The sequence below is a fragment of the Leptidea sinapis genome, chromosome 35 (genome assembly GCF_905404315.1).
Source record: "Leptidea sinapis chromosome 35, ilLepSina1.1, whole genome shotgun sequence".
In the NCBI taxonomy this organism is placed as follows: Eukaryota; Metazoa; Arthropoda; class Insecta; order Lepidoptera; family Pieridae; genus Leptidea; species Leptidea sinapis.
Genome location: NC_066299.1, coordinates 4,173,075 through 4,461,432, shown reverse-complemented (window position 1 = coordinate 4,461,432; position 288,358 = coordinate 4,173,075). Strand labels below are relative to the sequence as shown.

Sequence of the window (288,358 nt, the reverse complement as noted above, 5' to 3'; positions counted from 1 at the left end):
AATCTTAATGACATTCATACAATTAAAAAAAAGTTCAAAAACAAAAACTATCTTGGCTTAAAGTTGACACGTCGCGTCGTTGACAGAAATGGAGCTCACGCGTGAACATTTTCGTGCCATAATTTATCACAATTTTCGTCGCGGCTTATCTCAAGATAAATGTCTCAGTGAACTTGTTTCGATTTATGATGTTGAAGCACCAAGTCAAACGACAATATACCGCTGGTATGCCGAGTTCCGACGCGGTCGTGTGTCGCTAAGCACTGTTTCTTCTGCAGGTCGAATCAACACTCAACAATACTTGCTGAATATTGTAATTTCCGAATGAATAGAACATAATGGTGCAGCGAAATGTAAGAACCTCATCTCTTTTAACTATTATTTATTTATTTTATTAGTTTTTATAACGTTTGCAATACACAAATAAATACCACCAACGTCTATACTACCTACTATTAATTAATAAACAAATTCAAATAATTTTTTTGGGGTATAAAAAATTGATGTTGGCTGATTCTCAGACCTACCCGATGTGCACACAAAATTTCATACAAATCTTTTTTTTATGAAAATAAGGGACGAGCGAGCAGGACTTACAGCTGGTGGTAATGGATACGCCCTGCCCATTACAATGCAGTGCCGCTCAGGATTCTTGACAACTCGAAAAATTCTGAGCGGCACTACAACAGCGCTCGTCACCTTGAGACTTAAGATGTTAGGTCTCAATTGCCCAGTAATTTCACTAGCTACGGCGCCTTTCAGACCGAAACACAGTAATGCTAACACGTAATTGATTCACGGCAGAAATAGGCGCCGTTGTGGTCCCCATAATCTAGCCGGCATCCTGTGCAAAAAAGCCACTGGTAAATCGGTTCAGGCGTTTTGGAGGAGTTTGATAACGAACACCGCGACACGAGAATTTTATATATTAGACTAGCTGAACCGGCAAACATTGTATTCCCATACAAATTAATAAAAAAATGAAATAAATGTTTTTCGGGCAGGTATGACAAATAGATGTTGGCCGATTCTCAGACCTACCCGATGTGCAAACCACCACCAGTGGGAGGCACAGGATGCCGGCTAGATTATGGGCAACACAACGGCGCCTAATTCTGCCGTGAAGCAGTAATGTTTAAACTTAACTGTGTTTCGGTCCGAAGGGCGCCGTAGGTAGTGATATTACTGAGCAAATGAGACTTAACACCTTATGTCTCAAGGTGACGAGCGAATTGTAGAGCCGCTCAGAATTTTGGGCTTCTCAAGAATTCTGAGAGGCACTGCATTGTAATGGGCGTATCAATTACCATCAGCTGAACGTCCTGTTCGGCTCGTCTCGTATTTTCATAAAAATAAAATATAAATTAATCAAAATTTCACACAAATCGGTACCCTCAGTAGGAACAATATTTGGGACTTGTAGGCTGTAACTAATAATTCGCAACATTTGAGTCATTGCTATTAACAAATGGTTAGGCATTATGAGTCTACCTAGACGTAGAAAATGTTCAAAACAAAAGTATTACTTTATTCAAAAGAATTATTAAAAAACGTTTATGTGGTAAAGGTTACTATAACATAAATGATACCACAGATTGGGAATGGTGTGTCCGCCCTCAGGTTATTAAATAATAAGTTTAATTGTACAATATTACTTTGTAAACATATTTTTTCGATGAAAAAAAAGACCGCTGAGTTTGTTGCGCCCGTTCTTCTCAGGTCTGAGGCATTCATTTTGGAATAGGTGGTAGTTTTTGACTTTCAATAAATGATGTCACATCCTATTTTGAATAAAAATATTTGAATTTGAAAAATGATGAAAGATTGCTCTGTATCCATTCATTCCCCCCCCCCCCCCCCCCCCCCCCCCCAACAAAATTTGAGAGCAGTCCGTAAAAAGATATTACCCCAGGACCCTCCGCCCTAGCAGAGCCGGAGAATCCCTCCCCGAGCACTCTCGCTCGGGCTGCCCTTCGTATTCTGGGGTGGGCACAGAACCGCGCATGACCGAGGACAAACGAGGCAGTAACACCACGGCACCCCGCTCCACGCTCAACGTGGACTTTTGCAATATCAGGGGAATTCACTCCAATTTAAACGCCGTCCACCACCACCTTGAGACGGCGCAGCCGGCCTTGTGTTTCCTTACGGAGACGCAGATATCTCGACCTAGCGATATCTGCGTCTTTGGCGGTTAGTGGGTGCCAACCGGAAGATTTTACAGCATCCACCTGCGTCTTTGGCCTGCGCAGTTGATCGCCGTACGTGGGGATGACGGAGTCCTGGGAGGTTGAGCGGGACAGGGGTCGGGGATTAGTTACCCCTGTAACGTAATACGCCTCCTTCGGTCCTGAATTCAAGCTAAACGGTAGCCCCGTGAGTAGCCGCCACGAGGGTAATGGTCAAGTGTCTCCGCCTTGGCGGGGCCACAGGCGAGGTTCAGCTGGTCCCCGCAAGGGGAGGTGTTAAGCCATGCTGACGGGGTAAGAATGGGTGGAGGAACTGATGGATAGTATCGAACCCATCAGCCGCTCATCTCGAGCTCCCGATGTCGTGCAAGAGGCCAACCAGCTGGACCTATATTCCCCTTGCAGCCCTGATGGTTAAGTTAACCATCCACAGTTGCGGGCTCGGTGGAGGGTGGGGAGCAAGGGGAACGAAGTTTTTACCCGGTAAAGTATGGACAACCCAAGATCCAAAAAAACCCCAAAACAAACCAATTCCCCGGCGGAGAAATCCACCGGGACCACACAGACCTCTGGAGCGTGTTCAGCACCTGCTGGCAGAAATTACAGGAGCCAAGGAGCCTAATAGGGAACCGTCTATGGGCACAGACGCCGCATCAGCAGTGTCTGCCCAATCAGTCAGCAGACTAGAGGCAGGTTGGACCCTCGTATCTTACAAGGGCCGAAACCAAAACAAACCCCGAATAGGGGAGAGTCACTCGGCACAAGACAACACAGATCGCCATCGACCCAACAGGAGGCAAAGGCGCATAGCAGCTCGCCTTCGCAAGGCCAACGCTCAGAAAGCTAGCGCCTCAATGCCCTCCTCTGAACCCTAACCGCAACCCAGCACCTCACGAGGTTCGGATATGCCGGTCAAGCAAGCCCGGTATTATCCTAGGAAGGCCCCAGACAACCGAGGGCCTCCTTCCAACAAAGCAGGCAGAGTAGCCCAACCCTCGACATCCACCAAACGCACTCGCTTGGATGACACCAACTCTCCGAGGGGTGACCACAAGAGGGCCAAATTGCTAAATCGGCCCAAACCGACATCATACGCCAACGCTGCGAAAACCGACCCTGTTGTGGCCATAACATCTACCACTACAGGGCATATTGACGCGAATATGGCACAGCTTATACAAAGCAAACTTGAAGATAAGCTCATGACAGCTATGATGGCCGCTATGAGTGAAGACAGAGAAGGGCCTGCGTTTCTGGGCAAACCCGTCTATGATGGGGGCGTCCTAAAACTGTGGTGCTCTAATCTTAAAACATTGGAGTGGCTGAAAACTGCTGTCCCGGAAATCCAACTCCTTAGCGATGACACCCTGGCAGTAAAAAACATCTGGGAAATTCCCAACCGCGTCAGGTGTGGCATTCTACTACCAGGTGAATGGATGGACACCAAAGCAATCGGCGGGATGCTACGGTTCCAAAACTCTTGGGCCAAAGTAGACAGCTGGTTGTTACACGCCCTTTATCACCACAACGACCACAGCTTCATCGTGGTAAGCATCCCGGAGGACCAAATCCCCAAAATCTTGGAGCATGAGCGCCGGCTTTCATTCATGCTGGGCTCAGTATATCTGAAGTTCCAGGGGCCAGGAGGTAAATACACCGAGACCCCCCCCCCCCCTCTAAGGATACAAACGGTGAGGCATTGACAACAACAGGGAATAGTATAGACGACAGTGATGCACTGCCGGAACCCATGGACGCTCAAACAATTGACCCAGCAGACGGCAACTGCGCCACTAGCTCTCCCTCGGAGGAAGAGCTCGACAGCCTAAAGGAGCTCGAAGAGCTTCTGGCGGCGGGCACCAAAGGCGATGCCGACTGCACCAAGGGCATTGAAGAGCTCTGCATCGGGGATGGCGAGGAGGGTGTGCTATCCAAAGATGGTATCCCCTTCTAAGTGCAGCACCATCCAAATAAACCTCCACCATAGCGAAACCGCAACGGCCCAACTTCGGAAATGGTTGGAGGTTAACCCTACAGCTCTCGCCCTAATCCAGGAGCCGTGGGTTAGGCGGGGCCGAATATGCCATCTCTCCAATATCGGAGGTAAGCTTATACATTACTCAGGACCAGAACACCCTAGAGCCTGTATCTACATTTCTAATAATCTACATGTGCAACCCCTAACAGATTTTTGTTACAGAGACTTATGCGCAATAAAAATACTGGACAGACACATCCTTCCAACTCACCAGAGAGCGATAGTGGTCGCCTCCGTCTATATGCCTGACGGGGAAGACCCACCGCCGGAAGAACTTGTCAAACTGGTGAACTACTGCGAGACAACCAAAAGCGAGCTTATTGTGGCTGCAGACTGCAATGCACATCACCCGCTCTGGGGCATGCAAACAACCAACGAAAGGGGTAAGCAACTCACTGAATACCTTTTTTCTACTAACCTTAATATTTTGAATGTAGGTTCAGAACCCACCTTTGTAAATAGGAGGAGCAAAACAATTATAGACATCACTTTAGCAACAGAGGGAATGTCTGATTCTATATCCAATTGGCATGTGTCGAAAGAAGCATCCTGCTCAGACCACAGATGGATACTTTTTAACCTGGAGGTAAACATCACTACACCGCCTCCCAAGAGGAAACCCCGCAGAACGAATCTTACTCAGTACAAGTTGCTGATGGAATCGCGTCTAAAGGACGAAACACTCCCAGCCAGGATAATCGGAGTAGATAATATCGAAAACCAAATAGCACAAATATACGAATTCATGACTGCCAGTTATCATGCTACATGTCCCCTCACCAGCCCTCAATCAGACAGACCAAGACCCCAGACCTGGTGGGGACCTGAATTAGAAAGGCTCAGGAAAAAAGTGAGAAGACATCTGAACCGCGCAATGAACACAGGCGATCAATACGACTGGGACATCTACAAAGAGTGTAAGTCTGAATACACGAAACGCATCAGATACAGAAGATCAGAAGGCTGGCGTAAATTTTGCAGCAGCATCCAATGCCATAACCAGGCCAACAGGGCAAGGAAATTAATCTCTAACCAACCCAGGCAAATCCTCGGATCCCTGCTGAAATCTGACGGTACATTTACCAACTCACCAGAGGAAACAGAGCGAGTCCTGACGGAAACTCACTTTCCAGGATGCAAAATAATGCAGCATATCGAGTGGGTAAATGAAAACATAACCGCTGAGGAAGCTGACTGGCAACAAGCACACAAGTTGGTGACAACCGATAAAATAAAGTGGGCTATAAATTCCTTTCACCCCTTTAAGTCAGCAGGATCTGATGGGATCTTTCCCGCCTTGTTGGAATGGGGAGGAGAAGGTCTCCACAACCGGCTGATCAACATTTTCAGGGCGTGTCTAGCGCATAGATACATCCCTAGGATATGGAGGGAAGTTAAACTGATTTTCATACCTAAACCAGGTAAAAGTGACTATTCTAAAGCTAAATCTTACAGACCCATAAGTCTTACCTCTTTTACCCTGAAGACCCTAGAAAGGCTGTGTGAAAGAGAACTGAGGGAGAATTACCTTAAGAACATACCCCTACACCCCAACCAACACGCATACAGTCAGGGTAAAAGCACCGAATCTGCACTTCACGCTGTAGTGAACGTTATAGAGGGCGCTCTTTCGGAAAAAACCTTTTGTCTAGGAACCTTCGTGGACATTGAAGGAGCCTTCGATAAGACAAAATTTACAAAAATAAAAGAAGCATTACACCGCCATGGAGTATGTACAACTCTGTCATCAAGGATTGAAAACATGCTCAAACACAGAGTGATATTACTAAATGAAAGTGAGACACAGAAAGCATTTGTAGCTAAAGGCTGCCCCCAATGAGGAGTTATCTCACCTCTTTTATGGAACTTGGTAGTAAATGATCTAATTACCACTCTAAACGAAAATCACTACTTAACGGTAGGCTACGCAGACGACCTAACTATATTAATAAGCGGAAAGTTTGCCAGTACTATATGTGAAGTAACAAATGCAGCATTGAAAATCGTCAAAAGATGGTGCATAGATAACGACCTATCAGTCAACCCACATAAAACGGAATTGGTAATGTTCACAAACAAAAGAGTTCTGGGTAACTATAAACTGCCGAAACTGTTTAACCCGAACTCCAACTAAACAGCAAAGTGAAATACTTAGGAGTTATACTTGACAGCAAGTTAAACTGGGCGGCCCACTTGGAATCAAAAATAAATACAGCTACCGTAACCTTCTGGCAATGCCGTAGAATGTTAGGAAAAACATGGGGACTTGCCCCGAACATCGTACTATGGCTCTACACAGCTGTGATACGACCTATGATATGTTACGGCGCAGTTGTGTGGTGGCCACGCACCAAGCTGAACACTACTTGTAATAAACTGCAACGATTCCAAAGACTAGCGTGTATGGCTATCACAGGATGGATGCGAACCACACCTACCGCGGCTGTAGAAGCTATGCTGAACCTTCCGGCTCTACACCTCTATATAAAACAAGAGGCGGCCTGCGCCACAGTAAGGTTGAAGACATTAAATCTTTGGAAAACCACTCAATCCCCACACCCAGAGGTTCTAAATGAGGTGATTGAAAAGGAGCCTCTGCTGTTGGCAGTAAGTGATAGATCTCCAAAGGAATACATATTCGATAAGAGATACAAAATACAGCTGTATGAAGAACTGAAAGAGGAGCTCAGTACAAAAGACCTCAGGATTTCCACAGATGGCTCAAAGACAAGGTCGGGCACGGGTTACGGAGTGTTCTCGGATGACCTAAATATAAGAATAGCTGCATCACTAGGAGCTCATAACACTGTCTTCCAAGCAGAATGTATGGGTATCATAGAAGCAGTCACTGCTACTTTCACTCGAAAGGTAAAAGACTACTCCATCCGCATCCTTTCAGATAGCAAATCAGTACTACAAGCCCTACAAAGCCACGCTATCACCTCTATGCTAATATACAACTGTCACCCACTGGTGACTCAGACACTTCTGAGGGAGTTATGCGAAAATAACAACCAAGTAACTCTTCAATGGATAAAGGGTCACAGTAACTCACGAGGGAATGATGCCGCTGATGAATTGGCCAGGAGAGGCTCAGCGATGACAGCAAAAGGACCAGAACCAACTATCCCTCTCCCGCCTAGCTGGCCTACGAAGGTAATACGCCAACACACCAAGGAATTACATAATAAGTACTGGATGGAAGTAAGTGGAAGTAATTTTGCATTGGCGTATGGTCTGTCCCAATTGGTTGAGTCGCCAACGCGGCTCCCGGATGTGGATAGCCACGTGCCGTCCTTATTAGATCTTCTGCTGACTACACATCCCGATGGTTACCAGGTCTTTGTCGACGCCCCTCTCGGAACGTCCGACCATTGCCTGGTCAGGAGTGTAGTGCCTATCCAACGCCAACGTCGCAGACAACCAGCGACCCGCCGCGTTTGGCACTACAAGTCAGCAGATTGGGATAGGATGCGTTCCTTTTTTGCATCCTACCCTTGGGGCAAGGTTTGTTTCCCTTCGGATGATCCTAGTGCCTGCGCCATTGCAGTAGCCGATGTGATACTGCAGGGCATGGATATTTTTATACCAAGCTCTGTAGTACCGATCGGTGGCAGATCACGGCCCTGGTTCGATGCGTCAGTTAAAACAGCATCTGACTGCACAAAACAGGCGTATCGAACTTGGGTTGCGGCGCTGGGTACAAAGGATCCGAACTGCAAAGTTCTTAAGAGGAAATATAACCGTGCCTCCAGATTTTTTAAGCGGCAAATCGCCCGTGCGAAGTCTAAGCACGTCGTCAAAATCGGCGAGCAGCTTTCCAGTTACCCGACCGGAACACGCAAGTTCTGGTGGTTGTCGAAAGCTGCTCTTGGTAACTTCAACCAGCCGTCCATGCCGCCGTTGCACATGAGGAATGACACCCTGGCCCATACGGCAAAAGAGAAAGCCGAGCTCCTGTGCGCTCTTTTCGCCTCCAACTCGACTCTTGGCGACAACGGAAAAACACCGCCGACCATCCCGCGGTGTCAGAGCTCTATATCTGAAGTACAGTTCAGACAGAAAACTGTTAGGCGAGCTCTGTTTTCGTTGGACGTCAGGAAGTCGTGCGGGCTGGATGGCATTTCTCCAATCGTGCTTAGAACGTGTGCCCCTGAGTTGACGCCGGTGCTAACGCGTTTATTCCGGCACTCTTATTCCAAAGGCGTAGTCCCTGACTCATGGAAGTCAGCCCTTGTCCATCCGATCCAAAAAAAAGGATATAGTTCGGATCCGGCGAACTACAGGCCTATTGATGTCACCTCCCTGCTCTCCAAAATCATGGAGAGCATAATTAGCCGCCAGCTTATAGTATACCTAGAGGGTCACCAGTTGATCAACGACCGAGAGTACGGCTTTCGCCATGGACGGTCGGCAGGTTATCTTCTGGTATACCTAACACATAGATGGGCGGCGGCTATTGAAAGCAAGGGGGAAGGCCTGGCAGATCGTATATGGTACCTCCACTATACACTAGGAAGAGGAACGGTCCAAGAACCCGAGCGTACTCGAGCCAGTCACGAACAATGTGTGACGTTGACGTGCTAAATGCTCTGTTAAATTTTGTTAATAATAGAATTTATTGAGGTAGGCGTTACTTTGCGGAAATCCATAATTATCCAAATGTTTAGTTTTATTTTGTGTTAATTCCGCCAATATTTGTCTTCAAACAATTCGACACGTGTTTCGCCTCTACACGAGGCATTTTCAGGAGATATTGACTCGCCAAAATCTGGCACGAGACTCTTGCATGAATATTACACGGATCCGGCGAAGTATTGGATTTTTCTGGACTTTTGAAATAATTACGATGTGAATGGCAGAAGATCTCCTGAGACTCCTCTCGGTATAAGGGTACCACAAGGGTCTGTTCTTGGACCGTTCCTCTTCCTAGTGTATCTAAATGATCTACCCAACCTTGTGGAAAAATACAATGAAGTATTGTTTGTAATCTTTGACAAATAAACTTTAATAAATTTCATACGTTATTATTAAATTATTCTCGAATATCGACTAATATCGAGCTTGCAATAAAATTAGTCGTCCTTTACGATTATTTTAATTCAAAGGATAAATCGACATAACTATAGGTACAACAGTGTTTGTACAAGCATTACAATCGAGAGGTTTTCACTGAGTTAGGGCAGTCGTCCAAACACATCGGTACATTGAGTTCTTTTACACGCACCACTGACTCTGAATCAATGGAGTGCAGTTTGTATTAGAACTCACTACTGCGTACATTACCAATATTGGAGTATTAAAATTGAATGTTTGTTTGAACTTAATTTTGCATTTTCATTTTGGATTATATTTCTGTTTGTCTCTATTATACAAAAATATATGACGGTGCTCACGCCGGTCACATGGTCAGGGTCTTCGTGGTTATCCATTGTTGTGGCTGTTGACGTTAACAAGTAAAACACTCTTACAAACACTCCGGATACTAATTATATTCTCAGAAACACAAAAAACTTTTCAAGACGTGACGCCACCTCTCCCCACTTGCAGCTGACAGACCGCTATAGAAGCGGTAGCAAAACAATTGGTGACAATTACTTTGTTCGTCGTCGGACTGTGAACATCTCACCGAAACTCTGTCCGTTTTCGTATTGATTGTTTGTAGTGAGTAATTTTTTATATTGTGTTGACAGTGACAGGTGGACAGGGTGAAGACGTCAATAAAAGGCAGCGTCTCTCTAGCGTCGACACATTATTCCTGTCGCGGCCCCGCGCTGAGCAGCCAACTACAAGCGCCTGTGCTCACTCCGCTACACCGCCACGCTACTCCCAGTGCTACGATACGCAGCTTCGCTACGTGTGCTACGAGGTATTCTACGCCAAGTTCGACTGATTACGTCGAATCGTTCCGGCCCGATAGTTAAATTTCAATTTCTAAAACAAAATGTTCTTGTCTCGTGTTCACGTCCGTGTCGCGCGTGACGCTAGTTACTACTTCTAACGAGCGTATACAACATTAGTGTCATGAAATAAGGTGTTGATTTGAATGAATGTTTTAATGTTATTTGTATAAGTTATAATTTGTTTCTATTCTACGTCATGCTTAAAGTCAATTTTGTTTGAGGAAACAATAGAACGAATGGCTTGTTTGTGTCGGTACGCTCTGTGCCTTTAAAAATACAAAGAAAAAAACAGTCGGGAAGGAGTACGAAATGTGACTGCCATCGTAAAGAAGTCTCCGATAAAGTGATATATATCGTTGTAAGTACGTCGAGTATAAAACAAAATTTATTTAACGGATACGTTGCCTTTGTCCGTTCACACAAACCTGCTCGGAGAGGAGAGCAGATCTTTATCACTCTTAAAAACTCTCAGACTTCCTGTCAGCATGTTTTTTTTGGCTATAGCTACTATTCAAATATAGTTATGTGGATGGAGGCATTGTAGTTGCTAACAGCAATAAGAGTTGCATTTGGTTTCTCCACAAATTCCTACCTTCCGACAACTACGTGCGCGACCGTCCCACGGGTTGACAGACGGTGGCGGGGACTAAAGATGGGAGCGGGTGGTGTTGCGGGGAAGGGCAACGAGTGAGACTGCCGTGAACTAGTCGGACTATAAAATAGCGACGATCGACATTATTTTGCCAGAAATACAACTGCACTAAAAACTTAAAATACATGCAAAAGTTGCTACAATATATTTTTATTTTGTAAATTACCAATTTTTTTTCGTGCGGGAAAAAAGAAAGTAATCACAGCGATATATATAAATATGATAGAAGTATTAAAAGTAATTTTTCAAGAAGTTATCGAACTCAAACCGATGAAAGGTCAAGTAAACTTAAGTTTTACTACAGCAAACCCGCTTTCAAGAAGAAGAAAGGAAAACCGGTTTACAATGCTTAAATATTTTATGAAAAATATAACTATTATTTCGGGGCAATAAACTTGCAATTTGCATCTGGAATCGAACGACCCAAGAAAGCAACGATCGTAAAGCGATTCTGTTCTTCAAGTTTCATGAATGAAATAGTACCCGGTGCAACGACGTACCTGATTGTATAGAGAAATGTCTCGATCTCGATGTGAAATGTTCTTTATTCAAGCATTATTTTACAACAATCTCTTAAGTTTTTGTTTGTTGATCTACTTCGCTTCACCAAAAAAAATCGACCAATGTGTTTCAACTTGCAAAATTTCATATCAATTCGACGTACCTATTGTTCAAAAGGTAAAAATCACCGCCACCAGCGCCATCTATCCAGCACTAACGTAACTACGATCGTCAGAGTTGTTATATCGCCCTTTATTTATGTGTGTACAAGTTTCATTTCAATTTGGGTAACGATGCGCGATATAATAATATGATACCCAGTATTTTTGGGAATAAATAATTACCACGGAGAAAATAGTTTCGCAGATGCAGCAACACTAGTTCATTGACAACTAACATCAATGAAGACTCGCATAAATGTGGGCATAAAACTAATACAAGCGTAAGAGAAATAGAAATTTTTGACTGGTTATTTCCACCAAGGCGGAGAGGAGATGTGAGCTGTGAGAACTCGAAATCAGTCAAGTGATGTCTACGAAAGGCCCTCCTCTACGTGGCACAAAATTCTATAGAAAAATGAGACATCTCCTCCCCTCACCGCTTTGACATGGGGGAAGAACTGATAAGAAACTCCCAGCCCATCTTCATAATTTCTAAATCCTATAACAACTTAGCCTACTTTATATAAAATTATAAAATTTTGTCGAGCCTCGGATAACCAAACAAGAACCATGCATCATTATCCTTTATATAATCTTCTACAAGCCTTCCTTGACAATGAACCTTTAGTATATTTCTCAAATTTGTGCTTAGTGAGTCTACTAGGACTAGTATAGTATATTATACTAATACTGTCTGGTACTTTATTAAAATAATCAATACCAATTATCAATGAAGGAGCCCCTAACTCCTGCTAATTTATTAAACGGCACATATAGTTTATTCTTTTTTTCTTGAACTGAATGAATTCAAATCACAATTTTTCTTGAATTCAGTAACATTTTTTCTAACATATATCATATTCATCTAAGATCATTGATACGTCTTGATAGACTATGTCAGCTGTGAAAACGTCGAAAAAAATTTTGAACAATTCACGCACACTAACACAAATTGTCATACAAATCGCGAGTGTAAGACGTAGCTTGTCACGCACAGCTAAGTATTAAAACTGGCCTGTTTTTATCGGTTGTCTAACATCAAGAATCTATCTAGACTTATAAATTATCTAAGATATTCATATATATGTAACGTAGTCATTATGTAATTTCTGTCTGTTTTATAAGTCTGAAAGCCGAGCTATCACGTGGCGGCCATTCCTTTCCCCAAAGCCGCGTGTGAAATAGTAAAGTGAGGCACATTCAGCTGCATATGTTGGTTACTTTTGTAAATCTTGCAAGAGTCACGTTCAGATAATATTTATCTGCTGTGTAATACTCAGCTGATTATAACGTTGTGTGCTGTTAGGATGGACGCGCTGGTGGCCTTTTTAAAAAAACACTTTTTGACTCCCGAACTACACACACAATTTTATACAGAACTTACTCACAAGACCGAGTGTAGCCAACTCTCTGCACCGCGTGGCGGCTATCGCTTTTATATAAAACTAATATGTTAACCCGGCAATTTACCTCGTATGACAATTGTTCATAACATCTCCCCTTAAAAGACGGAGATATATCTAAGAGATAATCGAAGTCTCCATGAAACAAAATAAAATTCATTTAACAAAATCAATGTTGAACAATTATTATATCTGAAAACTTAATCTTTGATCAAAGCTCATGGAGTCTTAAGTTTGAGTAAATTAACTTATTTAAATATCAAAAGTAAAATTACAAATAATTACAATCTATATCAAAGTAATCGAATTATTAAAATCTACCCAAACCTCAAAAATAAATTTATAAACTAAGTTATTTCTAATACAAACTTATAGTTGTATGTTTGGTTAAGCCTAGAAATAGAAATAAAATGTTATCATTAATTAAAGATATAATTAAAGTAAAAATCAATTAAATTAGAAACTATCTAAGTTTCTATGTGATCTAAAATGAACTTTATGCTTCTTCATTTCTATTTCAGGAAGGCTTTTAATCGAATCCTTGTCACATTCATCTGAAATGTCTGTCAATTCAGTCGCAGTGGAAGTTGACGTTATTGTCCTTTGGACTTTCTTATTATTGCATTGATTATATATTTGAATGCAACAAGCAGACGAGTTATTGTTACATTTCAACCATTTCTTAAATAATTTGTATGCTAAATATAATAAAATAAAAGTAATTATAAAATATGTAAATATGGAATAGTAATTTCCATACTTTATTATGTGAGGCTGATTTTCAGCTTTATTAATATCATTCTCCAAATGATCTAACTTATGAGAGGCAAATTTTAAAGATTCTAAATCAATATTCGTTAAGCTAATTGGAGACAATAATTTTAAACTTTCATTGTAAATATTGGGCTTACAACAATCATCTTCAAAAATGTTAAAGTCCAGTGATAACTGGCTTGGTAAAATAGTTTTTAAGTTGATGCTAGAATAAAAAGTTAAAGTCTGAAAATATGCAACACAATTCTCTTCAAGTTTCAGGATTCCTGTACCTTGTAAAGTATAATCTTTAATATTATTATTACATTTAATAGTTAATTTATTAGGCTTAGACTGTACATAAATATATTGTCCATTATTTAACTTTTGCCATAAGTTAATATTGCCATAAATTACCTTAGAAACACAAATATCAGGTAGCGACAAAGTCACCTCGCTTAAAAGTTTAGATTCACAAGATGGATTATTTATAGTAGACAAGATTGCAGGCTGAGGACAAATCATGTATTCAAAATTAACATTTTTACACTTACCTAAATCATCAAATAATGCATAATACAATCTATCATCAGAGAAGACTTAGAAGGTTGAATAAGAACATAAGTTTGGTAATGCTCAATTTCATGAGGTGTAGGCAATGGAAGGCTTTTATAAATATCAAACTTAGTCAAACTGATCAATGGTATCTTAAGTACAAATATCAACCTATTATTATAAAAATATGAATTTAACTCAGACAAATCAATAAGAGTATGTATATTTTGTAAAGTTAAAATTAATGGAAATTCAACATTTCTTTTTAAAGAAAATTTACTGTTTGAAAGTTCATCATAAAGCTTGCTAGGCGATAAAACATAAGGATGCAAAATGTACGCTTTTGAAAACAAAATAGAGTTTAAAATTGCATCTAAAATATTCGTTACAGATAATAAGGAACCTTCAATAATATTCAAAATTGAATTAATCTTTTCTATATTAATAATCTTAGAATTTATCTTACTTTGATCTTGAAATATAAAATTTAATTTCTCGATGCGGTTATTTAATTTTATCTCGTTATTATTTAATTTTATAATAGACTCATTAAAATTTCCTATAGTTGATTTCATTATGTGAATGTTATTTTTCATTAAAGTGTAGATTTCTTTCTCACTTTCTTGACATATTGAAATAGCTTCGTCGTATTTTCTCGCATCGTCGGCGTCTAGAGTACCGAAAAATAATTTTAAAACTTCACCACCGAACTCGAGGGCTCTTTTTGTTCGATTTTCGGGGTTCTCAGAAATAAGATGTGATAAAGAGTCATATTTAAGAAAGCTAGAATTTATTACAATTTCTAGGGGATTAATGGAATCCTTACAGTCTATACTAATGACCGCTAGGTTTTGAACCTTTTCACAAAAATTATTTAAATTGATTATAGACCTTTCAATTTTCAATAAATATGGTCGTAACCTTAAAGTATCAATATGAGTAACGACGTTCCAGAAGTCATTATAAAAGTAAGCTTCTGAAGTGGGGTCAAAATAAATTCCTGGGCTATTTGAAATTGGATGAATTGGTTCCGTAGAACATGAATTGAAGAATAATCTGAAACAACAATAATTTATACTGGTTTTATTTCATCAATATGATGTTTAATGTGTTTGCGATTTATTAAAAGGGTAACATTATTTTTTCCGTTAACCTTTATTATTTTATAAGGCCCTTTCCACACTGGGGAGAGCGCTTTTCTTAATCTATGGTGCTGTTTTAAATAAACCATGTCACCTACTTTATATGACTTTGAGGAAGAAGAAGAGTCATAATAACGTTTTGAAGTTTCTTTGCTTTTATTTATATTTTCAAGTGCTCTTTCTCTACTAAATCGCATACGATATTGAAGAGCTCGTATATACTCATCATAAGTATTATTGTCGTTTGTTTCGTAAACACTACTAGGTATAGTCGGCTTATAACCGTATAAAAGTTCAAATGGTGTATAAAGAGTTGTAGAGTGCGGCGTTGTATTATAAGATAATATTGCCGTCGCTAGATAGCAATGCCAATCATTTTGATTTTCGTTAACAAACGATTTTAAGTATTCCTTTAATGTTGCATGAGAACGTTCAAGGGCACCGTTAGTTTGGGGATGATAAGGAGAAGAATACAAATTTTTAATTTTAAGAATGTTGGTTAATTGCTTAAATAACTCTGAAGTAAAACATGTGCCTTGATCCGTAAGGATCATTTTAGGAAACCCGAACAAAGATATAAAATGTATAAGGCTTCTAGCAACCTCATCAGTAGTGCTCGTCACCATAGGGTATGCACATGAAAACTTTGTAAGGTCATCTTGAAGTGTCAAAATATATTTAAATTTCTGAAAACCTGCTTCAGGTAAAATTCCAGCAATATCTAGAGCCAATCTTTCAAAGGGCTTAGTACTTGATGAAGTGATAACCATGGGAGCTTTAATTGATGCTCGTAAGGGTTTATTAATTTGACACATTTTACATTCTTTAACAAATCGTTCTATGTCTGAACGCATACTCTTCCAATAGAAGGATTGTTTTATCCTACTGTACATCCGTTTAATACCTGGGTGTCCAGCTATTGTAGTTCCATGATTTTCTTTAAGTATATTTGGGACTTCCGCAGGTGTCGGATAATATATTTTATTTTTATAAATATGTACATTTATATTAGTACCGTGAAAAATATAAGAAATAATATTGTAAATTTTGGTATAGTTTAATTTTGTAAAAGGGTCTGAAAAATCAGAAATAGCTATATCACTCTCGTTAGCATTTTTGCTAATAATTAAATCTCTTAATTTTAATAATAAATTGTATATAGTTCTATAATTCGTTTCCTCATAATGATGAACCTTAGTGTATAAAAAGTAAATGGTTCTATCACTTGTATCGACTGACTGTACAGTTTCAGATTCACGTTCTAATTCTAAGAAATCAGCGGGACTACTCAACATAGATAACAATTGCTCACAATGTGGCATAGAGTAATCAAAATCTAAAGATATCGGACAAATTATTATTTTATGTTTAGTTAAATGAAGACTTTCATTTAGTTCTTCAATTTTAGTATCACTTGAAAAAGATTTAGTAAATTGATCTTTAAAGTATTGTTCATAAGTAGAATACTTTAAATTTGAATGAACAACAGCGTTAACCGGGTTACGAGACAGAGCGTCAGCGTTTGAATTTATTCGACCGGGCTTATAAATAATCTCGTAGTCGTATTCTTCTAACTTTAACCGCCATCTTAATAATCGACTACCAGGATCTTTAGCATTAAATAACCACACTAAAGGACGATGGTCAGTGACAATTTTAAATTTGTAACCATAAATATATGGACGGAATGTATTCACCAAATAGAATTGCTAGAAGTTCTTTTTCTGTGGTTGAATAATTACCTTCTGCTTTATTTAAAGTGCGAGACGCATAAGCGATTGGTTTGTCCATACCAATTTCACCTTGAGATAAAACTGCGCCAACAGCGTAGTTTGATGCGTCAGTGGTTATTATAAAAGTTTTAGAGAAATCAGGGTATTGAAGTAATGGTGCACTTATAAGTTTTTGTTTCAGTATATTAAACGCTTGTTCTTGTTCAAAAGACCAACTGAAAATAACATCCTTTTTTAATAGAGATGTAAGAGGTTTTGTAATATGTGAATAATTTTCAATAAAACGGCGATAATAACCAGTTAAACCAAGAAAGGATTTAATATCTCGTGGATTTTTGGGCACTGGAAAATTGGAAATTGCTTTAACTTTTTCAGGATTTGGCGAAACACCGTTGTCAGTAATGGCATGACCAAGATAAGCGACTTCACGTCGAAGGAATTCACACTTATCCGGCTGTAGTTTTAAATTGGCTTCTCTAAGCTTAGAAAATACAAGTTCTAACTTATTTATGTGTGATTCAAGGTCGTGGGAATAGATAATACAATCATCAAGGTATATATAGCAATGAAGACCTTGAAGACCAGTGAGGACAATATTCATCAAACGTTGAAACGTTGATGGAGCATTTTTTAAACCAAATAGCATTCTGGTAAATTCAAAGTGTCCAGATATACCATTTGTTGATACACTGAAGCCAGTTTTGGCAACGTCACTGGGATTTAATTTTAATTGATGGAAGCCAGATGCCAAATCAAGAGTTGAAAAGTATTTGGAATGACCTAATTGGTCTAATATGTCGGTTATTAGGGGTAGAGGATATACCTCGGAAACAGTCACATCGTTTAACCGACGGTAATCAATAACAATACGCCAGTTTTGCTTACCAGAGGCATCTATTTTTTTGGGAACTACCGAGACAGGGGCATTCCACGGGGAAGTAGATGGTTGGATGATTTTTTGTTCAAGCATTTTCTTTACTTGTTTTTCAACCTCATCTTTGTGAACTTCGGGAAAACGATAGGATTTTACATGAATCGGTGCCGAATCACCGGTATTGATAGAGTGCTGAATTACATCTGTACACGATAAAGGTTCGCCTTCAAGATGAAATATATCAGTATAATTTGATATGCAATTTAATAACTTTTTCTTCTCTTGAGGATTTAAATGTGAACAGCGTATTTGTTCAAGAACCTGATTGATCCTATCCTTTTTAAAATTATTAATATGATTTATTAATTCAACAGGCTGTGCATTTAAAGAGGAGGGTATCTCTTTTTTCAAATTCAAAAATTCAAAAGGTGTAACAGTAACCATAAAATCATTAATCTCAATTTGAGAATCAGTACTATTCAAAATAGTAACATTCACTCTTGTATTATCCTTTATTCGGACTATGCAGTTTGCAAGATAAACTCCTTCTTTAATAGTTTGGTCTAAAACCAATGCTTCTTTTAAATGATGCACTTCATCTAAATTTGCAACTTGACACTCGATCACGCTTTCTGAACGTGCCGGTATCACATAAGAACTTTTTGTAAAACTTATTGGCATAGAATAACCTTGCACTATAAGAGAGTTCGTAGAATATTGAACATCAATATTGAAGTGTTTAATAAAGTCACTTCCTATAATTCCATCGAATTCTAAATTTGTTGTGTCGTTGATGGAGTGAAAAGTATAATTAATACGCATCTTACTTTTTGTTGAAAACTTATATTCAAGGTTTAATAAAATAGAGCCAAGTGATTCACAGTATGAATTACTATCATTGAGACCTTGAATTTTCACAGTATATGAATTAAGCACTGGTTGATTTGATAAACTCGAATATTTAATAATCGAAATTGAAGCACCAGTGTCGATTAAAAAGCTGAGAGGTTTCTCGCTATTATTAACTTTAAAATAAACATGTGGCAATGATATTTTATCGATTCTATTAACCACAAACTGATCCGTATTTATTAATTGTTTGGAATTATTATTTTTATTATAATTTTTCTTTCCATTAGGTTTACCCTTTTTATTAACCTGTGCTAATAAGAACGGCTCAGAGACACAGGGAGAAGGTTTAATCTTATTTAATTTATTCTGATTATATTTATTTCTCTGTGGTACACTACTCTGTGCAACCGTGAATTGACCACAGGGCAGGTGTCCTTGAGAATCAGAAGATTCAGTTTGTTTTAACCTATTAGAAGACTGAGTTTTATAAAATAATTTCCGATTATTATTTACTCTATGAGGAACATTACTCTGTGCAACTATGGATTGACCACAGGGCAAATGTCCTTCAAAATCAGAACGCTCAGTATTACAATTAAACCTTTTATTATGACTTAGATTTGTGATTTGTGTGATTTATAAAACTTAGGAACACGGGGGAAAGTAGAAACTTTAGGAACATAATTTTTTTTCGTGTCATTTTTAATATGACAAGGCTTCGATAGACACGGAACCTAAGCCCTTTTTAGTTTAAATGGTCTTGATTATCATTACATCCATCTACATCAATAATATTCACATGGGAATTATTACCTTTCGGTGCGAATGCGGTCCGATTCGGTGCATGGGAAAGTTTCGAATTTCGCTGGGCATTCTTATGCTTGAGCGTGTGACACTCACCGATCAAGTGACCGCGCTTCTTACAATAAACGCATACTTTGTTACCGTTGTAAGAATTATTGTTTGAAAAGTTATTATAACTTTGATTATAATTAGAAGGATGCGAATTATAATTATTAACTTTATGAAACTTTGTATGTCTATTCTTATTCTTATAGCACTCAGATATTGAATGACCATTTTTATTACATATAGTACAATATTTAGAAGATTTCTGTGATAATTTATTTAAGTTAAATAACTTCTCCTCTTCTATCGCGTGAGTTATCGCGTCGGAGAGAGTTTTGGGGTTTCTACAGCGCACAATGTGTGAAAAGTTTGAATTCATGCCTAATAAAAATGTGTTGAGAGCTAAGTCTTCCATTGCAGCAATTCTACCGATGAGTTCTTTATCACTCTCACAACTATAATGTATATCAGATTGAAGCCGTGTGAGACAGGATTCAATCCTCAATGAATATTGCGTCACATCTTCATTGGGAAGTTGTTTACAGTTCTGCAGATCAAGTAATAAATGAGTTGAGTGTTTCTTTTCTCCGAAAGTTGATTTTAAAAACTGTTTAATTTCGGGCCAACTTCCAAATTTCTTTAGACAACAAGCTAATTGAGCTTTCCCCTCAAGTTGTGACACGATATATTTAAAAAAAACGTTCTGTTGTTCTGTACTTGCTAAAGAAATTGCATTTTCACAATTCGTTAAAAATGCAGGAAGTGATTCACGATCCCCATTGTATGGTTTGATGAACTTTGACAAAAATGAGAGTGTGAGTTTTTCACTCATTTTAATTTTTGGCTTTTGGGGTGTCGCTTCTGAAAGAGAACTGTCTGAGTCGCTATTTGAATCGACTTCTACAGACTGTTCCGGTTTAATAGTTTTAGGCATTAGTTATTAATAAAATAACAAAAGCGTACAGAGCATCAGAACACACAGACAAAATTATAAGCACACAATAAAATTGAAAATACAAAATTGAAATATAAGCTGTATAAAATAGTTTAAAAATGACAATTAAAATTATAAAATCAAATTGTAAATAAAGTTCTAAATCTTGAAAATAAATCTTAAGAAATTAAATAGAAATTCACCATTCACTTTGAAATTCACTGAGTGATTTATTCACTTTAGGACTCTTAGTAAAGATTAGAAATAACTCACAGAATTAATAAAATCTTCATACTCGTCCAATGACCTGATGTTCTCCGTGGGACGGTCACGGGGAGGATGGCTGCAGGTGACCCTCTGGTCACTGGTCGGAGGTCTGATGTGGTGGAACTAGGCAGGTGATGCGGGCTCACGCTTGATAGCGGAGGCTTATCGTCGATCAACTGTTAGGAGGTGTTTAAGAGATGCTGGCTTGCAACTACAAGGCTAAGACTTAATAGCTATCTCTTACAGGATCCAGGCGTAGCTCTTTATCCTTGATTCCGGGTTTTCCCTAACTATAGGCCTTCCCGAAATCACACTTCTGACACCAATTTTGTTAGGATGGACGCGCTGGTGGCCTTTTTAAAAAAACACTTTTTGACTCCCGAACTACTTTAATTTCCACACACAATTTTATACAGAACTTACTCACAAGACCGAGTGTAGCCAACTCTCTGCACCGCGTGGCGGCTATCGCTTTTATATAAAACTAATATGTTAACCCGGCAATTTACCTCGTATGACAATTGTTCATAACAGTGCGTACTGTTCGTACAGCATTGTGCTTCCGTCATTTTGTTATGACTAAGTTAAAGCATCACAAAATCAAGTAATACAAGACTGCCTTTTGTGCTATTGTAGATTTATATTTAGGTTATGAAAAGCGGGAATTATAATGAATGAAAATACTGTATTAGTCAACAATGGAATGATAGCGCAGTGTTTCCAGGACGAGGCGACTTTCAAAAAAAAGTGCGTAATCTTGTCTAAAAGGCTGACAACTCTTTGATGTTGCAGGAGCACTTAACATCAGATGACCCGCCAGCCTGTTTGTTCTTCTGGTCTATAAAAAACCCATAAGTTGAATGGTGTATTTGATTACGAAATGACAAACGGGTACGAATAACCTGATAGTATGTAAATCCCTCATTTTACAAATTAGCACTGCCAACCCAGTTTACATTTTACAGTTTAAAACATTACTAACTTAGATTAAGGATTGGTCTCCGCTGCGCTCCAACTAGATAACGCAGGCGTAGTCACAAAGTGCGGCAACTAATACTACATTCAAGTGGGCGTACTCGAGCCAGTCTCGAACTATGTGTGACGTTGACTTGCCACATGTTCTGTTAAACTATGCTAATAATTGAAACTAAAATCCCGGGTTGCGTAGTAAAACTTCGTAAAAAAATGCTACAAGAAATAAGAAAGACACTGGCATCACATTTCAGTAAATATTTTCTATTTTACTAATTTCAATATAAAATAGCATGAAGCGTATGTTATAATGAAATTTGAAAGATGCCATTAAGTGTCAAGATACCACGCACACAATATATAAAGTTGCCGTAATAAAAATGCTATTGTTGCTAGGTAGTGCGGTATAAGTTGGAGCGCCAAATATATTTAGGTAGTTAAATTCGGAGCCAGTCATATTAGACGACATTTAATCAATACCAGGACTATAAATAACAAACCAGTCTTATCCCGGTTTCCCAATTCGGAGTTTGGACATGAATTACGTCTGACTTATCCATTCAATTACCGTTTTACTAATCGAGAATTTATATTCCGTATTTAAAAAGGCAGAGGTTTATTTTATAAGAAACTGGTATTATTACGAAAAAAAGTGAAAAATGTGAAGTATTTTGTGTTTTCACGTGAGTTTTCGTAACACAATATACTTTGCTTGGCTGTGAAGGGTTACGTATAGCAAGCCGTGGGAAAGCACTCGCGTTTCTGTTGTGATCCCGTAACGGTGAATGTCTGGACTCAAATGTTCAAAAGCCAATTCACACGCCAGAAAAACAAGAAGTTTGCAAGTGGAAAATATTGTTAGACAAGTATTGCTAGTGGACAATTCACCAAAATGATAAGACCTGTGCTTCCCCGGGGCGTAAAAAGAATAGGGTAGTCCCAGGCCCTAGGGTGTCGTACGAGGCGACTACGGGCTTATTAAAAGTGGGAGAGTCACGCTACCGTCTTTTGACGTCAGCACAATCGGGCCAGACTCGTCCGGGTTACTTACCACACTCGCACAGAATACCGGCGTGAAATAGCGGCCTAGTGCCGCTATGTTTCGCTTTGGTTAGTGTCGGGGACCGTCGGCCAGTCCGACCATTGCCTGGTCAGGAGTGTAGTGCCCATCCGACGCCAACGTCACAGAGCACCAGCGACCCGCCGCGTTTGGCACTACAAGTCAGCAGATTGGGATAGGTTGCGTTCCTTTTTTGCATCCTACCCTTGGGGCACGGTCTGTTTCCCTTCGGATGATCCTAGTGTCTGCGCCGTTGCAGTAGCCGATGTGATACTGCAGGGCATGGATATTTTTATACCAAGCTCTGTAGTACCGATCGTTGGCAGATCACAGCCCTGGTTCGATGCGTCAGTTAAAGCAGCATCTGACTGCAAAAAACAGGCGTATCGAACTTGGGTTGGCGCTGGGCACAAAGGATCCGAACTGCAAAGTTCTTAAGAGGAAATATAACCGTGCCTCCAGATTTTTTAAGCGGCAAATCGCCCGTGCGATGTCAAAAGCACGTCGTCAAAATCGGCGAGCAGCTTTCCAGTTACCCGACCGGAACACGCAAGTTCTGGTCGTTGTCTGTCGAAAGCTGCTCTCGGTAACTTCAACCAGCCGTCCATGCCGCCGTTGCACATGAGGAATGACACCCTGGCCCAGGCCTCGGCAAAAGAGAATGCCGATCTCCTGTGCGCTCTTTTCGCCTCCAACTCGACTCTTGACGACAACGGAAAAACACCGCCGACCATCCCGCGGTGTCAGAGCTCTATGCCTGAAGTACAGTTCAGACAGAAAACTGTTAGGCGAGCTCTGTTTTCGTTGGACGTCAGGAAGTCGGGCGGGCCGGATGGCATTTCTCCAATCGTGCTTAGAACGTGTGCCCCTGAGTTGACGCCGGTGCTAACGCTTTTATTCCGGCACTCTTATTCCAAAGGCGTAGTCCCTGACTCATGGAAGTCAGCCCTTGTCCATCCGATCCAACAAAAAAGGAGACAGTTCGGATCCGGCAAACTACAGGCCTATTGCTATAACCTCCCTGCTCTGAGAACTCTGTGAACGGCTGGATCACTTGGCGCTGCGTAGAGACGTCGCTTCATTGTGAGTCTTCTACCGCATTTATCACGGGGAGTGTTCCGAAGAGCTGTTCAACCTGATTCCTGCCGCCGAATTCCACCTTCGCACGACACGCCACAAATTGGGATATCATCCCAACCATCTGGATGTGTCGCGGTCCTCCACAGTGCGGTTTTCAAGGAGCTTTCTTCCACGTACTACAAAGCTGTAGAATGAGCTTCCTTGTGCGGTGTTTCCGGGACGATACGACATGGGTACCTTCAAAAAAAACGCGTACATCTTCCTTAAAGGCCGGCAACGCTCTAGTGATTCCTCTGGTGTTGCAAGATAATGTGGGCGGCGGTGATCACTTAACAGCAAGTGACCCGTACGCTCGTTTGTCCTCCTATTCCATAAAAAAAAGAGCGCTTCTCGTCTTGACATTATTTGTAAACGATTTGTTATGTTTTAAACACGGACGAGTAAAAAAGAGGGCTCCGCGCCGTGATATTAGTAGGTGAAGCACCGTTATGCTAGTGTGTGTGCGGTTACAGGGGATACTAGTTACACAATTTTTTCTCCCTTAAATAATCACATATGGCCACAAATACTTATATAGCATGGTTTTTACACTTTTTCACAACGTACGACGGCATTTTTAAAATATTTAATTGAGACGCAAACTGATCTGTCACAGACTATGACAATTCTCATAATGGCCGCCTGTGTAGTGTGTGTGCGTGGGGCTACGTCTTTTTTGTATTAATTGGCTTGTTATAAAGTGATAACCAACACTTCTGGGATTAATTACACAAATAAAGCTGAACTTTTTTTTATGAACTGAATTTTTTTTTATGAATGCGAGACTCGAACCCGCGAAGCGAACGCTCTTTCCAACTGAGCCAACATTGAGTTCGGGGAAAAATGTAATTAAAACTAGATTAGTTACAAATTCAAATCATATTATGTATATGAGGAATTCCTGAGGAATATTTACTATTCTATATTAAACTAGCTAACCCAACAGACTCTGTTCTGTCAATAGAAAAAAAAAGTTAAACTTACATCAGAAATGTGTTATCAAAGATAATTAGTTAAAAATGAAGCAAAAACCTTAGATCATTTATAGGTCTTGACAGACTGTGAAAACTTCGAAAAAAAGTAACGTAACGTAAAAGTAACTTCATAAAGTAACGCGCGCTCCCACACGAAACATTGCGATCAACCAGTAAATTAAAAATAATTCAGTTAAAGTGATAACTACGAGTTTTTAGTGATAAAAACACAAGTGCAATCATTCACCTACAATTATTCTGTGAAATATCTACATATAAACAGTCTCTGTAAGTCTTTTTAATCATTTATTTTACTTTATAATTCGTATAAAGTGACAACACAAACAAAACGTATAAGCGACGACAAATCTTGCGTGGCGTTTTTATTTTAACTTACCCTCAAAGTTTTTATTTGATATACTTGAACAATATTTCACGAAAAAGTATTTCGTGGCTTTTCTACAAATAAACAATCACCATAAATATTTGAACATGGATTGCTTTAAATGTTTAAAAATCTTAACGACAAGGATACTATTAAACGCTCTTTATGTAGTATGAGTGCACATAATTACTGCGTGGAACTTACTGAAACGGACTTCAAAAAGATATTACCCATGAACAAAATTAAATGGAAGTGTCCTACATGCAAGGGTAAAAAGAATACTAGTGCTCCTACATCCATCTCACCTAAAGGAAGTATAATATCGTCATCGGTTTTGAATGTTGACACCGAGACCCTCACCCGATACATAGACACAATTAGCGAGCTTCAGGCAGCAACTGCGTGAAGACATCAGCTCGGCTGTTTTGGAAGTTTCTAAAGCACTTCGAGATGATATTAACAAGCTCGAGCAGCGTATGGACTCTTGGGATGAACGGTTATCGCAAGTGGAGAGGGATCAATCATTTCATTCAAATGAAGCATTAGGTAGTGATATGAAGCAAGAAAATAACGCGCTTCGCACAGACCTACATTTACTGACGACAAAGTTTGATGAGCTCGACCAGGCTTCTCGTAGCTGTAACGTCGAGATACAAAACATACCAGAGCGGAAAGGCGAAAATCTAATACAATTGTCGTTAGAAATTAGTAAGCTCCTGGGCGTCGAGTTAAATCATAGTGATATTAGGAACGTGCACCGCGTGGCTCCAGTCCTACCCACGACCCGCCCCAAGAACATTATATTGCAACTGACAACTCGACGGCAACGTGACGACCTAATCGGTGCCGCGCGATCGCAAAGGTCACTTACGACGGCTCAACTGTTTGGTACACCAACAAGTGCCGCCGCGGCCGTTTCCACCACCAATTCCCGCTTCTTTATAAACGAACACCTAACTCTTAAAAACAAAATTCTTTTTGGTAAGAAATAGTAATATATTACTACGTAAGAAAGATGATTCAAGGATAATTCATGTGCGATGCGTTGATGATTTAGCCAAAATATCATGACTCCTACAAATTATTATCACATGTTTATTGGTAGACCTTTTATATCTCTTGTTTTTTGTCGTCATTGCAAACTATTACATTTTGTTCTTTATATTACTTAAAATTATATACGTGCTATGGAAAGACTCAGGTGATGACGATACACGGTTACTTAAGCTTAAATATGATTTAATGTATTGCTTATGTACATCAGCTGTAAGAAATATGTACAAATTTTATTTAATAGAATTCACTTTATGTCGCGGGATACTAATTTATGTACGCTTTTACAAGTATACTTCCTTTTTTACGGTGTATAATTTATATTTTAATTTTATTATTATAAGGTTGTTATTGTCACAATATTTTAAAATCATCTACACATCATGTAGTGTATTAGAAATATTTGATTCATATATTATAATAATTATTCACCACATGGAGGAACACGCACACTATCTACTGAAAAGAATTGTTAACGTATTATTATTAAAAAAAATATTTATGAAAATGATATACTTCTTAAAAAATGAACTCAAACAACCTTACTATATTTAACCAAAACTGTGGAGGGCTTAAAACCAAACTTTCTGAATTAAGACTCAATATGCTATCTTGCGACTATGACATAATTATACTGGTAGAAACCTGGTTAACTGGCTCAATATGAGATGAGGAAATTCATAATGATAATAATTATGTACTATTTCGACGTGATAGAAATCGGGCACTGTCTGGTAAAAAAGGGGGAGGGGGCGTATTAGTAATGGTAAGGAAATATCTAAAGGCTATCCGAATACCTGATATTGAAGCTGAGAACTTAGAAGAGATATATATATACTTTCCTTTACGCTCTGGACTGTTATTAAATGTGTTATATGTTCCACCGGCCGCTAGCAACAATTTATATAACCAATATTTTAATTAACTTCACGATGTATATTCTAGTGCACGTTACCAAAATTTTCTTATAATTGGAGATTTTAACTTACCTCATCTGAACTGGTCTTCCATTTGTCAAGACACTTTATTATTCTCCACCGAGTGCGAGCCATCTAAACTTCTAATATACATATGTCCTTTATGAATTTAAGACAAACCAATAATATTCAAAATGAAAATGGAAGACTCCTTGATTTAGTATTATCTACTTTAACAAACCCATATGAGTCACCGCCGTTGAACTTATCTAACATTTGGCGACACCAGTCCATGCGTAGGTGTTTCTGGTCGTTGATTAAAGTATGGGGAATCCATCTGGTATATAGCTTCTTGACGCCTAAATGTTCGTGTAATATTTTTTGAACTTGACTAATACCAATGCCTAGGCTTGCCCGTATCTGCTTATAGGTCACTTTCTTATCTTCCTCTATCATGCGTCGCACAGCACTGATGTTATCTTCAGTAGTTGCTGTTAAAGGATATCCCTCACGCGGATCATCATTGAGATTGCTACGTCCACGCTTAAACTCGTTAAACCAATTGTAAATATTGGCACGAGATGGAGCTACTTTAAGAAGTGCTAATCGCAGCCTATCATAGCTTTGTTGTTGAGTAAGCCCACAACGAAAGTCATAATAAATCATTGACCGAAAATTTGGCGCTAGGTTCTTTTTCACGTGTAACAAGAGTTTTAGATTTGCAGCCAATTCACAAAAACAAATGACAAATGAATGCAATATACTACATTAGGTTACCAAAGAGTTCTGAAATTGAAATTCAAAAAAAAATTTCCTTAGCAATTACAATTACAATTGGTTTAACGAGTTTAAGCGTGGACGTAGAAATCTCAATGATGATCCGCGTGATGGACGTCCTTTAACAGCGACTACTGAAGATAACATCAGTGATGTGCGGCCCATGATAGAGGAAGATAAGAGATTGACCTATCAGCAGATACGGGCAAGCCTAGGCATTGGTATGAGTCAAGTTCAAAAAATATTACACGAATATTTAGGCGTCAGGAAGCTTTGTACCAGATGGATTCTCCATACTTTAACGGACGACCAGAAACACCTTCGCATGGACTGGTGTCGCCAAATGTTAGATAAGTTCAACGGCGGTGAGTCAAATGCTGTATTTGACATTGTCACAGGTGATGAAAGCTGGATATATTGCTACGAACCCAAACCAAAAGACAATGTGTGTTTCCTTCCGAGGATCGGCCAACTAAGGTAAAGAAAGGAAGAAGTCAAGGAAAAGAGATGATGATGAAAGAATGAGTCTTTGGTCGGAAAGGTCATTTCGCGACAGTTGTGCTAGAAGATGGAAGGACAGTTACTGCAGACTGGTTTCGCTGTTTGCCTGTTGCCTTGGAAAAAAATTGACAGCAGCATCCTCGAAGCAGGATCCTCCTTCACCACGACAATCCTTCAGCGCACTCCGCAATACGGACTGTTGAATATTTGACTGTGGCAGGTGTCGAGATAATGACTCATCCGTCATACAGTCCTGATCTGGCGCCCTGCGACTTTTATTTATTCCCAAGAACTAAAGATAAAATTCGAGGTATTCGCTTTAAGAGCCCTGATGATGCGGTGAAAGCGTACCAAAATGCCATAGAAGACCCCTTAAGAATAATGGGCCCACTGCTTTTCTCAGTGGTTCCATCGAATGCAACGACATGTAGAGAGGAACGAAGATTACTTCGAAAAACAATAATAGTATTGGCAACTTTCTACCTAGGTATAGTATTATATCCATAAAAGATTACCACGTGTTTGAAAATTTTTGTTAACTATATAAAATTTTATTGATATTGTCGCGTAGCAACGCTTCGACGTATATGACGAGAATTGTCAAACGTCATATCGTGCAGCAACGTACATGACGAGAGTTGTCAAACTTCAAGAAATTGATAATTTCAACTGCTCCGTCAGCAATACTCGTAGCTTTGGCGTAAAAGTGTTTACTTTAGACACTAGAGACCCGGGTTCGATACACCTACCAGTGTATGAATTTTTTTTTTGTTTTGTAAACTTAATGGAAATTTCTCTCATGTCAATATATTTAGATGTACAATATATCTAAGTTACTAAAATAATATTAGAAATTAATCCAAAGCAATTTTCATTGTTTCTATCCACTGTTAATAAAATTTAGCCACAAACTTTGTAAAGTTTCTATCAAATCTGCGAGATAATGTTAGCAATAACTAAATGGCTACAAGATTCCATTATTATCTCGGCTGAAACTCGAGTCGTATTGGAAATGCATTGTGCTACACTTTCGTGACCGCAAAACTACGAGTAACTATAGAATAGTGCTAGTTACAATTATATTCTATAGTTTCAGCTCTTCTTGTTAACTGTTATATCTTTGTATTTTAATATTTTTTTATTTTTATAAAGAGAAATTGTAAATCATAACTTCATTGTGTAATAATTTTATGCTACTGTTTACTGGGAGGCTCCTTTGCACAGGAAGCCGGCTAGATTATGGGTACCACAACGGCGCTTATTTCTGCCGTGAAGCAGTAATGTGTAAACATTACTGTGTTTCGGTCTGAAGGGCGCCGTAGCTAGTGAAATCACTGGGCAAATGAGACTTAACATCTTATCTCAAGGTGACGAGCGCAATTGTAGTGCCGCCCAGAATTTATGGGTTTTTCAAGAATCCTGAGCGGCACTGCATTGTAATGGGTAGGGCGTATCAATTACCATCAGCTGAACGTTCTGCTTGTCTCGTCCATTATTTTCAAAGGTATAAGTACACCAGAAAGAACGCAGGTTTAAAAATTTTAAAATTCTAAATGGATATTGTCGTGTTATCTTGTGGGAATATCGGCCATATATCGGCCATTACGAGCAGGTAATTTAATTCGTCCGATCGTTGGACAGGCAGCCGTAAGTCATAACCAGGTGGCCGGATTTATGTTCCGACAATATGTTATAAAAATATATCCATTCTTGTTTTACGGGCTGTATTGTTAGCCTCGTCGTAATACGACATGTTTTACAATGCTTTCTAAAATTACATTTATTTCATTTTATCTTTACTCCACTATATTTATTTGATTTTACTTTGTTGTTAATTAAATAAAACCTGCAAAAATATTTAGTGTTCATTACATCTTTAACAACTTAAATTTTACAGTGTATTATGTTTCATTCAGAAATATCATAGAGAAAGTAATCCTTAACCATAATGAATACTAGTTCATATTTTCAAGTCAAAAACGACTAAACAAATAATATCGTTCTTTATGTAAAAGGGGAAAAGCAATTGACTGTATAGGCACATTGGGTAAGATCATTCAAGTCTCGAAAGCGGATTCGGTGATTATCAAATTCGTAATCTCTATTGTCGGCTAAGTATACCAGTGGCGCCACTCTTTCTGGTGCGGAAATAATACGAACTACTATGTGATCAAACAATCAAAGATGGCTATAGACTGTGAAATTGTAGACTCGACCGTTTACTTCAGAGATGCGTGAGTTCGCATGAGTGATATTTGAAGTTGGGTGTCGATGGGTTTACCGAATGCAATTAGGTACATAAATACAAAAATGTATTCTTAACCTGAATACAGGTGCAAATATATTTTCTTTGTATAATGTAAGCAACGTACTTTAAATAAATTGCTTTTTGCTTTTAACATAAATTCTGCATAGTTACCTAGACGTCAGGATAAATAAATATTATTACAAAATTAATATAATTAAAATCAAATTATGTATCCATAAGTACTTACATTATTAAAATATGCCATACTTTATAACTTCATGCATGCATAAGTATGAATACAAAAATATTTCGATGTTTCATGCTTGTCAGGCAAAGGCAAATCTTTATTTTTCTCATGACCCCACGAATACATAATGTGTAAAAATTATTGTGTTTCGATCTGAAGGGCGCCCGAATTTACTAATATTGTTCTTATAAAACTAAAATATTTCTGCTACTATTAAAAGGGTTATCTATGCTCTACTAGATAATGTTCTTAAAATGTTAACTCAACCACACGTCAAAATGTTGCTAAGTAAGCAATTGACGGTAGATATTGTTACGAGAATACGCATCGTGTAATTTCCCCAAATCGGAATGTAACTTCATCACAATCGTAACAGAACCGTTAATTTGTGTTACAATAATACGAAATTTAACTTTTTGACACAAGGTCGCTTCGATCCTATTCTAAATTTGTTACTTACTGCTTCTACTTTACCCTGGACGACAAAGCGTTCTATGGACTGATTGCCTCATCTCGATACATGTCCAAAAAAGGCGAGTATGCGTAAGGATTGCACTATGGAAGACAAAATTAAGCTTAGAATTCAGTTACTTATACAATCGTGAACTTTATCGGTTTACTGAAATATAACTGAAATAATTGAACTTCATTAGATAAATGCGATTTGTTTTCATCTTTACGCCCGCGGCGTTCAGAACCAGGCTAATTAAGTTAAAAGCTGACTTTTGAAGCAAACTTCAGAATTTTGTTACAATTATTCCTAAGATAAATATACCTTTATTTTATTTTTCTTATAATTCCTTAACAATAATACCTTGCCGCGGCAGTGCAGCTGGCCGCTTACTTACATTTAAGATAAAAGACAAAAGGCATTTTGAAACTAGCTTCTAATAAATAGAAGACCAATTGCAGAATTTCAAATTGGAACAGTTTCTTCTTTACTGTGAGATTCTTGTGTTAATTTTAATTTCACCTTAGTTCGCAATTCGACCATAATTCAATAATGAAATTTAATTAAATAATTCATATATTTAAAAAAAAAGTTGTTGCAACGTGGTATCATAAAGCCACATAATTGCTTTTTTAATTGTTTCCAGATGCTAGTACGTAATTTTTTTTTGCATTTGTTGAAACTTCGTTCCAACCGAGTGTTTTATATAAGAAACGGAATAAAAAAAAATCTTTCTTCCATTTTCGTTAAGCCATTTATTTCCTATTTCAAAGCAATGCTCTAACGAGCTCTACTTAATGTTAATTAATAATATTATCTGATTATAAGTTTGCTTCTTAGTTGAAACATTTTTCAAAATTCTTAGTTTCATTTTAATTATCTTAATTAGCTATGGTCTACTGAGTTATATCAGGTAGCGAATCTTGAAACAGTGTCGATTTATAAGTACATTTATAAGTAAGTGAATTGCAGGAGCTCTCTTGGGACTCCTCTCAGTATGGGGTACCACAAGGGTCTCTTCTTGGACCCTCCTTCTTCCTTATCTATATGAATGATGTTTTTTATCCAATAGAAAACAAAATATAAGTATAAAAAACAAATATACCAGTGGGAGGTTCCTTTGCATAGGATGCCGGCTAGATTATGAGTACTACAACGGCGCCTATATCTGCCGTGAAGCAATAATGTGTAAGCATTACAGTGTTTTGGTCTGAAGGGCTAGTGAAATAGCTAGTGAAATTACTGGGCAAATGAGACTTAACATCTTATGTCTCAAGGTGACTTGCGCAATTGTAGTGCCGCTCAGAATTTTTGTTTTTTTTTCAAGAAACCTGTGTTGTAATGAGCAGGGCGTATCAATTACCATCAGCTGAATGTCCTACTCGTCTCGTCCCTTATTTTCATAAAAAAAAATTGTTTGCAGGCGACACTTCATTGATGACATTCTACATTCAAAGTGAAAAACACCAAGTAATGTATGACGAAGTAAACGTTATTCTATCTGACAACGTGTACTGGTTTAGGGCTAATAAACTAATAATATTTAACAAGAAAACGAAATATATAAAATTTACCGTACTAAATGGCAAAAATGTAGATGCAAACGTTTTGTTAAATGGAGAGGTGATAAAACCGGTGGAATCTGTTATATTTCTTGGCATTACTCTGGATTCCTCATTACAATGGGGATATTGAATGATTGGCGAATAGACTTGGTGTTGCAGCATATGCGGTTAAAATTAAGATAAAATATTAGAGAATTAATTGACAGGGATACGGCGCGACTAGTTTAGCAAAATTTAAAGCTTTTAACATTTTAACTGTTGCTTTACAATATATTCTTGATAATGTTATGTATGTACATAGGCACATAATTGAATTTGCTACGAAGTAAAAAATTGTTTTTTTTTATGGAATAGGAGGACAAACGAGCGTCACCTGTTGTTAAGTGATCACCGCCGCCCACAATCTCTTGCAACACCAGAGGAATCACAGAAGCGTTGCCGGCCTTTAAGGAAGGTGTACGCGCTTTTTTTGAAGGTACCCATGTCGTATCGTCGCTGAAACACCGCACAAGGAAGCTCATTCACTCATTGTAGTACGTGGAAGAAAGCTCCTTGAAAACCGCACTGTGGAGGACCGCCACACATCCAGATGGTGAGGATGATATCCTAACTTGTGGCGTGTCGTGCGAAGGTGGAATTCGGCGGCAGGAATTAGGTTAAACAGCTCTTCGTAACACTCCCCGTGATAAATGCGGTAGAAGACACACAATGAAGCGACTTCTCTACGCAACGCCAAGTGATCCAGCCGTTCACAGAGCCCTGGGTCCCCGACAATTCGAGCTGCTCTGCGTTGCACGCGGTCAAATGGATCGAGCTGATACTGGGGTGCGCCAGACCAGAGATGACAGCAATACTCCATGTGTGGCCGGACCTGCGCTTTGTAGAGCGCTAGTATGTGGGCCGGCTTGAAGTATTGCCGTGCTCTATTAATGACGCCCAGTTTCTTTGAAGCCAATTTGGCTTTGCCTTCCAAATGATCACGAAATTGGCAATCGCTCGAGATTTCGAGACCCAGTATTCCGATACTAGGCGAGGCTTTGAGGGAAGTGTTGTCGAAGAGACGTGATACGACAAATGGGGTTTTTTTAGTGGTAAACGCGCAAACTTGAGCCTTCTGGGGGTTAAATTGGACAAGGTTCAATTTTCCCCATTCCGCGACCTTCTCAAGAGAGGACTCGATAGAAGACACAAGTTTCTCCCGGCACTTATACTTTGTTAACACTAGGAACAGACAAGAGCTTATTATGCCTAACTAAGTCGAGTTAGTAGTCTTTTCGTTCGTTTTTTATGAAATAAAAAAAAAACACGTTATTATGGTAAAGTTTGTTTTTTTGGAATGGGTTTGTTGTTTTTACTTTCAATAAGTGATATCACATCTTATTTTGAATGATTGAATTTTAATATGTAGGATATAAGTCATTCCTATCATACTTTTCCATTTACTTATGAAGCACAAACTTATGATTGAGAATCCTGTTTCAATTTTTCACCACATATTTTCTATACCCAAATTGTAGATTTCTTATGGAATATAATATCAAAATAGCTGTAGCAATGCCTATAAAAACATCAATAATATTTATATCAATACTTAAGTTTGTTTGAATCACTCCATCAAATGGAGGGATTTAAAAAAAATCAAAATGGGACTAACATGTAAGTAATTAATTAAACATTCAGCAATAATTGGAATCGTTTCATTACTTACTAAACCTTTTTTTTTATATTTGGTTGAAAAGGCACAATAGGTACATATTCATGTATATCAGAAGATAAATATATAAATAAAAGATAATTTTATGTCCACACCAAAGCTTTCTAGTTAATGGTTGTAAAAATATTTCATTTCTGGAATTGTTTCAACTCTGGAACGCCCTGAGAGACGTTTTAAACTGATGTGTTCTGTTATGAAAACAGCCAGAGTACATTTATATACGTCTACCTTAAAAGTAGTAGATACAATGAAGTCACTTGTGTTATGATAAGTTGGCAAGATTATAGCAACGGAGAAATTAGGAATATGAATGAGAGAGATTAGCTCCGACACTGACGAATATGTTTATTACAGATTTACCCTCAGGAAAGAAATTTTGTGTCATATAGCTGCACTTGATGTGGTAATGAATATTAAATACAATGCAGAATGTAAAAGTAATTTAACTAAATAAAAAGGGTAATTATAGGTGTTCACTTCAGCCGAAAGATGTCCACTGCTGAACTGAACTAAAGCCGCTTTACAAACCATACAGCATATTCGAAATTTTGAACATTTTCCGAATAAAATACTATCCTATCCGTTAACCGGTCACACGATCCAACTAAACACCAATTTTCATTCATCAAGATAGTGAAAAACATTCTTGCGACCGACAGAAAGATAGACAAACACTCATAAAACGTTTATTTATCACAAAATTTTACAGAAAAAATATAATTACAATCAAATACTACAGATTTATATGGGAATATAGGATTTATAACCAAATAGATTTAGAGTCTGTTTTATGCTGTAGGAAGCTAAACAATCGTACGTGTCACCTGATGTTAAGTAAGCACCGCCGTTCGTTCTTTCTTGCAACATTAGAGGAATCACAGGAGTATTGCCAGCCTTTTAGGGTGGTTTTTATAGGAACTCATTCGACAGCTTGGGTGTACGTGGAAAAATGTTCCTTGAGAAGCTCATTGTCGAACAACGCCACAGGTCCTTCTGATGGTAATGATGTTTTATTTCGGCGGCATCCGAAAGCATAAAATATATTATGCGCTTCAACACCGTTGGTAGGATACAGTTGCTACTGTTCTGGTCTGGTACTATCTCCAGCTTGTTTGCTTTTAAATTATATTTTAGGTCTATTCACCCAATATTCTTCCAAGTAAACGGCATGTTGTTGCTTCTGAAATCTAATTCCTCCGATGTACTCACTAACAGTGGCGACTAAATCTGGCGCAAATACGATAACGACGAAGAATTATTTAGGAAGGTAACGAAAAGTGACATGAACCCCAGATCCCTGATGACAGGAATGACCAGGTCCCACCCAAAAGCAGCACCTGTTCACGAGGATGAGGCATGTACCAGCCATCGTTAACCTCGCACATATGTCAAGGTAGGTAACGACCCGTCCTACGACCCTACGACAGGTAATGTTCGAAGGCATTAGTATCCAATTCCTGTTTTAAGGTTTATATTTGATAGAATTATAAATGTATAGTAACTCATATAAAAATATGCATAAACTCAAGGGCATATTTCTGGTATATAATTTTCATACCTTGTAGGTCAACAGTAGAGTGTATAATTTAAGCAATATTATATATCTAACTTAGAAACGTGACTAGACTGTAAGACGTTCGATTCCGGGAATGATCCGTACTATCGCAGCTCCCGAATCTATTTGGGATTAAATCTAAATATCGCATGAGCTTCGTAAGATATTGCTTCGTTATAGGAAGTGTTAGCACTGTGTTTACGTAACGCAGAAAGGGCATGAAATATTGAAGTTCTGAAAAAATACTGAATATTAACATATTGATACACATTATTGATATAATGAACGAGAAAAGTTACTAAAAAAATGATCAAGGTTGAGTCGGGAAATTATTTAATTAACATAAGCAGCATGGTAAATCTTAATTCATGAGTTGCCAGTAATTGAAGTCTCTTGAAATATTCTGACTTAAATAGCATCGAGAACGTAAGGTTGCCAATAGTTGGTGTCTTGAAATCTCTTACTGACTTAAACAGCATCAAAAATCTTTATTCGTAAATTGCCAATTTTTGAAGTCTTTATAAATCATTTAACTGACTTAATTCATAGGTTTCCAATAATATATGTTGTCTTGAATTTCTCTTACTGACAACAAGTATCAAAATCTTCGTTAATAAGTTGCAAATAGTTAAAGTCTCTCAAAGTTATCTAATTGACCTAAACAGCAGCACAAATCTTAATTCATAAGTTGCCAATAATTGAAGTCTCTTGAAATTCTCTAAATGACTACAGCAGCATCGAAAAACTTCATTCATAAGTTGCCAATTTTATTAAAGTCTCGGAAAACTATCTAATTGACTTAAACAGCAGCCTAAATCTTCATTCATGAGTTGCCAATTATTGAAGTATCTTTAAATTCTCTAAATGACTTAAGCAGCATCGAAAATCTTCATTCAGAAGTTGCCATTAATTGAAGTCCCACAAAATTATCTAACTGATTTCAGTTCGACTCCAAAAATTACAATTATCGTAACTAGAATAAGATTAATAATTTAGATTGTATAAAAATACGCAATTATTTTTATACTTTTTAGTGCACATTATATCTATTGTTTTGGAATAGTGTTTTTGAAGGCGGTTGTTTTTTTGTTAATTTTTTTTTTATTTTATGATTTTTAGTGAATTTGAAGTACACTAACTAACAATTTGTCTAAATATGTGTAAATATACTAAATTTTTCAATGCAGCAATGAACGTAAGTACTTTGCAATTTGATTACAGACAGTGTTCCGTTACTTTGTCATGGATTCCGTTATCAGAACCTAACCAAACTCTCACCAAACTATCTTTGAAGTATATGCTTTCCAATAAAAGAAGAATCATGAAATCGGTTGGCGCCATATTGAGTTATTCGTAAATTTATTATCCACTTTGCTATATTTAAGATTTTTATGGTTTTCTCATAGATTCCATTGTCAGCTCTGGACCAAATTACAATGGGACCATTCGGGAAGCACCACCTTTCAAATAAAAAAAGAACTATCAAAATCGGTTCACACAGTCGAAAGTTTTGAGGTAGCAAACATAAAAAAAAATACCGACGAATTGAGAACCTCCTCCTTTTTTGAAGTCTGTTAAAAATAGGTATGTGCTCTCAATTCACTAAGCCTCTTCTAAAATTGGTCCCGACTGCTACAATTATTCTTGTATTTAAAATCTATGAGCTCCTGTTCAATAATTTTCCTACCACTACTGGTAGAGTGCCCGTTTGCACTAAATTTCTTAAAGACAAGTAAGTATAGTATACATCGACATTTTTTGTATGGGTTTGAAGCTTTCTTTAAAAATCTAATATTAACTAGATAAGAAAATATAACTAAAGCCGTTAACGTTACAATAGGTATATAATTTCACAATTCGAACAACATTATAAATAGAAAGGACAGTCTCCGAGCCCGGTCAATATTGTCGGATTACCCGGATTTAAACTGCTGATGAATAACTGTGGCCTGTTTCCGACCCGGATTAACCCTGATTTAATTCACTATCGAGTATTTATAATTGTTTACTATTTCTGTCATAGAGACGATATTAATCACTGCCTATTTTATTGGATCGCTATACAGAAATTCCTTTATTGCTTAAAGTAAGTATTTTCAGGGGCAATGTGTATGCTTTTACAACAAGATCCCAAAACAAATATATTACGAAATTCAAAAGACTTGTTAAAAAACGTTTGTGTGGTAATAGTTATTTATGCAAATGTTATATAGTAAGGAGTATTAAAACACGAATGTGTGTTTTAAGTTTCAATACCTAATTATCAACAGTTGCATACAAGACTTTATCTACACCCATAATATGAATCATCTATAAAAGATTCTGAAACAGTTAGCTTACTGCTAACATTAAAAAATCCAGTCCTGGTAATCATAATATAATCGAAAGGAGTGATATAAGAAAACAGATTATAGAATGTTGTACTGAATTTCATTACAACACTCGTTTGGATGATGTAATGTTTATTAGGACTAGGTTTTAATGTTTGCAATAAGCTAACTGTTTTAGAATCTTTACTAGAGAATTTAAAGCATGGGTGTAGATAAAGGTTCCTATAACATGACTTTCTTAATGATACCACAGATTGGGAATGGAGCGACCACCCTCAGATTAATAATTATCGTTTGTCGGGGCAGCTGGTAAAGTAATAAAAAAAATTCAATTATTAAAATTTTAATAGCATATAAATAGATGACGACCAATTCTCAGAACTACCAAATATATCGTAGGTACATAAAATTTATCGTACTACAATAATCTTTATAATCGATTGCCATATTGCAACTCTATTGCGTGTCTGTGGATGGATTAGAATAATATTAAAATCGCGATACAAATGTAAGTGTTGATCGTAGATGGGTGAAAATTTGATGTTATATGTATTTTTTAATGCTGAATCATAATTAAATGAATAAAAAAAAATAAAAAAAAAGTGTGGTGGATTACCCTTAATTAGGGGGATGAAAAATAGATGTTGTCCCAAATTTTTTTATTGCAGTTTTGGTTTTGATACTTAAAATAACATATTACTTGAGGTAATTATTATGCAAAATTTTACTTTATTATGTAGGAAGTTAGTATAATGATATCGTAATCTTCAATTGAAATGTCTAAGGCATTATTTGTCCCTTTTAAAATTGTTGTTCAGAAGCTTCCAGTATAAGAATATAATCTTATGAAAGTCAAACAGTTTCCGTGCGAAATTGGTAACTGTGCGTTATCCATCATTTTATCCATACTTCACAGTGATTGATTGATTTGACTTACATTAAACATTGATTGGTATGATGCGTTGAAGTTATTCATTCATTCTTCCCCCAATCATTATATATATACTAATATTAATCAGTGATATTTGTTTGCAGCAGACTCTTAGTTCTGATGAAATTATTGATGGCACCAAGCTTCAGATAAGAGACCTTGAGGGATTCTTCATTGCTTTCAATATAGTTTTTGTTCCCTTATAGGACTTCGGCGAATTCTTTTTATGGAAAAAGAAGACAAAAGCGCGTACGGGTTATCTAATGTTAAGTGATCACCACAGCCATCATTCTCTTGCAACACCAGAGAAATCCCAGGAGCGTTTCCGGCCTTTAAGGAAGGTACCCAATGCCGTATCGACCCGGAAATACGGCGCTAGGAAGCTCATTCCACGGCTTCGTTGTATGTGGAAGAAAGCCTTTCTTGATAACTGCACTGTGAAGTAACGCCACACATCCAGATGGTGGGGATGATATTATAATTTATGGCGTGTCGTGCAAAGGTGGAATATGGCGGCAGGAATAAGTTCAAACAGTTCTACGGATTACTATGGTGGGTACTATGCTGGCTTGAACAGCACTTACAACATCTATAGTATGACTACGATATACGACCTACCTTTTCAAGTGTCTTGAAAATGACCGCCGACTTCATACCGATAGGCAGGCACTGCAATTCTGTTTTTTAATACCCCATTCGACAATTGTAGTTTCATAATAGTAACCACGAAAAAAAATTGTGCAATGGCGGGAAACGATTGCTTCAAACATTTAAATTCAAAAAAGTTTTAAGCTGTTATAATATTAATGGCCAGATAAGTTAAATATATCTTCAGACGTGTAGTAAAACTTGTGTGTTTCACCCCCAACTTCTAGAGACTTCTTCTCTTCAACCCCGACATTTATGTGAGGATTTATTAGAAAAACCAACTCTGACCAAAGTAATTCCTTGGCGTGTATGATAAATAAAGCAAATAAATACCTACATGCAACTGCTACGCCGAGTTCAACTTTGAATTAAAAACGTAGATTTACACATACACCGAGTACATACAACGAAGAACACAGACTCGGAAATCATGGAATGTTTCCTACTTTTACAACTTCACCGCAAACCGACTAGCAAGTCTTGTTTTCATTAGTTTGTATTTCTATTTTCTAAAGTCGGCTGCACACATTCTTAGAATTTAAAGAAATACTTTTCCGAATCCTGGTTTCCGAATGCAAGTGCTTCTTATAAAATGTTCTACGCGACGCATACGTATTGCTATTTGTTCCGTACAAAATACCCGGCGCCGATTTCGGCCGTGAAGCAGTAATGTGTAAGCATGACTGTATTTCGGTTTGAAGGGCTCCGAAGCTAGTGAAATGACTGGGCAAGTGAGACTTAACATCTTATGTCTCAAGGTGGATGGGGATGGGGCAGTTGTAGTGCCGCTTAGAATTTTTGTGGTTTTTCAAGAGTCTTGTGTGCTGAACGTCCTGCTCGTCTCGTCCCTTATGTTCATTAAAAAAACCAATAACAAGCCTAACATACTCACGGTTCGATTGCCGATGCTTGCAGATTTTTTTTAAGCATTTCATGTGAATTCCCGTACACATTAGGAAAGTTCGTTTGGAATTCTGTTCAATTTGTTAAATTCAGAAAAACCAATCCGAACACGTAAGTATAGCTAACCTTAATAGACTAAATACATGGTAGGACTTGGTACGGCCGGACCATCGGACGGTCTGGTGTCGGTGTCTCGCACAAATTGGTCTACTGTACCAATAATAATTTTGTGCATTGGACAATGTGACATAGTTACATAGTGACATGGTAGATAACCATCGAATATGGTCCACTGTCAGTCCGCATCCGTTGGTACGGCCGTACCAAATGCGATCATGTGTTTAGGCCGTAGGGGTACACTAGTCTTTCCACATCGGACGGTGCCAATGGGCACTTGTTTTTACAAACACACAGAGATCGGTATTTATTGTCGAATGAAAAGTCTGTGTGAAATAAAATAAAAACACAATATGAATAATTTATATATGGTCTTATAGCTTGTTTCAATAGCTTTCAGTTGCAGTCACTCAAATCACCCAAGTTATAAGCATTTTATTACTACACGTAAAATAATACGCACGGGGAGAACGCTGCGCGAGCACCGAACGCATTCCGAACTTAGGCGAACATTTTGAGGCGGAGAGCGCCGATGGGGGTAGGCTAGTCGACGACTGGAACATGTTGTTAGGCGCGGCTAAAATTCATTGTATCTCATTCAACATTATTTGCGAAAGCGAAACACGTTGTAAAGAGCAGTAGGAAACGCGAGCCTGAGATAGCCTAATGTGGTCCGGCCGAACCATTGGACCCAGTCCGGTATCCGGTACCATATTCGATGGTATATCGCATCGTCCGTTGCACAAACTTATTATTATTATCGTCTGGAACGTACTGATTTTGACCGTGGACCAATTGTTGCGAGGCGCCCACCCACGCCCACCAAACTCTCCGATTGTCCGGCCGTACCAAATCCGACCATGTGTTTTTTTTTATATATATGAGGGGGCAAACGGGCAAGAGGCTCACGGGATGGGGAGAGCTGAGGCAACCGCGAATGGACATCCGCAACATCAGGTGTGTCAAGTGATGCGTTGCCGGCCTTTAAGGTGGGAGTATGTTTTTTTCTTGAAGGTCCCTAAATCGTATCTGTTCGGGAAAACCACAGCCGGTAATTAATTCCACAAAGTGGCTGTGCGAGGCAAGAAAGTTCTAACGAAACGCGCGGTTGTGGATAGCCAGACGTCTACGTGGTGCGGGTGGTACTTTGCACGTAGTGTCCGGTGGTGGAATTCGGCGGCTGGAATCAACCCGAACAGCTCCTCTGAGCACTCCCCGTGATAAATGCGGTAGAAGATGGAGAGAGAACCCACATCTCTACGCAATGCCAAAGAATCAAGCCGATTGGAGATGGCTTGATCGTCGTTGATTCGAACCGCTTTTCGTTGTATGCGGTAAAATGGAAGAAGCTGGTACTGGGGGCACCCGCCCAGAGGTGAGAACAGTACTCTATGTGAGGCCGAATTTGCGCCTTATAAAGTTGCAGGCGGTGGCTTTTAGTGAAGTACTGTCTCGCCTTACTGAGTACACTAAGCTTTTTAGAGGCCAGTATTGCCTTCTCTTCGAAGTGACCACGGAACTGAACGTCGCTCGATATATCGACGCAAAGTATGCCAATACAGGCTGTGGCAGTTTGAGGAGTGATCTCGAATCGAGGGGATTTGACAAAGGGAGACTTTTTAGTGGTGAACGCACAAACTAGTGTTTAGGCTATGAGAAGTGCCTGAGCGCAATACCACATGAGTAAATTAATATGTGCCAATACGGTACTGAGGCACACACACGGTACAATAAAAAATGGTTTATAACGAAAACCATGCCAGGTATTATTAATTTGGGTATAAAGATAAATTAAAAAAAGCGTCTGATATTACCTGTTCAAAATAATATTATTTTTCAAGTACCTATCTCTGTATGGTAACAGATTTGCGATTTTGAAACTCCAGAGGTTGTCTATTTATACCCAAAGATGCGTTAGAATTAGTACTGTTGAGATACATTTTTGAAGTTATACTTCTTTAGGCGCGTTATGATAAAATGATAAGAGTGAAATTTTGAAGATGCGCGCGCATCGCTGTAAAACAAAAGTAACAGCGTGAAGTTGTTTTTTTTTGGTTTCTTGGTCCATAATTAAGACAGGCAAAGGGATCAAGCCCATACAGCCGTATTCGTTAATTAATAATTAATTGTCAAAGCCATCTTTGCAAGATGTTTCCAATATTTTTTCATTCGTAGAAAGAACACACAGGAGAAATAAATAATCTCAAGGATTTTTGCTTTGTTACGCCAAAGAAGTATAAATTCTTGCGTGCATGCATAACTCACACACTTTTTTTTTAATACTGTTTTGTTTCTCTAGGCCTGGATAAGATGCACCGCGTACACCGCCAATTTGGGTAACAATCGCCATACCACGTACGTATGGAAGAATGATCGACTAGCGGAACCTTAAGCTCGCTCTCTCGAGCTATTCCCTTAATTCGTACAGCGTGTTTCACTTTGGGTTACTTAATTGAAACAAGCTCTGGTTCAATGTACACGATACTTCACAAGTTTCGTTCGGAGAAATACAGTTGTTCACCGGAAACCGCCATGTTGGACATAATTTTTACTCCAATCATTTCATTCGTTAATTTGTTATGTGGCATTTGGATAATAATTACTTTGCTTATGTAAACATTAGAACCTACCTAGTCCATATAAGATAAGTCTAGGTAGGTAGGATTGTTGAGATGCAAATTTTCATATCAACAATCTATATGCATATCATCTTTAATATTTAATTAAAGATGATATGCACATAGGAATTTAGTATGGACTAGATAAAAAAGATATAAAATTTCATAAAAGGATTGTGAAACAGTTTTAACAAGTTACCGAAGATCTGGCACGTACCTATGTCAGAGGATAAGTACGGACATATAAAGTAAAAATCTTGCCAGTTTCATGAACACCTTATCAACTCGTCGACTCTACCTGACTTACAGAACAATAATTACATAACCGAGCGTGAAAGCTCAGTCCAGTAATGCAAAAACCAGAATCTTTTTTTTCATGAAATTAAGGGACGCGACGAGCAGGACTTTCAGCTGATGATAATTGGTACGCCCTGCACATTACAATGCAGTGCCGCTCAGGATTCTTGAAAAAAAAAATCTGAGCGGCACTACAATTGCTCTCGTCACCTTGAGGTGTAAGATTTTAAGTCTCATTTGCCCAGTAATTTCACTAGCTACGGCGCCCTTCAGACCAAAACACAGTAATGTTTACACATTACTACTTCACAGCAAACATAGGCGCTGTTGTGGTACCCATAATCTAGCCGGCATCCTACGCAAAGAAGCCTCCCACTGGTAAAAAAATCTGTTAACATTACAAGTTTTTTTCGGCCTCAAGTCACAGAGAATTGCCCTTAAAGTGAAAATATCTCAACGATAGTAAAAAAAGATATTAAATATGAAATATAAACATATCGCAAGAGACATATTAATCCACGGAAAGCAATTTTTCAAACGTCATATTATTTCCGCGGAGTGTGGCGTCTGACAGGTCGAGTTCCGAAACGGATCCGCATTAAGAAAAGTTCCACAACAGACGGGAATAGATATAGCGGCACGTCTAAATCAATTTTCACATTTTCTAAGTCTGAGGAGCTGCTCTGTGAGTTTTTCTGTCTGATTTGCGCACAGTACTGATGCAACAACAAGTATAAAAAGCGGCCAAGTGCGAGTCTGACTCGCCCATGGAGGGTTCCTTAGCAGCAAGTAACAACCAGTGGGAGGCTCCTTTGCACAGGATACCGGCTAGATTATGGGTACAACAACGGCGCCTATTTCTGCCGTGAAGCAGTAATGAGTTTCGGTCTGAAGGGCGTAGCTAGTGAAATTACTGGGCAAATGAGCCTTAACATCTTGTCTCAAGGTGACGAGCGTAGTTGTAGTGCCGTTAAGAAATTTTTGGGGGTTTCTAGAATCCTCAGCGGCCTGCATTGTAATGGGCAGGGCGTATCAATTACCATCAGCTGAACGTCCTGCTCGTCTTGTCCCTTATTTAAAAAAAAAAAAAAACAAACAAGAAAATAAAAGTTCTTGTAGTAGTTCGTTGTAACTTTGATCGATATTTGAATAATAGTGTATTTTTTTTTTCAATGAAGTTGTTGATTATACGATCACGTATAAAAAAAAACTACTTATTAGATCTCGTTCAAACCAATTTTCGGTGGAAGTTTACATAGTAATGATGTACATTATATATTTTTTTTTTTAGTTTTATCATTCTCTTATTTTAGAAGTTACAGGGGGTGAGTACAATACACACTTTGGAAATGTCTCTTGAGCAAACTATTCAGTTTGAAAAAAATTATATTAGAAATATCATATATTATATATAATATTAGAATTTTTGAAGACCTATCCATATATAGGTATGGGTTTGATGAAAAAAAATTTTTTGAGTTTCAGACAGACATGACGAATCTATATGGGTTTCGTTTTTTGCCATATGACTACGGAACCCTAATATACTAGCTGTAACAATATTTGTTGATGTTCCCATGCTGCCCCATCATTGACTTACTATAAACGAATAGCCACAAAATCGCCTAGCAAAAGGTTGTGCAAAATGTCTGACCCGCATTGACACTAACTTATACAATTAACATTAAAACATACAGTCAAATTAACACCTTATTTCGTTGCAGTAATGTTCAAAGTTTATGAACGAAAAGTCTAAAAGACGCGTAGGCACAGTTTTGCGTCGGAAAAATTTTGCGCGTGATTGTGAGAGTGCTTTCGCACTACCTCCGATGCGAATCCGATCCGTATCCGTTTAAAGACGGTTGGAAATAGTCGTAGAACTATTTCTACTGTTGACGGAAAGAAATTGGATGACGGAAGCCGGATCTAGTGCGTAAACTACCCTAGAAATAGTTCTACGATTACTCCGGACTGTGTTTTCACGGATACAGATCGGATTCGGATCGGACGTAGTGCAAAAGCGCTCTAACTCTAGTTATACATAGTCATAAGTCAATGTCCCACGTGAAAATATACAAAACAATCACATATTTCTAAACGTTATGCATTGCGGCTGATATTAATACCATCTTTGTGCTGCAGAAGAGGGCTATTCGCGCAGTTTATAACCGAGTTCCTAAAGAATCATTAAGAGAAAAATTTAAAGAAATAAACATTTTGACTGTTGCTTCTCAATACATTTTTGATAATGTTCTGTATGTTCATAAGCACATTGAGGAATTTTCTAGAAACTGTGACATTCATAATGTTAACACGAGGAACAAACATAAACTTGTTATGCCTACTACTCGGTTGGGTCGAGTTAGTAAGTCTTTTGTTGGGCGATGTATATGCTTCTACAATATCATCCCAGAAAATGTACAAAACAAATGTGTTACGAAATTTAAAATAATTGTTAAAAAACGTTTGTGTGGGAAAGGTTACTATAGCATAAACGATTTTCTTAATGACACCACGGACTGGGAATAAAACGAATACCCTCAGGCTCTTTAATTATAAATTTTTATTGTCCGATATCACATTGTAATCCATATTTTAAATTAAAAAAAAAGCGCGCTGAGTTTCTTGCGCCAATTCTTCTCAGGTCTGAGGCAGTCTCTTTTAAATGGGTGGTAGATTTTCACGTTCAATAAGTGATTTTAAATCCTATTTTGAATAAAAATATTTGAATTTGAATTTAAGGCAGCGTTCGTAAGAAACGTTTTCGTTCAAGCGTTTTTTCTCTAACTTACTTCGCAAAGCCGACTATCACGAAAATGTCATTCATTTTTCATTAATATTAGCCTATTACACTCACAAATTATTTGAGTTTCTACTTGTAATTTTCAAATCGGTTCAGTAGTTGCGGAGCCTATTCAATGCAAATAAACAAGCAATCAAATCTTTCTACTTTATAATATTAGTATAGATAAGGTTATACTGTAATAAGTATATTACGAAAAAACCTTTTTATATATTAACCGAGTGGTTACAAAGTAAAGATTGGTATTAATCTTGAAATAATTGTGAAATCAGTAACGAATTAAGCTTACGCGGGGCCCGTAGCAAATTCTTTCAATGAACCCTTGGTATATATACTGGAAATAGTCAATTACTAAGTGTCTGACGTGGGTTGTTTCAGTAAGAAAAGTTGTAACGTTTCACGTTTTAGCCTCATCAAGAAATTCAATATCTTAATAAGTTTCTCTCAAAAAATAATGCTCAGACAGAGATGAGTGGGACATGCGGGGCCCCCTTTTGCGCGGGGCCCGTAGCAATTGCTATATGGCTAATCCGGCACTGTGAAATGTATCATTTGAATTAATGGAATTTTCAAATAAAAAGGTTAAGTATAACTGTAGGAAACAGACATTGATTCTAAGAAAAACTAGACTGTTACCAACTTACTTGTCCTTTCTTACATAAGCATTATATACCGCTAATTCTTAGTGGCACGTTATTTGTGAGTCATTCCACTCCAACAAAGATACTAGCGACATACCTATACCTTTATGTATGTTACTGTCTCCTTTAGTTGCAATAATGTATAACTACGTCATTTTAGCACTGAGATTTAAAAATAATACATAACTGTGGTAATATGCACCTACAGATAGGCAGCTACAGTATCTCCGGGTGACGAAGGCTATATTATATTAAAAAAAAAATATGGATCCTCACTAAAACTCCAAAATTGTAACCCAAGGTCTAAAGAATTACCTAACATATTCTTTAGATCGCGTGCGCTGCTACAATAATCTAATACAAGCAGAACACATCATTATTTACAAAAGGTGTCGCGACAGCATATTATATTATAATTGTTACGAAGTCGTTAGGTATCAGCTAGTTATTTCTTACAAAGGAGAAGATATTATATTTAATTTACACGTTCATTGGGTGACTCGAAAGCGTCCTAACTGGGACACATTTTGACATTTAGCAACATGTGTACTATCGTGTAGATTGACATGCGCGAGCTAGTAAGTTATGTTCTCATTGTTTTAATCACGCCAAACTTTTTACATCAATTCATAACAGTCAAAGTGGTGTGTGGAATATATATTTTTCGGTTGTTAAGGTATCATATAGATTAAAACGTCTATATGAAAATATTATTGTTAAAATATAAAAATAGTTTGTTTAATTCCACAAAATATAAGAATAGGATCTATACCGTAGCAATATAGACGTATAGTAATTAGACGAATTACTAAAATTATTTTTAATTTGAATAGATACAATGGTATTTCACAGGAGCCTTAACAAAATGTATTCCTGTAACGATAGTCGGACAGGATAAAGGAATGTAGACAGAATAATCGCAGTCGTTGCACGAACACTGAAAGGCACTTAGCAAGCTGAATTTTTAATAGCACCGGGTTATTTTGGTGGCTATATAAGTGGCTAATTAGCTAGAAGCTGAAACTAGCTTAACGTTGATTGAGCAAAAAGTATACGAGGAAGAAATGAAAGCTTTAATTTCAATCATGACGTTCTGTTTATTTTTACTTTTAATTGCGACTGTAGAGCTGTTACTGTTTTAATTATTGTGCTTATTTTTTTTGCATTCTTGGGCTATTTTTCACAAATCCGCATCTAATATGCACCTTTTTTGCGGCAACCTGGTTTAAAACCCTTGTGAGCCCAGTGCGATTTTAGGTGGTTAAGGCTTTTGTATATACAAATAAAATTTGAAAAACAAAATTTTATGAACGATGCGGCTTTCAAACCCATGACCTCCGGCTTTCCGTGCCGGTGCTCTAACCAACTGAGCTGTGTTTGCTTTGTTCAACTCTCAGGTTGTAGCTTCATCTACAGGATCTACTTTACAGTTGATAACCTGCTCAACCCCAATATTTGCATATTAGGAAATTGACTTGAGATGTGGCTGTTGTAAATCTAAACAATATGTTATGTTTTTAAAGTGATAACCCTCACTTCTAGGATTAATACCAACTGGTTAGTTGGTTAGAGCACCGGCACGGAACGCCGGAGGTCGTTGGTTCGAATCCCGCATCGTTCATAAAATTTTACTTTTATCACTTTAAAAACATAACATATTGCTTTTCTATGTCCCAACAAGAGGTTTTCTCCGTGTAACTGTTCTTTATTGAGTGAATATAAAAGAACAAAACAAATATATATATTTGTTTTTTATTGAACATTAAATTTTATTTTGAACGTTTGAAATAATTCTTATAATGTTATAAACAGATGAAAAAAACATCCCAAAGTTAAGCCTTTTTTGTGTGATTTATTTTTTAACTAAACATTATTTTTAAAAATTTCTGTATTTTTCTCATAAATTTTTGACTTGATATTTTTTTCACAAAATGCACGATTGGCGAGTCAATATAATGAGTTATTAGGTTAAAAATAACTATTCCTTGTTGTCAGCACTGCATACCTACGTAACGAGATACTACCTACCTCGGACGTGAACGAGACGGAGACGTGACTGAATCGTTCAAAACCGGAACCGTCACAGTGACTCGGATCTAACTTGCTAGTATTGTGAACATTATCAAGGCGTCATTACTTCTCTCTAGCGATCGAACGGAGAATTACAGTAAATATATTCTTTGCACTGTGCGTGTGCACACGCAGCGGAAACACAGACGGGGCCACAACACAGCAAGTAATAGAATAGTAGCCTAGCTCAGCGGTCTCCTTGAAATTTATATCTATAAAACGTCTGGGCGGAGCGCTAGGGTTAGTACATACAAAGATTAACTTATTATTAATTAATAACTAATTAAACTTGGAGAGCGACCAATCTCGGCAGCGTAGGGCGTGGCACTAAATAGTTTTGTCTTCCCAAGGCTGCTAAGCGGCCGCGTAAATCTTGTGTATGTGTGCGTGTATCCATTCGGGCGTTCTAGTATGATGTTTTTTTATTTATTTATTTATTCATATAGGCTTACCAACTAAATACAGTTTATTAACTTATGCACTAAGAATTAAACAAATATAATAAAATAGTTTAAATGTACTTAAATTATAGGTAGGCACAACATTACTATAAGAAATACATGTGATATTTTAAAATCTAAAATCTATAAATTTTGGAGAGCAATATAAATATGTTTTTTGAAATTAAGAAAGTTTGAAAAGAAGATATCAATGTTTACATCTATATTAAAAATACAATTATATAATTGTAACATTAGCTGTAGAGGAGAGTTTACGCCATAATTACTATGTTAAAGTACTGTTCTACTATTGTATTGTGATATGGCGATTCAGGATGTGCTAAACATCGTCGGCGACGATATTTATCCCGCCCCGTGAGTGCCACGTTCTCATCCCGTCATTGTCCCGATATTTCTAAAAGTTGCCATCCCGTTCCGTCCGTATAAAAACCCTGTCACGTATATAGCGGCCTTTAATATAACACACAACTTTGAATGTCTCCGCAGGTGTGACGTCACCGTAAAAGAGCTTATGAATTCGTAGGGTTCATATTTGTAGGGTATCGAACCGGTATATCGTAATACAAATGTTTAGTTGACCAACTAACCACGGGGTGTCGCATGTGAGTGTCGCTGTGCGCGCGAATCGTAAAATTTCATTCTGATAAATTTTCCCTAACGCGCCAAACTTATAACTTCAAAACGAAATCTTATCGGAACTGAACAAAAATTTAAAATTGTATCTCAATCGGTTTAGTCGTAGATTCAATACACAGTGTCAAAATTTTTATCTACACCCATGCTTTAAATCCTCTATTAAAGATTCTAAAACAGTTAGTTTATTGCCAACATTAAAACACAAGCAGTAAGCTAGCTGCTAGCTAGCTAGTCTTGTATGCAACTGTTGATAATTAGGTGTAATAACACTCATGTGATACTATTATCAACACACATTCGTGTTAAATACCCCTTATTACACCACAGTTGCATATATAACTAGATAAGTTTCATAAAAGCTTGTTTGAAGGATTTATTTCGTGCAATCAACGGAAAGGTCTCATAGTAAGAGCAAACGATTTCACGAATTGAAAATCGCAATCGAAACATCGAAAAACTGTTCGATTTTTGAAGCTATGAGTTGCTCAATAATCACTAACGTATCTCTTCTGCAAACGTTTGTTTACTGTTTCTGGATTTTTGATTCCCGTATCGGTACTACAAATAGACTCATATTCTAAGTAATTAAAACACTATTCGATGCACCGTTTTACTTCACAAAGTAGGTAAATGTAGGTTTCAACTGGTTTCAATCTAATTGAGTAGTAAAAAATCAAAATGTTCTATTGCCCCTATTTCTTTGAAATGGCATTCATTGGTATTTCCATAGAGGATGTATATACTACGTAATAAGAGACGGGACTGCCTAAGTAAATATAAAATGAAATAGTAGCAAAGAGTATAATAATATATAGGGAAAAGAGAGCACTCTCGACGCATTATGAGCTGTCTATTTGAAAACTAGCGCCATCTGGAGATTGGCCCCGAAAAAAACTATTATAAGCTACAAATTATTAAATTCATTTTTAATGTTGGGACGCAATTAAATAACTAACTCTACTTTTTAATATAGGTATTGCAATTTTCTACCATGTTGAAATTGCGTGTAGAGTAAGTTATTTAATTTTGTCACAACATAGAACATAAAGGATAGATATAGTAGTACAAATATGCAAAATGGAACACGAGAGCTACATACATGCGCAAACGCTAGAACTAGCCGCCATTTTATGACCAGTGGGCAGTGACACAAAGAAAAGTTGTAAGGTTTCAAAGCTGAGTGACAGCTGACAAAGCTTTCATTTTCGGGCCAACTAACAGATGGCACTACAGTCTTCTGAAAACGTCTATAAGGCGTCTGTCCCACCCCTGAATAGTAGTAATTACAGTATGGCGATTGGCCACGAAGTATTATCCGTCTATGTTTGAAAGCGGACAGTTGCCTAAAACGTAGTGGATTTCGGCTATCTAGTTTTTCAAGATTATAGACTTCATCTGTCAATCTATTAATGACTGCACGTTTCAAACAATCGTTATCTCGTTAGATTCTTTGCAATTCAGTGAATTGCGTTTTTCTTAGTTTCGCTAGGCTGGGTATTTCTTGATATTTATTCATCTTGCGAATCGATATTAGGATTCATACAAACATCCGACGGGAACTAAATAAAAATAAATTAAAAAAAACTATTAACGAATTATTTATTGTTGTAGTAACAGCTGGTGTTGAATTAGTTTTAGGGTTTATTGTATGAGACTCGCTCGATCCTGTAGGCAAACTGTGTAAACAGTTTTACATGACATTGTATTAGTTTAAAGAAGAAACTGTTTGTTTAAAACTAATTAACAATTATTAAATAAATGATAAGAAATAATTGGAATTGAAGATCTGACGTGGCCAATTTTCATAAATACGTTCTTGCCTCGCACAGTAATTTTTGATTATTCCTTAATCAAGGAAGTCAGGACCGGAAGGAGGAAGTCAGGACTGATTTCTTTCACCTGGGATAACAACTGGTTTTTTTATAATATTATTTTAAATAACCTTCAAGCTTCGAGAATACTCACACTTAGCGACTCTTGCCCTAGGTCTCTGATACAGCGAATGTCGACATTTTTCACCACTAGCCCGTTTGCCCCTTTTAATATAAAAAAAGTTATTATAAAATTATTTGGTTAATTATTTTTATGCAAGCTTCTGTTTTTAAATTTTATGATCAACATATTATTCCCTTCAATTTTAGTTTACAGTTGAAAACAAGTTATGGCATATTATGATGATCGGGACAGCAAAATATACTTTTAATTTACAAATAACGAACTATGAACACGTATGAACCACAATTCCTTTTAAAATAATTAAGTGATCTTAATTCATAATTTAAAAGAGAATGGGACTTTTGGGCCTAATGGTTAACAAGTTGAAATATACTTTAAAAAAAAGGGTATATTTTTCTGATGTAAAACTAGCTCATTTTGAAATCTACAAATCGAAAAAACATTAAAACAAAGAAAATCGATTAAAATGACGTAATCGAATGAATATTTAATCGATTAAAATAACATTAAGATCCAGTTGTTTTATTTCAATAATATTAGTAAGGTGCATAATTTATGTTCGAGTTATTATTATGAATAAAATATATTATTTTCTCAGGAAAAAAACAGAACTGAGCAATTATTTTATTATCAATAAATTGATTTACATAAAAATTCGATACTAGTGAAATCCTTGTTCCTCAACGCTAACTTCACTTTGACAATGACAGTCTGACAGTTCATTTCGTTTCTTCGTCATTGTCACTTCGTTTCTTGTTGTACCTATTCGTTGAGCTACCGACTTGTTAATTACCTACCCAATTAAATTTCAAGGAAAGTAATAATTGTCTCTAGCAGTCGAGTGATGAGTATATCAGATGAGTATATATTATTCTTATCTGAGCAAATAAAACTATCTTTTAATTTAGGTATACTATATTATATTATCTGATTACCAATTGTTTTATAATGCAAAAAAATGTCGTTACAGTGTTAAAACAAAAAAAGAGGTTGGTACCCATCTAATATAAGTATGTGATAAATCCTTAGCAGCTAGGCATATAATAAACCTAGAATAGATGAGCTGTCAACATATAGTTTAAGACATAACCTCATTTTTATATCATTGATTACTCAGCTCCTAGATTGACAAATGTTGCTATATTTTCAATTATGGATTATTTAAATGTTATCTTTTAAGTGGTGCTATTTTCATCTTGTTATCACTTGGGCCCAGGAATGTATGGAAGCGTTTCAATCTCCTTTCCACACGTGTTTGCTGGCAGTCTACACTCACTGTCTCTTGTGTAGTTTTTAATTTGAATAATTTGTATTGACGAGTAAATACACATTATTCAAACTATCCAGCGCATAGTTACGGGTCTACCTATAAAAAAATACGTTTCATTTATTTATTATTGAAGTAAAACTTCTTTAGGAGCGACTTGAGGGTAATTTAGAAATTTTTTCTGGCGGAAGTAACGCTCAGTAAAAAAGTAAATTGAAACATTTTTGTAAGCCGTTATAATTTTATGGTTTAAAAAAAACATTTCAATATGCTCAGTAATATTTTTTGAGTGTGTCTAACTTGCTTATTTATTGCTAATTTTGTAATAAATATTAAATAAGTTATCAGATCTTTTTAGACATTTGCGACATTCGATAATTTGTTTTTGATTTATTCGTTTATTATTAGGATAGGCAAAGGCTCACTATTTGAAATGTGTAGATTCTGATTTATAATTTATACAATTTTATTTAAAACTAGCTTGATACCCGCGACTTCGTCCGTGTACACATATGACTAAGCACGTAGTACTTAAAAAAATTAACAAAACTTAAGATTCATAAAAATTTTGTTTTCAAATTTTATTTGAGCTAAACTTAAGCTTATATTTTACCTGCTGAGAAATTTGGAAATATATAAAAATTCTAATTAGTTAATCAATTTTAAACTATTCTTTCAATTTGATTTCTGAACGACGTGGGACATATCAAAGGAAAAACAAAATTTTTGTTTTTATTTAATTCCGAGCATTTTCATATTTATTCACCTTTTTAACCTTCCCTGGAATGCCACAAATAATTCAAGACCAAAATTAACCAAATCGATCCGGCCGTTCTCGAGTTTTAGCGAGACTAACGAACAGCAATTCATTTTTATATATATAGATATTACAAGAACCACAATTGAAAGAAATTCACACCACAGAAAAAAAGACCCACCCGCTCGAAGTTTAATAGTAATTTCTGTTAACAACGTGCCCTTTCTACACCAGTATAAAACAGTTTGTAAGTGCACAAAGTCGCCTAAAAGCAAATCACGGAAGCGCAATAATATAACATTGTTTTTACAGAAAGTTTAATTCAGTTGGAAAGGAAATCTAATCTTAATCTAACAAATTAGTAGTGTGATGCTCAAAATTTTTTATTTAGAAGTAAATTTAGAAGAAAAATCACAGTAATTTAGAAGGTATAATAAATAAAGTAAAACAATGTTTATTTCCGATAATTGTCATCCATTTTAGGAGAAACAAGGATCTTATTATAACACTAGAAATAAGGGATTGCTTGTAACTAATTCTAGTAGGCTTCATAAGATACATAATAGCTTTAAGGGTAAATGTATACACTTCTATAATAAAGTCCCAGCCACTGTTCAGGCATTATCTATAAATAAATTTAAATGTTTTATAAAAAAATGGCTCTGTCGTAAATCCTATTACTCCACAGCTGAATATCTAAATGATCGGACAGCCTGGGACTAGATTGTGTTTATTTTATAGCGATAGTAATGACTGTACAATGTTGTATATTTTTATTGAAAAGAGCGCAAAAAAAGAATGCTGGGGGAGTTTCTTGCGCCGCTTCTTCTTTCTCAGAGCGCCATTTGTTTCCGAAGCGTTAGTAGTATCTAGTATATTAGAAATGACATCAAAAAGAATTCTAAAGGAATCGATTTTGAGAAAATAAATGCCTTTTATGCCTTTTTTTACAACCTTTTTAATACTCGTGTTTAGATTCAAGTTGTCGCCAGTAATACTTTCTTTGAATGATACAACTCATGACCAAAGAATCGTAACTCTCTGTTTTCAGGATGGAGAATTGTGTCGAATGAGAATTGTTTAGACAGAAGAGAATAGAGAGAAGATAGTCTTTGATAATTTATACGTCTAGATAGAGTCTTTTCCTGTTAGACAACCGATAAAAACAGGCCAGGAATATTAGTTTAGTGTGCGTGACAAGCTACGTCTTAAACTCAACTTAAACTCTGTGTTACTGTGTGTAAATTGCTCCAAATAAAGGTTAGTTCTAAATTATTTTTTTTTCAACGTTTTCACAGCTGTCATAGTCTATCTAAACGTATAAATGATCTGAGGAAAGAGTATTGTTTACTCTGAGTCCAATATAACAATTAACAATGGATTCAGGACACTGATGGGGTTGCTCCGCTTCTGCAGTGCATCTGGTATACTCACGTAAGCGCAAGTCGACGGTTTCCATACCATATATATTGTTTAATATCAGTTGAAATAAATTAGAATGTAAATTGTAATGTGAATATTCAATTAGACATTTCTGACCCAATCTAAAAATCTTTATTTCTTCAAAAATTAAGCGCTGCAAGTTGTTACATTATAAGTTATAACATGAAATAAGTTTCCTGCCTGCGCTGATAGATGGCGCTACACTAAAGTAGTGCGTTTTAGAACCTGCTATCTTAGTTTGTCGACGTTAGTAGACGACATGCTTAATCCGGCGTGCGTTGTTATTGTAATGGGCGTAAGGTGATTACTTACCATCAAGTGTTTTTTTGAAGAGTTAAATCTGCTTAACATTAATTTGTTAGGTAAGAACTCTCATTAATATTAAAAGTGAAATTGGTTATTGGAACTGGAGATAACAAATAAAAGGATACTGAAAACTGGATAATGTATTTATAATGAATAAAATATTACTTTCAAGTAATAAAAATTAAATAGTGTTCATATTAAATTAATAACATTGCTAAATTTAATTTCTACTTAGTACCTATTTCGTCAATATAATATCAAGTCGTCTTCGTTCGCAAATTCGTCAACTGTTTTGAATTAAGCTGTTTTAGTGAGGCATTCAATTTCTTCATTTATTGCGAGTTACGGGCGAAGACGTTGATTGAATTTATTAGCTTATTATGTTCAACAGGTTTTTTCGTTGAAGAAAAACAGTTAATTCGTTAACGAATATAAAACTGTTAATAAAAACAGGTTATTGATTTAACGACTACTACTAAATACTGATTACTGGATAATGTAGTGATAATTTGATAATAAAATAACGATTAAAAATTTACTTTAAAGTAATAAAAATTAAAAAGACGTGTTGTGTAATTATAATAAGATTAAATAAAATAAATAGAATAGTTGTACTTATCGAAAATTTGAAAGTTCTTATTATTATTAAATAAATAAAAGTGAACAATGGAGATCATTTTTCTGTTAACTGTATGTAATACAAAATAAGTGTGTGTATTCTGTCCCTACCTACTTACACAAGAAGTTTCCTTGTTTGCAGTAATTAAAATATTATAGTCTAGAAGGTTTTTAATACAACCAATGAATAAATTATATTACCGCATAATTTAGTTAAATATAAAATCATAACTCAAATTATTTTTATACAATAAGAAATATTTTATATTTATTTAACAACTTATAAGTCATATTGATATTTATTTTACTCTCATCCATTGGTTGTGGTTCAATAGATATAATTTGAGTTAAGAGGCTTATGGTAGCTAAAGTATAATATCTACAATTTGTCTAGTTCACCAATTACTATCGTCAGGGTGTCGAATTTGAGTGTCGGTGGTTCAAATTCACTCGCTTTTTTTTTATGAAAATAAGGGACGAGACGAGCAGGACGTTCAGCTGATGGAAATTGATGCGCCCTGCCCTACAATTACAATGCAGTGCCGCTCAGGATTCTTGAAAAACCCCAATAATTCTGAGCGGCTCTACAAGTGCGCTCGTCACCTTGAGACATAAGATGTTAAGTCTCATTTGCCCAGTAATTTCACTAGCTACGGCGCCCTTCAGACCGAAACACAGCAATGCTTACACATAACTGCTTCACGGCAGAAACAGGCGCCGTTGTGGTACCCATAATCTAGCCGGCGTCCTGTGCAAAGGAGCCTTCCACTCTGATAATTTTACCCTAACGCGCCAAATAAAGCAACCAAAGAGTATAATATATTAGTATAAGTATGGAAGCCTCACTCCGCGAAATCAATTAAAGAAATAGGGACTCTTGCGGTTATACAATAAATTGTAATTCAGATAATTTATTCACCTAGGACTAGGAGTTGCCTCTCTTTCTATTGCGTGAGTCTTATTTAAAAAAATCCTGAGGACTATAGAGTTATTTACGGCTTCAAGGCACGTTTTCTCCACCAGGAATTTCACACACAAAATAATATAATATCACTTAAAAAAATTATATTAACCCAAATATTGTCCTACTTCGCGATCTTGGTCGAAATCTGCGCAAATGATTGTTTTTATTTTAATTTAAACATCTATTTAAGTTTAATATTTCTTTAACTAAAATCTTTTACAGTTGTACATACATTATCGTTATTTAAAGCGTTTATTATTCACAGTCGACCGAGATCTACCTATAGCGAAAACATTTATAAATATTGAACATGCATTCAGCCTAAGCATTCAGTAAACCGAATGTAAATTGCTGTTTTATAAAAATTTTCATTAGTTAAAACATTCCACTCTTACAAATAAGTACTTACCCCTATACCCATAAGTACTTACTCAATAGATCGGGTAACTCTTCACATATTATGTTATGATGTAGGAACTTGTAATAAAATATGTTACTATTTGTAACGTGCTTGTTTTGATGACATTAAAAAGGTACTTTTCGAAAAAAGAAACAATTCAGTAAAGATTTTTTAATTTGCTTTTCTTTCTGTCGAAATAGGAAAATGCAACGCAAGCTGCGAGTAAAATGATGTTTATGGACCTAATGAAGTGACAGTAAGAGCAGAGAGTAGGAATGAATACTTACTTCTTTCAACAGAATATTGTTCTTTCATTTGTTCTCCAAGGTCAAAACCACCTTTGGATCGAGACACCAGGGCTGTTGACATATCATGGTAGCTGGTAAGAGTAACACGAAATCGGTTACGGACACACACAAAACTACAAGTACCTTGCTGTAGAACTACATTATTTCAGAGAAACTGTTTTTATATGTGCATAAAAATCTATAATCCCAAAGATAATAACAGAGGCATCGTCAAATAGGAATTTGAAACTCATCTAAATTAAAAATATACCTTAGTCAAAATTGCTTATATTCATTAGACGAATATTTTCAATTCAAACATTGATTTTTTTTTAAATAATATAATTTAGAAATGTATTTTGGAAAAAGTGGAGCAAGATCAGTTATCAGTAGTTAGTCGTAACTGTGTAAGGTCGTAAGGTGTGTCGACACCTGAAGAACTGAGAATAGTCCATAAAAGAGTTCTAACCTGTTTAAAAAAAATCCAAGAAAACAAAAAAGGTCTATATTTGGGTACCACTTGAGTTCACACATATACAAACAATAATATTAAATCTTTTACATGTTTTTTGAGGAAGAGGACGACAACCGAGCGTACGGGTCACCTGGTATTAAGTAATCACCGCCGCACACACTCTTGCAAAGTCAGATGAATCACAGGAGCTTTGCCAGCCTTATGCATATAAAGGTGTACGCTCTTTTTAATAATAATAATAATTATTATTATTAAAAGGTTTATTTGGTTCAAGAAATTTACAGAAATCTTATAACTAAAAACAATATGGACAATAAATAACCAAAATGGGGTGTAGTCAGAATTATGTTGGGAATTTTACTTCTCAAATCAGGTATTCTCTAGACACCGAGACACAGACTTCGAGAATTAAATCTTTATTAATTAAAATATATTTCCAATCCCCCAAGTCTACTGCTACCATAAACATTGGCAATGAAACTTTTGATTTTTTGAAGGTACTCATATCGTATAGTCCTGCAATCACCGCAAAAAGGCACCTCATTCCACAGCTTGGTCGTACGTGGAAGAAAGTTTCTTGAAAACCTCTCTGTGGAGGACGCCACACATCCAGATGGTGGGAATGATATCCTAATTTGTCGCGTGTCCTGTGAAGTCGGAATTCTGGGGTAGGAATCAGGTCAAACAGCTATTTGTAACTAAAATACAAAAGGAACTATTCAATCTATATTTCTACCCATCAATAATTAATCTGTGTGAAGTTTCCATAATATGCTGAAGCTATTTACAAGTTTCAAGAGTGTTGGAAACTCTGGTGATTCCGTCTAAAAAGCCACGTCATCAATTTAAGTCGCTTTGCTATGGAGATGAATAGCACATAATCTATTCACAAGCGAGGATGGAAAATGCAAAAATAGGTTGAAAATATGCATACATTGGCAACATATTGTACTTATTAATACACCACAGACGGAAATATTGCATAATATGTAGATTACAGTTGATAACAGTACACCAGTGGGAGGCTCCTTTGCACCGGATGCCGGCTAGATTATGGGTACGATGCCTATTTCTGCCGTGAAGCAGTAATGTCTAAGCATGACTGTGTTTCGGTTTGAAGGACGCCGTAGCTAGTGATAATACTGGGCAAATGAGACTTGACATCTTATGTCTCAAGATGACGAGCGCAGTTGCGCTCAGAATTTTTAGGTTTTTCAATTATATAATATATATTCCTGAGCGGCACTGCAATGTAATTCAAATTCAAATATTTTTATTAAAAATAGGATTCAAAATCACTCATTGAACGTCAAAAAGAACCACCCGTTCAAAAGAGACTGCCTGACTCAGACCTGAGACGAATGGGCGCAAGAAACTCAGCGGGTTTTTTTTTAAATATAAAAATATGGATTACAATGTGATATCTTTATTTATCACTACATTATATTAACTCAGATAGGTGTCAGCACAATAGATAGTGTCTTAATACCTCAGTTTCAAGTGAGGTTATGTTCCGCAGTAACTATAAATAGCACAAGGACTTGGTCCGGCGACATTAATTAATAGATATACTAGACTATATAGAATCTTAATAATGTGTAAGCAAATGTCATGTATATCTATTGTTGGTCTTCCAATAAATAAATAAATAAGTATTAACATGCAGAGATAGATTTAAGTTTACGATGAAGAGAGAAAAGGCGGCGTACTGTAACATCATTAGGTTTGTGCGTCAATTGTTTGAGACCCGGGCATGATGGTGAGAAATGTACTCTTCCAGGGCATTGTCGGTCTTGCAAAAAACGACACAATACTTTATTGCATATAAAACCCGAGTCTACTTTGTCAACTGAACATTCACCAATCGTTATGTCCGCTATGGCTGATTCATCTCGAGTTCTGCTCTGTACTGCTAGTGTCCTAGTGTCAAACCCAATAACTAATGAAACTATAAAGGTTCGCGCTTTGCTTGATAGTGGGAGTCAGTGTTCCTTTATCACCGAGTCACTGAAACAGCGACTCAACCTAGATAGGTTCTAGAAGGATGGGTAGATACCCATCCTTCTAATATCGATATATTATACGCTATTGGAAATACTCAACTTAAGCTAAATACAAAACGTTGTATGATACGTCTACAATCTAGTGATTGCCTATTTAGTGTCACAATGTTTTGCCTATTATTACCTAAAATCTCTGATGACATTCCTAGCTCAACCTTTGATATAAAGGGCCTAGATTTATCTAATTTTACTCTAGCTGATCCTAACTTCCATGAATCATCCCCTATCGATATGCTCATCAGGAGCGACCTATTTTGGGATGTGATAGGTTTTCGACACCACTCACTGAGTGATTAAGGTCCTATCTTGCGCAGCTCTAAATTTGGATGGCTCGTCGGAGGTCCTATGTGTGTCCAATCGAAACAAAGAATATTACCTAAGAAACCTATTTGCTCCTATCATGCTCACCTAAAGGAATGTGATTTTCCTAACCTAGAGCATCAGGTAGCCCAACTTTGGGAACTGTAAAGTTTTCCTCAATCTATACCCTACAGCGAAGAGGAAAAGCTTTGTGAAAAGCATTTCCTTGCCACTACTACCCGCCTAGATAATGGACGTTTTTGTGTGGGTCTCCCTCTTCGTGATGATAGAGATTGCTTAGGCGACTCATATCAACTAGGCAAAAAAAGGTTTGTTCGAATTTATAAATGAATATGCCGCTCTCGGGCATTAAGGGCATCGGGCAAATTAGCAGAGCATGAGCGTCTCCTGCATGCTGGACCTCAACAACTACTTGCATCTCTTAGGGATCGCTACTGGCCTATCGGAGGCCGACAACTAGCTAGAAGAGTCGTACGCAATTGCTTTACTTGCCGAAGATTTGATGGTTAAACTTTATCGAATATTATGGGCAATCTTCCAAATGATCGTGTAGAGACTAATTTTCCGTTTGCCACTGTTGCTACTGATTTTGCTGGACCATTTTTAATTGCTGACCGTAAGGGTAGAGGATGCAAAACCTCGAAGTGCTATTTGTGCATTTTCATATGTTCTCGATACAAGTGTGTCCACCTTGAAGCGGTACGTGAGTTGTCAAAGGACGCATTTATTTTAACATTAAAAAGATTTATCGCTCGCAGAGGTATCCCTAAATAATTTATAGCGATAATGGTCGTAATTTTGTAGCCTCTGCCAAGGAAATATCAAATTTTATACAGTCACAACGCGACTCTATTTGTGATTATGCAACTCGTCGCGGTATAGAGTTCAAGTTCTCTCCCGTGTACGCTCCTCACTTTAATGGGATAGCTGAGGCTGGGATAAAGTCGGCTAAATATCACATTAAACGTGTTCTAGGCAATTCGCATCTAACCTTTGAGTAACTAGCGTCATTGTTTGCACAAATTGAGGCCATCCTCAATAGCCGACCCCTTTGTCCTCTCAGTTCATCTCCTAATGACCTGCAACCTCTCACCCCGGCTCACTTTTTAATCGGCAGGCCACTTACGTCGCTGCCATCACCAGACTTCGTGGACTGCAGTACTAATCGTCTCGATCGCTACCAGCGTCTGGAGCACGCTAGACAACACTTCTGGCAGCGTTGGACCAAGGAATATGTTGCCGAACTGCAGCAGCACTCTAAGTGGCTCTAAGATCTCAAGCTCAATGATCTCGTCTTAATAAAGGAGGACAACTTGCCCCCTTTATGTTGGCGCATGGGCCGCATATCCAAACTGTTTCCAGGCAATGACGGCATTCCTCGCGTTGCAGATATTTCTACCAACCAAGGAACTATAAGAAGAGCCCTCAACAAGATTTGTCCACTACTTACTTCAGAGGAAACTTGTTAAAAGCTTAAAGGAGCTTTCAACGGCCGGGAGGATGTCGACGCCAGATTTCCTATCGTCGACTGGATTAAATTTAATTCGTTCATTCACTCTTCTACTTCAGCTACTAGCACACGACACCTCAACTACACAAGAACTATTTTATCTAATCCTGTTAAGACAGACGAAATATAAATCTTTAAGAAGGTATCAATCTTTCTTTTGTTCATCGCGAACAAACACATCGTACAAAAAAGTGTGTAATTCAAGAGGTACGCGACCGCATCTCATCGCACCAGTGGGAGGCTCCTTTGCACAGGAAGCCGGAAAAAATCTGATGTAGCTGTAATTACATTAACACTGTTGTTTTAAGGCCGAATTACGTGTGGTGGCACTCCCCACCCCCCGACGACCACTGTTTCAATACACTCTGTCGAATCCTAATTGTTTCTTTATGTCAAACGTAGTATTACATCATCTAATCCAATGACGTTCTATACATATGGACATATCATTCGCATTCTGATAACGGAACGGCAAAAGTGTGCTTAAAGACAATGTAAGCACACTTTTCTCCTTAGTCGTGTGTCAACTGTGAGCAATCAAAAGTGTGCTATAAAAACTGCTTAAATAATACATTAACGACTCAAAAAAAGATGGTGTGATTTATCACCGGTAAGATTATTTTATTTATATAAGATTGTTGTGCAAAATGCGGAAGTAATTTAATAAAACGAATATTTTTTCATTAATTTTTCAATATTAGTGACAAGTCCCCAGATAAGACCCGCTTGTCAGAATGGGACAATCGGGTTCTAAATTCAAAATACGCAGCTGAAACTGAAATAGTGTTTAAAATGCTGCCTATTGACCGATAATATTTTAAACAACGCAGAAATGTATAAACATAGCTATCGAAGGTTATTATGGTGTAATTTGTGGTGTGTGCAATATTTCAGCTTTGATTTTGTATGAGGTGCATTGTCTATATGTATAGAACGTCACTGTTCTAATCACTGTTGTATATTATTATTATCTCTATTTTATTTCGTTGAAAACAACGCATTTCTATAGCAAATAGCAATACCAGTAGGTACTTTGCAGACTACTTTTTGGTATTTCGTCTTTTATCTCGCGAATTTGTGGAGAGATAATATTATTAACACAGTAAACATTCACTGTCTTATTAATAAACGCAGTGTAAAGTTACTCCAAGTTTACATATCTTTGTCTTTATCCTAGCTTTGTGACTACAGAATAACAGCCCAGAGACAAGTAATTTTTACTTGGATTATTAGAATAATTAATACTCTGTCAAGAATGAAGAGAGTATAATATAAAATTAATTATAAATATGTACCTTAATACCTACCACCTATTATATAATTTTAATATTATATGTGCAGTAGCAGTACAATTAACAATAATGCAATTTTAAATTTATTCACGTGAAATGTGATTATTTAAAATATCACCGTAAGTTTTAGTTACTCACTGTGTCTTACTGATCTTTCGATTTTATTAGCTCATGTGGGCCAATCCCGGCGGCACTGCAATGCCGAGCCGACCCGTGACAGGAGTGGAGCGAGCCCCTAACACCCCGTCATTTTCCAAAAATCAGTTTAATATACTGGTCCCGCAATGCGGGAACTTTCAGATATTAAGCTGAAAAGAACAGATACTACACTTTGATCTTAGCCAAAAGGCCGAGAAGCGATACCATTGCAGATCTAACTGTGAGTACCGATTATTTTATAATAAATTCTTATAGCGCGTTGCAGGATTGAATTCCATGATATGCCTGAGACATCTCTGGATATCTATTGGAACTAACTAACTGTCTGCTGTATATTTAACCATTAGTATCGTTAGTGTTAACGTAATGGTAGAACATTAGTGTTTCGTGGATTTTGCCCTAGATGTCACTTTTTCCAGCAATACTTACTCTTTCATTTTAATCCAATAAATAGACTTACTTTGTTTGGCCTTGCTGCAATAAAGATCCGTAACGTCATCAACTTATCAGTTGAGAATAGAGCTCAGAAATCCTTAAATAAGTTTTTTTTGCAAATTATATTTTTTTAAGTCAAAAATTATAGGGAAAGGTATGACGACATTGCAAGCGACGATCAGTTTCTTACAAAATTGAATGTTTGAAAATGCACTACAAGTGCTATATTTTGTTTAATGGATCATATTTTAAAAAATATTGACAATCAAAAAAAAGAGTTACAGGCGTATTTTTTGACATGACCGAAGCATTTGACTAAGTTGACTGGTTTAAGGGGAATTACTTTGAACTGGCTATAAACTTATATTAAAAATAGAAAACAATGTGTTCATATAACAAACTCTGGACAAAGTTGTAATAAAATGGTTTATGAATCCAATGGACTTATTCAAATTCAAGTGTACCACAAGGCAGCATTCTAGGGCCCTTGTTGATTCTTCTATATATGATTTACCTAATTCTACATCACGAAAATACATAATTTTTGCAGACGACGTTTCTCTCCTCATACCTGACCTTCAACCATCAATAAATAATGACAAAAATGTTAAAGATGAAATCACAACATGTATAATTTGGATGGAAAGAAACAAATTAAGTGTAAATATTGAAAAAACCAAAATAATTCAATTTTGTAACAAAAACGAGAATAATAATATGTTGATGAGTTTAAGTTGTCAAGGTAAATCTACTCTACTCAAAAATTCTTTGGTATCAGCATAGATAATAATTTAGACCTATAGACTATGTCAAAAGAAGCTGCAATCATTGCCTATCACGGCTATATAGCATCTATAATAGGTATGGTATCTTGATTTGGGGTAACTCTACAAACATAAACAAAATATAACTGGCTCAAATAAGAGCTGTGGCCGATATAGTGGTCTACAGCTATCAAGGGGCAGGGCCCCTTTTGTTGATTTTTAAATTTAAACAGACGGACTATTACCGAAATGTATGTACTATAGGCTAGTTTATTTGTTAAGAAATATTTAAATTAAACTACTAGACTTCTACTAGAGATAGAGATTAGAAGATGTAATACTACGTTTGCCTCAAAGAAACAATTAGGATTCGAGAGTGTACTGTTAAAGCAGTGTTCGTCCGGGGACTGCCAACACACCTAATTCCGTATAACAACGGTTTCGCTCTTCCATTAAGCTAAAGATATTGTGTTTTGTGAAGGTACCAGGTCTATGTGTCGTGGTCTCGTACTCCTTTCGGTGGCTGGATGATCCTGTAATCGGGAAGTCTTACTCGTGTAAATCATGACTTACTTACGGCATGACATATGAGTATTTTTGTTTCATCACTTTACGTAGATTAAAATTATTTGTAAAACGATGAAGCTATAAATATGCTGATTCGTGGGAGAGTGGCAATGAGGTTCTTGCCACTTTGTCTCATTAAAGATCAACCTATTCCGAAGTGGTGGTAAATATTAAAATGTACAACTTTAGACATTCCCTTGGTCTAAATGAGTGCAAACATTTTTCATTATTCAAAAAGTAATCGGCGATTCCTTCATACACACACTTTTATATTAAGGTCGATATCTTTAAGTTAGAAAAAAAATCGTTTAAAAATTCAGACTTAATTAGGTAGTATTTAGTTGCACGCAGTACGACTTAAGAGCCCGCAACGCATTTCATGACCTCTGGTATTACGCACCGCACAGCCGAAATCACACAAATTGGATATTTAATAAAATATTAATATGAAATAAGAAGAAACTTTATTCACCAAATACATATTCCTTATTATTTCTAATACAAACGTATCTTAATACTAATCTGCTCATGATAACACACATTGGGGTGTGTCAAAATTTATTCAAATTACACAAATCATTTTGAACCATCCTCAGTTCTTGTCAAAGAAAGGTGTTATTTAATAATTCGTTTGATATAAAGGCGGTTTTATATTGAGATTGTCACATCCATACATCATCCATAAAAATAGGTTAGCTACTATTATACTGTATAGATGGCGCGCGACTTGAATGCAGTCGGGGTCCTCTGGGGTTAAAATTGGGAGCATCTCTCCCTGCTGTCCGCGAGCCTAGCTTTTTTTATGACAATAAGGGACGAGACGAGCAGGACGTTCAGATGAGGGTAACTGATACGCCCTGCCCATTACAATGCAGTGCCAAAAAAAAAACGAGTATTTATTCATCACCAAGCACGATAAATTCCAAAAAATGTTTTAGACGTGTGTGTTGAAAAATGGCAAATAAAAAATTTGACTGAATTAACTAAATTTAAGTGCGAAATGGTAAACTTTATTCATCATTAATATAGGTCATCAATAACAATTAGATCACAGCACTATCGCATTACTGAACTCTGCATTCAAGTCGCGCGCTATCTGTAGATATAAGTATTACTGCATAAAATATTCAATAACTATTAACACCACGGATTATGATTGTGTTAGATCTAAGGTAACGGTGGCCACGTTACATCACAAGTACGACATATCAAGATTGAACTAAATATTGGTAGTACCGTATTGCTGGTACACTTCTTTGATGTAAAACACTAACAACACTTATTCTCTTATATATATATCAGTTTAATTGTATATTAATATAATTTTGACAACTAATAATATTAGAAATCTTCGTGCCAATTCGGTGTACAAAAATATATACTTCAGTGTTTCTGTTATGTATTACTTAAACTAGAATCTCTATGTATTACTATCGAAAAGCTAGTCATAAATTGGATATTATACACAAACATACTGATTTCAGTTGTTTACATTATTATGTTGCAATTTTAAACCATTCGTACATAGATCACAGATTTCATCATGCGCTCCTCAACGATAACATAACCAGACGAAAGAAGAAGACTTAAATGTACAGTTACATCATAAGATGGGATTTGGATCGAACAAAGGTGAGCCTTACATAAAAATGGAATTGGTGAGACCTACTCATAAATATCGACATCTACAAACTCAACTCAACTCGTAACATTTTACCAATATAAATAGTGGGTTAACTCTGCCGCTAAGTATCTACAAGGTTGTCTCAACGTCTGGTTACAAATTTCAAAAAAAAAATCTACGACATGTTGAGGTACATTAATTTACAGATGGTAAGTATATTCAAAGTAAAAGAGTACTATTTCGATAATATATTTCATTACGTACGTAGCAAAATCGTGTAATGACAAGAGAACGCCGCATACGATGCAGGCATCTGCCTTAACTTCAGATGGGCGTCGTTCTCGTTAATTACGGCACCCTATAATTGGTCAGTGTAGTAACCTAGTTGAGTCACAATTTAATACACGTGATTTTACTATAATGTACGCATGTTATATTACGATTGATCGACAGTTATCGCGTGAGTTGAATGCAGTCGAGGTCTCGGGGATAGAGTTCCGGCATCTCCCCCGCTGTCCACACGCCTCGCCTCAAGCGCCTAGTACTGTGCCGTCTTTGACAGCTTTTCGTACGTTTACCGTGCTATCGCTCTAATACTGAAGTTACGATCTCGTATTATTTTATTTAATGATAAAATAAAAATATTTTTTTAATAATGACTGATCCGAGACCATCAGGTACCGTTCCAAAAAAAAACGAGTTTTTATTCATCGCCACACACGAAAAATGGCGATAAATGTTATAAACATGTGTGTAGCTTACTACACACATGTTTATAAGGCAAAACATAAATTTGAGATTTAATGTTTCGATTGAGCAAGCCGTTATACCGGACTTTTGAAAAGAACATTGGCTGCAATTCAAAAAATGTGAGTGAAATAGTTATTATTTTCTTTTTTTTTTTCTTTTTTAACCTGGTGTATCATGGTAAACTCAAAAGCATTGTTTAAATTTATCGAAACACTCATGATTATCGTCATCAATTATAATTAGGTCACAGCACTATCGCATTCCTGAACTCTGCATTTAACTCGCGCGCTATCTGTATGTCTAATTTATGTAAGCATAATGTCAACGTTCAGGCGTTCAGTCCATTTTTTATCTGTCCATTATTAGTTATTAAGCTGATGGTGAAAATGGCTTATGCAATAAAGATGTTATAATAAATTTAAGAAGTAGAATACTGTTTTATAAAATGCCACAACTATACAATAAGCCTAGCTTTTAACGCATAAAATACAAACAATATTATTGATCCCAACCCTAAATTCTTTGTGTATTCTTTACATTTACAGTACGCTTTTGTCATGTTTTTATACCAACAGCAGAACACAAGTTAGTGTCGAACCAATACTATATTTAATATGACTTTAAATTAATATCAACCAGGTGTTTAGCAAACCTCAATTAGTCAGGATGTCATGTTGTCTCACTCGCACTAATCAATACCTCTACATGGATGTTGGTGACCAAAAGTTCATTTCTCTCAACTCTGAGGGTTTTGCCCTCACTGGTTTGGGTGGTTTCGGTTTTTGTGTTTGCATTTCATTCACAACCAAATTGGTGTTTGGTCTGGGTGCCGGTCCAAGATTTTCGACTGATTCGGCAAGACTGCCACCTGAAAATATTGAAATGTAAATAAGATTCCACTAAACTAAGGGGGCTATTAATCAGGTGAATATGTTTGACGACTTTTTATTACTGTACCCGCCAGTGATACGTGATGAGGTCTTGCACTATAAACTTTAGGCTAAGTTTTTTTAAACACTTTTTATTAAATTCACCTGTATGTATGTTTGTTTGTAATTGATTCATTTGTAGAGATGGGCTAGACTGTTATAATTATTCAATGAATTATACTGTTGTGTTATATTTTTCTAACTGTTGTCGTAAACTGTTATAATATATATTAGATGTTATAAATTTTATTCGAAATTATTAACGCTGATAGCTGTTGTTGCGGTTTGAAGTTATTTAGTGTTATAATATAACATATTTGAAGAGGAATAATTACTTTAACACTAAGTACTAGGTAGATGGATTTTTTTTTGTTGTGCTTTTTAGAAAGCTTTTTTTACCTGTGTACCTACACAGAACAATCTTATCGACTTATAAGTTAAAGAAACTATTGACTAAACGTATTTACACTATTCACAAAACTTTTATTTTTACACTAACACTTGTACATTTACATAAAAAAATAAAAATAACTCAAGACATATATTACACATATCCATTTGATTTACTATTCATACTATAGTTTTTACAAACATTTTACTTCAAAATGATAATAATAATTTTCAAAACACAATTAGCAGTTTGTCAATTTAAAAACTCGCAAATAATGATTCTCATTGGAAATATAATGATTGAAAGTGTTGTTTTATCCAAAATGTTATTTATCTTGGTCTCATCGCAAGTAGAAATAGCTGTAAGGTTTATAGCAAGAGTGCTTACAATACTTGTCAATCTAAAACTAAAAAAATAGCTAATAAAAATAGCTTTTATTGTGATATGCGAAGTGTTCACATTATTTTGAATACGAAGCACTTACTAAAGCGAATTAGAAAAAAGGCTATCTGTTAAAAAACATTAATAATACAATTTTTTTAATAAAAGAAACGCACCACTTTCCGCTCGTGTACATAGATGGCGCTGTAATTAAATTTCAAACGAATTTTAATAGTACGGAAATAATTTATATAATATAATTATAACAGTCTAGTGGCAAATTTTATAATGTGTTATACTGTTGTAAAAATATATTGTAATATATGTGTTGTGTTATAACCTCTACTCATTTGGACGCGATTTTGACCCACTTTAAACGGCCAGATTTCGTTCAAACTTCGTAGATTTATCGAGGACCGATGACATTAAATTAATTTCATAAAATTATTCCATTTTCAATTTGCAAAATAGGATTTTTGTTAATTTATATAATTTTTTCATCTATCATACATAAGGCTCAAGGCAGGTATTGATGTTCATTTTAAATTTCAACTATTATCTTTTCAACCAAAGCGTATTTTTAGTTTTTTTTAAACTATGTTTATTTCAGAGTTTCATAAAAAATGTTCTTAAATCGAAAAAACTGGTACAAAAGATTTAAGTTTTCTTTAGTGTTGTTTCCGCCAATATTTGTTTTTAAAACAATTCGACACGAGACATGTCTCGTGCCAGATTTTGGCGAGACAACACGTCCTGAGGATGCCTCGTGTAGAGGCGAAACACGTGTCGAATTATTTTAAAAACAAATATTGGCGGAGTTAACACTAAAGAAAACTTAAATCATTTGTATAATTATGGATTTCCGCAAAGTAACGCCTAATTCAATAAATTTTCGAAAACAACGGGGTCAATCTATGTAAAAATTTTATGTAACCAAATGGCATCTATTCCGCAGCGAACTATAGAAGAATTACGTGAATCGGATCCTAAATCTCAGAGGAATGAGTGTACATACATAAAAAAATACCGATCGAAGTGAGAACCTCCTCCTTTTTGAAGTCAGTTAAAAATGTAACTTTTACGCAAAAATCTAATGTAAAAACACAGATACAATTACACGAGTTTTAATCCTTTAAAAAGTGTTTTATTTAAATGGGTTGTTACGTTGTGTGTTTTTTTTTATGAAAAGTAGGGACAAGACGAGCAGGACGTTCAGCTGATGGTAATTGAAACGCCCTGCCCATTACAATGCAGTGCCGCTCAGGATTCATGAAACCCCTAAAAATTCTGAGCAGCACTACAACTGCCCTCGTCACCTTGAGACAAGATGTTAAGTCTCATTTGCCCAGTAATTTCGCTAGCTACGGCGCCCTTCAGACCGAAACACAGTAATACATACACATTTCTGCTTCACGGCAGAAATAGGCGCCGTTGTGGTACCCATAATCTAGCCGGCATCCTGTGCAAAGGTGCCTCCCACTGGTAAACAGGTGTGGTGTCTGAAGTCATACTTAAATGGACACATATAAAAAAATAACGCACTCTGCAGTCTATTTTCCACGTACTCCTCTTCTGCAAGCGTCGAGGTGGAGGTGGTAAGGTCCTTCTTGAAACCAAGCAAAGCCATCGTCAGCCAGGAGCGATTGTTTGTGTCATCAACGGGTTCGAACGGCGATGTGAAGTAACTGAAAATGAATTTAAAAAAAAATGTTTTCCACTCTACATAAAATTACAACCTTTGAAACTGCAAACAAAATACGATTCAATTGTCCATAGGAATTCATTCTTTGAATTTCTTTTATGAAATTTTTTGATGACAATAAGGGACAAGACAAGCAGAGGACGTTCAGCTGATGTTAATAGATACGCCCTGCCAATTAAAATCCTGTGCCGCTCAGAATTCCCTGATCCAATCCCAATAATACTTATAGAATATTATGATATATCCTAGGATGGTGAGGCTGAATTTGAACTGGGTAATTATCATTATCTTTAAACGAGCAATTCTTGTATATTCCTATATATAAACTGAATCTCGGAAACGGCTCAAATGATTTTAATGAAATTTAGTATACAGATAGTTTCGGGGGCGAGAAATCTATCTAGCTAGGTTTCAATTTTAAAAAAACTATAGTTTTATCCGTTTTTTAATGCGAACCGCTACAATAACATTAGAATACAAAGGTAAATTTCGCCACTATACACAAGACTATAATAGCTCAGATGGGACATTGGGTGATTCGGAAAGCAGAAGACCCCGGTTCAAATCCAGATGTCCTATTAGTTTTTTTGGTTCAAGTTTTGTACCTTCTTAAAAATCCGAGCAAGGCTCGGTCGTCCAGGTACTAATTATAACATGTCGCATTTAAAAAATATGTTAAATATCGTAAAGAAAAACACAGTAATTGTTTTTTTTTTATGTAAATAAGGGACGAGACGAGCAGGACGCTCAGCTGATGGTAATTGATACGCCCTACCCATTACAATGCAGTGCCGCTCAGGATTCTTGAAAAACCCAAAAAAATTGAGCGGCACTACAATTGCGCTCGTCACCTTGAGACATAAGATGTGTAGTCTCGTTTGCCCAGTAATTTCACTAGCTACGGCGCCCTACAGACCGAAACACAGTATGTTTACACATTACTGCTTCACGGCAGAAATAGGCGCCGTTGTGGTACCCATAATCTAGCCGGCTTCCTGTGCAAAGGAGCCTCCCACTGGTATGCGCGCATGGTACAGTTTTTGGTTACTTGTTGTAACTTCCTTGTTCATTCCGCTAAATACTATTTGAGACCATATTTAATTAACCAGTTGGATTGTTTCACGAACACGTCCGAACAAAGAAACCGGTCGAGACACACCTGCAAACAGAATGCAGTACCTGTCACTCGTTGTATGATCACGCAATGTTTACCTTTTACTTTTTACGTTCAATAAAATCGAGATTTATTTTACGAAATTTCAAACAGTTTCATTTTTGGTGAGACAACTGACGTAATGAGAAGAAGTCCTATATGATATTGAATGGCAGCATCTACCTTTGACCTTATGATCTGAAACGACCAATGTTATTACGATCATATTATAACACTGCACCCGTATTGTTAATGAGACTTGGTAATAGGCCGCATAGGCATTTTGATTAACCAAGTTCTAATTTTTCAAACTCTTTATATATATTAGGAATACGCAATAGTAGTCTATCAACATCACGAATAAAGATTTAATCTAATATTTACTAATTCTTGCTTAGACACGGAAGATAATTGATTAAAACTGTTAATTTGTTGCTTCCGATGGTACTACATAATTTTCAGTCATACCCTTGAAAAGAATTCAATCTTTCGATACCTGTATGTAATATAATTCCAGATTAGCACAATTTTTTAATTAACAACAAAACACGTAATCTAGGTAAATGGACTAGGAGGGCGAAGGCATTTATTGCCATTGAATAAGAAAAACATATTTTATACCACACACATAAAATGACAATCTAAATACAGTACTCCCCCTTACAACGCGGGGGTCTTATAACGCGTTTCCATATTACGAGATGTCCATGCGCTGTATAACACGACCGTTCCTGTATATAACGCGGGTGTTTACCACATACTGTATATTTCTGTACTGTGAAATTTGTTATGATTTTTTGTACAGTTCATAATTAGCTTCGCGTACCTTTGCACGTGTGTTAATGGTGATATTACAAAAATAAATTATTTCATTAAATTTGTGTACTTATTAAAAACCTTAATAAAATAGTAAAAATAGATAAATAGGTTAACAATTGGAAATACTTGTTACGAATTGTGATTAATTTTTATTGTTACGAATTACGAGGTCCTAAAAACGCGTTATATAGCAATATATGCCTATATCGAGTTTTCCTATAACGCGGTACCAGTCTAACGGGTTAAAAGAGGGTTACCCGTACATAAAAATATATTCGTAATCCCAATTTAACCAAATATGCTGTGTGGCAAAAGAAAACAGCTGCAGCGCTGATTTCACCATCTGCCTGGGTAACTGTTGGTTTTATTGTTGGTTTCTTACGACCGTTCCCAATATACTATCTACAGATAGAGATAAATTACTACCTTCTACTGTCAGTAATCAGCTGTCAACATTATGAAGCTGTCCCAATATACCCGATAAGTCATTCTTATCGCCTTATATTGGCACGCGTGAATTGCAATTTCCCATTCTTCTCAGGTCTGAGGCAGTCTCTTTTGAATGGGTGGTAGTTTTTGACGTTCAATAAGTGATTTTAAATCCTATTTTGAATAAAAATATTTGAATTTGAATCAGTCAGTAAAGAGAAAAGTCAACGATAGTTATAATTATTATCTCAGGCAGGCCACAACCGGAGATAGCCTGAATATTGCGATCGGCCGTTAAAGTACTACCGTTAGAGATGGTTGCTATGAAAGACAAAATAAGTTACCGATTGTAATGCTTCCTGCGTCCGGAAGGGCTGGAGGGGGGCGAGTGGATTGGTGTGGTGGGGAGACTCTTACTGCCGCGGCGAGAAGCGAGGTACCTCTGGCCAGGCACCTCGTGGTCCTCCGCTGGAGACGCGACGGTGAACCCGCGCGACCGACCTGACACCATCTCACTGGCCACCTGCAACCATACAACTCTACTTTGAAGCCAACTTATACAACTACTCGTTATTTATTTACTGTCCAATTAGCACGGCAATGCCACTTACACTAGTTAAGACGAAACACTAAAAGGAAATATTACAAACAAAAAATGAATATAAATTTCAATTCTCTCCGCGTATCTTAGTATTTCAGAAACTAGGGAAGTCCACCCATCATTGAATGGATCCCATTGAGCATTCTTGTTCAAGTTATATAATGTTTGGAATTTTCTAGAGAAAACAAAAATTTGGTCATTTTGAGAATCCTTATACATCATAAAACGTAATAGTCTAGGTACTGCCATCTCATAATAAATCAATCCTAGCCCAACTTATATTATGTCACCGAGGGCAATGAGAGTTTGACATTCAAAGGCATAAAAGGCATTTACTGTCTCAAAATTGATTCCTTTAGAATTCTTTTTGATGTCATTTCTAATATACTATACACTACTACCGCTTCGGAAACGAATTGCGCTCTGAGAGAGAAGAAGCGGCGCATTAGTATATGATATGTGGGGTTCTTACGTTGCATTGTTCACCGAATTTTTATTGAGCACGCAGAATTCGGATTACTCTAGGATTTTTTATCTCCATAGAAGAAATCAAAAACGTGCGTTGGGAGCTGCAGGGTATATAATAGATGTAAAGGCTTGAATGTTAACATTCCTGACATTGAAATAGTGAATACAAAAAAACAATAAAGTAATAAATAAAAATCGGCAAAAGGTATTTTAAGTATAACATTTAACTTACGTGTAGACGCTAAAATACCAGATCTAACTACGTTTGTCTCTCAACCACGTTTTGTTAAAACCACATCATGAATTACTGCATAGGTAAATGCGTCATGTTCCAACAAATTTAAAACAAAACAATCTAGGTAGGTAATTACGTGACACACAATGAGTACCAAACCACACATTCGAAGATAAAACGAAAACACTGCGTGCCAGTTAAAATACAACAAATACCATATTTAATATTATATTTGATTGTCTATTGAAGTGAGCTTAATCTAAGATAGGTTTCTTTTTGCACTTATCCAAAACTAATGTTGATTGATTTGTAAACACTAAATCGCGGCGCACTTGTGAGTTGTGACAGAAATAGAACGCTGCAATATTATGTATGTAGGTAGTGCAGTGAATGTGCATTCGGCCCGTCACTGAGTGGTGAGTACATACTAGACAGCTATACCAAGGAGTACTAAATGTAGGTATTGCTAACGGAGTGTGGCGATACATTGAGGTCGCCGCAGATACGCTCACCGTAGGGCTGTCTACCGTACTGTAAAATAGAGTACTGTACTGTATTGAATTCAGGAGTTCTCTACAATCAATAAAAAGATTAGAGAATACTACTATTATTATTTTGCTTATAAGCAGACCTTTTGGTTCATATCAGACATGTGCATTAATATAGAATAGTATAGAACACAATCTTTTGTGTGTGGTACAAGTTAAGTCTTCTTCTAAGAAGCTTCTTTACCAGTGGGAGGCTCCTTTGCACAGGATGCCGGCTAGATTATGGGTACGTGCCGTGGAGCAGTAATGTGTAAGCATTATTGTATTTCTGTCTGAAGGGCGCCATAGCTAGTGAAATTACTGGGCAAATGAGACTTAACATCTTATGTCTCAAGGTGACGAGCGCATTTGTAGCGCCGCTCAGAATTTTTTGGGGTTTTTCAAGAATCCTGAGCGGCATTGCATTGTAATGGGCAGGGCATATCAATTACCATCAGCTGAACGTCCTGCACGTCTCGTTGCTTATATTATTATTAAAAAAAAGTAATTATGGTAGCGAAAGCAATAAAACTCGGGTTTTTCTAAAATTACGTTTTCGACAATCATCACACGCCTAAATATGAAGTTAATGTTATGTTTTCGAGTGTTTTATATTTAAAAAAAAAAAAACTACTTTAATCTTTTATAATCCCTCTGTAAAATGAAACATACTCCACTATCTAGCCGTACTTTACTATAGGTTATTTTGTGCAATTATACTTTATACTTAAAAAATAGGCTATATTTAAAAGACGCTACGCAGCTGTTTAGCAGTTATATAATAAAACAAAGTAAATTATAATTCATTTTGAACACATTGTTTTTTTTTCTAAGTTCAATCATTTATACAAAAAAAGTGGCAATCCTGCGCTCAGTCGACAAACGCGTGAAACGAATGAATCACTAATATAGATTCTATACAGTATGTTTACGTTTAATACAATTACATTTTCTTCTCCGCGTAATAATTTTTGTTCAATTAGGCTACATACTTAAAAAAACGCCATTTACACATCACAAAGTGTAAATGGCATTTACTTCAAGTCTGGTTTGTCCATTTTGGCGTTAGTTTTGATCTTTAATCAGAAAGTCTGAGACATTATTATGAAATTACTGGGGGCTTCTAAGGCTTAAAATCATAATATTATTCTAGGTGACGAGAACAATCGATATCGGCAATGCCGCTCAGAACTTTGGGTTTTCAAGAATAATCGTGACAGAGGGTATCACGTGAAAGTTTTGCTCGATACATTTCTTATCATACATAAGAATCCGTATGATGAAATTTAAACTTAAATTTACTCACATTACTATAAAATATCTTATTACTTATTACAATATGATTATTCTTAATGAGTAAGTTTCATCACACAAATTATTTTGACACGTGAAGTACCATGATTAACTTTGTAAATGATATAAAGTAATAAATACATTTAATAATACGCGTTTAGGTAATAAATTGGCGTTATACGTACTGGCAACAATGGATTGAAATAAAACTTCACCTTGATGCGGGATTTCAAAGTAAAACTTAAAAAATATATAAAAAAGGGGGGGTTCTAAAATGAGGGGGGTGAATACCCCCCTCATGGCAGAATTTTATAATGTGACGACTTTAAATACCTTGATTAAACTAATATATATTAGTTTCCTCAAATTAAAAATGTTTGAATTTTTCAGTAAAAAACGGAATTTCATTCTTTGACTCGCTGATTGGAGATATTTAAGAAGTGAAGTGTACAATTTATACGTTTTAAGTATCTATAGTATCACAAATTCCAGACAGCATCTTTAATCCGTGTTCCAGAAGGCGTCTAAAGGCGACACTAAATGCCGGCGTCCTTGAGCGATATGAGTTCACGGCTCCTATGTAACAAAGCCAATATTTTCAAAATTCTTGCGTCGAAAATTTAACATTTTAACAGGCGCAAACAGTTTAATTGCTTACAATCCTCATTATTGATTACTAATCTTAATAAATGTACCAACACAAAAAAGTAAAAGCTATAAGAACAACTTTTATGAGAGCAGTATACTAAACAAATGCATCATGCCGAGAAAAAACTTGTTTAACTGCAAACAAACTGGTAATTCATAATAGCTCTGCAGTGTTAAGTTTAACCAACAGCAAGCATTAGCAACCTACAAGTAACACTTAAGGGTATGTGTAACAGGATAAAGTAGTGTTCATAGCTCCAAATGCTATATTTTCACCACAAAACTTGTCTAAAAACACCTTGTTTTCCTGTTTTCTGCTTACTCCTCGCCTTAATACGTAACCCATGATACAGTGTACTTTGTCTCTTTCATGCACCGTCATTGAGACAGTGATAAGACATACTTGATCACGGATTACGAATAATATTTAACTTCTAGTATATGGACCTTGGTTTATGATTTTTCCTCTCACTCTTATATATATATAATGAAAATGGTCTTTGTTTGAGGCTCTTTCAAGCCTAAACCACTGATTGTATCGACATGAAACTACCACCATTCGATGCGAAAGTTATCCTAGATGGTTTATGGCTACTTATTTTTTGAATTCCAACGTTCATTCCTTGTAAAATAAAATTCGTCCAGCGAAGAGGGAAGGAACGGCTAGTTCTACGTATATGTGTATTACTAATGCGCTCCACTATAGATTCGCGAAGTATGAGTACGGAATTTCGCGGATTTACGAAGTAACTCTGTGAGGTTGAGATCTATCGAGCGGCCTTAGACTTTGCTCAGACTTTACTTACGTTAAACTTAGATGAGTGTAAGCTTAGCATAATCGTTGAAGTCGTTTTAATAGTCATTTGACAGCTGAAATTATGCTAAGCTTATGCTAAGACAGCCTAAGTTGTAGGTAAGTAAAGTCTAAGTACGTTCTATACATCTAGCCTCCTTGCTCAGGCTGTATCAGGCTGAGACTGGCGGGTGCTTTTCGCCCGCGACAAAGGATACGCGTAACTTTCTCGGCGTTGTATGTATGTATACTGTAGAGGGCTATATTTGTCGAGGATAGTTAACTCGCGAATCGCAGCCCTAAATCGTCGCGTCGCGTCGCTTGAGGGGAACTGTAAAGCCGGTATTATAATATTATATTTCTCTTCTTTGACATCGTGTACAGAGATGCCATCTACCTACAAAAGAACCACCTTCGTTGATTGTCAATTATTAATCAAACAAAATTTCAAACACTATTTCAACAATGCACAGTATATACACATTGAACTTTTTAATAAATCCATTCAAATTGACGTATATGATAAGTACACAGTACTAATGGCACAATACGTCAGCTGTATAGCTATATATATATATACTGCTATAAGCATGTCGGTGACGCGAACTCACGAGATTTCACCCATCCACGAACTGTCGTACTGTATATTACATTTTTTAATTATTTATGTATCGCGTGCGCCAGTCGGTCACGGCCAACATGTCGGTGACGTGAGCCCATAAGATTTACCCCTATCAAAATGTGCCCAACGCGGCTAACGAAATTTTCACTTCAAAAAAGTTGAGTACAAATTACCTACAACATATAAGGTTCCGAACCATCGCACAACATATAATAGTATAAACTTTAATTAGCTTTGTAATTGTTTTTTTTATTTAAATGGCGGCCATTGCGGCATCCGCCATCTTGGTTTTTTATTACAAGATATAGCGGCATTGCCGCGGCAATCCTAATAATACACACTGTCAATTAAATAAAAAAAAAATTGCGCCTTAAAATATAAACTAGCCGTTCCCGCCCGCTTCGCTGAATTTTAAAAGGAAGGAACGTTGGTATTCGAAAAATAAATCATCTAGGATAAATTTCGCATCGAATGGTTCATTTTCATGTCGATACGATCAGTGGTTTAGGCGTGATTGAGCCTCAAACAAAGAAAATTTTCATCTATACTAATATTATAAAGCTGCAGTGTTTGTTTGTTTGTTTGTTTGTTTGAACGCGCTAATCTCTGGTACTACTGGTCCGATTTGAATGATTCTTTCAGTGTTGGGTAGTCCATTTATTGAGGAAGGCTATAGGCTATGTTTTTTTTTTCAAAATTAGGGATCCGTAATAAAATTGCTATTTTGTAACACAAGGTGTAAAATCGAAAACCTATTTTTGCGTGCGCTGCAAAAACTATTGACAATAGAACAAAATGATGTACAGGCTATAATATAGGCAATATTTTATTACTTATATAACTATCGCGTGAATTATACTTTATATGGCAAAACAACGTTTGCCGGGTCAGCTAGTTATATACATATAGAAGACTAATAAAAGATGCCAACAACAAACCCTTCCGGCCTAATTAATTCAGTATATAATTATATTATTCAGTGGCAATTCGCAGCTGCATTTGTAATTATCACTAACCTTAACAACAGAGTTGCCGCATGCCGCGCCTTCGCCCTTGAAGCCGTCGTCAGTTCCTGCCGGTTTTGGCTTCAAATTCATTGGATTTGCTGCAAACACAAAGGTAAGGTAAAAAATATAAGAGTAATTCGATAAGAAATGCTAGATACAAAAAAAACACAGTAGTAAAAGTTTGTATTATCTAATATATAACATTCTCGTGTCACGGTGTACGTAAGTTAACTCCCCCGCAACTGCTCGACCGATTTTCGTGCATATCGATGCAAAATTCTCCAAAATCGGACAACATCTATTTTTCGTAACCCGAAATGTAAAGGGTGTCCCACTCCAACATATATTTTTTATTTTTTAAATTTATTTTATTATGATTCAACATTGAAAAATACATATAACTTAAAATTTTCACCTCTCTACGATAACGCCTATTTTTGTGTCACGATTTTTATATTATTCTGTTCCGAATACAATAATTTTTGTATTACGATATAATTGATAGGTCTGATCATCGGTCGTCGTCTATTTTTTACCCCAAAAATTTTAATTATTGATTTTTTTTTATTACTATATATGGCAATACAACGTTTGCTGGGTCAGTTAGTAATATTATATATGTCTATAGTCTAGTAGGAACTGTAGAGATATCCTTAATCGATCTATGATTCGAACTCGTATCTAAAATTGAAGAAGCTATCTTTAACAGTCATTCTATCGGTTATTGGATCGATGATGGCTATCTACGCAACATATTTGATTAATTTGGTATGAACATACATAAAATAAGATAAAGGGTATAAACATCTAGGCTAATTTCACCCAAAAAACCTTGAGGTTTTAGCTTAAGGCGACAACGAATGCTAGCGACCTTGAGCGATGAGTTCACGGCTGCCGGCCCGACATCTATGTAACAAAGCCAATATTTTCAAAATTCTTGGGTGGAAATCAGTTTATATGCTTACAATCCTCGTTATTCACTACTAATCTGAATAAATGAACCTACACAAAAAAGTACAAACTATAAGAATAACTTTTCTGAGAGAAGTACCAAACAAATGCGTCACGCTATGCCAAAAAACTTGTTTAACTTCAATGTAAAGTGGTTGTTCAAAAAGGCTCGGCAGTGTTAACTATAACCAACAGCAAGCATTAGCAAGATTAAGTTGTGTTCATAGCTAGCGAAATGCTATACTTTCACCACAAAACTTGTCTAAAAACACCATGTTTGCGTGTTTTCTGCTTACTCTTCGCTTTAAGAGCGCGGTGTACCTATTAACAGAATTCCTGCAATTCAAGGGCAGAATTTTACTTATGAAATATATGCCACATTCGATTCTTGCGGTGTTCAAAAATTAAAACGTGGAATGCGAAATTCACTTTTATTTCTATAGATGCTTTTGAAAAGGCAAACTTGATTCAACCACAACTGATAAATCGGGCTTGAAACAAGAATTTAAATGTTACACGCACACAATCCGACAAAGTATTGTTATTCTATTTTATTTATTTGTCAACTAAGGGTATGTTCCGATATGCACTGCGACCACTGTGCAGTGTGACGTCAATTTAGTATACTGTGAAGCCGTTCCTTTATAGCCAGTTATACTGGTTACTATCTAAAACGGAACGAAATCCCGTATACTGTTAGCCGCATTTTTTGACGTAGCATTCAAATGAGTGTATTAAAGTTTTCTAGTCGATTAATAAAAAATTGATGGAGTACTGTCAAATTAAAAATATTTTAATTAAGACTTTAGGCACTCGAGTGGTTTTGACGTGATCAAAGTACTGCGAGTACCTTACCTCGAAAACGCCAGTGCTCGCAGTAGAATATGGCGGCGATTTATGACGTCATATATTACCCTAGGGTACTGCGGCAGTATACTGGCAGTTCATAACGGAACGAATTTTTCTACAGTGACAGCACTGTGCAGTGCTCGCAGTGCATATCGGAACACAGCCTAAATAACACAAGACAGTTGCTCGCAAGCGTGTTTGCGTTAATGTTAAGGTGTGTGGACAGTTTATTTGACAAAGTGTTAGCCATTTGACAAATAAGGCCAATACCAAATCTCATTTTCACGGGGACTGCATATGAAATGAGTCAAAGACAGTATTTGTCATAGTTGTCATTATGAAGTTTAGCGCCATTTATTGCCTCGGAGGTGGTATTTGCTGTAGACAGATGGTATTATTGTACTATTATACACTTGTACTATTATATATTCTTTGGTAATGCGCGCAGATTGTCCCTGGCTTGTAGTTAAAGAATAACCCCCTTATTCATAATAGTCTGCTAACTTAAAGCATTGCTAATTCTCACTCTGTCTTCTTCTATTGACCTAAGTCAGAATGAGAAAAAACACTCCTAAGCGGCTATTTAAAAGTAGCGGACCATTATGAATAAGGGGGTAAGAGTAATGAGCGACACGCGTTCTAATACTTATAAAGAATTAAGTTAGTTCTAAGAATTATCATTACCGTTCTAACCTCTTTTACGAGATAATAATAATATATTATAAAGCCCCGCCAAAAACGATAAATAATTGTAAATTGTATTTAGTAAAATTACGAACTATTTTAAAAAATAATAACAAAAATAGACAGAATATACTTATATATATACTTTATATATTATTAATTGCTGTCTCTGCTTTGTATTTAAGTCTTAGTGTAGGTAATACTTTTTGCAGAAATTAACTTCTGCAGTATAAGCACCAGAAAAACATATAACAGCGCCTAAACGGACATCTATTGAATGAGTATACAACATAATGTGACTAAATTATTGCATCAGCCTTACGTTATCTCAATGTGCATAAGATGTTGTCAATGATCATTATCATTGCATGTTTACAAAACAGAGGGAAGCGATAAGTACCTAGCAAATATAATACTACAACAAAACACTTGTATTTCTATAGACACGAGGTACATAAACATTCACTTGAATCTATTGTCTACTACTTCGCTAATAGCCTGAACACATGGTCGGATTTGGTACGGCCAGACCATCGAACGGTCCGGTGGGCGACTCGGTACGGTATGAACGGTAATAATAATAATATTCAAATAAAATTTTATGAACGATGGGGGCTCGAATCCGAGACCTCTCGCGTTCCGTGCGAGTGCTCTTCCAACTAAGCTCACCGTTCGAGTGACGTATCGCCGTAAAAACATGCATACTTTGTAGGATCTACTTTACCGTTGATAACCTGCTGAACCCCAATATTTGCATATTAGGAAATTGAATTGAGATGTCGCTCTTGCAAATCTAAACAATTTGTTATGTTTTTAAAACACCTCACCTCACTTATGGTGGATTTACACAAATAAAATAATAATATTGTGCGATGGAAAATGCTACATACCATCGAATATCGTTATCTTATATATATAAAATTCTCGTGTCACAATGTTAGTTACCTTACTCCTCCGAAACAGCTTTACTGATTTTTACCAAATTTTATATGCATATTCAGTAGGTTTGAGAATCGGCTACTATATGTTTTTCATCCCCCTAAATGTTAAGGGTAGTCCCCACATTTATTTTTATTTAATTTTTTTATATTTATTTTATTATGATTCAGCATTAAAAAATACATACAAATTTAAATTTTCGCCCTTCTACGACTATTTTTGTACCACGATTTTTTATATTATTCTGTTCCATCCACCAAACCGATATAGGGTTGCAAGATGGCAATCGAATACAATAAATGTAGTGTCTGAGAATCGGTTGCATCAAAATTTTAATAATTGTTTTTTTTTAAATATTATTTTATATGGCAATACGATGTTTGCTGGGTCAGCTAGTAACATACATACATAACTTTTGTTTTGTATTAATTCACATTAAATTTATTGACTTACTCTTGTAAGGCATTGACTATTTGACGTTTGAGTATGTTTGTTGCATCACTTAATCACATATATGTAATTGAAATGATTTGTAAATAAAATGAAAATGTAAATCTTGATTTAAAAGAGTGGCAATGAGTCTCTTGCTACCTCTTCACATTAGCTCAACCCTTTACGAAGTAGCGGTAGATTTAATAAGAAAAAATATTTTTTTTGACATTCATAAGTGTCATTTCCGTGACCTGCATGAATATAGTGAATTTGAATATCATGGTCCGCTACTAGACCACGTCCGTTGGTTTGGTTGGACCGAGTCCGACCATGTGTTTAGGCTATAAGCCTGTCGAGTGTAACTTTACGGTTCAGATATAAATATTCAATTACGCGATCGGCAATACGCATTCGGTAGTTTATCGTTCGCCGCTTTTATTCTAGTCATATCAAATCGTATAATAAATCAATTAATTCATCTATGTCAAGGAAATGGCACTTGTGAATTTGCCATTCAACGTTTTGAAGAAATAACTTTTTATGAGAGGGTAAAGCACTTCGTAACGTAACGCGTTACGGCGCCAGTCTGTCTGGCTTCCCTTTCTCTCACGCATACGGCAGCAGTAGGCAGTCACCTCCTCTCTCACTCTAACCAATTGTTACTTTTAAAGGATTAAATAATGATTCTATTAGTGTATATGCACTAAATTTCAAATGTACCTGTTGTGATTTACAAAATATTTTTAACTTTATACTAGATGCCGTTTTCGGGCTTAGCTGGTGATTCTATTGTTATTTGACGTTTACACGCTATCACCTACCATGAAGTGAGTCTCGTGCTCGAACGTTAATGCCTTAATAGATCCAATATATACCAATTTAACTATACAAAGTCTCTACTTATATATACATAACCAGCTGGTACCCGACTGATGTATGATTTTATAACATGTAGTAATAAAATGATAAGGATTAACATCGTATTTGTGTAAAAAATACCGCTTTATAATTGTCAATTATTTTTAAATATCGTTCATACAAAAACTTAACAAAATATAACATACTGAAAGGCTCCTCGACAATCACGCTATCCATTGGCGAAACTCGGTGAAACGAAAAAGCGCGACGATAGAGACACAAGCAAATTGTTGCCTTATTTGTAAGCAGATAAAGTCTATGTTTATTTAAATAAGACAAAATGGAAATTTTGTTATTAAACCTGAGAAATATTGATAGTAGTTTTTGAGTTTATCGCGAACAAACAGACGCGGAGGAGGCTTTGTTTTATATGTAATATAAAGCCTACCAGCAGTATTGATGGGGGCGATACTATGCAGAACATCTTGGCATGGCTTGGTGTGTTTCGACCAGTCCTTCTCCTTGTATCCAGGGAATGCTGCTCCCAGCTCCTTGTTTTGCTGAACCGGATTCGGAACTTCATTGGCGGTTTTGGCATTCCCGAACAAGACGTCAGTTTTCGGATAACGAATATAGAAGAACGGATCTTCAGGCGCTGGCGGAGATGTGGAGAATGGGGCGAAGTCTCTGGAAAATAAAATAATTTTAAAATTCTGTAAGATTTAGAAACACCTACTTTTTAGACTCATGCATAGGTACCGAACGGGTGAAATTGTCAACTGGACAAATATTTAACTATGAGGGCAAATACTTGATTGGCCTATCAAGTTTTTTTTATGAAAATAAGAGTCGAGACGAGCAGGACGTTCATTGTATCTGATACGCCCTGCCCATTACAATGCAGTGCCGCTCAGGATTCTTGAAAAACCCAAAAATTCTAAGCGGCACTACAATAATTGCGCTCGTCACCTTGAGACATAAGATGTTAAGTCTCATTTGCCTAGTAATTTCACTATCTACGGCGCCCTTCAGACCGAAGCACAGTAATGTTACCACATTACTGCTTCTCGGCAGTAAAAGGCGCCGTTGTGGTTTCCCTCATATTTTGTTTATTCTCACCCAAAATATACAGTGTGTATTATAAGATATCACCATCTCATCTCATGTCGCTAAAACTTGGCTAAAGCTAAAAGGATATATAATATATTATATATTTGTATAACAAGACATTTCCACTTCTGAATTATATATAATAACTGCATATTATTAGTATGCCTCTCTATACATGTATATCACTCATAGTGGTAACTCTATCGCTATAAAACTTATCTCATATATTCAAATAGGTATTTAAATTGTAAGTACATATATAGTATTTTTTTCAGTTATTTTGTATGATAATTATCATATAAAATAACTTAAAAAAGGTCAAAAACTCCAAACGTGTTTCTTATTTAATATTAAAATATAAAGAGAGTTTTTTGTAGTAGAGGTATATTCCTTAGTAGCTGACTAAAATACTTACAAAATACTATAATAATTAAACTGCACTAATACATTCCTTCGCTTCATTTCGTAATTAAATAAAAAATAACAGAATATCACAATATCAATCCACTAAACGAAGATGAAGCACACTAGAACCGTATCGACGCCTGCAAACAATTTTATAATCGTGCACTACAATTCTAATGTGTTATGTACATCAAGATATTATCACACCAGTAGGCAGCAAAACAAAAATAACGGCGTGACGTCACAAAGAATCGACCAATCGCGGGGCTCGGCAAACGCACTCCCTCTGCGAGAAAGAACATGACAACATCTGACGTCACTGCACTCCTCAGAGGTTATACACAGGGCTCTCACGTTTTCAAAGCGAAAATAAAATTAGAAGATAGGTAATAAAGTTGCTCTTGGCACTGCTCAGAAATTAGCAAATTTGAGAACGTGCCAAAGCGCCCGTATTTAACAACAATGAGTATAATGGGCATTTATTTTAAATATAATATTATGCTGACCCCTCTGGACCTCTAGAACGAATTACGATTATGATTTGATCCTACCTACTAAGCTAGAGGTCCCGGGTTCGAATCCCGGTAGGTGCAAGCATTTATATGATGAATATAGATGTTTGTTTCCGAGTCATGGATGTTTATATGTATTTATGTATGTTTAAGTAAGTATATTGTATTAAATATATCGGTGTCTTGTAACCCATAACACAGGCTATATATGCTTAACTTGGGGCAAGATAATTTGTGTGAAAAGTATGTCAATATTATTATTATATTATTTTTATTTGTTATATGTTGTATGTTTGTATACAAAACCGAAATTACCAAACTGTGGGTTCGCTGATAAAAACAATATCATCCAATCTAGAAAGAGTAATATTCGGGTAATTAAATATGCTATACGTACGTAATTTTATGTTCATTTAAATGTTCTAGTTTCACTTTCAAAGTCAAATAAATATTATTCAATGAGGCTCAAACTAAGCGCTTTTGAATTGTCACTATGAATAATTCATTTTAATTTGGGAAAATTAGAGCTTTTTGTAACTTTAGTTATAATGAACGAATCTGCAAGCGAAACTAACGTTTTAGAAGCCTTGTGATATAGCAGCCTTAATACTAAAAATCAAGCCTCTCTCCGCGAGATGTCAACAGAGATCATTGAGGGGATGGGAGTACCCATGGCTTCTCCACTCACATGAACCCATTCAAACTGGTTTTTCGATAACTTGAGCTGGCCACTTGTCAGTGCATCCCAGCAGATCTGATCATGACGTTTCCGAACATTCGAGAATGTGGCTAACTTTAAAAAAAAACTGTTTATCAACTTACAACTAGCCGCCGGTATATGTACGAAGAAACCGGCTGAACGTTCTGCCATTTGACTGAATCACTCGAATACACAACCCTACTTATTATTATCTAAATACCAAGCGACAAATAGCAGTTTAAAAACACTGATAAAAATATGTACTTAAGCGTTTTATCGTGAAGGTTGGGTTACCCAACCTAGGTACCAACTTGTATTGTTTACGAAACGAGCCAACCAAAGAATACAGATGGTAAGAATGAAGAAAAACATTGAACAAGTGAATCTGATTAATTATATTATTATGCTTGTGTACCGCTATCTATCGAAATTTTACATCCGATTCGAAATAATGCATAAGTAAAAGTAAACACAGTGGAAAAACTTGCAATCGAGAGGCGTATCGGATTATGCTGAGTATTGAGTTATTTTATATTCCGGAAAGATTCAAAATCATTTTGACACTGTTATGAGCAGATGAGGGCCCCTAAACTTCTACGGCCTTACAAATAGTATTGGCAAAAAATTATACTTAAGAATAAACCGAGAATATGCAAAATGTTTACAAATCAACATTTTGCTTATGATTGGTTTATTCGGATGTATAACTTTTTCCGGGTTTATTTGCAAGGCTATTTGACATTCGGAAATTGTTTTGAAAGTGCTGTCAGCGATATAGTTAACATTTTGTATATTTTTCGTTTATTAAGGCTGCCACTGACCTGTATACCACTGAATACCACTGGACAGGCTGTTCCACATATGCTTGACAGCAAATTTTTTGTGCCTATTTGAAGCGCCACTCGCGAGCGTCCAGAGAACTAGTTCTGACGTATAACACAAATAGCTGCGAAGACACGTACAATACTCTAAAGTATTTTGCATTTTGAATTAATTTCGTTCGTTTTTTGTGTTATTTATACGTCAAGAATTAACGTTATAAGTTTTAGTACGACAGACTCTCGGTAGATAGACAACAGCACCAAAATGGCGTGTATCAAACAGGCACAAAAGCACATTGAAAGCCGTCAGTCCAGTGGTATATAGTAGAGGTCACTGTTACGAGCAGATTAAATAATTTTTATTTTTTCAATTTTGTATATTAGCTAGTCTTGTATTAATCTTAATATACAGGTGTCCCAAAGTTATGGGACATGAAGGGAAAGCACCTTAAATACTATGTTACTTAAAAAGAGTTATTAGTTTTGGCCATTCTTTCGATTGGCATTATAAAAGTAGGGGTGGTTTTTTTTACATTTCAGTCGGTTCGATTCCCAGACGAGGCAAGTAATTTTTAGAAAATCTTTGAATGCAGAAGTACTAACTTTTAAAAATAACATAAAGTCTTCTTTCAGTAAAATAGCCTATCTTCGATATTTAAGGTACTTTCCCTTCATGTCCCATAACTTTGGGACACCCTGTATATAAATTAGGTGACACGTTGTTAGTCCGCGATGAGCTCCTAAACTAATGAACGGATTTTAATGGGGATTACTTCATGGAGTGCAGTTTGGTCCAACTTGAGAGATAGGATAGTTTTTATTTCTATTTGGGTCTATAATTATTTTTATTTTCAAAATTTGTTTTGTATGGAATTTTTTTCAATGAGAGAATCTAGTGACGCACGGTTTGACAGTTCCGCTGTGAAACAATTTCATTATAACAACAGGGAGCATTTTTTACGAAATAATTCTTGATGTTTTGAAATATTATTGGCAAATTCCTATAAAACAGTATTTTTTTATTATCTACAGAACGTCTGTCGAGTCTGCTAGTATATTATAATGTACACAATTGTAACACACTAATGATCTGTCGATGAAAACCCAAGATCAGCTTAGGTATATTATTGTTGCCTATATGAAATTTAGGACTAATAATTGAACTAACATTTGATACGTATCCTAGCCCTTTTTATTTTTTTTAAACTTTAAAGTTATATCAAGAAAGTAAAGTTATAGTTAAAAGAAAAATATTATTAATTTCTTATTTTTTTTTTTGTGATAACCCTCACTTTTGGTATAAAGTGCAGCACGGAACGCGAGAGGTCGCGGGTTCGAATCCCGCATCGTTCATAAATTTTGTTTTCAAGTTTAATTTGTGTAAGAATATTATTATTTAGAAAGTTTTTCACCTAAGACGAAAACATTGCGTGTTATCTATCCACAATGAAATCACGCTTAACACTAATCTCAATATTGACATCCACTGATAAGAATTATATAAGATTTGTTTTTTAGGGTTATCCTAACTTGAAAGCAACTTGCATAGATATGCAAAAGCTATACAGATAAGTATATATTATTTTGTAAAGCGAAAACTTTGTACCTACTCCTTTTTTAAAGAAATGCGAAAACGGATGAAATTTAACACAATTATAGTTTATATGGTGAAGAAATGCATTAAGCTATTTTTTTATATAAATGCTTTATAAATACATTAAAATAATTATTACACACACTAGTGCTTGAATAACACACTAAATACAAGCAATATGTTATGTTTTTTTTAAAGTGCTAACCTAATAAATTTTATGAACGATGCGGGATTCGAACCCACGCCGGTGCTCTAACCAACTGAGCTAACCGTTCGAGTATAACAAGGCGGTACCTCCATAATGTATGTGTGTGTATTTGTACACTAAATACACACACATACATTATAGAGGTATAATCTTTGACAATTAAGCCCTAATAAAGTTCAAACTCAAAAATTAAACGAATTATGGTCGAATTTCGACCTCTGGGCGACCTATAGTTGTTATTATTAGATAACAGATTCTTAGTTTTTCGTAAAAGCCTATTCAAAAGTCTTTGTAAGTCAGGCCAAGGGCTACCCTTGGATTCTCTGTGAGCCCAGTTATGTTTTTAGTTTTTTCAAGTTTTTATAATATAAGGTACATTCTTTTATTAATATTATCGGATACTTTAATTATTATAAAAATTGGAAGTGAAAATTCTTAGTACACTTAACACACTTATTACGATCAGATTTACAAACACTTTGGTGACGTTATTTATCTGATTATACATTGCAACTACCTCGGCTTGGTAATTTTTATAAGTCTTCGAAAATTTCTGATGTAGATTAAATTTAATCGTTAATTTTTTTTTATACAAGTATTTTTTTAAATACACTTGAAAACTTTCTGTAAAAGCGTATAATAGATACTTTAGACTTTATCAAGGCTAGTGGTTAGCAAATTCAATAAATCATATATCCTAAATACTACCTATTTATTACAAATTTCTAGAACCCTATTTCTTTCGATACAGTGAACACAACTGTTATATTTGCTATCAGACTGCGTGATACTTTATCACGATTGATTGTCGATGACGTACCCAATCGATACGTCTATAAATATCGTTCGAAAAGGAAATGAAGAAAATAATATCGAAAACAAAGTAACAACGTAGTTATACTAATTTCAGTAATAAAACTTTAAACTAGACAAATGCCCAAATTATATCATAAGTTAAAATAATGAAACAAGCACTAGGCCTTCAACATACTTATTCATAAACAAGTTAGTATAGAAGAGTTCCAATATACATATAATATCTCGCAATAAAAGAGAAGAAAATTTATAACTATCACTAAATCACTAAAAAAGCAAAAATGTCATAACAATGTCCCCGTTTTTTTAATGGTCCTAGAGATTTCTATCTATTTCCAAGCCTGAAGGATTGTTTGGAAGGACATAGATTTGAAGGAGATGAAGCCGTAACGGTCTAGCACAGGATTTTAGAATTTAGGTGTATGAAGTATGATAATATTATTAGAAAGGAATTTTAATTTTAGAAAAAGATATTATTTGTGTATTTAGAAATATATGGTGACTATATCGAAAAATAAAAGTTAGTAGCAATATAATTATTTCACTACTTGAACGCCCGCAACGCCATTGCTATTAATACTATTGGAAAAACCTGATTTATCACAATACCAAGCAGAAAAGTTAGCACCCGTTGCGTTATGTTTATAATATGACGACAATATAAACAGATTTGTAGATACATATCAAACGTTATATATTATCTCTAGATATATCGCTAGAGATATAATAGATAGAAAACATTAGATTTGTAATAGGTATGTTGGTAGGTTTGTATTGGACCTGCGCTCGATCTTCTAATTTCATATTTAAACATTAGAATTCAGTAGGCCGATGTGGGGATGTCAGTATGGGTGTACCACAAGGGTCTATTCTTGGACCGTTTCTCTTCCTCACTAACAAACTACATAAACGAATTTAAAAATTGTGTCGCCCCAAGGTATTTTATTTACAAACAATATATACCCACGTAAATGCAATAATGATAATAATAATACCATAGAAATCTCAATAAGAAGATAATAAAATGTTTGTTACATTATATTGCTAAGTACCTACGCTTACAACGCAGCAACGGTGTGTGATGAGTTGATGATAAACCAAATAAAAAACACTAGTTAAAAAACAGCAGTTTAGTTTAAAATTATTAAATTAGATTTATTAATTAATAAAAAGTAACATTAAAAGGTCGAAAAAGGACAATGATAACATCTATTTGATTTGCACATGAGTCTCTATGATTGTAAATTAAGTAAATTGATTATTTATTTAATTTTATACGTGGGAGGAATCACAGAATGCACTTTGTATCTTCTGGGATTCATCTAAGGCTTTTGATTGTGTTCAACATTCAACGCTGGTCACGAAGCTATGTTACTATGGTATGAAAGGAACTGCTTCTGATTTCATATTCAAACAATATAATTCAGACCATCGATGTGACTTCATGTGCCTACTATTCGGCTTAGTCGAGTTAGTATTTTTAGGGGGCGATTTGTATCCATTTACAGCATAATTCCAGAAACACTGTATTACGAAATTCAAAACAATTGTTAAAAACGTTTCTGTGGTAAAGGTTAGGTACTTACTACTATAATATAATTGATTTTCACAATGAAACCGCAAATTGGGAAATATAATTACCGCCTTCAGGCTATTTGAATTATAAATTTGATTGTATCGACCTAATTTGAACTAATATATTTGAATTTGATTCAGGTTTGGCAGTTTTCATGATCTATAAGTTTTATATAGTGCAGTTACTTTTATTATACCAAATGTTCGGCATTTCATCCGAATCGGAAGAATGCCGACAGTTGAACGAAGTTGGGACTATCCGTAATTAATAATTAATCCATATTTAATTCTAAATCACTACTAACTCGATGGTGATCTATAAGTCACAAATGAATCAACATGCTCTATCTATAAAACACAAATGAATCAACGTGCTCTATGTCACTTATTACGTACTTTTTAGATTTAATATTATTATTATTTTATTTATGATTTTTTTTAATTATGAAAATAAGGGACGAGACGATCAGGACGTTCAGCTGATGGTGTTTGATACGCCCTGCCCATTACAATGCAGTGTCGCTTAAGATTATTGAAAAACCCAAAAATCCGAGCGGCGCTACAACTGTGCTCGTCACCTTGAGACATAAGATGTCAAGTCTCATTTGCCCAGTAATTTCACTAGCTACGGCGCAATGCAACTCAATGTATAAAAAAATCCATATACTATATTTCGTTATCACTGGACGTGCGCTGCCGAAACTATTGATGATGCATTAAAAAGAGTATGTTTGATAAGTATTCCGAGGGCGGTTCCATATCTGCAATATATCGCGGGCAGGTAGGTAACGAGGTAGTAACGAGTTTTAACTGACGGGCAACAACGAAGGTTAAATCTATCGACATCGGCATACCTAACAACCCGCATTCCATGATATGATTTCCTAACTGTGACCTCGGAGGTAGTATAGAAACCATTATACGCTTACTGAATGCAACTAACGCCACTCCACTGGCTCATAACCTTAGATCATTTAGATAGACTATGACAGCTGTGAAAACGTCGAAAAAAATAGAGTTTAGAATTAACCTCTATTTTGAGCAATGCACGCACATTAACACAAAGTGTAATACTTATCGCGATTTTGCCTGTTTTTATTTGCTGTCTAACAGCAAGAGACTATCTAGACGTATAAATTATCTGAGCTCATAACAATAGGTCATACAAAGAGACTTAAGCATATAGAAGACAGTGACAAATACCATACCCAGTTACCAGTGAGAGGCTCCTTTGCACAGGTAGATTATGGGTACCACAACGGCGCCTTTTTCTGCCGTGAAGCAGTAATGTGTAAGCATTACTGTGTTTTAGTCTGAAGGGCGGCGTAGCAAGTGAAATTACTGGGCAAATGAGATTTAACATCTGATGTCACAAGGTGACTAGCGCAATTGTAGTGCCGCTCAGAAAATTTGGGTTTTTCAAGAATCCTGAGCGGCAATGCATTGTTATGGGTAAGGCGTATCAATTACCATCAGCTGAACGTCCTGCTCGTCTCGTCCCTTATTTTCATTAAAAAAAAAAAATTATTTTAATCGCAAGATACATACAACTATTTTGATAATGGCACAGACTATATTAGAATAACTATATCACGAATTAGAACAATTAGAACGTTTTGCAACTATCGAACGGCAGAGACCTTTCTACTTCACACTACGGCGAACTGTCATTCAATGGTAAATACTACGTCATTGTATTATTACGACTTCTGCTAACTGCCGTTTACATAACACATGTAGATGCGTCTACGTGTTTGTTATGTAAACATATTATCAATAACTGTTTGTACAAACAACAAAAAACGTTACGATAATGTGCGTTTCTGAAAATGGGTCTTCTCTTCCTGGTACCCGGGGACATTATACATAATCAAAAAAAAAGAAGCGTATTATATCAAAATTATGTTTCACTTCTTCTCGATAGAAATTGGAAACACTTTTGAGAGTAGTCGTGGTTATTTTTAAATTTCCACTCCTTTTATGGACATTTTGGCTCGCACATTTGGCATCCGCCATCTTCAAATTTTCTTTTATTATTTATTTAGCGGTCGTGGTTGTCTTGAAGTTTCAATAGAGGCAGATATAATGCGTCTCACAATTTCTCGCCATATCTGTTAGAGGTCATTCCAGTGCACTCATACACAGGCACACAGCAGATTTGATCTGGTCGGTCCATCGAATAGGTTGACCTTCTTCGCGATTCACTAATATTACGAGGGCGGCACTGAAAATTTTGGGAATCAAGGAAGTGACACAACATTACTATTTAAAAATCTATTTATTGCTTTGCTCCGAGAAATTTGACACATTTTTCCATACGATGGAACCAATCATTGAAGCAACCATTCCATTCGGAAGTTGGGGCCTTCAAAATGGCCGTTTTGTAGGCGTCCACAGCTTCTTCAGGTGATGAAAATCTCTGACCACGCAATTTATTCTTTATTTTAGGGAAAGTATAGAAATCATTAGGGCTTAGGTCTGTACGGCGGATGGTCTAATAATTCTATGTTTTCTTGCTCTAAAAACTCTTTTGCTCTGTGCGCGGTGTGATAACTCGCATTGTCGTGATGGAGGATGATGCGGCGGTTGCAGTTCTCTTTACGGAGTTCAGAAACGACCTGTGGCAAGCAAATGCTAGCATACCATGCTGCATTAACGGTTCTTTGTCCCTCTAGAGGAATAGTCGCAACATGGCCGGTTTTGGAGACAAACGTGGCCACCATTTTTTTTTGCAACTGCTCCTAAACGAACAATTTTTGTTGGCTTTAACTCATTTTCGAAGACCCAAACTCGTGACTGGTTTTTTGTTTTGGGTTCGTACGCGTATATCCAGGATTTGTCACCTGATACGATGTTGTATACAGCATTTGAGGATCTTTCGAGAGTTCTGAAGCACAAAGTAACGCGAGCCGCTTTTTGCTCTTCACAGAGCAAATGCGGTATCCATCGGAAAAACAACGTTTTTACATCTAATTGTTCATGCAAGATTATTTGTATTTGACTCATTCCAATGTCTAAGGTTGCCTGAATTTCGCGGTATGTCACATGTAGATCTTTCTCAATCAGCTTACGCACAGCACCAACGTTTTCTTTGATGACTGCAGTTTTTGGGCGACCTTGACGGGGATCATCAAGACCTTGTGACAAGACCGAGAGTCTTTTTTAAAATAAATAAATGGTATTCGATTTTTAAAACCAAGGAGTTTTCAATTAAAAAGATTTTAATATAACAGTGCAGCCTATGTATTAAGAGGTAATGGATCTACTGAATCGATTTTGATATTTCATACCAATAGAAAGACACAATATGTGTATGTGTCATAGATTATAATATAACTAATAACGACGTCCACTGCTGGACAAAGGCCTCCCCCAAAGATCTCCACGACGCGAACGATGGGTCCTGCGCTGCCCTAGTCCATTATATTCCGGCGATCTTGACCACTGACCAGATCGTCGGTCCATCTTGTGGGGGGCCTACCAACACTGCGTCTTCCTATACGTGGTCGCCATTCGAAGACGTTTCTGCCCCACCGGCCATCTGTCCGTCGAACTATGTACCCTGCCCATTGCCACTTCAGTTTCGCAATCATTTAGATAATCGTTGTACTTAAAACATTAATTTTTCTTTTACTAAAATAAAAATAATACATTATGGAGAAGATAGTATAGGATATGTTATTATTATTTAATTTACTTACTTGGTTGGTTTTGATTTCATCCATACAGGCAGGGTAAAACCATCACGAATTTCTGGATCACTTGACGCCATTTTAAAAAAAAATACTTTTGCAACACACAATTTATTTAGGTAGCAAACACTGCTCTATTGAAAAAGACAAAAATAAAACTAATATTGAGTAAGCTAGTATACTGTCTCAGTGTGTATTATCTTGAGCAAAACTGATAACACAACTGTGATATGGCATTAAGCGAATTATAATAAGAAATATATTTTTGATATATGTACAGAGAAATAATAAATTAGTACTAAAACTAACTCTCAAGAGACCCTCTGGGAGGCACTTGACTTTAAACAGAGAGTTGACTCAGCCATCTGTAACAAAATAGACTTTGTTATAATTAATTATCAAATTCAAATAAACATTATTCAATTTGGCTTAAACTAAAGAAGTACTAAAGTAAAGAATAAACTTTATAAATATCAATTATCGTGGTAATTGCATTTAATTGTTATTACAGAAGTTAAGGACACACATTTTTTATAATAAAGTCATTTTCTACATCATTATAAAATATACTCAAGGCAATGTTCAACTTAACTTTAAACATAATGTTTTTTTTTTATGAAAATAAGGTACGAGACGAGCAGGGGGTTCAGTTGATGGTAATTTATACGCCATGCCTGCCATGTTTATTGAAAACCCCAAAAATTCGGAGCGGCACCACAATTACGCTCATCACCTTGAGACATAAGATGTTAAGTCTCATTTGCCGAGTAATTTCACTAGTTACGGCGCCCTTCATACCGAAAAACAGTATTGTTTACACATTACTGCCTCACGGCAGAAATAGACGCCGTTGTGGTAGGTACACATAATCTAGTCGCCATCTTGTGCAAAAGAGCCTGTTTAAAACGTTGATAAAAATCTGAGTTATTGCCATCACAAATCACATTCAGTTCTTGTTTGGGGGCGTCAATTAATTACGTGTTCTAGGGGCGGAAGGCATCAAAGCTAAATCTTTTTTTATGGAAAATGAGGACGAACGCGCGCCCGGGTCGCCTGGAGTTAAGAGATCACCGCCGCCCACATTCTCTTGCAAAACCAGGAATCACAAGAGGTGGTCACGCTTTTTTTGAAGGTACCCATATCGTATCGTCCCGGAAACACCGCACAAGAAGCTCATTCCATAGCTTTATAGTACGTCGAAGAAAATTTATTGAAAACTGTACTGAAAACATCTGGATGTGTTGTGGTCCTCCACAACACATCCAGATGTTGGGGATGATATCTTATTTGTGAGAAGTCGTGGGAAGGTGGAATTCGGCGACAGGAATCAGGGGAAACAGCTCTTCGGAACACTCCCCGTGATTAATGCGGTAGAAAACACACAATGAAGCGATCTCTCTACGCAACGCCAAGTGATCCAGCCGTTCAACACGACCCTTCGACAATACAAGCTGCTCTGTGTTGCACGCGGTCTAATCGTGCCGATACTGGGGTGTGCCCAACCAGAGATAAGAAAGGAATGAAAGGCATTTATCTTCTCAAAATTTATTCCCTTAGAATACTTTTTGATGTCATTTCTAATAGATAGATAGATACTACTTCCGCTTCGGAAACAAATGGCGCTCTGAGAGAGAAGAAGCGGCGCAAGAAACTTTGATGACAGCAATACTCCATATGTGGCCGGACCTGCGCTGTGTAGATCGCTAGAATGTGGGCCGGCTTGACGTATTGCCTTGTTCTATTTATGACGCCCATATTCTTCGAAGCCAATTTTGCTTTGCCCTCCAGATGACCGCGGAGTTGGAAATCGCTCGAGATTTCGAGACCCAGTATTCCGATACTAGGCGAGGCCTTGGGAGATATTGTCGAAGAGTGGTGATACGACAAATAGGTTTTTTCAATTAGACAAGGTTCAGTTTACACCATTCCGTGACCTTCTCAAGAGAGAACTCGATAGAAGACATGTCACACACGACAAGTGACCTTCTAGGTATACCAAAAGCTTGCGGTTTTTTTTGGATCAGATGGACAAAAGGCTGACATCCATGAGACAGAGACTACGCCTTTTGAGTATGAATGCCAGAATAAACGCGTTAGCACCGGCGTCAATCAGGGGCACACGTTCTTATCACGATTGGAGAAATGTAATACAGCCCGCTCTACTTCTTTACGTCCGACGAATATAGAGCTCGCCCAAAAGTTTTCAACCTTCTTCAGCTCTAACACCGCGGGATGGTCGGCGATGTTTTTCCGTTGTCGTTAACAGTCGAGTTGGAGGCAAAGAGAGTGCAGAGCAGTTCAGATTGCTATTTTCCCGTATGGCCCAGGGTGTCTTTCCTCATGTGCAGCGGCGTCAAGGACGGCTGCACAGCATAGCAACACAATAGAAGCTTTTGATAATGACCAGAATTTGCGTGTTCCTGTTTAGTTACTGGAAAGCTGATTTGCCGATTTCGCCGATTTTGATGACGTGTTTCGATTAGGCACCAGCGAATTGACTTTTTAAAATCTGGAGGCACGGTTATATTTGCTCTTCAGAACTTTGCAGTTCGGATCCTTTGATCCCAGCGCCGCAACCCAAATCTCACTTAGGGGGGGGGGGGGTCTTGGCAAATATCACGTAATTATTTTTCACGAGTCTCCATTGACTGAATTAGAAAAAATTTTTTCTTAATTTTATGATTGTATGAACAATTCTATGCTCAAACATTACTATCACAGTATGAAAGTGACATGTGAAGTCATTATATATCAACCTTTTGTAAAGTTAAATTTCTCTCACTTTGCATATTTTAATCAATATTCTTTGTAATTAAACACTAAGTAAATAAGAAAATACTTGCATTTTGCAAATTTAAATTCCTCCTATTTTATGTACATTTTAATTACAATTTTGAAGTAAAGACTTAGTCTCAGAATATAGCTTACAGAGGGGTCACTTACTCAAACCTTATAATGAAATATGTATATATTAGCACGCTTATAAGGTACTTTTTTAATCTGGTACTATTGTCTAGTAATTATCCAGTTTCCCATTATCTACCATGTGTATATTTCATAATCACTAAGCAAGTGACTGGTGAGGAAACCACATCATAAACAAAACAAATAGATGTTATTTGTCATTTTTCATACATACAAAAACACAATAAAACTTACGTAGTCTAGATCACATTTAACTTCATTGACTTATTGAACATTTAATTAACCTCTCGACATCCACATGGTTAAGTTTGAGTTAAAAGCAATTTTTAATTTGATGTAGATTAATTTGGAGCAATATTAATAATAATTAATATAAGTAATAATCTGTTTTGAAATGAGAAACCTTAGAGTTTCTTGCCCATTATTTTCTGAGGAAATCTACCTTCCGAACGAGCTGTAGTATAAAAATGACATATTTTGAGAGTAATGTGATTTATGTATGAAATAAAACCTATTTTTGATTTGATATTTTTCTTATTATTGTTCTCCATTTATAATAGAACTTTAACTATGATTAAAAAAAATTAAAAGAAAATGATATACCAACCCTCATAGTTTTAGAGAGCTCAAAGAACATTGTTTTTTATGGAATAGGAGGACAAACGAGCGTACGGGTCACCTGGTGTTAAGTGATCACCGCCGCCCACATTCTCTTGCAACACCAGAGGAATCACAAGAGTGTTGCCGGCCTTTAAGGAAGGTGTACACACTTTTTTTGAATGTCATATCGTCCCGGAAACACTGCACAAGGAAGCTCATTCCACAGCTTTGTACTAGGAGGTTGATATTGTACATTGCAGATTGATAGAGAGAAAAAGCAAGGTTATCAGATAAAGCCATTGTTTAAGGAATTTGGTTCAAGGTGGTGCATTATTTTATATATTTTGTGATACTAAACCAATATCAGACCTTATCAGTCTGTGGAAAATCAGTAACTAATTCAGTTTGTATATTGAGAAAACAGAAATTTATAATATTAAGAATAATATTCTTGTAGAATGTTAGTGTATGTATATGAACAGGTGTATGTGATGTGAAAATTTATTTATTTTAACAATTGCACTGAAAAGAGATCTAACTTAATTAAGTAATAAGCTATAAATAACACATTCATTTTGATTGGTAAAAGCATTTTATTTATTCATTACAAATTTTGAAAGTAGCTATGCACTGTTATTATTTCGAGCAAGTAGGATATATGAAATATCCACAAATACTTTTTTCTATCTTGTAATAATAATTAAATCAATTCCATCATTGAGTGTAAATTGCTATCACACACCTCAACAACATTACTCCTTTGAGGGACACATTAGAAATAAAAAAAAATAAGTATGTCATCTTTGGTTTCACTACTAAGGATTTTCGAATTCATTAGAATATTAGTCTTTGAAGATAAGTCTCAAACAAGAAGCATATGGACTGAACCAGGAAAACCACCTTATCCAAAGGTCAAATACATCAATTATTAAGCTATTATATATTTATAATATTCATGTTTCCCAGAAAACTAAAGTAATCTCGTAGTGGAAGCGTCTGTACAACGTGTTATGACTGTTATGAGTTATGACTGTGTCGTGCAAAATGCGAATGTGAAATGCAAATGACCATCGTATCGCTACATTAAACATTTGTTACACAAAAACTAAACGATTACACGATTACGGTACCTAGGTAGTGATGACTTCCCAGTTCCCATCACAGACTACTTTAACTTATAACTTCCCATAAGGTGACTCGTATGTCCTCCTTTTTCCATTACATGATTCAAATTGTATTATTTTAACAATTATTAATTATTGGGTACTTACAGTTTTAAGATTAATTATTGCGTAGTCAAAAAATAACATTTTTAATTAGTACACAAGCACACTTTAAACAACCTTTCCGGTTTGTGAAATGTCAACTATTGTAATTTGTAAGTAGGTAAAAAGTTTGACTTTGAATTTTGAAAGTTTGAAGTTAGATCATTTGATGATTTCTAAGTGACGTATGACATATTTTTGCTGTTTATGGCTGCTCAGTGCAATAGAGCGCGATAACCTTCAAAGCGTGGCGATATTTTTCTTCATTGTATGTAATTTATATTCAAAAATAAATTGAAGATATGATACTATATTTTACAAATCTTATTGTTCTGCCCTTGCTTAATATTCTTAACATATTTAATTGTAAATTCTCTATTTTCAGGTAACTATTCGACTTGATTTTAATTTGTGTAAAAAAAAAATTTTTTTTGAACTATTTAGATTAGAGCATACTATATAACTTGGGTTTATTGAAAAAAGTACATTCACTATTCTAAAAGGCCGGCAACGGCTCTATGATTTCTCTGGTGCTACAGGAGAATCAGCTTTACAAAATATAGCCCAGCTATACACACACTATAATATAAAGTTGCCATTTTAAAACAGCTATTGCTCTTAGGTAGTGCGATATCTAGTTGTAGCGCAGTGAAGACCAAACCTTAATCTAAGTTTGAAATATTTATATAAATAACGCACTTTATTACGAGCATATCATTTATGTTCCGCAAAAATGATAATTTAGTTTATTTAGATTTTGACGAAATGAGTGAAGGAAGGAGTCTCTTCTAGCAATATAGTGCAAATGAGTGTTTACAAACTCTTGAAAAACCCTTTTAACAAGCGTGTATCATGTCTTTTCAATATAAGACACGATGTACCGTAAAAAAAATCATAACCAATGCTGTGTGTATTTTAGTGAAATCGTATTGTGATCGAGTTAATAAAATACAAATTAGTAGAGCGCTTTCAGAAACATCGTAAATTTATTCTTGGATATAAATATCAATAATAAATAAATATATATAAATACAAAATATTTGTTTTTGTCTAGTTAGCTACCCGATCATTTTAATGTCTCTAATTGAACAAATTTCATCCATAATTCCTTACGACTTCTGTCTTGTGGGAATCTAAAAATAACGTGAAATGAAAAATGGAGTAGCATGTACAATTTTTTTGGAAGCAACTCTTCCAATAAAATTGAAAGAGTCGAAAAAAGTTAATAATATCGAAAAATAAAATAAAACTACCACAGTTTTCCATCGCACAAAAAGGGTAAATTAATAAACAAATCCTTTTGTACCTAATAAATTTATAAGGTGTATAATAAAAAGCATTCCAAAATCTTGAAGTGCAATTTGTCACTAAATTTTTCAGATACACCAAAATCGGACGGCACACTACGCCCTGACCAAGTTCTGACCCTCGTTTGATTTATAAGATGGTTTATTTTGCATGGTCTTATAGCTTCTTTCAATAGCTTTCTTATACATTCACTCAAATCATCCTAATTATTCACAATGTATTAATACACGTAAAATAATTCGCATTGACAGGCCGCTGCGCGCGCGCCAAAATCGCGCTGATCTAATATGGTCTTTAACGTTCTTGAGTCGCGCGGGGGCACTTGCCGATATTCTTGAGATATTATGTATTAATTAATAATTTATGATTAATTATTATACAAATACGTACATTATATTATACACCTCCTTAGTTTCCTTAGACAATCATCATTCAAAAATAATTAAGCTTAATATATTGATATAATTATGCATATGTATAACTACCTATTTAACCTATATATTTACTTTATTTGTAACTCATGTAATTTTACAAAGTTTCTTATTTATTTATTTAATTTAGGTACAAAAACGATTAGAAAGTAAAACATGTGAAATATAAAATAAAAATAAAGATCTTATCACTATAAAATTGTAAATCTAACTATTATACACAGCGTTATATTATTTACAATCACATTGAAAATATGTAAGTACAACTAATATTTGAGTTCTATGGTACAGTGCTTCTTAATTGTTATTTTAAAATTATATAAACTTTGATTAAATATGTCGATTTCACAACTTTTAATACTACTTAACTCGTTATATGATTGGCAGATACGATGAAGCGGATTATTATATGCGACATTGTTGTAACAGTGCGGTATCGCAAAAATTGTAGGCATACGAGTGGCTTGCTTGCGAGTAATAAAGTGAACATCTGTTAATAAATTATTGCTGAAAGTCCCATGCACAATCCTGTGTAGGATAGCCATGTCAGCAATTTCTCGCCTGCATTTAAGAGTTTGTAATTTAAAATATACCAAGCGGTCCTCATACTCAGGTATGGCTCGTCTCAATCCCATTCTTATACATAATTTTCTAATGAATCGCTTTTGAACTGTTTCTATACTATCTTTGTCAGCTTTGTAAATGGGTGCCCAGACTGAGGAACAGTACTCAAGTTGCTGTCTTACTAGTGAGGTGTAAAGTATCTTTAGCGAATCTATGTGCTTGAATGATTTTGATGTGCGCATCATAAATCCTAGCATCCTACTTGCTTTTTTCACTGTGGTTTCATAATGATGTTTAAAACTTAATGATGAATCGAACCAAACACCTAAATCACGTAGAACACCAACCCTAACTAAATTGGTACCATCTATGGAATAGTTAAAATTTATTGTATTCCTTTTTTTGTGAAGCTAATAAATTGAAATTTTTTTATATTTACTGACATGTCGTTAGTTTTACACCATTCATTTAAAGTATTAACATTATCCTGAAGTAAATAGCAATCTTCGATTCTTGATATCTGGGTGTATAATTTAATATCATCAGCATAAGCTATACATTTACATGTCATATTATCAAGAAGGTCATTGATGAAGATCAAAAATAGCAGGGGTCCTAAATTTGAGCCCTGAGGGACCCCGGAAGTTGGTTCAAAAGAAATAGATTGAAAACCATACAATGCAACTATCTGAGAACGATTCATGAGATAACTATGTAACCAACGATGAACATTACCATTAAAACCTAAGTGTTCTAGCTTGTTTAAGAGAATGAAATGATTGACCCGATCAAAAGCTTTAGAAAAATCAATATACACTGAATCCACTTGGGATTTACTATTAAAAGATTGACATAAGTTATTTGAATATGTTAACAGATTGGATGCAGTAGACTTACCACTGACAAAGCCATGTTGAACCGGATTGAGTCTATGCTTGAAATGATTATAGAGTGAATTATAAACCATACTCTCAAATATTTTGGCAAAACAGTTTAATATACTTATAGGCCGGTAGTTTTTTGCGTCAGTTTTGTCACCTGCTTTATGTATGGGAGTGATTTTAGCAATTTTCCATAGCTCAGGAAAAACCCCTTCACTTAGTGATTTGTTTATAATAATTGTCAACGGTACTTTCAGAGACGACGCACACATCTTAATAAATATTGGTGGTATCATATCTGGTCCACTACCTTTGTTAATGTCGATTTTGTTGATGTGCTTATATACTTCATATTCAGAAAATTTAATTGAACATATTAAGTAACTGGAACTTGGAAAATCTGGATTATACGCTGTAGTTGAGTCATTAGATTTGTAAACAGATGAGAAGTATTCAGCAAAAAGATTCGATATATCATTTCCAGAGCTAGCAGTTTTATTCAAATATTTAATTGAATTAGGCAGATCATTGGTAATACGCTTAGATTTGGTATATCGCCAAAATGCTTTCACATTATTTTTAAGACACTCTATATTACATATATAAGACCGGAAACATTGGTTCATCAATAATTTTGAGCGAGTCCTTAGCAGAGCATACTGATCATAGTCGCGAGGGTTGTTGTAGGCTTTAAAGCGATGATGATATTTACTTTGCTCTTTTAATGTCTTAATTAGTGGTTTGGAAAACCATGTAGGATGTCGAGTTCTTTTACGTGATCCAGAAGGCGTATTCTTATTAATTATATCCCAGAGATTGTTATAAAAAAAATCTACGAAATCATTGCATTGTAATGAATCAGCGCTGAACCAATCAATGTCACCTATTTCTGTGATACATTTCGCGTAGTCAGTTTTCCTAAATTTTAATATAGAAAAAGTGTGTTCTCTTTTAAGTGCTTGGATAAATCTATAGTAAAATCAATTGGTGGATGAAATTTATCTTCTGGTCTGCTTATAGGAACAGTGCGACTCACATTAATTACATTCAGATCTGTAAGTATTAATTCAAGAACATTATTACAGCAATTTGTAATTTTATTATATTGCATTAAGTTAGTTTTGTTCATAGAATCATTGAGGAAATGTAACCTATCGTTGTTCTTGAGAGCAATGTTCGTATGATAGCTTTGCCATATAGTATCGGGTATATTGAAATCACCCATGATCATAGTTTTAATAGTAGGTGATGATGAAACTATTTGAGTACATTTGTTCAAGAATTGTTTAAATACAGCAATTGGAATAAATGCAGGTATGTAAACCACGCAAAGATTAATAGTAAAACTATTTTTACGGAAACGCACCCACAGATCTTCAAGATCAGTTTCGTTAACGTTTAAAAGTTCGTGGTTTATATGTTTTGATAAAGCAATTAGCACTCCACCTCCATGATCTTTGTTATGCTTTTTCAAGAAATTGGAATCCCTATCACGCCTTATTACTCGATATCTAGCATTAAAAATTTCTGAAGAAAATACAGCATCAGTTAGCCATGTCTCACATAAACATATTACATCAAAGTCAGTACATAATATAGTGTTAAAAATATCTACACATTTAGTATTCATACCTCTAATATTTTGCAAATAGACTTTCAGACCCATAGTTGGTCGTAAGATGAACTAAAAGAACCTTGACATAAAAAATAAACTAATATTCTTAAACTATTTTATCTAAAGATTGGGAAGATTTAATGAGGATATAGCGGGAATTTTCGTCCTTTCTTACATAGATGTGACCATCGCGAATCCACACAAACTTATATTTACTCTCGTTTGCCTTCAGCCGAGCAGCAGCGTGGAGAGACTTGTTCGCAGGTGACAGATGTTCAGCAACATATATAGGCGATCTATCTCCACCAATGCCCACGACGTTCGTGTTGAGTTTATTAGAGGGATTCGATTTATTATACCGAGACACGGCAGAGAGAAATTCATCGCGGCGCCTAGGGCTCGTCAATTTAGCGACGATTGTTCGCGGTTTCTTGTTGTCTTTATTAATTTTGGCAACTCTGGTAACTTTCATAACATCGTAATCTTCAAGCTTTAATGATACAGTGGTTGCAATCTGCTTTATAATGCTTACCGAATTCTCAGATTTGGACTCATTAACACCGTGTATCTCAATATTACATTCCCTCAACTGTTGTTCTAAAAATCTTACTGTCTCATTTAGTCTACTGATTTCCGCAATATGTTTATTAATAAGCTCATCAAATCATGACGTTGACTGTCAAGCACTAACTTTTCCACTTTGATGCTGAAATCATCATACTTTTCACTCAGAAATGTAACAGAGCTTTGAAGTTCTTTCAGCCGCCCTTCCAAAGGCGATATTACTGTCGTCATTTGAGCTAAAATCATCTGCGGTAGTTCCTTCTTCATAGCTTGGACTATCTCATTTTTAAGTGTGGTCAATTGAGCATCGGAAATAAATTGTGATAATACGACGGCTTCATTATTAGTTTCACTAATAAACGACGGACTGCCACTATCTTGCGGATGTACTTGAATTATCACCACCGCGCTTGGCTTTAGCAGAGCAATCTGGGCATAACCATCCCTCTGCAATTCTCGACTGTGGCAAGGTTTTGTTACTATTATAGTTCACGCAGGTTTGATGGAAGCAGTTTTTACATTTGGGGCATTTTACCCACGGTTTAGTACGTCTTATTTCATCATTACACCCTGCACAGATCATAGACATTTTTTGCAAATAATGTTAATATTAAAAACAATAAAAGAAGCGAAAAAAAACAGTAATAACACTATATTAAATATTACTGTAGATTTGAACCTGGGGCGCCACAGTATTAGTCTGCATAAAGACCACAGAGCTATGCGTCATCTAGGATTCTGTATGAAATATACAAAGTAAATTTATCGATGTCTTGATTAGAGCTCAAACGTCATAAACACGATTGTTAGTTTATCCAGTTTGAAAGTACCCTCCACTTATACAGATTCACTTTATATGTATTTGGGCACAAATCCACGACACTTGATAGTTAGTTAATTATTGAACATCGCAAATGATAGTCCCTCGAAGTTATAATAGTGAAACTCGTTTGATTATAGTCACTTCTTTTATTAAATGTGGCACTTGTTAATCCACACAACACCACGCTAAGTTAGAAAAAAAGGTGTTCGGACTTAAGCAGTTTTAGTGCAAGTTTTATTTAAAATATTTGTGGGATAACACAATAAGTTGGAGATTGGATAACGTTCTATCTTTAGAAACTAAGGTAACACATATTTAGCAACAATTATAATTTTAAACTTTATATCTTACTAAGATCAATGAACGATACATCACTTGTATAACATAGGTATATTAAAAAGTTAGATAAACATTGTTTAGTTTTCTTTTATTCATTATTAACATTAAATTAAATTAAATTTCATATCAAACGGTAATCATTCGTACGCTTTGCACAGGGTTTCCTAGTGGGTCACTATTTTTATTTTTTTTTTGGAAAACTGATAGTGTTAGTTATACAATAGCGTGAGCATTTTACACCATTTAAATTTTTTCGCATATTGATTCTAATAACACATAGCATTATACAGATACAACTTTTTTTTTAGCATAAGTATTATAAAATATCTAGTATAAGTATTATATCTATCATCCAGAGGAATTAATATATTAAAGGTGCCCCTTTGTTTAACTTATGAGACATAAATTTTACAATTTATAGTGGCTATTAACTAAAACAATGTTTGTAATAATTATAATTGATAATGAATAAATGGAATAAAAATGAAATATTTACAGTCGGAAATATAATTCGAGATCTAAAATATAAACAATGATGTTGCCAACTAAAAATAAGAACTTTTTCTTGGTGTGTGTAATTTTTTTGTGCAAACTTTTCTGTGACACTGGCAGTAATGAAATGATATGAAATTTATTTGTTGCGTCGAATACAGTAAACATTACAGTTCTTAAATTTATTGTAGTGTCTTCTATTCAGCTAATTTAAATTAGCATACAAAAAGTTTACTTAAAATTAAAAAAATCCTTAACACTATAAAAATTAATCATTCAAACAGAAATCCAGTAAATCGTTTCTGTCGTAAGTTTCTTATTTCTGGAGGTATATGTTTAAATAATTTAATTAATAATAATACACATTGCGTGGCTACTATAATAATAAGATAGAAGTTCTAAGCATTTGGCTCGTCTACAGAAGAAAAACGTAAATAATGTGACAAACAGTCCAGACAGGTATGAATAATCGCCAAATTCTTTTGTTCATTCGGTTTCTGACCAAATAGGATGTACTAAGTAATTAGAGGCGGGACTGCCTAGGTAAAAATTGAAATTAAGTTTTGTATAAAACGTGCAGTGATTTTATATAAGTTTTAAAATAGAAGTATAATCCGGCTAAGTTTGAAAGCAAACAGTTACTTCAAAGCTATCAATATGTAGCACATACAAATAATAGTATTTTATTAATATTAAAGGTAAAGGTTTGCATAAGAGGTGTATTAAATTAAATTTTTAGTTATTAATACTTTTCAGTTTTTGAAGTCGTTTTTTTTTAAATGTAGTTCATTTTTATTTTTTACGTTTTAGTGTCAGTTAATAATAATATATATTCTCAAAAATTATGTCACCCTGGTAGACGAAAATTTTCATAGATGATGAATGTTCATAAAATGAAAACTACTGGGCCAAACTATGTAAAATATATTTTATGGGACCAGATGGCATCTATTTCGCATCAAACAAAAGAAGAATTACGTAAATCGGATGATAAATCTCAGAGTAATCGGTGTACATACATAAAAAAAAATACCGACCGAATTGATAACCTCCTCCTTTTTGAAGTCGGTTAAATATACCTATTTAGTATATATAGAGATTATCTGCTTTAAATATCTGTTATGTAAGTATGATTCTGATATGTAAGCTATATTATTGTAAAGTTTCAATAAGATCCATCTAGTAGATTTCGTGTGAAAGAGCAACAAACATACATCCAGTCGTCCATACATTCTTACAAACTTTCGTATTTATAATATTAGAAGACACTTCGTTGGAAAGCCAGAAGGTAAGGCTGAGATTTTTACAGATCCATACAACCAGACATCCATACATTCTTACAAACATCCGTATTTATAATATTAGCAGATACTTTTTTGCAAAGCCATAGATGTTCGAACATCCAGACATCGATACATTCTTACAAACTTTCGTATTTAAAATATTAGTAGGTACTTCTTTAGATAGCCAGAAGGTAGGGCTGAGATTTTCACAGATCCATATATCCAGACATCCATACAAACTTTCGTATTTATAATATGAGTAGATACTTCTTTGGAAAGCCAGAAGGTAGGGCTGAGATTTTCACAGGGTTGTAAGATTAAGTTAAGTATGTATCGATTTACCTTTATATTAAGTCTGACCTAAATGACCTGTCGTTCTCACTTTTTGCCTCAGGTGGAAATTATGTCCGTCACACACAATTGATTTAATATGAATGATGCTATGCTGGACTATGTTTTTGTAATCTTTTACTTTCTCGCTGGAACTCGTCACTTTTATGGGATTTTTAAAATTTATAATACTTACGCATTGCTTTACCGGCAATATAAAGTATCAACTTGACAAATTTTATTAAATTAGCTGAATAAGTTGTTGTGTACTAAGCTATATAAGAAACTATAGTATTTTAATTTTTCCCACGGGAAATCGTTAGTTTTCCAGGATTAAAGGTATCAAGATGTAGACCGGTAATATAGTTATCAAAATGACAATTTTTATTAAATTATGTGCATAAATTATTGTTTACTAAGCCATATAAGTTACTTTAGTTTTTTAATCATCCCACGGGAACTCGTTTATTTTCAGGGATAAACAATATTTAAAGTGTTGACCGGCAATATAAGGTATCTACATGCCAAATTTTATTAAATAATGTACATACGTTGTTGTGAACAACGCTTTATAAGTAAGTAGATGTTTCTAACTGTCCCTCGGGAACAATTTAATTTTCCAGGAGGAAAAGTATCTATGATGTTGACTGGCAATATAAGGTAACAACTCGCCAAGTTTTATTAAATTATGTGCCTACGTTGCTGTGTGTAGTACACTATTAAGTAAGTAGAGGTTTTTAACTGTCCCACGGGAACTCTCTAATTTCCCGGGATAAAAAGTATCTAAGATGTAGACCGGCAATATAAGGTATAAACATACCAAATTTTATTAAATTATCTGCATACGTTGTTGTGTACCACGCTATTTATGTAAGTAGAGGTTTTTAACTGTCCCTCTTTAATTTTCCGGGATAAAAAGTATCTTAGATGTTGACCGGGGATGAAAGGTATCACCATGCAAAATTTCAATTAAATCGGTGAAATAGTTTTAGACATTAGCCCGTACAAACAGACAGAGAAATAAGTTATTCCAAGGCAATCGGCACCTGTTCTGCTTCTCTACTTACACCCCCCTAGCTCAGTTTTGTACATTTGTTTTCTTTTCCTACACATTTATTATAAGTATAGATATCATACCCAAGCGATCTCGCACTGCAAGGTCAAGGGCTTCTGTCGGCGCAAGTAGTTAAACAACTTTTTTATAACTTTTTGTGCTATGATATAATATACATGTATTATACATCACTAAGAAGCTTATTTCATTGGCATTTCGGGAATTTCTTACCTTACATACTCAATATTTTGCTTCATAAGGTGTTTAGGTGTTTGGTTTTATAAATTATCCAAACTATTATAATTCAATAAAAACTAGATTAATTTCCAATCATTTAGTATATAAATATAAAGTCTGTACAGGAAATTACAAAACTAGCCGTAAGGTAATTCACAATATTTAAGAACGGTAGTAACGCTTTATGACATACCGCAAAAAAATAAAAAAATGTTATTATTTTCACTGGTGTGCAAACCCTACTTCAGCCAAATATAACCCAACGCGTTCCGGGCACTCTAAACTATGAATAATCCTTGGAAAAACTGGGTGGCTTTGGCGCATGCGCAAGTTCTTATTTATGCGTATTATTTAAAGAGTCGCAAAAGTTTCAAAAAAATGCTTATAGTTAGAGTGATTTCAGTGCACTTTTCTGAAAGCTATTGAAATAATTATAAATAAATAATAAGTACCAATTATTTGATTAGTGTTATTATTTTATTTTACACAGACCTTTTTTCGAGAAAAACTTGAAAAACAGTAATATTTTAGAATAAATTAGTATTTTCAATGAACACTTATTCGTGCAGAAAGACAACCACGAAATTGACGGTGAAACTCGATTGAACGATTTGGTGACCGTACTTTCAAAACCCTCTTATCAATAGATATTTAGTATACAACGCGTTACAAAATACCATTAAAAAATATAATTAATTAGTAAAGCCAAAAATTTTGTCAGCCTCAAGCTTTACCTTTCCGCATCGGACGTGCCCGCGGGCACTGGTAATACAAAAAACAATGAGAGCGGCTGTGCCCAGAGGCACTCTTTTACCTCATCCAGTTTTCACCCTTATTAGGTATACAAGATGGTTTATTTGCCTACGCAGTTATGAACGAGTGAACACATTTCGATCCGTTACGATTCAAGCCACCAATATTCGACGTCATAGCTTTACGGACATAGCACTTTTGTGTTCACTTGTTCCCGGGCGGCGCAGCGAGCGGTCGTTATCAAGACTTTGCACGTTTCGTTATCAAGATTGTTCTTTGTGGAGATTTTGGCTTTATTTTATAATGAACATATAATGTTCATTACAAAAACATAAAAGGAAATAAATAAAACAAGAAATTAACAATAATAACAATATTTATTTTAAAATATACTTATTTTTACACTTATTGTCGAATGAAAAGTCTGTGTGAAATAAAAAAGAAAGACAATATGAATAATTTATACATGGTCTTATAGCTTGTTTCAATAGCTTTCAGTGACAGTCACTCAAATCACCCTAGTTATAAGCATTTTATAACTACACGTAAAATAATACGCACGGGGAAAACGCTGCGCGAGCGCCGAACGCTTGCCGATCTAAGGTGTACATCGAGCGGCGGTGCGCGCCGATCCGGAAAGGTTTATCTGCGTTTAACTGTGTAGTGCTCTGTAACGGTAGACTGGCGTCTGTACTACTCTGTAACCGTAGGTGCCTGTGAGTTAAGAGTTACCAGGTCATAAAATCCCAAAAACAAAATGTGCCGTAATTTTTATAGTTTGACTTTGACAAATGACACTTGACAGATCTCCCTAAAAGTTCTCTTTCATGACTGTTTATATTTTGGATTCATATTTCTTTGCAGCAAAGAGAATTTAAACACTACGTAATACGTTCATTTTGCAGTATACATACATAAGGTACACCTTACACCTATTGCCTAATGATTTTAACGAATAATTTTTGTGTCTTGTGATTATTTCACATTTGCAATTGCCTATCGAGTTGTTTTAAGTTGACTTGTTCCCTGATCAGCTGGTGATTGTTTTTATCAATGTTAAGTGCAATAATAATAATAATACGATACTTATCATATAAAATAAAAACAAGTTTCGTACCTATATAATTTTCAGAACAAAGTTTAGCTCTTGGAATTATTTACAGTTTGAAAAAAGTAAAAATGGCGCAAGAGGTACCTCAAGATTTAGATTGGGTACAATTACGACGTGAAATGGGCGCCGTAGCTGATGTAGAATCGTCTGGCGACAAATTTATAAGGAAATTTCAAGCCAATCCATTCGTCCCTATAGGTAATTAAATACTTTTATTCCTAAAACAATGATTATTGTATGGGGAAAAGTAATTATTTATGTAATAAAATTCTCATAGTGTAGCTACATATTTTTCTTAAATCATTGTTTATTTGTACTATTACAGGTTGCTTAGGAACTGCTGGTGCATTGTCTTATGGATTATGGTGCTTCAAAACTGGCAGATCTAAGATGTCTCAACGGATGATGCGCTTGAGAATTTTTGCACAGGGTTTCACTATCACAGCTTTAGTGGCAGGAGTTGTTATGACAGCTGGAAAAACAATGCATTAAAGATGTTAATTAGTAATTTTAAAGTAATTTAGATCACACCTTAAATAATATTATAATTATTGTAAATTTTAATAAAAATAATTAAATAATATTTGGGTTATTATTATATAAATTACTAACTCATAGTGAAGTATAGATAATTTTATTATATTATGTTCTTGTAGTACTTAAGAACTTAATATCTGTAATATGTTTGATTTTATAATTTTTGTATAAAAGCTATGCATTTATCTACAGAGGATTTATCTAAGGCCATTTGCAAAAATTGTTAAATGATTTAAAAAGGTAACCTTTGTCATAGATTGGATCCTCTAGCTACATGATCTTATAATCAACAATGGGTGTTTCATGAGCTAAATTCCTTAATTGATATTGTATATTAAATTTCAGACTTGTTAATACACTAGTCTTCTATTCATAAGGATTAAAAAGAGTAACAATATTTGGACATAGGCAGTTATTTAGGTAATCATTGTTAAAGTATAATATGACTAGTTTTTTTTTCAATGTGAAAAAAATAAGAGATGTCAATAGTTATAATATGACTATAGTTATTGAAATAAAAAATATATAAGAAAACTGGCAGGTACAAAAACCATTGAGCCAATTTTATGTTACAAATGTGTGATCCTCATTTTAGTTAATTTTTACTCGGATAAAGTTAGTCCGGCTTATAGTGCAAGATCATTTATGCCTTGGACCAGAGCTTGTAACATATTAGACAACTATTATACTGCCATTCCACTATTTGACATCTATGGGGTTGCTCATGTCTGTGTGCCTGGTGTGTACTGTTAATATAATGGTGCAAGGAATCAAGTAGTTACTAGGATCAAGAAATGTAAATGGAGCTACTGGAAAGTAGATGAAGATCTGTGGGAGGTTGTTTCTTAATGAAGAATGTCTTTGGTTAATATGTGTGTCCTCTAGGACATAGAATCTACTTCCTGAGTGACCATACAAAATTTATTGAATTAGGTAAAAAAATACACTTATGAATGTCAAAAGTTTTTTGCTATTTACCATGACTTCCTTAGCATGTTAGCTTTAATTGACAAGAAACTCATACCCACCTCTTTTAAATCAATATTTACAACTTCATCAATTAAATTAATTAAAAAAAAAACACGAGTGAAGTGTAATGTACTTATATAATAACTTAGACAAACTACCTTGCCCCAAACTAGGCATAGCCTGTAAAATTGGTACAATATTACGATATATTTAATGCAATACATATAGTTACACATACATAAATACTTAGCTTTTAAGATTCTTTCTGTAAATGATTAATAGTATAAATAAATAATAATAATAACCTACCTAACTAAAAACAAGTAGCGCCCGCTCAAGGAAGGAAAAATTATGCAATGCAAAATACTCCTTATAACAATCATAGTTCAGTATTTTGTTTCAATTTGTATAATTACTTATCATTAATTATAAATATGTATACTTTTTTGGAACAGTTGGAACCTCAAGACCTTTAAAGCAACATACCTACAGCGAGGCTTTATTATGATTTAAATAATCCTTGACATTGTAATAGGATTATTCTATATTATGTAGGCTTTTGTTTGATACAGAGTTTGAACTTGTTTCTGAATTTTCTATTCTGTTTTACAGTAGGCACCTACCTAGGTACTTTCTGTCGTAAATGAACCTTTACTTTAAATGTTTGGAACGTTTTTGTAAACAGAGTTGTTTACAAAAACATGTGTTTCCTTGATACTACCAACTGCACTGTTCGACGTCGTTACTAAACTCTTGTGAGGTACGAGTCCGACGACTCCGCAATGACCCAAGTCTGATAGTGCATACTGCAGGAGCTAAAACTTTAGTGAGACCGTGTAAAGCGCGTGATCGGGACGGTGTTCCGGACCAGGCAGTGGTCAAACGACCCTAAAGGAGGGATACGGAACGAAAGCTAGATAGCTGTCGGAATCTGTGGTCAACAGAAGGTCCAACAGTGACCATTTATGTCAGACAATATGATAAAGAAAAATCGCGAATAGATCTCTCCGCACGATTGGTGGTAGGTACGTGAAGTCCAGCCATTCAGCTGGTAGGCGATGAAATTGCCACGATCTCTGCGATGGGAATCTGTAGCCATTTGGAGTGCTCAAGGAGCCGGTGAGTCTCTGTCTCGTTACAAGTATAGATTTGCGGATGGCCATCTTAGTCTACGCGCGTCTGTTTAAAAATAAATCAATGCGTGCAGCCAGAGTACGAATAAGTCCTGTCCTACGAGATTATTCAGACGTCGAAAACAAACATCCTCCATCATTATGGATACAATTTACATTTAAAGGCACCTAAAAGCCAGTGGTATAATGGAGTGTTCCAGCTTATAGCCCGGGTAGGAGAGGTATGATGTATCAGCCAGATATCTATGTTTCGGTCAAAAATAGCAGGCTTGGAGTAGCTGTTTCAAGGTAGGTTAGGTACAAATCCTAATTTCTTCGGACGTGAAAGCCCAACCACTTATAGAAAATGGTACTGCTAGCACCTCTCGCCGTGTTCCAAATGGGCTTTGACTTCGCGTCTTTTGAATAAAACAAAACATGTCGAGAAAAGTTTAATTATTAAGCCTTTATTCTTATGTGTCGGATTTGTTTCGGCCAGAGAGGCGTTTATTATTCTTTCATCATATTGATGGAGAATCACTGGAAAATCATAAGTACTTGTTATTGTTGGATGCTAATAGAATAAAGTGGCATTTGAGTGGTTGAAGAGCTTTCACTTTTCTTATTTGATTTAACTGACATAGTAGATCTACGGGATTTTAAGGCACAGGTAGCCCTATCTAAGTTGAGTAAGATTTATGTTGCTCCCAACCATCTACAACTCATGGCAAATTATCTAAAAGATCGAAAAGAATTGTACGGCTTGGCGTATATGAGTCCAAATTCTACCACACTTCTTCTTCTTTTTTCTTTCTTTTCTTGATTCTTGCCCTTTCCTTTTCTTGGTAATTACCAATGACCTGCCATCAGTACTGCGATTCACTCGATTGTATGAAACGTGCAATCATTAACAGATTGACAGAAGCTTACTCCAAGGTGACCCCTGATTACAAGCTGGATTACATCCGTCTAGAAAAGGTTTAAGTAGTAACCACAGACTACTTTTAGTTGTAGTAACTAACTAGTACCATTCAATCTTATGCTTGGTCTATGATTCAAACACTACTATTCTATGTTACTAAATAGTAAATACCAACTACCTTCTGGCTACTAAGTAGTAATGTTAGTACTAACTAGTAACCAGGTACTGGTAGAATCGGTAGATCTCGTTAGAGTTAGACGTTAGTGTTCTGTGCAGTAGAATGTAGATCTTTATTGGGTGTAAAGTTAAACTATAAATTATGGAGTTATTAGTTTTAAACAATTTACACTGTTAGTTTGTTACGTCTTGGAAATAAATTACTTTATGTGGTGTCACATCCAATTTTGAACAAAAATATTTGAATTTGAACTTAGACTTTGCTCAGACTTTACTTACGTAAAACTTAGCTTACTATAATCCTACAACATCTCTTCCTATAATTTTATTGCGCATGGATTATATTGGACTAATATTTAATTAAATACCTTCAGGGTTCAATGAAATTCTGTAATTTAGATAATTTTAACTGTACATAAGTAAAAATCAATAATCTTATGAATTAAATACCGTCAGGAAAAATATTGATTGTCACGCTATGAATGGATTTATTGCCGTGCACTGTGGTAATTATTTAAATTTTAAGTTACGGGGGCATTTTAATATTTTTTGATATTATATAATTATTATTATTATAATCCTAGGTGCTGGTTATCATAGTGACTCTCTAAAGAAAGATTATCAAAGGACTTGCTACGCCGCTTGTAGAAAAGCTGCTCAAGCTCTACATGAAGGAGGGAATGCGGTCGATGCCGTAGAAAAGGCGATTATAGGTTAGTGGCTGAAGTTTTACAATTCAATTCTCCTTCTTAGAACACCTACAATAATTGAAGTCCAATGACTGCATGGTAACTCATGTGATTTCAGTATTATTAATTACTTATTTGTCATAAAACATTCTTAAAATATTATTAATTTTAACATGTTTTGCTTGTGAAATGACTAAATTAATGTTGCATTTATAAAAACATATACCTAAATCAAGTATGTATTAATATTATATTTATTTAAAAATCAACATCTTCAAAATCAAAACAACATTTTGTTAAATAGTTCAGATGAGCAATTTGAGCATGCTATAATATCAATTCCTTTTGTTTCAGAACTAGAAAATAGCCCATTGACAAATGCTGGTTATGGTTCAAATTTGAGCTGGAATGGATTGGTTGAATGTGATGCATCTATAATGAATGGTCAAACTCTACATTTTGGAGCCTGTGGGGCTGTTTCTAATGTTTGGAACCCAATATCATTAGCTAAACAACTATGCATTAAACAATGTGAAAGTCTGTCACTCGGCAGGGTGCCACCATGTATTCTAACCGGCCAAGGAGCCAGAATGTGGGCAGAAAGAATGGGATTAGACATAGTAGATGACAAAAGGATGGTTTCATCAAGAGCTTTTCGTAATTATAAGCATTCAAAGAGAAAATTAAAAAGGTATTCAGTACAGAATGATGTACGTTTTAGTCCCTTAGATACAGTTGGAGCAATATGTGTAGATTCTTACGGAGTGGTGGCAGCAGGTGCAAGTTCAGGTGGGGTCGCATTGAAACATGAAGGAAGAGTTGGACAGGCGGCATCATTTGGGTCCGGTGTTTGGGCCTCAATGAGCCGTAATGAAGATATATCTTCAGTGGCATCTTGTACTTCAGGATGTGGAGAACACCTTATTCGAACTCAATTAGCAAAGAATTCTGCAGAAAGTTTATTGGAAAGTTCACCAATTTTAGGACTTAATAAATGTCTTAAAGAAAAATTTATAGAATCACCATATTTATGGGATATACCAGAAAGGCTTGGAGGAACATTGGCACTCACATTTAACTCTAAATCTGGGGATGGAGAACTTTTATGGGGACACACAACGAACACAATGTGCATTGGGTACATGTCTACAGAAATCGCAAAACCAAAGGTACTAAACATTTTACTATTTAATAATATATCCCATGGGTATTTCTTTTTATGTATTTTCTTAATTATCTTGTGTTTGCTTACGACGAGGAATAATGAGTAATCTAACTGTATTCTAATCCTATACCTCTACTATCTCACTAAGTGAAATAACATAGCTACCTTTCTAATATATTATAAAAATACCTTTATTAACTTACCATTGTTAACTTACATTGTTGATACAACAGTTTTCATTAAAAGCACATTAATTTGTCAAATAAGTGAGTTGCAGGATGTAGTTTCTAAAAAACGTTCCAAGCCACAAACATCACATTTTAAGGAATTCATGTTTAAAGTTTAATAAGTATTAGTATATTCCATACATGTGGGTTGGGCTACTAGTCATGATGTCATTAAAAGAATGACAGTAGGGCTGCCATTTTTTGTCAGTCCGTTAATATGAATCACATGACCAGTTTTATATTCTTAACTCAATTTTGACTTGATTGTGGTTTGGAATGTTTTTCTGGAATTGCGTCCAATTTTGATAAGCAATTTTTCAAAAATTTAATTGATAACGTATTTTCCAATTGAAATATTTCATGTAATGAGAGTATTCATGCTCTCACATCAAATGCATTGTCAGTAATGTTACTCACTTAACATTTGTATTATTTCAGTGCATTATTTCCTATCTACCTATGAAAATACAAACTGGGAAAAAAGCTGTGGTGTCAGGATTGCCATTCAAAGTTTCTCAACAGCCGTGCCCTGTTCTACAGTGGGAAATTAAGACTGAATTTAACACAAATGGAACAATATAACGTGTATAGTGTGTTTTATTTGTATTAATTATTTGCCGAAAAATATAATTACATACAGACTAAATTACATTTACATTACATAATTGTTATTTGATTCAAGATTGTAATAAAGAATATAAGCACATTTAGACTTATTTCTTCATTCTACATAGCCATTTTTTTTTCATTAGGGATGAAGCGAGCAGGACATTCAGTTGATGGTTATTGATATGTCCTGCCCACTACAACCTTAGATGCATGACCCCTATTTCTATGGTACCCAATATGTTTATCAACTAAACAGATTTTCATTTGGAACTTTGGTTATACTTAGGGTATATGAATGTACTGGAGGGATAAATACTAAATAATTTGTAATGTTTTTAAAGTGATAACCCTCACTTCTAGGATTAATACACAAATAAAATATGAAAAAAAAAAATTATGAACGATGGACTCGAACCCACAACCTCTGGCGTTCCGTGCCAGTGCTCTGCCAACTGAGCTAACCTTTCGAGTGCCGTATCGCCATAAAATCTTGTATGCTTTGTTCAACTCTCAGGTTTTGGCTTCATCTACAGGATCTACTTTACTGTTGATAACCTGCTCAATCCCAATATTTTCATATTAGGAAATTGACTTGAGATGTCGCTCTTGTAAATCTAAACAATTTGTTATGTTTTTAAAGTGATAACCCTCACTTCTAGGATTAATACACAAATAAAATTTGAAAAACATTTTTTTTTTATGAACAATGCGGGACTCGAACCAACGGAGCTAACCGTTCGAGTGACGTATCGTCATAAAATCTTGTATGCTTTGTTCAACTCTCAGTAAATTCATTACTGTTTTTAAACTGATAACTCTTAAACATCTAGGATTAATACACAAATTAAATTGTATGAACGATGCGGGGCTCGAACCCAGGACCTCTGGCGTTCCGTGCGAGTGCTCTAACAACTGAGCTACAGTCTAGGTGGTTAGTAATTGTATTTATGACATACTAGCTGATGCCCACGACTTTATAAAAATAATAAGCAGGTTTGGAATTGAAGATTATCTCATGTCCTATTCCAGTTCTGGTTCCGCTACAACATATTATATGAATCTTATTTCCAGTAAGATTGCTATCGAAAACTAAACCTACTATTGGTATACATTTAGCTCATCAACGTGAATTTTAGATTTTCATAAATCCCGCGGGAACCATGGATTTCCGAGATAAAATGTCGATTCCCAAGCTCTAGTCTATTAATTAAAAACATAATATTAGTAGGGATACATAGTATCATTAGGTCTCGTATGAAATATTATGGACAAAAGTAGATCTAGAGTTTTGCAAGTTTGAATGTAATACAGTGCCAGTGATTGTACAAAGTATGCATGAAATGTAGAAAGTACCTAACTTTCCACGCATCTCATTTACAATCTAGCAAATATATTCTTTGTCTATAACAAAGATTCATATATTTAATGAATAAAAAACATATTCAATTTTAAATCGTTTAATTCATAATATCAGAGAAGAGAGTGCTAGTCATGTTAAGAATTAATTCGGTGAGAAACAATGTACTTACAGTAGTAAGGTAATAAATTAACTACAATTATTATGTCTGTCACAACAGATTACCAATAATAATTATTTATATTATAATATCACCAACAAAAGGCATGCACCATAATCGAAGACCCCAACAAAATTACGTACTAAATTGAGTATGTCGTTGCAGGTTAAAAATAATTCATTTTAATACAATACAAATTAATTATTATAAGGCACTGTGCAGTTATAAAAATATATTGTCTTTATAAGCTATTTGGAAGTAAGCTGGAAAATAAAAATTAAATATGTTGTACCTGGTATCATCACAAAATTTTTAACAGTGTGTAAATTACAATTATTACAATATTTTGGCGGGTATAACATTCAGATGATAGAGAAGGCGCGTGTTGAGTTATCCAATAAGTAAAAATATATACACGGACGAGTAAAAAATGTAGGACTCCGCGCCGTGATATTAGCAAGTGAAGCACCGTTATGCTAGTGTGTGTGCGGTTACGAGGGATACTAGTTACACAATTTTTTCTCCCTTGAATAATCATATATGGCCACAAATACTTATAGAGTATCGTTTTTACACTTTTTCACAACCCACGACGCCATTTTTAAAATATTTTACTGAGACGCAATCTGATCTTTCACAGACGATGACAATTCTCATAATGGCCGCCTATCGGCCTGTAGTAGTGTAAGTGTGTGCGTAGGGCTATGAATTAACACGTTAATCGGCTTGTTATGTAAGGTGACACGGAGTCCTTATTTTTTTACTAGTCCGTGTATATATGTATTAGTTTTTCTTTTAAATAAGCTGATTGCCGCCACTGATTGCCACCTCACTGTGTTAGGACACACAATATATTACACGCACTGTTAGAACGCACATAAGATGTTATTAATTAACTTAATACACAAATCTCATTCAAGTAAACTTATAAAATTATTTGTACCTACCTAATCAATGTAAGTAGTATAACCATAGCTGCACACATTAAAAAAAATACATTTGTATGCAAACATCACGATGATATAATATCTCTTAATTATTATATTGACCGATTAGGTACATATTGGTTAATATGCTAATCACACGGACGATTATAAAAATAAGGACTCCGTGTCACCTTACATAACAGTGAGGCACTAGGTGGTGGAGGTGATTATTTAAGGAAGAAAATATTGTGTAACTGGTATACCCCGTAACCTCACACACACTAGTATAAAGGTGCTTCATTTGCTAATAACACGGCGCGGAGTCCTTCTTTTTTTACTAGTCCGTGGCTAATCATAGGTTAAAGATTGGTCTCCGCTGCGCTCCAACTAGATACAGCAGTCGTAGTATGGCCTACTTGAGCCAGTCTCGAACAATGTGTGACGATGACGTGCCACATGCCCTGTTACACTTTGCTAATAATTCAAACTAACCGGGTTGAAATAACAAAGACACTGGGATCACGTATCAGTAAGTACATTGTATTTTATTTATTTCAATGTAAAATAACGCGTAGGAGTATATTACACAATTTGAAAGAAGCCATTGAGCGTCAAGATGCCACGCACACAAGCATCTAATAGTCGTCTTAGGTAGGTATCTAGTTGGAGCGCAGCGGATACCAATCCTTAATCTAAGATGCTAATATTAATATTTTGTACTATGCTAATTTTATTAACTGTTCATGAAAATGTATTTTGCTTGTCTTCATTAGTAGTAATTGTATACAGATTCTCAGTGTATTCACAATTTCTCATAATATTCCTGTTTTTTAACTAGATTTTGTTGACAAAGTCCAGCGTAAAATGCTTTAATTTAAAGATCAGCTAACATTTACAATAATCAGTTCACAATATGTTGCAAATAACAAATATATATATAGGCGGAAAAATAATTATATTTGGTATTGTATTTAAAGAATTCGAAATATTTTGTAGTTGAATGTATAAATGCGATTAAATGTACATATGTTACATCATTTATACATCTAGATAGACTATGACAGCTGTGAAAACATCGAAAAAAAAATGGGTATAACTAACCTCTATTTTGAGCTATTCACGCACACTAACACAAATCGCGAGTGTAAGACGTAGCTTGTGACGCACACTAAACTAATATTCCTGGCCTGTTTTTATCGGTTTTCAAGCAGCCTAAGACTATCTAGACTCTATGTTATAATCTTAAAGTACATTAAAAACTGAAAGTTACATTAATTATTATATACAATACAAATGATTTGAGTTTTCTTTAGTGTTAAATCCGCCAATATTTGTCTTTAAACAATTCGACACGTGTCTCGCCTCTACACGAGGCATCCTCAGGATGCGTTGTATCCTTACAACGCCAAATGTTCGCGGAATCAACACTAAAGAAAACTCAAATCATTTGTATAATTATGGATATCCGCAAAGTAACGCCTACTTCAATAAATTTTATTATGTACAAACTAATTTAAAATGTCGATATCATTAAAAAATTCGATTTTATAATAATATATTATCTAGTATACCTAACTAATAGTCTATTACGCTGGTTTACGTTATGAACTGGGCATTAAAGGCAATTGATGACATTATCACTGGGTAAAAGAGTAGGTTAAATAATTCTATGGAATTATTCGGGATTATGTATGTATTCAATATTAAAATATGTATGTTCATGAATAACTATCCACTGGATAAATGTCAATACATAAAAAATTGTTTATAGTTTTTTCTGTTTTATCACTATAAAAATAAATAATAAAAAAATATGGTAAATAATTTTCATTAATGTTGTGCGTTTAAACCAAATTTGATTGCTTTAATGTTTACACTATACCTACAATATTTTTTTTTAAATAAAAATCTCCTATTTAATTAGAATCAGAATAAGAAAAATATGATATATTATGATTAATTATTAATTCTACTGCAGGATTTAAAAAAAATGTTGGACTTTGTCAATGAGTTACATATGGTATTATGTCACAAACAATTTGTGTATACAGGTAACACATTAATATTTATGATTTCATTATAAAAGAGAAAAATACATAAACTGATATGGTACATAAATATATGTATTTGTATGTTAGCTTACACATCTACAATACGACAGTACACATCTGAGGAGTCAGTATTTTTTTAATACTGCTTGTAAAAAGCCTCAATAAAAGGTTACGAAATAAAAATCGAATGTGTTATAATAAATGCTACTACTAATACTGTCAATAATAACTATTGTATCTATACTTAAAAATAAGCTTACAGAATATCGTTTATAAATCACATTATCGTGCAAGGCAACGGATCAGTCTCCTTACTATCACACAAGATTAAACACATCCATACTCATACCAAATGGCAGTCTCCTTAGAATTGTTCGCTTTGTCACCTTTGTTGACACTCCGTCTGTCATGAAGGCTGGCATCACAATCTGTATTGTTGTCAACTGTCAGTTCCGTTTGATTATTGGTTCTGTCATGGTTACTCTGACAAGCTCCATCGCCAATCACTGTGGATATCCTATTGTAAACCAAGTATGTTGGGTTATCCTTTATCGGTGTGCTCTGGGGTTTAGAATTCAGTGTAACATCTGGGTTGTCATCAGACAAATATACCGTTCTTCGTGTACCCGCTGCTCCGAAAACCGGTGAAGGAGTTGATGCTGTAAAAATCATATTTTTAGCTTTATTAATAAAATCATTTTTATACGACAATATAAGGAGAATCTTCTGTGTCAGAATTCCTGGATAGTGCATCTTTGTAGGTGTTCAAATACCATTATTTAGTTTGCTCTAAGACACAGAGTGATTTTATTTAAAATTTGTCCAGATGTCTCAAACCACAATCAATTTATCAGATGGTCAACTAAAATTGCTCCATGTGAACACTATGAGAGACACAATAATTTAAAAAAAATATGCAGTTGTAGACACTGCCGATAAAAGTGAAAACTTAGAACTTAGTATTAAAATTTGAAATTTCATAATGTTTAAAAACATTGAAATTATTAATTTCTATTTATTTATTTTTGAACTTTTCACTAAATCCTGTCAATTTAATTTATAAGATATACACAGCACTAATGTTGCAGAATACATCAGCTGTTTTGCTACAGATATACTGCTCATTTCGGTGACGCGAACTCACGAGATTTCACCCATCCAAAAAGTGTATATTTCTACTTTTTAATTACTTATTTATCGCGTGCACTACTCATGAGCATGTCAGTGACGCGTACCAATAGGATACTCCCCTTCCAAAAAGTGCTCAACGTGGCAAAAGAAGCATTCACTTTAAAAAAATGTATTTATTTAAATTCTAGTTTAAAACGTCTACCTACTTTTCGTAAAAAATGTTTTGATCACCACCGAGTAAAGTTTTGGTGGAGATGGTTAAATGGATCATCTGCACAAGATCGTTGAAATAGGTTGGATGAGGGCAGCGCAGGGCCGATCGTCGTGGAGATTTTTGGGGTGGCCTTTGTCAAGCAGTCGACATCTTGCGGTTTAAGTGATGATGAAAGTTTTGGTGAACATTTGAATTATTTTTCGAGCAGTTTCAAGAGCACGGATGGACTACTAACCGCTTAATATTTACTTGGCAATAACATTATACACAAACAAATGAATGTCATCGCTTAGTTTATCATGAGCCGTTCTAGCAACTAAACTTAATTATTAGTTAGTTCTAATAGGCATCGAAGTCCGGTTGCAAGATAGCGAGATGACTATGCGACTATCAGTTTGATCGTTTTCGGGCTAGTTTTGGCGCCACTCCTATAAAGTGTCATGTTTCTGAATATCAGTCTTTTATTATAGAACTCAACATGGTCGTTAATTTGGGCACATCGTTGCTTTATTCAATAATGATTTGCATAATATGTGAAGCCTATGACGAATTCATGCACCCATAATGTGCTGAAAACAATCCCGCTATATAGGTAGGTACTCGAGAATTTGAAATCATAAAACATAGGGTGTGTACACATCATATTATATAGGCTATCATCTGTGCAATCACATTTATCTTAATACACGAGTTTTAATTAGCCATTTCCGTGTTATAAGTGGAAATATAAACAGACATAAAATTTCCTACAACTGGTGTCAGAGATTAAATATTTTATCATTTTGATAAAAAAAATATGCACAGTCAGTCTCATAATATAATAGAACTAACTATATATTACCTGCAGGTGGCAATCCATTTTCCCCCTCTAAGCCTTGATAGCTGTTACGATGAGATGAGGGTATTTTATGACGTCTACGCAATGAAGCTCTCAGCAAGGCTTCATCCCCCCCACCACTGTGAATAGACGCAGCTGACAATCTTCTAACGAAGTTTCCTTCATTTGTTGTTCTTGTTGGTTCTAAGCTATGGTAAGAACCAGTCATGTCCATATTGTCTGATTTCTTAGTAACTGAATCATCTAAACGTTTTGCCAAACATTTTTCGATACTATGCCTGGGTGATTCTGTATTCGGGCTAAAGGAACCTTGTTCCTGTTCAGGTCCTTTCGGTATTTTCTCAATGTCCAGACCCGGGTCTGATTCACCAGATTCTGACCCTGCTAATGTCAATTGGGACTTGGAGCGATTTCCGTCTTCTATTCTCTTATTACTTCTTGATGGAACTTTATTTATTAAGTCAGTTCCAGCTTTGCGAACTTTTTTCACGAATGATGCCCCAAATCCACGACGTTTTGGTGTACAGTTATCAAGCTTTTTATAGTGTTCCATAATCTTTTCTTCTAATTTTTCTTTTTGTCTACATAATGCATTCACTTTGTCTGCGAACATTTTTTCTTCTTCATGATAATGTTGCTTATCTTTCAATGAATGAGCAAGCAATTCATGATATTGGGTTAAAAGTTGAGACACATGATCCATCAAGGATCGCCTATCAGCATCTAAGCTTTTGTTCATTTGAATTAACATTTCACAATGTTGATTTGTTTTGCTTATTTCTAGTTCCATACTAGTAATTATTTCCATCTTGGTGTTAATTTCACCAGACATTTCTGTATTTCTTAGTTTTAATTGAGTAACTTCAGGCCGTAGATTTCTGTATTCCTCTTGCATATGCCTATATTCATTTTTGAGACGATCACTTGCTGTAAATAAATTTCTAAAGTCTTCTTTAAGTTTTGAATGTTCAGCTCGCAAGTTTATCAAATTTCTTGATTCAATTTTGTAGTTTTCCTTCTCTAGTTCTAATTCCGAAATTTTCTTTTCAAATGTAGATATTTTTTCTTTGAGATCTCTATTTTCTAGTCTCAAATCTTTTACAGCTGCTTTAACAGGTTCCTTTTCACTAAACAACATTTCGTATTCCATACTTAATTGCTCATGTATCGTTTGAAGTGCAACTTGATCTCTCAAAAGATTGTCTTGTTTGTCTTTTAGTACATCCAATTGTTTAATGATTTCTTCTTTTTCAGCTGCCAATTGACTGTTTGCTAACTGTAGTGTCATTTGTTGAGAAACCAATGAACCATTTTGTGAATTAAGAGTAGCTAAATTTACTTGTAACTTGGCATTTTCAGCTTGACAATATTCTAAAGAAGCTTGAAGAGCAGATAAATCAGCAACAAGTTGATCAATTTGAGGATTGCTACTATTTTCTGCAGGAGATTGTTTATTCTTATGCTCACATTCACATGGAACCATTTTAGACAAACTTGCTTTGGCAGCAATTTCGGATATTATTGCTTCGTTTTCTTTATTTGTAATTATTTTTTCTAAAATTTCTTCAATATTAAATTCCTTTGAAACTATATCAGCACTATTTACGCCTAACTTATCCATACAATTTCGCAATTTATCAAAATTTACTTTCTCTGCAATAAGATCTTTTTGAAGAGTTTGCACTGTCTCAATATCAATTTTCTTTTGAGATTTAAGCTCTTGAGCCTTAGTTTCTAAATCTTGAAGCTTAATACTTAGTAACTGACTATTTTCAAGTTGCTTACTAAATCTCTCAATTTCCTTATTCTTTAGCTCAATTTCAGTTGTGATTCGATCCAAACTGACATCTTTCTCTTCAATATTTTCTCTTAATTTACATACTTCTCTTTGTAAATTATGTGCTTCTTTCTCACTATAACTCAGTTTTGTTTTAAGTTCTTCAGTTTCAATGATTAGTCGTGTTACTTTATCTGCTTCTGGTTTGAGAACATTTAACTCTTTAGTCCTTGAATCTAAAGATTTTTCTAATTCATCAGCTCGACGTTGTATTGAATCACATAACATTTGTATTCTCTGCTTGTCTTTGGTTAATGATTCCAAATGCTTTTCGAATTCTTGTAATTTGTTTTTTTCGGATTCTCTATCTATGGATTGTCTATCAATAAAAGCTTTCTGCCTGTCCAAAGAATCTTGCAATTTTCTGTTTTCTTCCAAAGCATTTTTGAATACTTCTTCTAATTCAGAATTCTGTTGTTTCAGTCTGTTGTAGTTTTCTTGTAATTGTTCGCATTTAAGACTCATTCTTTTTTTTTCCTTCTCTAGTTCTAATACTTTATCACTGCTATCTAATAAAGACTGTTCTCGTAAGCTATCAATAGTTGACAAAAGTCTTTTATTTTCTAATTCTAATTTCAATGCTCTTGCTTGTGCATTACTTGTTAATTGCTCAGATAAACTATTTTCACCTGACTCTAATGTACTTTCACATTCATTATCAGTGTCTAAATTACTATTATTGCTTTCATTTAAAACAGATCTTGCAATATATTGTAAATGATTATTTTCTTCAATCAATTCTTGGATTTTTTGTTGATCAGCATCCCTTTCCTGAAAAAAGAAGTAAAATATGAAAATTTTAAACTCTGAGCATATGCATTATTATATACGGTTAAACTGTATTGAATCTACATACCAAAGCAATATCATTTGCTTCACGTTTTAATTTTATCATAGCAGCTTCTAAAGACAAACATTGATCAGCTCTCTTTCTCGCCCTTTGCAATTGTTCTTCTAATGCGTCTCTGGTGTCCATCAGAGCTTTATTATCCTCTCGTAATTCAGCAACACGGGTTTTATAATATTCAGCATCAGCCAGTCTATCTCGATATCGTTGAATTTCTTGTTCTAACCTAGAATATAGATAATTGAAAATTTCGTAAAATAAAAAAATGTGTAAAAATTTATCACTAGCAAATCTACAAACCTGTCACATCTTTCAGCTTTTTCTCTTAAAGCATCCACTTCATCTCTATAATTTCCCGCCTTTCTTGCTTCATTAAACCATTCCTGGCTATCGGTCCTTAACTTACCCAGCACAAGCTTAGTATGTTCTAATTCTTCTCTACATTCAGATAGTTGTTCAGATTTTTCTTCCCTATAATAGATTGAAAATACAATTAGTTATTCCAGATATACACATCGTGAGGATTAATAAAAAAGAATTAGTACCGTTTTCAAAATTTAAGCTTATTTTTTTATTATATGGCTATATATTATAGGCTAGGTACAAACGGCTAGTTCTAAAAACTTTCATATGACTTACGGCTGTTCCCAAAATACTATCTACAGATAGGGAAATTACTACCTTCCACAAATTTGCTGTCAATAATCTAAAGCTGTCCCAATATACCCGATAAGTCATTCTTATCGCCTTATATTGGGACGCGTGAATTGAAATTTCCATACAAACTTCTTTCGCTGGTAAGATATACGTCGTCCCATTGACAGAGAGCGTATACGGATAAGGTGAGTTACCGTCGATAAGTTTATTGGGACAGAAAAGTCGACGATAGTTACGTTTTTTTATCACAAGTAAGAGATAGATTGAATATTGGGAACGGCCGTAAATGTATTACAAAATAGCAACTTACAAAATATTGGGTAATATTTCGAAAAAAAAATTAAAATTCTGTGCACTTCAGTATCATGTCGGCGGCTGATAAAGACTGAAGTTCCAATACCTTTTTTCCATGAACTTTTGTATTCCAACATACCAATGTCTTTTTTCTATTTGTACAGAATTTAAATGACATTTATTTTATTATAATTTTAAAGGAAAAAGCATTTCCTAATAACTAAAAAGGCGAGAAATCGAATGAAGTCATTTGGATTTTGTCGTTGGGCCACATGTACGCCTGTGAACGCTGGGGTGCCCCAAGGCTGTGTGCCATCTCCGACACTGTTTCTTCTGCATATCAATGATATGTTGGACACCTCCAACATGCGTTGCTGCAGACGGCAGCACTGGTGATGCCGTATACATGGACCATGCAGATATCTCTCTGGACATCGCCGACCAGCGCCGGGAGAAACTTGTGTCTTTTATAGAGTCCTCTCTCGAGAAGGTCGCGGAATGAACCATGTCCAATTTAACCCCAAGAAGACTCAAGTTTGCGCGTTTACCACTAAAAACCCCATTTGTTTTCGAGCGATTACCAATTCCGTGGTCATCTGGAGGGCAAAGCCAAATTGGCTTCGAAGAAACTGGGTGTATTAAATAGAGCACGGCAATACTTCAAGCCGGCCCACATTCTAGCGCTTTACAAAGCCCAGGTCCGGCCACATATGGAGTATTGCTGTCATCTCTGGTCTGGCGCACCCCAGTATCAGCTCGATCCAATTGACCGCGTGCAACACAGAGCAGCTCGAATTGTCTGGATGTGTGGCTGTCGTCCACTGTTCGCTTTTCAAGGAGCTTTCTTCCACATACTACAAAGCTGTGGAATGAGCTTCCTTGTGTGGTGTTTCAAAAAAAGCGCGTACACCTTCTTTAAAGGCGGCCAACGATCCTGTGATTCCTCTGGTGTTGCAAGAGAATGTGGGTGGCGGTGATCATTTAACATCAGGTTACCTGTACGCTTGTTTGTCCTCCTTTTTCCTAAAAAAAAAATGTACTGGTGGTGTCATATGTTCCTTGAATTGGTACATATGCACAGGTGGAATGCTAAGAGTTGAACTTAATACCATATTTGCATTTTAATATAATATAGTACCAATTTATGTATCAGATTGGTGTGGTCTAATAGCAGTATGCAATATCAACATCATGATTTTTGCAATGTGTAATGACTGACAGAGACAGATAATCAAGAATATCATCAAATTTCTATCTAATCTAATTAATATCTATTGAAAAACAAAATGTAGATAAAAAAAAATTATATACCACATATATCTTAAGTATTTAGCTGCATGAAATATTTATGAGGAAATGAAAACTGTCTTCATTACATACGTGATTTCAATTAAGCTAAAACCGGCGGTTTTCTAGGCAAAAAGCTTAATATATTTCAGTTTGATGCAGTTTATATTATATTCTCAGATAATGCCACCTAACATTTAATTTGACTTCTGGTCAATCTACGACTTACTTAAATAAAACAAGGTTTGTTAGCAAATGTTCCATAACTATTTACTATGAATAGCCATATAATGTTATACTGCTTAAGCTTTCTGTACCGTTGATTTCTACTTACAATTCTTGCCTTTGTTTTCTTAACCTTGCTTTCCAATCCGCTAATTCTACAGCTAAATGCTGGCTCTCCCCATTTGTTTGACTGACATTTTGTGTAGAGCGACTTTTACAATTCTTATTTTCAACTTCATTCTCACATAAACCTTCATTAAGAACTAGGGTAGCCCAATTTTGTAAATAATGATCTCGTTCTTTCGCTAGACGTCTCATATGGTTAAACATTGTTGGGGATTGGAATAAGTCAATTGCATCAGGAGTTAATACAACTGTTTGCATGTCTGTTACCTGAAACATTATTATATTAAGGATTACTTAAAACATAATAGCAGAACTAACTGGAAATAATTATATACTTTGTTTGAACAAGGCTGTGCTGCCATCACACATTATTCATTGCAAAATAAAGGTGCACAATGTGTTAGTAGTGGTCTAATTTCCATCATAAATCAACAGCGGCCTGATTTGTTAACTTTCACATATATAATGAGTGTTACATAATTTAAATAGAATAAATACCTGTTTGATACATTCAACAATGTTATGTTGTAAGTCTACATTAAGCTCTTTAATTCTGGTTATAAATGTTTCTTTATTTGGACACTGAACAGCTGCCCCAAGTAATAATAAAGCTAAAAGTTTCATATTTTCTAATCCTTCCCTTGATTCTGGTGCCTTTCCTAAGCAAATAGATTCTGGTACCACAAGCAATGTCATGCCTAACTCTTCATCATACAAGTTCTTTACATTTTTAATTATTGCATCAAAATTTTTCACTCTACCCAGTATCAAGGCTTGGTCTTCTAAGCCATTTAATTTGGTAATATGATGTGAAGGCTCTGGATCTATTTGTAGGTATACCTGATGGAGAATGTCTCCATTGAAAAGTGTGGCATATTCTGTTATACAGTCTGGATTTGCAAGGCATGATTTCAACTGAAATAACAAAACAGACACTCACTTAGAAATCTATGTAACTGTATTCAATTTTAATATCTACACTAGTACAAATAACAATGCACCAAGAAACAATGCCTGGGAAAATATTTGAAAAAATGAGGGCATGGCAAGATTTACTGTGTCTCAATACAATAACTAATTGTGCCTAGGCATATTTTATTACATGTTTGTTAGTAGTATGGCAAACTAATCTAAATGATTATATATACATGATTGTTTCAGTAAAATTAGAAATTTAGATGTCAGTCAACACATCAAATGAAATCTGTTAAAGATTAAGATTCAAAGACTATTAACATTTAAATTATAACAAATAAAGGAACCAAAAAAGCTCTAGATAGTGGATAAAGATTTTATATATGCATCCTAAAATATTATGTATGTATAAAAGTTTCTTCACAAATTGATCTGCGGTAAGCATTCATGGTGTGTAGGGCAAAGTATATTTTGTATATTCATCGTCTTTTGCTTTATTCGCTATGCATTTCTGAATACACGGATGGATAATCACTTACCCACGAAACAAGTGGTCCTGTCATGAAATCTTCTATTTCACTACTTGAAGCAGCCATTCTGTGAGAAAGTTTAAGGATCTAATAAATTAGGTTCCACTTAGAAATTCGGATAACATTTCTAAAAATAACCAATTACTTTTTATGTAAAAACGAAATCGAATAAACATCTGCGAGATATAAAATAAAAAGGTCGCTTCAAAAGCAATGCACCGTAAACACTAGTAGTTGACATTTGACGGATGATAAGTTAACAGTTGACAGAGTAATCAGTATTCACAATTATTGTGACTAAACCTAAAAGAGGATTTTTCTTGTAATCGAGTATTTTGAAAAATGATTTAAATATTCTTCTTTTATTGTATTCTTGTTGTGTTAATGGTCCCGTAACCAATGCTCTCAATAAATAAAACAACAATTAACAGTTGACATATTTGTGTACTCCACGCAACTTAGATTTGTGTGAACTTAGATTTTTTTGCCAATAAACCTAACGGAACCCCCGATTCATTTTTTTTTTGTAATTAAGTATATTGAAAAAATGATTTAAAACCTTCTTTTATTTTATTTTGATTTGACCTGAGGATAGGGTCCTCGTAACAAAATGAGAATAGGAGCGAAGCACCTTATGTAAAAAAGATAAATTTCGTATTCTTATATCACAAATTGTCGCTTCACTTCCGATTATAATAAAACTAAGTTCTCAGAAACTCTCGTAACAAGATCGAACGTAAATTGTTGGGAGATGCGTATTGTGCAAAATTTTGATATTTTTTTGCGAATTTAAATCATCGAGCGAGACCAAAATCTGATTGCTTGTGTCAGTTGAACGTAGTGTTTAAATTATCTTTGCTGTCAGTGTGAACTGTCTTTACATTGTTATTTGTTAGTGTTGGATAACTTATGCTGGAAATGTATCGACACACGTTATAATAAAATGTTAGTTTGTTCACTTATTGACGTGAAGATATTTTAATCACCATTGATTTGATAGACTACTGATGCAGATCGGCAACAAATTTAATAGGAGGAGCCAAAAAATGAAAAACGCATTAGAGCATTTCTATTATGGACAAGGCCAGAACGCAAGCCCGTGAAATGAATGGCGTATATAATGGAAATTACTGAATAATAAAGACGAACCGCTTGAATATCAGGCTTTGCATATAATGTGGAGTCTCTCTGCATCTTCTATAATATATAATAGAGAGTGTTCTAAGGATTGTTCAGGTTAATATCAAATTTCACCAATCGACATAACGTCAAAATGGGAAATTTCACCCTCATCACTTCTGTCTGTCATTCCACAACCACTAAAAACTTCTAACCACGCACACCCACTTTGTTGACTGATCTGCCGGCTGCTTTTACCCCGGATCTATATATACAGGGTGTCCCGTAATCAGTGGACCAACGGGATACCCGTGATAGGGGTGGTCATCATCTCTCGAAAACACCAAATTTTACTGTTCTAGGGCCAGTAGTTCAAAAGATATGATTTTTTAAGCATTATTTTGAAAATTCTACCCTTATCAACACAAAAGTTGAAAAAAAATATTTTTTATTTTTATTTTGCCCTGTTTCTTAACTTAAGGTGGCTGAGGAAACATGTGTCTTCACAATTAAATCCATTTTTGTGAATAAATATTGCCAAATTAAAAATTAAAAACCAAAACATGCGCAAATATCAAATAACTAAATTTGCAACGTGATGTTTGAAGCAAGCTAGTGCAAAAAAAATGTATGACAGCCTTGCGGACCATTATTTAAAAAACATCTGCAGTTCATACTGATTCCAAAAAGGTATAACAATATTACATTTTACAAAAAAAATAACTTAATAACCAATTTTAGACTCCAATTGCGAGAAACATTTAAGCGCTATCTATTCTGAGAATTATTTTGTTATCGAGAGAGAGATAACACAATATGCTATCTCTTTCTCGCTCAGGTACCTTTTTCGTTTACGGGGTCCTATTGGCCGACGCCTATGATCCCCACACCCTAATTTTTCAAATTATTCTTAGTTTCATCAGAGACTTGCTAATAGCTCGTAGCTGCACACGTGTTTTTTACTTCGCTACCATTACGACTCTTTTTTTTGGTGACTGACGCTTGAATTGGACCTTGTTTGTCTTTGTGATTTGGATACTGTTTGCCCGGATTTTATAAAATGCCTAATACCTATACTCCTCGTGAATATGCTGAGATGTATTTTATTTACGGTCTGTGTAATGCAAACGCTCGGCAAGCAGCCCGTACGTATCGTGAGCGCTATCCTAATCGCGACCGCTATCCGGATCATCGAATTTTTCTCCGTGTAAATAACGCGTATTTAGAAGGCAGAATTCCCGGAGCTGCAAACAACGTGGGAAGACCTAGAAGAGTCGATGAACTTCAAATACTGGCCGAAGTGACAGAAGAACCTTCTACGAGTGTTCGTCGTATTTCAAGACGTACTGGTATAGCAAAAACAACAGTACATCGCATTTTAAAAAGAAACAGTTTATACCCTTATCATATTCAACGAGTGCAGGCACTATTACCTGCTGATTATCAACGGAGGATAGATTTTTGTGCAGAGATGCTTCGCCGATGCCGACAAGATCCACTATTTTTCAATTCAATATTATGGAGCGATGAATCGTGTTTTAAAAGAGTTGGAGTGTTTAACATTCATAATTTACATGAATGGGCTGTTGTGAATCCACGTATTGTACGAGAAGATAGATTCCAGCACCAGTTTGGAGTCAATTTGTGGGCTGGAATCTTAGATGGTAAACTTATTGGTCCATTTGAGCTCCCACCGAGGCTTAATGGTGCTCGGTACTTGCAATTTTTAAGGAATGACTTAAGTAATTTATTAGCAAATGTACCACAGGAGGTATGTGAGAGGATGTGGTTACAGCATGATGGCGCACCCGCTCATTATTGCAGACAAGTGAGGGAATATTTAAACGAGTCTTACCCAAGTAGGTGGATTGGACGAGGAGGTACAATCCCATGGCCAGCTCGATCACCTGATCTTAATCCATTGGATTATTTTTTATGGGGATATTTTAAAGAATCCGTATATGAAACCGTTAACGATAACGAAAGACAGCTAAGACAAAAACTGAATGTGGTGAGTGAAAAAGTCAAAAATAATGAAAGGGCGTTAAAAAGTTTAAAAAGAAATTTTATAAGAAGATGCCGGCTATGCCTTAGAGTAAGAGGAAGACATTTCGAACATTTATTATAAGAAATAAATAAAAAAATTCTAACTATTTACTTTTGTTTTATTGTAAATTCCGCCAAGAAATTGCTATCTAATGTTGATTTAAAATAATTATTGTCTTTTATTGTTTCACAATAATGATTAATTATACCTTTTTGGAATCAGTATGAACTGCAGATGTTTTTTAAATAATGGTCCGCAAGGCTGTCATACATTTTTTTTGCACTAGCTTGCTTCAAACATCACGTTGCAAATTTAGTTATTTGATATTTGCGCATGTTTTGGTTTTTAATTTTTAATTTGGCAATATTTATTCACAAAAATGGATTTAATTGTGAAGACACATGTTTCCTCAGCCACCTTAAGTTAAGAAACAGGGCAAAATAAAAATAAAAAATATTTTTTTTCAACTTTTGTGTTGATAAGGGTAGAATTTTCAAAATAATGCTTAAAAAATCATATCTTTTGAACTACTGGCCCTAGAACAGTAAAATTTGGTGTTTTCGATAGATGATGACCACCCCTATCACGGGTATCCCGTTGGTCCACTGATTACGGGACACCCTGTATATATAAGTCTCGAAAATAAACTCATGTATACTTTATTGTGGCCTAATTAACTAGCTTGTTCCTTAATATATAGTGCTAGTGCAAACTATATTTGACTGTTTAGATATGTAAGAAAATTGTTTTTGTTTGTTTGAAAATGTATTATTGTTTGGGCTGGTGGCTTCATAGCCAATGCGCTTAATAAATTTAAAAAAAAAGTTGCGCTCGATAATGTAAATAATTGTATACCGCGATCGATACAAACAAGCAAAGAGTATAATAATATGTTTTTTTTTGGCGGGAACGAGTGAACGAAGGAAGGCGCGCTTATACAAAAAAAAATTGTTTAAATTATTGTTCATTGTGCATATATTTTTCATACTTGTAAATTGTTTATCCTGGTTTATAAATATTCGATTTTTGTATATATAAATTGTTAAGTGCGCTTCCCCATCGCCATGGGGAAGCGTACAGGTAAAAGGCCGAAGAACGGCCAGAGCGACGCAGAACCAGCAGACGAACTTCCCCTATCCGAATCCTCGGTATCTGACGCGGAGGTGACTGAACGTCTCATTGTAAGAAGAAAGGATAAAGAGAAGTATACCCCTTATAGAGCGACAAATTATTATAGGTTGTACGACGAAAATTCAAATAAGAAGGAATTTATTGTATTTCTCAATCGCAAGCAGGGTGAAGTCAAAATATCAGACAAGGACAGGTTGGGTCTGTCAAATGGAATCAGGAGGCATTGCGTATCGGGTGTGTTGCACCTGAGGTCCGTTAATGCTTTTAAAGTTGGTGTTACCTTTGACCTGCCTAACAATGCGAATGTATTTTTAAAAAATGAAAAGTTACTTAGCGAGTTGGAGATGGTTGCCTCAATTCCGGCTTCTGAAACGGAGGTCACTGGAGTTCTTACTTCTGTTCCCACTGATTACTCCAACAAAAAAATTCATCAATTAATTGCATCGAGTAAAAAAGTTATTGCTGTGAGAAGGTTCATGCGGCGAGTAAAGGACCCACAGGGTGTTGTCTCCTTTGTTCCAACGCAAACTGTTGCAGTCACATTTGCATCAACGTTGTTACCTGAGTATGTAACACTTGATCACTGGAGGCATGAGGTTAATGTATATGTACCCCCTATTAAACAGTGTCTACGCTGTATGAAATTTGGCCATATTGCTAAATTTTGTAGAAACAATGAAGTTTGTTCCATATGTTCTGACAATCACAATTTTAAAATGTGTCCAAAAACTTTAACAAAATGTGCCAACTGTGGTGGAGATCACATAGCTATCTCATCTACCTGTCCTCTGAAAAAACAAAAAATTGAAGAAAACAAAGTGAAGTCCCCTAGTGTTAGATACTCAGATCTCTTCAATGAATCTGCTTTCCCTCAATTAAACTCAAAGTATATTGACACACACCTGAGCAATCTTATAAAATCTGACAAATTTATGAACCTCTTGGTTGAAGCAGTTTTACAAATTTGTACGAATAAAGATAAGTTAACTATAAATTCAAATAGTATTAAGGAAATTCTGAATAACACTTTTAGAAAAAAGACATCTAGTTAATTGTTATTATGGATACATTGAATATAGTGCAGTGGAACGCTCAAAGTATTATTAGTAATAGGCTTATTTTTACAAGGTTTTTATATGAAAATCATATTCATATTGCTATAATTTCGGAAACTTGGTTAAAACCACATCAGTATTTTTTAATAAAAGGCTATAAAACAATAAGGAATGATTGTGGTAATAAACACAATGGTGTAGCAATTTTTATTCATAATAATATCACATTTTCTAACATAAATACATATTTTGATAGTGCTCTACAAAATGTTTGCATTAAAATTAAAATTAATAACAAAGAACTGAGTATTGTAAGTTTTTACAGTCCTTCCAATTCAAATCCTCCATTTAATAAAAACAATTTAAACAGTTTAATTAAGTCCATTCCAGAGCCAATGATATTTGCAGGTGATTTCAATGCTCATCACATGTTGTGGGGATGTGTTGATACATTGCCTCGAGGTAAAGATGTTTTAGAGGTTATAGATGAGAATGGTCTTGTTATTCTGAATAATGGTCAAGCTACCACAATAGGATCTCCATCTTGGCGTCCTAATGCTCTTGACTTGACTTTGGTAACTCCATCATTGGCTCTTTTATGTGACTGGTCAGTTATTGACAGTCCTCTGGGCAGTAGTTATCATCTCCCTGTAATAATAAAAATGGCAGTAAGTAGTGATAGTAGTAGTTTGCAAAACACATTATGTAATAATCTACATTTGCCCACTCACCCTAATTATAAGCAGGTGAATTGGAGTATGTATAGTAACTTAGTTGTTTCTTATTTGGATGATGTTAAATTTGACACTTTATCTTCAATAGATGCTTTTAATTCCTTTTGTAATATTTTACTTTCTGCTGCCAAGCAGTCAATCCCTAGCTGTCTGTTTTCCAAAAGTTCTAATAGTAATAATGTTACTAGTTCTTGTTCACAAAAATCTTTTAAATATCCTTGGTTGCCTTGGTGGAATCAGAGGTGTACAGAAGCAGTTTTAAATGCTAAAAATGGTTACATTAATTTTAAAAACAACTCCACTGATGAAAATTATGTGGAGTTTAAGAGATTGCGGGCTTTAAAAAAACTTATCTTAAAAAGTGAAAGAAGAAATAGCTGGATAGGCTTGTGCAATTCATTTAATCGTTGTACTCCTTTGTCTTCAATTTGGAAATACATGCGCAAATTTAACAAAACTTACATTCCTGACAGTGTGTTGAATGATAGTTGGATTCCAGATTTTCTACAAAAGTATACTTCTGACTTTGTATCAAATGAGTTAACTAACTATGTAAATGTTGTTAATGATAGTAATAAATATTTGATAGAGCCTTTTTCTTTACAAGAACTAAAATCCGCTTTATTTACTAGAAGAGATACATCTTTCGGTCTTGATACCATTCCATATATTTTACTCAAAAAACTTAATTGCCACAGTCTCAACATCTTTTTAAATAATCTTAATCGCCTATGGAAGGAGAATACTATTCCTGCAGAATGGAAAACAGACTGTTTAATCCCAGTTTTAAAGCCAGACAAAAATAAAATGTTACCTGACTCTTATAGACCTATAGCTCTCACGTCTTGTGTTGGGAAGATATTTGAGCAGCTTCTAAAACAACGTCTCGAGTTCTTTATAGAACAAAATTGTCTTTTGCCTAATAATCAGTTTGGTTTTCGCAAAGGTCGGTCTTCTAGGGAGAGTATAGCGCAGTTACAGCTTGATGCGCATCAATGTTTAGCAAGTAATCAGTATCTTTTGTCTGTATTTTTTGACATCTCAGGTGCCTTCAATAGTGTAAATATTGCCGTGCTTTGTGACGAGTTATCAATGTTAGGGATACCAGGTAAAATAATAAATTGGATGCAATCCTTTTTGACTGACAGAAAAGTATATGTAAAATTTAATAAACATTTGTATGGACCACGACTCTCTTCTCTAGGTGTTTGTCAGGGGGGAATATTGTCTCCTTTAATTTTTATTATGTACATAAGACGATTGAACCTTATTTTGGGGCCAAATATAGTAAACCTACAGTATGCAGATGACTTAGTCGTCTATGTATCGGGAGTTGATCTGATTAATTTAGCCGCTACTATTAATAAAGCACTTGTAAATTTATATCAATACTTTTCTTATCTTAATTTAAATGTAAATCCAACCAAATCAAAAGTCTTTGTGATTGGTCGTAAACGCATCATATTGCCTCCCATTTTATACAATGGCATTCCACTGCCTATTTCATGTGACATAAAATTTCTAGGTGTAACATTTACTCCAAAACTGTCTTGGAAAAAATATACAGATAGTGTTATAATTAAAGCGAATAAAGCTTATAATGTATTAAAATCTTTGTGTGCAACGTCGTGGGGAGCGGACCCTAAAATATTGTTAATTTTGTATAAATCGCTTATTCGTAGTCATTTTGAATATGGCTTTCATTGTTTCGCCGCAGACAGCAAAATTGTTAATAGTCTGGATAAAATACAAAATAAATGTATGCGTACAATATTGGGTGCACTTAAAACTAGCCCAATAGCTGCTATGCAAATCGAGGCCAACCTTCCTCCTTTGTGTATTAGATTTAGTTATCTTAAAGAAAGATTTATTTTAAAGCTCTATAGCTTGCCGACGAACAATCTTCTTAAGAATCTTATTGCTTATCAATCGTCTTCATTTCAGAGACAGTTGTTTATCTTGCAAGATTTTTCTTCATTTTTTAAATTTCTACAAGATTTAAATATTCATCGGAATAATGATATACTTCCCTGCCATGCAGGTTCTTTTCGATGTAAATATTCTGCAATTAATGTTGTAATAGATCCAAATCTAACTTCAAAAGAGGAGGTTCATGTATTATTGTCAGAATGGTCTAATTGTAAATTTGTTTATACGGATGGCGCAAAAAACAATAATAATGTTTCTTTTGCAATCTACCTTCCTGAAATTAGGAAGGGTATTGGCTTTAAGATTAATAGATATGCCAGTATTTTTACTGCTGAAGCCGTCGCTATTCTTTTTGCTTTAAAGCATATTAAGAAACAAAATCAACTTAATAAGAAGTGGGTAATAGTTAGTGATAGTATGAGTGTGTTAAAAAGTTTGTCAAATAACAAAATGAGTGCTAACATCAATTACATCATTTTTGCTATAAAGGAATTGTGGTTCGAACTATGTTTAATCGATATTAAAGTGGATTTCGTTTGGGTCCCGTCCCATATAGGAGTAGCAGGAAACGAAAGCGCTGATTTTCTAGCTAGAACTATCATTAATATATCCGATCTATCCCTATATCCTGATTGCAAAGATCTAGACATTAACATACCATATACAGATATAATAAGTAATCTAAAACAGCGTATGACTCTTCTTTGGGGAAGATATTGGTACAATTGTACAGAAGTTGAAAATAAGGCTCATTTGTATACTTTGTTAGATAATCCCGTTAATAGCACACCCTGGTTTTGTAAGTTTAAAAATAACGCTCACAGAAAGTTCTATACTACAATAACACGAATGCGTATTGGTCACTATCGATTGAATTTTCATCTTCATCGCAAAAAAATTGTCTCCTCTCCTTTTTGTGACCATTGTAATAAGCAACAAGATCAGTCTCTGGATCACATCTTTTTTGATTGTTCGTCCTTTGGCATACAGCGCCTTGTGCTGATGGATGAGCTACTGGAAATATATGGTGCACCCAATATAATCCCGCTCTCAGTAATAGATCTATTAAAGGACACATCAACTTATATGTCCTTGTATAAATTTGTATGTAGTACTGTAAATACATTGTAATTTGTAGATACATACGTTGTAAATTTGTTTATAATTATGTAAATACGTTATAACTCGTACATATACAACTAGTAATAGCATAGCGCAATTCGCGAACTGAACAGATAATGTAAATAGGTAGGTATTATTCTAAAAAGTTATGCAAATTACACTGGATTTGACTTTAAGAAAAGGGGAAAATTATTAGAGACTATATTACTGGATTTGGACTTACTAAAAGGAAAATATGGAAAATATTCTTTAGAGAATTATACATTAACGGAAATGGTAAAATAACTGATGACTTTAAGACTGGATTGGATTTGATGAAAGAAACTACTATAAATATTCGCTATCGAATAAACATAATTGGAAAAGGAAAATGGAAATAATGTAAGATGAAATGAGAAAACTGGATTGGACTTTTTGTAAAACAAAATAGTGAAAATAATAAATACCAAAGAAATGAAAATACTAACGACAAGGCAGTAAGGCCCCTGGCTATAGCCTGTTCGAAAGAACGAATTAATATTAAAAAAAAAAAAAAAGTATAATAATATATAGGGAACAAGTCACAAGATTTGAAGTTATAACAGTTAAATTAATAAAACGTATTAGTTTTACAAAATATAAATAATATATATATTTTTTTATGTTTTGTTGTCACTACCCAGTACCCACTATAAATTTCCGTAGCGGAATTGACTGCATTTATAAAAAGTGTGATATGATAATCAATTACTAATTTTTAATTTTAATAAATTTCTCAAATACTACCTTACCTAAACTCGAAGCCGTGTCGTAGTCGCGGAATAAGTTATTATTTTCACACAATGCAAAAAATAAGCAAGGTCCAGTTTCATGACAATCACTTAATTGATGATTATATTCTTGAGGTAAATAAAGTGTTTTTAAATCAATTGAATAATTTTGTTTCTTGACTCTATGTAAAATAACCAATCATTATGTGCAGAATTCAGTGCTCTCAAGTAAATTACAAAGTAAAGTAGATGCTCTTGCTATAATGAGTAAAGAACTTGACAAATGTAGTATGGAGCGTGACAGGTATAAAAGTTTAGTTGAACAGATGAATAACAAGAATAGTATTAATGAAGAGAATAATATGAATTGCGTATACAAATATGCACCAACAAATATGATCAGTGGCGGTGAAATACTTGCTAAGGCAAAGGAACATAATAACACACTAAAACTAGAGGTACCTTTCTTTTATACTATATAGTTACAATTTATAGAAACATATAACAGTTCAAGTCTTTTATTTCCTGTAGATTTGAATAAAAGTTGAATTAACTAACATTTAAATAGTATTTGTTATTTTTTTTTATGAAAATAAGGAACAAGACAAGCAGGACATTTAGTTGATCGTAACTGATACACACTACCTATTACAATGCAGTGCCACTCCGGAATCTTGAAAAACCCAAAAATTCTGAGTGGTACTACTATTGTACTAGCCACCTTGAGACATAAGATGTAAAGTCTCATTTGCCCAGTAATTTCACTAGGTACGGCACAAATTCCTGCTTCAGGGCAGAAATAGGTGCCATTGAGGTACCCATAATCTAGCCGGCTTCCTGTGCTAAGGAGCCTCTCATTGGTGAAATGGTTATTCAGTTAGTTTAATTAGAAAGGTAAGTTATAGTATTATTTTTATTTTGTTACAATTATAATTAGATTAGTCTTATTAATAGATAATTTTTAACTATTTGACAGGAACCCTGACTGAGTTAAGGTCTCCCTAAAAAAACACCAAATGTCTCTATTATCTGACACTTGTACAGAGAAATGTCCAGCTATTTATACTTCACCCTCCCTATCTTATCATAGGTCTGCCTCTTTCTATTTCCTGGTTGACCACACCATCTTGTTATTGTCTCAGTTTATCTTTTGTTTAATTACGATTGTCGGTTTAGTGAAAGCAACAATGAGTACATACTTATATTATAAAAAAATAGAGAAGATTGGAAGATGAAATATGACAATATCAGACAAAACATAGTCCAGGCTAGCTAGAGATAGAAAATAATAATTTAATATAAGGAGTAAAGAATTTCAAGCTTAACCTTTCCATTCCGGGAAATCTGATCACAGGTTTTTTTTTTTTCTTTTTGTTCGAGAGGAGTAAAATACATTTACGTATTGAAGACCCCGAAACGGGGCCCATATGTCGAGCTCGGGTGTAAACTCCCCCTACCGACTAAAAACCTCCTTTGTGCTGATAGCCCTGAAGGCTTTTACAGCGAAGCCGGGCGGGGGCCTTGGAGGCCGAAAATGTAGCACACGGGCGCGGGGCGTCTCGGAAGCAGACTCGAACCTCGGACCGCCTGCTCACTAGGCTGGATGGAGAGAAGATCACTAACAATCTAATATATCTGTTATCATGCTCATAGTTCTGTCAATGTAGATTATTTTACCTGTATCAATAGATTGCTTATAATTAGGATGATTTGAGTGAATGTAATTGAAAGCTATTGAAATAAGCTATGAGCTCATGCAAAATAAACCATCTTATAAACAAAACAAGGGTCAGAACTTTCAGAGGGAATAGTGGGCTGTAACACACTTTAATTTCGGTGTATCTGAAAAAATTTAGCGCCCTGGGGCACTGCTGATTTCAGAAGGTTAAACAGTAGATATTCAGATATGGCTATCTATTTTAACAATTTCCAAATATATACACTCGCAAGTACGCCTATAAAATCAATTATATTCAGGTTGAAAAGTTGAAAAGTAAGCTAGAAGAGGCCAATGGTGATATATCAGCACTTAGAATCCAACTTAAGAAGACTGTCAGTGATTTGCCTCTAAAAAACAATTCATCTTATATGAACAATAATATAGATTATGAACAATTAGTACAAGATTTGGAGAGGATTCAAAAGAAAGTAAGTTACATTTAATTTATGTGTATCTATTGAAGTAGGTGTTACTTTGCGGAAATCCATATTTATACAAATGATTTGAGTTTTCTTTAGTGTTAATTCCGCCAATATTTGTCTTTAAACATAATTTAAGTAATTTCTCATGCCAGATTTTAGCGAGACAACACGTCCTGAGGATGCCTTGTGTAGAGGCAAAACATGTGTCGAATTGTTTAAAGACAATATATTGGCGGAATTAACACTAAAGAAAACTTAAATCATTTGTATAATTATGTGTATCTGTTAGTACTTCTATGTGGGGGTGGGTTAGGGACTACGCTCACTTATTTAGCTCTTTTCAGCTTTTGTCCATAGAAAACAACAATTTTGTATGGAGACGTGTACGCGTCGATTCAGCTTTCCGCGTCCATTCTGCTTTCGCGGCGAACCAGCATAAAATGAGGATAAATGTGTTTTTATTATGCGAATGCTAAAGAGAGCGGTCGGCGGTGTTCCGCCGCGTACAGCGCTGTTCGCCGTCGAATGCGGCGGAACAGCTCTTTACAGGGATGGTTCGCGACTCCTTTTCGACAAGTTGCGACCTGTATTGTTCCTACATTGATTTGACGTAATCATTATGCACGGAAAGATTAAAGAGTGCAGACGTGATTTAAAGTTATTATTCTCATGTTTACGACGCCGTACGCGGCTGATAGAAGCAGAGCTATATAAGTGTGACCAAAATCGTTCAGCGAAACGCGAATGGAGCTGAATAAGTGCGCGTAGTCCCTTATTCTGCGTCTGCTACCACATGCCATCAGGTGTGCTCAGACAGATGTTCTGGTTATTATCAGCAGCCAATTTTCTGGACACTGTCAAAATGCAAAATCATGTTGATGTCTAGCATTCCACAACCTCATTTTGCACTAGAAACTATTTCCATCTTTGTGTAATCATCTGCCATCTACTACGAGGGTTGCACTAAAAGTATCGGGAATGGTATATTTCCACTGTTCCTGTCATATTAAAATCTTTTTTATAGAAAACTCCTTGGTTTTAAAAATCGAATACCATTTATTTATTTAAAAAAATATTCTTGTCACAAAGTCTTTTCAAACTTGTTTAGTCGTTGAGAAAATGGAATTAACTCGAAAAAATTCTAGAGCGATGATTTATTAAGACATACGAAGCGATTTAATACAAAAACAGTGTGTTGATCGGATGATTTCTACATTTGATGATTAAGCCCCATCCAAAACCACAATTAATCGCTGGTTTGCTGAATTTCAAAGTGGACGTGTCAAGCTCAGTGATGATCCCCGTTAAGGTCGTCCAAAAAATGCGGTCACTAAAGAAAACGTTGATGCTGTGCGTAAGCTGATTGAGGAAGATCGACATGTGTCATACCGCGAAATTCAGGCAACTTTAGACATTGGCATGAGTCAAATACAAAGAATCTTGCATGAACAATTTGGTGTAAAAAAGTTGTTTTCCCGATGGATACCGCATTTGCTCTGTGAAGAGCAAAAAGCGGCTCACGCTACTTGGTGCGTCAGAACTCTCGAAAGATTCCACGCACGATCCTCAAATGCTGTATACAACATCGTATCAGGTGACGAATTCTGGATATACGCGTACGAACCCAAAACAAAAAAACCAGTCACCAGTTTGGGTGTTCGAAAATGAGTTAAAGCCAACAAAAATTGTTCGTTCACGGAGTGTTGCAAAAAAAATGGTGGCCACGTTTGTCTCCAAAACCGGCCATGTTGCGACTATTCCTCTTGAGGGACAAAGAACGGTTAATGCAAAATGGTATGCTAGCATTTGTTTGCCACAGGTCGTTTCTGAACTCCGTAAAGAGAACTGTAACCGCCGCATCATCCTCCATCACGACAATGCGAGTTCTCACACCGCGCACAGAACAAAAGAGTTTTTAGAGCAAGAAAACATAGAATTATTAGACCATCCGCCGTACAGCCCCGACCTAAGCCCTAATGATTTCTATACTTTCCCTAAAATAAAGAATAAATTGCGTGGTCAGAGATTTTCATCACCTGAAGAAGCTGTGGACGCCTACAAAACGGTCATTTTGGAGACCCCAAATTCCTAATGGAATGGTTGCTTCAATGATTGGTTCCATCGTATGGAAAAATGTGTCAAATTTCGCGGAGAATATTTCGAAAAGCAATAAATACATTTTTAAATAGTAATGTTGTGTCACTTCCTTGATTCCCGAAATTTTCAGTGCCGCCCTCGTATATTCATTTTAAGACAAAAAGTATTTGAAAATACGGATAACTTCATATTGATGTCTCAATTTATTGGGTAGAGATGTATGATGGTAATACTATTCCTTGTTCTTGTCTTTTTATTATGGTTATGATTTTTGAATTGAACTTGTTTTTTTAAATAAAGCTTTAGGAAAATTCTTTGACATGAAAACTTCTTTAGAGGATTATTGAGCGCTTTTCTTGGGGTGGGTATAAAATGTTAAACTCGCGTCAGAACATATGGCTTGATCGAAAATTCGTTAGTTGTTGAAATTATGGATGAAAGATTTATGCTTCTAACTAATTATGGTTTAGCTATTTCAATTTGATGATGTTAATATTTGTTGGTTTGTTTTTTGGTTGATTCATTGTGATTCCGAAGCCGAAACAACTCGAGGTTAAGGGAATGAATCTCAGCTGAAATATTTTTACAGTTTATGAATGAAAGTTGATTTTTCTGAAAGATAAACTTTTTAATGTAAAATAATTGTAAACGTTCTGTAGTGTTCAATTTTTTATATAATATAAATTGTCTTTTTGTGTACGATATAGCAATAAATGAATATTGTATTTAACCACATAAGTGCTAGTACTTTTATACTGATATTTAAAGCAATTCGTGCGAAATTATTACCTAACCTTTCTCTTTGCCCTCGCCTTATACCGTTACGCGGAGTCGGTTTTTGTTATCATTCGGCGCCATTTACATCGCGTTTTTAGACGTGTGTTAGACATTCGTCATCCAGGTAGTTTGGATTCTTCCCCTACCCATCTTTCTTGCAGCCATCGAAAGGCACTTTTTCACCACATAATCGTCGGGCCTACGCATTACGCGTCCGTACCTACTGACCCTAGATTCTGACATTTGGTGGGTTATGGGTGCAACTTTAAAGCCTTAGTTTTTACTGGCATTTTAGCGGGTATCCTTGTCATATTGTCCTGGAAATACTTCACAGGGAAGCTCATTCCATATTTTGTACACGGAAGAAAGTTTCTTGAAAACCGCACTGTCGAGGAACGCTAGACATCCAGTTTGTTTTTAAAATAAGGAACGAGACGAGCAGGACGTTCAGCTGATGGTAATTGATACGCCCTGCTCATTACAATGCAGTGCCGCTCAGGATTCTTGAAAAACCCTAAAATTGTGAGCACCACAACTATTGCGCTCGTCATCTTGAGACGTAAGATGTTAAGTCTCATTTGCCCAGTAATTTCACTAGCCACGGTGCCGAAACCGACTGAAACACAGTAATGATTACACATTACTGCTTCATGGCAGAAATAGGCGCCGTTGTGGTACCCATAATCTAGCGGGCATCCTGTGCAAAGGAGCCTCCCACAAATGGTCCACTTTAATCAAGATCATCCAGATGGTGGTTATGATATCCTAATTTGTGGTGTGTTGTGTGAAGGTAGAATAAAGTCACACAGTGCTTCGGAACAATGCGTAATAAATGCGGTAGAAGAGAAACAATGAAGCGACAAATCTACGTAACGCCACTGATACTGAGATGCGCCACATGGGAAATGAGAGTTTTAGGTTTGAATCATATGGTTTCCATGTAGTTTCCCAATCAAGTGGGATCATCTTTTGGTGATCTTTCATGACTCACACCATATGCTGTATTGGTTTTGCAAACAAGAATCACAGGTGTTCTGTTGTTGGCCACTTAAAAAACCAAAACCATAAAAATATCAAATATGTTTATGACTTATGGATTTTTTTTTATGGAATTGGAGAACAAACGAGCGAACCTGGTGTTAAGTGATCACCGCCGCCCACACTCTCTTGCAACACCAGAGGAATCTCAAGAGCGTTGCCGGCCTTTAAGGAAGGTGTACGCGCTTTTCTTGAAGGAACCCATGTCGTATCGTCCCGGAAACACCGCACAAGATAGCTCATTCCACAGCTTCGTAGTACGAGGAAGAAAGCTCCTTGAAAACCGCACTGTGGAGGACCGCCACACATCCAGATGGTGGGGATGATATCGTTACTTGTGGCGTGTCGTGCGAAGGTGAACGTGTCGTGGACGATGACAAGAAGATCTTGTTGAATGTTATGAACTCATGCCCATAAATACAATAATTTGAATGAAATGGGCATTACACACTTTATCAAATAAAATATTAAGTAATATGATATATATATGAGAATTTGTAATATGATACAAGACAGATATGTCGTGATATATTTAAACTGTGTTTTTTATTAAAAATAAGATATATGAAGTAATTTACACACAACTAAAATATTTCAGTATAGACAAATTCAAATGGACTACAGAGCGACATTAGATGAAAAAGAAGAGTTGGTATTGGACCGCGATTATTATAAAAATAAAGTGCAGAAACTTAATCATCAGATAGGTTTCTTATTAGCAAATAAAATGAACAATTCTGGAGATGGGGATGTGAAGCCAATGGTAGATTTTAATACTCTGGTCACTGAAAATAAGTATCTTAACGAGAGGGTCACTCAGTTGCAAGTTGAGAAAGAGATATTGAAGCGAAATTTTAATAAATTAAAGGTAAAGCGGTTTGAAGTTATACTTCTTTAGACGCGTTATGAAAAAATGATGACAGTGAAATTTTAAGATGCGCGCGCATCACTGTAACACAAAACAAACAGGATGAAGTTGGTTCCTAAAATTTTCTGACTTGAATTGGTGAATTGGTTTCTTCGTCCATTATTAGGATAGGCAAAGGGTTCAAGCCCGTACAGCCGTATTCGTTATTTAATAAATAATTGTCAAAGCCATTGTTGCAAGATTTTTACAATATTATTCTACAAACGTAGAATAGCACGAGGAATAAATAATTTAAGGATTTTAACTTTGTTAGGCCAAAGACGTATAACTTAAGTACAAACTTTCTTACCTCTGTGACTACAGAATTACATATGACAGGGAGAAGTAATTTTAAACTTGTAGTAACTTTACACTGCGTTTATTGATAAGACAGCTAAAGAATTACACGATTTAATTTCTCTTTAATGATTTCAATGTATTTATCTGCGAGTAATGTTTTATAGAGTTATTGTATCTTTCGTTGACGAATAAAATTTCGAAGAGTTTGTATATTGTGTCACATTGTTGATGATGAGGATAATTTATTATTTGGTTCTGAAAATTTTAATATGTCATATTATTTCTATCATATTATTATCTTTTTTTGTGGAATAGGATAACAACACAAATAAGTGTATTGGGTCACTTGATGGTTTATTGATCACCACTGCCCCACGCTCTCTGTTGCAACACCAGAGGAAACGGATCTCCAGGAAGCGTCGTCAGATCAAAATTAAAATTTAACATCGAAATATTCTTAAGAATGTATTCATTTAAGTATTGTAGATATTCTCTTTCAGATGTTACTTGAAAACAGAGCAAAAAATGTACCTACAAAAGATAAGAAAAGTTTTGGGGGTGTGATGACACGTAAACAAGGTAATTAATGTTAAATTATTGAAAAGCTTAAAAAATTCAAGCAGTAAATAGATTGAAAAACAGTCCAGTCAATTTAGACATTCGAAGTTACATAAAGTCCCAACAAGCTGAAAATCAGTGAAAACAACTTTTATAACTTTTTGAATCGTTATATCTCAGAAACGGTGGCTCGTAAGAAAAAAAGTATTGATACATTTCTTATAGATAATTTTATGATCTTCAATTTTTGTCTGGGGTACTTTCATGATAAAACTTACCGTTTTGCTGAAAATCGCAAAAATCTCATTTTTTTGACCTTTGACCTTGAATAAAAAAAATTCCATACACGGGAATGATGGCGAACTTTGAAACATTGTTTATAATTATGTTTTGAACAATTTCACTGATTTTCAGCTTTTTGGGACTTTATGTAACTTCACTCTCATTTTTTGGTCTAAATTGACCGGACTAAGTAGCATAGATGACGACACATTACGAATGAATTGTGTAAATGAGCACTTGTGACTAACATAATGTAAAAACTATAATAATAAAATGGTCTTAATGATATCACACCTTGGGAAGGAAGCCACCTTTACATTTTTTAGTGAATAAATTTGACTGTTATGAAGTTTTGTAAAAAAACAAAGAGGTCCACTCAGTTTCTTGTGCCCGTTCTTCTGAGATCTGATGCATATATTTTCAAATGAGTGGTGTATTTACTTACTTGATTTAAAATACTATTTGGTGCAGACTGCAAGTTTTAATTATGTTATTATTTAATAAATATATAACTTATTTTTAACAAAATGAAATGTTTCAGTTCGCGAATATCTGAGTTTAAATTTTAAAGGATTAAAGAAGAACTCGATATCTGAATTGAAGTCAATATGCCTGGGTCTTATTGATGCCTTACATGATAAGTCGGTGGCTCTGCAACATCAAAGGAAAACAAACATGTATGTATTTTAACAACTATCAAGTATTAACATATAATCCCATTTAGGGCGTGTTTTATTATCAACAAGATGACCCGACAAACGCTGTTCTGTCAATATAAAAAATTGGTTTAAGTAAAAGGCATTTATTTTCTCAAAATTGATTCCTTTAGAATTCTATTTGAGTATTCGGGTCTAAAGTAGTCTAAAGCCATCGGAAATGTATAATCAAAGTTAATGAATTAAAAATGAAACAAAAACTATAACTGAATGATTTTATAGCATTATGGAATTTGAAGTATCAATATGGATATAGTATTTTATCCTTAAGAGGTAGACATATTCCCTCCGGGACTTTAATGTAGACCTACATAAGATACACAATTACACCATATATTATTTTGTTATATCTCAAACGGCTTAGACAGTGTTTTCGTTAAAAACTCCCCGACAGCTTATTTTTTCCGACACCTCAAACAAATATCGTTAATGTATACAAAAACTTAACAAATTCTATACTACAACACTCCTCGAGAACCACGCTATCCATTGGCGAAAACAGGTGGGTGAATAGGTGCAGTAGTTTTTGAGTTTATCGCGAACAGAGACGCGGCGGAGGACTTTGTTTTATAATATGTAGGGACTAGCCCCCTTATTCATAATAGTGTGCTAACTTAAAGCATTGCTAATTCTCACTCTGTCGTCTTCTATTGACCTAAGTCAGAATGAGAAAAAACACTCCTAAGCGGCTGTTTAAAGTTAGCGGACCATTATGAATAAGGGGGTAGATGTAAGGCATCCAATACCATGACGTTTATAGAGTCGGAAAAAATCATTTGTATATACTTTTTTTTAATGAAAATAAGGGCCAAGACGAGCAGGACGTTCAGCTGATGGTAACTGATAGGACCTACCCATGACAATGCAGTGCCGCTCAGGATTCTTGAAAAACCCAAAAGTTCTGAGCGGCACTACAATTGCGCGCGTCACCTTGAGACATAAGATGTTAAGTCTCATTTGCCCAGTAATTTCACTAGCTATGGCGCCCTTCAGACAGAAATACAATAATGCTTACACATTACTGCTTCACGGCAGAAATAGGTATAGGTAGCAATAGGTAGTAGCCTGAGGGGCACTGTATTGTAATGGGCAGGGCATATCAATCTCGCCCCATATTATTATACAAAAAACCTGTCATTTGGTCTTTTTTATCGAAGAGGAGGACAACGAGCTTATGTTAAGTGACCTATAAGTTAAGTAACCTGATCTTAAGTGATCACCGCAGCCTTCATTCTCTTGCAACCCCAAAGGAATTAGAGGAGCGTTGCCAGGAAAAGTATACGCGCTGTTACAATAATTACGAAAGAAAAACTGATATAAATTATAATACAATAAATATAAATAGTTACTAAGAAAAATTACTTATTTTATTATTACTTAATAACATAATTATAATACGCGGTTCTGTAATAAAACTTACTTTGTAGGATACTAGCGAACCGCATAACAGATCTAGAGAAAACAATGGAAAGTTGGTGTACGGGACAGAGCTGCGTTCCTATATTTCCATCGCAAATGCTTCTCGATGAAATTCTCGGTGATACGTCCTCAGTGAAGTCCGAAGACACTAAAGAAAGGAACGAGAATGAAGAAAAGGAAATAAACAATGATAATTATTTGGATAGTGACGAAGAGAAACCGTCCTCTAATGATACCAATGTGGGTGAGGATAAAAACACAACGAAAGTGGTCCTTCCAGAAGAACTGCAGCAGTTGGTAACTGAAGCTCTTAAAGAAATCAAATGTATATAATATAACTATTATTGTTAGTAGGTAGGTCTTCTTCTTGGTCGCGTTCTTCATTTCTGAAGGTTTTGTCCGCTCATTCAAGGTTTTCGTAACGTTGGTCACTAAAGGCTTCTCCTCTCGGTCCTCGGCCTTCCTTATTGTGGTCGTAAGTGGTAGGCCAGTGAGTGTCTTGATCTGGTCCGACCAGCGGCTGGGTGATCGTCCGCGTGGTCTTTTGCCCTCCACCTTGCTTATGACTATCAGTTTATCTAAATTACTGGGAAGGCGTCGGGCAATTTGACCAAAATACCCCAAGCAAGTTGCTCCTTTATAGACTTGTTTGTTCTCTCAGCTGTCCACGGTATGCGAAGTATCCTTCTCCAACATCACATCGCAAACGTATCTATCAATCTTTTTCCTCTCTGCCGCTCGAATCCTCCACGCTTCAGAGCCATAGAGATATAGAGTAGGTAGGTAATTTTAAATTATGTACTTAAATATTGATTGTTCTAGTCTGAATTTACCAAAGAATATAACTAATTATATTAAAATAATATGAATGTATTTTTTTTTATAGGTAATGTATAATATGTATATTTTTTAAAGTTGATTTTTGTGGGAACTCCATAATTTCCACAATTCTTCATTAATTTTTTTTGTAATTTTTCAAAACCATTTAAAAGCCTATGTTTTCGGCTATTGATGAACGCTACGGACGTGTCATTTAATGTTGAAGTTAATAGTATACTGAAGACTTTGTCCAGAAGGGGCGAATTCGCGGCGACTTATTTCGCGCGAATTCACTCACGCGTTAGCGAGATACCAGACGCCAATACATCGCGTCTACAAGCATCACGCGAATTCAAAATACGCGCGTAAATCGCGTGCATTTTACCAGAGTCTCGTCTTGTGAGATAATAGAGAAGCCTTGTTGCGTCCAGTTAACACTCGAACTCAAAGAGTATAATAATATATAGGGAAAAGAGGGCCCTCTCTACTCATTATGAGCTGTCAATTTGAAAACAAGCGCCATCTGGAGATTGCCCCCGAAAATAACTATATATAAGATCGAAATTATAAAATTCATTTTTAATGTTAAAACGCAATTAAATAACTAACTCTACTTTTTAATGTAGGTATTGCAATTTTTTACCATGTTGAAATTGCGCGTAGAGTAAGTTATCTAATTTTGTCACAACATAGAACATAAAGGGTAGATTTAGTAGTGTAAATATTCAAAATGGTACACGAAGGCTACATACATGCGCAAACGCTAGAAGTAGCCGCCATTTTATGACCAGTGCACGGCAGGTACACAAATAAAGAAAAGTTGAAAGGTTTCAAAGCCAGTGACAGCTCTCAAAGCTTTCCTTTTTGGGCCAACTAACAGATGGCACTACAGTCTTCTGAAAACGTCACTTTAAGGCGTCTGTCCCACCCCTGCTCTAACTCCAGAGCGAGTGCACGTATCGAGGGAAACAGACATTGTGCTCACGCGTTGATACGCACGAGAGGATCGCGGCAAATTCGCCCCTTCTGCACAAGCTCTAATATGTTACAGTGGTAATGCAGGATTACGCGAATAAGCGATTGTACTATTCGCCGTCTATTGTTATATTCTTGTAGTGTGCCATTTGTAAAATGCGAAATATTGGCACGGGCGTTTACTATTGTAATAAATAAAACAAAGTTGAACAGTCAGTCTTTTATTTTAAATAACACAACATAAAGAGTGTTTTCGGTTCATGACCTGTGGTTATGAGCTGTTTTGATTGTTTGACATTTTAAAAAGTAACATATAATAATCGTGACAGATTTTTAAATAACGAATGCAAAAATCTTATATTTCGCAAAGAAGGTTAACATTATTTTAAACAATAACGTATTGACCTATAAAGTCATCGACCAAAAACACTCTTTTATAAATAAAAGCATGTAAATATAAGCATACGACGGTGATTTAAATTATATATTGCTTAAATAACATAACTTTTACATTAACTTGCGAAAAGTGTGTGATTACTTCAAGAGTCGCGGTAACATAGCCTACTATAATATTATTGTGTTAACATTAATAGCAGGCTATGGGACGAGTGGAAATGACAACTATTCCGTACGTGCAGTGAACGTTTTTTAATACATTAACGAAAAAATATAGCCATAGGAATAACTAGCAGAACTCATTATTTTCAATTTCAATCGTAAAATTTGCTACATTATTATTTTACGGAAATAGGTTTTATTAGAGGCATGGCAGGGCAACGGTTTCTCTGCATTCAGCCAATTTATCTAAATTTAAAATAATTTTAATTCCATAGATATTAAGTTTCATTGTGTTAATAATTTAAAAAAAAATCATGTTGGACTATTATTTGGGCAGAAAACATTTTGAATAAAAACCTTAGTGAGGTTGCAAGACGAAAACAAAAAGCACAAGTGCGCAAAAAAAGAATATTCCGCACGCTATATTAACTAGGGATTTTCTAAATTTTTAGCAAATGTATTTAAAAAAAGCAGGATTTTCATTTATCACGTGGCACAAACAATAATTTGAACTATCGAGTCATTACAAATTATATTCATAGATAATTTTAAAGTGCTTCGAATCTGCAGCTAGAAGTTTTTTTAACATTAATTACATAATAATTTTTGTACACATGTTAATATACCTTATCAAATATATGTACCCTTTTCATATATATATTTATATGTAATGACACTGGTAAATTAACAGAAAAAAAAACAAGAAACACACTGAAAGTCTGGCCAACCAAATTTCTTTTAGGCAGCAACTTCGTTATTTACACACATAACATTAAAAAAATATATTAGCACTGGCAACGTCATGGAGTCATACATTGTCCCGTAGAACAGTTGAATTATATAATGACTGTTATTAATTACTTTTAAAATAATTGATTGGTTGGTTAAATATTTTAGTAATGTGAACTTAGTAAACGATCAGATTTCCACGATACTACCAACATTACATTAAAATAACATATAAAGTAATTTATATTTATTCGGGTAATTTAACTGATGATAGCGTTAATGAAATAATATATTAAATATAATTGTTCAGTGCTTATAAATAACTATTGTTGCACATAATATTCTGATCTTTGGTTAAATTAACTTCAATATGTTTCGGGGATAGTTGGCACTGCTGTCGTTTGGTAGCACTTAGAGATATAGTAGAAAGTAATGAATTCTTCAAACTGAGCGAAGTTTAGGTTTAAATAACTTTATTCTCATTAAGACCTATTGTCACTTAATTACATGAGAAATTAATATTTTACAAATTAAAGTAGGTACTTAACAACAATGATTATGGTGGGTACAGAATGCCATTCAATGTTAGGCAAACAGATAAGACATAAAACAACCTACATATGTTATTGAAACATTTCATAATTATTGAGTATGTGCCTTTGAAGGCTCGCCTTAAAAGAAGTCAATGTTTTGGCATTTCTTATTTCTGAGGGCAGGTTGTTATATATCTGAAGTCCCTCAAAGGTTATTGTCTGTTTTCCATAATTACTTCTCACCATTGGCAGCTCAATATGACTAGCTCTTCGTGTAACAGTTCTGGTTAAATTACTTTTTTTAAAGAAGGATGTGTTAGTGTGATTTTTTTTATTTAAAACCTTGTAAATGAGTACGCATGTAGTGTGTGTGTATAATTGCCTGATTGTCATAATTTTTGTTTCTGTATAGATTTTTTCAGTTGAAGTTAAGTAGGGATAATGAAACAGTAGCTTTACTAGTTTATTTTGTGTTGTCTGTAGTTTAACTAATTTCGACTTTGCAGTACAACCACATATTTCTATGAGATACAATAGGTGTGGTTTAACTAGTGAGTTGTAAATTGTAAATCGGACACGGCGTGGAATAGATCTGACAATGTTTCGCAACATATCAATTAGAGATGATAATTTTGTTCTTACTTTATCGATATGTGGAATCCATACCAGATCAAAATGAGGCCTAGATATTTCTCTTCTCTTTTTCTTCGATTAGTTGACTATTTATTCTTAAATGTGTGAAAGGAGGAATAGTTTTGTTTGTTTGCTTTAAAGATGATGTACGAGGTTTTAGATATGTTTATAGTTAAAAGGTTACTTTGAAAGTATTGAAAAATGCCTGTGCCAAAGAAACAAGTTCATTAATGTATTTATTTTCCAAAGTAAAAAAGGCAAGTGTCATCAGTATAAAGTCTGTCCATGCAAACCTATTTCATGAATGTTGTGAACGTTTGAAGGATTCATTACTCATCGGTTAATCATATAATTTGAAAGTGAGTTGTTGCAATAAAACCGACTTATAGCTCAAACCCGTATTGATAAGGTGTTTTCTGCATCGAAAAGTTATGCGGAATATCATTTTCCCCTTCCGTACTCCGTTTCTAATAATGCTATATAACTAATAAACATCACGAAAAAATACATAATATTCTCACTACACTAGTTAGGATAAAATTTATGAACAAGACTGAAGTAAAGTTTTTTTTTGATCTACAAAAATAATTTCTATAAACTATTTTTTTTTTCACGTTTCTTATCATAGTTACCTGTATATTATTGCCTAATGCTGATTTTAACTTCATAATAAATACATTTTACCTTAGGTAAATATAATTAAATATTAAAATTTTAGATATATAATTGCTTTCCTAAATTTAATAATTAGAAAAGCGAGTGATGCCCGAAGGGTTAACGGTGGTTATTATTAGATTATTATATTACAATTTTTGAAGTTAATATAAACATTAAATTATGCTTTATACATAGAGAATACTTTGAGATATTCTGTGTGTAATTACAACTCACTCAGGAGGCTAGGAGCAAGCAAGAAAAGTATGTATATTATTAAAGGTCATTGACTGAAATTATTTCTGTATCACCATAGAAAATTCACGCAAAGGAATAAATATTGCTATGTCACTCGTAATTTTCATCGGCATAAGATATGTAACATGCGATATACAATTGTAATATTTACATATTTTACCAATGAAAAACTAACCAAGATTATAAATAATTCATACACACAAAAAAAAACCAACATCAACAACCAACCTTTTCATCATCTCTAACAGGAAGCGCACATGGAAGTTCATTCCACAGCTTTGTAGTACGTGGAAGAAAGCTCCTTGAAAACCGCACTGTGGAGGACCGCCACACATCCAGATGGTGGGGATGATATCATAACTTGTTGCGTGTCGTGCGAAGGTGGAATTCGGCGGCAGGAATCAGGTTAAAGACCTATCTATGTGGTAGACGCGTGTGTGAGTGTAAGTCTCACGCGATGGTGGTGTAGTGAGACACGAGGGCGGCCGAGTGGTGGCCGAGGGCCGCGGCGTCGCTCCGCTGTCGGGCCCACGAGATGGCCGCCCGAGACACTTTATCTAATAACGGCTGGTGCGACGATTCCGAGTATCGTTCGTACGCTTCCAGCCCTTCCTGGAGCTTTAGTATCAGGCTGTCATAGTTTTTCTTCACAACTTCCAAAATCTAAAACATAAATTGTTTGCAATTTGTAAATTTAAGTGCTATCTAATGTACAGTTGATCGTTTTTTATAAACATTGAAATAAAGAGTTCTCGCGTGTAACAAATAATTTTCGGATGCGTAATAGTAATTTTTGCAACTGTTGTGTAATAAGGGGTTGTAAAATACGAATGTGGGTTCGCCTCGTGTGATAATAGTATCACATGAGTGTTTTAATACCTAATTATCAACAGTTGCATACAAGACTTTATCTACACACATAATATGAATTCTCTATAATAGATTCTGAAACAGTTACCTTACCGATAACATTAAAAAAATCATTCCTAGTATCCGTTACATCATCCAAACGAATGTTGTACTGAATTTCATTACAAAACTCGTTTGGTTGATGTAATGGTTATTAGGACATTGGGTGTTTAAATGTTGGCAATAAGCTAACTGTTTAAGAATCTTTAATAGAGGATTTAAAGCATGGGTGTAGATTAAAATAAATGTGATTATCATATAGTTAGCATAAAAGGCTCACGACCCGTTGTTGGTGTGTTAATAAACTTCTAAGTGACGCGGTGCGTGTTTTGTGTTTCTTAAAATCACGTATTCCGACTTCACCCAGTTAAATTTTATCTATTAAAGTATATGGAGTAAAAACATAGAGTACTGACATTATTCTATCTTTAATAATTTTCTTATTATATTCTTATAGGATCTCTATGTTTTAAATAAAATATTTACTATGTTTACACAAAGCCAAGCGATCCAATCAATCGGTCAAATAATTAGAGCGTAAAACTGGGATGCGCCAGATCAAAGATGAGAGTAATAATTTAATTATATACTTGAGAATATTATGTATATACCTAAGTGAATTTGCTAGGAACTGTCTTAACCATAATGTTAACACCAGGAACAGACATAAACTTATAATGCCTATTACTCGGCTAAGTCGAGAAGTCGTTAGTAAGTCTTTTGTGGGGCGATCTATATGCTTTTACAACAGAATATGTTCAAAACAAATGTATTACGAATTATTAAGACGTTTGTGTGGTAAAGGTTACTATGACAAATGACTTTCTTAATGATACCACAGATTTGGAATGGAGCGACCGCCCTCAGGCTATCAAATAATAAGTTTCATTGTATGATATTACATTGTAATCATATTTTTTATGAAAAAAATGGCCCCGCTGAGTTTGTTGCGCTATTCTCAGGTATGAGGCATTATTTTTTTGAATGGGTGGTAGTTTTTGACTGTCAATAAATGATATCAGATCCTATTTTGAATAAAGATATTTGGTTTTGTGACCGGACCCACGCCTATGAGCGCTAGTCTGTAGAAAGACCTGGGGCGTGCATATCATATAGGCAATTAGGCAGTGCCTACATCGTTATGAACCTAAATAGGTTAAAGTTAATTTACTACCTACGGCAGGCAGTCAACATATACGAAGCAAGAAGCGTTTCATACAATTTATGTCGTACTGTTGGACTAAAGCGCAACTACGACCAGCGGGCCTACCATGAACTCTTATTGCGATTCAATGGACAACCTAAAATGAACTGCTTTGCTATTTCGTACCAAGACGTGATTAGAGCTATCTAATTTAGGTAAACGTCAAATCAACTGATTAAATCGCAATGATGTCAATTGAATATCAAAAATGATATCAACTGAATCGCAAACTGATTTAGTTCGTTCATTCATTCGTACCATGAGGTGTTATTTCAACCTAAACTGGATAGCTTATTTGTCAAAGTGACCGATTCGAAAAAAATTGCTACTTCCTTAGAGGAAAGTGAATCGTGTTGTTAATAACTTTTTAAAAATAGTGAAAACATAGAAAAGCAAAATTTTATTGATTAAAGATGAGATGAGAATACTTTATTGGACTTTTTTGTAAAACAAAATACTGAAAATAAATACCAAAAATGAAAATACTAAAGACGAGGCAATACTAAAGCAAGGGTCCGGGCTATAGCCTGTTCGCAAGAACGAATTAAAAAAAATGTACTCTGTGTTCCTGTCAAATCAAACATCAATGGAGGTCAGTACAAAAAAGGGCTTAATGGTTTATAATTTGACGCAATTGCGCAATTTTAAAATGTATTATTAGTATTTCGCAAAAAAACCGCTAAAATCATATCATTTTAGGTTTCGAAACGCAATTTTATTTCGTTCATTCTTCATAAGCGATCCAAACGCCATTCAGTAAAAGGCACTTCATGGTACGAATTTTAGTGATTCAGTTTAGGTACCTAAACTGAACTGCATCGGATTCGCATCGCTTATTAAGAGTTGATGGTAGGCCCTCTGTAAGATAGAAAAAGAGTAGCCTTGCTAGAAAACCAATGCACGCCGCTGAGTAAGACTGACCTGTTCCTCGGTCGGCGTGGACAAGTTCTGCTGCCGCTGCCACTCGTCAATCTTGGCCGGGAAGTGCTGCGTGATGGCTCGCACGTTCACCAGGCAGTTTGCCAACCGCAGGGCGTCGCCCTTGTACTCGCCGTCGCCCGTCGAGTATCGCAGCGCTGGGGCCATTAATACGTATATTAACACGTGGAAATGCCAAATCATCTTGGCAAAAGGCAAAAAAAAGAGCCCGCTAGCAAAGGTCTCGAGTTCGAATTCCGGTAGGTGCACCCATGTATATGATGAAAATGGATGTTTCCAAGTCATGGATGTTTATATATATTTATGTATGTTTAAGTATATTAAATAATATATAACCATAATACAGACTATGCCTAGTTTAGGACAAGATAATTTGTGTCAAAATTGAATGAACCTTGTAGCTCAAATTTAGTCATGATATATAATCAGTTTTATAAAATCTCCTACACCTACTTATAGTTAATGTAAGAGTACTAACTACTATAACTTTAATGTAAATAAAAATACCGATATCCTTAGATTTTGGATTGGTCTCCGCTGCGCTCCAACTAGATACCACCCTACCTAACAACAACTGCTTTTTTTATTACGGCAAATTAATATTGCAGTGTGTATTGGCTAATTGTAAAGATGCTTGTGTGCGTGGCATCTTGACACTCAATGGCATCATTCAAATTTTGTAACTTATATACGCTTCGTGTTTTTTTACATTGAAATTAATAAAATACGAAATACTTACTGATGATATCTGATCCCAGCGTCTTTCTTATTTCTTGTAGTATTATTTTTACAAAGTTTTACTACGCAACCCGGCATTTTAGTTTCAATTATTAGCAAAGTTTAACAGAACATGTGGCACGTCAACGTCACACCTTGTTCGAGACTGGCTCGAGTACGCCCAGTTGGGCGTAGTATTCGTTGCCGCACTTTGCGACTGCGCCTGCGGTATCTAGTTGAAGCGCAGCGGAGACCAACTCTTAATCTAAGCCGATATCTTAAAAAAATATTGATTTTATTTCTTACCTTCAAATTTAGTTACATATATAATACATATAATATTATAATATTAACATTTATACTAACCATAATATATATTAAAACGTATTTATTATTAATAACCTCATTTTTTATGATTTTTCCGTCGTTAAGATCTAAATGATCTTCTTTTAACGTTCAATTTTGTTTTTTTTTATTGATATATATTTTTTTTAAGAGTTAAATTCAAAAATTAGTTCTATACTGCATTTATTTATTTATATTCATAGACTTATATTCATAATTGTAATTTAAAAATTACTAGTCGCTGCTACTCCCAGACTCAATAATGTTGGGGCTACTGAAAACCAGTGCTACATTGGCACCACGCTATTGCAGCTTTTTACTGAGTTAGCTCCATTTGGTGACATTCACTGCCGCACAGAACTTTTTTCGTTTTAAGCTATAAATTGTATTATTTGTTAGTTCTAAGAAATTATTACTTATTTTGGTTTGTATCATTTTAATAATTGTGTGGTGGTGGTTTTTGTTATCAATAAATTTTTATTCTATTCTATTCTATATATTTGCAACATGAATTATAAAATTATTCATCGCTCCTGTTTTTCTTATCTATATAGAAATACTATATAATATATGATCAATTACCCATAAAGAAGAGGTTTTCGAATACTGACGCCATCCTTATGAGTTCGTAATATAGTTGGTCGTAGGACGCTGGCGTCGGAAGGAATGTATCTCCGAATGTTATGAACAGATTAAATATATTGACAACCTGAAAAAAAAATTACAACAACAATGAACATGTCCTTCAATTAACATCCAACACTGAGGTTTTCGTTAAGCACACCATGTTATTCCAATAATTACTAACAACATGATGTAAGAATACCAAGAGTCAGGAGGTCTACTCGCAAAATCGACAACGATATATTGGGAACGATACGATAGTACTCCGAATATATCGCACCTACCCTACTCTAACAAATGTTCGCATTCCATATTGTTTATCGTAACAATATCGTAACCATAGACTAATATTTAGATTTGATATGATATCTGTGCTATGTCGCTGATAAGTGTCAAAAGTGTGAGTTTCGAGTCCTTTAAAAAAATACCGTTTCGCTCTACTAAAAAAGCAACTTGCTGCGGAGAAATTGAACCACCTCCACTGGAAATATCGTTCTCTAAAAGATTTTTTATGTGTACGGACATAAACACACGCTCACACTCACGGACATACGCAAACACACACATACACACACACACACTTACATACACTGGCAAGGGTAATCAGAACACTTTTTTTTCTAATATTACATTTTATAAAAAAAAGATAGCTTAAGTAGGTAATCGGGGAGCCACAATACATCCACTCCCGCTCAACACCTTAGGGAGGAGGGGATGGCTGAAAAACAGCGCTGCATGGAAACATAAATCTATGATTCCATGTCAGGTGAAGCTGAGCCTTTTTTTGCCTTTTGTTTCATCGCGTATCCTAATTATTCATTTTATATTTGTAATGATTTGTATGGCAATAAAGAATTTATTATTAGGTATTATTAAAAGTCAAAACATAGTTTAGGCGTTAAGGACCATGCCAGCTTCTGCATCACCAATTTGGTATCATTTACGCAAAATGTAAATATACAAAAATTATGTAATGACCATTTAAAATTGAATAAGTAATGCAAAACTTGCGGATAATAAAATGTAAAAAAAGTAACTCAACCCTTCTCGTCGACTTCCTATTTCTCAGGCGGCCATTTGCATTAGTTTCTACGCATAAACGATCAACAAAATGACTTAAATTACTTGTTAGTAAAAAATCCTCTTGAATAGTAAACCACATATAATTATTTTAATAATATTTATTAAGTATGTATATTTTATGGCAAATATATCTATACAACTTGAAAAGATAATAGCAACGACATCCTAGAAGGTGTCGTTGAGATTATCGTATAAGTGACGTTTGATGATTTGTCAAATTCGAATATTCGTCCCTGACATTTTCAACTAAGAGTAGGGTTAGTACCGACAATATCGAAAAATGTTTCGTTCGTTCAATCATCGACATTGAATACGATGTTATTAAGAGTAGGATTCGACACGACTGATCAAATGAAATGAAATGAAATCAAAATCACTTTATTCATGCAGGTCACGGAAATGACACTTATGAATGTCAAAGAAAAATATTTTTCTTATTGAATCTACCGCTACTTCGTAAAGGGTTGAGCTAATGAGAAGAAGTAGCAAGAAACTCATTGCCACTCTTTTATGTCAAGATTTACATTTTAGTACATCGATTTACAAATCATTTCAAATTCCAATATAATATGTAAAATGATGCAACAGACACACTCAAACGTCAAATAGTCAATGGCTTACACGAGTAAGTCAAAAAAGTAAATGTAAATTAATACAAAAGTTATTGAGTACAGTAGCTGCATCATCCACATACAACATAAATAAATAAAGGTATTCTGTGAGCATTTTATAAGCGATTATAAATAAATAAATATGTATATATCCATACATATATATACACACAACAACTTTTAAGAATCTGAAACCGAGTCTCCGGCAACAGGATCATCCTGCCACTACAAGCAGCGCCCGTTCACGAGCATGACGCATGAGCCAGCCATCTCCTCCCTCAACCATATTTTAAGGAAGGGGACGACCCGTCCCATGTCGCCGCCACAAGCAGCTGACATTTAAGCGAGCATGATGAAACCTGTTACGAGAACTCAGCAAACAATAATAAAATAATCCTAATCTACATATCATGCAATTCTCACCAAATACCTCTACTTACAATTTGACAATTCTGCTTAAACTTGTAATTAATATTATATTATCACCAACAGTAATCAAACTAATACCACGATATATCGAATATCGATTTAGGAGTAGGCCCCCAGGCTGTGTCCACCAGGGATGTACGAGAATACGTAGCGACGGATGGACTTCTTAAGAACCATACTGACTCGCTCAGCGGAGCTTTAGTGAAAACGGCTGCGCGAGTGTTCGCACTAGACTTGCCAACCAGTTACCAGTGGGAGGCTCCTTTGCACAGGAAGCCGGCTAGATTATAAGTACCACAACGGCGCCTATTTTTGCCGTGAAGCAGTAATGTGTAAACATTACTGTGTTTCGGTCAGAAGGACGCCGTAGCTAATGAAATTACTGGGCAAATGAGACTTAACATCTTCGTCGTCTCAAGGTGACGAGCGCAATTGTAGTGTTGCTCAGAATTTTTGGGTTTTTCAAGAATCCTGAGCGGTACTGCATTGTAATGGGTAGGGCATATCAATTATCATCAGCTGAACGTCCTACTCGTGTCGTCTCTTATTTTCATAAAAAAATAAAAAACCCTACTATATAGTCTCCAGTTGTATTAAAGGCCTGACTACTATGTACTAGCGGGTGTAACTACTATATTTCAAAGGCATCAAACTTAAAGCAATAATGTTCGGTTCAAAATACACAAACGTAAAATGAAACACAAGGCCGGCTGCGCCATCTCAAGGTGGTGGTGGACGCCGTATAAATTGGAGTGAATTCCGCTGATGTTACAAAAGTCCACATTAAGCGTGGAGCAGTTTTTTATATGGAAAATGAGGACAAACGAGTGTACGGGTCAGCTGGTGTTAAGTGATCACCGTGATCATCTTTTGGGTTGCCATGGTGTTGATGTCTTGTTTGTCTTCGGATATGCGCGGTTCTGTGCCCCCCCAAAATGCCATGGGCACCCCGAGCGAGAATGCTCGGGGACCTATTCTCTGACTCTGGTAGAGCCGGTAACCTCCTGGGGTTTTACCCAAGGAAGGGTAGAACCCCAAAGTCCCTTTGAGGACCGCTGTCATATAGTGGTGGAAGAACTAACTCGAAACTAACCTATCCAGAACTAGAAACATAATAGCGCTAGGCCACTACTTCACGCCGAATTCCTGTGAGAGAAGTTATTGGTATTAAATCCGGACGAATCTGACCCGTTCGTGCTGTCGTCATAGCATAAAAGCGTGACTCTGCCACTTCTAAAAATCCATCTTGTGATATCAACCAAAAAACACAGTACAAGGAAGTTTATTCCATTGTATAGTTTAAAAGTTCCTACAATATTGCGTTGCAGATAAAGACATTTGGATGGTAGAAATGGTATTTTGCGTAACGGCATTCAGGCTATCAGCTCTTACGAGCAAACCCCGCGATAGATGTTGTTTTTATGAAAATAAGAGACGAGATAAGCAGGACGTTCAGAAGATGGCAACTGATACGCCTTGCCCATTACAATGCAGTCCCACTCAGGATTCGTCACCTTGAGACAAGACAATGTTAAGTCTCATTTGCCTAGTAATTTCACTAGCTACGGCGCCCTTCAATCCTAAACACAATAATGTTTTCACATTACTGCTTCACGGCAGAAATAGGCGCCGTTGTGGTACCCATAATCTAGCTGGCATCCTGTGCAAAGGAGCCTCACACTGGCTTCAGTATCGCTACGTTACTCTATGAAAAGAACCAAGAAATAAAGCCTTTTAGTGATAAGTAGAATCCCGATAATTCTAATAGCTTTGTATAGTCAAAAGGTTCATATGAACTGATCCTGGGCTTCACTGAGATCAGAGATGCGAGGAATACTCAATGCGAAGACCTGTGCTGTGTGTACCTGTTGACTCATGATGAATATGTTCTGCCTCTTCAGCAGTGTCGTTTCGTTGTTGACCAGGAACTTGAGTAGGGCTATGAGAGCTGCCCACAGCGGGCGCCAGTCTCTCGCCAGCCGGACCCGACACCGCTTCTGGTAACTCAACACTCGCTGCAGAACTCCGATGCACACCTCGTACAACTCGCCCGGAAACTTCTTCAGCAGGTGGCACATCATGAACTCCACCAGTAAATCTGGGACATATACACTTATAACATACAAAGAAATTTTCCATTTATCCGAGTCAGTTTGACTGCCAAATTAAAAAAAAACGAGATACTTTCAGATTTATATACATATACAGGTTGGTTTAATGAAAAGGTTTTTTGGCCAAGTCGGAAATTACGAGACTTAGAGAAAATTCGTGAAAGGAGTCATGGTTTCGATTGATAAAAAACCAATAACTGCATATTTAGTTCTTTTAAATTTCTTGAACTTTTGACGGAAATCGACCCGAATGATTTTTCAAAACAAATTACACCTTTATTATTGAACCAATCGACTCTGTTGCTGATAAGGATCAATTTTTGCATAGATATGTTATACTAAAAATGAAAGGAACTAGAAACATTTTAATTTTTTTTTCATATCTCACTTTTACCTAACTAATCACTCTTACTCTCATACACTCTCTAATCACCTTAGTTGGAATAGGAGGTGAGTTTTCTTATTTTCTCATCTATATACCTACCTCAAAGTTTTGCATAGTAAGATGTGGATAGCGTATCTATCTATCTATGACTACAATTTGATTAGTCTCATATGTGATTTTTTTATAATGTACTCTGTAAGTTGTAGTAGATTGCTTTTCCTAATAAAGAATTAAAAAAAACAATAGTTTTTTGAACTTTCCATTGTGGCTTATACATGTCTTTATTATGCAACTATTTTTCGAAACGAGCGACGGGCTTCTGACCTAATGATTACCAGTACAACAAAAAGAGCTAATGCATAGCGTAGCGAGATAATACCTCGATGATATTGCACTGCACCCGTTTATATAACGTGTGATGGAATGTCATGGCGGAGAAATAGCTGTGGATGCAGTAATACCATCGCAAAACCAAGAAGAATGGCTGTTGGATAAAGAAAGATAGTAGTTATAACGTCTTTTATACAACAAACACCTAAAGAAGATCTGTAATGCACCAAACATCAAGTTTTTATTTAATACCCGCGATTATCTTACTACAACACATACATCGAATAATATACAATATTACCAGTTATATATACACGTAATCTACTCGGTTTAAAATATAAGCTGCAGAGAAAATTGTAAGAGAAAATTTAATTCAAAAGTTACCTATTAGTGTTGAGGCTAGAGGCTGTGATGGTGGAACTTCGGGCACTAATTTGCGGTGGCGCATTGGCAATCTGTACAATTGAACCTGTAACGTGCAACACTGGATTAAATACTTGTATCAAAAGCTATACCTACTATTTGAATGCTTGCTACGACTAATCTCAGGGATCTATCTTACATGCACAATCAAACTGTGAACGAACTTCCCAAAGATATTGAAAGAGAATTGACTGACAACAATACAAACAATTACTATGAAGTTTACGTTGATCAATTTTGGGCGGGGTATATGGGCGTGGCGTCCATGACGCGATCAAAATTAACCAATCACATCGCTTCCCGCCAAAGAACTGTATATTATATGAACTTCTATAATCATTGTGTTGTGTAAATGCCCAGAAGCAGCAGCTCTAATGTTTAATCAGTAAACTAAGTCAATTAAACTCGCCGGTAAAAGGGCTACTGTAACAGTAACTTAGGTTTGACCTAATTTTCGATTTTTACCGGCGGGCCGGGCGGATGGTCTGCGGAGACTAGTAATAAGCTTCCATTTCATGCAACCTCTTCTCAGGTTTAACCTTTTCAAACATTATAGTAGATTTTTTTTAAGAGGGGGCCAACGGGCAAGAGACTCCACTAATTCATAAGAGACAATGATTCCACAAAGTGGCGAAGTTCCTCGCAAAACATATGGTTTTAGAATGACCGGTGGTGGGATTTGGCTGCTGGTATCAACCCGAACAAGTCATCTGGGCACATCCCGTGATATATGCTGTAGAAGATGCAGAGATAACTAACATCTCTACGCAACGCTAAAGAATCAAGCCGATCGAAAGACTTGATCAACGATCATTCGAGGCGCTCTTCGGTATGTGCGGTGAAATGGAAGAATCTGGTACTGGGGAGCGCACGCCCAGGGTGAGAACATGAGAGGCCAATGGAATGGAGACTTTTTAGCGGTGAACGCACAAACATATATCTTCTAAGGGTTAAACTGGACTGAATTCTGATTTTGAATAGCATAGTCTCGATGTAATGACACAAGTTTGTTCCGGTTTACGTCGACGCAATACCGAGAGATGTGTGTAGAATTAAAAATGGTGACATTCGTTAGTAATGGTCATTGATGGTCCTAAATGATTTGACAATGTATACATATCAATAATATAACGCAATACCTTAAAGGTAAGATTCTGGTCATGCATGATGGAGTTGGCAAACTGCTCCTCCACGATGCAGGTGAGTGTGATGAAGCACAGCATGCACTTGTTGATACTGGCCTCAGTCCGGGTGTCCGCCATCACTATCGAGCTGAAAAAACTCAAATATTTTTATTCAAAGTTGGTTTTCTAAGGCGCTTATTCCAGAAGAATTCTCAATAAAGTGTTCAAGTATAAATTCTAGATTTTTGACAGTTTTGTGACTAAACTTACGTATCTGTTATTACTGGAGACAATCTTCATTCCAAAATGTCTATTGATACTTGTCAGTCCTGATTTGATAATAAAAGAAGGTTTATTACGTAAACATGTTCAAATTCAAATATTTTTATTCAAAATAGGATTTATAATCACTTTTTGAACGTCAAAATCTACCACCCATTCAAAAGAGACTGCCTCAGACCTGAGAAGAATGGGCGCAAGAAACTCAGCGGGCTTTTTTTTTTAATATAAAATATGGATTACAATGTAATATCGTACAATAAACATTTATAATTAAAGAGCCTGAGGGTGTTCGCTTTATTCCCAGTCCGTGGTGTCATTAAGAAAATCGTTTATGCTATAATAACCTTTCCCACACAAACGTTTTTTAACAATTCTTTTAAATTTCGTAACACATTTGTTTTGTACATTTTCTGGGATCATATTGTAAAAGCATATACATCGTCCAACAAAAGACTTACTAACTCGACCCAACCGAGTAGTAGGCATAACAAGTTTATGTTTGTTCCTCGTGTTAACATTATGAATGTCACAGTTTCTAGAAAATTCCTCAATGTGCTTATGAACATATAAAGCATTATCGAAAATGTATTGAGAAGCAACAGTCAAAATGTTTATTTCTTTAAATTTTTCTCTTAATGATTATTTAGGGCCTAGGTTATAAATCGCGCGAATAGCCCTCTTCTGCAGTAGAAAGATAGTATTAATATCGGCCGCACTGCCCCATAACAATATACCATAGGACATAATACTATGAAAATAACTAAAGTATACTAATCTCGCCGTATCTATGTCAGTTAACCGTCTGATTTTCTTAACCGCATATGCTGCAGAACTAAGCCTATTCGCCAATCCTTCAATATGGGGGCCCCACTGCAATTTGGAATCAAGAGTAATGCCAAGAAATATAGCAGATTCCACTGGTTTTACCACCTCTCCATTTAATAAAATATTCGCATCTACATTTTTGACATTTGGCGCGGTGAATTTAATATATTTGGTTTTATGTTTATTTAACAATAAGTTATTGGCGCTAAACCAGTACACGATGTCAGATAGAGCATTGTTTACTTCGTCATACAAAACTTGGCTTCGGTTCACTTTGAATATAAGTGAAGTGTCATCCGCAAACAATACCACCTTGTGTTTTTTTTTCTACAAGGTTAGGTAGATCATTTATATAAATTAGGAAGAGGAAGGGTCCAAGAATAGACCCTTGTGGTACCCCCATACCGAGAGGAGTCTCAGGAGATCTCCTGCCATTCACCTCGACCCTCTGAATCCTATTATTTAAATATGAGATCAGAAGATCGAGTGCAGATCCTCTTATACCATAGTGGCATAGCTTCCTGACCAGCGTTGAATGCTGAACACAATCAAAAGCCTTAGATAAATCACAGAAGATACCAAGTGCATTCTGTGATTCCTCCCAGGCCAAAAATATTCCTGATAAGTTCAACACCTGCATCCGTAGTCGAGCGTCCCCTAGTAAAGCCAAATTGCTTTATATGAAGTAACTTATAAGTGTTAAAGTGAGTAAGCATTTGGCTTTAAATAATTTTTTCAAAAATTTTACTAAGGGTCGGCAACACCGAAACAGGGCGATAGTTATTCGGGTCAGAAGTGAGTCCCGATTTAAATATTGGTGTAATTTTACTATACTTCAGAAGGTCAGGAAACACGCCATGCAATACAGCTATTAAAAACTAGTGCTAGATATGGTGCTATGACGTCAATAACAGAAATTATTATTTTTACAGATATGCCCCATATATCAGCAGTTTTTTTCATTTCTAAGGATCTGAAAGTTTTAATTATTTCTGCTGGGCTAACAACACTGAATTTGAAATTTAGTTTACATTCCTTAACATTTTCCAAAAGAAGTGACTCGCCAACACTGGTGGAGGAGACAAGGGTGCTTGAGATGGAAACTGGAATGTCAGAAAAAAATTTCTCAAAAGCAGAAGCTACTTCCTGCTCAGAGTGGATTTTTGTATTGTTTATTATTAGATTATATTCAAACTTGCAGTCTTTCGCTCTTCCAGATTCCCAGTTAATAACTTTCCAAGTCATTTTTATTTTATTTGAAGCATTTTTAATTATTTCTCTAATATGCATTGACTTAGCAATAGTACATACTTTCTTAAATAATTTTGAATATTTTTTCACATATACAAGGAAAGATATATCATGATTACATGATGATCTCTCACTATATAGTTCATATAACCGTTGTCTGCTCCTATGAAAACCAGCTGTTGCCCAGTTGTTAAATGACAAGAGACCACCCGAGTTGACTGTCTTTGAAGTAAATATAGAAGCAAACTCTGTTTTAATTATTTTAAATAACTTACCATACATCTCATTTGGAGTACTGTTATAATTCAAATACAAGTTTGAGAGTTTTTCTGAAACATTGCCTCTATATTTATCCATTCGCCTATTGTTTACCGGAACAAACATAAACTTTTTAGTTGAAGTACATTTGTTTCCCTCAATATTAAAAGAGGCTAATTGACCAAAGTGGTCTGAGCTCAGTTTACTAATTATTGATTGAGAAATAGGTTTATAATTAGTAAAAATATTATCAATACAGCTTTTAGAGGTGCTGGTTACTCTAGTAGGTTCTAAGAAAATATTTGATAAATTATATGATTTAAACAAAGATTTGAATCTAATACTTGTGGTGGATTTTTCTAATAAGTTAATATTAAAGTCACCACAAATCATAATATATTTCTTAGATTCTGATAATTTTGATAGAACCTCCTCCAATACAACTCCTCCATACAATGTCAATTATGTGTATGTTACTACATAATAAATTACCATTATATGTCACATAATTTGAATGAGACAATAGGGTTAACATATTATTCAAATTGTCTCTTGCTTTGTTTTCCTGTGGCAAATCCTGTCTGAATGGCAGTGTGAATATTATAACAAAATGATATTAGCACTCTCAGTAACGGATTTGATCGTTCTTAAACCCGGCGCATGTCCTTTTAATGCATGCTGAGCCATTAAATATTAATTGAAAAAGACTGACCTAATTATAATAAATTCAAATTCAAATATTTTTATTCAAAATAGGATGTGAAATCACTTATTGAAAGTCAAAAAAACTACCACCCATTCCAAAGTGCCTCAGGCCTGAGAAGAATGGGCGCAACAAACTCAGCGGGCTTTTTTTTTTCATCAAAAATATGTTTTACAATTAAAGTAACATTTACAAAGTAACATTGTACAATTAAACTTATTATTTAATAGCCTGAGGGCGGTCGCGCCATTCCCAATCTGTGGTATCATTAAGAAAGTCATTTATGTTATAGTAACCTTTACTACACAAACGTTTTTTAACAATTCTTTTGAATAACGTAACACCTTTATTTTGCACATTTTCTGGGATCTTGTTGTAAAAGCATATACATCGCCCCACAAAAGACTTACTAACTCGACTTAGCCGAGTAGTAGGCATCATCAGTTTATGTCTGTTCCTGGTGTTAACATTATGGTTATGACAGTTTCTGGCAAATTCACTTATGTGCCTATGAACATACATTACATTATCAAGAATATATTGAGAAGAAACAGTCAAGATGTTAATTTCTTTGAATTTTGCTCTCAATGATTCCCTAGGACCTAGGTTATAAATAGCGCGAATAGCCCTCTTCTGCAGCACAAATATTGTATTAATATCGGCAGCGTTGCCCCATAGCAATATACCATAGGACATAATACTATGGAAATAACTAAAGTATACTAGTCGCGCCGTATCTATGTCAGTTAATTGTCTAATTTTTTTAACCGCGTATGCTGCAGAACTAAGTCTTTTCGCCAATCCTTCAATATGGGGGCCCCATTGTAATTTGGAATCTAGAGTTATGCCAAGAAATATAGCAGATTCCACCGGTTCTATCACCTCTTCATTTAACAAAACATTTGCATTTACATTTTTGACATTTGGTACGGTAAATTTAATGAATTTAGTTTTCTTGCTATTTAACAATAGGTTATTAGCGCTAAACCAGTACACGATGTCAGATAAAATATCGTTCACTTCGTCATACATAGCTTGGTTTCTTTTCACTTTGAAAATCAGTGATGTGTCGTCCGCAAACAATACTACTTTATGTTTTTTCTCTATAAGATTAGGAAGATCATTTATATAAATAAGGAAGAGGAACGGTCCAAGAATAGACCCTTGTGGTACCCCCATACTGAGAGGAGTCCCAGGAGATCTCCTGCCATTCACGTCGACCCTCTGAATTCTATTGTTTAGATATGAAGTCAGAAGATCGAGCGCAGTTCCTTTTATGCCATAGTGGTATAGCTTCCTGACCAGCGTTGAATGTTGAACACAATCAAAAGCCTTAGATAAATCACAGAAGATGCCAAGTGCATTCTGCGATTCCTCCCAGGCATCAAAAATATTCTTGATCAGCTCAACACCTGCATCCGTTGTTGAACGTCCCCTAGTAAAGCCAAATTGTTTCAAATGAAGTAACTTATGAGAGTTAAAGTAAGTAAGCATTTGGCTTAAAATTATTTTTTCAAAAATTTTACTAAGGGTCGGCTAAACCGACACAGGACGATAGTTGTTCGGGTCAGAAGAGCATCCCGACTTAAATATTGGTGTAATTTTACTATGTTTCAGAAGGTCAGGAAACACGCCACAATTAATACAATTATTAAATACTATTGCAAGATATGGTGCTATGACATCAATTATTGAACTTATTATTTTAACAGAAATGCCCCATATATCAGCAGTTTTTTTCATGTCTAGAGATTTAAAAGTTTTAGTTATTTCTCCAGGGCTAACAAAACTAAAATTGAAACTTTGTTGACATCCTATAACATTTTCCAGAAGAAGTGACTCAGCAACACTGGTGGAGGAGACAAGAGTGTTTGTGATAGAAACTGGAATCTCAGAAAAAAAATTCTAAAAAGCAGTAGCAACTTCCTGCTGAGATTGAATTATTGTATTGTTTATTGATAGATTATATTCAATGTTGCGGTCTTTCAGTCTTCCAGATTCCCAGTTAATAACATTCCAATTCATCTTTATTTTATTTGGTGCATTTTTAATTATTTGTCTTATATGCATAGACTTTGCAATAGCACAAACACTTTTAAATAATTTAGAGTATTTTTTAACATACTCGAGAAAAGATGCATCATGATTATACAATGATCTCTCACTATACAGTTCATATAGCCTTTGTCTGCTCCTATGAATGCCAGCTGTTGCCCAATCATTAAATGACAGGAGACCACCTGATTTGACTGTCTTAGAAGTAAATATAGAAGCAAACTCTGTTTTAATTATTTTAAATAACATATCATACATTTCATTTGGATTAATATTATATTTGAATAAATCCAAATTTGAAAGTTTAACTGACACATTGCCTCTATATTTCTCCATTCGCCTATTATTCACAGGAACAAACGTTAACTTTTTAATTTTAGTACATTTATTGACCTCAATATTAAAAGAGGCTAACTGACCAAAGTGGTCTGAACTCAGTTTGTTAATTATTGCCTGAGAAATGGGTTTATAATTGGTAAATATGTTATCAATACAGCTTTTGGAGGTGCCAGTTACTCTAGTAGGCTCTAAGAAAATATTGGTTAAATCATATGATTTGAATAAAGATCTGAATCTAATACTGGTTGAGGATTTTTCTAATAAATTAATATTAAAATCACCACATATCATGATATACTTCTTAGACTCAGATAATTTTAATAAAACCTCCTCCAATACACTTTCAAATAATTCATTTACTGCATCTGGGAGTCTGTATATACTAACAACAATGGCGCGCTCGCGCGCGCGCGCGCGCTCTACAATGGTAGAAGTCCCGGGTTAGAATCCCGGTAGGTGCAAAAATTTATAATGATGAATATGGATGGTTTTTTCCGAGTCAAGGATGTTTCTATATATTTTTAAGTAAGTATGTCGTATTACATATATCGTTGTCTTGCAACCCATTGTACAGGCTGTGCCTAATGTGGGGCAAGGTAAGTTGTGTAAGTGTGTCAATATTATTATTATTATGCATCAGACCATAGTGAGTGCACAGCTAAGAAGTCACTAACTCTCCTGAAATTCCTCTAGGGTTAAAAGATGTGGTGATGACTTGCGAGGCGGTCAGTACCCTCGCTTGTCATCCTATCTCATAATTAAATATATCAATAAAATACGCGTATTTAACAAAATACTCACCAGTATTGAAAGAATGTGACTAGTAAATTTGTGGGTTGCTCATTGTCTATAAGAGCCTGGATCTGCGCTAAGTTTGGGGGATTCTGCAAAAAAAAATGTGATTAATAAAGAAAATTACAAAATCTCTGAACAAACATGAAAAACGAGTTGCCTATTGGTTATCAATGATTTTCAATCAACCCTAGAGGGATTACAACGAACATTGTTGACCTTTTTGGCTCAAACGCGTTTCTTTGATCCAGCTGTTGTATGGGACCTGAAAACGACTACATTGACAGTTGAACTTTTGTTGTGTAGGAAAATTTCCTCAGTTCCACACGGCCAGCTAATTAGAATCATGTTAAGCAGATACATTAAGTGAATATAGTTTAAACTAATTATTCACACTTCATTAATTGATTACTCTGAACATTTTAGTCTTGTATCTATGCCGTATCTATGAGAGTTTGGAGAACAAAAGGAGTAATTTTGGAACAGAAGCAGGAGAGTTTAGAAGCAGTAGAAGTAACTGTTTCTGCAGCGCGTGACCGGGAAATTTCATCTAAGGTGTCTCTGTGATGCACGCAGAGGCCTGTGTCGGAGTTGTATTATATTATTCTACACTTGTGTGAAGTATTATTGCTTGGTGAAAATGACCATTTGCAGCATTGTGCAGATGATGCCAATTAACATATACGAAAATTTATATTTGTACAGTTCATATTTTATTACTGTTTATTAAACATTTGATATTATTTAAACACGAATTATATATTGGATGCAGCACCTTACAAACTAATTTGTTATGTATATTACAGTAATCGGTAATTAATTCTCTGTTTAATTGAACATACGGTAGATTCAGTAATTTAAAAGAAATATTTATAGTGGCGATTAAAAAGGGCTTAGTTTAAGCCTGATTGAATAAGTTTATTTGACTTTGCTTGACTATGCTTGAAGAAAAGATATCCTCAAAGTAAGCATTAGATGTAGAAGGGTTGAATTAGAGGTTGAGGATGGACATATACAGGATGTCCCAAAGTTATGGGACATGAAGGGAAAGTACCTTAAATATCGAAGATAGGCTATTTTACTGAAAGAAGACTTTATGTTATTTTTTGAGCATTTAATTTACAAAAAAAAAATACCCACTTAATTGACTACTTTCTTTTAAAATAATATGTTACTTAAGAAGAGTTATTAGTTTTTGGCCATTCTTTCGATTGGCATCATAAAAGTAGGGATTTTTTTTTTTACATTTCAGTCGGTTCGATTCACAGACGAGGCAAGTATTTTTTAGAAAATCTTTGAATGCAGAAGTACGAACTTTAAAAATAACGTAAAGTCTTCTTTCAGTAAAATAGCCTATCTTCGATATTTAAGGTACTTTCCCTTCATGTCCCATAACTTTGGTACACCTGTATATTCACCCACTCAATGTCTTGTGACAGCTTCTATTATTTTGTGGACATCAAAAATAAGGGAGTTACCTGGTGAGGGGGCAATGTGGCTGGAGGCGAGGGAGGCGCCGAGGTGGCTGTAGACGACGAGTGAGCCAGAGTCGTCATGAAGTTCCGGTTCAGGTGGGCTACCTCGTACAACGCTAACAGCATTCCCTCTTCACCAGTGCTGAAGTCAAGCGTACGTACATTGGATAACAATATATCAATAGACAAAGACAATGGTTGTATTTAACATTAATATCCACACGACCGAGCCTTGCTCGGATATGGATACAAACCGGGGTCTTCTGCTTTCCAGATCACCTAATGTCCGAGCATTGATCATCTGAGCTATTATAGACTTGTGTATGTTATTGTAGCTGTTTCTCATTAAAATACGGATAAAACTACATTTTTTTAAACTGAAATCTAGCTAGATCTATTTATTGTCCCCGAAATTCACTGTATTCTAAATTTTATGAAAATCATTGGAGCCCTTTCCGAGATTTAGATTATATATATACGTGGGTAACACTGAAAATGTTTAGAACTGGCCAGTTAGAAACATTGCTTATGAAACCTTTTTTGAATTTCAATTTTAGAACTCTTTGGTAACCTAATGTAGTATATAGCATTCATTTGTCATTTGTTTTTGTGAATTGGTTGCAAATCTAAAACTCTTGTTACACGTGAAAATGAACCTAACGCGAGAAAATTTTCGGTCAATGATTTATTATGACTTTCGTTGTGGGCAACAAATCAATGATATGTTGCGATTAGCATTTCTTAATGAAGCCCCATCTCGTGCCACTATTAACAATTGGTTTAACGAGTTTAAGCGTGGACGTAGCAATCTCAATGATGATCCGCGTGAGGGACGTCCTTTAACAGCAACTACTGAAGATAACATCAGTGCAGTGCGACGCATGATAGAGGAAGATAAGAGCGTGACCTATCAGCAGATACGGGCAAGCCTAGGCATTAGTCAAGTTCAAAAAATATTACACGAACATTTAGGCGTCAGGAAGCTTTATATCAAATGGATTCCCCATACTTTAACCGACGACCAGAAACACCTTCGCATGGACTGGTGTCGCCAAATGTTAGATAAGTTCAACGGTGGTTACTCATATGCTGTATTTGGCATCGTCACAGGTGATGAAAGCCCGATATATTGCTACGAACCCGAAGCCAAAAGACAATCAGCTCAGTGGGTGTTTCCTTTCGAGGATCGGCCAACTAAGGTTAAGAAAGGAAGAAGTCAAGGAAAAAAGATGATTGCCTCATTCATGGTCGGAAAGGTCATTTCGCGACAGTTGTGCTAGAAGATGGAAGGACAGTTACTGCAGACTGGTATGTCAATCGATGTTTGCTTGTTGTCTTGGAAAGAATTTGACAGCAGCGCCCTCAAAGCAGGATCCTCCTTCACTACGACAATGCTTCAGCGCACTCCGCAAAACGGACTGTTAAATATTTGACTATGGCAGGTGCCGAGATAATGAGTCATCCGCCATACAGTCCGGACCTGGCGCCCTGCGACTTTCATTTATTCCCAAGAACTAAAGATAAAATTCGAGGTATTCGCTTTACGAGCCCTGAAGATGCGGTGAAAGCGTACAAAAATGCCATAGAAACCCCTAAGGAAAAATGGGCCCACTGCTTTTCTCAGTGGTTCCATCGAATGCGACGGTGTGTAGTGAGGAACGGAGATTACTTCGAAAAACAATAAAGTATTGGCGACTTTCTACATTAAGCCGTTTTTCATTTTGTAAACATTTTCAGTGTTACCTAGGTATATATAAGATTATTTTGAAAAATTAAAATTATTCATTATTTATTATTATATATATATTCCGTGGAGTTTCGTTGTGTTTTATAATTGAAGTAGGTAAATGGACGATATAATCAAAGGAAATACTAATATAAGAATAATAACTGGTTCTACACATTATCAGGCCTGTATCACTCCCCGTGTAGTATCGAAATCGTTAGTACGCGAGGCGGCCCCGCCAGTGTGGCTATCCAGTAGGGCTAGGAACTTATTAGGGAGCAGTGACGAACGCGCGAGTTTTGTTCGTCACCTATTTCACCGATCCGACCGATATTTTTAAAATGGAGAAACATAAAAAAACAAAGCATATTAAAGTTCATTGCATCATTGTAATTTATTTTTTTAAGGTTCCTCAAGACGCTGAAACAATCAAATTTAAAGTGATCATTATTATTATGAAATTACCATTCATGATAGCCACCTATTTATTACCTAAACCAAGTAGGTTCAATGGATGTGTCTCGTTTTTCGTAATTTGACCAAGAGCCGACCGCAAAAGTTGTTTGTTATTGTAAATATAATAAATTCAGAAAAATAAAATGCTAGGTACATAACCTACGTATTTTGACAGACCCTACTTTTTTAAGGAAAAATAAACATGTTTACTATGTCGTGATCTTCTAAGGCATACATTACTATCTGCAACTAATGTAAGTATGACAACGAAATAATATTAATTTAAAATTACGATTACATTTACATAACCATTTATATTATACGAAAAACTGAGCAATTGTTTAAGATTACCTTAAAGACAACAACCCTAATGCCGTAAGAAGAGGCAAGAGTCGATAGAAAGAGAGGCAACTTCTAGGTGAATAAAAATGTAGGTTAACAGCACTGCGACCTGAATTGCACCTTATAGCATGGCTGTAATAGTCCCTATTCCTTTGATTGATTTTGCTTAGTGAGCCTTCTGTACACATATACTTTGAACTCCTGCAAGCACACAGCAGGTCCGAGGTTCGAGTCTCCTTAAGAGACGCCCCGCGACTGTTGTTGCGTCGTCTTTACGGCCTCCACGGCCCACGTCCTATGTCGCTGTAAAAGCCTTCAGGGCCAACAGCATAGAGGAGGGTTTTTAGTCGGTATGGGATGAGAGTCCGACATATAACGTAAATGTATAACGTAAATACGTAAAGGTATTTTCCTCCTCTCGAAAAAAAAAATACTTTGATTTTTATTATTTAAGATATTACGGGCAAGGTTGCGTGTGATATTTCTGTTCGTAGTTCTTCATGGGTGCCACCCCATTAGGTGGCATTACAATTTAAAAAAAGCCATTAAAGTTGTATGAAGGTCATTTAATTAAATTGTATAAGCGACCATTATGACATTGTGAATATTGAGCGTCTATCAGATTAACAGATAAGTATTATAAATTTCACACTTTATCTAAAATATAAAATTCTCGTGTCATGGTGTTAAACTTTGAACTCCTCCGAAACGGCTGGACCGATTCTCATGAAATTTTGATTGCATATTGGGTAGATCTGAGAATCGGACTACATCTATTTTTCCTCCCTCTAAATGTTAAGGGTGGTCCACACGAAATTTATTTTTTATTTTTTTTTGACATTTTTTTTTAAATTTGCTTAATTATGAGTCAGCATAATAATAATAAAAAATACATACAACTTCAAATTTTCACCCATCTACGATCAACAGTTAATATCGGCAATACAACGTTTGCTGGGTCAGCTAGTTTCTCATATAAAGGTCTGTCTTTCACTAGAAACTTGTGTTTCTGACAAAGTTAAATAAGGTTAACTTTTATTGGCACAAAACAAATTTGTGTTTCGTCATTTGGCGCATTTGTTTCGTATTTTCTGAGGTAAGTTCATTATAAATATAATAATTTTTTTTTCAATATAATTTGAATTACTGATGATCTTAATGCAATTTGACATTTATACTTTAGCACCATTGTAGAGATAGTAATTATTGAACGCTCATATGAAAATAGAATTACTTTACTAATGCACCTATATTATTATTTTTTTTTTACACTCATTCATAAAGTATATATTTTAGGAAGAATTACCTACAGTTAGTCTGTCAAGAACAATATATTTTTATATGTATAAGTATAAATACTGTATTAAATACGTTGCTGTCATGCACCCATAGTACAGGCTCTGCATAGTTTGAGGCAAGATAAATATGTGTAAAAATATATCAATATTATATTATTACTAGCTGACCCAACAAACGTTGTATTGCTGATATAAAAATCGCGATACAAAAGTTGTATGTATTTTTTAATGCTGACTCATAATCAAACAAATTTTAAGAAATAATGTCAAAAAAATTTAAAAAAAATTTCGTGTGTTCGACCACCCTTAACATTTAGGGGGATGAAAAATTTGTCCGATTCTCAGACCTACCCAATATGCACTCAAAATTTCATGAGAATCGGTCAAGCCGTTTCGGAAGAGTTCAATGTTTAACACCATGACACGAGAATTTTATATATTACATTATATTATTATTAGTTAGTAGTAGTTAGTGTATATCATAGACTTAGAATATACTAGCGTATATACGACCTGTACGACGTATATACGCCCGACAATGTGTTTTATTTTATAATAAACTCCCGAATGATATTAGAAATATTACCAATTAAAATATTTAAATGTATCGTAAAAAATAAATTAACATCTAAGGCGATAATGTGAAAGATTATTTGAATGATAAAGATAGTTGGGATTTGTTTCTAAATTTATGGTTAATGAATATTGTTACACACATTTGAATGATCCATATTACGTGACACGTTGTTTGTCCGCGATGGACTCCAAAACTAATGAACGGATTTTAATGGGGATTATATCATGGAGTGCAGTGTTGTCCAACTTGAGAGATAGGATAGTTTTTATTTCGATTTGGGATCCATAATTACTTTTATTTCCAACTAGTTGACCCGACAGACGCTGTTCTGTATATAATCAGAGGAAAAACAAAATAGTTGTTTCTACTTAATTCCGAACACTTTCATATTGAAAAATGAATGCCTTTTGACTACAAAAGGTCTAATGGTGGCGCGGAAAAGTGTGGTCTTTGTCTAAACATTATTTTGATTATAAAATGCACTGAGTTTTTGAATATTTATAACAATTGTGAAACACTTTTTCTCTGCACATTTCTCACAGTCACACACTACATAAAATTTTCAGCAATCATTTTACTAAAGAATCTTCAACAGTACTTCACCATTGTTATTTGTATACTAGCTGACCCGGCAAACGTTGTTTTGCCATATAAAGTATAATTCACGCGATAGTTTTATAAGTAATAAAATATTGCCTATATTATAGCCCGTACATCATTTTGTTCTATTGTCAATAGTTTTTGCAGCGCACGCAAAAATAGGTTTTCGATTTTACACCTTGTGTTACAAAATAGCAATTTTATTACGGATCCCTAATTTTGAAAAAAATAAAACATAGCCTATAGCCTTCCTCGATAAATGGACTACCCAACACTGAAAGAATCATTCAAATCGGACCAGTAGTACCAGAGATTAGCGCGTTCAAACAAACAAACAAACACTGCAGCTTTATAATATTATATTTGTATATTATTTTTATTCATATATCTTACCAATTTCTCTGGCCACGGTAGACTGGTTGTGCATCATCACTGGTGAGAAATATTCCCCCTACCATGCTTGTCAGAGAACTAAGCCAGCTACCTGAGTTTGTCTGCATGCCACCAAATGTGGATATGACATAGTCATTCAAAGCTGCTGTAATTACTTGGCCATATCTGAAAAATATATAATTTTTTAGTGATAATTAGGGACGAGACCAGCACTACGTTCAGGATTTTTGAAAAATTCTGGGTGGCACAACAGTTGAGACAAGATGAATGAAGTCTCCTTTGCCCAGTTATTTCACTAGCTACGGCACCCTTCAGACTGAAACACAGTAATGCTTACACATTACTGCTTCACGGCAGAGAAAAGCGGCGTTGTGTTACCCATAATCTAGCCGGCATCCTGTGCAAAGGAGCACTTTAATAACAAAATCATAACATTCATAACATAACAGAGTATTATCTGCTGGCGTTAGTTGTTTTTAAACTTATTAGTAACCAATTCCAAATTAACTCAAATAAAACTAAAGGAAGAAACTATGGAATACATAGAAAACTACACATATCTTGGACACATTATTTCAACCAATGATTAAAGTTCACAAGAAATTAGCATGAGGATTGTAATAGGACGGAAAAAGAACTGGTAATTAAAGATGATTATGAAATTGAAATGGCGACGGTGAAAAGCATATCAGAAAAGATGAGATTGAATAAGAAACATTGTTCTTCGTGCAAAAACAAAACTCATCGACATACTGGAAAGAATAGACCAACAGAAATGGAAGTGGGCAGGGTGTTTGATGCAAGACTCAAAAAGAAATTGGAGCCAGGCAGTGACAGAATGGTATCCAAAGAATGGGAAGCGAAACCAAGTTAGTAGGAAGTAGAATGGAAGGACACACTTTGTGTGTTCTTAAACTTATTTTTTAATACAGTTGCTCAAAATGTGGCGTATTGCAGGGACGTATAGCGTTCGGGATGTGGGCTATTACACACTTGAGCTTTTTCTTTACCTTTTCCGAACTCGTGCGTTCTCTTTCCCAACTGTCAAAATAATGTCTATTAAAAAGATAACACCAACCACGAAGTTTTTACAAAAAAAAAATCATAGAAGTTTTTATGATTCATGCAAATATTTCTAAAAAGAAACTACTAATTTGTTTCAATGAAGTTAGATTTGCTTTCATTCCATTTCATCTCATTAAAAAAAATCTACTGAAGACTTGGCTATAGGCATAGTTCCCTTTGCCTACCCAGAATGGGTGAAGAAAACAAAAAAAAAGAAATCTCTGCTTATATTGTTTTACTTTTGGCGCCATTTTCCATGAATAGTTAGTTGAGTTTATTGTGTTTTTATTATTCTATTAAATTGCTTCATTTTTTCGCAACTGTATTAAAAATAGTTGTTCAGTACACGTGCGGAACCGTCTTTGCAACTTGTTCCGACTGTCAACCCTCACCTTCGGCTGCGCCTCTTTCCGCACTCGTATTGAAATATACTATATTCACATTTTGATATAAAATAAAATAAATAAATAATAAAACTTTTATTTGGAACAATTTAACAAAGATAATACAAACAAGTAAAAACGATGATAGCTGCAAAAGTATAAACTGCAGCGCAGCTAACAACGCCCTTCTCCGAATACAATAAGGAATGATGTTCCATGCACAAAGATCTAAATAGTAAACAGAGTACGGTAATTAATAAAATACATTAAAAAATAGTACAGGACATGTGATTTGAAATATATACATCATTATTATTACATTATGTGTTTAGTTTTGGGTGAAGTGTGTGGGTGAGTGTTACAGATACGTAGAGAGTAAGTGAAGTTTGTTACATTTGTGCTGTGTGTGGTTTTCTTAGGTGTGTGAGGGAGTGATGAATATTTTACACATCCACAAGTTTCTCTGTATCTTCATAATCCAATGTTTTTAACCAGGAGTCAAGTTTCGCTTTACATTTCCTCTTGGTCAGATATGTATCAAATTTAGTGTTTAGTTTTACATGTATCATGTGATTGTCAAAAAACTAGGCTTGATAGATGTTCGTTGATATTATATTTTTAAAAATTATATACTTACCCATTGAGAGCCAACTCATCATCAAGTATTGACAATTTAACAACATAAGGATTGGCTGAATCTTGCTTCTTGTAATTTACGAGAATCATTATTAGTATTACTACATCATAACCTGAAATCCAAAACATAAAATCAACACTATGCCGATTTGAAGGCAATAATTCAAATTCAAGAAAATCTTAAGTCCGGCTGAAGTATAAAAGTTACAATAGCATTCAAATGTGTGTAACAATATTCATTAACAAAATTTAGAAATATTAATTCTAAATAAGATATTTAGAATTAATATTTCTTTTTATTATCATTATCATCAATCATATTTATTATCATTCAAATAATCTTTCACATTATAATAAGCCTTAGATGTTAATTTATTTTTTACGATACATTTAAATTTTTTAATAGGTAATATTTTAATATCATTTGGGAGTTTAATATAAAAATATCTGGACGACCGAGCCTTGCTCGGATTTTTAAGAATGTACAAAACTTGAAAAAAAAATACTATAGGACATCTGGATTCGAACCAGGGTCTTCTGCTTTCCAGATCACCCAATGTCCCTTCTGAGCTATTATAGTCTTGTGTATATAATATATATATAAAACACGGATAAATTACATTTTTTAATATTGAAACCTAGCTAGGTCGAATTCTCGCCCCCGAAACTACCTGTATACTAAATTTTATTAAAATCGTTGGAGCCGTTTCCGAGATTCAGAATATATATATACAAGAATTGCTCGTTTAAAGATATAAGATAAGATATAACACAACACACTTTAAATGGAATGGAATATATTGAAATATATAAATATGACTGATACTGAATTTGGTTGGCATCATTTATTATATTATTTTTTGTTTATAATACTATATACTTACCTACCTAAACTATTGTTTATTTTGAAAAACATTAATTGTCTTATTAAGAAACACAATGTTAAGTCACACCAAGTGTAAAATTACTTCTCAATGTCATGTAATTCTGTAGTGAAAAAGGTATGATAAAGACAGAAAGTTTTAAATTTGGAATAACGTACTTCATGTTTATTAATAACACAGAATAGTACATTACGATACATGTGCGCAAAGTAGGTCGTTCCCGCACGAGCGAAGTGAGTGCAGGATGACCTACTTTGCGCACTTGTATCATATCCAATTTTTACTATTAAGTTGTTCAAAGTTCGACCACTATAATTATTTTCAAACATTTCCGCACGCTCGCCACATTCCCGCACGCTCAGCCACATTCCCGCACGCTCTTGTCAACGTGTGGGAAAGTGGTATTTTGCGAACGCAAGTGCGTGCGCAAAATCGAACTTTGCGCACGAACTTTTGGAAAAATATAACACTAAAATTGAATAAAACCGTACCGTGTTGCTGCCTTTCTCCGGATGTGCAAAGCAATTGTATTAGAGCTTCAAACAGTGAATTTATCATAAAATATTCAACAAGAGGGTTCTCATCAATATTCTCAACACCAGTCGCAATAATCAACAATAATTTGATGACCATAGACTTTAGACTATCTGGTACATCACCTGCAAAGGTAAAATTATATAATGTAGAAAGTGAAAAGAGAAGAGTGGGGATATCTATAAAAGGTGAAGTCTCTCTGTGTCTGAATGATAGACTGAATGATAGATAAGGAGGACAAATAATGTAATGACCACAATATCACCGCCACCTGCCCACATTATCTTGTAATACTAGATGAATTACAGGAGTGTACACCTTTTAGAGAGATGTATGAGCTTTTTTTGAAGATACCCATGTTGTATTGTCCTGGAAAGACTACACAACAAAGCTCATTCCATAGATTGGTTGTGCATGGAACACAGTTCCTTGAAAACCACACTGTGGAGGAAAGCCACATATCCAAATGATGTGGATGATATTCTAATTTGTGGTGTGTCATGTGAAGGTGGAATTCAGAGGCAGAAATCTGGTCAATAAGGTCTTCAGAAAACTCCCAATGATAGATGAGGTAGCAGACACATAATTCATAGTTCATTCTAAGAAGCTTAGCAAAACCCATGAGCCTATTTATTTTAGTTTTGTAACATTTTTTTCTATTTACAGTTAATTATTTATTTTAGTTTTGTAACATTTTTTTCTATTTACAGTTAATTATTAATGTTAGCTTGTTTGTGAATTTTAAAAGTTGTTAAAAAAATCCCTTTTGGCCTTATTTTCTAGAATATATTATTAGAGTGAGAAAAGTGCATACATACTTCTTGTACTTTTTGTTATTATTTGTTTTATATATTTTTTTATAGAGCAATGATTTTTTGTTAACAATTTGTCTGTGTGTTACACTTTACACCTGAATATCTCCAGACAAAGCACAAGTTGGCAAAATTATCAAAAAGGCCAAAAGACACACATGCCTCCAACAAGGAAAACAAACAGCAACTAGATATGAAACCCTCAAGATAATGGTAGGTATTCCAGTAATCAATATCATGACAGCAGAAGACCCTAAATCAAATAATAATTGAGACCAAAATATTTTGTTATAAGTTGTTGACATGAACCTGGAAAATCCCATTGAAGCATATTATAAAGGCCTTTTCTCACTTATTGTCAAATGTTTCAAAGAATCTAGTCTTTAAATGTCATATTCCAGTAGTCAACTAGAATGCCTGGATTGAATTGGACCAAGACCTTGCAAGTTCCCCGGGTTTCCCCATAAAAAGAATAGGGAATTCCCAGTCTTCCCAGGCTTCTTTGCTCAGGATGCCAGCTAGATTATGGGTACCTCAACAGCGCCTATTTCTGCTGTGAAGCAATAGTGTTTAAGTATTACTATGCTTCGGTATGTAGGAGGCCATAGCTAGTGAAATTACTGGGCAAATGAGACTTTACATCTTCTGTCTCAAGGTGACAAGCGCAATTGTAGTGCCAGTCAGAATTTTTAGGTTATTCAAGAATCCTGAGCAGCATTGCATTATTATGGGCAGGTTGTATCAATTACCATCAGCTGAATGTCCTGCTTGTCTTGTCCCTTACTGTCATAAAAAAATAAGTCTAATCATTCACTAAATAGAGAAGAACTGCTTGTGACACATGACAGAACTGTATTGAAAGAAGTGGTGTTCATCTAGATAGGAAACTCACTTGGCATAATATTAAATGGAACATATAACTAAAAAGTTTAGATATAAGTACTGGGTAGAACATAATCAATCCTGATTATTATTAGAAATCTTATTGTATATATATATTATATATCATAAAACTGATTTGGAGATATGGCATATTACCTGGGGATCAGCAATTCACTCAAATATAAAGATCAAAGACAACTTACCACTGTATACTGTGTGAAAAAGAAATGTTTTTGTGTATCTGAAATTAAACCTTAAAATCTGATTTCAGTGATCAGGCTGAATACAGATATTTAAAAAGGTGTATTACCTGAAAGTATATTATAACAATGTTCCATTAACTTGGTCATAATAGCATTTGGATTTTCAGTACCAAGTAGAATTACTTTCATATTTAGATTAACATCTTGTCCGAGTCGTTGATACATTGTTGTAAGCACTCCACTAAAGGTCTGAAGAGCATACACCAACCTGAAAGGAAAAATAATAATTTAGTATGAATTCACTAAGAGTTTTCAAGAAAATCATGCATAATACAAATCAAATGTTACTCATACCTTATCTGGTGATCCTGTCCTAACATTTCAATACATTGGTTTACAAGTAAATTGATATTGTCCTTCATGTTTAGCAGTTGTTCCGATGTAAGCTTATTCATTTCAGATTCCAACTGAGATATCTTTGGTTTTAAGAGAAAAAACTCATCCCAGAATGTTGGATTTTCACTGGTCAAATCTTCTCCTCTGAAGAAAGATTCGTATATTTGCACAATTTTTTCTTTCAGATGTCTTTTAGACCCTGAACCACTTCTTTTACGCATCGACATAATAAACTTTTATAGAACTAAAAATTAATATAGGTATTTACTATTTTCTTGTTTACCAATTTTTATTTACAGAATTCGGTGTTTTTTTTGTATTTTATGACATGGTAGCCAAAGAGATTTTTTTTTTGTTTTGGTTCTGTTCGTCCATCTGGACAGGCAAAGGAGTCAAAAGCCCATACAGCCGTAACCAAAGAGAATTTAACCACTACTTTCATGGTAGTGGAATTCGGTAAAACAAAGAGTATGTAAAGTAAATGACACAACGCCCAGCAATTATTTACAACTTAGTATCATATCCCCCTTGAAAAGGGCGGGAAACTTAAGATCGGTCGCACGTAATTTTAATAATTTTTCATTTTATTTTTAAATTTCATGTAAATATTTAGATATTTTGATCAGATAAGTTGTAATTTGTATATATTTTAGTAGTTAGTTTTTATTAAAGTGTTAATTTGTGTAAATTTCATCCTATTGGTAAGTCTTCTTTTCTTCACTTTTCTATGATATGATGGACCCCCCGGATGATCCTGGGGGGACAGCCCCTGATATAGGTCATGTAGTGACAATTTCTAATAATGACGAAGGTAGCACTATGGATACAGATGGTTCTGTGTCTCAGACATCTAGTGGCCGTAAAAGAGTGTCAGCTCGACCCAGAATATGCAGACACTGTAATAAAAGACGACGAAAACACCGTGGTGATAAGAAAGATATTAAGGAAAGTGATTGCAAATGTGTAGACATTAGTGACAAACAAATTCGTCGATTCCTGCAATAATTCTTCTATAGTAGTAGAGACAATACAAAAAAATAACACACACACTCCACAACAGCCACAGCCCCCTGTTGCAAGGCTGTTATATAACTCATTAGATGCTGCTCCTTTTGTTGTACACATTCAGAAACAGTATTCATCTCCCGATGATAATGTTACTTTACATCCAGTTACATTTGGTCGTTTTCTCAAAAGAAATTCTATTAAAAATATTGTGAATGGAAGTTTAAAAAGGATAGGTCGGAATAGGTTATCTATTTCTTTTTCTAAGTACCAAGATGCAAATGACTTTGTTGAAAACAAAAATTTAGAAAATGAAAAATATAAGGCTTTTATTCCATCATTTTCTGTGAGTAGAATAGGAATAGTCAGAGGAGTACCAGCTGAGTGGTCTGAAGAGGAAATAAAAGATAATGTTTCTGTTCCTATTGGCTGTGGTCCAATCATAAAAATTAGGAGAATAAAAAGAAAGATGATGATTGATGGACAAAACCATCTTAAATGTACTGAGTCTGTGGTATTTACTTTTGATGGACAGTTTTTGCCTAAACGAGTATATATGTGCTACACTTCTCTTACTGTAGACTTGTATATATGTCCTACTATTCAATGCTACAATTGTTGTCGGTTTGGTCATGTGAAATCTCAATGCAGATCTAAACCAAGATGTTTTAGATGTGGTCAAGGACATAGTGGTGATAACTGCTCTGTTCAAGATGATTTTATATCTTGTTGTTTATGTAAAGGTTCAAATATTGCAACTGATAAAAAATGTTTAGAATATGAAAGACAAAGAGCTATAAAGGAATCAATGGCTAAAAACTGTATTTCCTATTCAGAAGCTTCAAAGACACATCCATCTGTCTCTCGAATTTCATATGCAGATAAATTACTCTCATCACCTAACATCACTCCTAATACTTTTCCAACCCAGCATCAACATTCAACACCTAAAGCTATAAACAATACTTCATATAAAAAAACTGTTTTTGTTAAACCAAAGCCTCCACCTACACTTAGCAAAGGATATGACAAATCTGCTCACCAAGAAATTTTAAGGGATTTTAATATTCCCCAACCCTCTAATGGATGTGCATTAATTAACAAAGAAAATGAAAATCCTTTGGAATCCTCAGTAATTGATTTAATTATTTCTCTTATAAAATCTCTTAGTCAATCGAATGAATTTTCACCGTCCAACGCTGCCTTATTAGTTTCTGCAATTACTCAAATTTATAAACCAAATAATGGACAAAGTTCTTCAATGGAATTGTCAAAGCATCACTCCTAAAAAAAGTGATCTTATTTATTTATTAAATAAATATAAACCTTATATCTGTGCTCTTCAAGAGACATGGTTGAAACCAGGATCTTTATTTAAGATTCGTGGTTGTTCATGTCTCAGAGAAGATCGTGTGGATGGGCATGGCGGAGTAGCCATGCTTGTGAAACACCCTCTTTCCTTTTCTCTCTTCTCTATTCCTTCTCACAGTAATGATTTTTCTATTATTGCTGCTTTAGTTGAAAATATCTGTTATGTATCTATTTATATACCTCATCCTTCTTTTGCAATCTTAAATGAAATTAAAGATATTATTTCCATTCTTCCGAAGCCTTTTATGATCCTTGGTGATTTTAACTGTCGCCATGAATCCTGGGGTTACTTATCTTCTAATAGTTATGGTAACACATTAATAGATATATTTGATTCAGTGAATTTGTGTATATTAAATGATGGTCGTCCTACACGACGTTCTCATCCTGACGAGGGCCCAAGTGATCCAGATTTAACAGTCACTACACCTAATCTTGCGTCCTCTTTGTCCTGGGATCCATTACGATCTACTTTTGGTAGTGATCACTTCCCACTATTATTATCATTTCCAACCTGCAATAATAACAATAAAGTATTACATAAAACTTATTCTCCTCATTTAAAATATAAGCTTAATGATGTTGATTGGGATTTATATAAAGATCTAATAAAAAACAAAATTATTACACTTCCAAAAATTAATTCAGGTACAGAATCTCAGTGTGCAGATTCTTTAGCAAGAATCTTTATTGAGGTTGCCAATGAGATATTTCCAAGTAAAAATAGCTCTTTGGGTTTTATTCCTTCTCCTCCTTGGTGGGATAACGAATGTACTGTGGCAGTAAAGAGAAGAAAATATGCTGAAATTACATACTGTCAATGTTCCACTGATGAGAATTTTGAAATTCTTACAAAGAGTATGTCAGAAACTTCAAAATTTCTAAAGAAAAAGAAATTTGATGGCTGGAAAAATTTCTGCTATTCAATATCACCTGATGTCAAACCATCTCTTGTATGGCAAAATATAAGAAGGTTTAGATCTGCATACAAAGATTCATCCCCAAAATCAATCCCTTTTCATTTAGTTAATAGCTTTTTAGATAAATTGGCTCCACCTTTCGTTCCTGAAGACTTAATAATTGGTTACCCTGTAATAAATATAAATAATGATAACTGTTTTGGTTTAAACAGTATATTTTCTCTCACTGAACTAAAAGGTGTATTGTCTCATGTTAAGGATTCTGCTCCTGGACTGGACGGTATTCCGTATTCCTTTATCTCTCATTTAGATGATGATGCTTTATTTTATTATTTATCTCTTATAAATTCCATAGTGACATCTGGTAACATCCCCTCCACGTGGAAATGTCAAGAAATAATTCCCGTACTGAAACCTAATAGGTGTTCTTCAGACCATTCTGCCTATCGCCCAATCGCACTTTCTTCTGTTTTGATGAAAATTACAGAACATCTTATAAAAAATCGTTTAGAATGGTTTGTTGAGCATAACGGTCTATTATGTGAATCCCAATTCGGTTTCAGACGTGGGAAAAGTACTATTGATAGCTTAAGTATATTCATTTCTGATATTCAATTATCATTTTCAAATAATAAATCAGTAATAGCTGCGTTCTTAGATATAAATTGTGCCTATGATAATGTCGTAATAAGTATTTTAAAGAGTAAGCTTTTACAACTTAATATAACTCTGCTATTAACAAATTTTATCATAAACATGCTTTCCGAAAGATACATAATCCTGAAACTAGATGACAGGAAGTCAATTACTCGACTTGTTTCAAAGGGCCTCCCCCAGGGATCAGTACTTAGCCCAATATTGTATAATATTTATACACACGATTTAAAATCATCACTTATTAGTGTAAATGTTCTTCAGTATGCTGATGATCTATTAATTTACTGTCGTGATATTTCTATTGAAAAAGCTAGTTCTTCTATAACACAACCGCTGATAAATTTAAAAACTTGGTTGGACTTAAATGGCCTTGATCTATCACCTGAAAAAAGTACAATAGTTTTATTCACGAGATCAAGAACTCCTCCTCCTATTTCTATATTTTATGAGGGTTATCAGATTCCAGTTAAAGATAATGTTAAGTTTTTGGGAATTGTCTTAGATTCGAAACTAACTGGTATCCCACATTGTGATTACCTAAATGCTAAATGTGAGCGTACTCTTAATATTTTAAGATGTCTGTCAGGTGTTTGGTGGGGTGCGCACCCTTTTTGCATGAAATTGTTATATAATGCTCTTATAAGAAGTATATTAGATTATGGTACGTTCTTGCTGGAGCCTGGTAGTGTTAAGGCATTTAAAAAACTAGATTTCATACAGTCCAAAGCTTTACGAGTAGTTTCTGGTGCTATGCGGTCAAGTCCTATCAATGCTCTTCAAGTAGAATGTGGTGATCCTCCACTACATCTACGTCGTCAATATTTAGCAGACAAATTTATATTCCGATCTTTTCAGTTTCTTAACCACTCTCTTTATAACAAACTTCAGAAACTTTCTCATTATATAGATTCATCTGTATATTGGTCAAATAAAAAACCACCTTGTCTAATCAATAGTTTTAAGAAATTTATCAACATAAAAGCTCCTATTCATCGATCCACTAATTATCCTCTTTTCAGTACTAGCTTTGAAGCATTAATGTTGCTTCCAGAAATTAATTTTAACTCAGATTTAAATAAGCACGATATTAGTACAAATTTTTCGTTTAATCTTCTTAAAAATACTGTTTGGGTTGATTACCATCATATTTACACAGACGCGTCTAAACATTCCTCCTCGGATCCCGTTGGTGTTGGTGTCTATCACGCTCAATTTAAAATATCACAGAAAATTAAACTTCCTCCGGAAACATCGGTGTTTACTGGGGAATGTTATGGTATTTTTAAGGCTATTGAATATATTATTCTATTTAAACTTCCAAAAACAATAATTTTCTCTGATTCAAAAAGTGCCTTACAGTCTCTCAATAGGTTCCCATTTAAATCAAAAAACATTTCTTCTGTTGTCATAGAAATAAGAAATCTATTAAATAAATGCAATCACTTTGGTCTTTTTGTGTTGTTTGTATGGATCCCCAGCCATAGCGACATTCCTGGTAATATAAAAGCAGACCAACTAGCTAATGAAGCCGTGGTCGATGGCGACATTTTCCCTTATAAAGTTTTTTGCCAGGATCTAGGTGCTCTTCCTATAGTTCACCTTCAGGATTGTTGGAATAGACTTTGGACTGAAACTGGTCAATCAAAAGGCAGGAAATATTTTAACCTTCAGCCACTTATTTCATTTAAACCATGGTTTTTCCGTGCCAAATGCAATAAGTTAGTATTTTCTTCTATCATAAGAATGCGTTTGGGTCATGTTTGCACTCCTGTTCATCTTAACAGATTAGGCATTGTATCTACTGACATGTGTGAATGTGAATCCGATAAATGTGATCTAGATCACATTTTCTTTTCATGTTCTCTATACGACCGCTCCTCATTCCTGAATGATCTAATATCTCTTAATGTTCCTTTTCCTACCTGTATATCCTGTCTAATTATGTATCCATGTAAATTTTATAAAATATTGCCATCTTTCATTCTTCAGAATCATATCAAAGTTTAAATATTTGTAATGTTGTGTAAGTAGCAAGTATATATGTATATTTCTGAAATTTTTAATATCCGTTTCAATCCTCTTTCTACTTATCTGATCCTTTCCCGTGTTCCGTATCCTTTTTTAACTTAGTTTCCCAATCTTTTAATTTACGTTATTGGCAAAAAGTAAACGCTATTGCCAAAAGAAGAAAAAAAAAAAAAATCCCCCTTATTCATAATGGTTCGCTAACTTTAAACAGCCGCTTAGGAGTGTTTTTTCTCATTCTGACTTAGGTCAATAGAAGAAGACAGAGTGAGAATTAGCAATGCTTTAAGTTAGCAGACTATTATGAATAATGGGCTAAGTCTATATAGCTACCCACTATTTTATATATTACATTGATACCAAGTCCTTGAATGTCCCACCTTGGACCTTGGTGTCAACTGTCAAGTCACAGACCACAGACACTGATGGTTGACAGTTAAACCTAAAGTAAAAACTGAATTTCAATAAAAAATTAAAAATGTCGGAGGTGTTCAGTGTTGCTTGAGTTGCGTTTTTACTTTTTATTCTATACTTGGTGAAGTTGGTGGCCTAAACTAAGTATTAACCTGCCATCGGCTTAAGCCACTAGAAAGAATAGAATAGAATAGAAGCCTAAAAAGAAGAGAATTGAATTGCGTTGTTAGATTTTACAACCTTCAGCATCCTACTGGCTGCATTGTGTGTAAAAAATTAATCTCAGGCAAATTAATCATATACGATATGAAGTCGAAGAAGAGGCATCATGATTCATCTGAAGAGTCCGAGGATTCTGAAGTGAGCGAAAAATCGAGTAGTTCGTCGGAAAGTGAAAGTGACGATTCTTCTGTGAGTGATCATCGGCATAAGAAAAAGAAAAAGCATTCCATTTCATCAAAATCGGAAAGCGAGTCTGACCGAGCGAGGCGATCTAAAAAACGAAAGCACAAGAAGAAGAAGAAGAAGCATAGTAAAAAGAAACGCCGATCGGAATCTTTGGAACTTGAATCCGCCGGCAATATATCAATAAGTGAGGGTGAAATATCTTCTAAAAAACGACGTAAACACAAACATAAGCACTCTAAACGTACGCACGACTCCGAGGAGAGTGAAGGTAAGAACAAATGTTTATTTTACTGTTTCCCTATAATTGTGGTATTCTTTCTATAAGTCCCACTTTTGGATATAGTTATATACATTTTAAGTGAGCAACATGTGTTCTTAAAAATAATACTAAAGTATCGATAATTTGCCTTTACAAGTCAATACATGATTTGGTGTGATCTGCAAATACTGTTTGTATGTTATATTTTATGATAAGTAATCAAAGTAATTTAACAGTGTGTTAGGGCCAAATATTGTGTTATTTGCCACAAATATACCCTTGTTGAATTTGAATTAGTATCAGTTTATTTATCAATTCCATCAATTATGACTTACAAGATGTGCTTAATTATTTTTTCAGTAGAAAGATCTGAGCATCGCTTACACAGTGTTGTTAAAGAGAGACATGTTTCACCTGAAGAACATCAACCCTCAAGAACTTACTACCAGTAAGTAATTTACAAAATGATTTTGTAAATAATATCTTTATTTGTAAGTTGAAGCTGGCTAGTAGTAGCAGCAATCATTCATTGTTGCCAGGGAGCAGGAAATGTGCCCTAAATAGACACTTAAGATTGTCGCTGTAGTATCATTATATGTCTGTCAATTATTTCAATGTATGGATAATTTTAAAATATGTAAGCTTTTGCACTTAGATCATTTATAGATCTTAGAGCTGTAGAAACATCGAAAAATATTGATGTTGACAGTTAACTCTCAGTAACCTCTACTTTGAACGATGCACACACACACACATAAAGTGGAATACGAATTGCAAGAGTAATAAACCTGGCTTGTTTTCATTTTTTGTCTAGCAGCAAGAGGCTGCATCTGGACATATAAATTATCTAAGTTTTGTATTCTTTATTATATTATCAATTATTAGTAGTAATTTCTAGTATCAATAAATATCTGAAGTATAAGTAATTAGTCTAAATATGTTAAAGCAAATGAAAATGGTGTATATAGACTTTAAATGTTCTATTTATCATCTTGTCAACAGCAAAGAATACCACCAATCTGGATCACATGAGTACGAAAGGGTGGCTGAGGTTGAACGATTTTACAGAGGATCTAGTAAAGATCGCAGGGCGCAACAGCAAGAAAATTATTATCGGGAGCGTACTGACAGGTACATTTTTCATGCAGTATATTACCATATCATTCAGACTTATACCTTACCAAGCCAATTTATGTATAATACATATATTTCCGACAGCTTTATGCTAAATTATAATATTTAAATTCATACCTTACCATTGCATCGCAATGCATGCATGATACACATGAGTACACTCGTTGATATTAACTGCATAAATACCAGAGGAAAAATAAACTTCACAAAATAAGTAGTTCATTTATAAACTATATTTACAATACTATGACTACATAAAATTAAAACTATCATTATGTGGAAGTGTACCAAGAATACTGGCAGTATTATTGCGTCGGATAGCAAGGCTGATCCGTTATTATTAGTTCATTTATTGTTTAACATTTTGAATATAATATTAAAAATTTTGGTACAAATAGCAATTAGCACATTATATTTGCAAGTAGTAAGGGATATCATTTCAAAAAATAAATTGGATTTTATATTTTATACTGTGGCTTCTGTGAAATACACACCACAATTAAGCCAATGTCATGTTTAATTGAACAAAATGTGTAATGATTGGTGCCAGTTTTCTTTTTTAATATACTTGTATAATAGTCTACCAAGTCTTGCCATTACTACTAAAACAAAGGTAAAAGATATTGTATTGTAAATAACATTTATTACTTTTACAGTGTGTTAGTTGAATACATATATATAGAACAATTTTAAATATATAAAGCTTGTTCCAAGTGGTATTTTAGTGGTATATATATTCAACGACCTGTATAGCCGAGTGGTTAGCGATCCTGCCTACTAAGCTAGAGGTTTCGGGTTCGAATCCCGGTAGGTGCAAGCCTTTATATGATGAATATGGGTGTTTGTTTTCAAGTCATGGATGTTTAAATGTATTTATGTATGTTTAAGTAAGTATATTGTATTAAATATATCATTGTCTTGTAATCCATAACACAGGCTATATATGCTTAACTTGGGGCAAGATAATTTGTGTAAAAAGTGTGTCAATATTATATTATAAGTGGTCTTCATTGGCTGCAATACAGTCCTTTAATCATTGGCCAGTTATCAACATAAGCATGCACTCTTTCCATGTGAAAATTCTTCACTGCCAATTGTACGTATTGTTTTAGGGACTCCAAATTATCATGGCGTTTAGAACAAGCCATACTTTCTAAAACTGACCTTAAATCATAATCCAGCAGATTAAGATCGGGACTAGACAACAGCCAGTCTTCAGCCCTGATGAAGTCCGAAACGTTAGATTCCAACCAAGACTGTGTAGACCAAGCCTTATGGCCTGACGCCGTCTTGCTGGAAGGACCATTCTTGGTTATTGACTTACTACTACTAGCAATGAGGGACTGAGATAGATGGGTCTAGAGTTTCATTCTTCTTTTAATTGTATTTGAAGTGAAATTGTACACCTGACTTTAAGTGATGACTGCCACCAACATTACTTTGCAACACCAAAGAAATCTATGTGTTGCTGGTGTTTTTCGATATTATCTGCAGAAGCCTGATTTAATATCTTTAGCAGACTAAACTAAAAGTTATTAGTTATTACTTTTAATGTGTCCACATTACAGATATGTAGCTCAGCAAGACAAGTATGACCGAAATAAAGATAAATATGGACAAGGTATTCAGTATGACATATACAATAGAGGACCTAAAGAATATGACCAATATAAGAGGTAGATTATATCCACTTGAACGATCAATGTTTTTGTACCATTTCAGCCGGAAGACATCCACTGCTGGACAAAGGCCTCCCCCAAAGATTGCCATGACAATTAGTGGTCCTGTGCTGCCCTCATCCAACCTACTCTGGACATCTTGACCAGATTTTCTCAGATTTGTGGTGGATTGTTGAACTTGTGGGGGGCCTAACAACACTAGTTTAGTTTTGGCACAATTTGTATAAAAAATACAATAAAAAGAAATATTAAAAGGGGATGAAGCAGCGAAAAGCTTAACAAAAGTATGTATTATTGGGGAATTCTTTAACAATCGATAACCACATTTTTTGGCAGAATGGCAGAACTTTGGCTTGGTGTATGAGTATGGGATGGTATGTTTCATTATTGAAATGAATAAATAAATTACAATTTGCAATCCAAACATCATCACATTTGAGCATCATAGGATGTTTTGCTATCAGAAAATTTATTTCCTGTAATGTCCAACAATCTCCCTGAATGCGCAATACAGATAAGACAGATGTGAATAGTCATTTTATAATCCAACTACAGCATGATGGGTTGAACTTTATTGAAAAGGATGTATTGCTGTATTTTGGCTCCTGAATTCTAATAAATATATAAATATTTGTCCATATATATATATATATTCTTAATAGATTCTTACTACATTAAATATCTTAAAAGTATTGTACTATAATTGAAATATAATATATAAAATAACATTGAATATTTAAATATGATATTGAAATATATGTTTATTCGCACGTTTAATACTAAGCTGTTACATCTGGCCCATACTTCTATACGGATGTGAGGTGTGCACTATTAAAGAAGACCTCAGGAAACGTAAAAAACTTTCGAAATGTGAGCATATAGACGTATGTTGGCCATTAGTTTGACTCACAAGTTCACGAATGTGGAAGTTCAACGAAACCATCAAGATGATGAAAGTCGCATATTTGGGGCACGTGCTTAGGCACGAGAGGTATGAACTCCTTCATCGCATCATGATGGGAAAAGTTGCCGGAAGAAGAGGCGAAGGTCGCAGAAAAAAGTCTTGGCTGCGCAACATCCGAGAGTGGACGGTAATCGCGGGTACAGAACTATTTCACCTCGCCATTACAAAGACGAAGAAGAAAATATAATAATTATGATGATTTGTCATATATTAAAAAAAAAAAAAAACAATTTATTTTGTTTGTAATGTATTAGTATTTAATTTATTTTAAACTCTAGTGTTTAAATTTAATAAAATTTATATCTAAAAATCGTTTTAGGAATCCAAGATATGAACAGCCAAAAGTGGACATGGCTTACAGAAAACCAGATGAACCTTATTATCCAAGAGATGACAGTAAAGGTTGGTATATATTATTAAATAGATCATATATTTATTAGTCATACATGCTAAACTATCTGAATTTCGATCTTTTAGGCTATATGAAAAATAATCAATATGCCACAAGAGGACCCAAAAGAAGGGAGTTTGGAGATGAAAGAGAATACAGAGAGAGGTAAATTACACAAAATATATTAACGAATATTTGAAAATATCATTTAACAAGCAATTCATCAAATGTCATGTATATATATTTGGATCAAATATTGTAATAGGGTTATATGTATACATGTACCTAAGCATGTTATAAAAAAAATGCATAAAAAAGCTGTCATAAATAAATCTACTTCTATTATGAACAGAGAATACTTGTTATTTGTCAATCTAAACCAGATACTATAATTTGATTATTAACCATGAAAATATTAATGTTCACTGTTAATAAACTATATAATTATGTATTGTAAAACTTTTAATACCTAATATAATTCTTATCATCAAGCCATTAAAAAGAATAAACTGATTTCTAGATCATTTAAACTGAATAATTTATGTAAATTCTATGTTTATTTTGCCAGACCTCCGGAACCAGACAGATACCGTGACAGAGAATATCCGGACAAGCGAGAAAGGTATCGAGTTGAAGAAGTGCCTGAAAGGTGAGCCATGACAAATAGAAACATCGAACAGAAAATCTGCATAGTAAATATACTGTCTACTTGTGGCTATACAAATTCTTAATGTGAGGCATGCTGTATGTACGAAATGTTTTGACGCGCCCTTAAACAACTGTATTTGTTTTTACAGTGACATCTCTACAGAATATTATAATGAGAGCAGTGACAGTGTCTCGCTATTGCAAAGATATTTTAACATTTTCACATTAGCCAATAATATATCTAGGCAACTATAAGACGGCAATCTGTTTTGTTTCTTCGGAGAATGTTATGCATTTGCATTTGAATTTGTTGCAAATATTATTAATTGTAAATGTATTGTGTGAAGCGGAACTATTGACTGATGCTTTTGTGATAAAAGCGATAGAGAGAGCAGCTGATTTTTGTCGTATCACAATGTCATGTTAAGACTTGAGAATTAAACAATGGGTACTGAATAAATTATTTTTAAAACATACAGCGGCATAATTTTTTATTGTTATAAAGAAGCACACAGAAACCTGAGAGGAATTTTCGTTTTGTGTTATATATTTCTGATGGACCCTGGAGGAAGTAACTGATAACCATTTCCTGTGAGCAAAACAATGATTGTAAATGACTAAATAGGACTTTATTCGGAATTTAGATGAGAAAAGAAAAAAAAGAAGGATATAGATAATTAATAGTTATTACTTATAACTTATATTACTGAAAATTCAATACAATTTTAAAAGAGAAACGGCAACAACTAGATTAAGAATGATCAATGACGGAAATCAACGGATTCAGAAAATATATTTTCAAATTTTATGTATTGACAGACCATGATTAGGGGATGAAGATCTTTCTCAAATGTAATAAAATATTAAAATAAAAAGGAAAATATACAAACATAATATTAATTATTGAAATCATCTATAATTATTTATTCTTGGATGCTTTAAATAAATTTATATAATTCTCTGGCAGAGACGAAAAGCACTGAAAGCAATAATAATATAACTCCTGCATTAGTAACATTTTTATTGAAATTATAAAAATGATGACATCGATGTCGATGAATCAGAATTTCAAGAAATTCTATGAAGCGATTCTATGAATTCTATTGTCTACAGATACAATTCACTTTGCTAAGCAATCCTAAAAATTGCGTTCTGACTCAGTAACTCCTAATTATGTACTGAGTTCTGTTGAGATATCCACGATTGGATGAAAATACAGTAGGTATGACGTCATGAATCAACTTTTCGAAACAGTAATGGTAAGTGTAAAAAGGAGTGCTAAAGTACCTGGTGTGAAGATGTTTTTTTTTTTTGATGTTTCTACCTATGCAAATATCACAATCTGATACGTTATTCACAAATTATTGTTTTTGAACCGCGTATAATGTCGAAGTCAGAGCTTTACATTTTTATTATGTGTATTCAATGAAATGAAGCAATATAAACGATTTATTTTATTTATGTTTTCTTTGTAAATTGTCTCAAAATGATTGTCGACACACAAGAGTTTCGCTTTTTGAATATTCGCCAAAATTTAATTCGATTGTTATCAATGTTTCGCTGCGGAATGCGGATGGAAATAATTTTTTATTGTTATCTGTCACAGGGCTCGGGAGTATCGCCGAGAGAAATTCGACCGAGTTGAAAAGCTAATACCACCACCCAGGTGTGTGTATTTTCTTATCAGAACATAAGACTCTGTGTGAAGTTAAGTTTTAAGAAACTCCCACCACTGCACAAAATAAACATGGATAATATAATAGTATGTTGTCCACCATAGGGAGAAAGTTAGTGAATATTATGAGCGAGCAATTTAGAGGCAAGAGACGAAGTTGAGAGCACTGATATACCCTAGCAGTGGAATGGGACAAATTGAGCAGAGATTGGGAGTTTTATCAGCTTTTAACAAAATAAGGCCGACACATATTTCATACAAATTTACTGACTAGCAAGTATCACAGTCCAATCAAAATATTTATTATCCAAATGAAAAAAAAAAGCAATGAAGAACACTGAATTTTTATGGAACTTTTTCTTTCGTATATTTATTCGCCTTAATGCCGAAATTCTGGCCCAGTTGTCATTTCAATACGAAAAACATTCCGAAAAGGTGTTGAATAAATTATGAAAACTGTAATGGTTAATGGTAACTAGGACCGGCCCGATCAATGGTCACCCGCGCACTGTCTTACTGAAACCAACACATGTTTATAAATAATTAATTTTATCTACTAAGCAATATTTGTAATATAATTCTGTTTGTTGGATTTACTTCGAACACACTCCCGAACACAAAAGAAAAAATAACAATAGCAGGTTATATCAAAATTAAACAATAATAGTAATAATGTAAGATAAAACGAATGAACAAAACATACTTAAATAAAACTAATAATACTAAAATAAAACTAATAATACTAAATTGTCATACTAAAGTTTCCTCGTACAGAACGCTACTTCGATTGACCCTCGGCCATTTATTCGCGAAGTTTGGCAAACGATCACTATCACTCATATTAGGCAATTCAGTGACACTCAGCTGACGGTCAGCTGTACTCTGCTTTCGCGTTTTCACATTATCACTTTTCACTGATTTACTGGTAAAGTCACCAGACACCTGCAGCTGTGCCGAGGGTCGAGCGCGAACCGGCTCGAAGGACCATGAAAAGGGGGCACTTAGGGGTAGATATATATTGGTTTAATGGTAAAAATATTTATTTACTTAAGGTACTAAACGAATCTGTGACACTTGTTGAATAACAATAATTAATGGTTCTACTTGTGAGTACGCGGACCTCTATTAATTGGTTAAAATGGATGCTCGGACCAGTCCTGTAATGGTTATAGAAGAATGGTAAATAGGATAGGACCGGACGAGTCCTGTAATAGTTATAGATGAATGGTAAATAGGACCGGACCTATCAATGGTTATACGCGTACTGCTTTACTGAAGGCAACACATGGTTATAAATAATTAATTTTATCTACTAAGCAATATTTGTAATATAATGCTATTCGGTGGATTTACTTCGAACATGGACTGAAATAGTCCTAATGGAAAAACTGGCTGACACATACATTTCAACTGGCAATAGGTATATGTTCAACCATAATATGATGGAAAATTAGAGCAACGTAACTATAAAATCCGATAAGTTTCTATTCTTAATGGTAAATTAAATTTTTATGACTTTCGAAGTGAATTCAAATTTAAATTATTTTTTATGTAAGTTATATAATAATTTAACAGGCAATATTCAAAAAGTCCAGAGGACCGTTATAAAGAGAAGAAACACGTAGAGAGCAGAGACCGAGAGCGTTACCGCGAAGTACGCCGAGAGCGGGACGACGCTGATCAGGAGCGGGACAGGCGGAGCCGCGAACCACGGCCGGAGAGAAACGATAAAGTTAAAGATAGGGCGAGCCGGTAGGTTCACAACTAGTTAGTCTTAGTTTGGGTTTTTGCCCTGTGCTTCCCCGGGGCATGGCTATGGCATGGTATAGGGGCTCCTGTTTCCGCAATTAAATCACTATTATGGGTCCATTTTGCGTGCAGTATTGGCCAGTTACTCCAACCAGCCCAGCTCTTTCCAGATGTTCAGAACATTCCTGGGGTGTTCGCAGGCTTCCTGGAGAGACCTCGTATAAGTTAATGTTTTTGCCCGTTGGTTGGGCCCCGCACATTCCAGGATTACGTGGGTGCCGGTTTCGTCCTCGGCTAGACAGCCTCTGCACTTAGGACTGTCCGTTACACCGATTGTGAAAAGATGCTTGTTTAGTGATGTGTGACCCGTTAGGGTGCCCACCATTATTTATACTGGATGTCATGTCTGTTCAGGCTGATAAGTTAACGTGTCAGTTTGGGCAACAGTTCAGGTATCGCTTCTTTCGATTGTATACAGCTTGAGACATTTATCCATCGGGTGTTGTGTAGGTTGTTGGTGAGAGAGCGTATCCATGAGCGCATTTGGTTGAAGGGCAGTGGCAGAAGTGGCAATCGACCAGTCACTTGAGTTGCCGATGCCCGCCTTGAAGTTCCCCGGGGCATAAAAAGAATAGGGAAGTCCCAGGCCCAAGGTCGTAAGAAGTGACTAAAGGCATTTCCCAGCGGGAGGCTTCTTTGCACAGGATGTCGGCCAGATTATGGGTACGACAACAGCGCCTTTTTCTGCCGTGAAGCAGTAATGTGTAAGCATTATTGTGTTTCGGTCTAGAGGGCGCCTTAGCTTAGCTAGCTAAATTACTGGGCAAATGAGACTTTACATCTTATGCCTCAAGGTGACAAACGCAATTGTAGGTGCGCTCAGAATTTTTCAAGAATCCTGAGCGTCACTGCATTGTAACGGGCAGAGCTTATCATTTACCATCAGCTGAGCGTCCTGCTCGTTTCGTCCCTTATTGTCATAAAAAAGAGTCAGGTTTAGTTGGCTCCGGATATGTTGGTAGACTTCAAAGTAACATATTTCTGACAACCAGCCACCTTGTGTCATTACAAGCATCTCCAATATGCGTTGCTAAGTATATTTTTCTGGTGTGCATCCAGGCTTTCGCATTCCAGGATGATACGATTTATAGATCAATTATTTTCTGTATTTTTAACTACTAAACGGCCGCGGTCATAGGACAAAATTTGGTAAGAATTTTGTAATTTCAATTGTAGTAGCAGAGCATACGTGACCGATCTCTTCCTACCAGCAATTACTTGCTCAAAAAGTCTATAAAAATACCGAGGATCAGAAACAATCTAGGTTCGGTTAATGGGCTACAATCTTCCGAACATAGACACTTTTGAACCTTAGGTATATATGCGGAAAATTCATCTTAAGCTTAGATAGTTCAGTTTAGGTATCCTCACAGGCTTCTTGGAGTTGGGACCATTTGACCGCGTGCAACGCGGATCAGCTCTTATAGATGAGAGGTTATAGAATAACGGAACCAACCTAGAGCGATATAGTATTAATTTAGGTTCTTATTAAGGTTTTAGCCTTGGTAAAGCCTTGCCTAATTGCCTATATGGAATGCAAACCACTGTTTGTCGGCATTGTCTTTTCCGCTAGAGGCACAACGCCCTTTGATCAACTGGGTAGCATTGTGTATTTGGGCTATGTCTTGCCTTGGTAGCATTTACATATCACCTCAGTTTCTGATGTCGTAGTAAACTATATTTAATGTATTTTGCAGGTTTACAGATGCCGATGAAAAGAAAGAATATAATTGGGGCAAGACAGAAGTGAAAAAGGAAGGTGCCACAGATTCAGGGGAGAAAGAGAAGCCTAACTTTGGTCTCTCTGGGAAATTAACTGCAGATGCTAATACTGTCAATGGGGTAGTCCTCAAATATGCAGAGCCCGATGATGCTAAGCAACCAAAGCGACGATGGAGGTTTGTAATACTGTAGAGTTAAGTAAATTCCAAATTGAATATCAATGATATGTTGGACATCTCCAACATACATTGCTATGCAGACGATAGCACTGATGATGCCGTATATTCGGGCCATGCAGGTCTCTATACAGAAAACGTCGACCAGTGCCGGGAAGAACTTGTCTCTTCTGTCGAGTCTTCTTTTGAGAAGGTCGCAAAATGGGGTAAATTGAACCTTGTCCAATTTAACCCCCAGAAGACGCCACCTTCCTTAAAGGCCGACAACGCTCTTGTGATTCTTCTGGTGTTGCAAGAGAATGTCGGCGGCGGTGATCACTTAACGCCAGGTGATCCGTACGCTCCTTTGTCCTCCTTTTCTCTAAAAAAAAACATAGTAATCACGCTGATGCAAGTCTTAATTTAGTTTTTGCGTTTACATGTCACACCTAGCAACCTTTTGTTGTTTGTTATCAAGAATCCTTGATTAAGTAAAGGTTGAAAAATTAGGCGATCTTAAGTAGTAAGTCATTTTTAGATTCTACCCATTCAAAGGCGACAAGGCCATGCCAATCCTGTACATCCACCGGCAGTCGTGCTTCCTGATTGGGCGCGACAAGAAGGTGGTGGACATTCCACTGGACCACCCGTCCATCAGCAAGCAGCACTCGGTGCTGCAGTACAGAGCCACGCCCTTCACGAGGCCGGACGGGACTACCGGACGACGTGTCAGACCCTACATTATCGATTTGGGTAAGCTGTTTATGGATTGAGCCAAATAAAGCTTGCAGGCTCTGCATATTTAAACCAAATACAGGAAATAGGTGGAATAACGAACTCACATTCTTCAAGAAATTATTTCCACAGTATAACATAGACTGACTAATGAGTGTGGCCCTGCCAATCTCCCCTCCACCCGATCACGTGACGAATATTCCCAACTACCCGCGTTTTATATTTTCGAATTTCCAGCTACCCTCAATTTTTATTTTATAAGAATATAATACTACAATAAAATACAAAAATTATTTATTTATTTAATTAATATAAGAGTTTTAGCCATATTGTAAATTAATACATATGTATATAAATATTTTGTTATTTTTAAGTGATATCTCTATATTTAAATTAAATTTATACTAAAATTTAAGAACAAGGCGAGACTTGTGCTTCATCTACAGGATCTACTTTACAGTTGAAATCCTACTCGACCACAATAATTGACTAGAGATGTCACTCCTTTCAAATCTAAACAGTTTGGTTATTTTTAAGTGATATTCTAAATTCTGGGATGTTTATATTTTAGATTCAGCAAACGGAACTTTCGTGAACAACAAGAAAATAGAAGCGCGTCGTTACGTCGAGCTGCTTGAACGCGACGTGGTGAAGTTCGGCTTCTCGCAGCGGGAGTACGTGCTGCTGCATGAGAACAGCAAGGATGACGCACAGGATGATGACCAGGACGCGCCCGTCGTCACCACCGACAAGATCAAGCAGGAGAAACGGGCCAAGGAAGAAGCCGCAGCGGATGGCTAATGGCATTGGTATGACATTTATATGACTTTGTTTATACACTAACGGCCGTTCCCAATATTCAGTCTATCTCTTACTTGAGACAAAAATCGTAACTATCGTTGATTTTTCTGTCCCGATAAACTTATCGACGGTAACTCACCTTTTATCCGTACACGCTGTCTGTCAATGGGGGGACGTATAGCTTACCAGCGATTGAAGTTTGTATGGAAGTTTCAATTCACGCGTCCCAATATAAGGCGATAAGAATGACTTATCAGGTATACTGGGACAGCTTCAGATTATTGACTGCTATTAAGATTAAATTAAATAAATTACTACCTTCTACAGCGTACTCACAGTAGAAGGTAGTAATTTATCTCTATCTGTAGATGTAGTATATTGGGAACTTTCTTACTGTGTTATTTATACACGCGAAGTTATTCCAAATTTAAAACTTTTTGTCAAGTTATCCCTGTGTCACTAGAGAATTACATGACGGAAAGAAGTAATTTGAAACTTGGAGTAATGCGTTGATTAATGAGACACTGTTAGTGCAAAATTAACAAACTGGTTTATACCGGATTGCGATGATTATCGATCGATTGAACACTAGAAATAACTACAAGCTTATAGTGCCCCCTACTAGGCTCTGTAAAATAAAAGACGAAAAACTATCCTATCTCTCAAGTTGGACTAAACTGCACTCCATGAAGTAACCCCTATTAAAATCCGTTCATTAGTTTAGGAGTTCATCGCGGACAAACAACGTGTCACGTAATTTATATATATATTAGATATACCACCTTATCCTTGCCGGATTAGTACCTACATATCTGCCAATACATGTACGATTTTTTAGAAACAATTATGGCTCAAATTCATCTATCCAACTTATTTCAAAATTATATAACAGTAAATTCCATAGTAATAGTAGTATAGATATAAATTTTAATACATTTGGCAATTTAAAAAAATACGCTTTAGAACCCTTGTAAATTGGATGTATTAAATTATAGTTTTAGTAATCGTAAACATACATACATATTGTAGTAGTATTACTTAACTTACATTAATAAATGTAGGCCATCCTGTGCATACTTATAAGTTAGATATATAAGTATTAAATATAAGAAATTTTACATTATAAGTAGTCATAATATTAATTGTATATCTAGTTGGTAAGCCTTTTTATACGCTTTATATTAGCTTCACTTGTATGTTTGTAACTGACTCCTTTAGACGCCATTTTGACCCACTTTGAACGGCCAGATTTCATTCAAACTTTGTAGATTTATCGAGGACCGATGACAATACACTAATTTGATAAGATTATTCCATTATTCAATTTGCAAACTAAGATAATATATATCTTATATGAAAAAAAAATTATCTATAGTCGATAAGGCAGGAATTGGTGTTAAAGTACTTAATAGTTTTAAAAATACGTTTTTTAAAAAAATTAACTAAAAAATTAAATATAAACAATAGTTTAAAAAAAACTAACAAACACGCTTTATATAAAAGACAACTAAAAAATAGAAAATAAATTTTAATAAATTTAAATTGAAAATAGTGTAAAAAATATATATTTTATTGTAAAAAAAGCGTGGGGTGTAGAAGAATTATTATTGTAATAATATCTTAAAAAGTTTATTTTAATAAATAAATATAATTCTTCTGTACGTGTGTTGACAATGAACTCCTCCTTAACAGATGGACAGATTTGAATGAAATTTTCTGTGTGGATTCGAGGATGATTAGATTTATTATTGAACTACCTCCTAAATGGCTGGACCGATTGTGAAGAATTTTTAGAGTGTTCCAGTGAATTTGAGATTGGTTTAGATTCTCAATACAGTCGACATATAATTCTGCTACGTATGTTAGTGATCTCCTCCTAATGTCTGGGCTGATTTTTCAAATTTAACACGTGTGTACAGGACAACGTCTGTCGGGTCCGCTAGTATTAACATACTTTTTTTAATGTTTCAGTTCCACTGCCAGTTACTTGCTTGGTGATAAGGGTTTAACTGAGAATTTGCTGAAGGAACCTTCACCTGGGCTATAGAGTTATATGAAGTCAGAGACCAAATTCGTCTTTACATTTCAAACTTTCTTCAAATTTGTTTTTATTGTCTAAATATTAAGTAAACATACCATTTAATTAGCTGAAGATTAAATTATTTTGTGGTATTTTGGCCATACCATTTAAAATATTTAAATTACGTCAGATATATCGCTTCTATAATTGAGGTGGATTTCAGGTCTCTTACAGATTTTCTTGTAAAATACTAAAACAATGGAGCAAATAACGATTCAAATTTTTTAACTATTAATTTAAGAATAATGCAGTCTTAATTAAGCTACATTATTTACACACATGAAGGTATTCAGAGAAAACAAAATAGACAGTAAATTTAAGCATTGAGATTGATTAATTCAGAAATATTTACACGAATAAGTTAGTTATAGTCATTATAATTTCAATTGTAAAGAAATATGCTGTTATCGCATTAATTATAATATGAACCTAGCCTTAATTAGGCGCAATGTTTGTACAAAAAAATTCACCTCAGTGCACTTCACTAAATTCGTTGTTTTCTTTTGAAGTTTTATAGAAGCTTTCTAATATTAATAAGTTTTGTAGCGTAAGAAAAGACGATAGAGATAGAAAGACACTGTCGACATTATTTTACATCTAATATAAAATTAAATTTGTAACCAAAATTTATGAACGATGCGGGACTCGATTCCGCTACTTCTCAGGTTCCGTCCGAGCGCTTCTTCCGCTGAGCCAACCGTTTGAGTGACGTATGATTCATAAATACTGGTATGTCTTGTTCAATTCTCGCATACTCTCGTAAAAGACATACTCAAAATATACTCGTAAAAGAGTTTCGAGTCCGCATCGTTCATAGATTTAAGTTATCTAATATGAAGTTGGGCGTAAAATTGTGTCGAAATAATCTTAAACTTATCTCTTTTATCATAAAATTTTCATAACGAGTTACTTCATGGCATTTGACGGTAATATCTTTTATTACGATAGTGAAGTAAGTTTTAATTTGGAACCAGAAACAAAAAAAGTTTAAATTTGACTGTCAATTCGTTATCTCTATGATAGTAAGTTATAAGAATTGTTATTAGAATTCGATTTAATTTCTTGTAATTATCATTACATAGTAAAAGATATGTGAGCAGGTTGGCACTGCTATACAGCAAGGGAAAATTAGTTTATTTGGGTATTTGATCGAACCGATTTCTATTAAATATAAAATAATACACCTCGTATTGGTTACGTTACGTTACCATACGTTATACGTTAACGTAACCAATACGTGGTTACGTTAAATAAAACTAGAGTTTAAAATAGTAAATAGATTTATTGTATATCTTAATACAAATAAATGCATAACTATGAAAACATCTTTGCTTTGTACTGATATTCTGTATCTCTAATATTTACAACGTCACCATCCATATTTACAATTTAAATAAATAAATATCTATAACACTAAAGGAATAGTTCGGTGGAATTATTGAGCGAAGCGAAGCTGAGCGGTGCTCCCACCGGGTGACTCCAATTGATTTCTGCGTTAAATTGATCCTCGGCCATTTCTGGATATTCATTTCTCATAGAAAGCTTTCGAAATTTTCTATGTTATTATCGAGACAGAATTTTGGATTTCGACTTGATTCAATTATTATAATAAAAAACAAACATGATTTACAAATTATTCTAAATTAGCACGCGCTATTTATATTTATTTAAAAATTGAGCCGATTGATCAAATCGAAATAAGTTTTAATTGTGACACTGCTATCCTTTGATCATTTTCGAATGTTCATGTTCAGCATCAGTTTTTGTACACAGACTTAGTTAACCTCGCTTCGCTCAAATTTACGCCGCAGCGAAGCGGTACGACGAGCCACTGCGGCATCCTAGTAGTTTAATATCACAGTTAAAATGGAGTCTTAAATAAGTGTTCGTCGCGTACTGACGAGCTTGGTCGCTGTACGCCTTCACATAGAGATGCACGTTTCACGAGGCCGTTTCTTAACGGTATGATGGTCGCGTGTGGTCGCACGTTGGTGCGTAACGAATGCGTTCTGTAAAGGGGCGGTTTTATTAGTCGGTTCGGGGCCACGCCCACAATACTGTGTCGAGAGAATGGCGCGTACGTGAGCGAGGACCGCGGTATCTCGTAGCCGTCCGATATGGTTCCCGGTGGGGAATCACTGTCATACATAAGTTCTAAGTATTTGGGAGCCCGCTGGGGCAGAAGCTGGCAGGGCTCCATTTGCTGTTCGGGGAGATCTTCATCTGAAATCAATAAAGGATGACTTAACACGTGTTCTCTGTGTTAAACATATTTGAAGGTCCTACCAAAGAGGATGTAAATACTACGTAATAAGGGGCGGGACTAACTAAGTAAAAATTGAAATTTAGTTTAGTATGAAACGTGCAGTGAGATATGAAATTACAATATGGCTAATAAGCATAATCCGGCTGAGTTTGAAAGCGAACTGTTGCTTAAAACATAGTCGATTTCGGTTATCTCCGTTCTTACAAGATTATAGCCGTCATCTATCTATCAGTCACTGCACGTTTCATACAAACGCTTTTTTCTTCAGAGAGTTTTGCTAGGCTGGTACCTACTTTAAAATAATTATGAAGCCAACAAGACGGGATAAAGAATGTAAAACGGACCGATCAACCGATATTGAGTTATAATGTCATAAATACGGCTGATTCAAACTCTTCAGACGAATTATCTCTGTCTAATACAGACGACAGCGATTAGAATAGGGAATCCATAATTTGTATATAATTTATTCAAATAAAAATGTTTTGAAGCCCTGAAACCTTGTTTACATTCTTTATCTCGTCTCGTTGGCCTTACTATAAGTTGCAAGTATTTTTTCTAAAGACTTCTCAGGTGATATACAGTGATCAATTCAGACCGCTATTTAAAACTAGTCTGGCCATAAATATTAGCTAGATCGATTTCTCGTCCCCAAAACTATCTGTATACTAAATTTTATTAAATTCGTTGGAGCCTTTTCCGAGATTCAGATTATATATATACAAGAATTGCTCGTTTAAAGATATGAGGAACGCACCCAATAGTGTCGTATCGATATGTAATATACAAGATGTTCAGTTCATTTTTAAATTATTCGCACCCAAAGCTTACAGTTAATAATGGTATAAAATGATGGATGATGAACGTACCGCCACAAGCGTTTCCATTCTCATCGAGCAGGTACGTGCGGTTGTCGACAGCATCTGCACATGCGACATGCAACATTTAGATGCAATGCAGCGACGCAGCCCAAATAACACCAATGAATGAATATGACACCAATTTTCGTTGTAATCTGACCAATCAGAATCGATTGTGCATAATGTTATAAGTATTGTGATTGGCTGACTTTTTGACACGCAATTTATTACGATGCCCGTAATTAAACTTGAAGCAGAACCTCGCATTTAGCTAGGTTTTATATTTCATGCTTTCATTGCTTTTTATACATGACATTAGTTTGTGTTTTTGGACTGTGTCGTTGTTATTGCAATTATTTTCATTTAGAAGCATTCCTGATAAATAGTACCTTGATAAAGTGCAGAGCAATTAGTAATTAATATACCATACATACAATCCCCATTATTAACTACATATATTTTTATTAATCCCTGTTAATTCGTTTGAAGAGGATCCTACAAGATAATGTAAGTTCCAATGATTTCCAATCATTGATTGTGTACGATCGTAATTGTAGTTATAAATAAAAGTGGGGCGTTAGCAAGTAACTGATTGTCAAAATGAAATACACCCTTGTGCATTTGAATAGAGATCTTTCCTTTCTTGCGTTAAGGCTACTTTTTCTTTAAATTTGTGGATAGCAGAAGTTTTAAACATAACCCATCCGATTTCAAATCTGATTCTGCATGCAAGTCTGTCGCCCATATTTAGAGTGCACCCTTTTAGAATTTAGACCAAAGACTTATTTAGTATGTATCTTATCGCATTTATATAGATGCAAGAATAACCAGTAAATATCTTAAAGGGAGAGTTAATGGCCAAAATCTTGCAGTTAAAACAGCAAGGCGTAACTTTTTAACATTTCTAAAATGTCCACAATTATCACTGAGTACTTACTATACCGTTACAATTATCTTTGGACCTAACGCCGATGACGTCACATCGTTACTTTGGTACGGTGTGCAAAACAAGTATCATTAGGATATTATTTTTAATGATAATAAACAATGATTAATTTTTCAGTACTATAGACTGATTATTAATATTATAATGATGAAAAATCAATGATATAATCTGGGTAAAAAAATTGTTTATTTTTCTGGCCGTGGGTACTATTATAGCGACCGAAAAATACTATTAACAATAAAAGTCAAAACGTAACAGTGAAAACTTCAAAAACAAAGCAGTAATAGCACGACAACATCATGACACTCCTAACGGTAATGAAACTGCAAAACGTACTGACGCAACATGACGAGAGCGGGGGTGAAAGGGTAACGGGAGGGGTTTTCACGTTCGAGCGAGGTCCAAGGATAATGTGGCCGTATAGTATGCTTATAATCAAGAGACAACGGTACCTAAGCTTCAATATAATCAATAAATCAAAATTCAATATAACAGTATCAGATGTAGGTACATACCATCTGCCAGTAGAGTTAAATAATGATGTGGGGTCTCGACGCTCGTGGTGGTGAGGGGATGTGAGGGCGTGGCGTCTCTCAGCGTGCTCACAACGGACAGACAGTGTCGGAATGATGGCCGTGATTCTGCACTGTAGCTCCAACAACTTTGGAGAAGCTCATATCTGGTTTTAAAACAAAATATAAAATTAACAGAAAACTTCATGGCGGTAGGAATATTTACTTAATTTTGACCGGGAAATGTTTTTGAAGGGATAACTTCCTATCGGAGGATAAATCGCTTCGTAACGTAACGCGTTACAGCGCCAGTATGTCTGGCTTCCCTTTCTCTCACGCATACGGAAGCGGTAGGCAGGCTTCTCCTGTCTCACTCCAACCAATTGTTACTTTTATAGGATTAATAAGACAATGATTCTAATAATTTAGAATAAAAATCTACTGTAAATGTTCAAGAATTGTAACTAAGAATGAAATATTTTCTATAATCAATAAAAGATTATCTAATATATAATATTCTCATGTCGCGGTGTTGGTAGTTAAACTCCTTCGAAACGGCTTGACCGATTCTCATGAAATTTTGAGTGCATATTGGGTAGATCTGAGAATCGGACAACATCTATTTTTCATCCCCCTAAATGTTAAGGGTGGTCGCCATTTTTTTTTTTAATTTGATTGATTATGAGTCAGCATTAAAAAATACATACAACTTCAAATTTTCACCCATCTACGATCAACAGTTAGATACTTTTGTATCGCGATTTTAATATCGGCAATACAACGTTTGCTGGGTCAGCTAGTATTAATATATAACCATAAATTATCATATTAATATACATAAAATTAAGTAATAACCGAAGCTTTTCTCAAGTTAAACAGTTTCATTAGTTTAAGTTATCACTTCTGTCGGGCGTCCCGAGACGCACACGTTTTTTTTAAATCGAGTGCAGTGATGTGTTGATTACGATAAACATTGCAAAATATAAAAGGTCGACTATGGCATAATATACGTAAGGGATAGGATTTATAAGCTGCTTGACTTCAAAAGGTTTAAATTGTTCCAAAATAATTCTTCAGTACCTCAACCACTAAGCTAAATATCGTATAACGCTTACCTAATCTATAAATCATGGTATATTTCAAATCGCTCAGTTCTCATCTACAAGACTATTTTACAGTTAATAACTTGCTCAACTCCAATACAAGATGATTTGAACCTTATGATCAACGGATCTTTTGCTTAGCGGTTCAAAGGTTCGAATGCAAATTCCAAAACAAATTGTTCATAAGGCTTTTGATATTATATCCAAGCCTAAAAAATGTATACGTTTCTAACACAACGTTCCGATAATTTTAAAATTCTGTAATTAAAACTGAAGATGGTCGAAAAGGCAGGTATGGAAGTCGCTTGAACTCTGCTGCCGATCTTCTAAGTTGCGCGAAATCCACCAGCAATTACTTACCATTCTGTCTGCTGCAAGCTTGCATTTCATATTCCACACAAAGCATCCAAAACTGAATATCTATAAGTGGACAATAACTCGAGGTAAATCCTTGTAAACTTACAATGCGGGGGGACAGTTGGGTGGCCGGTCTGGTGTTCCGCCAGCGCGGACATACGCAAGGACTTGGCGGTTAGTTCGACCCGGGTATGGCTGTTGTCCCAGAGACAATACCTGGATAACAAACAAACATCTTGAATACCCACGATAAACTTTCACAATTATTGCAGATAATTAGTCAAAATTTCTAAACCACGAGTCTGTAGTAATTACCTACGTAATATGTAATGTAAAGTTATTAAAAGAGCGCAAGAAAAGAATACTGTGAGAGTTTCTTTCTCTCTAAGGGCGCCATTTCTTTCCGAAGCATCGGTAGTGATTTAATTGTCATAAATAGAATTCTCAAGTAATCAATTTTGAAAAAACAAAGATTTTTATGACTCTCAATAAATTATTACATCTAGAAGTATAAATGTACATTCCAAAGCTATTATTGTCTGTTATCAGGGCCCTTTTGTCTCACGAACTCGTTGATATCGATATGACACATTAATTTTTCAAATAAATCATTAATACTATTAGTATAACTATTTACCTCCCAACACAACACACCCCACGCCCAAACATCGGATTGACAGGAAAACACTCCGTCGACTAAACACTCCACCGCCATCCATCTCACTGGTAGTAAACCTGAACACGAAACATAAAAATAAATAAATAAAAATGACTTTAGTTGATTCCACAAGAGTTACACAAAATTACTTAATTTGATATTTAATAATTATATTACTAATTAACCATAATAACTCTACTATTATGTGGACCCCTCAGGGTATAATCCTCCTTCAAAGAATTCCATTTTTCTCTATGTTTAACAGTGGTCAACCAGTCTCTTGCTGCTTTGGATACAATTTCGTCCAGCCACCGGGCGCCCGGGCGACCTCTACTTCTCATTCCATGCGGTCCTTTCTATTTTGTGGTGCGATTGTCATCGTATCTCGTAGAGCTGGTTATTTTCCGGATTATTATGTTTCTTACTCTAACTCTCAGCTTTATATTTAAACAGCTCCTTTCCATTGACCTCTAAGTTGTCTGTATTTTGTGTCTTGCCTTGTGATCATAAATTGTGACCAACCATTAGCAATTTAATATAAAAAAAATTTTAGGAGGAATTTTTGAGATTCTTATGCACTTTTAATACACTTTCATTATAAACAGGAATGTTGACTCTTTAATTTTTTTTATTAGATACTCACCTTCACCTTCCTTTCTATAGTAATCATTCTTGTATATATCTCTCGCGAGTCCAAAGTCCCCGATCTTCACAACCCTGCCATTAGCTCTGTGAGCCACCAGACAGTTGCGGCAGGCGAGGTCACGGTGGACGAAGTGCATCTCTTCCAGGTACCGACAACCCTTGGTAACGTCCACGCACATATTCAGTAAATCCAAGAGCGTTAACGATTCGGGCGTTCCCTGGAAATACAATTTTTAAGCCATGTGGTTACTTTTATCCAATGAATTTCGGAATCTGGCAAGGTGTGTATGCTACATTTGTGAATCAAGATAGTTGTGGCTCGCTTGCCAAGTTTCGTCATCATAATTCATAAAATAAGGGTTGAGCAGGAAGCGAAAAGCTGTCAAGTACGGTAAAACTTTTTAATGTCAATATTAGTAATAGACCATTCAATCATTCTGTAGGTAAAGATTTAAAGAAACTAGGGTCCAATGAGACGTTGAACATATTATATGATTATAGATTCAATTAAAGCATCCTAGTTCTTAACTCTTTCTGTAATTTAGGAATACCTCATTTCAGACTACTCCTCAAATAAAAATCAGTCAAGTGCGGGTCGGACGGAGGATTCTGCACCATCGTACAAAAAACACGATTCACTTTTATACGATACGATTTTACGACTACCAATTTGGTATCATTTACACAAAATGTTAAATTCAAAAATAATGTAATGAATATAATATGACCATTTAAAATTGAATAAATAATACAAAATTTGCGGATAATAAAATGTAAAAAAGAGAAACTCAACCCTTCTCGTCGACTTCATATTTCCCAGGCGGCCATTTGCATTACTTTCTACGCGCATAAACGATCAACAAAATGACTTAAATTTCTTGGTATTGAAAAGATCCCCTTGAATAGTAAACCAAAAATAATAAAAGTAATAATATTTATTAAGTATGTATATTGTATGGCAAATATATCTATACAACTTGAAACGATAATAGCAACGACAGCCTACAAGGTGTCGTTGAGATTATCGTAAAAGTGACGTTTGATGATCTGTCAACTTCGAATATTCGTCTCTGACATTTTCAACTAAGAGTAGGGTTAGGACCGATAGTATCGAAAAATGTTTCGTTCATTCAACTATCGTTTCGACATTGAATACGATGTAACTAAGAGTAGGATTCGACACGACTAATGCCACGATATATCGAATATCGATTTTAAGAGTAGGCCCCCAGAATTAAATATCTATCTATACCTAAATACTTCTATTAGCTCGTTATAAAATAAAACAATTCTCACATTTTTGGGGTTAGCGTTCTGGGTTTTTATTCCTTGTTGGCATAGCTGCAATAGTACTACGAGTACCTACACCCTGTCTGTCAAGTCTGTCAAATTACCAGCTGCCTAAAAAGTGCGGCTTATGAAAGGCTTAAAGCTGACATACCTGTCAGGGGGTATACAAGGTACCCCTTGTGGGCCAACCCTACCCAAGGTACCTAAAATACATACAAATCAGCTCACCAACGAGGATCTTCTGGCTCTGAGGTAACTGAGTAAGTCCCCTCCCTCCATGAGCTCCATGATGATATAGTTGGGATCATTGTCGAGACAGACGCCTAGTAGACTCAGAATGTGTTCATGTTTAAAGTTGGACATCAGCGCTGCCTCTTTCAAGAACTCTGTCTTCTCCTGTTCAGTTGCTCCTTTGCGTAATGTCTGCCGATATAAAATTATTAAAAAATACAATTGAAACATAAACTCCTGTGTAAACTATAATTATATATTTACATTGATTATTTGATACAATCTTGAAAATTATGTTTTATTATTTATTTATCTAGAAGAAACAGTTATCACAATTATAATAGAGAGTAAAGTAAAGTAACAAATCTTAAATTCGAAATTCTCATAAATAGTATAACACGACTACAGACTCTCGTACAATACAATGAATTGCATCGTCAAAACGAGAAAAAGAAAATTATCAGGAATTAGGAAAGTATAGGTAATTATTTTACCTTACTTTTTCATGCTGTTCTAAAAGTAAGTAAAATCACCTTAATTTATTACTGTTAAAATTCAGTATTAATTTAGCTCGCGTTTTAATTCTTTGGAATGTATTTATCAAATGTATTTTAATGGAAATATACTATAAAACATAAGTACATCTTCTCAAGTATTGCCTACATATGATAGAGTAAATCGCTACAGCTTGATAGCTGCTAAAAATAACTCTACTATCTTCGAGAGGTTTCCCCTTTGATATTGAGATGGTGGTGACGTTAATCTCCGCATAATCATTTTCAACCAAGGAGAGAAATATAAATTACCTTCACAGCCACTTTGGTATTTCCATTATTGTTGTCGATTTGTCTCGCCAGTCCTTCAAATACTTCGCCAAAAGCGCCCGACCCCAAAAACTTAGTGAGAGTTATTTGTTCCCGACGAATATGTGGCAATGCAGCTAGCTCGGCATCGGAGGGGCAGTGAACACCCTGTGACGTCATCATAGAATAAGATAAAAACTATTTTCTAAATAAAAGATCACAAACTAAAATTATAAGTATATAATTTCAGGTTATGTAAGTCTAGCCCTTAAAAACAATATACTCAATGGATGAATGAAATTTATTTATTGCTAAACTTATAAAATAAAATTAAAATTATGTAATCACTATTAATTAGGCGCTATTCAGCGATCTCTTCTAGGTAACCTTATAGGTGTAGGTGATTTTATTTATAACTTGCAATAAATTAATATAATATATATATACACATAAACACACATGTCTTTTTGCGCACAGTAGAATCTAAAATATTACTACATAACCATGAAATGAGTACGCCGCGACATATCAACGCACCGTTGCGCAGCGACAAGAGAATGATTCATTCTCATTCGATCATTATGTATTGTACCTATATCTAAACTGGAACAAATGTAATAGAAATATTGCAGATTTACGTCTTAAAACAATTTCTTGACTTAAAAGGTAAGTACTAAGTTATTATAGAACATAGGCCTTTTAATTAATAATGAATTTATACCGTTAGATAGGTAGGTACCTACATGTTATAAATATTTCTTTTGCGAAAAGAAACTAATTAGGTATATCGTTTATAACACTCGCCAGTACGTATTCGTTTATTTTAAACCCTCTAAGGGTTAAATATTCAGTGGAATCATATTGAATACCAAGACGTTGTTCTAAAAAATGTTTTACCTGATTATAAAGAATGTTGTTGGAATGTCTGATGGGTAATTGCCGGAGTGTAGCAAGTTCAACGTCGGGGCCTCTACGGATCACTGGAGGTACTTGGTTTTCTATAGCTTTCTTTTTACTTCTGGTATTGTATGCTGAAAATAAAATAAAACTTATAATAAAATCTAGCAAACTAGATCTCAATATGTTGAAGGATATTATGGTTATATGTATATACAGGGCGTCCTAAAGTTATGGGACATTAAAGGAAAGCACCTTAAATATCGTAGATAGGGTATTTTACTGAAAGAAGGCTTTATGTTATTTTTAAAAGTTAGTAATTCTGCATTCAAAGATTATCTAAAAATTACTTGCCTCGTCTGGGACTCGATCCGACTATCTACGATATTTAAGGTACTTTCCCTTCATGTCCCATAACTTTGGGACAACATGTATACATGAAAAATTAACAGAGATTTTAGGAATTTGAAGCTACCATTAAAGAATAAACGAGTGAACGTTGTCCCATCTAAAAGTTATACGAAGATACGCCAATTCATCACACTTACTATATAGAAGAGCTGCTAGCACGGCCAATACCACAGCCGCGAGTCCACTGAGCGCTAGTGTGAGGGCGATGGGGTGCGGTCTCACTGCGTGCGCGAGCGGCGCAGCGTCCAGCTCGCTCTCCGCTGACAGCGCGCCCCATCCGTATCTGTTACGCGCCTGCACTCGCGCCACAAACCCTTCCGACACTTCGCCCGCGCCGATCAACCAGTATGTCTCTATTTTGTAAACGATGCGTTGAAATATTTACATGGCGCTTACTAAATTACAGCTACGTTTCTTTTACTTAAATTTAATAAAAACGAAGAATAACAATTTTTTTTTTAATTATTAACGAAACAAAAACTTGATGTCTGTTTAAGTTGATCTGTGATTTGTGTTTCACACAGATCCAAATTAAAAAAGGTTTTTATCTCACCGCTTCCGTTATGTAGGAGTTGCAGTCCCTCACGAATAATTCGCATTTTCATTTCATCATCGACGTCAGGTGGTAAATCGCTGGGTAAATATTTGCTTATGTTTTTTGTCTTATTCTCATCGACGTTCGAGGCCCTGAAATTTCTTAATAATTAATATGCATTCTTTATTATTAATTCATACAAAATTCACGCTTACATATTGTTTATTAAAATAACTATACAGTTAGGTGTAGTTTATACGTAAGTATCTATCCCTACTCTAAGGTTGTTGTTTGTAGTTATCAAATCTAAAATATGAGTTTTTTTACTAAAACTAATCAGGATAATATAGTTTATCCCTAAACTCCAATCATATACATTTTATGATGCATTGGCGATACAGCAGTCAAATGTTCATATTACGTGAACGTTTTTTGGAGTCGTTGTCTAATTCTAAATAGCGTATACTGTATTATTCCTTCCCTTTGAAAATTTTTCATGTTAAAAAGACATTAAATAGAACATAGAGGTACATTTTATTTCACTAAATACATATATTTCATATATAAAATTATGAGGAGCAACGTACGGACGTATCACTAGATCGTAAGTGATCACCACCGCTTGTTCTCTTGTTTTTTTGAGCTAACTAAAAACAACGCACCTGTTCCGAGCTCGTCCCCAGACTCGATAGTGAGTAACAGGGTCGCCACGAGGGTCTGGCTCGGACCACCAAGCTCGCAGTACTTTCTCCCCAACAGCTTCTACTCTTAAGGCACCGGGAGGACCTGGCACGTCTCCTGAAATTAATTAATTCATAATTCTATTAAATATTTATTCATAGAATTCTTTAAATAAAAATAAATTTCTTAAGAAGGATTGTTTACTTGTTAAATTAATAAGTTTAAATTGAAAAAAAAAACACCCACTTTAACTTTTTATTTGAGGAACACACTCTACTCGACTGGGGACTGGGTTCACATCAGAATTCTCTTATTTAGGTGATATTCATGTAATCATAATACAAGGGGATAAATATTGTTTAAACGTTATCTACGATTTCGCACTGACCTAAAGTTTCATAAGTAAAACGATCATCGTGGGGCCAGTAATATGGTGGAGCAGTTTGGATGTACTGTAGACGTAAGCGGAAGCGATAGCGAGTACGAGGACGCAGTTCTTCAGCCAACCATTCTGCGTTACCGCTCTGAACACAACTTTTCCATTCATCTTTCCCACTGCTAACTTTGGTGAACTCCACAGAGTATCTATAAATTTGGAATATAATACATTATTTAAAATATTTTTTATTATAATGTTTATATAAATATCATCTAAACATATTAATTTAAAACTTCCAAGATTACTTTACACATATTTCTAACGAGTAAGCATAAATAGTGTATGTAAAACTCACTTATGTAGTTTATATGAAGTTGGCGCTGGCCAAATAACAACAATCGTATAAGCGGTAGCGTTTCGTAGCGATATGGGTGCCGGTGAAGGGTAGGTCCTCAATCTTAGCGGGAGCGAGTCTGCAGACACCTGGGAATGTCTTGAGCGTGCCCGCACCCAAACCGTGTAAAGAGTACTGGGCGATAAACGAGTCATATTCGCCTTTCCGCCCTCTAATACCTCGAAAGTATTATGTTCTGAAATTTACCAAACGTGTGAAAATAAATTATAGTTATAAGTACAGAGTATTAATGATTTAAAAATAGTCTTTTTCGCTCATTCAAAATCTACATTTATTTGAACATACACAATCCATTATGGTCAAAATATTAAAACGGCAATAATATGAGTAACTAGGATAAAGATGAATAGGTATACGAAGTTGTAATAATACTTTTTTTCACCAATAAGTGACATGTAGATAAATTTTGTCGAGATTGTTGGCGGAAGTTCCACACCTAACATGGAAACACTAAAGGAATATAACTGTAAACTTAAAATTTGTAATAATAATGGCATGGTTTTCACCACATTAGTTGGAAACAGCAAAAGAACGTACCTTTTAATTTATGAGGCAGAGAAGGCGAATCGTCAGTTCTCCAATGCAATTCGTACCATAACCCAGGCTCTGGAGTCCATTCAACTCTAGCAAGTACAGGGCTTAGTACGATACCAGTTACATTCTTTGGAGCCTTCGGAGCTACAACACAAGATTGGGATCAGTTAGGTATTTTATGCAGCTTATGTCTAAAAACGGCGACGACAAAGGCCAATTTGCGTGTGGTCAACAGTGTCTGATAAAGCAAAGTTGCAGAAATTAAAATAAGTAGATTATTACTGTACTGATGAACACCAAGTAAATGCCAGTTTTTGTAGTTGTTTATTAGTGTATTTTACAGAATATAGACTAACCTTCAGCAGCAGTTTGCATGATGTAAACAGGTCCAGTAATTGGTCTCATCTCATGCAATTTAGCATAAAAATTCGTAGCTTCTAAAGTGACTGTATAGTTCGTGAATGGTTGAAGATCATTTATTTGTAGATCTGTATTTGTAGTCGTTATAAATGAACAAGTTTCTCTATCACATACAGTCGCGTTGTTAGAGTAGTATAAATGATAAAATATGGTATATTCTGTTGCAGGCATTTCATACTCCAATTCGTTGCATCTATGTGGTTTTGATACATTCGGTAGATGTATAGATATAGTGTTTGCTGAATTTGATGTCATTCTTGGAACTAATTCTTGAATGGTGGGAAATAAACATTGCCTCGGTGGGTATGGCTGGTTTGCTGGGTCTAATGCCATTATTTTATAACCAAATGAAGATTTTATGTAATCTATCTTGTTCTTTTTGAATTTGTTCGTGTAAAATATTGTCTTCTCCGTAGAGTTATACCAATACACGTGTTTACTATCCACTGTAATAGACGTAGGAGTAAAACCATACTTCTTCTTTTCAGTAGCATCAACAGCAGTTCTACAGTTGCAGCCGTGAATATCGACTGCAACTATTTTATGAACCCAAGGATCAATCCAGTAGAATTTAATATCATTACTTGTCAGATCGATAGCGAAAGCTTTGGAAATTTGTGGATTTTCGGGACAGTTACAATCATCCTTGAAATCAGAATTCATTTCGTCGATTTCGGAATCGTTGAAAAATGTACGTACGTTGGTACCATTAACCTTGGCTGTCATCAATATTCCAAAACCAGAGTGATTACTTTCTTCATACCAGTACAATGATCTGAAATAGCGTAATTTACTTATTATCATATCGAGAGGTTCAATGATGTTATTATTATTTGAATTTAAAGGGTACGTACCGCAATAAAGGTATAATTTGCAAGCTGTGAATGGGCTTACGCCTGCTTAGTATTCGCGTTATATGTGGCCTTGTATTTGGAAGGCCTAAGTCTGCTCGATATATAACATAGGATTCTATGGAAGTTATTTCTAGTTGGGCCCAGTACACCGAACGACTCACCCAATCCACACAAATACTAGTTGCCGTACCGTTGATAGAAGTGAGCTGAAATAAATAGTAAATAATAAAGTACTCAGCTTAGAGCCCAATGTTTAGGTGGTTAATTTTGAATATTTTTGCTATACTTCATGTCATACCTTATAGTGCCCCGTTCCATTAACTCTCGATGAAAATATTTCTTCCAAATTATTGACCCAGTAAGCGACATTTTCTTCAATATCTATAGCAAAGTCAATTGGTATTCCAGTACTCTTTGGTATAGTTTCACTTTCATTTGAATCTAAGTCCACAATTTTTATAGCCTCTTGAGATGATATCATTATTTTCGGTATTGGGTTTATTTCATCAGAAGAAGCGGACACTATCTCGGAATATTGACCGTAGCCAGCATCAGTAAATGCTCGAACCTGAGAATTAAAATCTTGTTAACACGTTGTTCTTATAATTTTGGCTGCATCATATGCTAGCCAGGCATTAATTTAATCACCATATTTTTTATTAATGATCTATCAATTGATTATCGAATATTCAGGCTCATACTCTCCCATACTTATGTGAAATGTCTCACTTTTGAACATTGGAGGAGGATGTGGTATCTTACCTGGAAGAAATACGTGGCAGCTGGCATCAGGTCTCTGAGCACTAGTTGTGTATGATGTGGGGCGAGTCTCGCTGGGGCGCAGGCCGACGGTCTCGCCGGCGAGGGGATGGGTCTAGCACTCGCCAGCACCCAGCACTGCGCCTCATATCCTCGGATGACACCATTACTGCGGGATGGTGGGCCCCAACGAAATATTGCACGAAGGGTTCCACCACTGTGGAATGACAATGTATATAAGCTTACGATGTACAATTATGGGGATCACTCGTTGGTAGGCAATCCAATTCCCTAACTAGAGTGATGTACCGACAGTCTATCTAAGTTTGGTCTCCAAGGCCCCCACTCGGCTGGAAAAGCTAAAAAGCTAGTTGTTAACAAGGTAATGTATATAAATGATCAACATATCGGACTATTTGGCCTATGAGCGCACCACGAAAAGCGAAATTTGATGTGTCTACTTCAACTCATATATAGTACCCACATTACCGCATAAAAGACGTTCGAGATAAGATTAAAATCATCGAGACGGAGATAAAACTATGTATACGTAAGTAAGTAAGCATGTTATGTCTTATTTTACCTTTGTGCTGGCTGCATGTAAAGCCTGGGCGCTGTAGGGGCGGAGGGAGACGCCTGTGGAGTGCGCGTGTAGGCCTTCGCCACGGAGCCGCCGCCCCACTGAGTGTGCGCCCGGACCGTAACTTCAATCTCGCTGTACGGTTCTATACCACGCTCGGTCAGCTCCAGCCATGGCTCCTCCACTGTTTTCTATGTGTACGACGAACAATTTGTTAAAAATTAAATTTAAATTTAACAAGTGATGAATATCACATTCCAAAATAATAAATTGCTTAGATTTGAAAGAGCGATATCTCAAGTCAATTTCCTAAAATGCAAAACTGTAGACGACCTGAGAGTTGTACAAGACATACCAAGATTTACTCGGACGGTTGACTCAGTTGGTAAAAGTGCTCGGGCGGAACCCGAGAGTAGGAGTCCCGCATCGTTCATAAATTTTGGTTACTAATTATAAGTATTGGATTTTAAAAAGAAACGCACAAGTAATGGTGCAATAATTACCTCAATTTTGTAATGACCCGGGAAGTGAAGGCTCACGTCGTAGTATACCCTACTGCTGTTGATGTTAACCCTGCCGGCTGGAGACCAGGTTACATTGAACTTGTCCCAGTTGCCTCGCACTGTGATCGAGGACGCGTTTATTGTCTCTGGTATGGCGATTATGGATTCTGTAACAAACATAGAAATGTAAATAAAAATTATAAGGTACCAGCAAGTAAGTAGTGATTTAGAATTAATCGGAACGAATGAGAAACAACACGTAAATATTAAATAACATGTAAATAAACCTCTGCCAATTTAACCCCTAGAAGACTCAAGTTTGCGGGTTCATCACAAAAAAAACCCCATTTGTCGAATCACCCCTCTTCGACAACACCTTTCTGTCCTCGTATTGGAATACCCCATCTAGAAATATCGAGCGAGTACCAATTCATCTGGAGGGAAAACACAAATTGGCTTCGAAGTTTCGAAGACTTCGAAGACCCCAACAGAGAGTAGAAGAATCATATGAATTGACTAACCACTGTCAGCGTGCAACGTCGGATCCCTGACGGCAATTACGTGCACCCGCGGTATTAGTTCAGCGGTGTATCGGCCTTCGAGATCGGAAACGACCGCTCTGGACGCATCCTGGACCCAGACCAGCCTTCCGCTGAAGTAGCAGAGTGGCCCTAACGTGGCTGTGCTGGACAAACGGGTTATCAAGGAACCGGAAACCTGGACAAAAAATCGATAAATTAAATTTCCTTCTGTTTTATAACATTTTCTGTGTAACATGTGGTCGCTGCCTTGATACCTTGATGTCAATCTCGCGATTTCTAGCAAAAAATGAACAAGCAGCTAACCTATACATCCACAAGCTAAAGCAACTATCTGCCATTCCTTGGTTAAAATGTATCTGTTGTGGTGGATTTTTTGCCGCATATCCCACAGGGCAGGAATATTAAAAATTAAATCTATTAGCGCCTGCTTTTCCATTATTTAATTGAAATAAAAAATTAAACATACACGATAAGCCAAGCAGGATAGATACAGTGAGATGTACTCGGGGCCTGAAGTAAGCGACGAGAGCATCAGCTCTTCCTTGAGAAGGCGAACCGATTTGACCAATCAAAAGCCAGATCACATGGATGCTTGCAGTCGACCCCGATTTAAAAACAAAATATCTTGTTTTCACGTTGGTATCCTTCGACATGTTTGTGCTTGTCTATTGCATAAGTACATTTGTTTTAAATGGAGGTTGCGAGCGTCGTTTTGACTCTTACATTACACAATCGGAAATATACAATCAATGGCTTATTCCGTTCACTTCTCATTTATAATTCTAATTATGTGGTCACTACTTAAATAACTCAATCCACAATCGATTTTCATTATTATAACACTAGAAATAAGGGATTGCTTGTAACTAATTCTAGTAGGCTTCATAAGATACATAATAGCTTTAAGGGTAAATGTATACGCTTCTATAATGAAGTCCCAGCCACTGTTCAGGCATTATCTATAAATAAATTTAAATGTTTTATAAAAAATGGCTCTGTCGTAAATCTTATTACTCCACTGCTGAATATCTAAATGATCGGACAGCCTGGGACTAGATTATGATTATTTTATAGCGATAGAAATGACTGTACAATATTGTATATTTTTATTGAAAAGAGCGCAAAAAAGGATTGTTGGAAGAGTTTCTTGCGCCGCTTTTTCTCTCTCAGAGCGCCATTTGTTTCCGAAGCGGTTGTAGTATGTACTATATTAGAAATTACATCAAAAACAATTCTAAAGGAATCAATTTTGAAAAAATAAATGCCTTTTATGCCTTTTTATTTAATGAATGATGTAACTACCTATATTTTTAAAGACTCGTCAAAATGGATTTACTACTGGAGGAAGTTTAAGTAATGAATTCCTGTGGAGTAAAGCTTACCTCATTAGTCCCCAGGGAAATCCTATCGGCTGTGGGTGCTCTGTGTAACTCGGAGCGGTCATAGCTTCTAACTAACCAATAGAGCCATTTATTTTCCAAATCCACAGTTAGCCCCATCACTGAAAATAGATTATGATTTATTAGACCTACTTTTTATTTTAAATTATATGTTTTATTTTGTATAAGTATTGAATTTAATATCAAGTACATGCGAAAAATCAATAAAGTTTCGATAAGAAATGTATGAAATGGAGTCGACCTCGTGATAATTTTCTGTCGAAATAATATGAAATTATTTTATAACAACGGGTTTTCCTTATCGTAAGTTTTCGAATTTAGACGATACCATCAAAATTCTCCAATATAAGATAGTCTTTAATATCGTTAATTACAATAACTTACTAAGACTATGACGATTTATTGTATTTTAGTGATTATATTGAAGTGATTGTATTGTTACTTTTAATGATATGTGGAATTAATTTATCTTTTTATATTGTTTTGACATGTTAGCGTTATAGGACTTCAATTTACTTTTATATAATTAAGAACTACATTGTTAGTATGTTTAACACGATTTTTGGACTTTATGTTACGATCTTATGAATTGACATGTGTATTCTGTGTTGGTGGACCTTGAATAATTAAATAAAGACAGTATTTATACGAAGTTGCTGGTCTTACCTTGTTTTCCGCTGAATAATTGCGCGGGGTAATATATAATTTTATTTTCTCCATTCAGTCTAGCGGCTTCGACAGCGTGACCGGTGTTCCAGTAAATATAAGCTTCGAAAGAGTCTATTGTGAGTTCCTTAGCGACTGTCACAATAGGCACAGGCTCTCTGTTGCTGCCATCAAAGTTTCCACGCGTTATCTGAAATGTTGACAAGAATGATTTTATTACATACAATTAACTATACAGGCTTAATTGTATTTATTCAAACAGAACAAATCTTATAACTATATTTACAATACTATGACTACATGAATTAAAACTATCATTACGTGGAAGCGTACCAAGAATATTGGCAGCATTTCCGCTTTGGATAGCTAGGCTGTTCCGTTGACCGAAATTGTTGCCAGCGCTTGGGTTTCCAGTAGCCATGTTGAGGTGCGAAGATAGTATTTTGTACATTCTCCGCGTCTCTGGGCCCCACTGGACTTGGCCTGTGGGGCCCTTGTGTCTCGACACCAAACGGCATAAAGATGTATGACTCACTGAGACCAAATTGAACTGTTTTGTTCAAAAACGTCTAAACTCTTTGAAAAGTTTCTAAAAATATGATTGATGGCAGATATGATTTCGAATGACAAATAGAAAAAATGTTTCGAAACAATGAATTCGAACTCAAAAAGTTGTAGTTAATAAACTATCAATATTTAAGGCATTAGGAAAAAAGATTCTTAAACAGGAGGAAAATTTACCAATAAACAACTTACCAACTGTTGTTTTGGATTAGACCAATAAATTTTCTTGCCAATCCAATCCACAGCTAAACTTCCTACATTCTCCATGTTCGGCATAAACTCTTGTGTTCGAGTGGTGGTATTATATGATATAACTGTTGAAGCGTTTGTTACGAGATACAGTTTATCCCGGTACCAGGATATGTCAACTATGTTTAAGTTCTTCAACGAGGATCTGCAAGAATGCAATCGATGTTTTGGAGTATTTTGTATTCATAACTACTTCATTTTGAAAAGATAATTATAACTAGACCGTAAATATTGTTACAACTAAAAAACTTTTTTTAATTCAACTTTGTATCGCGTTTATTTAGAAATTTTGATTATTTCTTGTCATTACACATATTTTTTTGAGGTTCATATTAAATCACAATAATGGTCTGATAAAGAAAATGCTGGCTGTCTCGATATGCGGGTGAAAATAACAGAAATATATTTTTCACAGATAAAAATTTCAACAATTCAAGAGCAGGAAAACAAACAAATGGTAAAGTGTACGCTCTAAGCTTAAAATAATCTTCACAAGTGATCAGAAAAGTGCAACGTGATAGTAACATTAAAAAGTGAATACACCATCCAGAAACGGTAAACGCTGGATTTCAATTTGGTATTGCAAGGGCATTGGCAGTTGTGACTACTTCTATAATTTACACATTTAACAAGGAACTAGGTGTAATTAAATTATAATTTGATTACGATTGTCACCTTCATACAACAACCATTAGAGCAAACGTACGTGTATATAGTAATCAATAAACCACTGGAATTAATAATCTTAATATTGATTTACCTGTGAATTAATGTCTGTAAGTTGTCTCCAGTTAAATCTGTTTGTAGAAGACCATCAGGACCGGACCATAATAAAGTACTTTGTAATGTCGTTGGCGACGATTGCAGGGTTCTACCTACAAATTCTGAAGACCAAGGACCTGTTAAAAATGATAACGTTTCATTAATATTTATTGTTATTGGTATTTGACATATTTTGATTATCAAGTTATTATACCTGAGCCAGATTGCGTGACTGCAGCCACTTTAATTACGTATTCTGCATCTTGCTCTATATTTTCAACTATACGAGACGATTCTTTTATATGTTTACTGAAAAAATAAGAATGGTTAAAATGTGGACAAAATTTTTCCGATTCTTAAAATGTTGTAAGTGTACTAACATATCAATAGTGTCACCAGAAGGCACGTGTGTCAACTGTAAGTGATAAGTCCACATTTGCCAAGCTCCTATGCCCTGATGTCCAAGTAAATGTGGCGGTGACCATGATACTTTAGCATGGTTTATACCCATAACACTCTGCACACCTAAAGGAGGATTTACTGGCACTGGAATCGGCTGACAACTTCTCAATGTGACCAAAACCTGTCTTGTTTCTATCATCTTCGTGTTATATGCCAAAGGATACTCATTATGATAGTAGCTGTCACTTTGTGCATGGTATTCTTCTGTGAGCATTTCTTTGCCGTTGGTCCAGTAGAAAAGACCACTAGCATATGCTATAGATTTTGCAGAGAAGAACATTGGGGTCTGTGTGTTACTCCGAAAATCATTTACTTCACGTCTAAAAAATGACAAAATATAATATTAGTTCTAATCTGTTTATTTAGCACTTACTACTTTACTAGTAGCAGAATAACTTAATTTAAATAATAATTAAATAAATACAAACCCGTCTAAAGATACTGCAAGGACAGTATTTCGCCTCAAATGTGTGACCAGAAGTCTAAAATCAGCATGATCAACAGTGAAAGCTCCAAGATACGCGTCCCTTACAATTACTTCTGGAGGAGTTTCGTGTCGAACTCCGTTCGATATTGTAGCCAGATCTATTCTGTATAAACCTCCCCGTTCCACTCCACGTAATGCCCAAAATAAGTAACTGAAAATACATATTTACTCAAAATACAACAAAAATTGCAATAAAATAAACCCTAAGTTTTGATGAAGATAAATTCGGTCGACAAAACTATTGAAGACCCTTTCAAAATCCTGATAAATTGTAATGTACTCCAGTCCCAAGCCAACATCTGGTAGGACATTTATTTTTATCACAATTTAAAAATTAAAATCTCCTCCTTCAAGAACATTTTCTAGTTAGGTAATGGAAGGATGGAACGTACATAATTCCGAAATGAGTAGCACTGTCTGGGGGATAATTATCAATCATTAAATCAAAATCAAAATAATTAAAAAAAATATAACAGTTTCTGTGATTCATACCCATTGTAAGCATCAACTTCAAAATGTATGGGACGTGAATATAACTCTGCGTATGCTACAAGCTGATTTTTGCCTTCAAAATCATAACGCCATATTTTCCAATTAGAATATGCACTAGAGTCATTCCCTCTCGATTCATCATTATTATTATAATCTTCTCCGAGGACATACAAATGTCTATTCAACCAGTCAACTGATAAATCCAAAGGCTTATATGCAATCGTTTTTGGTGTAAGAATTACTTTTGAAACGGATTTTTTTGATAATGAACTGCGATACACATGTCCGCTGGAGACTGATATGAACAAGAAATCACTTGAAATATCGACAGCAACTCCTGCAACAAATAGTATATTGGTATTTATATATTCATAGATTACCAATTCTGGTAACACCGTAGCTAAATAAAGAGAATCTACCTATTTGATTTTAACCTCACCATGATTTGACTGGTTTTTTTTTTTGAGAAAAATTGACATGACGAGCATAACGTTCACCTGATTGTAATTGATACTCCCTGCACACTACAATGCAGTGTCGCTCAGGGTTCTTGGAAAATCCTAAATTCTTAGTGGCAATACAATTGCGCTGAGATTGGTAGGTCTCATGAGAACAGTAATTTCAGTAGCTACGGCGGCACCGAAACACAAATATGCTTGCACACTGCTTCACGTCACAAAAAGGCGCTGCCGAGCAAAGAATCTTTGGTAAAAACTCCGACTGTTTGCGGACTTTCTCTCTAAGTAGAAACAAAACCATACTAACACGAGTCCTAAAAACGATCAGCATATTTTTGATGTTCACTTCAAATGTATAAATTATCTACTTCCACAAATTTAAATATTACAGTTTCAATTTTACCTGTTACGTCATGTTCGGTACTATAAAGTTCTACAGGATCCGATAACATATCATTTGCTGGAGCGGCCAAAATATTATGTACTCCTCCCAATATTAAAATTGGTTGTTGGGTAGGAACGGCTGAAAAAATAAACTTTTAAGTCCTAAAGTCAGTGAAGTATATTTTTAACTTTGTCTTAAACTGTTTTTGAGAGACATTTATTATTTATTTATTAGAAAAGGCTTACCAACTAGACATACCTGCAATTAATATTATGACTACTTATAATGTAACATTTCTTATATTTAATACTTATATAACTTATATGTATGCACAGGATTGCCTTCATGTATGTTTACTATTACTAAAAACTATAATTTAATACATCCAATTTACAAGGGTCCAAAAGCGTATTTTTTAAAATTGCCAAATGTATTAAAATTTATATCTATACTACTATTACTATGGAATTTACTGTTATATAATTTTGAAATAAGCTGGATAGGTGAATTACAGCCATAATTGTTTCTAAAGAATCGTACATATACTGGCAGATATGTACTAATACGCAAGGATAAGGTGGTACACATAATCCAATCTTAGATAGAAGTAATGGACAGTCTAATTGATTATTTAATAATTTATATAAGAAAATAATTTGTGATGCATTTCTTCGCAATTCTAAGGTTTTCATTTTAATTTGTATTTGTAACTTATAATAGTGTAATTATTAGTGACATAACTCAATTTGGATATTAATTATAAATAAATAGACATGAACAATCAGTTTTATTTTGTCAGTTAAAATAAGGTTTAAAAGCATTTACATGTTGGGAGGGGTGGTGTAGATATTCGTACGTAAGCCCTAGGTCCCTCGCCCTCAGAGTTTCGCATCGCAACTGAAACTTCATACTCGCGAGCTGGTGCCAGATTTTGGAACATGTAAAATAGCGTGTAGTTCGATGCAGGCATATCCTGAAAACCAAATTGTTTACATAACTATCTTATAATAGATACTAATCTTAGAGTAGTGACCAAAGTGTAGGAAAACCTGCGTATAAAATAATATCCATAAACTTACGGCTGTTCCGAATATTCAGTCTATCTCTTACTTGAGATAAAAATCGTAACTATCGTTGACTTTTCTGTCGCAATAAACTTATCGACGGCAACTCACCTTATCCGTACACGCTGTCTGTCAATGGAACGACGTATAGCTTACCAGCGATAGAAGTTTGTATGGAAATTTCAATTTACGTGTCCCAATATAAGACGATAAGAATGACTTATCGGGTATATTGGGACAGCTTCAGATTATTGACAGCTAATTATTGTCAGTAGAAGGTAGTAATTTATCTCTATCTGTAGATAGTATATTGGGAACGGCCGTTAGACTTCTAAATGCAGAAAATGTTGCTCAGCCCTAATAAGTATTAGCCAGTTTCTTTTGTAAAAGTGAAAGAATCTCAACCTGATATAATATCGTATAGTATAAAGTATCTAAGCTGCCGCCATATCGTAATCGTAAAAAATTGAACATTTTTAAATTGAACAATTTCGTTTATTTGAACTTTAGATATAGTGTTTTACACACAAATGTAAATCTTCCACAATTTTATACAGTCAGTAAAGTTAAGGAAATACCGACAAGTAAAAGTGCTTATCTAATAAAAAGTACTATTTTAGTTTACACCAAATCAAATAAGTTTGATACTCGTTGCATAATTGCATTTTCTTACCTCCAGAACATCTATAGTATTTGGTTGTGTGTCAGCTAGCCGCAGTACATAGGATATGAGGGGTCCATTAGGGAAATCCCCTGGTTCCCAGGATATTGCCACACGGCTTGGATCAGGAGCCGCGGCTCTTAGCGCCTTGGGTGTGGAACTTGGCTTGCCGCTCTCCAATGTGGATATGACTACAGAAGGAGCTGAATAAACTGGATCACCAGCGGTACTTCTTCCCGAGAGGAATATTGCGACTCGAAACTTAAAAAAAAAAACTTATTATATGTAATAATAATTTAAAACTTATTATTTATTATAACTTATTATTACAATTAATATTAAATTTGACGCTATAAATAGGCTATTCTACCATTAGGTAGGTTCCGTAGCCAAATGGCAAAAAAACGGAATCATTATGGACTCGTCATGTCTGTCTGTCTATCCGTCCACATTTTTCCGAAACTATAAGAAATATACTGTTGAAACTTGGTAAGTAGATATATTCTATGAATCGCATTAAGATTTTTACACAAAAATAGAAAATAAAACAATAAATTTTGAGGGTAATATTTAGAACTGAAACTCGAAAAAACTTTTTTTTCATCAAACCCATACGTATAGTTCTTCAAAAATAATATTGAGGTTTCTAATATCAGTTTTTTCTAAACTGAATACTGTAACTTCTAAAATAAGAGAATGATAAAACTAAAAAAAATATATGATGTAAGTATTACCATGCAAACTTCTACCGAAAATTGGTTTGAACGAGATCTAGTATCGCATTTATCACGGGGAGTGTTCCGAAGAGCTGTTTAACCTGATTCCTGCCGCCGAATTCCACCTTCGCACGACACGCCACAAGTTAGGATATCATCCTCACCATCTGGATGTGTGGCGGTCCTCCACAGTGCGTTTTTCAAGGAGCTTTCTTCCACGTACTACAAAGCTGTGGAATGAGCTTCCTTGTGCGGTGTTTCAGGGACGATACGACATGGGTACCGTCAAAAAAAGCGCGTACACCTTCCTTAAAGGCCGGCAACGCTCCTGTGATTCCTCTGGTGTTGCAAGAGATTGTGGGCGGCGGTGATCACTTAACAACAGGTGACCCGTACGCTCGTTTGTCCTCCTATTCCATAAAAAAAAAAATAGTAAGTAGTTTTTTTAATACTTACATCATAAATCGTAATCCTCAATTTACCTTTTATTCAATCAACTCAAATATTATTATTATTAAAGAACTTTTATATTATGATACTTGCTGCTACGGAACTAAAATGACCGTAAAGATTCGATAGATAGGTAAGAAAAAATATTTAAAGGGAGACGCCATGATTGTGACGTCATAATAATAATAAACAAGGAAACGTCAAACATTTAGTGTAATCCTTATTGCTTTTTCTGAAAATAAAAATGACCTTTCATAGTTGGTATCGTTCTATTCTATTCCATTCTTCCTACGGTGGCTTCTGTGGAAGTTATACCACAAGTATGCCTAAACCTTACCAATACCTCGAATGGCGACCACGTACCGGAAGACGCAGTGTTGGTAGACCCCTCACAAGATGGACCGACGATCTGGTTAAGATCGCCGGAATACGTTGGATGAGGGCAGCGCAGGACCGATCGTCGTGGAAATCTTTGGAGTAGGCCTTTTTCCAGCAGTGGAGGTCTTCCGGCTGATGATGATGATAAAGTTCCCAGAAATTTATTGCACGCCTCGAACTCGAACCTCGTTGTGCTTTATAACCGACCTGTCAAGGTCACACGATTTCCACTCTTTAAACTGCTTTTTTTTCTATTACTCTTACACATTATAAAAAGCACAACAATATAAAGCTAAGACATTAAAAATAATCCTGATGCTTTTTTAAGTTGTCGAATACGTATTAATATAAAAAAAAAGTTATTTTTTTTTATCGTGGACGTCTATTAGTCTGTGATGCAAAAAAATGGCGTGGTACGGATATCTCGAGGACGACTTGACGAAACGACTTAATTTTATTTCACAATTTTCAGAATTAAGCAGAGTAGGTTCCTTTCGAATATCACTACGGTGGGTCTTCTCGTTTATTTAAAAAAAAACGCAGTGATTCGATTTTATTCGAAATTTAACTTTAAAAACAAAATAAAGCATGAGCGTTCGAGGCGTGCACTTTTGGATTTTCCAATTTTTTTTAAATTTCGTAATAAATTTGTCTTGTTAATTTTTCTGGGGTTGGTTGTAAAAGCATATATGTCGCCCAACAATTCTTACTAACTGGACTTAGCCGAGTAGAAGGTGTACCGGTATAAATTAGATAGATTCCAGAACTATCACATAAATAGCTTGTTATCTTACCCGATATTTAGTGTAAGGTCGTAGATTCTCAACGTGTATGATAGACTTATCAGAATGACTAGTGTTCGAGTAGTATTGCCAGCTGCCGGGAAGCTCTTCATATCTCCACTGCACTAGATAACTGAGGTTTCCCAGATTGGGCGCTTCCCAGACAAGAGATAGTGACGTCGCTGTCAAGCTGTCTGCGACTAAGGCTGGTGCAGGCGGTGTGCCGATAAGGTCTGAAAAAAAACTTTATTACAAAAAATATCGACTTTAAACATATATTTTAACATGTATATTATACTTTGATACATGAGGTAAATCTTCCCTAGGGTTACCTGAACATCCACCGGGAATGGTTGTTTATCGTAATGTTGAGTCCTAACTAATAAGAGATTAATAGTCACAGAATCGCTAATAGGAATATATTAAATCGAAGGTTATATCAAATTTTCACAAGAGTCATATAATTCAATAGATCCTTACAAGCGTAAGGGGATCTAGACTTTATGTTGCGCATGCTAAGGTTGACTATGATATACCGTGCTGTAATATAAACAACCTGCTTACTTGTTGCTTTATTACTTACAGTTGGACATCATTCGCGAATAATCCTTAGGGGTAGGTGTATATAGAGGCACACTTGATTAATTCATTAATTTAAGAACTGAGTGTTCCTGAAGAAATTTCAGTGCGGTTGTAAAAAGTTATACATTTGTGTTTTTTTATTATTGCAGAACTACAATGGTGTTTTTTTAACCCTACTTGTTCTGACTCAAACAATATTTAAACTTTTTATTATTTTATGTTTTTGTTATAGCTGATGCCCGCAACTTAGTCTGAGTAGGTTTTTTAAAAATAATAAGCAAGTTTAGAATTGAAGATCTATTATCTATCTCAAGTCCTATTCCAGTTCCGGTTGCCGTTTTTGCTCCTGTCCCAACATATTATATGAAACTTATTTCGAGGAAGATTGCTATGGCAAAACTAAACCTACTATTGGAATAGTTATAGCCCATCGACGTGATTTTCAGTCTTTCACAAATCTTGCGAAAACCATTATTTTTTCGGGATATATAATGTAGCCTATGTCCTCTCCCGAGCAATAGTCTATCGCTGTACCATATTTCATCAAAATCACATTTATAATATTAAGTAGGGATGTACACACATTTTTGAATCATGTCGTATTTTACTTACCACGAACCATTTGGAAGTATGTATTAAGCGCCTCATTGCAGCCCATCACACAATACAACTCACGCGACAGCGCTGCCTCTGGAGTGACATTCTGTGGAAAACTCTACTTTGTAAAGGTATTACAACATTATATTACCTAAGGTCTAACATTAATAACACAGGATCATGCGAAAAAGAGATAAGGAGACGTATAGGGATATCCGAAAATGCAATGTCCCAGTTGCATAAGATATGGAGACCATCACGCGAAAAACTAAAACCAAACTGGTGACTTCACTAGTTTTCTCCATATTCAGTTTTGAAGCGGAGACCTGGACACTGAAAAAGGCCGACAGAGACCGAATAGACATAGATGTGGAGCTGGAGAAAAATGCTACAGATTCCTTGGATGTCTTTCGCACCAACGTGTCTATTCTGAGAGAGCTTAATGTAAAAATTAGACTTCCCACTATATGCCTTCTTATTGGAATTCTTCGGATATATTGCTCGTAAAGAGATGTAGATGTACGTAGATGGCAAACGTCTCAGAGGACGCAGTCCCACGAGATGGTCGGACCAAATACGATATTCTCTGAACATCAATGCCCTTCATGAAACTAAGGATCGCATCAGATGGAGGGAAATCGTACGGGAGAAACTGATGCAGCGGGGGAGTCACGACCCTCAGTAATGAGGAAAACGACGCGAGGAAGAGGACAACATAAGTCGCGCATAAAAGCGGACCAATCATGCGTAAATCTACCAAAACAATCTTATTAATTTTAAGAATATTTTTAGTTTACATTTTTGGCTTTTAATGCATTCAAAATATTGCTGAAGCACAGAGTTTGGTCTGGTGTTGCTTCGGAGTATGGGTAGCAGTGGTCATTTACAATGAGTTGACGACTACGCTTGTTGGTGGCGTTTGTCCTCCTATTTCGTGAATTAAATATTTACTATTCGGGGAATATTTTTTTTTTACCATGAGAGTTAGGTTAAATATTAACATTATTGCAGATATTTCGTATTAAATAACATTATTTTAAGTAAATTGACTGTAAAATAGAATTACTTACGCAAGCCGTTTGGCATGTCACTTTTAATCCCTCCAACCATAAACTGCATCCTATTCGGCACTGTAAACAAAAATTCAAAATTAGAAAACGGGTAAGCACCAAAGAGGATGTAAATACTATGCAATAAGAGGCAGGACTGCCTGAGTAAAAATTTAATTTCAGTTAGGTAAGAAACATGCAGTGATTGTAGTAAAATTGCAGTATGGCGATTGGCGACGACTTATAATCCAGCTAAGTTTGAAAGCAAACAGGTGCTTAAAACGAAAAGAAAAGATTATAGCTGTCATCCGTCAATCTATCAATGACTGCACGTTTCAAACAATCGAATGAATCGCTTTTTTCCAATGATATTATAGTATTAAAAGAGGTAGATATGTCACTAGCGCGCCGAAAATCAATCGCCTAAATTGAGTCAATTGGTTAATTTGGTCGTAGTCGCTCTCTCGATACGAAAACGGTACGCATGCGTTTGTTGTTGACAGAATTGCTTACAATTTGATATAGGTACAACATTAAAATGCCGTCTTGTGCTATGGGAAGATGCACTAATTCTATTTTGACCTATGAACCTGGCCTCGGAAATCGGAAAAAGTTAAACCAGGAGAGATAATTTTATTCACAGCTCATACCATTGAAGGCTTAAAAAATGCTTGTTTATTTTAGCTAGATTAATAATTGAGTATACACATTAACATTATTGAAATTTAGTTTTTCTATAAGCTTCATTGTAGCGGTCAATAAAAAATTGTTCTATCCATTTTTTATACTGTTCCCTCTGTAAAATATTGTGACATGTTGAAATAGAATAATTGCTTAATTTAAATTTGAAATTAGATATAGTGATGACACTACAAATTATATCTGTTTACTACGGCTTAATTAACCCCAATTAACTGTGAATTGTACGGGCGTTAATACAATTACCATACCCATAGTTTTACAGGATAGAAATTATAATTGGCTACGATTAGATAATATGAACAGAGACTAATTATATTGGTCTCTGTGTATTCGTATCTCAATGAGACATAACTTCATTTGATAATGTTTTTTACGCAATGTGGATAAAATTTTGTGACAATGACTAAGTATGAGGATCTATAGAGCGTTCTTGACTTTGCTCAGACTTTACTTACGTACAACTTAGCCGAGTGTACGCTTAGCATAAACTTTGATTCTATTTATATAGTCATTTGATAACAGAAATTATGCTGATCTTAAACTAAGACAGCCCAATGCAAAAGTTAAGCTCGCGTTTTAATGCAATCAGCAATGTTTTATTTATTATAGTATTAGCTGACCCGACAGACGTTGTTCTGTATATAATAAATAAAATAATGTTTTTATATGAATTTGTCAATAATATAATACCATAACATCAAAAATTACTTCGTAAAATATGCACCCTGCGGTCGTAATGAAATTGTTTCACAGCAGAACTGTCAAACCGTGCGTCAATAAATTCTCTCATAGAAATTATGTATGGACACATCAAATAAAAAAAAATTGTTGTTTTTATTTAATTTAGCAGCATTTTCCTATTAATTCACCTTTTAAACCTTCCCTGGACTTCCACAAATAATTCAAGACCAAAATTAGTCAAATCGGTCCAGCCGTTCTCGAGTTTTAGCGAGACTAACGAACAGCAATTCATTTTTACATATATAGATTAATTATGCCCATCATATAACAATAATTTAATGATATTTTATTACACGCTATTTAACAAAATTATGCGGTATATATAATATTTAATACCTTTTTTATTATAATTTTTTTACTTAAAACGTAAAATATCACGAGGTTTAAATTTTTTAAGGATTTTTGTTTTATTACGTCAAAGAAGAATAACTTCTTGTACGTACCCACTTTTTTTATGGAAAAATAGGACATTTGTGTCAGTCTTGGAATACTTCCCTGGGTTCTCCTACTGAAATAAACCCTTATTGATGTAAAGCATATCTACCGGCGGACAAGTTTGCCAACCCACATTTTTTTTTTAAATAAAAGGCACAAAAAGGCATTTATATTCTCAAAATTTCTTTAGAATTCTTTTTGATGTCATTTCTGATATACTAGATACTACTACCGCTTCGAAAACAAATAGCGCTCTGAGAGAGAAGAAGCGGCGCAAGGAACTGGCCCCAGCATTCTTTTTTTGGGCTCTTTTTAATGAAAATATAATATTGTACTGTAATTGCTATTCGGTTGCTATCGCTATTGCTAATGGTAGTCGAATCATTTAGTTATTCAGCTGTGGATATAATGCCTGAACAGTGGCTGGGACTTTATTATAAAAGTGTACATTTACCCTTAAAGCTATTATGTATCTTATGAAGCCTACTAGAATTAGATAAAAGCCCTTATTTCTAATGTTATAATAATGAAAATCACTATTGAGAGCAAAAAGGTAACGATATTTTGTGAACGTATATTAAATTTTCATAAATGCACTGACAATGAACACATACAATATTTTTTTCTTTAAATTTTTCTTTGATATACTGTTTTTAAATAATAAACGCTGTAGGTATGTAGTTGTACAAGACAAAACTACAAATGGTTTTATTTAAAGTAAAAAATAGGTCAACATACTGGCGTTGTTTACAAATGTTTTGAAAATCATTTGCGAGGGGAATTCGCGTATGTTTAGATCACAAAAGTAGACATGTGTTCCTGTTTGTAAGCTCTTTGTAAACAGACATGTAACACTCTCAAGTGTTCAAGATTCTCGCCTGTCTGTTTTACGTTTGTATCGTTTACGTAGGGTCGTGACTCGTGAGAAAGGTGATTATACGCATGTCTGTCTGTAACGGATTTTCACGGTCGAAAGACGTCCTTTACGGGTGGTGATTTGCTTATAGCAGGTGCCTGTGTGTCTTCAAATTATCTTTCGTTTTTTATTTTGTGGGAAACGGTTGCTTTTTTACCGACTTCAAAAAAGGAGGAGGTTCTCATTTCGTGGGTATTTTTTTTTTATGTTTGATACCTCAAAACTCTCGACTGGGTGAACCGATTTTGATAATTCTTTTTTTATTTGAAAGTGGATGATAAATTTTAGAATAACTCAATATTTCGCTAACCGATTTCAATGATTCGATCGTAATTTTTGGAGTCGGTGTCATCCAAGATAGGTTTGTAACTACATACATAGTTACAGGTGAGATGTGCTTGAGTCGTGAGGAAGAACACTGATTACAAAAATAACAATAATCGTAACTAGAATTCGTATAAATAATTAGATTGTATAAAAATACGCAATTATTTTTATACTTTTTAGTACATATTATATTTATTGTTTTGGAATAGTGTTTCTGAAGTCGGTTGTTTTTTTGTTAAAATTTTTTATTGCTTATATTTGTTTTTAAAATTATACTCCTTTTGGCGCGTTAGGGAATATTATCAGAGTGAATTTTACGATGCGCGCGTACACTGTTCAACACTCTGACGTTAGCTGGTCAACAAGACCATTTGTATCATACTTCAGCTACCAAGCCTCTTTTATCTCATATGTCTGAACCACAACCAGTGGACGAGAATGAAATAAATTTCAATATATAATTACAATTTATATACAATTTTTAAAATAAAAATAAAATAACTTCTCTCTAATTCTCATTCAGTCATTTTGGGATTTTAAGGGTGGTAAAATAGGGGGGTAAAGTTTGTATAGAAAAGTGGTAACTATAGTTATTTCAACTTGAAATTTGAAATGTAGGCTCTTTATAGGGGGCAACTGCTAGTTTACATATATAAGCACTAGCTGACCCGGCAAACGTTGTTTTGCCATATAAAGTATAATTCACGCGATAGTTTTATAAGTAATAAATAGCCTATGTGTTATTCTGGTGTGTAAGCTATATTATTGTAAAGTTTCATCAAAATCCAATTAGTAGTTTTTGCGTTAAAGAAGTTCAAACATACATCCAGACATACAAACTTTCACATTTATAATAGGATTGTCCACGGTAAGTATAGTAAGAAGTGAGCATGAATTTACACATTATAGTTAGAATGGACCTTATGTAACTTGTATCCAAATGATGTTAGTCAGTTTGTTTGGGATATGTAATTGGTAGGTCAGGACCCAGGATGCGCATTCATCAACGAACTGGGGCACCTGAATCAGTGTCACCACGACTCACCAAGTCCGATTATTATTGTGTGAAACTATTAGTCATTTTACTTACGAGTTTACGACACTAGCGCTCGCTTTCTCTGGTGCATTTACGTTTTTGGGTATATTAAGGCGCGGTCATACCTCAATATCCACAAAAATTGGTTTCTTAGAGAGGCGATTACAACATAACGCAATGAAAATATTCCTACGCAAAAAATATATTACAAAAAGAAGTACTTAAAGAAAAATTAGAACCGAATAGAATGTTTATATATAATTTTAAATGTCCAATAAAAAATTTGGAAGTTGCTTCCCAAAAATAAACTTTGGAGTTTAAAATCTCTGAATTTTCAGCGATAGCGACATTCTTTTTTTAAAAGAATTTAATAGAATTAGTATTTTTCTAAAACTCAAACCGAACAATATATTCAATTTAATAAGTTTATTTTGAATACACAAAAGAAAACGAGTAAAATAAATGCCCATTTGCAGCTTAGCCTCATGATCAACTCAAATATTGTACTATTGGTGGTAGCGTTTACAATCCAAGTTAGTCCGCGTCTTAAATGGTCTACCAAACCCATAGAAATCTTAATTAGGAGGCAAAAGTAATGTAAGTGCTGTTTCTTTGCTGGACAACTGTTGACTAGCTGATACCCGTGACTTCATCCGTGTACAGTTGACTTAACACAGTGCTTATAAAAATCGTTGTGTTTTACTTTATATATCTCTAATAACTCTGTATTTAATGAAGTCATCACAATTTTTTTTTATATAAGGGTCAAGTGCAGGGGTGCTCAAGCTTGATCTGCTGGCGATCGACCTCAAAATTGTTAGCCTACGATCGATCGCCTCTGAGAGGTTTCAAGTATGTGTGATGAAGGATTGTCGTCTATTACATTGCTTCGTAGGCTTGCAACGCTTCGGATATTGTACGAATTTTGCAGCAATGGTGTGTAAAATGAGAGCAAAACAAAAAAATTAAGAATCTTATAGTAAAATATTATCGTTATATAATATATTCTATTTAATAAATAACAGTTTGTTAAGAATACTTGCCGTTGAAATGTAGTAATATTATGGTATAGATATAATAAAATACATGAAACTTACGTGTTGCTTTACTTATTACGTTCCGGTTAATACTAAATCACTACTTAGTCGCTGGTGGTCTAAAAATCTTCTACTTCGACTTGTTTAACGCGGCTATGTCCTTATTATTAAGCAGATTCGTAACTTTTTCACGTGGATCTACTTCTACAACGAAACAATATTCGATGATTTTATTCACAGATTTGTAGTTATTTGTAAATTCAGTTATATAGCGTTTTATGGGTTATTTCGTGGATTTTATGTATCACGATGTACTTAAGAGAATTTATGAGTCTTAATAGGACACAATAGCTCTTCTAATCAGTAGACTAACACTAAAAAGAGTGCAAAACATACATAATATAATATATAGCATGATTGTAGCAACACAGAGCGTACAGACATAATTCATAGAGCATTCGTCCTAGAGCCTACTCTGGCAATTGATTATTTTTGCAGCAAGCGATGTACAACATAGACAGGAATGTTGTTTTTTTTTATGAAAATAAGGGACGAGACGAGCAGGACGTTCAGCTGATGGTAATTGAAACGCCCTACCCATTACAATGCAGTGCTGCTCAGGATTCTTGACAAACCCAAGAATTCTGAGTGGCCCTATAATTGCGCTCGTCACCTTAAGACATAATATGTTAATTCTCATTTGCCCAATAATTTCACTAGCTACGGCGCCCTTACACATTACTGCTTTACGGCAGAAATAGGCGCCGTTGTGGTACCCATAATCTAGCCGACTTCCTCCAACTATATCGTTGTACTAAGGCATTTATCGCTCACATGGTACAGACACGCAATGCACCGTAATCAAGACCTTATAGCCCACCCAGACCGACAGTTAGACCCACTAGACAGCTTCTGGATTTAAAGAAAGGCATCCTAGGTAGGGGATGTCCACCGATTATCTGGATAATTCCCAGTCATAATGATATGGTGGGCCTTACCCCAGAAAAGACGTTAAATCACCAATTGTCGTGCTAATATATCAGAAGTGCTGACCCCAAATAGGGATAACAAGGTCACGGGGGTTGATTGATGCTACACTGCTTTCAATGTCGGCCTGTGCATTTCAGAGCGATTAATTAATATATTTCGAACAGTAAGGCCATAGATAATTTATACGTTTTATTCACGGACTAGTAAAAAATATGGACTCCGTGTCACCTTACATAACAGTGTAGCACCAAAACAAGCCGATTAACGTGTAAATACATAGCCCCACGCACACACTTACACTACTACAGAACGATAGCCGATAGGCCGCCATTATGAGAATTGTCATCGTCTGTGACAGATCAGTTTGCGTCTCAATAAAATATTTTAAAAATGCCGTCGTGCAAAAGTGTTGTGAAAAAGTGTAAAAACGATACTATATAAGTATTAGTGGCCATATATGATTATTTAAGGGAGAAAAATTGTGTAACAAGTATCCCCCGTAACCGCACACACACTAGCATAACTTGCTAATATCACGGCGCGGAGTCCTTTATTTTTTACATATCCGTGGTTTTATTTAGTTTTATTACTTTAGTGTGCGTGACAAGCTACGTCATACACTTTTATGTCACTTCGTTTTAGTGTGCATTGCTCAAAGTAGAGGTAAACTGTCTCAATTAAAACCTCAATTTTTGTGGACGTTTTCACAGCTGTCACAGACGTAATAAATGATCTTAGATAATATACATAACCAAAGACTTACTAAATCGATTTAACGGAGTAGTAAACTGTACGCAAAACATCACAGTTTCTAGAAAATTCGCTTATACTCGAAATATTATATGAAGAAAAGAGAGAGTGAATCTTTTGAGTAGATATATATAATTTTTTGGAAGTGGAATCTTTAGGCGCGACGAGGATTTTATTTTTAAATGATCACACGGGTTCGGTATCGACATTTTCACAGTTGTCAAAGAATGTCTAGTAGACGTAAAAATTATCTAAAAATGAGGTTTATATGGCAAGTCCGCTGGTGGGACAACTTCGTAGCCTATTACCAATATAACACGACAGTTCCGCCCATGTTCCATTGACGTTACTTGTCACAACACAACGACCTACAGACCCTCGAAACTATTCAATTATAGTAACGGATGGGTTCATTTCTGACAGCCCAATATTAAATCACTGTCATTTTACATTTAAATTATAATATACTAGCAATGCCCCGTGGTTTTACTCGTATACCGATATCGTTCTAGTGGAAAGTGTACTAATAAACGACTGTGTGACTATAGATTTATTTTTGTTAAGATAAAAGTTTTATTTAGGTATGTTAGTTTTTAATTACTTCCATTCAGATTATTACATACACACCTATATTATAATCTAATCAGATCTATATCACATAATAATACATCGATGCACCTTTTCCCCCCACCACCGCAGCCTCACCCGCTACGTTGCGCGGGGCACACCCATACCGCATTATTGGATTATTTCCTTTAGATTGTTATTTTTAAACTTGTTATATTTCATTTCAATGGAATGTCCAATTTTAATAATTTAAAAAGTTTTTTACAATTATTGAAACGGAGTTAAGTAAAAATTTTGAAATGTAAAAAGTAGTTATGGTGGCATAACCGAAGTAGTTGGACATATGGTTATGGTATCGCGGACTTTTTTGTAGATATTGATACATTCTATAATAATACTGTAGAAGATTTTTCTTCTATCATCAATAGTTTCCGTAGCGCACGCGATGACAGATTTTTTATGACTAATTTTTTCACACTTTGTGTTATATTATTTTATTTTTATTAGAGATCCCTATTTTTTAAGTGACATATAGCCTATGTCACTCAGTGAAAATGCAGCTTTGTAATGTTTAGTAATTTTTGTGTGAAAACATTACAAACATACATACAAAAACACAAATGTTTCCTCTTTATAACATAAGTTTAGATATAAGCGTATTTATATTGGATGTTCTTTTAAAAAGTTGCCAGCTACCATAATCTAGGTAATTCCACTTGCTACATTGACCGATAGAATGGAATGGAAATATATTTATTTACCATATGGGGTGCCAATAACATAAAATATTGCAACAACACTCGGTATACATCAAGAAGCTACATCTGTTTGGGGGGCTATGACATGGGGAGAAGAACTTTTTTTTTATGGAATAGGAGGACAAACGAGCGTACGGGTCACCTGTTGTTAAGTGATCACCGCCGCCCACAATCTCTTGCAATACCAGAGGAATCACAGAAGCGTTGCCGGCCTTTAAGGAAGGTGTACGCGCTTTTTTTAACGTACCCATGTCGTATCGTCCCGGAAACACCGCGCAAGGAAGTTCATTCCACAGTTTTGTAGTACGTACTTGAAAACCGCACTGTGGAGGACCGCCACACATCCAGATTGTGGGGATGATATCCTAACTTGTACCGTGTCGTGCGAAGGTGGAATTCGGCGGCAGGAATCAGGTTAAACAGCTCTTTGGAGAACTGATAAGAAACTCCCAGCCCATCTTTTAAATCATATAACAACTAAGCCCTATAAAAATATAATACAATTTCAGGTGGCCTGCGCAGAAACAGACAAGAACCATGCATTTTTATCCTCTATATAATCTACTATACTATAGTAAGACTTCTTTCTCAAAGAAGCTTTAATATTTTTCTTGAATTTGTGCTCAGTGAGTCATTGTATACCCGTTACAGCCGGACCACATAAATTAATACTGAAAAATCTCTAAAATTTGTACAACCGCGTAACTTCGCTACATGGTATGTGTTGGATATATATTATTTTATAGAAAAATTCCTTTTATCGTAGAAAAGCAAAGAGACTTAGAGGATTGGGTGGATAGCCATCACCCAGAAATATATTCGTATCAAGTCATGCGAAATATTAAAATTTTTATTTGAAATATTTTACCAAAAGGTCTTAAAAGTGAAATCTCACCGTACTCGTCCTTCTTAACAGCATTATTTAAATCACGTCAAAGTCAAACTTTATTCAATTAGGCTTAAACTAAGCGCTTTTGAATTGTTAATATAAATATTTCTTTTAAATTCAACTCAACGGCCACTCTTTTCAATCAAATAGAGTAATTTACAATCGCTGTGTTATACATAACAAATTTGCCTGTAAGGTGCTGCATCCAATTCTATCTGTCTTTAAATTATATCAAATATTTCATAAGAAGTAATAAAGAATAAACTGTACAAACATAAATTATCGTATAGGTATACATAAAAAAATGCCCTACGTCCGTTAACACTTCAAACATGCAGTAGGGGGAATGTAAAAGCTAGCTAAGTAGATTAAGTTCTAATTAGGCAGCATCCTGTCTCGTGCCTTAATAATAACAAAACAATAGTGAGTCCCTTTAGAGTCATTAAAATTGTCGTTGTAGTTAATTGTTGGAACGATTTCGGAAATGGGCTCGGAAGTCCAATTGGGAGCGCATGCGCGTACGCAACTACGCCGGATACCGGGTGATGTGAAAGCACTCTACCATGATCTCAAATATACGATACTCCTCCTATTGTGATCATAGCCTAATTATTAACTAATTATGTGCCAAACAATAAGCTTCGGCTCAAACACATGAATTATCATAATTATAAACTTTCAGATATCAATAAATATATGTATTATAATTCGATTTGGCGCAGATGTCGAGATATGATATTTCCCTACATAAAATTTATCAACCAACCTGGGCATAAACTCTTCTTTTAAAAAAACTATCAGTTAATCAGGATAAATCGGGTAACATGCCACCAAAAATACAACGGAAATAAGAAACTCCTTTCTTTTTTGAAGTCGGGCCATTTACCGGTGGGAGGTTCCCTTGGACAGGATGCCGGCTAGACTTTGGGTACCACAACGGTGCCTATTTCGGTCTGAAGGGCGCCGTAGCTGCTGAAATTACTGGACAAATGGGAATTAACATCTTATGTCTCAAGGTGACAAGTGCAACTATAGTGCGGCTCACAATTTTTGCGTTTCACAAGACTCCTGAGCGGCATTGCATTGTAATGGGCAGGGCGTAATAATTAGCATCAGCTGAATGTCCAGCTCGTATCGTCCCTTACTTTGATAAAAAATATAATATTTGCATTATTCTTGGGTGATTCTTAGAGGAAGACTACACATACGTTGTATAACGGGTTACGGTGACATATAAGATGCATGTAGCACAAAATAAGATGTATAACATAACACCGGCTAAAAGCCTAGGGTATGGAAGAAAAATATTGAAATATACAAATAATTTAAAACCTCTGCAGCACAGGACTCTTTTGTGTCTTTCTTAGTCGTCGTTATTGTTATACATGTATTCTCAGTATCTTTTTTTTTCAAATTCGATCATCATCATCATCAGCCGGAAGACAGACAATCATTTGAGCTGAGTCGGTGACTTTGGGTCTCCTACGGATCTCCTTAGCCACCACGTCTGCGTACCGTAAGTCATCACTGACAACATACAATTCAATTCAATGATAGATAGATATTAAGAATGAAAAGCCTGCTCATCCAACGCAGAAATGTTGCCAGAATTCCTGGTACACACTTCTTAGTAGTCATACTTCCTCCTACATGTAAAGAAAGTATTGTACCTAAATGTTGTTAAGAATTGTAAATATAAAGTAATAATAATAAAATAAAATTTGAAATGGATAGCTGTACAAATAATAATAGAACTTTAGTAGAAGATAACTAATCGGTCACCTCTGCTGCGTAGCGAATTTGCAATTTATATGTACCTTTAGCTAGTCAGATATTGTTTGTTATTGGGTATATTTTAACTATGGGCCTGATGAGAAAGCTCATGGACGCTCAGAGGGCAATGGAGTGGGCTATGCTCGGAGTTTCCCTGCGGGATCGAATCAGAAATGAGGAGATCCGAAGGAGAACCAAAGTAACCGACAAAGCCTAGAATGATTGCGAAACTGAAGTGGCAGTGAGCAGGGCACATAGTTCGACGGATAGATGGCCGTTGGTGCAGTAAAGTCCTCGTACCGGAAGACACAGTGTTTGTAGGCCCCCCACGAGATGGACTGACGATCTAGTCTAGATCGCTGGAATACGTTGGACAAGGGCAGTGCAGGTCCAATCGTTGTGGAAATCTTTAAGGGAGGCCTTTGTCCAGCAGTGGATGATGATGATGATGATGGGTATATTTTCAAATTCAGAATGGAAATAAACTCCCATTACAATAACCAAACAAACTTCGCTCACTGGCTGATAGAATTTCTGTTTAAAACTCGTACAAGACGGTACGGTTCAAACTGATCCGGCTGAAGTTAGGTTAGGATAGATTGGGTTATTTTAGCTTAGGTTAAGATAGCTAATAAATACTCTTTCCTAATAATAAATAGGACAGAGTCCTAAAATAAAAGCGCCCAGACGATCATATGGTGAAGCTTGCTCTAGACATGCCAATAACGAAGCGTACGCGTGGAAGACCTCCTGCCACCTGGTTGACAACGGTCCAAAAAGACTTGAAAGAAGCTCATTTAATAGCTGAAGCTCATTTTAAAACCGTGCCGAATGGAAAAAAAGGACAACCGACCTCAAGTAAATGGGAAAAAGGTCTAGGAGGAAGAAGAGTCCTAAAATAAAAGTATCTTCCATTCATATATTTCATTTTTGATGACCCCTATAGACCAGTGGTTAGTGACCCTGCATACTGAGCTAGATAAAGATCCCGGGTACGAATCCCGTTGCAATCATTTATATGAATATGGATGTTTGTTACCAAGTCATTGATGTTTATATGAAGTTATGTATGTTTAAGTAAGTATGTTGTATTAAATATATCATTGTCTTGTACCCACAGCACAGGCTATGCCTAGTTTGGAGCAAGATAATTTGTGTAAGAGTGCGTCAATATTATTATATTACTTTGTTTGTTCTGACACTAACACCAAAGAGGTTTCTCTGAAAGAAATAAATATTTTCTTCAAGAGTATCACTATATTGGAACGTGCGAAGTGTGTTTATGATAGTGATAAGAAGAAACAGCTGATTTGTAAAGAGGCGCCATCGCGGTAACGGAATGAGGATAAGTCACGATAATTCTGATTTTATAAAGTCACCATTCGTTACTGACCCGAGATAAACTATGAGATACAGTCCACATTTATTGGGTCTTATTGCACGAGAATATTATCTGCTCATTCTGTGCCTACGCGTGTAAATACCCACTCTTTTTAGGTATCGAACCCCTCGTTTACACCAAGGTATTATACATGTATTTGACAAGTTTCATACAAATTTCAAATACAAGTTTTATACAATGTTTTCAAAATTCAGAAATATAAAACTTGCTGTAGACAAAATATGTATGAAACTTGTTGTAAGAAATTGTTTGTGAACTACTAGTTGTCTTCATGTTTATGATCTCTTGTACTTACTGTGTATACACTTGTTGTAGGCTTTAGAAACAGATTATGATCATATTTTAAAAAAGAAGACAAGTCTCGTACTGATGAAACAATATTAAACATTGAATCGAAATTGATATCGAACGTGAACTATCAAAATTTTATAAACACTTTTGTAAAAGATGTTTCCTTTTTTTGCTTGGGGACCATCTGGACATTGCCACCCGCGATTGTCAATATTCCGCGGATGGGAATGACCTACTTTTCTCCCTAGGTGCGTAATATACTATTTTAGGCATTAAAAGCACAGCCTAACTGATTTAAATATTAGATTTGAGAATGAAATGTGTTGTAGGTCACGCGTTGGCCCACGCTAACCATTTGACTCAGTCAATTGAATAATATCTGTACAAATTGAGACCTGCCGACTAGCTTCCCGCCCGAGCCGGGGCCCCACTCCTCATGCATTAGAGAGCACTCACCGTCCTTTACACCGATAGTTTGATGGCCTCTAAATGTCACTTCTATGACCGTATTGGCCTTTTCGTGATCCGTTTTGTGAAGAGGCCTATTTGACTTTTTAATAGGCGTTGTTCAGATCCTGTTTGAATGACTAGCGATTTTATCGGATACATTTAAAGATTTTTAGTCTCGTATTCAAATTGAAATATTTTTATTCAAAATAGGATATGATATCTCTTATTGAAAATCAAAAACTAACTCAGACCTGAGAAGAACGGGCACAAGAAACTCAGCGGGCTTTTTTTTTATAAAAATATGGTTAAAAATCGTACAATCAAAATCATTACTTAACAGCCTTAGGGCGGTCGCTCCATTAACTTATTGACAGTCAAAAACTACCACCCATTCCAAAACGAATGTCTCAGACCTGAGAAGAATGGGCGCAACAAACTCTGCGGGCTTTTTTTTCATAAAAATAATAATAAGAAAAAATATGTTTACAATGTCATATTGTACAATTAAACTTATTATTTAACAGCCTGAGGGCGGTTGCTTAATTCTCCAATCAGTGGTTTACCATACAAAAGTTTTTTTAACAATCCTTTAGAATTTCATAATACATTTGTTTTGAACATTTTCTGGGGTCTTGTTGTAAAAGCATTTACATCGCCCCATAAAAGACTTACTTACTCAACTTAGCCGAGTAGTAGACATTATGGTTATGACAGTTTCTAGCAAATTCACTAACAAGGTTGACTATAATAAGATAATATTTATAAATTTAATCGTTGATCCGTTGACCGAAATAGCTGCCAGCGCTTGGGTTTCCAGTAGCCTTATTGAGGCGCGAAGATAGTATTTTGAACATTCTCCGCGCCTCTGGGCCCCACGGGCCAAGTGTCTCGACACCAAACGGCACAAAGATGTATGACTCACTGAGACCAACATATTTGCGACGCTTGCTGTCTTCGGCAGTCGAAGCAGCAGCCCCAGCACCAACTGACGTAACTTGGACATGAGAAGGAGCCAGAGTGTCGACGCAAGTAGCGTCCCACACCAGCGCCCTCCCCGTGCCCAAGCCATAAGATAATTAGATTAAATATTGTGTATTTATAGGTATTATACTGACAAAATGTTCGATGCACAAAGCAAGTAGGTCAGTAGGTATTACTGTTTATATGTAAGTTGTATTCCGGTATAATTAAAGGCACATTCCATTTTGCACAAAGGCACTGTGAGGCAAGGCAAAGTACATCTGCTTGTATCGTGATTATTATAAAACAAAATAAACTCTTCGCAAGCCAGTTAGCACACTGAACGCGACCATATCAGTCTATTTATAACTGTTACTGCAGCCGTTAAGTGACCAATGAATGGCCAATAAATCACCAGCAACTTGGTTAAGTACACTTATATGAAGTATTCTTGGTGATGATGTGGACGAGGTTTGGGGATGGAAGAGAGGGGATAAAATATTTTGAACATAAAGGAGCGTTGGACGCGTCGTTGACACTAATGAGGAAATAGGAATTAGCTGGTGTCGCTGTCGACTGCAGTACTTTGTGTGTGTTGCCAACGGTTAATAATACTACTATTGTTGCAGTATTATTCAGTACATTTATAATAATAATAATAATATTGACACACTTTTTACACAAATTATCTTGCCCCAAGCTAAGCATATATAGCCTGTGTTATGGGTTACAAGACAATGATATATTTAATACAATATACTTACTAAAACATACATAAATAAATTAAACATCCATGACTCGGAAACAAACATCCATATTCATCATATAAATGCTTGCATTCAAACCCGGGACCTCTAGCTTAGTAGGTAGGATCGCTAACCACTCGGCTTTACAGGTATTTATAAAAGACTCAACACTGGTTATTTTTTAATAATATAAAATATTAATCACTATATAGTATAAAACAAAGTCCTCCGCCGCGTCTGTCTGTCTGTTCGCGATAAACTCAAAAAGTACTACACCCATTTCTGTCCTGTTTTCACCAATGGATAGCGTGGTTAGTATATAATTTGTTAAGTTTTTGTATACATTAACGATATTTGTGGAGGTGTCGGAAAAAAATAAGCCGCCTGGGAGATTTCAACAAAAACGCTGTCTAAACTCATTGAAATATAACAAAACTATGGTTGAATTGTGTATCTTATATAGGTCTACAGAAAAGTCGGAGATGGCATATGTCTATCTCTTAAAGATTACTTACTATATCCATTTAAATACTTTAAACAATTAGCCATTAACCATCTAGGATAAATTTCGCATCGAATGGTGGAAGTTTCACGTCGATACGATCAGTGGTTAAGGCGTGAAAGAGCCTCAAACAAAGACCATTTTCATTATACATATATATAAGATATACTTACTTAAACATAGATAAATACAAATAAACATCCATGACTCGGAAACAAACATCCATATTCATCATATAAATGTTTACACCGCACCTACCGGGATTCGAACCCGGGACCTGTAGCTATAATGGCTCTGGCTATATGGGTCGTCAAAATGGAAAATGAATTAGACAATCTTCACATTGCCTTTTATTTGAAAGCAGCTCAAAACCAGCTTAAACCATAAAGTTCCTGTAGATGGCGCCACAAATGGAGAGTTGAATATTCATAGGAAGATTTATGGAGGATGCGTTATTCAGACGTTTGGCTCGGTAAAAGTTTTATTTTTATAGAAAAGGAGGACAAACGAGCGTTCAGTCTCACCTGGTGTTAAGTGATCACCGCCACCCACATTCTCTTGCAACACCAGAGGAATAACAAGACGCGGGTTCGAATGCCTCATCGACCATAGCTTTTGGTGCAAATAAATTTCCATTGTATAATTCCTGTTAAATTTCAATTTCGTCTACCTTTTTTTTTATTCTTATAAATCATTCAATCATTTATCAAAAACAATACGAAAAATCGATACATAACTTTTATTTACCTTCAAACTTTCAGAAACTCTCATACTATTACCAAAGTCAATTTAAATAGTGTGCTTGACTATTTCAATCAATTTTGTGATCTATAAATACAGTCCACACCTGCTGGGGAACATTAATTAACACCTCTTTAATTCAAGAAGGAAATGCCTGCACTTGAACCTTTGTCTACTCAAGGAATGTTTCTCATAAAGCCCTCCATACACGATCTAGCGAATTAAGATGTCTGACACTTTATTAACGCTCACTCAGCTATTAATACCAATAACACTATCTTGCTCGGCTTTAAACTAGTCTACTCGGACTGCGATATAAATTGATATTAATTTTTTTAACGATGCAGAAATTGTAATATTCAGTTTGACTTAATTAAGTCTGGGATTATTGAAGTGAAACTTTTTGATGTATGGAAGGAATAGGAACAGTTTGTTAGTTTTAATTGATATCCCTCACTTTTGGGATTAGATATACAAATTTAATTTGTATCAAAATTCATGGACAATGTGGGACTCGAACTCGCGCCTCAGGTTCCGTCCGAGCGATTTTACCAACTGAGCCAACCATCCGAGTGACACAACAACCATGGCTCCATCTACAGGATCTACTATACAGTAATTGATAACCTGGTTTTTTACTTTATTTATTTTTCAGTTTTCACAAGGCTACTTACATGGAATGTAAACCATATTATAATAGTAACCACAAGTCATAACAACGAAATTATATATTAAATTAATTATAAATTATTATTTATAATGGAATACAATAATTATTATAAGAACAGTGAAAAATAAATGAATTGAGAATACTTTTTTCATTCATCTGTATACTAATAAAATAGCTATAATTTGAAATTTCACTTAAGCAAATACGTAGGTCACACTAAAAGTTTTGCGTAACATAAAAAAAACAACATGTCATAATGTGTGATAAAAAACAATTGACAAAAAATTTCCCGCCAATTGTTTTTATTACTAAGAAGGTTGCAACGTTTCAAAGAATATAACATTCGAAATTCAAATAGTTCCGATTAGCTAGAAGTGCAAAACTTTTAGTGTGCCCCATGTATGATGCAACCCAGCTATGTATTTAATTATTTTCGTATGAGAAGTCTCTATAAGAGATTGTCTTAAGTAGCTTTAAAATGAAAGCAAACAAGACATAATTAGTGTTGATGAACTAATAAAGCGTTTCATATCATGACGTATAACAATTAGTTTCTTGAGATAAAGCATTTCTTTGAAAAGTGTCGCATCAAAATAATTTAAAGTTATCGCAAATTCGAATATAGAAATTAAATTGTTTTTGTTAATAACTTAAGGTAAGTAACTCCGTTCAAGATTTATGCGTGCCCAAATCACCTGGTCACCTTGAGCCATAAGATGTTGCTTCAGTTGCCAAGATATTTTACTTGCTTTTTTTATGTAATGCACAAACGAGCGTAAGTAATCACCTCGCCCTAAGGGCCGTCCATAAAATACATCACACCTTAAAGGGAGGAAGGGGTTCGACGAAGTGTGACATAGTGTGACAAGCGGCGGGAAGGACCTCATGACATATACCTCTATATTTTATATCTAAGTAACGCTAAATTTGAACTTATCTACTAAACATGCAAATATAATATAATTTTATTTATGTTTTGTTAATTTTCATGCCTTTGTTTGATTTTATTGAAAAATAAATTAAATAGAAATAAAGATAAATTGCGAAATATGTGACATCGCACTAGGTATCACAAATGTGACCAACTGTGACAAGGGCAGAGAGCGGTCACAAATCATGAAATTCTTATTAAATCAATCAAAATAAAATTTAAATCCCACAAGTCTTCGAGTTGCCCCTTAATTGAGCGGGTAATATGCTGTATACATAAGTACTTATCTCTGTTAAGTGGTTTTATTTTTACTTCAAGCAAGGCAAAGGTACATACCCCTACAGACATTATAGTACGGAAAAAAATCTTTTTTTTGGCCATAGAGACTTGATAGACTATTTCAAAGACTAAAGTGTGGCTGTAAGCTATAAATGACAGATAAAAGTAGAGGAGTAGGAAAATACATATTAAATGTGGTTTGTTTATTGTGCTCCACTGACTTTACGAATAAATTAATGCGAGACATAATTGGAACTTGAATACTTAAGCGTTCCCACGACAACATTTGTTAACTATTATTTAAATTTGTAATATTACCATAACTATAATTTGATAATATTAAATCCACAGGTGTCGGTGAAATTAATAACAATATTGTTCTGCGGCTGTTTGAAAATGGTGCCGCAAGAATGGAAATATATTCCGGAATTATGGGGTTCATAAACACGATGCAAAGTTATTCCAACTTTTGAAGTTATACTTCTTTAGGCGCGTTATGAAAAAATGATGAAAAAGAAATTTTAAGATGCGAGCGCATCACTGTAACACAAAAGTAACAGGGTAAAGTTGGTTCCTAAGATTTTCTGACGTTTGCGACATTCGTAATTTATTTTTTGGCTTCTTCGTCCATTATTAGGATAGGCAAAATGTTCAAGTCCGTACGGCCATATTGGTTATTTAATAATTAATTGTCAAAGCCATCGTTGCAATATTTCTACAATATTGTTCATTCTACAAACGTAGAATAGCACAAGGAATAAATAATTTTGCTTTGTTAGGCCAAAGAAGTGTAACTGTGTTCTTGCATGCATACATAAGTACACACACCCTTTTTTTAAATTTTACTTTCTTCTTTTTTTGTGACTAAAGAATTACATGACAGGGAGTAGTAATTTTAAGCTTGGAGTAACTTTACACTGCGTTTATCAATAAGACAGCTCAATTATAACACGAATTAATTTCTCTTTAATGATTTTAATGTAATTATGATTAGAAAATTTTATTGAATTACTTTGCCTTACTTTGCGGAAATCCATTGCGGTAATCTCGTGCTAGATTTTGGCGAGACAACACGTCCTGAGGATGCCTCGTGTAAACACGTGTCGAATTGTTTGAAAACAAATATTGGCGGAATTAACACTAAAGAAAACTTAAGTCATTTGTGTAATTATGATTTGCGAATAATGTTTTATATAGTTATTGTAATCTTTCGTTGATGAATAAAATTTCGAAGAGTTTGTATATTATATCGCCACATTTAACGGTTGCCTTTATATTGATTTTTTTTTTTAATATTGAGGTTATTGTAAACATATGGGGACATAAATAAATTATGAAAATGAAGTTAAAAATGTATTCTAATATTATATTTAAGTTATCCCTGTGTTAAAAAGAAAACGATTATAATTTTTCTCTAAACTCTAAACCAAACAAATTTAAATTTAATGTTTAGTTTGCTAATTGATTACAATATAATATGGGATAAATAATTTCTGTTTCTTTACTGTAACCCTTAGTTCTTATTTAATAAATAATTCAATTAATTACTACTGATTGCGTTTATATGTAAGTTTATAAACACATAAGTCACAAATTGGGAATGGTCCTGTGATTCCTCTGTGAACCCTAAGTTCTTATTTAATAAATAATTCAATTAATTACTACTGATTGCGTTTATATGTAAGTTTATAAACACATAAATCACAAATTGGGAACGGTCCTGTGATTCCTCTGGTGTTGCAAGAGTTGGGCGGCAGTAGTTACTGACAGATCAGTCAACAAAAAAATAGTTAAAAATTAAAAGCATATACATTAAATGTTATAGTTTAGTGTATTCTCACATGAATCAACTCATTGAACTACACTTCCGATAGGCGATAGGAAGTAGGTAGTTGTTCCCAAGCCGAGGCATTGGAGCGGGGAATAACTTTACATAATTACTGTTCAGAAAGGTGTAACTTTACTATTTAAATATGACGTGTTGTGATATACGTATAGCGTTATTAGGGTTCCGTAGCCAAAAGGCAAAAAAATGGAACTCTTATAATCTACTTGCTGATTCCCGCGACTTCGTCCGCGTAGATAAAGGGTTTTTAAAAATAATAAGCAAGTTTGTAATTGAAGATTATCTCATGTCCTATTCCAGTTCTGGCTCCCGTTTTCGCTCCCGTTCTCAAAATATTATATGAATCTTATTTCGAGGAAGATTTCTATGGCCAACTAAACCTACTATTGGTATAGTTAAAGCTACATATATAGCATCGACGTGAATTTTAAAATTTTACAAATCCATAAAACCATGGATTTTTCCAGTATAAAATGTAACCTATGTCCTTTCCCAAGCTCTAGTCTATACCTGTACCAAATTTCATCAAAATCGGTTCTGTTGCTCCGGCGTAAAAGCGTAACAAACGAACTTACATTGACATTTATAATATTAGTACGGATAATTGTCTTGTCTGTCTGTCCGTGTATGTCACAGCCACTTTTTTCCAACTATAAGAACTGTACTGTTGAAACTTGGTAAGTAGAAGTATTCTGTGAACAAAAGCAATCAATTTTGGGGGTTCCCCATACTTAGAACTGAAACTCAAAAAAAATTTTTCATCAAACCCATACGTGTCGGATTTATGAATAGGTCTTCAAAAATGATATTGAGGTCTCTAATATAATTTTTTTCTAAACTGAATAGTTTGCGCGAGAGACACTTCCAAAGTGGTAAAATGTGAGTGCCCCCCCCTCCCCCCATGTAAGTGAGTGATTTGTTTATTTCCGTTCACATTTAAATATATTTGTCAATTTATCTTTATAAATATGAGTAGGTACACAAACCTATTGTTTCTACTAAATCGATTTTAATGAAATTTTTAGTTGTGTGTGAGAGAGTGAGCGGATGTTTTTTATTTGAAATTTGAACTTCATGGGTCAGTTCTTTATTTTTTCTTAATTAATGAAATATTTTATGATTTTTATTTTTACCTACACAATTTATTAGTATTATTTAATCAGTTTTTTGTTAACTAAATTTTTCAGACAGAATTCAGATATTATTTTCTATTTCAAATTTAATATTTTCTTGTGTGCCAGGCCAAGCAAGCTAACACGAAAGAATATTGATTGAAAAAATAAATAAAAATATGTATCGCCCTACTATGGTCTGCTGTTCAGACCAAATTGCGACACCCAAACTGGGTTTCCATAATACTGCCTTGTACAATTATAGTATTTACTCCAAATGTTATATTTAAGGAATGTAATAATGGAATAATTCACCATTTTCTTCGATATATTTTTGTACACATTTCATTATCTTAATATATATAAATTACATGACACGTTGTTTGTCCACGATGGACTCCTAAACTAATGAACGGAATTTAATGGGGATTACTTCATGGAGTGCAGTTTGGTCCAACTTGAGAGACAGGATAGTTTTTATTTCGATTTGGTACCCATAATTATTTTTATTTTCAATTTATTGACGCACGGTTTGACAGTTCCGCTGTGAATTGTTTCATTACGTTGTTTCGTTACATTATAACAACAGAGAGCATTTTTTACGAAATAACTCTCGATGTTTTGAAATATTATTGGCAAATTCCTATAAAACAGTATTTTTTTATTATCTACAGAATAACGTCTGTCGGTTCAGCTAGTATGGTATAAATTTAAGCCAGGTATAAATGTGGCCATATAGAAAGTATTAATTAAAGAAATGTAAAGTTACTCCAATTTTAAAATTACTTCTCCCTGGCATGTAATTTTGTAGTGACAAAGGTAAGAAAAAATAAATTAAAAATAAAATCTGTTTATTTCAGACTGTTTAGGCCCATAAATGTTAATAATTCTTAGAAACTATATTAGTATATAACATTTTACATTGCATTATTTTAATATGATATGATAAAATAAAGACAAAAAGTTTTAAATTTGGAATAACTTTACTTCGCGTTTAACACAGCCCAAGTGTGTGAGAGAAAGCGAGTAATGAAAAGTACAGAGATATTCACAATGATCCCACTAGCGATACAAGTCACGACCGACAATGACGCCCATCCTCCTGAGTCAACAATGAATGGACTCATTATAAAAATAAACCAACCGGCTCGCAATCTCGCGATACTTTGCAGACTTTTTATTCGGGATTGTTCGATAATCGAATGAACTGTCAAATAGAGTCGAGGGGAGACTGGCAACTAGCAGCTTCCTTCCTGGGAGCATCCGGCCGCGGCGACGACTCTCACGCGACCCTTGTCGCACCATAGACAGACACCATTACCCTCGGGTCACATGGTGGATGACCATCCTTTCCAATAACCCTGCTTCCTCAACGCTTCATGATCCGAGTCTCCGTATCCTATTGTAAATGCGCAATAAAATAAACTGTAGGTATTAGAGACGACATAAGTAAGATACCTACGGTTTATATGAAATATGGCTTGATTTATTTGATTTTGTATGAAAATTCTAAATCTGTATATTTCTAATCAAAAGTTTTTTTTTCTGGGAATGCCATAACTTCCGCAATTATTCATAAAATTTAATGATATTAGCGTCATTTAAAAGCTTATTTGCCGCTATTGACGTAAATAGAGAATTAATGTTCCAAATTTAAAATATTCAAAAAATTAACAGTTTAAATCTGTTGATAGTTAAATAGCTATTAAAATAATCTGTTGTATTATTAGGTTAGAATTACGAGATGATATTTTAAGGATTAACTATCTATTATTGTTTTGTAAGTTTAATAAAAAAATAAAATGTTAATAATAGGAATAGATAACTATGTATACAATAAAACAATATTCATTGTGTTGACAGTGAGCTCCTCCTAATCGGCTGGACCGATTTGAATGATTTTTTTGTGTGCGTTCAAGTGAATTCGAAGATGGTTTAGATTCACAACAACTACCTCCAAAACGGCTGGACCAATTTTGATGATTTTTTGTGTGTTTCAGTGAATGTGAGATTGGTTTAGATTCTCAATTCAGTCCATATATAATTCTCCTGCCCATGTGTATGTTAGTGAATACCTACCAACGACTGGACCGATTTTTAAATTTAAGACGTGCGTTTAGGACAATGTCTGTCGAGACCGTTAGTATATATATATATAGATTTGGATTTAGAAGGAAATTAATTTCATCTATTTGTATTATTTCCTTGTTTCAATAAAATTTAAGCGACTATAGTTTGGCTATGAAGTGATGTATGAAAAGAGATTAACAGCACAAATTTGAGAGCGAATGTGGATTAGTTTAATCCAACCTGATTCCTGCCGCCGAATTCCACCTTCGCACGACACGCCACAAGTTAGGATATCATCCCCACCATCTGGATGTGTGGCGGTCCTCCACAGTGCGGTTTTCAAGGAGCTTTCTTCCACGTACTACAAAACTGTGGAATGAGCTTCTTTGTGCGGTGTTTCCGGGACGATACGACATGGGTACCTTCAAAAAAAGCTCGTACACCTTCCTTAAAGGCCGGCAACGCTCTTGTGATTCCTCTCGTGTTGCAAGAGAATGTGCGCGGCAGTGATCACTTAACACCAGGTGACCCGTACGCTCGTTTGTCCTCCTATTCCATAAAAAAAAAATCCAAGCTCATCACTTCTAAAAGGTCGGCCTAAGCGTGTGTATTCAAAAATCAGAGAAAGGAGTTCAGGTTCTAAGGTTGAGAGAGTTATATTTGGGTTGATGCGAGTGGGAGAAGGTAACGATGAAGGTATTGGAAGAAAACCCCTCGGGAAGGCTTGCGTGATAGTATGTTTGTATGTCATAATTGTTTACTTTATTGTATAATAAATAAGAACGCTAAAGTTCAAACGTCTGATAGTATTATCAAGTGAATGATACACAATAAACTGTCAACAATGTTACTAACAAGGTTTGTTTTCAACACGGAATCGTATAAAAACACAGAAATACGTAACAATTAAGATCAGGTTACACTTGATAACCTTGAAAAATTTCGATTCTGTCCAGATTTCAGGTATACATGTACATCTTTCCGGCAAATATTTTGTCACGTTGCTACTTGAGCGGTTGACAGAAATGATAATAACGGGGCAAATTTAAGAGTATATTTATAGTATTTGTTCAGCTCCAGTTAAGTTTACTCTATCTGATCATAGATGGCGCTGTATTTTATTGTGAATTAAATGAAACACGCTATCAAGGATGGCTCATCAAACTTAGCCCCCCAAAAAAAATTTTTTTCTATTTTCGAATTTTCAATATCGCATATCGTTAGTTCGTGCACCTCTATGTTCGCGCGCGCCGATGGTGCGCGATCCCAGCATTTGCGTGGCATCGCGCAATACCATCGACGACCGCCGGACATAAGAGGACTACCACGTGACCTAGTCTCCTAGGACACGACTGCTTCCTCGCCGCTGGCTGATGGGCGCTTACCAGTACACTACCGGCGGGCTCAACCTCGCTGAGCGGCGGGCGCAAGCCAACCATGGACCTACCACCCTGCCGCAGTCCGCAGATTGCTCGCGACACTACGCGGGCTCGATCGCACTGCAGCAGGACACCACCGGACATTACACCATGGACCAACCGGTCCATGGTGTAATGGTGTTCCAAGATTTTCGTCATAGGCAATATTTGAGCAAAAATGAGCTCTTTTAAGAGCTTGCTAGATATGGAAATCGTTGTTAGGAACAGGAAATAGTACAAAAAACAAAAAAAAATTATATGGTGTCGTGGGACACTAGGTAGGAACGAAGTTCCTTCGGCTAATGTAGAATCGACACAAATTGCAAAAAAAAACGTTCTAATATTGCTATAATCGTTATCATATATTAATATAATAATATTGATAATATATACACTACTCGCTTGTGTATGCCACTGCGCACGTCTCATTTAACGATTTTATTCCACGCACTTTTTTCCACCGATTTTTTCTTACGGTTTTACTATCACATTTTTTTCAGTTCGGTCGCGCAGCAAAATCCCTATGCCCTTGGAGGGGCCAAGCCTGCCGTAAGGAACTTCGTTCCAATTAAAATCTGTAACTGGAAAATTCCGTAGAATTCAAGCGAAGCCGAGGTACAGGATTTGGTGTTATAAACAAGTACAGGGGATTAAGTGTAAATAACTTCGCTTAAATTAGATTACTTCGTTCCTTATATCCGTAGCAGTTGAGTGATTTAACCAGAGAGAGGATACATCGTGTTTGTTTACAAGTTTTTTTTCTTATTTAAAAAAATTCGAAATCTTTGTGTTCACCAAAGAGGTTCCAAAACACAGTTTTTAATACGCTTCTTATGTATTATTCTATATATTAGCTTCATATATATGTTAAATATATTAGTCAAATAATTACTCTAGAACGAATGTGAAATAATACGGTCCTTATAATAAAATATCTACAACATTCAATGATATCAACAATAATGACGTTGACATTTTTCACGACACGTTTAAGTCATCTAGAAATAAAGTTTTAGAAAAAATAACGAACACGGTAGATAATAGTTTGTATTAGATTGTTAATGACTTAATAATTATTTACATTGTATAGTTTCTAGAATTAAGATTTATTACTTAATTACTTAATTTTTTCATAATTAAAATGTTGAATGTACCTAATTAGAATAACCAACCTAGAATTAGTATGTTAGTGCAAATCAATTGTTAATGTTAAGTTGAGTTATTGTTGGTACATCTTAAATAAATAAATAAATGAATAAATAAATATGTTTCTATGTAAGTAACGGAATTCATAACTGATTTTCACCTACTTTAAAATGTTGGGTTGACAGTCTGTTACACTATTATAAGCTTGTTGTGTATGTCTGTTTGCTTATGCTCTGTAAGTTTATGCATTTCTATTTTTTACTTTGGTTTACTTTAAAGCGTGTTTTAGTTTTTTTGTTTCTATTATTTTTTATAAGTACGGGAATGTATGAAGGTAAATGAGAAACGTTATGTTTCAATACATTGGTGTTTTAGCTCGTCATAATATTATACTTATTATGAAGTCGTGTGTTTGATTTTATATAGAAGACGTATATTCATATGAAATATTCTATATTCATACGTGATTAAACCTCTAATTTAGACAATTATATTAAACGTGACCACCCTTCACTAGGGCTCATTTTTATAGCTTTGAAAAAATACCAACAAAGAAAATTTTTATCTCGCTTAAACAATATACAGAGCAGCCTAGCGAAACTCTCTAAGAAAAAAGAAGGAAAAAAGCCATTCACTCGATTGTTTGAAGCGTGCAGTCATTGATAGATTGACAGATGACTGCTATAAATCTCATAAGAAACGGAGATAGCCGAAATCCACTACGTTTTAAGCAACTGTTCGCTTTAAAACTTAGCAGGATTATACTTCGTCGCCAATCGTCATACTGTAATTACTACTATTTCAAACTTCTGACAAATCACTGCAATGTGCATCTTATTATCATCTTATTACGTAGTATTTATATCCCCTTTGAGAGTATTCTTCAATCACCATATTATATGGCGTTATTATAACAAATACACGACATGTTGCCAATTGAAATAACATCAAAAATGAATTCTGACAAGTCAATTGTGGTAATTTGTAATATTTAGGGTGCGCACGCCACCCCGTATAGTCCCGCCACTTAAAACGTTTTTGCGTCTGTGATAATTTTGACATTAACCAACCGTAACTGTCAGAATTTAGCGAGGCCCCGAGTACGTCTGGCTTTTATGTTTTTGTGGGATAATAGATAACGTTACACATGATTACATGCATGTTGTTAGTCTGTTTGTTACTAATTAAGCGTGCTACCAGTTCTAAGGTTAATTTGACAACCGTTATATCGACACAAATCTTATATCCTTAAACGGGCAATAATTCTTGTATATTATATTTATTGTGAATCACGGAAACGGCTGCAACGATTTTAATGAAATTTAGTATACAGGTAGTTTCGTGGGCGGGAAATCGATCTAACTCGGTTTCAATTTTAAAAAGTGTAGGTTTATCTCTGTTTTATAATGAGAAACAGCTACAATAACATTAGAATACAAAGGTAAATTTCGCCACTATACACAAGACTATAATAGCTCAGATGAGACATTGGGTGATCCGGAAAGCAGAAGACCCCGGTTCGAAACCGGATTTCCTATTAGTTTTCTTTTTGTTCAAGTTGTGCATTCTTAAAAATCCGAGCAAGGTCCGAATATTATAATGTTAAAACAGACAAATTCAATAATTTTGTATTTTAACTTTTATGATTATTTCTTCGTGTAGAACTACGTATTATATTGCAAATGGCGGACATATTATGTACCTAACCTCTTTTGTGAAAATGAAAACTACCAACTCCATTGTTTATGTTAGATATATATTTATGCTCTAGTTATTTAGACTGTCAGATCTTGTTACAAACTAGTTCAAAACTAGACTGTTGTGAAAACATTTTTTTTTTATAATTCTCGTTTGCAGATAATGAATGCTGTAGTAGATTTTTGATAGCCGAAACCGTAAATAGCATTAGACATATGTGGGTGAAGACGCATTTTCTCCTCTGGGGAAATCAATAAAATTTAGTTATTATAATTTTAGTTAATTTTTCGGGAAAATATGAATGAATGAAAAATGAGCATAAAGATAGAGGTAGGTACTTAACCGTACCTAATCATGATAAAAAAATGAAACCGGTGTGATAATTTTAAAATAAAATTCTCGTTGCGCCTATTCCTCTTCCAAATAACCTACCTACTTCCAAGATTCTCTCTCTCTCTCTTTTCTTGGTATATTTCGAGTATGAGCGAACCTATTTACTACTCGGTTAAGTTGTCTTTTGTTGTATATTATACATAGTAAAATATGCTTTTTCAACATGATTCCAGAATATGTTATAAAAAGGTATTACGTCATTCAAAAGAATTGTTAAAATAAGTTTATTTCTCGATACCCCCGATTAGGAATTGAGCGAGCGATCGTCCTCAGGCTGTTAAAATTATAAATTTTATTGTATCGAAATGTTATAAAGAAAAGAATAAGCCGGCTGAGATTCTTGCGCCCGTTCTACTCAGGTCTAAATTATCGAATGGGTGGTAGTTTTTGACGTTCAATAAGCAAATTCTATTTTACATTAAAATATTTGAATTTGAACATAAAATAGTATTATTATTATACTCAGGGTGTAGTCGACTAGTCTCAATAGTATGTAGAGTCTCGAATTATAAACCCACAAAGAAGAGAAGGATCTTAATATCCTAATACTAATTAAAATAAACAAATACACAATTAACAAAATCTTAAAATCATGACTAGTAGTATTAAAATACGACGCTACAGAAAACGATCTTAAAATTAAAACATAAGCATCAATTACTAACACTTAATTTGTGCACGTAAAAACAGTTTGAAATACTAAAATAGACTAAAAAAAATTAAACACACACTCACACAGCAACACACGCGCGCACACACGCACATTTTTTGTGAGTTTGCTAATAATAATGTAGCAGCTTTCGGAAGGATCTTACCGCAGAGTCTAAGCACAAAACATTTTGGAACCATATATTATTATAAGTAATAATTATTATTATATAGAATCTCATTTCATCTCATTCTACCACAGCCTAAACCCTATAAATACGTTTACAGTTGTCGCATTTTCGTTACACGTTTTCGATTCATGAAATCAAACTGACACCCTCTCAAAAGAATTTTCACTTCAATAACTATGTTAGCTTATTTTCATTATACCTAATCAATTATGATATGAATAATATTTTATTTAAGAATTTTTAATTGGTGTTGCTAAGAAACAATCGCTGTCCTCTTTAAACGTTTGCAGTGTTTAAAATATACATAATCTTAATGTGTAATATTATCATTTGTTATCACACAACTATTTTCATTAAACATCATATATCTTGCAATAAGGTCTCAGGTCACTATAATGCCAGTTATTATTCCAATTATACGTAGTATCAGTTCTTATATATAAAAAAAGACGTGTGGCACTCGGGGACTGCCGCGGTAAAGCTATTGCATAGCATTTTTTATCAACTTAGGCAATTATAACTATTTATTTATTTTATTTATGCAGTATTTTTTTTTTGATAAAATTAATTTAAAAAAAAGCAAACGGGAGGTGAGTAAAATTTAACTTGCAAGATTTGATTACAGACAGACAACGGGACAGGTGAAATTAAATAAAAATGCTTGTCATAATAATAAAAATTAAAAAAAGGGGTTAAAAAAATATAGAAATTAAAAAAAATCAAGACGTACTCCAGGCTCAAACCTTCTGCACAAAAAGACATAGAAATATCTATATAGATCAAGTTAGTAAGTGTTAGGTTATTTTCGTTACGGAATTTCTGGATTCGGTCTCTACGCTCAAGGCCCGCGATAGATGCTATGCAACAGCTTAAAAGTGTGTGTACTTATGTATGCACGCAAGAAGTTATACTTCTTTGGCCTAACAAAGCAAAATAAAACCTTAAAATTATTTATTCCTTGTGCTATTCTACGTTTTTAGAAAGAACAATATTGTAGAAATCTTGCAAAGACGGCTTTGACAATTAACTACTAAATAACGAATACGGCTGTACGGGCTTGAACCCTTTGCCTATCCTAATAATGGACGAAGAAACGTCAGAAAATTTTAGGAACCAACTTCATCCTGTTACTTGTGAAACAGTGATGCGCGCGTAATTTTTGTAGGTACTATCATCGCAAAACATTTACGTTGAGAGGCCCGTTAGTATGTTTTAAAAGTGTAACACGCCATACGATAACACCGAAAATTTATTAATAAAATTATATTGAATAGATGATAATGGTCACGTAGTAGTCCCCAACTATTTCTTACTTTTTTTGTTAGGACTTTTTTTTAAATATCTGGTGAGGCAAACGCCCATGGACATCTGCAACACCAGCATGCTTATAAGCTTGACTTGTAACTATGTGCGTAACGAAATCTTTTAACGCTTTTCCCTCATTCCAATTATCTTGATAATTGCAGATATATTTTAAACCAATGAGAACACAATGTTCAACAGGGTATAAAAATATATACTTAACTAGCTGATCCAGCAAACGTTGTATTGCCGATATTAAAATCGCGATACAAAAGTAACTGTTGATCGTAGATAGGTGAAAATTTGAAGTTGTATGTATGTATTTTTAATGCTGACTCATAATCAAACAAATTTAACAAAAAAAGTCAAAATTTCAAAAAAAAAAATCGTGTGGACCATCCTTACATTTAGGGGGATGAAAAATAGATGTCTGATTCTCAGGGCTACCCAATATGCACTCAAAATTTCATGAGAATCGGTCAAGCCGTTTCGGAGGAGTTCAATGCTTAACACCATGACACGAGAATTTTATATATTAGATAGAGGCTTTGATTTCATACCAAGTTAAACAAAGATATACCTTATATTGAACAACACTTAATAAAATATATAATGTATTTAAGTGAAGAATACTTAAACGCATCCCAATCAAATAAAAACGAATATGGCAAATTTTTGTTCAGTTTTCTACAATAATTTATTAACTTCTATATGTACGATTGACTTGGCGACTAAGCTAGTGAATACATGACGCGAACGTTACGCGAACGGTGATTATTTCGTAATTTAATTTCGTTGTTGAACATTTTTTTTATAATATTTTTTTTACTTCAGTCGTGTGGCAAACTAGTTTTTTTTTTACCAATTATTATGCATCATTGATATTTTAGTATCGTTTTATCATTTTCTGTATTAACATGTTTACTTCAAACCCTTCTTACTCAGTAGGAAAATACGGCGATTTAATGCTTATATCATTACTAATTTCACTATGATACCATAGTGATTGAGTGATATATAATATACCAACAGATATTAGGTATTACAGCAAAAGTAATAACCCTTAACAAATTTATTGTACCTACAATGCGTAGTAAAATAAATAATAAAATACCCACTGCTATGTTCTAACGGTTTCCGTTTAGTCGTAAAAGTTTTTCTAAAGAAATGGGTATGAAATGTGCCAATACAAAATAATAATAAAAACATAACGACATAGTAACTTATCAATAGTTTTATTACTTTGGTTTGCGTGCGATCAACTTATAGTGACACATTTTACTTATAAAACGACGAATGATATTATTATAAGCAAGAGCGATTAACTCTTTATATTGTAAATGAAAATGACGAGGTATTTGCTACAGAATATCACAGTTGTTCTGTTGGTATACTGGAGATGTTATGTGGCTAAACAGAACGGTTTCACGATATATATAACAATACTAGCTGACCCAGCAAACGTCGTATTGCCCTATAACATATTAAAAAATTCAATTATTAAAATTTTGATGCAACCAAATATATCGTACTACAATTATTGTATTCGATTGCCATCTTGCATGGAACAGAATAGTATAAAAATCGTGATACAAAAATAGTTGTATATCGTAGAAGGGCGAAAATTTAAATTTGTATGTATTTTCAATGCTGAATCATAATAATATAAAAATTCAAAAAAAAAATTCGGATTCTCAGACCTACTGAATATGCATATAAAATTTGGTAAAAAAATTAGTTAAGCCGTTTCGGAGGAGTAAGGTAACTAACATTGTGACACGAGAATTTTATATATAAGATAAATAAATATAAGAATTTAAATAAAAATTTATATGGATTATGTATTTTATTTTTTAGATATCGCAGACGAAGTTTGCCATATTCTTTACTAATTTACAAAGTCTCATATAGAGATATAAATTCTCTTTAAATTAAATTTGTAACCAATATTTATGAACGATGCGAGAGTCGACCTGCGACCTCTCGGTTTCCGTCCTTTTCAACGCACTCTTTCCAACTGAGCCAACCATTCGAATACGCATGGGTCGTTAATTTTGGTATGTTCTGGCTCCATCTATAGGATCTACTTTACAGTTCTGCTGCTCAACCCCAGTAATTGCATGTTTGGGAATTGACTTGAGATCTCGCTCTTTAAAATTTAAACAATTTTATATATTCTATCACTTAAAAAAAAATAACAAATTGTTTATATAAAAACTTCGGGAAACCTCAATATTGTACAATATTAAAAAAAAATATAATCGAATATCTGCTTAAACATGGTAAATTATATTAAATTGTAAGGATATCCCGTCGTTTGACTATAGTATCCCACAGCTGTATGTCTTAAACATTTTTCATCAATTTAGAAAAGTAAGAACGCTCCGAACAAATTGTATAAAAAAATTGTGGAGGTAAGGGTTACGTGTTCGTAAGAACAAGTATTATGATTGAGAGAGACGCTGGTTACTTGATGGTCGTCTCTTGATGTCAGCACAGGTACAGATCTTGAATGATAAGAGAACGAAAAGCAAAATATTTCATTACTAGCAAACGTGCGATAAATTGTACCTACAATTACCTACGTTGATTGCGATGGTATGTCCCCGAGTCAACCGCTGAAGATCTATTCCGGAACAATATAGCACAATACGCTATTCTTCGATTTTTTATATAATATATTCTACAATGATCGTAAATAGTCGATAGCCAACCGGTATTTTTATTTCCTCAAAATAATTCCACTAATTAGCATTAAGCTAAGAAAAATTGTTTTTAAACGATAAATAGTCCCAACCAGTTTTACCAGTGGGAGGCTCCGTTGCACAGGAAGCCGGCTAGATTATGGGTACCACAACGGCGCCTTTTTCTGCCGTGAAGCAGTAATGTGTAAGCATTACTGTGTTTCGGTCTAAAAGGCGCCGTAGCTAGTGAAATTACTGGGCAAATGTGGCTTAACATCTTATGTCTCAAGGTGACGAGCGCAATTGTAGTGCCGCTCAGAATTTTTGGGTTTTTTGAGAATCCTGAGCGGCACTGCATTGTAATGGGCATGGCGTATCAATTACCATCAGCTGAACATCCTGCTCGTCCCGTCCCTTATTATCATAAAAAAATAGTCGCGCTAAGAAGGGAGCCGCCATAGTCGAGACGTCTTGAGTACGTGTATGTGTTAGAGCGGTGTCAGTGTAGTGGTGCAATTCGATACCTCTCTGTTTTGAGAACGCGTCCTTAATAACATAAACAATGAAACGTCAAATGTGCTGTGCAAACCTTATTGATTTTTATAAAAATAAAAATGAACTTCCAGAGTCCGAATCGTTCTGTTGCTAAATGCAAATTGTTTCTGCTAAGTGACTTCACAACATGGTGGTCGGTTTTTCGGTCACGTGACATACAGATAATTATGATAAAAACATTATAAACAAATTACTTTCATAATTTAATTTTGAAAGATGAAACTGACCTATTATTTACCTACTTAATGCTTAAATATTGTTATCGAATTACAGTTTATACATAGAGTATAACTTACTTGCTTCACGCTACAGTCGGACGCGCAGCTCACGTCAAAATGTCCGTCGCCGGTCCGGTTCTGGAAGGAAATTAAATTTAAAAAATGGAGCGATTCACAAAAAGTGCAACAGGTCGTTATTTTTTGTGATGGCTAACAATCAGGTAACATCCACCGGGCGCTGGCGGCAGCGGGAGTCAGTCGATGTAATGACTTCCGGCGTGACTGCGCACGCGCATCGAAGCGTGCCGAGTGCCAACCAACCTGATGTCACATCGAGATTCCGTTTAACCTTTTCGCCCTAAAGTTGATGCCCTACATTGATTATTCATACATTAATAATGCCCCAACTTCCTCTCGGATAGATTTTGATCGATAAAATCAAAAGAAACTACGACTTGTAGAAGGTTATTATTAATTTAAGTATTATCAATAGTTTTCACAGCGAATACTTTCTTTCCAAGCGATTTTTTAGGGATCTTTTACCTTACTATCTTTCTATAATGGGTGAACTCATTTCTAAAATCGTTTTATAATGATGACGTGGGTGACATACCAGCGATAGCAGGAAAGGAATGGATGAAAACAGGCCAGGATAGAGGATTCATTTGGTAGTTCTAGAGATTATTAGGTCGTTCAGTGTTTAACGGCCGTTTTCAATAACGTATCTCTAGTTACGGATACATTGCTGTCACCGTTTAATGACAAGATCCTATCCATAGTTATGTCTAATATAGTTATATTCCAATGCTTTATGACGATAGGTTATTTAAATGTAAGTAAGCGTAAAAGGATAGATTTGTCTACCTCTTGTAATTTAAAAGGATAGATAGTTTATTGAAAACGGCCGTAAATAAACAAACAAAATATACTTTGTAGATTTATTTTGTTACACATAGTATATCTTAGCTATCCGTCCAATATATATCATCATAGTATGTCACCATCATAAACAAACACACAAGCATAACAGATCATATCTCTCCTCTGTACAATTACAGACATGCGGTTTTACCTGCGCATAATCATCAAAAGAAGCTATTGATATTATTATTTTAGTCACGGATTTAAGATCTAAGGCAATTGTTTTTCGATAGTAGTATGCAGGTAATTACGACCTGAAGTCATTTAATACGGTTATTGAATGCATAATATTATAAAATGCTTTTGCGAATGCGAATAAACTACTATGTACTAAAGATTTATTGTAGTATTAATTTATTTATATTACATTAACAATTCAATGCTTTTGACTTCATAAAACGTAGCAATTCACGCTTCTCCCTTACCAAAACCTAATCCACTTACTATACTAATTCATAATAAGATGCATTTAAAATTGAAATAAAACGTATGTACATGTAGGGGGTGAACGGGTGCTTATCGTGTGTATGTGTGTATGAGGAAGGTGTAACAGTGTGTGTTTTTGCACAAGATGTTCCGTTAAGCTGTTGAGTGTTACAGTGGACCCGCCAGCTCATCAGGTAAAAGAGTTAGTTGAAGGTTAAAATCCAAAACTGTAACCGCAGAGGGGTATCGCGTTTCGACATTGAAGCCAAAAATGTGCAGATCAACCGCACTGGTTCCGGTCGCACGCTCGCCAATATCACAAAACCGGATTAAATATTTAAAGCTAAGTACATTTTACTCAATGACATCGCGCAGCAGTCGAATAGGTTCAGATCTGATCCTGGAGACGGACTGACATGGTGGCGTTTCTACACAAACACTTGATACACTTACCGGAAGACGCAGTATTGGTAGGCCCCCCACGAGATAATAATATTAACACACTTTTACATAAATCATCTTGCCCCAAATAAGGCATAGCCTGTTCTATAGCAAGACAACGATATATTTAATACGATATACTTAAACATACATGAATATCCTACTAATATTATAAATGTGAAAGTTTGTATGTCTGGATGTATGTTTGTACTTCTTTAACGTAAAAACTACTGAATAGATTTTGATGAAACATTACAATAATATAGTTTACACACCAGAATAACATATAGGCTATAATTTATAATAATAATGTTACTCGTCGGCTTTAAAAAGTAAGTCTTAGAATAAACGGTCGAACTCTTAATATCATTTATATGCCGGGTCAGCTAGTATACATATATAAACATCCATGACTCATAAACAAACATTCATATTCATCATATAAATGTTTGCACCTACTGGGATTCGAACCCAGGATCTCTAGCTTAGTAGCTAACCATTCGGCTATATAGGTCGTCAAGATAATCCGACGATCTGGTCAAGATCGCCGGAATACGTTGGATGAGGGCAGCGCAGGACCGATCGCCATGGAGATCTTTTGGATCTTTTTTGTCGAGCAGTAGATGATGATGATATTCTACTATGGATGAAAGATGGACGCTGATTGTAACAGAATGGAAGGGACCGATTGGGAAAAGACTAGTCGGCAGATCAAAGGGACGGTGAGTCGATGACATACCAGTGATAGCTGGAAAGGAATGGATGAAAACAGGCCAAGATAGAGAACGATGTGAGAGGCTTTGGGGTCTGTCTTAAATCAATGAGAATTAACTGTACTAACTTAGTTATTTGCAAGTTTAAAATCTTATTTATACTAAAACAAAATGTAAAAACCGTTTAGGCATATATAAAGTTTTATTATTTATTACTAGCGGATACACGCGACTTTGTCTGCGTACACCCATGTTTGAGCACGTAGTACTTATAAAACTCGTTATTCGTTTTAATTTAATGAAAACTTCAGTAACTTTTATATTAAATGAAGTCTCAATATTTTTAGATAAGAGCTAAGTGTCTAAGGAGTAAAACTTATAAGATTTAATAGAAATCTATCTAGTAGGTACCTTATCCGTGATGGGCGCACAAACGTGTTCATTAATTATTATTAATCTATATAGATTTTCTTTCTTTTCTTATTTATATATTAATACTAGCTGACCCAGCAAACGTTGTATTGCCGATATTGAAATCGCGATACAAAAGTAACTGTTGAACGTAGATGGGTGAAAATTTGAAGTTGTATGTAAGTATTTTTTAATGCTCACTCATAATCAAACAAATTAAAAAAAAAACTCTAAAAATAAAAAAATAAATAATTGGCGTGTTCCACCCTTAACATTTAGGGGGATGAAAAATAGATGTTGTCCGATTCTCAGACCCACCCAATACGCACTCAAAATTTCATGAGGGTCGGTCAAGCCGTTTCGAAGGAGTTTAACTACAAACACCGCGACATGAAAATTTTGTATATTAGATACTAGGATTAATCACTTCGAGCGAGACGAGTAATGTTAAGTCAGTGCTCACTTAGGTCCATATTTAAGAATGTATCACAACACGGAATAATCTGTAATCAGATGTGTTGTCACTGTCATCTTAACAGTGCATAAAAGAGACAAGTATACTTGATAACGGAATACGTAGGACGCCTTTTGAAACACGGCTCTACGCAATTCCTACGCTACCCTGGCAATTCTTTTAAATGTTCTTTTAGATTATGGGTACCACAACGGCGCCTTATTCTGCCGTGAAGCAGTAATGTGTAAGCATTATTGTGTTTCAGTCTGAAGGGCGCCGTAGCTAGTGAAATTACTGGGAAAATGAGACATAACATCTTATGTCTCAAGGTGACGAGCGCAATTGTAGTGCCGCTCAGAATATTTGGGTGTGTCAAGAAACCAGTAGTGCAGTATAGTGGGCAAATACTTGCATACTAGGAAATTGACTTGAGATGTCGCTTTTGTTGAACAAGGACATAAGGTATCAAGATTTATGAACGTTACGTCACTCGAACGGATGGCTCAATGTAAGACCACTCGCACGGAACTCGAGAGGTCACAGGTTTGAGTCCCGCATCGTTCATAAATTTATTAATTCATCCCAGAATTAGTGAGGGTTCACTTTAAAAAATAACAAGTTGATCATTAATATCATAATTTTCAAATACCGAATACATCAGCTGAACGTCCTGCCAGTCTCGTCCCTACATGTCATAAATAAAGTCAGATATTATACAGAAACAAACGACAATCTAGTTGTCAGTTTTGTGGACATGAGCGTGTCATCTATATTTAGCATGAATTTGTTGATTGGCCGCGTCGCTAATTGCCAACAATTACATGAGCGTTGAACCGACCGACACAACACACAACAATCCTTTAACCGCTCCATATATCTTACAATACACAACAACAATACAGTTAATCACGGCTATCTCCAAGACATAGATTACAGACCTACATCTATAGAGCGTACTTAGAGTTTTCTGAGACTTTACTGACGTAAAATTTAGCTGAGTGTGATAAAACCCGAACTTGAATTTTGTCTACAAACTGTCTCAGCTTAAGTTCAGCAAAATTTCAGCTGTCAAGTCAAGTGACTCTATAATCTATAACTCCAAAAATTCTGAGCGGCACTACAACTGCGTTCGTCACGTTGAGACTTAAGTTGTTAAGTCTCATTTGCCCAGTAATTTCACTACGGCGCCCTTCAGACCGAAACACAGTAATGCTTACACATAACTGCTTCACGCCAGAAATAGGTATGTTAAAACGCGAACTTGACTTTTGCATTGGGCTGTCTTAGCTAAATTTCAGCTTTCAAATGACTATAAAAACAAAATCAAAGATTATGCTAAGCTTACACTCAGCTAAGTTTTACTTAAGTAAAGTCTGAGCAAAGTCTAAGTACGCTCTATAGATCTCTATCTCAGCCTAAGATATCTCTTTCCACTCGCATCAACCCTTTAAATATACATTATTTAACGACTTATTGTGACCTTGACGTAACTCAGGCAGTAATGCCATCACAGAGTTCTCTCCCGCAAAATAGCGGTTTGTAGGGTTCTGTAATCTATTTGTGGGTTCTGGTGTTTTCACATCTGGTATATTTAAACAATATGTTATGTTTTTAAAGTGACAACCCTCACTTCTGGGATTGATTACACAAATAAAACAGAAAACAAAATTTTATGAACAATGCGAGATTCGAACCCGCGACCTCTCGCGTTCTGTGCGAGCGCTCTTTCAAACTGAGCCCACCGTTCAAGTGACGTTTCGTTGATGAAATCTTGTATGCTTTGTTAAACTCTCAAGTTGTGTCTTCATCTACTTTACAGTTGATAACCTCCTCTACCCCAATGCTTGAAATTGACTTGACATGCTGCTCTTGTTGAACAAATATATAGGTATCAAGATTTATGAAGTTTACGTCGTTGGAACGGTTGGCTCACTGGAAGATTGTTCGAACGGAACGCGAGAGGTCGCGGGTTCGAATCCCGCATCGTTCATAAATTTGTTTTCAAATATAATTTGTGTAATTCATCCCTGAATTAGTGAGGGACTTTAAAAAAATAAATTTATCATCAATATCATCGTTTTGTGAGTCTATCTGATTTTTTTTTTATATTTTTAACGAGAAAATTAAAACAGTTTGAGTCAGAGAACTTCCTTCCCATTCCGTTTCAAAAATATTGGGGTGATTGGATAGTTTGTTGATAATTTTGGAGGTGTTTCCACCTCCAAAACTTTTTTTTTGTTCTACCAAAAAAAGTCAAGTATGAAACCCTGATATTAGAGTTGTTAACTCAGCTTTTTTAGTCGATGTTATGCTATATTTATGCAATGAAGTTATCTCTGCACTGATCTTTGTCGCGCCCGTTAGCGTGATAGAAATATTAGAAATTTAGAATTGCCAAATGTGAGAAATGCCTTTGCTGATGTTACCTCTTATTAAGGGGTTTTTTTAAGTCCCTTTTTGTTCGTTGTTGTCTTATCCAAGTAATTATTCTGTACTAGTTTTTTAATGACCTTTCCATCTTCTCTGATGCTGTCTTATTCAAGCAAGTGTTTCTGTTACCATATTTTATTAGACTTAACTAAAGCGATTTGAAATAATTTCGAAGCGAATGGTATTTATATTCCCGAAGTCCTTCCCAATATACTTACTCTACATAAAAAAGTAGAGCTTAGAAAATAACATTCTAAAATATTAATCAAGGAGTATTTTTTATCGAGAAAAATATTTATGTAAACATATCTATTAAAGTTACTGCAACATTAATTCAAATTCAAATATTTTTATTCAAAATAGGATGTGACATCACTTCTTGAAAGTCATAAAACTACCACCCATTCCAAAATGAATGCCTCAGGCCTGAGAAGAACGGGCGCAACAAACTAAGCGGGCTTTTTTTTTCATCAAAAAATATGTATACAAAGTAACATTGTACAATTAAACTTATTATTTAATAGCCTGAGGGTGATTGCTTCATTCCCAATCTGTGGCATCATTACCACACAAATGTTTTTTAACAATTCTTTTGAATAACGTAATACTTTTGTTTTGAACATTTTCTGGGATCCTGTTGTAAAAGCATATACATCGCCCCACAAAAGACTTGCTAACTCGACTTAGCCGAGTAGTAGGCATTTTAAGCTTATGTCTGTTCCTGGTTAACATTATGGTTATGACAGTTTCTAGCAAATTAACTTATGCCTATGAACCTATGCCTGTGCCTATGAACATACATTACAATAAAATAAAGACTTACTTTAAGTTACTTTAATAAGTACTAACATCACTACTGCCATTTCAATAGGAATTTAATATGCTTATTAACAAGATATTATATAAGTTTAATTGCTATATCAAATATGTTGGTAGAAATAGGAAATTGCAAATAACAAGACCACAGAATGTTTACTTTAATTATTTCATATTTAAGTACTAAGCACGGTAGAAAAAAAACCTATTGTTCTAAGCTGTTTAATGGTTAAAGCTCACTTTACGAATTTTGAATTCTAGAAACAATAACAATAACAAAAAATCGAAAACTATCAAATTGAACAAAAGCATTTATTAGTAAAGAATTTGGAGTACTTAAAAAATACTGGATAACTTAATACCAGCAAAATACTGATTTTTCTAATGCTTATAAAATTACCGCATTTACTTTTCATGACTCAGTGACAAGTCTGAAAAAAAACTAACAGCACATTTCTGTTCTTAAATAATAATAATATGTTAGTTGATATTCGTGCAAACTATATTAATTCTTCTTTTTATTATATCTATTATTTTTAATAATTTACTTCAAATCCTTGTCAAAATTGTAGGACGAACTTTATTTAGTATTTAATTTAATGTCTTCCAATGAGGAACCAGGATTATTTTTATGTTTTGTATATAATGCTGTTGGTGTGTCAGTAAATAAATACCGAAATACAAAATTATAGTGCATGCAAACTTTAACAACTGATAAATAACACAAACAGCATTAATATAATGGTATGGACCTGAAACGGGCATTTTTCGTTGCATCTCAGCACAGCTTCCGTTCCGAATTTCTCGGTGATGGAACTATAATCGCAGCCAATTGTCCGGGCGGACAAAGCCAATCCGAGCAGCGACAACACCAGCCATTTGTGCCAATTCCGCGGCATTCTCATTGTGCTACACTCAGTCACCTCACATAAACACACAACATTATCCCAATCGTAGCATGATCATTTGTTCACAATTGTTCCTGTGTCTGTTAATTATTTGCGCGGGAACATCGATGTAAGTTCTGCTCGAATGTTGTCGTAAGTGCGCGCGCGCATTGAAAGCTATTCGCTAACTAAATGAATGAACAGTTAGCGCGGTGACTCCGCCTGCCGCCCGGAGCTACGTTGGGGCTACGCTTGGGCGCTACGGTAACAATTATTGTAATATCCTCACCTGTGGCTCTAACTGATTTCTATCAAGCCAAAAGTCAAGGATAATTTTCTTCCGTTTCCGTCTAGATATACAATGATTGAACTTTAGAATAAGCAAATGTTGAGTCTAGAGTAGTGTGGAGTTGGAAGCGTGGATTAAAATATCAATAACATTATTTTTGGAGCGAAGTTCCTTACGGCAGGCTTGGAGGAGATAGGGATTTTGCTGCGGGACCGAACTGAAAAAAATGTGATAGTAAAACCGGAAGAAAAAGTCCGTGGAATAAAACCGTTAAATGAGACGTGCGCAGGCGCGACAGTCGTATACACAAGCGAGTAGTGTATAATACCTTTCTCTTTCTAATGGACTTTATATTTCTTTATTATAATATAATATTTAAATATTATAAAAGTTATTTATAAACGAAGAAAAGCAAGGTTACTTTCAATACAGGTATTAATATATTCTTCAGACTGTACGTTCTCTTTCGTAATTTTAGTGTCATAGCTGTTGTAATGAAATGTAAAATTGCATTACAACATTATAATAATATTTATTCAACTTCCAGTACAATCAGTGCGCGAAATTCAATTGAAAAATGACTTACTGTGTTAATATATTTATTATTTTTACGTATTTAAAATATATGTCATGTCAATCAAGAAAACCTACATAAAATTGAATACGATTTTTTTTTTACCCATTGTGTCGATTCTACATTAGCCAAAAGGAACTACGTTCCTACCTGGTGTCCCACGACACCACATCTTTTATTTAATAAAAAAAAGTTGTTTAACTTTAAATTTGTAGGATATTTAAAAAAGAGATCTATAAATAGTAAAACAAATATTTTCTCCTATACTAATCTCCATTTACTGAGACCAATTTATTTCGTAACACCCTTACATCTCTACCTAGTGTACAATATTGAGTCGCTTTCCGGGTATCTGTGTCCGCTAACTCCTCTAAAACTACTCATTAGTCTTTGATGGTGATATCACCATCAGTGAAATAGTTTATAGTTTAAAATAGAATGTTTTTATGTAAGTAGAAAAAAAAACAATATTTTGCAACAAAGTCGCTAAAAAAGCAATAGGATGGCTTACGTAAATGAAGCGTTACTCGTTAGTTGCTCGTTGATTTTGAGGACCGCGTCCGCATCTATGCGTGTCTACAGGTCCCATAGTGGTAACACAGAAACGAATCACCTCATGGGCGTCCAATAGACAAAGGACGACGTGATTACGCAGACCCCCTCAGAAAACTTAGTCTTGGGTAACTTCAACGGGCATAATGTCGAATGGCTTGGATCGTGCACAGGCTCCGCAGTACATAAAAAGGGGTAACAAACTCCCAACCCTGATGTTGAAAAGGAATTCTCTCAACGTGCCTAGAGAGTCACCAGTTAATCAAAGACTGATACTACGGCTTTGGTTGTTGTCGACTGATCTTCTGATATACCTAACTGATGGACGGCAGCTATCAAAAGCAAAGGCCTGGCGATTAGCCTGCATATTTCGATCATATGGCATACGGCACTAATATCGAAACATCCATTATTTGGGCTTCTCAGAAGGGATTCTGAAAGTGGACTTTCATTACCAGGATGTTGTCAACACCCTGTATGCTTTTCGAGGAATATTGTTCAGACCCGAGGCCCGTAAACGTTGGAGCTCCCCAAGGCTGTGTGCTTTCTCCTACACCTTTTCTATCAATGATATGTTGGATGCATCCAGCAAATATTGTTATGAACGTGACAGTAGTGGAGATGCTATTTAGACGTGCAGATCCCTAGCAGGAAATCGTCGACTACATAGAGTTCTTCTATCTTACATTGAGTCCGCTCTTAAGAAGGTCGTGGAATAAGGATTTTTTTTATGTTTTCTTTCAATTTTGTTCAATTGTACCCAAGAGTACTTTTTTCTCTTCGATAACGTTACTATTAACGCCTCGTCTAATCTCGGAAAGTCTCGAATGCCACCTGGAAGGCAAAGCAAAGGCTTTGTAGAATCTGAGGCTCATTAATAGAGCGAGAGGCTACTTCAAAACTGCACATTCTAGCACTCTATAAACCATGGGTCGGTCACATGACGAACTCTTCTCTATTGTTTGTAAATATACTTGCCCGCCCTGCATTTAAGGATGCCATAAGTCTATTTGAATCCATAAGTCTTATTTGTTGAACACTATAGATATAACTTGCTTTTTTTGGTATTAAATAACAAGTTGAGTATAGATTCATCCACGGACGAGTAGAAAAATAAGGACTCCGTGTCAACTTACATAACAGTGAGGCACCAAAACATGCCGATAAATGCATAGCCTCACGCATACACTTACACTAGTACAAGCCGATCGGCCGCCATTATGAGATTTGCCATCGTCTGTGACAGATCATTTTGCGTCGCAATAAAATATTTTAAAAATGCCGTCGTGGGTTGTGAAAAAGTGTTAAAACAATAATATAAAAGTATTTGTGGATGTGTGATTATTTAAGGGAGAAAAAATTGTGTAACTGTTATACCCCGTAACCGCACACACACTAGCATAAAGGTGCTTCACTTGCTAATATCACGGCGCGGAGTCCTTCTTTTTTTACTAATCCGTTAGATTCATCAAATCAAACCGTTAAATAATACCACATAATACTAAATAGATTACTCTACTCTCGCAATAGCCACCAAGGTCGCCTCGGTATACTCGTACAACAGCGACGAATTAAAGTCTGCTTCACTATGTTCAATTGTCGACCTACGTATTACAACTTCCCACGCAACACAGTTGCATTCCTTTATTAACTATTTACACTGGTCTGTTTGTTGAAGAAATTGTGCTTCAGGCAATAATAATTCTAGTGAGCCAACTGGTCTGGTCTGGATGAAATGTAGCTTTGAAATTCGCAAGTGAGACGATAAAACAATTTATCTATAAAATACTGAATCTGATCATGAAATTGTAATGCCATCAAAAACATAACTTGTCAAAAAAAAGTCTCGCAACTCAGTTTTACTACCATTTTTTTTATGGAATAGGAGGACAAACCAGCGTACGGGTAACTTGTTGTTAAGTGATCACCGCCGCCCACAATCTCTTGCAACACCAGAGGAATCACAGGAGCGTTGCCGACCTTTAAGGAAGGTGTACGCGCTTTTTTTGAAGGTACCCATGTCGTATCGTCCCGGAAACACCGCACAAGGAAGCTCATTCCACAGTTTTGTAGTACGTGGAAGAGAGCTCCTTGAAAACCGCACTGTGGAGGACCGCCACACATCCATATGGTGGGGATGATATCCTAACTTGCGAAGGTGGATTTCGGCGGCAGGAATCAGGTTAAACAGCTCTTCGGAACACTCCCCTTGATAAATGCGGTAGAAGACACACAACGAAGCGACTTCTCTACGCAACGCCAAGTGATCCAGCCGTTCACAGAGCACTGGGTCCCCCGCAATTCGATCTGGTCTACGTTGCACGCGGTCAAATGGATCGAGCTGATACTGGGGTGCGCCAGACCAGAGATGACAGCAATACTCCATGTGTGGCCGGACCTGCGCTTTGTAGAGTGCTAGTATTTGGGCCGGCTTGAAGTACCGTAAAAAGATGTGAGATCCATGTAATACCAATTCGGTCAATTTATTTAGCTCATTAAGTAGTGATTAGTCCCTACTTAAGGGTCCTGTATTAAGTGTAACTGTATTAAGTGATAACGTAATTAGCTAAACTAACAATATCTTATATTGACAAAACGTCATCGCATGAAATCACAATGTATCTTTTTTATTTTTTTTATTAAAAACACAATGTGTCTTACAAGTCACAAGTAATATATATATTATATTAAATTACATTGTCTAGTGCGATGGCCAAGTCAATCTATTTATATAAAACAAAACATTTACAGTATTGGTATGGTTGGTATAAGATGTTGTTAGTTTAGCTAATTAAGTTATAACTTAATACAGAAGGACCCCTTAAGGACTAAATAAATTGACTGACTTGGTATTACATAGATCTCATATCTTTTTACGGTAGTAAAACTGAGTTGCGAGAGTTTGTTTGTTTTTGACAAGTTATGATTTTGATGGCATCTCATTTCTTTTTATAGATAATTTAACTTTTTTCCTTTCTTCTTTCTACAGACTTGTGACTCTCGATAGTGCCACGCAAACTTGCAAAATAAACACCAACGGTATATCCCTTGTCAATCCGATCGACAAAAAAGACAACAACTTAGAGACGGCTATCTGCAGGCCTATTGCTATTACTTCCGTGCTCTCAAAAATCAAGCATAGCAGTATGAACTGAGAGATCTTCGTATATCTAGAGGAATGTCAGTTGAACTAAATCCCTTATTACGGTTTTTGCCATCAGCTGACGATCTACTGGTATACGCTATACATAGATGGGCCAGCGACTTGGCAGAAACTTGTAATTTGGATAAGGCCTTCACTTATTAATGGCACATGATTGTAATCTCAGAACCTCCATTGTAAGGGCTTCGTGAGAGTTTTTGCATATAGATCACCTGCTTTCACAAGAGGCGCATCATACAGGTCGTTGGTACTGTTGTTGCTCAGACTTAAGCCATTTAGCGCCGGGGTTCTCCAAGGTTTTGTGTACTATCACCAACTCTATTATACATATTATGCTATTATTTTTGTTTATTTCGAGACTGGTACCTTGGACGATTCTAGACTTTGGTCGTGTAAATTAAAGAAATACCATGTTATGTTTTAGCAGCGCCATCTATGATGATACATTGTAACTACGTCACGGTCTACTTTAAAACGGAGAGTCCTCCGGTGCTAAGGGAATTAGACAGCACGGAAGCAATTTATGAATTTAGTCATGTTGATTTTTAAAATAAATTACAGAGGGCTCTAAGTTGATATTGACAACAATAAACATCGATAGACCAGACTCCCAGACACTACATACTTGAAATTTAACACGTAAGTATACATCCCTACTCTGTGATATAAAGTATTATATGTTTGAAAATATTCCCTTAACTCCATTCGTACATACATGAGTACATATAGATATTAAATCTAATCAATGCTCCGACAAAAATAACACCAAAAACTTAAATAGAATTTAAAAAAGAAATTTCCCTTTCAAAATCTGAATCTTTCTTAAATAATACAATTCTATGGAAATTTAATGGATTTTAATAAATGGAACTCTACTTTAACTTCATAAGTTGTACCCTTAGATGAATAACTGTGGTTATACCTTATATTAGTATAATTTATACGTATAGCTAGCAACAATACTTCAGTGCAAAACCGCATTCGAATCGGCATAGCTGTTACTTATTTTGACAGACAAAATTTCTATAAAGCATTTTATTTATAAACATGGCTTCCCTCTTTGGAAATAATTTATATTTAATTAATAGGCACATTGAAAGAAAATCATATTATTACGATAATCAGATTATTTAATATGTAATATGATTGAATAGCTCTATTAAGTGTTCTACTTACAGATTTTTACAGTCATAGTATAAGAGACGAGACCAGACGAGCAGGACGTTCAGCTAATGGTAATTGATACGCCCTGCCCATTACAATGCTATGGCGCTCAGGATTCTTGAAAAATCCAAAAATTCTGAGCAGCACTACGATTGCGCTCGTCTCCTTGAGACATATTATGTTAAGTCTCGTTTACCCAGTAATTTCACGGCTACGGCGCCCTTCTGACCGAAACACATTAATACTTTCACATTACTGCTTCACGGCAGAAATAGGCGCCGTTGTGATACCCATAATCTAGCCGGCATCCTGTGTAAAGGAGGCTCCCGGAGAAACAAACAAATATTAGATAGATATTTATAAGGTATTCTTAAAAAAACTTCATTAGAAACATTTCGGTTCCATTACTTAATAACCTCATTAATTTCAAGTTAAAGGTTACTACAATATCTAAGAGATTGTTTATAAACGACAGACATTTTCTCGTTGTGACAACTCGGAGACAGTGCCGGACTGCCGGATTAAACTAACGCCGGGCCCGTAGCAAATTCTGCTGAGCTCTCGGTCTGCTATGAGATTAAAGTGTTAAAAACTTAATACTTACTAAATACATCTTGTATTTGCCTTTTTTGGGTTATTTTTTATAGTATTTTATTAGTATTTTAATAGGCAAGTAAATTACTATAAGCCCTGTCTAAAAATTAAATATTTCATGAAACTTATAAAGTTCACTGTTCATAATATTATGTTGCAGCTTTTTTGCAAACCAACAATAAAAATATAAATAACTAGCTGATGCCCGCGACTTCGTCCATGTAGATAAAGGGTTATTAAAAATAACCCCTTATCTATATAATAAAAAATAATTTAAAAATAAAGTTCCCAACATATTATATTATGAATTTTATTTCGAGGAAGATTGCTATGTTAAACTAAACCTACTATTGGTATTGTTATACCTCATCGACGTGAATTTCAGTTTTTCACAAATCCCACGGGAACCATGGATTTTTTCGGGATAAAATGAATGCCTATGTCCTTTACCAAGCGCCAGTCTATCTCTGTACCAAATTTCATGAAAATCGGTTCATTAGCTCCGGCGAAAAAGCATAACAAACAATCTTACATTCACAATTATAATATTAGTAGGGATCTGATAAAATTTGTGAAAGTTGCCAGGTCATTCACCGATATCATTAGAGTAAGTATAACGGGAATGCGGCGCGGGGCCCCGTCTTCCGCGGGGCCTGAAGCAATTGCTACTCTTGGTACAGTACTGCCACAGAGTACATTATATAATATAGGTAAGTACTGCTGTGAGACAAGTGGTATCTCGCACGTGAAACGCGCTATTACGGTTTTTCCCCCTTGTAGTAAATTCATCCACAAACGTGATCGTCGGAGCAAATTCCGTGACACATAAAATACAGATACAAAATCATACTATGTACCTACATAGGTACGTACAAGAATCACTCTCTCTCTCTCTCTCTCCCCAGTTTAAATTTAAATCAAAATTAGTGTATTGTAAGCAACAATAAAAATGTCTGGCATTAATAATAGATTCATATTTCAATAAGTTGAATAATAATATTAAAATTAATGGAAACCTTCTTAAAATCATTTGAAAAATCATTATTTTACCAATATAGGTAATTCATTTATTTCTCTTTATTTTTTCTATTAAATATAAAAGGATTAAAAATTTGTTTCATTTAATTTATGTCATGAAAGGGAGATCAAAAAAATGACGACGTAAATTTAGCGATATTGAAAAAAAAAACACCGAAATTTGTTGCTTTTTTGTTGCTAATTAGTTGCTAAAAATTAAATTTTTTGCTCTAACCGATCGCAAAAAATCGGCAATAACGCTAACTTTACATTAAGATAGCGTGGGAATCACTGAATGTAGACTGATCAATCAAGCAAATAGGGGTCAATTTGTTGCTAAATTGTTGCTGAAAGATGCTAAGAAGAAAAAAATAAAATGTTTTTTTTGGTAATTATGCCAAAAACAAAATAATCTGCCACGCTAACTAACGATTTTTCCGTGAAAAAACTATGATGAAAATTTGTTGCTGTTCATACTGCAGCTTGCTTTAGCAGAAAGAGTCAGCAACAAAATAAAAACCGGAAGTCAATAGAAGTTGGAGATCGGTTTACAAAAAAACCGGCCACGCTTGCTTAACTAACGATTTTTCCGCGGAAAAACTATAGTGAAAATTTGTTGCTCCTCACAGTGCAGCTTGTTTTAGCAGGGAGAGTCAGCAACAAAATAAAAACTGGTAGATGCGGGGAGGGTAGACTTTTATTTTGGTTTTTCTTGAAAACTGTGTATTACGTTGTAATGTAAAGTTAGCATTATTGCCAATTTTTTGCGATCGATTAGAGCAAAAAAATTAATTTTTTAGCAACAAAAAAGCAACAAATTTCTGTGTTTTTTTTTTTCAATTTCGCTAATTCCTTTTATCTCAAAATAATTCTCACGCTCTTAATGTAAAGTTAGCGTTATTGCCGATTTTTTGCGATCGGTTAGAGCAAAAAAATTAATTTTTTAGCAACTAATTAGCAACCAAAAAGCAACAAATTTCGGTGTTTTTTTTTTCAATTTCGCTAATTTTACGTTGCCATTTTTTCAGACCTATGAAAGGGTGCATTGAAATTACAAAAATTTGCGCATCTTTAGATAAAAAGTGAAATTTTTTCACACATTTGTGAAAGTAATTTTTGAAAATGATACCTTTCT

At 35.2% G+C, this 288,358-nt stretch overlaps 8 protein-coding genes, 1 long non-coding RNA gene and 1 other non-coding gene across 21 annotated transcripts; 4 read left to right on the top strand and 6 right to left on the bottom strand.

The window, feature by feature from the left end:
* Nucleotides 1-64,626: 64,626 nt before the first annotated feature.
* On the bottom strand, nt 64,627-64,819 carry LOC126975424 (U2 spliceosomal RNA). Its single transcript, XR_007731719.1, has one exon. It is a non-coding gene; the product is annotated as a U2 spliceosomal RNA (small nuclear RNA).
* A 4,108-nt stretch (nt 64,820-68,927) lies between these two features.
* On the bottom strand, nt 68,928-101,802 carry LOC126975352 (uncharacterized). 2 transcript variants are annotated; one of them, XM_050823202.1, is made up of 7 exons: nt 101,698-101,802; nt 96,911-97,266; nt 85,917-86,155; nt 80,765-80,853; nt 74,906-75,084; nt 72,001-72,143; nt 68,928-69,625 (listed from the first exon to the last, which is right to left on the bottom strand). In XM_050823202.1, exons 2-7 carry the CDS (start codon nt 96,979-96,981, stop codon nt 69,459-69,461), a joined length of 888 nt encoding a protein of 295 aa, XP_050679159.1. In that variant the 5' UTR covers nt 96,982-97,266; nt 101,698-101,802; the 3' UTR covers nt 68,928-69,458. The 2 variants fall into 2 exon arrangements, with proteins under 2 accessions (XP_050679159.1, XP_050679161.1); XM_050823204.1 differs by lacking the exons at nt 96,911-97,266; nt 101,698-101,802 and adding an exon at nt 86,994-87,161.
* An 11,354-nt stretch (nt 101,803-113,156) lies between these two features.
* Nucleotides 113,157-114,059, top strand: LOC126975358 (HIG1 domain family member 2A). Of its 6 annotated transcripts, none has more exons than XM_050823215.1 (3): nt 113,157-113,269; nt 113,529-113,674; nt 113,802-114,059. In XM_050823215.1, the coding sequence occupies exons 2-3, from the start codon at nt 113,545-113,547 to the stop codon at nt 113,966-113,968; spliced, it is 297 nt and encodes a 98-aa protein (XP_050679172.1). In that variant the 5' UTR covers nt 113,157-113,269; nt 113,529-113,544; the 3' UTR covers nt 113,969-114,059. The 6 variants fall into 6 exon arrangements, with proteins under 6 accessions (XP_050679172.1, XP_050679170.1, XP_050679174.1 ...); XM_050823213.1 differs by having other exon boundaries at nt 113,165-113,284; XM_050823217.1 differs by having other exon boundaries at nt 113,208-113,284; nt 113,498-113,674.
* Nucleotides 114,060-117,230: 3,171 nt separating this feature from the next.
* LOC126975351 (threonine aspartase 1) lies at nt 117,231-119,980 on the top strand. The gene is made up of 4 exons (XM_050823201.1): nt 117,231-117,699; nt 117,778-117,906; nt 118,237-119,051; nt 119,713-119,980. Exons 1-4 carry the CDS (start codon nt 117,672-117,674, stop codon nt 119,854-119,856), a joined length of 1,116 nt encoding a protein of 371 aa, XP_050679158.1. The 5' UTR covers nt 117,231-117,671; the 3' UTR covers nt 119,857-119,980.
* Nucleotides 119,981-121,324: 1,344 nt separating this feature from the next.
* LOC126975338 (girdin) lies at nt 121,325-133,492 on the bottom strand. Its single transcript, XM_050823184.1, has 7 exons — nt 133,288-133,492; nt 132,332-132,748; nt 131,817-132,100; nt 129,545-129,715; nt 129,254-129,470; nt 126,564-129,168; nt 121,325-125,036 (listed from the first exon to the last, which is right to left on the bottom strand). Exons 1-7 carry the CDS (start codon nt 133,342-133,344, stop codon nt 124,705-124,707), a joined length of 4,083 nt encoding a protein of 1,360 aa, XP_050679141.1. The 5' UTR covers nt 133,345-133,492; the 3' UTR covers nt 121,325-124,704.
* A 9,452-nt stretch (nt 133,493-142,944) lies between these two features.
* Nucleotides 142,945-155,406, top strand: LOC126975348 (coiled-coil domain-containing protein 149). 2 transcript variants are annotated; one of them, XM_050823197.1, is made up of 7 exons: nt 142,945-143,299; nt 143,377-143,622; nt 145,142-145,312; nt 149,817-150,086; nt 150,926-151,004; nt 151,807-151,942; nt 153,409-155,406. In XM_050823197.1, exons 1-7 carry the CDS (start codon nt 143,237-143,239, stop codon nt 153,731-153,733), a joined length of 1,290 nt encoding a protein of 429 aa, XP_050679154.1. In that variant the 5' UTR covers nt 142,945-143,236; the 3' UTR covers nt 153,734-155,406. The 2 variants fall into 2 exon arrangements, with proteins under 2 accessions (XP_050679154.1, XP_050679155.1); XM_050823198.1 differs by lacking the exon at nt 145,142-145,312.
* On the bottom strand, nt 155,400-189,301 carry LOC126975340 (armadillo-like helical domain-containing protein 3). The gene is made up of 13 exons (XM_050823186.1): nt 188,919-189,301; nt 188,672-188,832; nt 186,625-186,792; nt 185,251-185,362; nt 183,166-183,330; nt 177,777-177,915; nt 176,308-176,390; nt 169,809-169,941; nt 168,631-168,715; nt 167,286-167,518; nt 163,256-163,382; nt 161,594-161,748; nt 155,400-159,222 (listed from the first exon to the last, which is right to left on the bottom strand). The coding sequence occupies exons 1-13, from the start codon at nt 189,185-189,187 to the stop codon at nt 159,010-159,012; spliced, it is 2,043 nt and encodes a 680-aa protein (XP_050679143.1). The 5' UTR covers nt 189,188-189,301; the 3' UTR covers nt 155,400-159,009.
* Nucleotides 189,302-189,588: 287 nt separating this feature from the next.
* Nucleotides 189,589-193,612, bottom strand: LOC126975370 (uncharacterized). Of its 2 annotated transcripts, XR_007731708.1 has the most exons (3): nt 191,965-192,997; nt 191,008-191,850; nt 189,589-189,856 (listed from the first exon to the last, which is right to left on the bottom strand). It is a non-coding gene; the product is annotated as an uncharacterized LOC126975370 (long non-coding RNA). The 2 variants fall into 2 exon arrangements; XR_007731707.1 differs by lacking the exon at nt 189,589-189,856 and having other exon boundaries at nt 191,085-191,850; nt 191,965-193,612.
* A 1,782-nt stretch (nt 193,613-195,394) lies between these two features.
* LOC126975342 (smad nuclear-interacting protein 1) lies at nt 195,395-211,135 on the top strand. Of its 2 annotated transcripts, none has more exons than XM_050823188.1 (13): nt 195,395-196,028; nt 196,383-196,467; nt 197,022-197,150; nt 198,722-198,829; nt 200,116-200,198; nt 200,274-200,352; nt 200,756-200,836; nt 202,442-202,501; nt 204,086-204,262; nt 206,017-206,217; nt 206,735-206,949; nt 207,503-207,740; nt 209,704-211,135. In XM_050823188.1, exons 1-12 carry the CDS (start codon nt 195,659-195,661, stop codon nt 207,730-207,732), a joined length of 1,818 nt encoding a protein of 605 aa, XP_050679145.1. In that variant the 5' UTR covers nt 195,395-195,658; the 3' UTR covers nt 207,733-207,740; nt 209,704-211,135. The 2 variants fall into 2 exon arrangements, with proteins under 2 accessions (XP_050679145.1, XP_050679144.1); XM_050823187.1 differs by having other exon boundaries at nt 195,396-196,028; nt 196,380-196,467.
* Nucleotides 211,075-280,043, bottom strand: LOC126975337 (protein sevenless-like). 3 transcript variants are annotated; one of them, XM_050823181.1, is made up of 38 exons: nt 279,736-280,043; nt 272,450-272,509; nt 239,219-239,278; nt 238,164-238,254; nt 236,982-237,202; nt 234,656-234,904; nt 233,744-233,891; nt 232,937-233,056; nt 232,076-232,412; nt 231,525-231,734; nt 231,015-231,416; nt 230,849-230,943; nt 230,633-230,771; nt 229,816-230,017; nt 229,060-229,249; nt 228,376-228,494; nt 226,973-227,168; nt 226,452-226,618; nt 225,952-226,139; nt 225,372-225,585; nt 224,908-225,177; nt 224,610-224,815; nt 223,692-224,530; nt 223,339-223,479; nt 222,742-222,976; nt 222,396-222,592; nt 221,989-222,124; nt 221,345-221,478; nt 220,929-221,144; nt 220,381-220,514; nt 219,487-219,651; nt 218,678-218,872; nt 217,158-217,377; nt 216,494-216,591; nt 215,963-216,072; nt 214,400-214,563; nt 212,948-213,001; nt 211,075-212,035 (listed from the first exon to the last, which is right to left on the bottom strand). In XM_050823181.1, the coding sequence occupies exons 1-38, from the start codon at nt 279,886-279,888 to the stop codon at nt 211,674-211,676; spliced, it is 7,437 nt and encodes a 2,478-aa protein (XP_050679138.1). In that variant the 5' UTR covers nt 279,889-280,043; the 3' UTR covers nt 211,075-211,673. The 3 variants fall into 3 exon arrangements, with proteins under 3 accessions (XP_050679138.1, XP_050679139.1, XP_050679140.1); XM_050823182.1 differs by lacking the exon at nt 212,948-213,001; XM_050823183.1 differs by lacking the exons at nt 218,678-218,872; nt 219,487-219,651; nt 220,381-220,514; ... (27 more) ...; nt 272,450-272,509; nt 279,736-280,043 and adding an exon at nt 217,953-218,169.
* Between the last annotated feature and the right edge of the window lie 8,315 nt (nt 280,044-288,358).

Excerpts from the sequence above, each read along its gene's own strand:
- LOC126975348 (XM_050823197.1), top strand. The coding sequence starts at position 143,237 with ATGCAAAAAATAAGCAAGGTCCAGTTTCATGACAATCACTTAATTGAT. Across the intron at positions 150,087-150,925 it reads GAAATTTTAATAAATTAAAG|ATGTTACTTGAAAACAGAGC; the intron begins GTAAAGCGGTTT and ends ATTCTCTTTCAG. Across the intron at positions 151,943-153,408 it reads CATCAAAGGAAAACAAACAT|GATACTAGCGAACCGCATAA; the intron begins GTATGTATTTTA and ends CTTACTTTGTAG.
- LOC126975340 (XM_050823186.1), bottom strand. The coding sequence starts at position 189,187 with ATGTCGATGCGTAAAAGAAGTGGTTCAGGGTCTAAAAGACATCTGAAA. Across the intron at positions 176,391-177,776 it reads CCACATTGCCCCCTCACCAG|AATCCCCCAAACTTAGCGCA; the intron begins GTAACTCCCTTA and ends TTTTTTTTGCAG. Across the intron at positions 161,749-163,255 it reads CGAAAACCTCTTCTTTATGG|CGCTGCGATACTCGACGGGC; the intron begins GTAATTGATCAT and ends TAATGGCCCCAG.
- LOC126975337 (XM_050823181.1), bottom strand. The coding sequence starts at position 279,888 with ATGAGAATGCCGCGGAATTGGCACAAATGGCTGGTGTTGTCGCTGCTC. Across the intron at positions 233,892-234,655 it reads ATACTATAGATGTTCTGGAG|GATATGCCTGCATCGAACTA; the intron begins GTAAGAAAATGC and ends TTTGGTTTTCAG. Across the intron at positions 218,873-219,486 it reads ATACCAAAGTGGCTGTGAAG|ACATTACGCAAAGGAGCAAC; the intron begins GTAATTTATATT and ends TTATATCGGCAG.
- LOC126975342 (XM_050823187.1), top strand. The coding sequence starts at position 195,659 with ATGAAGTCGAAGAAGAGGCATCATGATTCATCTGAAGAGTCCGAGGAT. Across the intron at positions 196,468-197,021 it reads CCCTCAAGAACTTACTACCA|CAAAGAATACCACCAATCTG; the intron begins GTAAGTAATTTA and ends TCTTGTCAACAG. Across the intron at positions 198,830-200,115 it reads GAATATGACCAATATAAGAG|GAATCCAAGATATGAACAGC; the intron begins GTAGATTATATC and ends AAATCGTTTTAG.
- LOC126975351 (XM_050823201.1), top strand. The coding sequence starts at position 117,672 with ATGAATGGATTTATTGCCGTGCACTGTG. Across the intron at positions 117,700-117,777 it reads ATTTATTGCCGTGCACTGTG|GTGCTGGTTATCATAGTGAC; the intron begins GTAATTATTTAA and ends TTATAATCCTAG. Across the intron at positions 117,907-118,236 it reads CGTAGAAAAGGCGATTATAG|AACTAGAAAATAGCCCATTG; the intron begins GTTAGTGGCTGA and ends CTTTTGTTTCAG.
- LOC126975338 (XM_050823184.1), bottom strand. The coding sequence starts at position 133,344 with ATGGCTGCTTCAAGTAGTGAAATAGAAGATTTCATGACAGGACCACTT. Across the intron at positions 129,471-129,544 it reads AAAGCTGAAAGATGTGACAG|GTTAGAACAAGAAATTCAAC; the intron begins GTTTGTAGATTT and ends TCTATATTCTAG. Across the intron at positions 129,169-129,253 it reads AAGCAAATGATATTGCTTTG|GAAAGGGATGCTGATCAACA; the intron begins GTATGTAGATTC and ends TTCTTTTTTCAG.
- LOC126975358 (XM_050823215.1), top strand. The coding sequence starts at position 113,545 with ATGGCGCAAGAGGTACCTCAAGATTTAGATTGGGTACAATTACGACGT. Across the intron at positions 113,675-113,801 it reads CAATCCATTCGTCCCTATAG|GTTGCTTAGGAACTGCTGGT; the intron begins GTAATTAAATAC and ends GTACTATTACAG.
- LOC126975352 (XM_050823202.1), bottom strand. The coding sequence starts at position 96,981 with ATGGCGTCAAGTGATCCAGAAATTCGTGATGGTTTTACCCTGCCTGTA. Across the intron at positions 72,144-74,905 it reads CGCAGGAAGCATTACAATCG|TTACTTCACATCGCCGTTCG; the intron begins GTAACTTATTTT and ends ATTCATTTTCAG. Across the intron at positions 69,626-72,000 it reads CGTGGAAAATAGACTGCAGA|GTGGCAGTCTTGCCGAATCA; the intron begins GTGCGTTATTTT and ends CAATATTTTCAG.